The sequence below is a fragment of the Hirundo rustica genome, chromosome 1, assembly GCF_015227805.2.
Source record: "Hirundo rustica isolate bHirRus1 chromosome 1, bHirRus1.pri.v3, whole genome shotgun sequence".
Lineage (NCBI taxonomy): Eukaryota > Metazoa > Chordata > Aves > Passeriformes > Hirundinidae > Hirundo > Hirundo rustica.
Window position 1 is genome coordinate 12,499,978 of NC_053450.1, and position 208,586 is coordinate 12,708,563.

Here is a 208,586-nt window from a genome sequence, read left to right on the forward strand (position 1 = left end):
CACGGAGAAAAACTAATCTTTTTTTGGATATCCAGGTGCAAATTAAATGTATTAATATCTCCACTCTATGTGAAGAGTCATGGGGTCCTGTTGGGAACAGCCCAGTGAGAGTCACTCTCATGGGAGGAACATTTACTGATAATAAACCTTCCTGATGCTGATCGTCCCCAGACTGACCTGCCATGTCTTCAGCTCCTCCTGCTCAAAATGCTACAGGATGAGACAAAGCTGAGGGTGAAGGCCATCCCCAGAAGAGTGGGCAGGAAGTGCCCACTGAGGCATGGCATCTGAGGCACCTGAGGGTCCAGCAAACACACTGGCTACAGGCAGCCTCTAACAGCAAGGCAGAGGATCTGATGACACTGAGCATTGCCTGTGAAACGCTTGCCTGGCAAGATGTTCATTCCCATGGAATAGTGAAGGAGCATTGTAAAGTATGAGCCTTTGTGTTTGGGCTTAGGAAATGTTTTAAAATAGATCAACGGAATATTTAATGAAAGTAGAAATGCCTACTAAAATACATATAATAATAATAGAATCTTAGCATGAGAAAAAGATTTGCAAAGTTGCAGCTATTCAAAAATAAGCAATTTTATAGCGGCATGAAAATGCTTAAATCTACTAAGAAAAATAAAATAAAGATAATTTACTTCATTATATGATATATTTAAAGGTTGATTATTAATCAGTTATTTTAACTAGCCATGCAAAACCACAGGATATCTGATGTTACCAGGTACAGACAATCTGTAGAAAGGTAAAAGACATTTTTAAGCTCTCTGTTTTTTGTTGTAATTGTTCAAGCCTCAGAACTGCTCCCAGCTTGAGAGAAATGCTGACCTGGTGTTTCCCATCTTTGGAGGGTGGACCTCTCCTTAGATGAGACAGTTTCTTCCAAACATTTTTTATAATTCTTCTCTGTGGCACAATATTCTAAACCCCATTTGCCAGAGACAGGCCATCTAAGGGGGCACAAACCAGCTGAGAATGTCTGTAGCACAAATCAGCTGAGATGTGAAGCAGTTCAAACTTCTATTGCTCTGACCAGGGATATAAAGCTCAGTACAGCACAAACACTCCCTGTCCTTCCTATGGCATTTCTGTACTGGAGCCCAAGGAACCTGCCCTGCACTGGCCATTTATCTCCCCCACCATACAAGCCCCCAGACACACACATAGAGTCCTCATTCCTCCTGCACTGCAGAACTTCCATTAACAGCAGCAGCCTACAAAATAAAAAATGAAAATTTACAATAGCAAACATATTGCACAAAGGGACGAGCAGATGATGGCGTGGAAAAATATTTTCCACAAAGGAGTGGTGAGACCATTTGAAAACTGGGGTAATAAAGTAGTCAAAAAAATGTGAAGCAAACTTGGGAAAGTCATCTTTGGAGGCAGGAGAAGTCAGGCTAACTTCTCTGATCCTACATGGCATGCAGAGACTAGCAAACCCCAGAAGAAATAGATATATTTTAAAAACAACTTATTTCAGATCACTTTTTCCTTTGCTTATCTGTCTTGATGAGAGAATGGACCTAAGGCTATCTATCATAGAACTTTGTTACTGTCTGAAGTAGCTCCACAGGCTCTGGAAGAGAGCACTGCACTGCTTAAAGTGTTAGTGATGGGCATGACATAGATTTTGACAACTAACAAAAATTTTAGTTTGCTTTCAAGTCATGCTTAGAAGTGAAATCAAATGCCATTTATCCAACTAAACAAGCTTCAGCTCTCCTGATGGTTTCTCTGCTCCACTTTCATTATTTATTAGTATATATTACTGGGATTTAGGAATGCTTAACAGATTTAACCAAGAAGGAATTCTCATTATAAGAGGTGTTGTACAAGCACACAGCAACAGACAGCTCCTGCTCGGAGAGTTCCTGATCTGACCAGAAAAAAATGGCATGTGCTGGGAAAGGCAAATTGATACAGAGATGGAAAGAAGTTTGTTTTGCAGCAAAGCCAGGAACGATGACTGAACAGTAAACATTATTTTTACATTTAGGTACAGGGTTTTCAAGTATTTTCTGCCTTTCTGAGGCAATTTTCATGCAAAATATCCCACCTTTGTTTTCTCACCTGAGACCAACCATGATTATGAACATCATTAGTGAGTTGGCTAAATGTTTCAGCATTCCTCAGTGCACTTTTGGGCCAATATCCAGCTGAATTATGTCATTAATTTGTGTTTGCTGAACAGTCAGCTCCTCCCAAATATTTTTTGAATCTTTTGGCTCACAGCAGTCAAATTAATAGAGGTTTAAAGGTCTCAACATTACTAAACTTCTGATGAGTACTGTAAAAGTACTAAGTAATCAGATAGAGGGGAGAGACCTCATTAATAACCCCACCAAGACAAAGACAATAAATACTGTGACATCAGCTTTCAGAAATTGTGCCATTTCCAAAGAAGTTCAGCCTCAGAAGACAAACCCTTAGAAAATGTTTTGCCACTAGCTCTGCTGGTCTTGGGGCACTCTGGCTGTGCCAATGCTGATATTTGGAAAATTGGGCTGACAAAAGCATTAGAACAGAAAAAAACATGTCATCCTTGTTGCAAAGATGTCATTTTGCCTTCTCTTCTAAGGGTCCCACAGTTTCTCAAAGAAAATACCATAATAAATCCTTCTTCTGGCTGCACAGGGACAATCAGAGCTGTCTAAAGGCTTTCCAGCCATGGATCAATAGTTGATTTTTTTCCCAGTCATATGAATAAGTATATACAGCTGTATCCTCAAGAAAGCCCTCTAATTCCCAGGCTGTGAAGGGAAAAGGAGACTATGGAGAAGGTTGCTCTGCTGGCTGTTGCAGAGCTGGGCTGGTTTAGGGTTTCCATCCTTCCCTGCTCCACAGTAAGCTCCTCCTGACCCAGCCCCTCCATCTGGAGCCAGCCCCCACTGCCCCACATGCCTCCCACCAAAGCTGGCCCCCTTTGCCTGCTGTGTAGAGCAGGTGTTGGGACAGCTGTGCCTTCCCACATTCCTTGTCTCATGCCTGCCACCATTTCCCTCAGCAGGGCTTGCTTTGCTGAAGACTGAACTGGTCCTGGGTGCAACTCCAGCAGGAACCAATTAAAGTATTTCAAAGCATAATTCAGTGTGGGAATACCTGCTCGCCTGGAGTTGTGGCCTGAATTTTGATTACTCAATGCCATCACTTACAGAGCACCCCAAAACACATCCTCTGGAGTGGCAGCGGATGCAGCCCTGAAAGAATGATGTGTAAACACCACATGCAAACCACCTGCCTCTTCCTCCACAGCCAGAAGAGCTGGATACTGGTATCAAGGCTGATGAACATCTGTTCAGTGCTTCCACTATTTTTTCAGATGCTTCACATGCAGTGGTGAAGCAGAAGAGGAATGTTTTAAAGATGAGCCAGCTACAGATGGAAACTCCTGAAGGTCACGGAGTTTTCAGCATTTCTTTTCATGGATGACTGTACAAAGCATTTGGTGTAGGAAAGCAACAGCTCATCTTAGCCAGAAAAAGTCATGCCTTGTGGGTAAGGTACAGAAAAACTTTGTATATGGGAGACGTTGAGAGGGAAACTGAAGGGTTGGTATGCCTCAGCAGAGAGACGGAGACAAACAGCACGATTAAAATATGCTGATTTGGTTAAAGCTACAGCCTTAATGATAAAGAAAACTTCAGAATAAAGGCACCTTCTTCTTGCTTCACTGTCCATAATGCTCATTTCTCTCCCATCTGTGCAACTGGGAGCCTGAAGTCTCTGTGACACCAGGAAGATTTTATGCCTGTGTTTCAGGAGAGTGGGACATATTCTGTACTCTTCTGCGTGCAAAATTCAGTACACAGTATCACCTTTCCAGCTCAGTTGACCTTCCTCAGCTAAGTATTGTTCTCAGCAAGCAAACAAGTTTCATTTCTGAAAAAAAATGGATTACACACAGGGAAAGGATTATGAAAAAACGAAAGGTAGATGGATTTACTTGTACAGAATCTGCTCAGACGGGTATTATTTTTGCTCTTTTTTTGGACAGAGTTTACTTTAGCTCCAGTGTTTGGGCCAATCAGAGGGGCACTCTGGTAACTGAGGGATTTCGAGTGAGAAGTTCCAGCACTGACCTTTCTCCCAAAGGCAGCCAACTGCAAGTGAATCAGCCACTATACCAACAAAAATGACCAAGAATAGAAAGTAGATTTCCAGCCTTCCTGCTTTGCAGCAGTTTTGTTTTTCCTTGCAGTGGCAGTGGTGATTACCTTATCTGTACATACCAGCCAGCCACACAATACAGGAAAACCACCATCCAAGAAATACCCATTTAATAAGCCTTGGCATCTTACATGCAGACCTGGGAAGGCAGGATGCTGCACAAGAGTATCTTCCTTCAGACAGGCTCCAAGGTGACAAACACAAATCTGCAGATATGTGGTAAACCACATTCCCAGGAAGGGAACATAGACTAGGAAATCTATCCTCTCTGGGAGAGCTCTGCAAAAGTTCTCATTTCTCCAGCGGTGGAAGTTTTTTCCAGTCGCTGTCATAGGATTTTTGTCAGCAAAACCACATCCCAAGGTTGTGGCATATTTTTGAGTACCCATGGAGGCTCAGTAGGTGGGTGTGTGAGCTGTAACCTCCTTTCCATGTCCCAGCTCATCAGGTGCTCCCATGGTATGGCTATAAGAGCGCTGAGCAACCTTCAACTGTTTTATGAATTTGGTAACCAAAATTTAACAGCACCAAGGGACGTAGAAAAGCTTGACCAAATACAGACAGATATTACATGATTATGCTGCATAGATAAATCAGCAAGTTAATTGCCAGTGGAGAGAAAAACCTATTTAATGAAAAGAATATGATGGTAGGAGAGGAAAAGGTTATGAACTATCTATGCATGAATAGGTTTAGGCTGAAAATTAGATGAAGGATTCCACTCATTAAGGAAATTGGGATCCAAAACAACCCCAAAAAGGGAAGACCGAGATGAAAATCCCAAGGCAGTACTGGATCCATTAATGAGGGGATTACCTAAAATGAAATCCTGAAAAGGACTTGACCCAGAAGCACACAAGGTCCCTTCATTTCCTATGCTGTTATGCTCTTGATTCCATTTTGTGAGTAAACCCATATACTTCTAACTTTCTAATCTCTGTGCTGTGGATATGGTCTGAAATGCACAGACAGGACATGCATCTCAGCAAGGAAAGCAGAGAAACAAAGAGGAGTGCTGTCACAGTCTAAGCATGTGCTGAACCTTCTCCTCTGTGTGGTTGCATCCCAAATACCCTTTGTAGTGGTCCAAGACCATTGTAAGAACACAATAGAATGAGCACTCTGATTCCTGACTACTCTGTTGTAAAAGTGACTACCTATTTATTGAGTTACAATGGCTGTATTTCACAAGGGGCTATCATATCACTGAAGTAGTCATTTCCCTTCATTACTATTAATCTTGGTAGTATTTCTATTACTTACCACTGCTTTTCTATTATTTACCATTTATATTGCAGTGGTATCTAAATATCCCCATTATGCCAGAATCCCCTGTGCTGAGCTCTGTATAAACACGAGCAACAATTTTCTCCCTCCCCAGAAATGTCTGAAGCCTCTAGGATTTCCCATCCCTACCATGGTACCAGTTAAAGCTCAACCCTTGCAAGCAGCTCTGCATCTGTGAAAACAGAAATATATCCATTTCTATTTCATGGAACTGTAGAATGGCCTGGGTTGGAAGGGACCTTAATCTAATGTATTTCATTGTGGTACAGCCAAGCAGTCACTTCTGCTCAGACAGTACAGTACTGAACAATTCTTGGGTTTCCCATCTTTGGAGCTGCTGGTCCCAGCAAAGCCTTCAGCAAAGACATTTTATTCTGCAGTGGCTCAGCAGTATCATATTGTCTCTCAGCAGAGCACAGCTCACAGGCAGGACCTTCACATGTTTCCAAACTGTTCATCTCACCTCACCACTGGAGCTGGAGCCTTCCTGAGCTAAGGCACCATCTACCTGAGAGTTCAGTGCATGCACAGCACTCCCACCTCTGCACTTACATGTGTGTTTTGATTAGAGCTAGCAAAACTTTAACTTCTGGTTAGATCAGAAAAGACAGAATCAACAAATGCATAAATGCTGAGAGAACAGTGTAAAGATACTGCTGGAATGTGGGAAATGGATTTGTAGGGAATTCTCAAAGCCTGACAGAAGGCTCACATAGTCTTGTGCATCTGTATGCAAACTTCGAGATAAAGTATGCTGACTTAGAAAGGCCATGGAATACAAAGACATGGTTGAGAGAGAAATTGAACTAGAAACAAGTTTCAAATGATGACCTTGCAAGTAGACTAGATATTTTGGAGAAATAGAACTATGAAAGATGTATTGTAGCAAGAGTCATGTAGGGTATTTTAATAGATCCTTGGCTTAGAAGCATTAGCAGCATTGTGTGGCAAAAAGCTGATAGGCCAAAAAACTCTTATAATGTGTGCTATCGCTATATTAGTGTTTTTGCTCTGAGAAATTAATATATTCTCCATTTGAGGCATTTCATGCAATAGAATATTAAAAATTCTATAGTTGTAAAGGATCATCTATGTGAAAAATGAAAGAATGTTTAAATATGCAGATTGATATTTAGTAATACCAGGAGAAAAAAATCTATAGAAATTCTTGCTTGATTTGAAGATTTGATATCCATGGGCACATTACTGTGATGTTCACAAAAAACAATTTTGAAATCAGTGAGCACAAGCTTCTTGAAAAATTGTACTACTCCTAAAGTTTAGGAGAAAAGCCGTCCAGCAATATCCCTGTAGAGTGTAAGGGCTCCCTGCTGCATGGCTTAGAAAAGATTGCTGCTGACAACACAGAAATTACAGCACATGGGTACCTGCTCCAGATGCTCTTCTTTCATTGTTCAACACCCAGAGCCTTTGTACACTGTCATATTCACTGGAGTGGTCCTAAACTAGAGCAAACAGTTGACATAACCAGCTGGATAAGCCCAGTAAAGACAGAAGTGGGCTCCAAGTTAAACTAGCAATAATTAAGCTGAACATCAGCCTTAGGCATGTGTGTTCCAAATAGGCTGAGCTGCTCTTCCTCCTGCTGAGGTTTGTCTTGGAGTGGCTTTTGAGGAGCTGGGTGAATTTATGGCATGGAGCCTTCCCAAGGTGCTTAGGGAAGGTCAGCTTTCAGGGTCTGCATGTGCTGGGCTAATTTTTTATCACCATAAAAGATTGGCTTGGCACTACTGTGGTTTTGGAGAAGGAGCTTTGGATCCTGATTGGGTTTCTTATGCTGAAAGAGACTTTTCTGGCTGCCTCAGCAAATGCCTGTGAAACAGACAACAAGGGTGCTGCTTGGTCTCTGAGATCACCAAGTTTCAAATGGCTGCTTGCCCCTGCACTATAGTTTTCATCCAGATCATTTGTTCCTGAAAGAGGTTTAATTTATTGGAATTAATTTCATACAGCTGCTGAAATACAAAGTGCAGCAAGAGGGAGTTGAGCAAACTCAGCCCCCACGGTGCCTGTCGGGAGGGAAGCTGCCATCTGTCTCCCTGACAAGCTACATTAAGATTTTTTCCCACTAAGAAATCTGTGCTTTTTGTTTCAATCTCAAACACTGTTCCTCAAAGATGCTCTCTTTAGGCAGCCAATTTCTGATGACAGTGACTCCTGGTATAATCACCACTGGTAAAAATATAGTAAAGCTTTAGCTTGGATTTAAAATTCACCTCTGTAGTAAGTGGGGAGGAAACCTGCTGCTGACAGATAGCAGGTGGGATTAAGTGGCTTCATTAAAGGCTTCAGGCACACTCTGCTAGGTCATAGCATTGTGGGTTCAGATCTGCACTCATGCACTCATTTTCTCCAGGGCAAAGTGCTGTACATGGCACTGCCTAATGGAAAACAGTCTTCACCTGAGACACTCAGCAAGATACAAGGTGACAGAGAATCTCACTTCCAATGCCAGAAAACCCTTTTTCTGACCCAGAGACAGGGCTCCTGAGAGGTGGTTTAAAGACTTTTGTTCTATTTTCAGTCTCATGAGAAGGGTGAGATGGTACAGATGTTACAATTCACGGCATTAAAATCAGAAGCCAGACTATTTCCTAATTACAATTACAAGGATTGGAAAACTTGGGTACTGGTTGTGTTTCACCCCAGCTCTGCTCCAGTTTGCCTGGCTATTAACTGGGAGCAAAAACCTTAAGCATCTGCTGATGGTATGTTCCGTTCCTGGTTATATGATATCCTAAGGTTCCTTGACTGTTACTGAGAACTTGTTACTCTTTCCTGTTCCTTTCCAGGATAAGTGAGTCAAATATGCAAATTACTTCTCTTTATAGCCTCTTCTATATGGAGATTTTAACTCTTTCCTTTCCTGTAAGAACTAAAACATAGAGTTGCTGGGAAAGCATAAGGGATGTGCCTCTCAGGGCCAAATGGCCAAATAAAGCAACCTGCCAGAGACAAATTTAGCCTAACAGACCTTTCGGAAAGCACCTAAATATCAACTCATAGGCTATTTTTGTTATAATTAATCGCCATCAAACATGGCAGGAACCATAACCACAAACCTTTAAGAGGTACTAAAAGGGAGTTAGTTTGTGTATGTTAACGTGAAACAGCATTTGAACCCTAGGCCCTGATGGGATTTATCTCTGCCTATGGTACCCTGGCCCATATTTATCCAAAAGTCTAGACTGCAAATTACCAAAGTTTAAATGGGTCATAATTTTAAGCACCAGTCTAGATTTTCTATATGGGTAGGAATTATGTGCTTTTAATCTGCTTCTGTAACATACTCACATACTGATGGAAGGTTTTATTTATTGGTATAAAGTGGACTTAAGATTCTTCTCATTCAAGTGGTCAGAAATGTCACCCTGAAATGATCATCTGAACAAGTATCAGAAGAGTCCAACTGTGTAAGAAATGAGGCCCCTGCATCTTGAAGCTTGGTTATAATCCATCTGAAGCTCTCCAGGCCAATAATTCAGCCTGGCTGCTCACTGGAGTAGACTCCTCTGGTACCAAAGGAAATGACCACCCTTGGTGTTGCACAGTCACACAGTGGACGTAGACACAGCAGAAGAAATGAGTCAGAGGGACAGCAAAGATGACATGTGATGGGAAATAGCCCCATCCAATGACCCCCATCAACAAATGAGTGTGCAGAGATCAGTGGGTAGGGTGTACTTGTGCAAACAGCCACAAATTACACAACTAATTGCAGTTCCAGCCAGGAAAGCTCTTGGCAGCACCTAGTCCTGTTCTGCAACTTGTCCCCTGCCCAGCAGGGAAGTGGTATCGAGCTACAAGGGATCACACACCTGTGTCCCAAGAGCAATGAGCTGTGGGCAAGCCCTCCTTTCAAATCTTACCTATCATCTCACAATTCTTCTCAAAAAAGGAGAGGAAAAGGTATAACTCTCATTTTTTTTCCTTCCCATTCTGTTTCTTTATTTTATCCAAGGAGCCACTAGAATGGCACCATCTCAGCAGTGGGAGATTTACTTACTGTGGGACAGATGTTTAGGGAAACATTATTTACAGCAGGCAAATCTGAAATTTGAAGCTCTCCCCAGCTCCTTTCTCTGAGAGTATGAGTGCGTCCCAGAAGTTATTTGACAGCACATATCTCCCAGCAATGCTGAGATACATTAAAAATCCAGCTATTTCATATCCTTGACATGGAGTGAGATCACCTGGTGTGCTAATCTGAGCTGCATTTGACCCTAAGTCTTAAAGGATTTTCTACTCCACCAAATCTTGACCCAGCCAGGGTCTTTTAATATTGTCATTAACATCTACTTGTGTATGGATAGTAAATCAACCCAGAATGCTGATGTTCATTTTTTTGTCAGTACAAATGCCACTGATGTGATGCATTTAACATAAATGCTCACAAACCCTTCTTAATCTCCTCTAATTTGTGACTGCTTTTACTAGCTATCCATCTTCTCAGGAACCTGCTAGGACCAAGTTCAATAACTGAGTCTGCAGGAGTGAGATGTGAGGAGAAATTCAGAGATGGGATCCAGAGGTCTAGTCCCAAAGGCCCACCTGATACCTCCTCTTAAGTCTCACTTTTCCTGGCCAGCCTGCTCTCACCATCAACCTGGAATTTCTCCTGAAAAGCACTACTGGTGTTGTTCTGCTATTTCTCAGGCTGAATGCATACAAAGCAGGCAGTCACTGTACCCTTCTAACAGCTGGACACTGGAGGAGATTGTGTCCCCTGTAACTCATAGCAGCCAGAGGGCTCACCAGAAAAATAGGACGTCACACAACAGTCACATTACCCACAAAACCTACTTGCATCCTGGTTTTCAGATAAACTCCAACATGAGACCTCAATCATTTTACAAATTGTGACTTTTGAATAAAGATACTGTGAAGAGTCTGGCACCAACACAGGTGTAATTCATCCTCTGAAAAACTTCATCCTTTGCTACCAATAATTCCAGAGAGGTCTGAGAAAGAAATTGAAATATTTGATAGGTTAATCACACATGAAAACAGGGAGATAGGTGGATATTGAGCAAGAAAAAATTAAATGTGTAATTGCCTTTATTCCATTTAATTACTTTTGGGGTGCAAGGCTATGAATATCTTTAATTTGGGCTCAATTTGCCAACTTAAACAATGAATACCCACTCAGAGAGGTACGGTGAATGATGAAGAAGGGAGAGAAAGACAGGGGACGTGAGGAGAAAAAGAGTCAGTTTTCAAAAACTTACAAGGAGTCTGTAAATCCTCCCGTCTCTTTCTTGTGTTTTGGCACCCAAATTTACCATACCCTAAGCATGGAGTTCTGGGTGGGATTTAGGCTAAGCAAGCCCCATTGATGGATGTGGGGGAGGCAGAGGCAGAGAGCGAGTCAGAAAAAGTACAGAAAGGTGGAGTCCAGTGATCTTTAAAAGGCAAGTGAAGTACAAACTGGAAACTTTAGTCAAATAAATATTTGATACAAGATTCCAGGATCTATCGTTGAGATGCAGCAGAAAAATATAGAATTTATCAAATTCAATATGAAAAAATATTAAATAATAACCATTAGGATTATGGAACAAAAAGCGTGGTCAAGGGTTTATAAATGAACCCAAATTCAAGATTATTTTATTTCTAACAGTTCATCATTGACCCTGTGAAAATTGTAAAATATGATTCAAATTACCAGCCTGTAAAATAATTTTTTACTAATGCCTCATTCCTATACCTACATTATTTTGTCCCCCGCTACTAGAAATACTACAACATTCAACTTAATGACGCAATTACCGACAATATAGTGCAAATTCTACTGGAATAAAATCCTCAGGATTTAACCATTTTGACAGCCTGACTATGGCATTATAAGTTTGACATAAAAGCTAAAATTATGTGGATGTAATCCATATAAATGATGTAATAATAGATGCAGGGAAAATAAAGGCAGAAGAAGAAACTAAAAAATCTCTGGGCTCTTCTCCAAGAGAATTCACTGTGGATGAAGCTATTACATGAAAATAGAATTAAATATGACAAAGATATACTTTAAAACACTAGGAAACCATAAGAACAGAAATGTCAAGAAAAATAACCATGACATGAAAACATAGAGAAGGACCTGATAAACCTGCCAGTGCTTTACTGCAAGGGTGTCTCTTTGGTCTTCCTGCACCTATTGCAACATGGAAGATAATGTTTGCTCCCTGTATGGGAGTCACAGAAGACAGGCACGTGTGGAACTCCCAGGCCATCCTCAGGGCATCAGCCTGCCTCACTGCTTCTTTTTATTTTTTATAGACAAAGTGCGGATTAGTAACTTTGCATGCTTGAAACTGCCAAATGTAATCCACAGGGCCCTAAATCCATACATATTACAAAGCATTACAAAGCCCTTCTTTTTTACAAGAGTATGATGGTGTTTTCATTCCAGATGACTTACAGCAAGTAATTAAAGGGATCATTAGCAAGAAGTGTACAAAAATCCTTAAGCCTCTCATGAGCAGTCTGCTTTCTTAATAAGTGGAATTGATGCTTCAACTACCCCATTTAATGTAGCTTGTTTTGAGCATGTGCCATATTTTCTTCCTAGACTCAAAACCAAAACATCTGATTAGATCTGAGTGTCTCCACCTTGCTTGAGTAATGAGTCTGTCCTTAAAATATCGACAGCTCCATCAAGGACTTCCTGAGTTACAACTTGGGGTAAACCAGCCTTTTTGTCATTGCTGTAGTGAAGTATGACCAGCTTTGTCTGTTCAGAAGCTCTTCCAGGCAGGGACAGTCTCCCTAAAAGTATGTTCTGTACATGGCAAAAAGAAGTTTCGACGCAGTTTGAGCTTCATGATGCTTCTGCAGTGCAACCAGTAATAACTGAATGATCTACTGATGTGATAATAACACGGTCTGCCTTTTGCCTTAAAATAGAAAATTATGGCCTTGCCCTGTGTTAGTGAGAAAGGAATGAATAATCACACTATCCTTGTCCTGCAACAGGGCTGCCATGTGTCCCCATGCAATGTTTCTCAGCAGTTCCCCTGATTTCTAAGGAGCTCAAAACAAATAATCTGAGTCTACTGAAGTTATAAACCCCCTAGTATTAGTACTTTCTTCAGGGTAGTCTCCTCCAAATGGTTGAACGGTGGAAGCAGAATTGTGGCACGACTGAGAGACAGGACTTAACAAGGGGGGGTGCAAAACTAATCCAATAAAAGAGGGGGTGCTACCACATCTCTCCACCACTCTTCACCCCCTCAGCTGGTGACAATCACATTGTCACCGAAGCCACCAAGGAGGGGCCATGGTCAGGCATGATCAAGAACCAGGCTGCATGAAAGCTTTTTGGGCACAATCCTGACCTAAGCAAGGTGCTTGTTCAGGATTTATCCCTCTCTTGGAGCCAGAGCACCCCTAGCCTTGCTTTCATTCCTGTCTTGTGCTCTAGGATCATCTCTAGTGAGCCTGTCTCATCCCCTCCCCCCTTCAAATCAAATTTAAAACCTCTCAACCAGCCCTGTCAAGCCATGGGGCCAGAATAATTTTGCCCCAATCAGACAGGTGAGCCCCATCTGTCTCCAGCATGCCTGGTGCTATATAAACCGCCCCATGATTGAAAACCCCAGAATTCCACAATGGCACCACTCTTGGGTTTTCCAGCTCCTTTTGGCATTCATCCCTGCTTACCAAAGGAATCAAGAGCACCACCTGTGCTCCCATCTGTCCAGACAGGCAACCTAGTGCCTGCAAGTTCCTCTTGGCTATCCCGGTACCTCTCCCATCAGCCTCATCGCTGCCAATCTGGACAGCCAGTAGTGGGAAATAAACAGAACAGGGGAGCTGAAAGTCAAACCCCTTTGCCAAGCTGGACTCTCCTATGCAGAGGGGATCTTCACTGAAGAGGGTGAAAAGGCAGGAAGGTCTGTTGTTGGCTGCATGAGAGAAGGGACATTTTGCCCATGGAAATTGCCCTGTATGGTTATAATCCAGTGCTCATTTGGACAATTTCAATTTCAATTACAAAATCTCCCTGCAGCAGTAAGGTCTGACTGGTGGGATTTTGTACAGTGTAGAGGGGAAATGAAAACTCTGAACCATGACAAAATGCACCTATTTCTTAACTCGGGCAAAATACCCACCCCCTTCCACTTGACCCTAAAGTCCATGTTGCCCTCGCTGAGGGTTTCAGCTGAGTAAAGACTCTCGGCATGTTTTGGGTCACAAACAGAGAGGAATTAATGACAGGCACTTTTCAATGATTAACTCATACAATTAATACAGTTGATAGTCATCTCCCATTCCTGTAATTAAAGAGATAAAGGTGATATGGTTAATGAGTGCTTTAGCATGAGCTTAATTGCAAATCCTCTCATCAATGAAGTGATTTATTGAAACACTTGTGGAGCAGTGAATAACTTCCCTTTGGAAGTGAAAACTCTGAGACATAAAAGAGTTTCGAAGATTCACAACCACTGTCAATATTCCTATGCAGCCACTCCACATCCTAGGTCTTGCACAGTTACCCGCTGAGTACTGAATATATTTCTGCAATTATCAGACTTTGCATAATGAGGTGAAGGAGGAAAAAAAGAAAATAACTGATATTAAATTACTAGTGTTATTTCATTCCTATTACTGTTTTTCTGCTCTTCAGTCTGAAAAAACATGGTTCAAATTTAGAACAAACCTTTGGAAAATCAGTATCAGCCATGTATAAGCCTTTGGGATAAAAATGAACTTTTCCCCAGTTTTCACAAAACACATGAGCTTCCTTAGCTGTCATATTATATCTTCAGAATATCTTCTAGAAGGCTTAAAAAGTCATTTGAATGGTCTCTGGTCTGATGTACATTTGAAGTAAGCAATAAAGAATATACTTTTTTCATAAAGAAAATCTGAAAATGGAGGAAAAGTGTCTCCCGGTGACCACCTCACAATAAAAAACTAAGCAGGAAAGTTCAGACACATTTCTTTTCTGCAAACAGGCAGCAGTCTGATTGTTGTCCAGCAAAGGCTATTTAAATAGCTTGTTAAGAAAATTTGTTTGAGCACCTTAAAGCCTGTGAGCTGCTTGCAGACTGAACTTTTATTTCTGGTATTCAAGCTCTGTCCTTGGTCACCTAAGATATATGATATTGATTCCTTTCCTGACTGGAAAACTTAAAATCCACAAGCTCTTACTGTTTCTATTCAAAATAGATTTGATTTTTTGTTACCAGAGTGAATAAGTAACATGATTAAACAAGTCCTGTCTGTGAGCTGAGGCTGCAGGCTTTCTCGTGCACCCAACCACATACAAAAGTCTCTTCACAGAAATGGCCATGAAAAGTACACGGTCTGAGTGATAACAGCCATCTGGAGCCTCCCATTAACCCTGGCCAAAGACAGGCTTCCAAAAGCCTACTGAGAGATCACAGAAATGCCGGTGATTCAACTTGTATCGCTCGCACGGGAAATCAGGATGGCACCTACACAGAGTTCAACTCAGTGCGGACTGGAACTTCTGAGAAAAAACTGAGAATGTATTCAGCACAGACACCAGAGCAGTTTAAGGCTGTTGCAGCATAAACTGCAATACAAAACTGTACAAAACTCCAACTGAGCCAGTATCCTTAACCCCCCCTTGAAATCGTTATAGAAGTTACATATGCCCAATGCCTTTTTTTTCTAAAGAGAAAGAAAAGGGAATATGGCTGAACTGACCAATGGATGCTGATCTGAAATGGATTTAAAAAAAAAAAAAAAAAAGGAAAGAGGGGAAGATTGACAAGATAGTTGCATCTACTGCAAGCAGCAGAAGTAGAGCCTACTGCCTTCAGCATCAGGGGATGGGGCTGGCCTTGGCCAGACTTAACACTGAACACAGTGCACCAGCGGCAAAACCAAGGCTCAGAGCTGGGGCTGCAGGTGGAGTTTGAGGAGACACAGCACTGACACCAGCCCAGCACCTCCATATTCCTTCAGGACATTTGCTTGTGGAGGATCACCAGTAACCTTCCCTGTCCCATCTTTGTCTTTCTCTTCTCTTCAACTTCTTGTGAAAGTTACAGCCTTTTCTGGTTTAATAATGGAAGAAACAACCCCTCTAAAGCATTTAATTAAATGCTTTTAATCACTTGGAGGTTGCAGTATTTTCTGGCCTGTAAAAGTATGAAAAAGGGGAAAAGAAGCATGTGACTGTCCTTTGACTAACATACACAGTAGTCTCAGCAAAAGGTCAAGGAGTAATATTCCTTTCACTTCACTAAAAGGCATTTCACTAGCCATGGCATCCACCAGTGCAAAATGTCACCAGCCACTGCCCAGGGGTGAGCTGCTAGGTACAGCATGATCTGTAATAATAACCAGAAAATAATAAACCAAGTGGGGAAAAAAGCCCTCTACTTTTTTTTTTTTTCCCCTCTGGAGCCCACGGTTCCAGCCAGAAGCTGCTTGCTGTAGAAACAGCAGCTGGCAGCTCCTACTTCTTGATCCTGCCTCCACAGATGCTTCACTGCACAGACCTTAGCAAGCTGCTCAGCCTTTCTGCACCTGTCATTTTTCTTCATCTCTTAAATTTTAATTTTATTTTGTGCCCAAGCTTCCCACTGCAAAAGTCCTGCACTACCCTGCTCATCCTCATCAGAATGACTCTCTGTGGCAGATGAATATCAGTGTTCCTGTTTCGATAAGATGGAGAAATTGAAGCATGGAAATTAAATTACTACTCCACGGTCTCAGACCTCTCTGAATCAAAGCAATATCTTTTGGTTTGTAGAGGTGTCCTCTCACTATAAGATCATTTCTTTCCATCTAGTTCAGAGATAATAATATCTCTGAAACTAATCCCTTTGGTTGTTGTGAGAATCCTCGGTTCATTGTGTTGAAAATGTAAAGCAGTATAAAATATATTACTGATTAAAGATATATTACTGATTAAAGCCACAGTGAAGGTGGAAAATGAGAGTTATTCCTCTTAATTTTTAGGTTTTCATCTGCAGCAACATGACATGCCTCCTGGAGCCTTGCTCTCCATTCTGTTATTGCTATAATGCTTTTCCAGAGGAACTGCACTGGTGGACACTGCTGAAGGAGAGGACATTAAAAGACAAAGTGTTATTCAGAACAGGAGTGGACCATCACATTGAGGTAAATTTTTAAGATACAGACAGAAGAAATGTACGTCATCAACTGGAAGGGATGGTGATAGGTTTGTATTGATTTGAAGTAATTCAAGAACAGTGTTTCCATAATCAAGAAAATCCATTCTAAACTTTCCTGTCCTTCCCTGCTGAGTCCTTCAAAGGTTAAACCACCAGCACAGTCCTGCCAATAGGACCAAATTCCAGGGAGCTTATGTAAAACCCTGGGGGCCCAAAATATTAGAGGAAATAGTTTCAAACCAAGGAGGGCTGGGCTGTACCAAAATGAAGGGATGAGAGAAGAGACCGGAGATCTGGTCGGTGATTTTTAGATCCCAGACTAGAAATGACCCAGAGTTTCTCCAGATGTCAGCCAGCATCTAGACCTGCTTACAACAGCCTGCTGTCCCCATGGCCAGGGAGGGGCTGATTTTAGCACAAAATGTGGAGAAAATCAGGCAGCTTGGTGTACAGACAGCAAGCAAGCAAACACCTGAGTTCCACAGAAGTAAAGTGAATTTGCTTTTCTAGCCAAATAGTGTGAAAATTGGCCTTTAAGACAGACAGGTGGTGTTAAAATTGGCTCAGAGTTCAAGACAGAGGTTTGTCATGTTTATGGCTAAAGTTTTTGCTGGCAAGAACTATGTTGTTTTAAAGCATGAAGAATCCATACCCTAAACAGTACATGTTTGTATAAAAGTCCTTTAATAACACAAGTAATATGTTATTTCACAGGAGATTGGACTTTTTTTTTTTTTTTTTCTTTCCTCCACACTCTCCTCCCTGATTTCCCAAGTATTTCATTCTGGCCAATTACTTTCTTAGAATAAGAAAGTGTACAGGGACCTTGTATGCACCGGGAAAGTTTGCCAATCAGTTGAACCATGTAGACATGCAAATCCTCTTAGTGGAGACACAGTTAATAAATGCAAAGGAGATGTATATCTAAATGGCCTACTCAAAATGACAAACTCCTTCTAATGTAGACAAAACTACTGTTTATTTTGTTATTCTGATAAGCACTAGTGATAAAATACTGAAATATTAAATTTGAAGTTAATAAAGTTTGGCCTTTATTTGCTCTGCCACTTGAGAGAACAAATCTAAGAGATGCCAATTGGGAGGAAAAAAAAAAAAATCAGGCGCCAAAATGAGTTAGATTCCAAACAGTTCCATCATGGATGAGACATAGCCTTTCATCATTTTTGGAAACTTCCCTTCCCAATTAGAGAATACAGCTGCTCGAATAGTGTCATGTCTGTTCAGCAAGTAGCAGGCACAATGTGTAAGCACTTGTAGCATCAATAGGGACCATTGTTCAGAAAATATTGCCATTGAAATCTGGTAAATGTGAATAGAATTAACTTCCCATTCATCTCTTGCTGTCACACTCTGTTTATTTTACTGCATTGTCTGAATGAACGTGCAGCCTCTCATATGCTCATAGGTCCAATTTCACTTAACAAACGGCTGATTGTACTCGCTGCTCTTCCCTTCCTCCCCGCTGGGTTTCCTGCAGAGATCGGGGCATTAATGAAACCCCTCCCCAAATTGTCCTTTTCCTGCCGAGAATGTTATATAAGGCCCAATTCTTCTTTATGTTATTCTGTGCAAAGCCCTTTTTATCACTCTTCTACTCAAGGAACAAAAGACACTTGTTCAGCCACAGCAGAGGAGAATCAAAAGATCATATTCCTTCAGGTAATGGCACATTTCTGCTGATTGGTTACTTGGTTCTTGATACAAAAGAAAGGAACATGTCAGATCCCAGAAGAAGTTAATCACACCTGACTAACTACACTCTGTTCTGAATTAGGACTATCGTGAAAAAACATAGGTTGATGAAACCAATATTCTTTTATCTCTTCATATCTTTTATAGCCTTAACCTTCCAGCATTCCCAAGGTGTTCTTGAAGATTTAATACATTTTTATGTATAATGAACAGTCTCATTCTCCTTTTGAGAGTTGATATGCATCTCTCTTTTAATTAATTTTAGCGCTGTAGGATTTACAGTACAGAACTGCAGATATCACAGAGAAGGTTGCATGTGTGTGGGAATGAGTGTGTGTGTGTGTCTGATGAGGCATTGGGAAAGGGCAGGGGAAAGCTCTGTATGAGCCACTGTGACTTCTGCTGCTAATGGTGAGGACTTTTAAATCCTACTGTTTTTATGGAACCTTTATCACATCCCATTATATGGGTGGGAATCTTATAATGCGCTTCAGTGGGAGGTCAATTAGATTCACGTCACTAAACAGTGTTGATGGACAGTCAGTGTGGTTGTATCTACCCCTTACTCATTTTCCACTATTTGCTAAAAATAGCAGATACCCAGCTGATGTGCAGTGGAGTGTGCTCTGCTGTCCTGCTGTCTGCAGAGAACAAGCTGACATGGCCAAGAAAGCACAGGTCTTTCCTGGCTCTATCTTCCCTTCAGCTAACACAGTCACAAAATCACAGAATTGCTGGAGCTGTCTACTCCAGCCTTCTGTTCAGAGCAGGGTTGGGGCCAGTGCAACTCGCTCGGGGCTCTGTCCAGTTGAAATCTACAAGGATGGAGATTCACAGTCTTTCTGGGTCACTGTTTAAATATTTGGCCACCCTTGCTGGGTTTCCACCCTGCCCCTTAGGAATCCTTGTAACGATTTCCCACATTTCAAGTTGTGCCCATCACTTCCCTGGGCACACCAAGAAGAGTCTGTATGTGTCTACTCCACACCCTCCTATCAGGGAGCTGTAAACAGCACTGAGAACCCCTGAGCCTCCGCCAGGCTGAACGAGCCCAACTCCCTCATTCTCTCCTCTTGTACCATATGCTTCAGCTCGTGAACATCTCAGTGAATTTCTGTGGGACTTGCTATGGTTATTAATGTTTTGTTTGCTCCAGGGAGCCCAAAACTGGTCACACTGCTCCAGATGCAGTCTTAAAGATGCTAATTAATGGGGGGAAAATCACTTCCCTCCTGCTCGTTACTGTTTTGGTAACACAGCCCGTGATGACATTGTCACAAGGACACACTTCACACTCCAGCTAGGCTCCCAGGTCTTTTCTGCAAAGCTGCTTCCATGTCATTTGGCCCCAGCCTGTACTGGTGCAGTGGGTTATTCTGGTCCAGCTGCAGGAATGTGCATTGACATTCTCAGAACTTCACAAGTACCTGTCAGCTCACCTCCCCAGCCTGTCCAGGGCCCTCTGAATAGAAGCCCTGCCCTCCAGGTTATTGATTGCTTGTCCACAAACTCACTGAGAGTGCACTTTATCCCCATGTGCCATTAATAAAGACATTAAACAACATTGGCTCCAACATCAATCCCTGAGATATACCACTAGTAACTGGCTGAGAGTTATTCCAGGTCATGGCTCACTAACAATCTAATTTTCCACCCGCCTTTCATCCGCTCATCCAGTCTGTATCTCAGCACTTGGGCAATTTTAGTGATAAGCTGATCATGGGCAACACAGGGAAACCTGCTCTGTGCAAAGATGTATGGGGAAAAAAATGATGAGTGTTGTAGGCCAGGGAAGCAGAGAAAGGGAATTTGCTTTATTTGTGATTTTATACTCCCTTCTGCAACACTCCTCTGTTCAACAGTGGTGTTCCCTTCAAAGCCCCTCAGAAGTCAAAGTAATATTTCAAGAAAATTAGTATGAACCTTGAATTTTCTTTTTCTACCGAGGAAAACCTTCTGAGAATAATTCCAAGGATTAGAAGAGAAGCATAAATCCTCCATGTTTCTCAATAAGTGAGTTTCAACAAAAGCTGACACATTTCTTACCCAAACATGTCCATGCACTGGGCCCAGATGCAATGGCAGCTCACCACAACCAAAGTTGCAAACAGAACTGAAAAGTGGTACAGTGACCATGACAGATGCATTTATAGTCTCCCTGCTTTTCCTAACTCATTCCTAAACACACTAAACGGGTTGTCTTAAAAACAATTCCCAAGAAATTCTTGCAGCAACATGAGGGAAACAGAACTTTTTGTCTTGAGTTTTCCACTAAAACTGACCTAAAAGAGAGTGCAGAGACAGAGTCCCATTTCCAGAATCTTTGATTCTTGTCCCAGGGTTTCATTTGGGACTTGGAAGCACTTTAAAATGCCAAAATATCCAGACCTCCTGCTATGGAGCCAGAAGCCGTATGTGCTTGTGAGCAATGGAATTTAAGTAACAGACATTCAGGTGTGTCCTACAGTTACATCTCTGGTGGTGCTGGTGTCAGGGCTGCACCTGGGTGCATACCCTGCACACTTAGACATTGGTTCCCTGGGGGGTCCCAGAGCTCTCAGCTGGTCCCTGCAGGGGTGACACAAGGGACTGATCTCAGACAAGGTGATTGCCTGAGCTCACTAACACCCTCACAGTAAATGTGTCTAATTCCTTCAGGAGGAATTAGATGGGATTACACAGGGGAATTCTGAACAGACCCAGAGATGCTCCCAGGCAGTTCTTGCTGTACCTAGATCATTTTATAGACAGTATTGAATGTGTTAGTGTTTTTATATAGAATGGCAAAGCTGGCTGTGCTGGGGACATCCCCAAGCTGTACCTGCTGCAGAACTGACAAACTTACACATTGATGAGCTACTTCTAACTACTCAGTAGAAATTGTTCCTGCAGTATCAGAAATGGTTCATGCAGAACAGCCTTCTGCACACAGTAAAGATAAATAGGGGATGTTTTGTCATGGTTTAAGAAAATCTACAGTAGATCATGTAGGACAGCAACACAGCTGGACTACAGGAACTGATCAGGATGGTGGTTCAGGAAATGTCACCTGATCCAGCAGAAGACATGGTTGCAGGGACCCTCACAACAGCCACTTCATTTGCCATGTGGATAGCAAGCCAAATGTCCCATCCAAGAGACGTGATTTCCCACGCGAGCGTTACCCTAAGCCAAGACCCCAATAAGTTAGGGATTTTCTTAAGGAAACAAACACTCTCCATGAGACAACAGATGTTCCACATTTGTTGTGCAGATGTGAAAGGCTTGAAGCCTTAGAGCTCTACAGTTATCCCCATCTAGCCCATCACTGCCCCAGGGATCGTGGGAGCCCTGCAAATGTCAGTGAGGCGTGAACGCTCTGAGCTGCTGGACTGTCTGCAGAAAGGCACACAAAATTCTGCCAGACTCAGGTCTTTTGGGGCTGGGGGTGTCTGGTTTGTAAGAGAACACTGACAGCTGTTTAGATCTATAAATTTTCACACTGATTTCACAACTGCTGCCACAACAGCAGAGAGAGGGCCCAGAGAGTTTCCTGGCAGTGAACGGAACTGGAATGTAGTATTGTATGAACAAAATGTTAAAACAAACAAACAAAAAATAATAATCTGCCACCAAATAATGTTGGTTTCCAGTAAGCTTTAAGTGCTACCCTCAGATAGGGCAGAGGTGAGCTGTGAAAGACTAGTGGGAGTCAGATATTTGAGTGCTGACCGACAAGTGGATCTTCATTCTGCAGCCTGTCCCCATTCAAGTCCTTCTCCAGTCCTTTACACAGTACTTCAGGACTCACCCTCCACTGCCTTGGATTGGTGGTATTGATCACCACATGGGCTCTTCCAGGACGCCGGAGTTGTTTTTCCACACTGCTCCCAGCTCTGCTAGTTGCACTTCCCTACATTAATTCTAACACAGCCTTAAAACAACATTAAAAGAGTCTGGATTAAAAAAATAGATTCATCCCCATAGGCTCAAAACAGCACTATCTTTAGGAATTTTGTGTTCTCTGGCCAAGTATATACTGCAATTATACAAGCTTATCACTGTTATCATGACTGCATTTTTACTTTTATAGTAAATGTAAAATGTAAAAAAAGCAATCTGGCTTTTATTGTTATGTTTTAATAATAGATTGCCACCCAGAAAAAAATCAGAGTTGCTGTAGGCAACTGGGAAGCAGTCCAGAGTTACCCTCCTGTGTGTTCTTGGTGATGGATTTCAGAGGCCCCTGCTTATTTGTCTCAGTTCAAATCTAGTGAAAAAGTTATTCTGTATTTGCATTAGCATAAAAAAGCATATTTTGCTAAAATCACCTCCTTCTTCCCACTGCTTTTTGTCTAATTATACGTGGTAGAACCAGATTCCCAGAGGAAGTATACTTGGCTAAATAACTGTGCTGACTATCCCACCAATTGTTAAACACATTGTGCAATTTCTATTACTACCTTCATTTTAACAACCTATTTTTCATCTATACTACATAAATACGAAATAAACCCCCAATATTTCAGAAACCACACAATCATTGAAATGATGTTTTCCATTGTGTGATTCAGTCTAACTAATATCACCTATCAAAAGACCAATGTTTTTATGAAAAGATGCAAAAAGTTCACTTTCACTATAATACCAATTTCAAAAAGGATTCAGTCTACTCCATGCTGCCAGAAGATTAGTGAATGTGTTTCAAACTAAACATGATTTTCAAGTCTAAAGGAGATATTACTTCTGGGTTAAATATACAAAAATAAATCTGGTTAGTATGTCACATCTATTAGTCATGTACCAAAAAGCTCCAACCACCAACAGCTTTCCATCTAGGTAGACTTTTGGGCAGAAGCAGTGGCAGTGACCACAGTGATGGGAACATAGGATGGATAGGTAGGGTAGGGCAGGGTAGGGCAGGGTAGGGCAGGGTAGGGCAGCCTGTTTACTTATCACACAACCAAGAGTGTGCACAGTATGGAAGCGCTAAAGGGGATGTGGTTTGGCAGTACTGGGTGGTGAAGAAGATATTACATCTAGAGGTTCCTGCATCCTCTGTGACTTTTTCACCTTTTAATTTCATCTTGAATATTGAGAAATGTCATTGTGTGACTCGCATGATAATTTCCATTAAAGAAAGTTAAGGTACTTTAAAAAGAAATTCAGTATTATTGTATCCATTAATTGATAGAGAACTAGGACACAAAACAAGGGTTTGTCCATCAACAGTGGCTATCAGAGCTTGCAGACGAGGGCTTATACACAGGAAAATACTGACATAAAGACAATCCGTAACCAAACAACCAAAAACTTTGGGAAAGGGCTCAAACAACCATTCTAGAATGTACTGTTCAACAGATGGGATTAACAAAGGATGCTTAAATGTCACATAACCAGTGCCACTTAGATTTCAGTGTTGAATACCTTCACAGTTTCTTAAAATGTAATTTGAAGAAACTATGTCTGATTTGTAAATACAGTGGGTTTACCTCCAGCAGAAGTATCTGATTTAACAAAGAACTGTGATCCATTTGACAATCGTAGCAGTGAATAGATCTATTGTGTGTAAAGGATCTGCTCCTTTCCTGCCTTGCTTGAATCTGCCCCTACATTTCTTTCCGGTGATTACTGACAATGGAAAGCTAACTCAGAGAGATTACACTAAAATAAGAACATGCTTTCAACATTTCCCTCCCAGACCAGCCTCATAATTTGGTCTGTCATTAATCCCCCAAAATGTGATGAGTCCTATCTGAATTAACTGTACACTCTATGTTTTATGTCTAGACCACAAGAGAACCAAACAAGAATAAAAAATATAGTGAGGCTGATTCTCATTTTCTCTGAGATTAGTGTTCCCCTGCCCTCTCTAGACTTATACCTGATTTATGAAGCTCTGAAAAGACAACCAGCACAGATATTACCTGAAGCAAGAGATGCAACTCAGCCATTGCAGAGCTCAAAAATGAAACAAACAAAAAAAAGGCAATGCCACATGGAAATTTGGAAAAAGGGCAATGCCACAATACAGGCAAAATTGTGGAGGTGAGCATTGCAGTGACAGTTCTGTACTCTCTCACCCCTTGGCGGAGCAGGCTTTCTGTGCTGCACAAGGTGTTTCTCAGGAAATCTACTGCTTCCCCTCTGAACAGGTCCTGCCCTGCCATGGGAGGGAGCAAGACTCCAGTTTCTGGTTTGCAGCTCACATTCAATTTCCCAGTGCAGAGCCTGAAGGGGCTGCCTGAGCTCCTTGCCCTCTCTGGTGATGGCAGTGAGAATGTAAGGTGCTTCTGAAGCACAGAGAACCTCTCCTACCTGGAGAATAAAGTTGCTGCTCCAAGCAAGGACAGGCAGGTAGGGGAGCCTTGCTCAGGTCCTGGAGGGCTCCTAGAGACCTCTTCTTTGGTAACCAGGAGGGCCATGGCACTTTCCTCTCTTGGGCTTGGAGATGCTCTTGGGAGACAAACTTGTGCTGAAGTTACAGTACAAGCTCAGCATCATCTCTGCAAGACCAGTCTTGGAGAACAGCCTGTCTCCAGATTGCAAACTCCTCTCTTCAATTCCCTTTGGTCCGAACAAACCACCTCTGTCTCTCACCACTGTAACAGGTTGACTTATAGCCTTGGAAGTTGCATGGAAAGAGGGACAATGACCTTATTTCACCTGTGAGAGGGTACAGCTGGAGAAAACTAGCTTTTCTAGCTGAACTACTTTGCACAAAGGAAACAAACACTTCTGGCACCTGCACAGCAGCCAGTTTCTCTCCTTCTGTGGGCAGCAGGTTGCAGGCACAGATGTCTGGTGAATACCGCAGGAGAAGCGAATGCCACAGGGGATCCCAGGGCAGGAAAAGTCCAAAGAAATCCAAAAGTCCTTGTGGACAGTGTGTTTTTCAGGCACCATGGCAGGAGAGGAGTGGAAGGTGGGGCACCTCCAAGTGAGACTTGCAGGAAGGTACAGGATATGACAGGTTGAGGACATGGGAATGTAGTCACTGCGTTGTTGGGTCAGAGTTACATGGTTGTAACACACGACACATGTCACCTCTACAACATTAAAAAAACGGTTTACACCAAGAGGAAAGACAAAGATGGTAAAAAATGTCTTTGTTGCTTTCACACCCAAACAGATTAACATGATTCGGATGAAAATGAAAACCAGAGCTCATATGTTGGATGGAATCTGGAGCTCCACTACCTTTTCCATTATCTATTATATGTTCAAGAATTACTGCAATGCAAACTTCTGATCTTGGCATTTAAAACATCCTGGGCTTAGCTTACGGAGTAGAGAGAGATCGGTATGCAAGAGATAAAAAACTAATTCAAGAAACTGCAGGATCAAAGTAACTTGGAATGAAATGTTAAGAAACTAGTGCACTGAGAGAGATCTTCAAAGCAAGTGAAGGACACAAAACAAGGAAAAACTCTGCTATAGTGTAAACAGTGTAGCAATGAAACTTTATTTTCGGTCTTTTGAATTTAGTTCTTTCATAAAATTGCTTGAAGTCAAGGCAAAAGTTTCTAGAGTTCTGAGCTTGATCCTGTCGATTTTAAAGTCATTTTAATGGTAAAAAGAACTAGACTCAGATCTATGTGCACAAGAACCTGAACACTTCTGGCACCCGCTTCTGCATTAACTTGTGCCAGAGTTGTATTTGCAGCAGGGAGACATTCATTTGCATCCTGGCCCATAACTCCATGGCTGTGGGAATATTTGCTCAGTTTGCCTAGTTAACATGTGACTCAGGTAGGTGCACATATGGATTTCACACATACTTCTTTCATGTACGCACAAGTAGGTTCCTGCTTTGAAAAACTGAATGCATAAAGCATTTGCTGGCAAGCAGTTATGCATTCATTTTATTTTCAAATGCCATGAAGTGTGGAAAACCTGGATAGCTTCAAACTAGGAAAAGAAAAACAAATGCTTTTGTAATTTGGAAAACAAACCATAATGCAACCTCCAGGTTATGAAGATCTTCAGGCGCTCTTGACATCCTCATAAACCCCACCAGCACCAATGAGCGATGATTACTGAATGCTGACTTTAAAGCCAACAGGCTCCCTCAGCACTGAGGAAGGGATGATTACTCCTGAGGATCAGGTGGGCTGCCTGCCCTGCACCAGCAATGCCTGTTGGAAGGCCACGTGTGATGTCCCCCCACAGAGCAACGGGGACATCAGCATCAGGACTGGAGCTTGCCCTGCTGCATCCCATCAGGCATAGACACAGGAGAGGCTGCCATGGGGGAACGAGCAGTTCAGGCATGTGCCTCAGAAAAGAACTTAAACTTGGCTGCTGCACTGTTTGGGGTCACTAAAGGAGCTGAACTCCCTTCCAGCTTTCTCATTACTTGTCAGGTTTCCAGCACTGGCCTTCCGACACTGGACTTCCTTCCTTTCCTATCCAGATCCGTCTGCTGAGCTGGTCGGTGTCAGGGTAACAAGATGGGAACGTCATTATCCAGACCTGATTTTGTCCAACCTCCGTCATCTGAAACATGTTCAAGGATCACAACCCTCTTGTTCCCAATTTAAAACAATTTTGGCTGAGCTGGCTTTGAGCTGTTGTAACACTGATAATGCAAAAAGGAAGAATAATAAGATACAAGAAGGGTTTGAGCATGTCCCAGAAGTCCTTCAAAAATTACACCTCTGCAATAGAAAAGCACAGACAGTCATAAAGAAGCCACAGCTATAGAAAGGCTCTCTTGCACCCTTACCTGCTCTGCCTGTGAGTGGAATAGGAGCTATGTTTCCTGCACCACTGAGTGGTGAGCTTGCATATGTGGTCTTGCAATGATTTTGCTATCAGAAAGACAGTTTATTTACACAAGATGTGAACACTGACCTCTTTGCTTGAAAAGAGAGGGAAAAGCCCCCAACAACAGGCAGTGTCCTCATTCTGCCTCCAGTAGCTTCTATAGTAAAACTGAGCCTCAAGAACATCCTTAGTGCCCTACCACAACCCCTTCTGCAGTTTTTCTTGTATTTTTGTTCTTGCACGCATGCACAGACCCCAAATCCCTTGATCTTGCTTGGTCACCTGGGCAGTTCCTCAGACATCACTGCTGCACTTTATGACCTGCACACACGCTTCAGTGCTCCTTGTCCTGGGAAGCAGCTTCTGTGTTTTTCAATGCCCTGACTTCTTCCAGTTCACTGAACTGCTTCTTCCATTTAGGCCCTTGACTTTAGTTGAGCCCATAGGCCCCTGCAGGTCAACAGCAGCTGTTAGCATTATCTTGCCTAACAATTTGTTGATACAGCAGGAGTGAAAGGGACACTAATCTAGTTCAAACATTTAAGCACTGCTAAAATACAAAAATAAAATAAAAATTTTTTGCTTGTTTGAAAGACTCCATTCTTCACAGCAAACCCTTTCAGAAGGACAACTGATAGAGAGAGAGTTTTGCTAAGCTTTGTCTGTGCTGGAAGCCTTTCTAGTGATTAGAGATGGAAGTTTGGAAGTGTCGAGTGCTTTGGCCATCCCACCACACATCTTCCTTGCAGAGAGTTACATGGAACACTGCAATTGCAGTGTGAGTAATTACAGATGCTGCCAGAAACAACAGTCAGGAAGTTTGTAGTTGAAATTAGGAATTTGCTTTCTGCTATGCCCTGGAAACCATTAAGTACCAGCAGCTGACTTTGGAACAACAATGTTATCTGTGGCAACCCTGAGCATCCAATAGCTGAACACCCAATTAAACACCTGGTTTTAGCTTTGGTTTCTGCGCCTGCTGCATAAACCTGAATTTCAGAAATCACATTGCAGGCGTGACTGGCAGACCTGAGGCAGGACCAAGGACAGTAATGTTGGCAGGAGTACCAGCAGAGAAGTCTCAAGACACCTTTTCCTTCTCACCCTCAGTTCAGCAGCCCAAGTTGGTCTTGGGGGTACACAAAGACTCAGGGTAAACAAACACAATTATGAGCCTGTGCTCCCAGGACAGGGAACACAGACATCAGGTATCAATTGCAGTGTCTTCAGGAGGAAAGACAATCTGGGACACTGTTTGCCTCAAGCCTCTGCCTTAGCATCTCTTACACTATCTTTACCTTTATTTTCAAGACTAAAGCATCACCTCTGTTTTCTTTACAGATCCAAGGTGGGAAGAAAGGGGGAGGAGGAAGCAGTGAAGGCTGATATAAAGTCTTTTTTGTACCAGGGATCCATATCTCAGATCTGGCCCTGGGAAACTTTATTATTTACCTCTGTTGGGATAGGAAAGGAAAATAGCTAAAACAAGCACAACTCTTGGATACACACAGTGCAATTGACTATATGAGCAAGTTCCATGGGAATCCCACTGGAGCACCAGACACACTCAGCAAACACGGCCCAAACACACAGCATGCCGAAGAAGCATAAGGCATTAAATATTTACTTTCCTTTCTCTATTACCTTTGCACAACAGCACATAAATCACCTGAATATCTCTTCATTGTAAATTTTCTGAAACTACTTTAAAAATACACATTTCCATTAACAGCAGCACTGATTCTTTGCTAATTCGTGAAGAAGAAACATGAAATAACTGGTAAGAGCTGATAGCTTGAAAACAGATGTCTGATTTTATAACCTGGCCTGGACACTTGGGCTTGAAACTACACAGGACTGTGAGTGCTACGACAACCAGCACTGCAAGACCTGATTTTTGCAAGCCTGTCTTTTCCCTCCCATCCCTCTCTCACCTACCTGAAACTGCTGGAACCGAAGGAGCACATTCATTGATTATACTTTGTACACGGGAACGGGATCCACAAAAGCTCACCATCCCAACCATCCAGGGTATTGTACATGAGCTACCTAAAGCAAGAAGGGAGGAATCAGCAAAAGAGAAAAGGGTGCATTGCAGCCTCCTTCTGTATAGCGATTAAGTGCCTTATTCAGGTTTAGCGGGACATGCTTCTTTTTACTCAGGATTCACAGCCCTGAAAACTTAATTGTAGCTTTTCACCTTGCAGTGATTAACATGAGAAATGAAGAGACCTCTCTTCCGTCTGCTTTTTCTCCACCTACTCATTATCCTTGAATAACCCATCACCTGTGGATTCTCACTCTCCATAGGCGCAGGGCTGCATTCTTACTGGGGCAGAGGGACCTGAGTGTCATAGCCTGGATGAGGCTGAAGATGAAGCAGGGTAGAGGCCTCCTTTGGCACTCTTTTGGTGGGAAGGGAAAGTGTTCGGTGCAGCTTAGTGCTAACAGCATGGTCTGAGAGACCCTACTAAACCAAGATAAGCTTGTCTGAGGATGATCCCATCTATAGGTCTCACCCCATGCTGAGGAGGTGAGTCTCAAGTTGCCCAGCCCACATTAACCTGGGGCACGTGTGTACCTGGAAGCAAACCCCCAGTGTCAGAAATGAATGGCATCACTTTGCAAAAGAGCAAGGTGCGGCACTTAGGGAGACCCATGACTCACATGGCTGAAATGATTGGGACTAACAACTTTTCTGGCTATCCCAACCTCCACAAAGTGTTGCTCACACATACACCAAATGGTCCAGAACCGCTGGAGTTTTCATTCCAGCTCAGGAGGGAGGCAGAGCTGCTCTGCAAGGAGCAGAAACAAAGGCAGTCCTGGAGGTGCTTCCTGTCTGTAGATGCTGTGGGGGAGCACCTCTATGCCTGCTGGGGACATTTCTGAAAGGCAATGTGAAAGCGTGTCCTGCTCTGATGCCTGAGCTGGAGCTACATGCCCCTTGTCTGGCACCTATTGTTTCCTAGGAGGCAAGGGAGTATGGGGAAAACTGCAAAACTGGACACATAGCCTCCACGAGTCCATAACACTTGTAATCAAAGGGCACAGAAACCAGTTATAAAATGTGCAAAAATACCCGTCACAAGCGCTTAATACCTCCATCCTACAAAGCGGTGAAATAACTCGTATTCTATTTCCATACAGCTGAAATTTAAGTACCTTGGGGACCCCGGTTAGTTTAATGCCCTAAAACTTTACAGAAAAATCCCTGGGGAAAAAAGAGTTGGGTTTTCCTTATCTCTTCCCTGCCGTTGGTTTCCTTCTGCTCCCTCTGCACCCCACTGCAGACGGCAGCTGCCGGGGCTGGCACCGCGGGGTCCCTGCAGCGCCAGACACCACCACAGCCCGGGCCCGAAGGGCGCCGCGGCTCAGCCAGGGGCGCCCCACGCCGCGTCCCCGCGGGAGGGGCGGGACACCCCGGTCCCACTCCGCCCGCGGGCGGTGCCGCCAGGTGCGCCCGCCCCGGCGCGGCCCCGGGGGGGCGGCCGCGGCTCCTCGCCCCACCCCGGCGCTCCGGGAGCTGCCGCCCCCCGGCTGAAGTCCGGTGCCGCCGCGCTGTGCCGAGCCGCGCCGAGCCGTGCCGGGGGTGCCGTCACTCGGCGCTTCCAGCATGCTCCTAAGATGGCGGTAGCGGCGGCGGGCGGGGGCGGCCGGGCGCAGCGCAGCGGCTGGCTGGAAGTTTTGGTGCGGGAGCGCTGGCACAAAGTGCTGGCTAACTTGGGCGGCGAGGCGCTGGTGCTGAGCGGCGAGGAGCGCCCCGACGGCGCGGCCCACAACGGGCTGGGCGGCGATGGGACGGCGTGCCGCGGGGCCGAGGGCGGCGGGGGGCCGGCGGCGGTGCGCACCGCCTTCACCGACCCCCCCGAGCAGGTGCCCGAGGCCATCTCCAACAAGAAGCGCTGCGTGAAGGTGCTGAAGCAGGAGCTGGGCGGACTGGGCATCAGCATCAAGGGGGGCAAGGAGAACAAGATGCCCATCCTCATCAGCAAGATTTTCAAGGGGCTGGCTGCCGACCAGACCCAGGCTCTCTACGTGGGCGATGCCATCCTGGCCGTGAACGGCACCGACCTGCGAGATGCCACTCACGACGAGGCGGTGCAGGCGCTCAAACGGGCCGGCAAGGAGGTGCTGCTGGAAGGTAGGGGAGCGGGGGGCTGTGGCGCTGGGCGGCTCGGCTGGCCGAGGGGATAACCCCGCGCATCTCGCCCTGCTCCTCCGGGCGCCTTTTTCCAGCGGGGAGAGTTCACACCCTGTACGCCGCGCCGGGACCCTCGACGGCGTGTGTTATGTACACAGCCGCTGGGGAAGGGACAAGCGCGATGCCGGGCAGCCGGCTTGAACTTTCCGCCCTCGTATCCGCCGGAGCAGTCCCCACAGCCCCGTCCGAGCGCGGAGATGGGTCTGCTCTGGGCTGAGGCTCTCTGAGGGAGCCTGACCGAGCCTCCTGCAGGGTGAGGGATCTTCTGGATCTGTCGTCTGAACGTTTTCACGTCTTTTCAGCCCAAGAAAGGTGGGGAGAGTTGGGTACTGTGAGAGGAGGGGTTAAAGAAGTAAAGGAAGCCCCCCTCCTCCCCTGGTTTTAAGGGAATAGCTTGGGTGACTTTTGTCCTCGTCATCTCGAAACGCCCGACACGACTCTCTCTCCAGTTCCTCCTTCCACCACCGTACTCGCGATCGGGGATGGGGCGTGGGGGCAAAGCGGTTTAAATGAAGCTGGCCGTGCCTCACGGACTCATTAGCCATCCCTGCAAAGCAGTGCCTTTTCCTTTCTCAAGGGTCACTGAAACAGTTCTGTGAAAAGTAGCCTTAGAAATTGACCTCAGAGAGCGGAGCAGACGCTGGTGTGCGTGGAGGAGATGTGGAGGGAGGGTGTCCCCCCAGAATGGGGCGGATGTGAGGGGGGAAGCAAGTAGAAAAGCAGAGCCCGGTTCCCCTAGACCACGAGTTCGTGAGGAGAGAGGCGTGCACAAACGTTCAATCCCTGCCTTTTCACAAGGACTAATTTACTTGCTCCACCTGAGAGAATGAACAGCTTCAGAACTGCCCTTGGCGTGTGTGTGATAAAGTGATTACATATTTGCCCACAAGTTCATTTAACCGGAGGTCAATGGCATTTGAGGCATGCTGCAGCGCTGCCTTCCCCGGTGCCGTCGCTTTGCTGCCAGCCGCGGGCACTCCCGCCTCGCCGTGCCTGTGCACCTTTCCGTACCGCGTATTTCTGCACGCGTGCTTCTTTTGGTGGTTATTTTGAGGAGCGAAGGAGATACTGCTGCTGGCTGGGAGGTGCAGCTGGGAATCAGCTGTGAACAGCCAACTATGGCATAAAGTTGCAGAAAAAGTTTGAAAGGAAGGGAAGGTGAGCTATGTATTCCTCAGAAGTGTGTGCTGAGAAACTGTTTTCTTGTCCCTGTGACAGTGAAAACTGTAGGAGTTAGTGCTCCATGAGGATTTAAGAAGCCGAGGACAATTGTGTCTCCTCTCCCTCTGTGCCCTGCAATGCCTGCAGGACCAAAGTGCATCTTGTCTTCCCTCACTGCAGCTGAATTGATTACAGATATACCTCTGAAGTATTAATATGAACTTCTCTGGGCGGTTTGAAGTGAGGCTGTTACATCTAAATTTTATCACTGATTTGTTTATGCAGTTTAAGGGTTTTTTGGGGTGCAGGCTGAGCTTTGCTCTGACCTAGTGAGTAAAGTGTACAGTGCTTGCAATAGTCTCCCTCCCTCTGTGTAGTGCCTGCAGCAGCAGCAGCACCTGAGCACGGTGCTGCTGTGCCAGCCTTAAAAATCCCTCCGTTTTCTTCTGGGCTAGGAGGGAAGATGAAGCCATTTCAGAGGGGACTCTAAACACCCTTTTTCACCCCTTTTGACATCACAGCTATTTTGCATTTCTTTACTGCATGCTGAGGTGCCCCAGTAGTAGTTTCTGCAATTGAATTTGTAATTTGCAAAACGAGAGTATATTTCAGTAGTGACCTGTATGTAGAGTTAAAGTATTCTGACACTGCACTCAGTATTTTATACTGCCTTTCTCTTGCTATTTCAGAGGAGTAACCAAACCAAACGTTGTCTCCAGCATTGCCTGGGAGGGCTGCTCCCTTCGGGGGGACCCACTCCACGTGAATGGCTTGTGAAAACAGGCAGCTTAGAATAATTCTCTACGATTCTGTTGCCCACTTTGAAGCTCATTCTTCAGCAGCAGAGTCTAAAATGGTATTTTTATTACTAAAGGAAGGAAAATATAAAAGTTCTTTTTACTCTTTAAAGTATAGAAGGGCAACACTTGATTTTCCTTTCCTTACAGACTATAGGATTTTGCCATTTCCTGACTTCTTAGAGAGTTATATATGGCAAAAAGCAGTCTGTGAGGGGACAGGGCAAGACCCTTGTGCAGCTCCTCTCTAGACTCTTTCTCCAGTTCGTAGAGCAAAGCCAGCATATGTTTCCAGGGTCAAAATGTAAGATTTACATTTTAGAGAGATTCTAAGATTTGTTTGTGACTTCCAGTCCAGGAAGGCTGAATTTGCAAAGGTATGGCAAGGTGTGAAGCAGAAGAAACACATTTCATGGTGCAGTAGGGCTCTGAGTATTGCCCAGTGCATTGTGCGTTCTGGAAAGGGTCTCACCATTGAGTATTTCCTAGAGGTTATGGCAGGGAAGGTGTGGCTCAATGCACCCAATATCAGAGCACTGGAGCCTGCCTGTTATATAGTGTCCTGCCTAAAACTGCTTGCTCAGTGAAGTGAGGCATTTACCAGCTCAGCACTAAACTGAAGTCTCTCCTGCATTCCTGTGCAGGGAGGAAGGGAGTGGAAAATCCCTCCCCAGGCCTCTGTACCGTGTGTGGGAGGCAGGGCTGGCACCCGGGTGGGTGGCAGGGAGAGGAAGGTCTGTGAAGAGAAGGGATCAGGCAATGCTTCATTTTAGCACTTGCCCCTTTTCCTGCGTTGATCCCTGTCTCTGAGCTGGTGGAAAGAGAGATTTGCTGAAGGGTCAGGGGTGGTGTAGCTGCAGCAGCTGTGCTGGTGTTGGGGGGGGCATAGCTGTAAAGCCCAGTAGGAGAGGTCCTACTCTAACAAATTTAATAGCCATACTGGCTTGTGCTGTCTTCTCATTTTTCATCCCTAACATGTGTATAATTCAGCTACTAAGCTAAAGTTCATTCTTAGAGGTGTGGTCTGTGTAGTTGGCCAGGGTGCCTTAAATCCAGTAGAATTTGATGAACAGAAGGGAAATAAGGCAACAGGTGATACTGCCTTAAGAGGAGCTGTAAGACAAAAAGCTCAAGAGGAGAGGGAGGTGATGAGGAAGAAGGACTTGATCCCTTAGAAATCATTCTGTCTCCTCGTCTGCGGGGATGGACCGCTTCTGCCTGCAGGGTTTAATTTCCTGTGAGCTGCCCATCACAGCCTGGGTGTGGGTGCGGGGAGCAAAGCAGGCAAAGGGAGCAGGGTTGGGGGTAGCCCTGATGTTGGGCTTGTCAGCCCTGGGTGGCTTCTCAGGTGCTCAGAACAGCAGGATGGATCTTCTCACCAGCATTTAGGAGCAGAGAGAGTTTCCTTACATGAGAAACAAGGCAGCCTCCTTGTGCAATACATTTTTCCAGGTGTGGAAGGAAGCTAAAATTATCCTGACAGCTATTGTGTGTACATATAATTTCCTTGTGGTTCTGTTAAATTTGGGCTTCTTAAATAAGCACTTTGGAAAATCAAGCAGCCCCTCTCATGCTGTGTGAAGAACATTACATTCAAGTGACTCTCAAGACACCAAAGGTGTTTGTTTTTATCAAAGCATCCTGGATAAGAGCAGTCCCCTGGCGTGTTCTGTAACCAAGCGGATTGTGCTTTACTTGTATTCTCTATGTGTTCAGTGAGAAAAATGAAAACTTGAAGTAGCCTATGCTAATGTCAAACAGGACCCCCCTGCAAGATGCTGTATTGGGATGTGAAGAAAAAACCCTCTGCACTGGTGGCTTTTGCTATCTGTCTGCAGGGTGTTTTTCCATAACTTGTTTAATGTGTGTGGGTGAGCTAGTAATGATGGTGGTGGAAGGTACATGGTGGGAAAAGGAGCATCTTCTTAGTGTTGTTAGAGTTTCATTGGTTTTGAATGATTCCCAGTTAACACAATTGCAAGATTTGTGGAGAAGTGGCTTTGGCGGCATCCCTGGCTTTGCATAAATTCCCCACAGAGGGGCAGCCCCCTGCATAGTGAATTCTGGCATATGGACAGTAGACTATAGTCATCCTCTGTGACTTTCTTGGGACTAATACACAGCTTTAAAGCTATGTAAGAATAAGCACAATGCAGTTTGTACTGTAGTAACATGTATTATTTTCCAGTCAGTATTTCTGTAAGAACTGTAAGGATTCTACCTTTCCTACTCTTTTTTAATTTGCTCTGGGTGAAGCGAAGCAAAGCAAAGCAATCCTATCTGTGTGAATTACATGTTGAAATAGTATAAAATAGGTATGGGCTTCTTGTTGGCTGTAGTTTTTGATGTTATCTATGTTTTTTTGTTTCTCTCAGTAAAGTAGTGACAACAGGAGATTTCTGAGGATAACAAAATACAGTATTTATCCAAAAAGTGAATCTCTTGTAAGTATACAGGAAAAATGAGGCACAGGGCACTTTTTAAGTGTGTATGTGACATAACTAGTTACTACAGTCAGGTCAGGGCTGTAAATCTCAGTCACTACAAATTGTATGCATAGTTATTCTTTATACTTTCAGTATATGTATGGACAAAACACCTTTTTTTTTTTTTTTGGGGGGGGGGGGGGTTTGTACCAGCAGATACGCAGTTAAGGAAATGCCTTATATTTAGAAGCTGTACATTTCATGACTCACGTAGCTGCCCTTGGCACACATCAGTTTGAAAGTGAAATTGAAAGGGAAAGGAGCAGGTAATCTTATTCTAAGAGTTCCAGGTCTAAGTAGTTCCTGAGAATCTCAGTTTTGATTGTTTCAGCTGCCTGCAGCTCATGGGGAAGGTTGAGTGGCAACACTTGATGTGTTTTTCATTGATTAGATTAGATTACAGGCTAATTTAGCAGTCCAGACAGCCTGTATTACCTTTCACAGATAAAAATCAGTACATCCTCTTTGCAGTAATTCTTGTATGAGTCCTCTGTCTCGGTTACTCTAAAGAATATAAGGCAGTTGTGGGCAACACATTCCTGGATTTATTTGGACCAAGTGCAGGGTGCCCTGTCAATCCCCCTACCCTGGAAATATACTAATCCCTATAAAAGCAACTTGCTACCATCTCCTTAAGGGTGCTTAGAAGATTAAATATGTCTAAAGACCTGGGATTCAATTGCACATACAGATTATACATGTTAAATGTCATTCGAAAAGAAAAAAGCATGTTCTAAAATCCCAGTAGTAATTTCTTCATAAAAATTAAATTTAAATCTTGGTATAGCTCATTAAAGAATCTTTAAACCATGGGAGTAGAATTGAAAGCTGAAGGCTTCTGCTATGGTTAATAAACAATGTTTGTATCTTAATTTTGCTGGGGCAGGTGCTTTTTCACTGAAGGCCATTTCCATCCTCTCAGGACAGCATTTTCACACAGGTGATGCCAAGGGCACTGGCCTCTCCCCACCCCTGCTGCCCACTGGGTTTGGGTCAGAGATGCTCGCTGCATGTCTGTCCTGAGGGAGCTGAGTGTCCAGAATTCAAACCAGTTTAGATTTGGGACACCCCAGCTCAGGTGATGATCCCATTAGGTTGATGGTTTCAGGTGTAAGCTATGAATGAGTTTTAACTTTCTTTTATTCTCTTAATCTCATTGTTTTTATAATACATGGTGTGGAACTTGCCCTGCTAGTAATGTATCTGTAAATTTGGCTGTAAATATAACATCTGTTTGTGTTCATTCAGAGTTCATAAGTATTAGAGAGTCTGCTGTATTTGTAACCTGTACAGTAGTCACTCTGTTTTCAGGCTTTAAGAACACATTATTTCCATTCCATTTTTCTTATTTAGATTCTTGATCATAGGATTATTTTGTCCTTTATTCTGCAAGATTATGTTGCCATGGCTACTTGTTAGAACTGGTACAGCTACTTCAGTAGAAAGGAAATTGGAGGAAACAGTGGTTCAAGAGAGCAATAGCATAAGTGAACAAAATGTGATGGGAACAAAGCTGTCCCAGTACAGCATGGAAGACTCTGGCTTTGCTTTCCAAGTCTGAAACAGTTCCTCAAGCATCTCAGAAAAGTAGCTGGAGAAGAAGGGATGGTAGCAGTATTTCTAGAATGTGCAGAAAGTCCTTTAACTTCTTATCATATAGAGTTTGTGAGTAGCCCATAGAACACAGCTTTGCTGGCCTTGACATGGTGGGTGGAGGTCGCCAGGTTCTTCTTTTAGCCCCTCCCAGCCCCACACTGGTGTCACTACGGCAGCTGTAGCTGGTGTGAAATGGGCTGCACTCGGCTCAACTATGTCACCTCTCCAAACATTAAACTGTTGAGTGGAGAAAAATACTTCTGCCAGCATAAGGTGTGTGCCTGTGCTAAGAGTCTTTACCAGGACATCTGTTCTTAGAGCAATCACTGTACTCTTATGGCAGATTGGGAAAGTTAAGGCTCAGAATAGGAGGAATAAGTTGACTTGTTTTGGCAGAGGCACAAAGTTTGTTGTAAAGGTGGGAAGGAACATCAGGGGAGTGGCAGCTTTTGGTACATGTCTTGAGTGTCACTGCAAGCAAGGAGGCAGTTTGAAGATGTTCAAGGTGAGACATGGCTGATTTGGGCTAGAGAGGTCTGTGAGAAACTACAAATTATGTAGAAAGCATGGAGCGCTACTTGTCATTCATGCTACGTGTTGGAAGGTGTGCTGTGAATCTCATTCATGCTCTTAAATAAGTGTGTCAGCTGCTATTTTGCAGGACCAGGGAAGGTGCTCTATGAGACCTATCTCTGTGCTTTAGAAGATCGTTAATAGCTTGGCCTTCTTTACCTTGCAGTTCTGGGAGAGAGGATTATTTGAAATTATGACATCCAGCATCTTGCAACATCTCAGAGTCCAGCTAAACTGAGTAATGAGCTAGGACACAGAAGTTTGCTTGTGGGGAAGTTGGAGAAGATGAACTGGTTTGTTCATCATCCAATTAGCACTCAAAGCATATTTTTTTCCAGAACATAAGTTAATAAACTTGCTTTAAAAAGGTTTAATCAGCTGTGACTAGTTCATCAGATTGCTTCAACACTAGATATTGCCTTGCTGTTAGGTTGTTTGTTCCTTAACATAAATTCAATTAAGGGACATAATTTCCACATATCTCTTTGGCAGATACAGATTTCTGACTGCTGCTACTGTACGCTTCTGTTACAGTCTGGCTTTAATTTTGTCTGTCTAGAACTTGAACTACTGAACTGGTTATGGCTTTGTTACACACATGCTAAGGGCATAACAAAGTAGGTCACTGCCAAAGCAGCACATCTGTATTGTACTGTTGGGTAAAATGGAGTTTTTAATGGTAAAGAAATGAGCCAGAAAAATAGACTGTGGAAAAACTGTCTCCGATTAGAAATTAGAAACATATAGCACACTCCTTCTAAAAATGATGCACAGGTTTTTGCTAAACTGTTGGAAGTTGTGCTTGTTGGCAGAGCTCTAGAAGTCATCAGAGCTGAAGCTGTGGCTGTTTATTCCTCTCTGCCGTGGGATATTTTCTTCTGAAGATGACACGTATTTGAGCAGTGAGGCAGCTTCAAGGCAGCACACAGGTGAATAACGTGTGTGTGGGCATCTATATGAACAGCTTCTGTTCACTTTAATGTCAGGCTGAAAATTGGTAAATTCCTGATATGGCCTAAGTACCTGAGAAACAGAATTTTTTTTTCCAAATACCAGAAAGCTACAACTATATCATAACATAAAAATAAAATGTAAAAAGCCAGTATCAGAATATAAAGTCTTTTCTGATAAAGGAGACACAACTTACCTGATATGCTTCAACAGGTAACATGACCTCTTGGGAATATTTGTCAGTCTCATGTGCCCTTTCAGGGAAATGGGACCATTAATTAAATTTTATGTTCCATTTGCCATAGGCGTATACAGCTGGTGCAGTATCTGTTTTGGCTTTTAACATAATCAAGACATTATGAGAGAGCATGGAAAAGCTACACCATGGAAATAACCTATTTCCACTTTAGTCTGAATTATTTCAAGAATATTTCAAGATATTTCCAGGATGATTTACTATACTGATGTATTTAAACTACCTTTGGCTCTGATTATCTGATTCTGCAAGGGAGCAAGAGACAGCTCTGTGAAGATGTTAGAGAGGTTTAGAGTTATCCAGCATGTATCTTTTGAGGCTGCTTTAAGCTAATAGTTTTAACTCAGTGAAAGTTTAATCTGTTTATCCTGGGCTTTGGGCTTTAGTCCCCATGAAACAGCCTGGAAAGACAAAGCTAGCAGAGGGACTGGCAGGATTGTCATGGCAGGTGTGATTTCCCTTATAGCAGGCAGGTTCCTTTTGGTTTTACTCTTCCCAGGTAGAAGCCAGAAGGATCCTTCTCCTGTTGATGTGAAGCCAAGGGAGATATTTAAATATTGAACGTTCAGAAGTATTTTCCAGGAATAAGGTGAGCAGGATTTGTGAGGTTTTTTATTTGATTTATTTTGTCTGGTTTTGGGGATTCTTATTTGGGTTTATTTGTTTGTTTGTTGTGTTTTGTGGTTTTTTTGGTGTGTGTGTGTTTTGGGGTTTTTGTTTATTTGGTTGTTTTTTTGTTGTGGAGGATACTATGAACAGAAAAAAGGTTTCCAAATTACGATTGTTTTCCAAAGAACTCATTACTCATGGTAACTACCTGTCCCTTTTAACCTACTTGTCCTGTCTCATGCAGTGATAGACTTTCCTGATGCCTCCTCCATCAGTGATGGGTGGCTGGGATGGAGAAGTGTCTGCAGAGACCCAGCAGGATTCCTACCACATAAATATATACTTGGGCAGAGAGACACAGACCATAAGTTGTATTTATATGCATACTTCTGTAATAAACAGTCCCATCAACAGGTATTCCTTCTTTGGTGCTTGACCTTCATATGTGCTCAGGGCCAGCATGGCAGCTTTGGGCCGCTGGGCTTTGCCAGGTGTGGAGAGGCCGAGCTGCCTGTTACCCATTGGGTCTTCGCTTTTAGCATGTCGTGGTGGGCTCTTCTAGCTCAACACTGGAGAGGTTGTGGAGTCTCCCCCACTGGAGATACTCAGGAATCATCTGGGTGTAACCCTGTGCAGTGTGCTCTAGGGAGATCCTCCTTAAGGAAGAAGGTTGGACCAGATACCCCACCCATGGTCCCTCCCAGCCTTAACTGTTCTGTGATTCTTACTCTGTATCTCACTGCTGGGAAGACTTTTCCAGAGCTGTTTGTGAGCTCTGCCATATTAAAGTCAGAAAGATGTGCTTATGCAAGAGAAGGGAAGCAAGCTTCAAGTTGGAATGACTTAGATGATGACAACAGGCTCTTCATTAGGAGCTCCAGGTGTTATTACTGTGTTTTGTCCAAATTAAACTCTTCTAGATTTTAGAAGCTGAGCTGAATGGCCAGTCAAACAGTTAACATAGCCCAAATTTTTGAAGGCCTGAGCACAGTGGTGAGGAGCGACACAACCAACACTTAAACCTGATGAAAGACCTAAAGATGCTGCATATGTCTCACCTAATAAGCTTGAAGCCACTGTTGCTCCCATGGCTTTTGTTACCTTGTACTTTGCAGGAATAGTGGTTGGGTTGTAGTCTCATGCTCTTGGGATGTTTGTAAGACACAGCTCTTGTCTAGCTCTGGGGAGGAAATCTCTATTCTGCCTTGAAAGAGGTAAAAAACCTCATGGTAACTTCAGTCTTTTTTGCGTTTGTGAAATGCTGGAGAAGTGTTAGGCCAAAAATGGCCATAAAAGCAAATAACATTTCAATACAGGAAGAATGCAAGTGAAAGCAACTATTTTTAAGCAGCTCTGTGTTGTTCAGCAAACAGCTGTTGGTATTAATAAGCCAGACCTAAGTGATGTGTGAGGACAGGTCATAAAGAAAGCATTGCAGTAACAAACCAGTGGAATTTCCACTTAACATGTTAGACTCAACCCTGAAAGTCTCCATTAAGGAGAGTCATAAATTGAAGTTTTAAGAGATGGCATATAAAATATCCCTGAAACTAAAAATGATGCTCTGACGGTTTGATGTTTCCCTTTCACTCTGTCTATTTTAATAAATATGTTGGATAGATTATCAAAAGAGCTGCACTTTTTGTATGAAGTCTTGAGGAAATAAATAGTGAGTCAGAGCATATTATAAATTACACCCAATAAAAATAAACTGAAACTGATTCTGGGCTTTGCCTGTGTTTGGACTGCATTGCTAGAATCGTTCTATGTTGATCTTGTTTTATATATGTATTGAACTTTTCTGCTAGGCATACTGTGAAATGTTAGTATTTAATGCTTGAGTTTTCATTCTAGTCATGTCAGAGCTTTTTGTCTATGTGCATAAATAGCTTTAAGACCTTAGAGAGGTTTCAGGGTTCGCTCTCTTTACAAGAGACTGGGGAACAAATACCTTTTGGGTTTTGAGGGAGGAAAGGAAGGGCTAACTTGAAAACATGCAGGTTTCTGTGGGAATTTTTATGATGTTTCAATTTGAGATGACAGTTTATATCTAAAAGTTAATCAAATTTCTTTCAAAAGCCTGATTTGAACTTGCATTTAAAACCTTTTATAAGTAGAATTTTTGGTGTGGAAGAGCAGAGAATTACCCAATGTACCATCTCCTAATAGAAAATCTTTGCAGTTGTATCACATTTATCAGGAAATTCTCACAGCCAAAAAGTTTTGACCAACTCAATGTAGTAGTTTGTTCTCATTTTGTTAAAAAGCAGCTAGTTTCAATAAGTGCAGATATTTATTCAGTTCTTTGGAAAATTTGGATTTGCTGTTCTCCTTAATCACTTTGTTCTGTTACTTTTTTATCAATAAGCACACTGTATGAAGTGGATAAGGATGTATATTTGGTATGAGCCAAGACAGATAAGCTTCCAGTAGAGAAGTCACAAATGATGCATTATATGAATTCCAGTAAGGCATTTACATTTGATCTTTTCAGTTAGTCGTACTTCTGGGGGAGTGCTTCCTTATTTCTCTGAAACTCACAGTGGATACTGGAGGAAATGAGGAAGAGACTTCTCAAGTCTCCAAAACTTGCATAATGTAGCTCTTTTAGGTGTAATTTTAATATCTTCTCAATGCAGCTGTAAATGAAGTTGGTCTCGTTACCTTTTTAGCTTTTGCTGTATTAGAGACTTCACACTCTCAGTGTGAAGGAATCAAGTTCATGAAACCATAAAGGCTGGGAAATTCTGTGGTGGAATATGCAATATATTATTTAGTTTCTTTATTTTCTTTTTGCTTTCTTTCTGCTTTGGCTGATGTTTGTTTAGGAATGCATTAAATTGTAGCTGTTAAATTCCAGAGCTGACCTAGCCCTGGTGTGGGCACAGCTATAAATGTCTAACAGCAATATTATATGGGCACAAGATGCAGGTGGGCAGACACAGCTTGCATGTATGTTGTACATGCGTTTGCTCATATCCAAGACAGAATTTGTTTGTTGTCAGTGCAATGTAGATTAACAGAAATAAATAGAGTCTTGGTTATACCTGCACTGAAGGAGTCTCGGGGTTGATTTATTCACTGAAATGCTTTACAGGAGGCTGCACCTGCAGTTTTGGTTTTCCTCAGGGTCTGTGTTTCCGTCCCAGACCCTGCTGTTCCTGTCCAGTTGTCTGTGGCCAAGCCTCTGGTGGTGAGATGGTGATGGCCAGGCTGGTGGGGACAACCTGCCTTCTGCTAGAGTGCCAGGAAGGGGAGTGAATGTGGAGCAGGAGCGGGGAGGTGAAAGCCATCTTCAAGCTGGCATGAATTTTCCCATTAATTCCCATGGGACTGCGATATTTTTTAGTAAGCAACAATGACATAAATCACTGATGGGTAAAAAAAGATGTTGATGCAGCTTAATCTTTCCCCAATACCTACTGTATTAATTCCCCTTTAAAATGGTATGGACAGCTCTTTGGTCCTGACTGTGGCTCACTGGGCTGCCTTTGTGCTCCAAGCTGTCCGTGGAGTCTCTGTTACCGTGGTGTTTTACTGTGCTTAGCACGCCTGGCTCCATACTCTGCCTCTCCAATCCTGTCAGGTTGTCCCTCCTCCCTTCCCTCTCCTTCAAAGACCGATGAGTAAAAACTTTGTAAAATACGGGTGGCAGCACTTCAGTCTCCAAGTTCAGTCACTTTGTGCAATAATAATTGATTAAACAATTGTTGTTTCTTTATTTACAGTTCCGTGCTGATCACAAAGGTTGATCACTCTTCAGTCTCATATGTGCTTAAGTTGTGGCTATTGTATCAAATTAGAAAGAATCAAAATATTTCTTCTACAAACCTCTCTTAAATTCCAGAGTGACAGATCTGTGTCAACAGCTTTTCAAAGGATGCTTCTTTCTTGTTCAGAGCTAAGCCCTGACCTCTTCAAGAGCAGAGACACACTAAAAATAATGTTTCACTGGAGCAGAAAGCAGTCACTGTTTGTGGAGACAACAAAACTATAGTTTCAGGTGGAAGCTGGTTTATAAAGCAATGTTTTGGGGTTTTTGTTTGGGTTTGTTTGTTTGTTTTTGATTTTTTTTCCAAAAAGCTGCATGCACCCAGCAGAAATTTGACCCCTTTCCATTTGAAGAGCAGGTTTGTAAGTGCTTTTGTGCCTTCTCTTTAGAATTGGTCCATGCATAAATGATTTTCCAGGAGAAATTTGAGTTTGTAACTACCTTGGTGCCATTGTAGTATATAGTGCTAGACTGTGACAGTCATCAGAAGTATTCTGGGTTTGCAGAGTACACCGAGCCCAAAGTCTCTGCATGGCTTATCCCATGCCTAGCAACACAATGCTCCTCTCCCCAGTGGATTTTCTGGATATTATTTGCCTTCTTTCTAACTTCTGACTGCATCATTTAGGATGCAAAGCAACACCAGAAAAAATTTGATGTTTATCAGCCCGATTATGCAGGAAAACCTGCAGTTGTAGCTGAGCAAGTAATTGCATAATCAAAACCTCGGCTAGCTGACTTGATCCTGACTGGCTGCTTTGTGTATCTGAGCGCTGGCAGATCCCTGCTGGGGATGAGCAGTGCTTCCAGGCTGGTTCCATCCGCTGCTGATGGCTACCTGGCTAACAGCCAGGCCTCATGGCTTGCCTTGTCTCTGAGGAAGTGCAAATTTGTGACCACAGTTTAAGAGTGATTGAAAAGTGACAGAGTTGGTATCATCACAGGAAGGTTGAAGCTGCAAGTCTGTATTTTGTGCCTGAGATCTCAGGGGAATTTGGGTTGGCTCAGAAGCCCGGGGATCCCCAGGCCTGGAATGAAACACAGTTACCTTGTGGGTTTTTTTTTTTTTTCTTTTAAATACAGGCATCATTAGAAAACATGGAGAGTTGAAGCTAAGCCATAATGTTAAACCTGTAATCATGGCTTTGGAAGGTGCTGCAAAGAAATCTCTTACAGCGTTACATGAAGAGTACCCAGTTAAAATACGATAACTGATTCTGAAAAGTCAAGTGAGACACAACTCTGCAATAATAATGCCATGTGTTTTGAATGTTATTTCCTTTATAAAATACAGAATAACAAAAAGTAAATCTGATTCAACAGCACTTCAGCTGCAATGTCCCTGGCATTGACTCCTTTGGGGATCAATTCTGGTGGAAGGACCCCTGTGGTACAGCTGTGGTGTAGCCCTGCTGAAGGACACACGTGTGAGCCGCAGTGGCCAAGGAGGCTGGAGGAAAGAGGGCCTGTTAATCTGCTTGCTTTGGGGATGGGAGTGGTTTACAGAGTCACAGAACTTTAGGTTAGGAAAGACTAAAGGTCATTGAGTCCAACTGTTAACCCAGCAATGCCAAATTCACCACTAAACCATCCCTACATTCCACATCTACACATCTTTAAATATATTCAAGAATGGTGACTCTACCACCTGCCTGGGCAGCCTGTTTCAGTAACAGGGTTAACCCCCTTTCTGTGAAGAAATTTTTCATACTATCAAATCTAAACCTCTCCTGGCAGAACCTCAAGCTATCTCTTCTTGTCCTGTTACTTGGGATGAGAGATTGGCCCCCATCCTGCTACAAACTCCTTTTAGGGAGTTGTAGAGAGAAATAAGGTCTCCCTTGAGCCTCTTTTTCTGTGGGCTAAACTCCCTCAGTCACTCAACATAAGCCTCCTGCCCCAGACCCTTTCCCAGCTCCTTTGCCTTTCTTTGGACATGCTGCTGTCCTAGAAGCACCTTCTGCTGTGTCCCTGTTTAGTACAGTAGGTGGGATTAGTGCAGTAGGAGGTGGAGGGGATGGAGCCTGGGAGGTGCTGTCAGCCCCCCTCAGACCAGCTTTCCTTCCAGTTGCCTCATGCTGTGGCTGGATCCATGGTTTCTGTGCACAGGTACTTTCTGAAAGTAACAAAAATACTCCCCTTTGTAGGCTGAAGCAGGGTGAGCAGGCAGCAAGGCCAGGCAGAATGCCCTGACCTGCTCTGCAGTGTATGTGTAGGCTGAGGTTTAGTGTGTATAGGTTCCTCTGTCCATGTCCTGCTCCTATAGCTACATAGATGAGGATGATCTTTGCATGTCTTTCATGTTGATTTCATCAAGGCTAAGTTTGGGTAAGGCTGTACAAGAAGAAGAGCCATGACTTTGTTTTCTTTCTCCTGTGGGCACATGAGTGCTGATTGTACTATATAAAGCTGCTTGCTGTTGAGCCTGTCCCCGTTCAAGGTGATGAGAAAAAGTGTTCATGTTTTTATTATCATTCCTCCCTCCCTCCCTATGCTGCACCAAAACAAACAAGAAATGGTAGGAATGGCCAAGGAGGGAAGCAGCATTTTGTAGATCATAGCTTTTTCTGCTAGGAAACATATAGCCATGTTTAACTTCTTTTTAAAGAGTGGCAATGTTGAATATACAAATTAAACTCCAATTTACACAGTTGAGATTTCCATGAGCACTTCACACAAGTATTCTCAAAGTGCAATGTTTGAAATAATGACATTTGCTAGAAACAGTCTTTGGGGAAATGGGACAAGCCTTGTGCTTGTACCCTTCCCCTTTTGACGCCAGCCGGTGTCAGCCAGTGCTGCGGCCAGCTCTGAACAGATCAGCCTTTGTGTTCCCAGCACAAACATCCCTCTTCTTTCCGAGGGAATGGGCAAAATGGGTTCTGAACAGTGCAACCAGCTGTTTGCAGCTTGTTGGGCAGCAGAAGAGAGACAAGTGGCTCCTCTGTGTCCCTGTTAGAATGCTGCTACAGAGCAAACTGTCGAGCAGGCAGTGAAACATCTTAAGTCTTTACCAGCCAAAGTTTAATATTGGCTGTGAGCTACTGAATCACAAGACTCCCCAGCTTGCTCTGCAAAAGATTTCTGCTCTGGTTGGAGGCTTAGAGCTGCTTTGCTGCCCTAGTGCTCTGAGTGGTGCCGAGGTGCATTAGTGCCCAGCAAAGCCTCTGCTGGTTGTTTCTTTCCTTGGCAACTTAAAACTCAAGTGTTTAGTGGGAATGCCTCTTGTGGGAACAATTTATAGGCTTACAAAAGCCTATAACAATGTCTGACATTGTTACTTCAGAAGGTGTGCCCTTGTGAGATTTCGGAGGAGGTCTGGAATGATGTGAAGAGTCTAATTCTGCCCTTTTCATTTATGTGGTGTCTTACACTGATACTATTCAAGTGTTTGGTATTTTTACTATTCTTAAGTAAACTCAGACTTGAGTTACTCCCCCTGGCCCAAGACTTATTCACCATTCTTCCTGAGCGTGGTGTATCTTGCAGCACCTTTTACCATCACGAGCAGAGAAGTGTCTGGGACTGTAGTTCCAGCTTTGCCAGTGCTGTTTGCATGGCTCCTTTGGCTTTATCTCAATAATACATCAGAGGAAGAGTAGGAAGAGGAAGATTCTTACAAGTCATTGCAGTCTAGAGCACTGCTCCAGTGCTGCGCAGGCTGGGATCCCTGCTGCTGTCCTTGCCACTCAGCCTGGCACTTTGTAAACTGATGAGGTTAATAGGGCTGAGCCTCTAGTGCTCCCATCACCAGGGCAAATGCTCTTCACACCCTACCTGTCATGTAGGGAGCGTGGTCTGATTTCTGTGCACACTAGTTGTGCTCCAGTTCCTTCTGACTCAGTTAATGATGTGCAGCCAGGCCTGGGATGTGGGCAGCCATGAAGCTGGATCCTACAGAAAATGTATACATCACGTCCACATGCCTGTCTCTTTATTTGCAGCAGTGGTGATGGACTGTGAGAGGTGGGCCCAAGCATCTGGCTCCCAGGGTAGGCAGTATTATTAGTGTCCAGTAACACTAATTAAAAACTGAGCGCTGAAAAAGTTTTGAGCTGGAGCCAAAGTCCATTTGTTATTCCTCTAGCTCCCTTATGCTGATCCCTCTCTGCTTCTCTGTGGTTTTGGGCTGGGCTTCAGCAAATAAAGCCAGGTAAAACCTGTCTTTTTAGGCCTGGTGTGGCACGTTGGCTTTTGGGTCATGGTTTTTGTTGTTCATGCTGTAGAGGTAACAACAGATCCTGATGCCTTGGTGTGTGGGGTCCTGGCATGGTCTTCCCTCTGGGGCAGAGTATCACTGGCTGGCACAGTATAAGGCTGGATTGTGGCTGGGATGCTGTCCTCATGCACTGATGATTCCATATCCTGTGGGGGAGGAGGGAAAATGCCCCACTGCTACAGTCCCTGTACTACAACTGCCCAAGAAGTCTGTCTCCTGGGTAGTTTCAGTCCTTGTTGGGCAGCCAGACTGCAGCCAAGGCTTCTGGGTAGACTTTAATTTGAGGGGTACTGCCTGGAATACAGCATTTGCTCTTAAAAGAATTTTAAGTAATTGCTTTAGACTTTTAGTTGAAAGGATAAATAATTCTCCCTTTTCCTATTTTTTATTATTTTTCATTTATAAAATAAATATTTTATAAATAAACTGTTTGTATCTTTGAGTGTTGCCTTTATACTGTAATTTTTTATTCATTGTGTAATGACCTTTGCCCACCCTCAAAATCTTAATTTCTAATTCTGAGCATTAGAATAGGCAGAGAAAGGTGCTTGTGGTTTTGGTATTGTTTTCCCCTTTCTCAGGTGTGTTCAGACCTTTAGAGAGGATTTTAGGCATTCAGGCTATGCTGAACATCTCTTCTCTCAGGATCAGCAGCAGAGAGAAACAGACTGAGTGATTTTTGGGAGATGTCACTCTCCTTCCTTACTTACTATAGAGATACTAGCTTGGCTTCTAGTTGCACATCTTAGGTGATTAAAGCTATGTGACATGTATTCCCTCCCTTGTAGTGTTGTTTTTCCTTTGCAACCCAAGGACAGTTCTGTACCTCTCAGTTCTCATTCAGTTACATGGTTCTCCAGAACTGGAATTTTGTGTAAGGCAGGATATAGTCCAAAGATCAGAAAGTGCTGTATATCTTTGTAACAATAATAAAAAGAATAAAGCATATATACTGTTTGAGAATATTAGCATGTGATTGGGTTGTGTTTTGGCCTTGGTAAGAGACTTGTATGAGCAAAGCCCAGCCCTGTGCTGCAGTGCATCTCTCTGTGGTTGCACTGAATTGTGTGATGCTGTGCCAGAAGCAGATTATTTAAACTTACATGGGTTAAATGTGTGCTCCTGAAAAGATGTCATCTCAAATGCTTCCGTTCTCCATGATGGAGCTTACAGAGCAGACTGGAAAGCAGTTGTGTCTGCAGAAGGGAGTTGTGGACTCCAGCACAAGGCAGAAGTGCTGAGGCTGGAGGAAGAACCCAGCAAGATGGCTTTGGCACTGAAGCCAATGTGTTGTGAAACAGACACTGAGCTGATCAGAGCTTTCCTGACATCCTCCTGGCCTTGGCAGCTCATTTCTGCTCCTTCACCTGAGTTCTTCCAACTGCTTCCCTGTGTCCGTGCCGTGTGTTGTGTGTTCCAGCTCCCTGGATCAAGCAAGGCCATGAGAAGCTTCAGTCACTGGAGGTCCCTTTTGTGGGACAGCTCATATTGAAGGTCTGTGTAAAGCCATTGTGAAACTGCACCCATCGTGCTGAGGCTTGTCTTGTTACTGTCAACATGCAGGGGATGAAATCTGGCCCTGGTGAAACAACTTCAAGCATTCATTGATGGAGCAGGGCCAGGATCTCTCTTAGTGTTGCAAGTTGTGCCATAGCTGAGGAAAATGCCACCTTTTCTCTTTTCCTTTGAACCGCTAGGCTTCTGAGTGATAATTTAGAATTTTCAGTGTTAATTATGTCACTTACAAGTTAAAGTGTGCTTCTCACCTGCTTTGTATTCTGCATATCCTAGCTTTTTTATAACCTTGTGTTGCTGTACAAAGGATAGATATGAATCTTTTATACAGAATGTCTCCTGGATTGTTTGGGGGAGTGGGAAATTCTGCAGAAGTTAAAAGTACCAGTCCTGAACAAAGGCTGGGTTGATTTGACAGCATGAGCAATGACCTTACAGTTGAAGTGAGGAGCAAAATCTAGAAAATTAAACACCCCCCAGGACCTTCAATGGGCAGGAGGAGAGAGAACTGAGCCTTGTGCCAAGGAGCAAAGCACAGACTCAGCTGAGCCTCCAGGCATGTTTAAGTGTTGATTTGCATCAACACAGGAAGGGAGACTGGAGTACAGCAGCTTTACTTGTATAAACCTTGCTTAGAGAAAAAAATACATCTTATTCATGAATGGGTTTCTGTGCCAGTAGTCCCCTAGTTTCATGTTCTCACGAGCCATACATAGACACATCTTAAAAACTTCAAATTCACCGTGTTCCTGGGCATGCTAAATTTGGTCCATACTGTGCAGCTGGCCATACTTCGAGTGTGGGAATCCTGTGATTTTTTTTCTTTTTTCCCCCCAGTGTTTTCATGGATCTCAGTTCTGGATGACTTGTCCTGTGCTATACCCAGCCAACCTGTATTTACTGTGCCTGGAGGCCATTTAAATAAATTGACTTTTCTACCCATTTTATAGCTGTTTGTGTTCTTTTTTGAGGTCTGCAGCCTTTCCAAATGCTCTAGTTTATTTATGTAAGGTTTTCTTACAACACTATTTCCTTCTTTATTCAGTCCCTCTTGTATTAATAACAAATTTGATTTTTAAAAATTCTTGCATGTCACTTCTGTCATTTCTGCCTTCTTGCTTCTGGGTTTTGGTGATTCCAGCCTGAATCTTCTTGTTCTTTTCATCTTCACCAGTAGTTTGTTCCACTGCATGCTCTTCCAACATACAAAAATAATCTGGCAACACTATCCAGAGTACCAGGTGTTTCAATATTTAAAGACTTCCTTTCCTGAAAAAAAATTTTTAACAACAACAACAACAAAACACCCACAAAACCCCCCCCCCAAAAAACACAACAAAAAAAAACCCCACACCAAACAGGAAGCACCCCCCAGAGTTGTAAGAAGCTTATCTTTAGTAGCTAAATTAGAAAATTATGAAGGTTCTAAAGGTCTGTGAAAAAAAACCCACAAAACACAAAAAAACCCAAAACAAATAAATCAAAACAAAAACAACAACAAAAAAGGTGGGGGAAAAAACCCACAAAACAAAAAACACAGAAAAATTTGGATTAGTAACTTTGGAAAGCTCTGAAATGATCTTGAGAACTTGACTTAATTTTTGGGTTGTGCCAGAGGATGGTGACCCTTAGGTTTGGTTGCAAGGCTGACTGCCTCATGCCTGCAGGATGGCTTTGCATTTTCTTTTTCAGGGGTTACAACCTATTTCTTAGCATGAGGCTGCTTTCCAGGTCCTTGGCATGGCTCTTTCAGAAGACTGAGTGCTGCAGTGTGAAAATACAATTTTGCATGTTCCAACAACTTTAGTGTATTGATCTGGTGTGAGTTAATGCACGTGTGAGAACTTGGGGTGTTGGTTGCATTGCACTTAGAACTTTTCAGATGGTTGTCACAGTGGCACTGATCTCCTTCCACCCCCAGCTGTGTGTTCCTGGCTCTTCTAAACATGGTTCAGGCCTTTATCTGACTTTCTGGGGCCTGGCTCAGAGAATTAAACAGCAGTAGTTTGAGGCTGTTGCACTGGCCGTGCAGACCTGGACTGTCCCTTATACAGTGCTTTTGCAATCAGGCAGGGAGTTGGTTCACACAGCTGAACATGAGGAGTCTTTGTGTTGTTTCATCAACAGCTTGAAATGATTCCCTACCTGAATTTTTTTTTCTGATTCCTTCACTGTCTTTGGCCCTGCTGTAGTTTTTCACCCAGTGTATTGTCATCAGCCCAGCAGAGAGGGTGGCAAACAGTAGTTCATGGATAGGACCAAGAATTTGGCATGGCTCTTCTTGAACCTGCTAGAGAAATTACTATTACACGCTGACTGGTTTCAGTTTTCAGGAGAGCATGTTTTTTGAGCAGTTGCTAAAAGCAGTGCTTTTGGGGGCAGCAGCCTTCTTCATATCCTTATACATTGTTCTTATTTGGCGGGGTTTTTATTTCCCCTTAGCTGATATGTTTTAGCATAACATCAGTTTATCTGAAAGTTTCAAATTCTGTGAAAGTATGAGAATAAGAACCATTGTGTCTGAAACAGTGATTATCTCCTTTCTGAAGGGTTATTTGGATTAATCAACATGACTAAAAAGCAGTAGATTGGGGAGGCCATGGAAACCCCTTGCTATGAATAGCCCAGATGACATCTCTGAACTCACAGTTTGGGCATACAGACTGCAAGACCTCAAATGTCCCTTTTCATGCTGTTTTATATTGGATTTTGAGAAATATGCACAACAGCTTACCCTTTGGAAGAGGACTGAACTACATCAGCCTTTTGCTGAGGTGTTGTGTGAATACATGGCCAACAGTGAAGGCTGGAGTTAAACACAGCTACGTGTGTTCCTGGGTTCAGATTGTCTTTCAAATATCCCTAAACAGTGTTAGGTCCAGTGCCCACAAGGAAGTACACAGTGGAGGCAGTCAGAAAACCTTCAGAGAGTTTTGGCTGTAGAGCAGATGAATAGTAGCACTGTGTCAGTTTATCTTAACAACTGATACAGTAAAATCACCAGGTTTTCCCCTCCTTTCCTTGTCTTTTCCTCCTGTCCCGGTCACTGTTGTGAGCTGCCAGTATCCCTTCTGTTCAGAGATGCTGTAGGCTGGTGACAGTGACACATGGCACAGGGTGAAGGTAGAGGACCGGAGTATATAGCTCTGCTCGATGCACCCATGATGTTTTTTCAGTCTTTTTATTTTCTTCTGTATATGAACATCAGATCTTACACACTGCATCTCTGCATGTATTCCTGTAGTTGTTCTTGCTCCTTCAAGTTCTTTTACATGGCTTTGCAGGTTAATTTCTCCAGACCTCACAAGGTCCCTCTCTCATCTCTCCTTCTCCCTTTACCTATTTCTTTATTTTATTTTTCCCTTTACGCTACCACCAAGGTGCCTAAGCAGCAATTTTCAATAAAAATATTTGTATATTTGCTTTCCTGAAGTTGTACCCCTCCTGTATCTTGGACTGATGGCGGTCTCTGGCTTTTCCTGGAGGGGGTAAACACAGGTCTCAGCTTTAGTGGAGGTAAACCCAGGTCTAGCTGCACATTTCTCACCTCCTTAGAGAGAATAAAGCTATTGAAAGTTCAGTGATTCAGAGCCTGTCAGTTTTGCACAGGACAGGGGAAGTGGGAGGATTTGGTATCTTTCTTGCAACAGCAAAGGCAGCAGGATGTGCAAAATGTGAGGTTGACCGAATTTTTTTTTACTTTACGTTGAAATTAAGTATGCTGAATCTGGAAATGAGCTAAAATATTTGTTTGTCTTAAGTTATTTTGGCAAAGTTGAGCACTCTTTACACCAGTAATGGTCCTTGAGGAGCCAGGACGGACATCAGAAAGTATGGTTTCACGTGCCATAGCAATTGGAACATTTTAAAATTGAGGTGAGCAAACTTCGCTAACAAATGCTAATAAATATGTTCAATATTGAAATCTTTGTAAGTACTGATGTTTACTTTAGCTGATAAGGCTACAAATCTCCTGAAATGGAAGTGCATGTGGAGAGGTGGTAAATGTATCCTTCATACAAAGAAACATTTCTGTGAAAGTAAAAAGCATATCTCCAAATCAAATAAAAATTAAGAGATAAAAAGTCATCAGTCATCTAATCCCAGGGACCTGCCACAGCAGTGAAGCTAACAGCCCTCACTTCACTTCAGTATTCCTGATGATGTAGCTTGAAAATACCATTCTTAATTTCCATGACAGAAGAATACTGAGGTTCACATATGTTTCCAATTCACACATAAAAATAGATAAATGGAAATTTTTACCATCTATTAAAGTTTCAAAGGAAGTAGTTATATTTGGTTTAATTAGGTTAGCTGTTTGAATATCTACAATCCATCCTTTACTGGCATGTTAGATTTAGTAAAGAATCCATTACAGAAATGATAGCCCAGGGGGAGTGTGTCTGTCCTGTAAACCCTTTTAGCTGATGGGTATTATGAATGTATGTGAAATGTCAGCTTTGTTCAAATGCAGGAATAAAGAATGCTTTTGTAATTGCCTTTTTTTTTTTTTTAATCTTGTGCTTGATCTGAGGTTTTGGCTTCACAAGCCAAAGCATTAGAGAGAGTGAAGAGGAAATAGTGTAAAAAATAAAGAGGAACCAAAGCATTTGCAAATCTTTGTAAAATGTTCGAGGCTGATGCCTGGAAACTTTGGTGTTGAGAGCATGTGCTCAGCTTAGCACACTGTTGTCTTCATGTGGTCTGTCTGCACCTGAGGTATGGAATACACAGAAATAGTCTATGAAGTGAACTTTCATCCATGTCAACAAGGAGCCCAACAATTCTCTGTTTGCCTTTTCTCTCTACTTTTGTGTCTTCTGGGTCACCATTCCTTGTACATTTTTTTTCTGGTTCCCACTCCTGCATGTCACCTGTGAAGCATCCTCACCACCGCAGGCCCTTATCGCCTCCTCCTCTCTCAGGCATGATTACACAATCACTGGAGCATGGGGAAGCTGCTTGCACAAAGGCACTGGAGCTCTTGGCCTTGGGTTTTTTACTCAGAAGCTGAACTGCTTCAAACACCTGTCATTTTGGCCCTGCAATTTAAGTTATTAATCTTCTTGCTATTTCTGTTCTGTGTTTGCTTCACAGTAAAGATGTACTTATCTGTGCCTTTCACAAACCTGCAGAAAGTGCAATTTATGAACCTAGTCTGTGTTTAAGGATTGGGTCTTTTGCAGGCTGGCTAAGAAAACTGTCTTCTTGTTCAGAGCAATGGCATTTTTCTTCCCCCTAGTGTCTCAGCTGCTGAAAAAAATGGGGAGAATGTCTCCATTAAAGCAGCATATGAAAAGTCAGTATTAAGTGAAGGCTGAAGTTGTGCATACAGGCATTTGTGCACTTCTGTGCAGTTTAATGTCTTTGAAGCTGAGCAGCAGAAATTTTCCCATTTTTAAAAGCAGCAGTCACTTTCCAAAATGTCCAGTTTTAGTGGGACTAAAGCGCATTGGGGAGAACAAATAATGAAAAATGAAAGCAAGAAATAAAGTCTGCAGAAGTTGTTCTGGCAAAGCCTTGTATCCGCTGTGTTTTCAATAATGAAATGATTCTTTCTTAAATAGCAAGGGAAAAAATATTATGGTTCATTTCAGTAGGATCTTTAAATATGGTTAGTGTTAATGTACTTTATTTGCTGTAAGAATGATTTTTTTATTGCATCATTAGCAGAAGATCAGTTAGATTCCTTTGAATGTGCTATGTCTGCAGGAGATTAAGAATGTAAGAGCCCATGTGTGTTTTCTTGAGTCTCAAACACATACTGGAACATAATCTAAAGCTTTCTTAAGCTGCTAAGTAGAAAGGAATCTTTTCATTGATTTCAGGTTTCTTTGGACAAGTCTTCAGAAGAAAAATTCATTTGGACAATTTCATTCTTGTGACAAGTACGCAAACATAAGCACTATATGGAATTGAATTTGTGCCTACACAGTTTTAAACATTTTTGTTGTTGTTTGAATGATTAGGAGATGAATAAGATTTTATGTGTGTAAAACATATATGTTCTTCAGGTAGGTACCTCTGCTGGTGAATAGGATTTGGTGCATTTTTTCTTGTGGCTGCCTAATAGACTGTTGGAATGGGACACGCCATTTCCTTGGCAGGTTCAGTGCTCTGAACCTTAAATGAAGGACCTAGTGAGGCTGTTCCCTTATTTGTGCAGCTCTTACACTGAAGCAAGTTTTGAATAGTAGCAAACTTCCTCTATTTACTCAAGAGAAGGTTGTTTGAAAGTAGCCCATCTTTATGTGGGACTACTAAGGGTATTGGTGTTTCAATCACATATGATGGCCTAGAGAATACTAAGAGCAGGTCCAATTTGATTGATTTTGTCAGTACTTTTTTACTACTTGAAGTAACAGAGGCTTGTTTAGAGCTGTAGGGGAACTAAGAGAAAAATGTTCTGCCTTGGAATAGTTTTCAGTGCTTCTGGGAGATGCAGAGTGTTTTGTTGACCCCCCCAGCAGACAGACCAGAGATGTATTTTGTCTTGATCTTGTTATTGTGAAGGTATGAGATTACCTCTGAGAGGAGGAGAGCTAGAGAGAAAATTAGTCTTGGGGCTTACTCAGAGTCATTTATATTTGTCAGCGCAGTGTTGCCTTGGGGATTTTTTTGCACTTGTTAAAAATAAAGACAAACCTAAGGGGGGTGGGGAGTCTGGACAGCATCTCATCAGGGTGTGGGAACAGCGTGGGCATTTGGCTCCTTGCGACATCCTGTCTCCCCAAGTTATCACTGCACGTCTTTACTCTTTTTCCAGCCGGGCTTCATGAGTTCCTCCTCTCACCATGCCCTCCCATCTTTAACTCTTTTTCTTCCTGTCTTGGCTGGTGAGGAGGAGGACTTGACTGCTGTGTGCAAGGGTGGTTTTGCCTCTGTTCCTTGTGGAGCTGGATGATGGAGGTTGGGGAACTTGCCTGGTATGAATCCAGAAAATGGTAGCTGGGTCAGGCCACTGCCCAAGCACAGATCATTGGGAGAAGAGAGATCTCCTGCAACTTTGCTGGCTGTTGGAATCACATCTTTCTATAGGGACAGAGCTGGTGAGCATGCCTGGAGTGCCTCAGTGAGTGAAGGCTTCACCCCTGTCCTGGGATGGGGTGGTGAGCACACCTCCAGCTGCTGGAATCTGAAGGATTTGCATTGGCAATGTGTGAGGAGCACACGGGGCTGCTGCTCACGAGCAAGCTGCTTTCCAAAGCTGTGGGTGAAAATGTCCTCACCCCTGGCTGGGACCAGCCTTAGATGTGTATGTTTGATCCTGTGTGTGTACGTAAACACCTGTACAGATATGGCTGGATGCCTGCCACCCCAGGATTCTCTTTTATACTGGCCAGTAACTTGATATTTAGGGGTGTCATGGTTTAAACCCAGCCAGCAACTCATCCCCACACAGAGCTCACTCACTGACCCCAGTGGGATGGGGGAGAGAATCAGAAGAATACAAGTGAGTAAACTCATGGGTTGAGATAAGGACACTTTAATAGGTAAAACAAAAGCCACACGTGCAAGAAAAAACAAGACAGAGGACTAATTCACCATTTCTGATGGGCAGACAGATGTTCCTCCATCTCAAGGAAGGCAGGTCTCCATCATGCATAGTGGTGACTTGGGAAGACAAATGCCATCTCTCTGAATGTCTCCCCCTTCCTCCTTCTCCCCCCAGCTGTATATACTGGGTGTGATGCTACACGGTACAGGATGTCCCTTGGCTTGGTTGGGGTCAGCTGTCCTGGCTGTGTCCCCTCCCAACGCCTTGTGCATGCCCAGCCCCCTCGCTGGTGGGGAGGCGTGAGGGGCAGAAAAGGCCTTGGCACTGTGTAAGCCCTGCTCAGCAATGACAAAAACATCCCTGTGTCATCAACACTGTTTTCAGCAAAAACCTAAAACGCAGCCCTCACAGCTCCTCTGAAGAAAATTAACTCTATCCCAGCCAAAACCACCGTATTGGGGAATGTATAAAAATCTGTCTGAGCGTGAGGTGCTGTTCCTTCCCTTTGTATCCTCTTCTGCTCTGGACTGCTGGATCCAGGCATTGTACTCCAGCCACTGCACGTTATAGCCACCACTGGCCTAACCCCCATGAATTTGTTTGAAGTTTTTTTTAAGCTCTGGAATACCAAGCTATGCCTGCAGTATCTTGCAGCAAGCAAGTGTAGAAGAAATAGTTTTCTTTTAAGCTGTCTAGCTGATAATTTCACAGCATGATCATTAGTTCTCTGGCAGGAAAAAATGATGAATAGTTGTTGTTTTTGCTGTCATTTCTATCATCAAACACATTTTTTGAACGTGTTCTGATATCCTCAGTCTACTTATACATCTGGAAGCTGGCACTTACAGCCATGCTTTTAATCCTCACTGCCTTTTCTTGTTTCTCTAAATCCTTCTTGAGTTGGGGTGACCAGCAGAGAAGGCTGTGTTTGAGATGTGAGTGTATTGTCAATATATTTCTCTTTCTTGCAGTCCCCTGTTCTGATATTCCCTGAACCTTTTCCACTGTCACCTCTAGATTTCTTCACTGACTTGTAATAGCTGATGTTAATCTCATCAGTAACGCCTTGTGGGAGTATCCTGATGACTGTCCAGATTGGTTTGAAGTAACCTTGGAACACTTCTTGTCTGGCATAGGACTGGGAGACAGACAGAATCTCCACAAAGAGCTGAAACCCCAGAGTCTCCAGCAGAGTGAAAGCAGAGGGATTAAGGTTGATGAGTGAACGTAACTGTCTTGTGAAGAATTGCTGCCAGCTCTGCTTGATAGACAGGCTACAAATAATACATTTTCTCACTTCAACTCTGGAATAACTTCGGTGGCCATGGCATAAGGCAGATGGAGAGGTTTTATCAGTTCTGTGTGACTCTCTGACGTACTTCAAGTGTCAGTGATTCCCCAATTCAGCCCTTTTGCCTCTGACCAGATCCTTAAACCGTGACATAGACCCTTTCCCTGGTGATGCGGCAGTGCATTTCTCCTTCAGCTGTATTTGAACACCTAAATTACACCAAGAAGGAGCTGCTCTTGAATTTGTTGAGTGTGATAATCTTTAAGCTTGTGAACAAACTGTACTTCTTGTTTATTTGCAAGCTCTTGCTGGCCTGTACTGGTTTGTTTTGTAACATCCCTTAATTAATGAGTAAACCCTTTGGAGAGTCTCACTAGCTTATCCATTGACAAATGTCTGACCCTGTTTAACAGCACAACCTGCCCTCATTGGGTTATGGTGCAAGATGAAATTTAGGGTGTCAGCATCCAGATATGGGGAGAAGTATCCCTTCTTCAGAGTGCCCATAGTCTAAAACAATACCAGTAAGGCAGAGGGGGAAGGGGAACTGAGACAGTGTGTGCTAACATACTGTGTGTTATCTCCACAATTTTTATTTTTTATTTTTAAGTCCTCATTTTATGGCTCTGCCCTTGAAATAACAGACATGGGGAGCCCATGTAGCATCCAGTGCTCAAGCTGCAGCTTTTACTGGAGCAGGTAAGGCCACAGATGGTGCAGTGCCTGCAAACTGTGAAGCACTCACTCTTCTTCTCTTCAGGCTGATGCTTGCAGTGCCTGGGACTTTGCAGAAGAACTAGATACTTCTTTTTCTGTTCAAGGCATGTGAATTTATTACTGGGCAGACTGAATGCCAGTGATGGAATATCTCTGGCAATATCTTTTCCCTTTCTAGTGATTTCAAAGTAGTGGTTTGGAAATTGCATCTCCTTAAAACAGCTCTTTTCCTTGTAGCAATGCTATTGAGAAAAACTTGAAAATAAGCACTCAAATCCTTGCTCTCAGACTTTCTGCAGTTGCAGCAGGTAAATACACTCTTTAGATTCATCTCAGACACTGTGTAAGGTAAAAGTCACAGCTCCATTCCATTTACATTTCTGTCTACACTAATTCATCTAATAATGCTTTTACTCACAATTGGCAGTCATTTTTTCTTCATGGGAGTTTTACTGTGCTGGTGATCATGGCTGTTTTGGAAGGGTCTGTCAAAATAAAGGTATTTGGGTGTTCTGAGGATGGTGCATTTCCTCAGCCTCATTCCCAGAAGACTTGTGAGGATGCTTGCAAAGCCTGGTTGAGTAGAGGACTTGGACTAAAAAGTTCTTGAGTGTCTGTGCTGGGAAACAGTGCTAATTTGACTGTCCAAGGAGATGAAGACTTTCACCCCAAAAACATTCACGCTGGACTGATATGGTGCAGTCTTTAGATGTTTCCCTTTAGTGTACTGCAGATTTCTTGTTCCCTAACCTGAGATGTATCCCTGTTCAGTTCCTGGTGCACCAGCAGCCTTGACAGCATTTGGTGGTTTGTTCATGAAATTGAGAACACAAAACTAAGGCCTTCCCTAAGGCCTTCCCCTGGTGTTTGAAATTCAGTTCATGCTAGTAGTGATTGAATCCTGTTATCTGATGGTTGTTCAGTGACCTTTGCAAATTAATAGCTTGTTTGCTCTCCTTGTAGTTCTCAGTAGATAAATATGTTACAGGACATGCTCAATGATGATACGTTTCTGATTTGTCTTGAGGTTTGGGGTTTTCTTTCTTCTCTTGGAAGGATTTCTCCTCTTTTGCACTTCTAGAGAGAAATGATGATTGCATCCAGGTTTAGGAATGTCTTCTCTGTGTGTGCTGAGCCGTAATGAGGCTTGCTGAAGTGCTGGTTACATTAGTAGGGAGGTGCAGGTATTTATTAAGGATGTGAAAGCTAATGCAAAAATATCATCCTGCTGAGTGCAGAAGGGATGTGGGACAGTACCAAAACTCAAGTCTTAGACTAAGGAGTGCTTAAAGTTATGGTCAAATATGCTGTGCTGGCTTACAGACAGTTGTGGACTATGTCGCACTTTGGGATTTTTTTGTTTCTTTGGCTTTTCTGGAGAGGACTGCATTGTGGGTTTGAATCTCATGCATTTTTTCCTGCCAGTTGAAGATGTGCAGCTTTCTTCCTGTCTTTTGAATCCAGGAGGCAGCCAGATGTTGAGTTCTTCCAGTCCTGTTTGCAGCCTGTCTGCTGCTTGTACCAGCTCCTAGACTGCTTGCTGGATTATTTAGAGCAGAGAAAAGCCCTGTTGTCAAATTGTAACATGTTACATAAGCATTTGGAAAGCATACCCTCTAGCACTTAGAGTCTTTCAAGTGTTTTAGGGAAAAAAAAAATAAAATTACAGGCTTGCTTAATTTTCTGCTCTGGCCTTTTGTATGTGGAAAGGTAGGATCCCTTGGTAACATTATGTTCTGCCCTCCCAAAAGGTAAGTGGCCATGGTCTTCCTGCTGCATTCATCAGTGGCTTCATATATAACAAAACAGAGATCAGGGAAACCACTTCAAATAGAATGGGTCGGCAGATCATAGGCTTTTTAGCATTTCCTTTTTGAAGAACTGGAAATATGAAAATTAATAAGAACTAAATATTCTTTCCTTTTGCCTTTAAAGTTTTGTAGGAAGTTTTTACCTGAATAGAATTTAGAGTATAGAATTTAAAATGTAGTTTAATTCAGCCTTGCGGCACAAGAACTGCATGTTGTATTTCCAACTGAGAGACACAAGTTGAGGAGCAGACTGCTTTGGTACCACCTGCCAAAAAAAAAAAAAAAAAGTAATAATAATAAAAAAGCCCTTCAAAACTGCTTTAGTCATTTGATTACCTGCTGTGTATTAATGTTTTATTCATTTTTTATGCACAGTCTTCCTGTCTCAAGTGCCAGACGATTCAGCTCATGCCTTGGCTGCAGATAAGACTGTGTTTGGATTTTGGGGTCTTTATCAGGGTTTTTCATGAGCTGTTAATATTAAGAGAGCATCAAGCTATCTGGTCTAATTCCTGCAAGCTGCATTACAGGCATTGTTTTGTTAGCAGTTTGAGGCCAGAAGGGCATGATGAACAGTAATCACAAAGTCAAAGTGTCTGAGATGGCCATAGGTTTTCAAAATCCCTGTGCCCTGCAAATTTGTAGATCTCAGTGGATGACAAAATGCAGTTGTTAATGTGACTGTGAAACAAAGAAATGTCACATGGAGGTTGTGTTTTGCCTGTATCACTTGGATATGCTTTTTTATCCCATTTTCCTGCTTTTCCATTTATGCTAATGAAATGTAGGTTCACAGAAGTACCTTATCTGAATAGATTTACCACATGTTCTGACAATTTAATCCTTATTCAATTGAGGACTTTTGTCATACTACCACCTAATGGTTGTTCTAGACCGGCCATAACTTTTTTGTACCTTGAGTACCTCAATAATCTGATATCCCAAGGTTTATTTTTCATGAGGATTAGAACAAGTCCCAAATGCTGGGACCCAAATTCCAAATTATTCCTGTCCTCTAACAGTCTGGACCCCAAAATATTCAGTTGTCCTCCTTGTAATGTACTTTGTGATTTTGTCTTGAAGTAAATTCATCAAGGTAACTGTAATTAAGTTGATACCTTGAAGAATAATTCAGGAGACGTCAAGAATTAGACCACTAAAAGCCAACATTTTGTATGCTTTTCATCCTAAAGAATGTGTTTTGCTGTTCATATTTGCCTTATAACAAAAATCTAAGAAGTTTTCTGGAAGACTTTCATGTCACTTTCATGTCTTGCTTGTAAAAGTTTCAAGAAAGATCTTCAGTGTGTCAGTTTATTCTGCATGTTTTTCTGTGCTTCAGTTTCACCTTAGGGGTGAACTTGTTGATTTGCTGGCATTTAAAATCACATTTTTTTACAGACACATCTTAACCAGAAGAAGAATCTAGACTAAGAGACTGACACCTTTGCAGGCCAAAACCAGCTTTTGGTAGTGCTGTGCTAGAATTGTTGGAGTCTCCTAATGAAACAAATGGCAGGATGTGCATAAACCAGCACATGACTTTCCTGTGGAAGAGGAAACATCCCTATGCTGTTATGGAAAGGAGACTGTGGCCACCACTGAACTGAATAAGAACTAGATAGGCAGCTTTTGGCTTTTAATTTCTTGTTTGGTAGGTGAATGTAGTTGTCATTTTTGCTTCAGTAGGCAAATAGGATGACAGAGCTGACTGATCTGTTTAAAAGTTATTCTAAAAATGACACTCTGGTCTGACTGATCTCTTACAGAGACAACTGAAAGAAAAAAATAAGATCCTATCATGTGCAAACTAAACATGTGATACACAGCTTGGTGCTAGAACTTCCTGATGAAAATAAGGAAAGAGACTGACTGCATCTGATTCATACAAATTGGTATATACAGTTTGTATATCTGGCATCCCCATGCTTTGAGACTTTGGGATATAGCTTCTATTATTGTCTTTTAATATAGTTTTCTTGCTTATTTTTGTGCTTATTGCAATGAAGACAATTTTTTTAATTTTTTTTTTTTAAAAGAAATAGTATTGTCAGCTGGCATTGTCTTGAGATGAAAATGTATTGGCATATTTTACTTGGGTCAGTATTAAATCAGAAATTACTATTAAGCTGTGTCTTCCGATATACAGGTTTTCAGCCTACATAATTCAGCAAAACTTTGAACGTGTTCAGACCAACTCAAACTATTTGTTCCATCTGTTGTACTTTTGACCAGGGTTTATTTGCTTTCTTCTTCAGTCTGACTTTTTAAAAATTGTTCTGCAGATGGAAAGAGAAACATCAGGGACAAATTTAAATGTGCAAACAATTCAAAAGCATTTCCTGAGCTGTTTCACTGTGTCTGGTAATTCTTTGCATAATCTCTTCAGAAATCTTACCCAACCAATTATACCCAGACAACATATTTTGGGCCTTTAATCTTCAAAATCCACAGTGTGTGAAACTTAAAAATTTCCTAAAGTGTTGATTAGTAGTAGATTTGGATGCAAACACAGACAAAACAGATGCTCCTGATGGCACTGACCCAGACTCCAGGTTGGAGCCATAATCAAAAGCACCTTGAGCCCTTGGCCAAAATACCTGGATCAGCTTTGGGAAAAGCAGGAATTGACCACGTGTGTGTGTCTCTACTTAGTTGATGTAGATTTTTTTCCTTCCACTTTCTCATCTCGGTGCTGAGGAGTTGGGATTTGCCAACACTTGCAGTTCTTAAGGCTTCAAATAGCCATAGTTGATATATTTTAAGTCTTGCGGGTTGAAACAAGGGAAATTCCAGTTCAATATAAAGCAGAAGTTCTTCAGAATGTGAGGTCAAACACTGGGACAAGTTGCCCTGAAAGTCTGTGTAATCACCGTCTGCAGAGGAATTCAAAACTTGCCTGGGCAAGGCCCTGAGCAGCTGGCTCTTGACTGGAGATTGGACCTGCTCTGAGCAGGGGCTGGACTGGGCAACCTCCAGAGGTCCCTTCCAACCTCTACAGCTGTGTAGCTTTTGTTCGGTGGTTAATTAAATTCTTCTGAAGGCTTTCAAAATGAGTCCAAGGTAAGGAAGGTAAATGTAGATTCTTTGGATTCATTTATCATTACTTTCATCAAAAGTTGAAACGTGAAAAGGGTGGAAATTGGTAGAAGGCAAAGTGTTTTTTTATAATATGCTGGTAACCACAGAATATTAGTGCAAGTATTTAAAAGGCAAAAAGGCTATTTTGTCTTCCTAAAGGAAATTGTATTTGCTGGCTTTATTCAGCCTTTTCTTGTGATTAGAAGCTTTTCTGTAAATAGATTGTATATGTCCAGACTGTTCTTTATGTGTCCGGTTTTGGTAAGCAAATGCATGCCTGGCAGCAAGCAGCCTGCTCACAGTATATGTTAGCAAAGCCTGTATCAAGAGGATATTCAAAGTCTTTAATCTTGTAAAGAAGTAGCTTGCAAATGTATGCCCAAGATTTCCTGCATGCAACAGCAGCATTTCCCTGCAGGCTTGTTTTGTTAGTGGCAGCTAAGCTGAGTTCTCCTTTCAGCTCTGGCTGTGACAAAGTTCTTCATATTAGAAACATATTTTGTGACCTTCCCTGGGATTAGTGGGTTGGTTTTTTTCCCTCTATGTACACCAGTTTCATGTCATTGCCTTTCAAAATTACAGAATCATCAAGGTTGGCAGAGACTTTCAAGATTTGTCTACTCCAACCATCAATCCAGCACCACCATAATCACCCCTAAACCCAGCTTCCCAAGTGCCACATCCAGATGCCTCTGGGGCAGTTCCAGAGATGGGGACTCCACCACCTCCCTGGGCAACACTCCAATGCCTGACCCTTCTTTCAGTGAAAAAAAATATAAAAAAATCTATTATCTAATCTGAACCACTCCATGCACAACTTAAGGACATTTCTGATTGACCCCCATTTCACTGCAACCTTCTTATTAAATGACAGAAATTTTGATTCTTGGTGAAGTAAGGAAGGGGGTCAGTAAAACCTCTGCCTTGGACTTCTGGAGGGTGGACTTTGGCCTGGTTCAGAGGGTGCCTTGGGAAACAGTGCTAAGTAATGAAGGGGTCCAGGAAGGCTGGACATCTTTTAAGAAGGAAATCTTAAAGGTATGGAAGCTGGCTGACCCTGTGTGCCAAAAGATGAGCTGGAAGAGAAGAAGACCAGCCTGGCTGAATAGGAAGCTTTCTCTAAAACTCAGGGAAAAGAGAATTTGGAAGAAGAGTCAGTCAGTTCAGGAAGAGTTCAAGGATGCTATTAGGTCATGTAGAGAGAGAATAAGAAAGGCAACACTCATGTAGAACTCAGTATTGCCACTGTAATAGAAAATAATAAGGAGTGTTTTTATAAATACATTAACAACAAAAGAAGTGCCGAAGAAAACCCCCATTCTTTACTGAGCACGGGGCAGTAAACATTGTGACCAAGGATGAGAAAAAGACTGAGCAAGGATGGGAAGCAGAACAGACTCCTTGCAATCCAGGAAGAAGTAGTTAGTGATCTTCTGTGCCACTTGGACACTTGGAGCTGGTGGAAAAGCTTGCCATGCAACTCTCCAACATTTTTCTTTAGTCCTGGTTAATCAGGAAGGCTTTGGATGACTGAAGGTTGGCCTGTGATGCCCATCTACAAGAAGGGTTGGAAGGAGGATCCAGGGAGCTACAGGCCTGTTAGCCAGGGAGGAACAGATCATCTTGAGTGCAATCACATCACACAAACAGGACAACCAGGGGATCAGGCCCATCCAGCACGGATTTGGGAAAGGAAGGTGCTGATCTTCTGTGGCCAGGTGACTTGCCTACTGGATGAGGGAAAGGAAGTGGATGTTGTCTACCTGGACTTTAGTAAAACCTTCCATACTGTTTCCCACAGCATTTTCCTGGAGAGGCAGGCAGCCCGTGGCTTGGACAGATGCACGCTTTGCTGGGTTAAAAACTGGCCAAATATCCAGGCCCAGAGTGGGGTGGGGAAGGTTCTAGAGAGTCAGTCATATGGGGAGTAGCTGAGGGAGCTGCAGTGTTTAGCCTGGAGATAGACTCAAGGGAGACCTTATCACTCTCTACAACTAGAAAGAAGTGTGTAGCCAGGTGAGGATTGTTCCCTTCTCCCTGGTAACAAGCAATGGGACCAAAAAAAAATGGCCTCAGGCTGTGCCAGGGAGATTCAGGTTGGAAATCAGGAAGAATTTCTTCACTGAAAGGCTGGTTAAGCACTAGAACGTGGTGATGGAGTCACCACCCCTGGACATGTTCAACAAATGACTGGACACAGCTCTTAGTGCCGTGGTTCAGGTAACACAGTTGTGTTTGGTCAAAGCTTGGACTTGATGGTCTTGGAAGGTCTTTTCCAACCTTAATTATTCTGTCTGATTTGCATCCATGAACAAAAAGGCTAAAAATCCCAGAGAGGATTGAAACTTAGCAGCCATATTGGGTCCTCCTAACAAATACTTGGTCAGCTCTGATGTTGTCAGCAAGGCTTTTAGAGGGAGCACCAGGAGGGGCTACACTTAGTGCTTCAGCCAAGGCATGTAGCTCTCTGCTGGAGATTAGCTGTGATCTTGTTTCTATTGTAACCATAGACTGTCTCAATAGAAGGGCTGCCTGGGCATGGAGAGGATTTAGTTCATTGTTGAAATAACTTTTGTCCCCTGAATGTCTCCCCTGCAGCTACTGAATAAATTCCTTGGATCTCTCTTTCTCACCATTATTTTTGCCACCCATCCTTGACTGAGATTGTGGCAGAGAGATCAGTGTCCTGTTTTTACTGTCAGGAAATAAAAAAGATTTTCCATGCAAACTAAAATATGTTTCTCCATGCTGTAATCAGCTTATATGTTTTTGGGTATGGACTTGGAAAACTTTGGATTTTCTTTTGGTTTTATTTCTACCTTGCCTGATTTGATTTCCTGTGTATTTTTTCCCCATAGCTTTGAATTTCTTGTTATACACCCATGTAACTTTGACATTTGAAAAGTCAAGTCCTGTACTCTCCCCTTCTACATACACATTTTAGCATTTGGAAATGAAGATCCCCAGAGTAACTGTTAGTCAACAATACATATTAATGTGCCTTCCATGCAGAAAACGAGTCCTGAAAGACCTCCATATATAGCTTTAACTTTTAACTTTTATCTTGAAATTGTGCATATGGCACTGGAAAACATGCAGTAATGTGAGCCTGGAGAATTTATGTGGGCAGAGAGGCCTGTTGTTTAAAGTGGTTGTTCAGAACAAGGTTCCCATGTGGACACTGGTTTTTCAGAGGGTGAGTGAGTTGACCATGATTTGAGGATACTAGTTTTTATGCTTGAATATAAATTCAGTCTAAATTCCTAAATGATTGTGTTCCAGATTAGTTCTTGCATTAAAGAAGATTAATTTATGAATGCTGAAATGTTTTTGAATATGGAATAAAGTGGTTTGACTTCTCCTATCCAGTTAAGGCTAATTATTGTAATTTTACCATAAAAAATGGAATAAGGTAGTAGTTGATTCAATGATGGAAGAGGGTTTAGAGTGCAGTTCAGATTTTAGTTGTATAAATAAAATATCTTTATTCTTTTAAAAGTAGAAAACATCAATTAAAACATAGTCAATATATTATCTAATTCTTGAAATTTTTTTTCCCCTTTTCTTGTTTTTTTTGGTAGTGCTAGATTCTGAGTTTAATTCTTCCCTACAGGCAGTCCTCACTGTTGAATGCAAATGCACGAGTTCATTGCTTTCAATGTAAAAATTGTCACAATAAATACAGGTGGCAATAATAAGAGAAATTAACAGTCAGATTTGCAGGACTGTGTGTAACTGCATTGTGTTTTGACAGCTTGGCCTTTAATTTTAATTCTCGTTAATATCATTGGTAGCCATCACTGAGCAGAGCAGTGGAGCGAAGGCAGTCAGAGGCTGAAATGTGACATCACCCCGGGGACTGGGGAGAATGCTCAGCAGCTGAGTTTTGCCTGTTCAGCTCATATATTATTAGGTGTAAATAGTACATTTCTGGTGCCTCACTTATGATCTTGGATTTATGAAGACAAAAAGCAGGACATTTGAAAACCCTCAGGCTTCCATGAGAGATTTCCAATGAGAAGCAGGCAGCACTGCAGGGGCTGTATGTGACAGGTGGTTCCTGAACTGTCAAGACGAGTATTGCGTTGTGTAATATATTGCTTGGTGACAGGGATGTGTAGTTGTGTAACTCTGTATGAAAAAGGATGATACATATTCTTTGATTTTCATGGTCTTTTAAATTTATATTTCTATTTAGTTTTGCCTCACACAGATAGTTACTTTAAAAGATTATTCAGTATCACACCTGCTAAGAAAAGACTTTTTTTGTCATCCATTCCTCACTGTCTGTGTAAGATGCTATCCAAATAAACCTGCCCAGAGGAATTCCTGAATGTCTGTTCTAGCTCTGCCTGTCCAGGCTTTGTATTGGAAACAGGATAATCCATACCTTTGATTTAGAAGAGGTTTCAGAAGGAATGGGAAAAGGAGGGATGGATGGGTTTGAGCTTCCTTTTTTTTCAAGATCCATTAGTTGGGACTTGCAAAACTTAATGAACTGCCTTGCCATCACTGATTATGGTATGCAGTTAAAAGAATAATGTATATGCATGTGATTTGGGTATGGTAATGTAATCAAAAAAACCTTATGGAAACTCCAGAGCATTTAATTTACTCTTATTTTCCTGTCTCCCAAGTCTTTGCAGTACCACTTCAGCATTCAAAAATTATAATTGGATGATATGACCTTGGATTTAAAATACTGGATTTGATGCAAAATCAAATACAGGTTGATCAAATGGAGTCTTTTGGTCTTCTGGGTGAAGTTTATCCCTCTGAACTTTGGCTAAGTGCTTGACAGCTAGCTAAAATGAGATACTGAATCTTCACGCTTGTTAACAAAGAAAAGGAGAAAACCTGGCAGCTCCAAAAGCTGATTTCTTCCTGCTTTACAATAACTGCTGCATGAATTGCCCTCTTGAGAGGACTATTTATCTCTGTGAACTATAGAGATTGCCAGTTTCTAACATAGTAATTTTAACTCAGTGAATGCTTCCCATTATGCCACATCATTGGCTCTCTTCATTTTAGATTTTAAGTTGTGTTAGATCACATTAAAGGCCTCCTTCTCTCCACAGACTTCTCATTTTTAGTTATTTGATTTTGCTAACTTGATCACCAAGGGAATACAGCAGCATGTGTCTACCAAAAGCTAACTATGCCAAAGCAGCAGAGACAATTAAATCATCTCCTGGATTCTTGGGAGCTCAGCCAGGCCTGGTTTCTGTTCTACAAGATTTCCTGGTCTTTTTCCTCTTAAAAGGCCAGTGTCACCATGCTTAGTTAAGCAAGGGGATTGATGGCTTTGGTGACTCAAATCCTCAGTAGGGCCAGGCTGCTGCACTGAGTGCTGGTGGTGCCCAGCCAGTGCCATGCCTCTGAGCTGAAGAGCCTGTGTAGGAAGAGGAGGGTTTATAGCTCTTCAGGCCTCAGTTCTCCGCTCAGCTTCCATCAAGGGTTCCATCTGGCCCAGTATGGAGCATTGCTAAGTGGGGATGAATCTTTGTTATGGGTACTTTTGGCAAGGATTTGACACGAGCTGAAGGCAGCCACATGTCTTCTGCTATTCAGGCTCTTCCCATTTGCAAGGGAACAGGTTCCTGCTCAGACAGACTGTTATTTTGGGCTTGGGCTTTCTCTGTAAATTCTTTGAAGAATCTAATGTTCTGGGTGTTTTGCTGTGCGTGTAATTGGACTTCCTGGTTATTTGCAAAAAACATGAAGTCTGACAGCCCCAGAATTAATAGGGCCTGGTTTTCAGTGAATCCTGTTTCATGGTTGATTTATTTCTTAATCCAGTTAATCAACTAGAAATATTATAAGACTGTGGTGGGAACTGATGTCTTGTAAACATCAGAGTCCAGTGTCAAGAGTGAGAGTTGTAATGTCCTAATGCAGGAAACATTTTGCTGAGCTTTTTTTCTTTCCCAAAGAATCTGCAAGAGAAGAAAATATTTCATGTTAATTTCCTTCTGTAGATCTTCTGGTGTCTGAGGAGGGTTTGTCTCCGGTTATTTCCTTTAGCAGGCTGCTGATAAAGTCTCTCTACTCTGCTGTTTGATCAGTGTTTCCAAGGAGGTACAGTATATTGTCTAAGGTTTGAGGTGTGTTTTCCTTCCTCCTGCCTCTCCAGCTTTTGGCGGGACTGCTTGGATGTCTGTAGTGGTAGCAACCCAAAAACAAGACAGAATTTGTTTTCATTCTAGCAAACATCAGGATCATATCACTGCAGTGCTGGGCAATGCAGAAGGAAGGTAGAGGAGACAGTGCATTGGTTGAAGAGATGAGCATTTAAGGGTAAGGTGTGACAAGTGTGTGTAAGTGCTGATGAGAATAAAATAGGGATGAAAGGTGAGAATAATAGTGAAAGATGTTGAGCTATTACATAGAATTAGTTTTGTGGAATTACTCAGCCCTGAGCTACCTAATTGATGGATTGTATGAAACAAATCTGATGGTAAAAGAGAACTGACCTCTTTTCGTCTCCTTATGGTTATCAGTTGGGAACCCTGTAGGTTGTCAGAAACAGAGCACAAGCATAAAGAGGTATCCATAAAAAGCAATGTAGTGAGGATATCAAAAGCAAAGGATGATAGGAAAAGATAATTTAAATTGAATGACTGACTGAGGCTGCAGAAGGACTGTAGAGTAGTAAACAGTATGTTGTGGAAGAGAGGATGTTGGGAAAAAAAATCAGTGTGTGTGCCTTTGCTTCTGCTGATATTTCTGTATCTGATGGCTGCCAGGAACAGGCAGGGTTGTGTGAGCCGCTGGGGCTTTGCTCCATGCATGCTTCCTGTCCTCCCACTGGAGGAGCAACTGTTGAGCTTAGAGGAAAACAGTAGTTCTTCTAAAAGTAATATCCCTTGTGAAGAAACCTGCTTTTCGTCACAGCGCAAGTCAGAGACTTGGCTTCAGACAGCTGTAGTTAGAGCAGAGCTCTGCTCCAGCACAGGGCTGAGGGGCAATGGACCTGTGTGCTTGGACCTGCTTTCTTCACCTCTTCCCTGGGGGACGAAGAGGCCCTGCTGCTACAAAACACTGTATGAGATTCGGTTTTTTAGTAAGAACTGTGGGACCAAGGAGTAACATAGCTCACTGGCTTTTCTATAGCAATGTTGTTCAAGAGATTCTCGTCTACTACGAAACCCCTGATCACAAATTTTGGGTAAGTATATGAGGCTCCTTGAGCCTCATGGGTACATGTCAGCCACACACTCCTGAGAGTGTATTTAAAAATATAATTATTTCTGTTAACACGTAAGAAACAAGAAGATCTGGGGTGCCATAGGAGTGGGAGGATGCACGTCTGGGAGAGGAGCTGTTGGTGGCCCATTGAGTTAGTCTTGCTGGAAGGTGGAACATGACTTAATTGACTGAGGGTTTCTGTTGATATTTTACTTCTCCTGAAGAATTTCTGGAGCTTTCCATCTCCTGAGCACAGCAGGCATCTGCACAATTACTGCGGCATGATGCAAAGGGAAGGGGGGAGAAGTGTTGACTGTGGGATCCTGACAAACATTATTTAAACCATTGCAGAAGTGCAGCAGATTGACTCCCTGGCCATCACTGCCGATAATGCTGCTCACAGAGTTTGTCAGCATTCCAGCTCCACGTCTTTATAACCATTTAATTACTGCCTGTATTGACTGTAGCTGGAATTCACCATTGCAGCTAATGCTCTGGAAATGCACTGTAGACTATAGTGAAGAATTTCAAGGAGATAGACAGGCTGGAATGAGTTTGCTCATCCTGTTAGGTAACATCTCTTTAACAGCCCCAATTAACATTCTGTTTGTTTTGTGTTTGGGTGTTTGGTTTGGTTTGGTTTTGTTGGTTTTTTTTGGTGGTTGTTTTTAGGATACAGTGTCCTTGATTTGATGAGGTTTTCTTTTCCATTAAAATCATGATCCCTTTAAATTAAATATATTTTGTCTTTAACTTTTCTTCTAACTCCCCATGCTTGCCAGAAGGTGGTGGTGGCCATGCCATGGCCCAAAATGGGCACCTTGTTCTGGTTTTATCCAAGGCTTCCATTTGCAGGGTGTGCTAAAACCCTACTGCCACAACTTGATCTGACTCTAGTGGGTGCTGAGCTTCCATGAAGTGACCTGAAAATACTGTTAGAGAGTGCTATGAATGTTATAAAGATACTTGGTCAGGGAGAAAATACTTTTGTGTAATGGTAGATAGAATTCCTGACATGAATGTGTTGGCATCGTTCACCAGAGTACAACACTTAGCTCGTGGGATGCTTCTGCCCTTGCTGCTGTACTTTTCCAGGGGGACAGCTCTGCAAGCTGCACAGCCTGGGAGCTTCTTGCAGCACCTGTCCCAGCACAGGGCGCTGCCAGGGTGGGAGAGGTGCTGGGGCCTGGCATCAGCTGCTGCTCCTGTGTGCAATCCCTGCGTGGAGCAAAGGGCAGCCTGGTTCAGCAGCACTGGTTATCTCTGTGCCTCCTCTGTTTCCTCCTTCCCCTCCTTAGCAGAAGAGTTTGGAGGCTGCTGCTGTGGGAAGGAAAGGGTAAAAGGGAAGGTGAGGTGTTTTGGACAGGGAGGGAAGAGACTAGAACTCACTGGGTGGGTGAGAGGAGTGTGCGGTGTCTGCCCATGGGAGGGAGGCAGCAAAGGGGCTGGGGCACATGCTGGCTGACATAGACTGCTGCTGCTGCTGCTCAGTTCCTGACAGAGGAACAAATGTAGAATTGGTCCCAGGGGTTGAGGGGTTAAGACCACTGTGATCAGGTAACAGCTGCTGGAGGAATGGGAGACCAGAAATCTCTAACAGTACTCTAGGACATGGCACATGTTGAAAAGATGCATGTAGATCTGTGTACTTTTATAAATGTCTGTGTATGACTATTGGCTTGTGTCTCCATTGTTGCTCTGTTGTATATCTGTTGTGATTGAACTGGCTCATTAGCACTTTGTTGAAGAGGGCTTTCTGGTGATAGATCATTAGTGTCTCTGCATGCTAAGCACAAATCCTATAAACCTCAGTGTGAGCCAGGTCTAGTGTTTGTAAGCAAACTGAGATCCAGGGATTGTGCTATCAGTCTGAAAGAATACTGAGTCTCCTAGTCCTGCCTCTGAATGTGATGATGATTTGTCCCTTCAGTGGGCTAAGACAAGGCAGTACAATATAAATAGTGTAAAAAACAGTCTGGAGGAACCTGAAGTGACCTAGAAATACTCTTTCTGGCACATACTTCAAGAACTGGTCTGCCCTCTTTGCAATTGATAGGATTGTACATTCTCTGATCTATCATGCATTTAATGAAAGAGCTATGGAATAACCCCTGGTTAAACAAAGAGTGTATACAGCCCTCCAGTATTCTCAGCTCCTAACTTGGGATAACTAGTGGGCCATTATTTACCCACCAGAATAAGTTTCTAACGCTCCCTGTGGTTGAAGAGCTGTAAATGTCACAGACATACCTCTGCCATGAGCTATCTTAAAATCCTCTCCCAGATCTTCATCTTTTTTTCTTAAATTCAATAACTAGTCAGCTAAGCAGATTCCTCAAAGGTTTTGCTTTAGGGTCTCAATCTGCTACCAGCTTTACTTCAGCCTCTTACAGCCTCTAAAAAGAGGACAATTGCAGAATTGGTCTTTAAAGAGTTGTAGATGAGTATGGTATAAATATTGAATTATCAGTTTCTGATATTTGCTGAAATCTAGAGTTTCCTCTTATCCTTTTAAACTTATCTTTTAAAAGCTGGACCACAGACCTACAAGAGCAGTAAGCCCAAAGGTCTGCTTATTTATGTAAATTATCTCTGTAGAAATATATATTGATAATATTCTGATGTCCTTTGGTGTGCAAGATGAGAGAAGAGTCACCGTGTCTGTAGGGACAGACAGGGTGGTGTTTGCAGTCTGTACTGAGGTATCGCGTCAGCACTAAAGCTGATGTCAAAGCTCTTTTCCAGTGGTTCCATTTGGGGTATCTCTCGTTGAACTGGAGTTCAACAGCTACTCGTGCTGCTATATAACCTGCAAGGGCTAGTTTTCCTGTGACTTCCCATTCTTTGCTTCTTTATAGGCTATTCATATCTTCAGTTTTGACCATTTGACCTGAGCTAATTCCCACTGGTGATGAACCAGTGACTTTGGCAGAAATTGTAAATGACCTTGAGATCACAAGCTCTTTGAGGCAGAAATTATTTTTGATACATTCTTGCCCCCTCTGTGCCCATCAGTGCTGCTGTTAAAAAAAAAAAAAAAAAAAAAAAAAAAAAAAAAAAAAGGCGCTGCAGCACTGATATAATCTGATTGTGCTTTCTCCAAGTAGCGAGAGAGACCTGCCCTTGAGCTAAATAAAGCAAACAAGCCTCAAACAGATAGTTATCCCTGTTTTGTATCCCCAAGCCTCTGTAAAAGCACAGATGTGGCTGAGAAAGCCACATTTCAGCTCCTCATTTCAAAGGTACTCCCACAGCAGAGCATGAAGAAAACCAGTCACACTAACGAAGCACACAGATGTACTCTCCTTTGCTTTCAGTCTGCAAGCCTTGCAAGCTTACTTACTTTTACAACAGGATTATTCCCAAGTCTCACAGGACAGACATACAAGCGAGGTGGTTTTTTTCCCTTTTGTGTGAATTGGCCTCAACATGTGAGGCCAAGACAGAGATTGTGAGGTTCAGCAGAGCTGCTGGTAATCTGCACATATATTCAGGACTTTTCATTTTATGTGCCTCAAGGCCAGTCAGCCTGCCCTTACAGGCTCTGCTGGGCATCCTCATCTGGCTAACTGTTCCCAGTCACTTGAGCTATCCTTGCTTCAGATAAATGCTTTTATATCTATATTTATATCTAACAGCAGAGTTGAGGCTACAGCTCGTGTGAAAACCTTTTATGCCTGAGGTGGTGCTGAAAGTTTATGTCTTGATGGGATCCCTGCTTCGGAAGATGCAGTGATAACAACGGAAAAATCTTGCCACTATTAATTGTAAAAGCATCCTGGCAACTGTATCGCCCCACTCATGTTTTTTCAGTGTTTTTATAAACAGCACCTGGTACTGCTGTCTCCATTACAGGGAATGCAATACAGCTGTAACAACACGGGGGGATACATGCATGATTTTTACTGTGTGCTCTTCTGCCTGCTTATTTCCTTGTCATGCCCCTATTGTCCTTTAACTTGTACTCGATTTCTAAGGTCTTTGGGAGGGGACCAGCTTTTTGTTCTGTGTTTGCACAGTATCGGAGGCTGTTATGCCCTGGTTCCTCACTAATCCTGGTAAGTGGTCCAGCAGTACAAATGGCAAATATATTTGAGATGCAAACAAATTAGCACTCTTCTCACTGATTAAACAAATGATTTTCTCTGTGATGATTTGAACCGGGGTTGCATTTTATTACAACCCTTTGAAGCTCAGCTTGAAATTGCCAGTTTCTTTTCCAGCCTCTCTTATCAGCCTCTTGTACTAGTTGACCAAAAGTACTTGGCAGGCAGTTTGCAGACTTTGAAAAACAATAGGTTGTACTATTTTAACCTGGCTTTGACCTAACCTGAAACAGTCAAAACTGGCATTTAGCAAATGTGTTTTGATGTACCGAGTCAACGTCACTTGCTGAAAGCAGCTGCTGAGGGCAGCCTGTGCCTCTCTTGCCCACAGAGGTGGGGGGACTTTGCTGGCCCCAGCATCAGCACAGGGCCAGGACAGACTCAGTAGCTCTCTGTAACAGGGCTTGAATGAAGCAGGGAATTACTTTACCCTTAAATTGAGGATTAATGTGATTTTTTTTTCTGGGACAGAAAACATTGCTTGTTTTCTGTAAGGATAAAGTGCCCACTGAAAGGGGATTATATTTACATTATTATTGCAGGGCAATCTGTGAAATAGGCTTTCTGTGCCTCAGTAAAGAGCCATGACCCCTCACACTTATCTTTTAAGCTGCGTGCTAAACCCAGGGGGGCTTATGGCTCAAACCTAATGGGGATTTAACTTCTCACTGAAAGGAATTTGCAGCCTAACCCTATTTAGATGCTCTCTGCTCTCACTGATTAAATGCCCAGTCCAGTGCAAGAAACCTAATAGAATCATAACTGTATAAATTTTCCAGCGGACAAAATGGATGCTGGGAAACTCTATGCAATATTTATTAGAAAAGGAGTTTGATCTTAAAAAGACATTTTAAATCAAAATGTCAATTCACAGTTCTGTTTTGTTTGTAGAGAAAGAAAAGAATTTGAATGAAGATGTATTTTTAAAGCATTTCATAAAACCATTTAATGGAAAAAAACCAGTTTCTGAAGTCAGTATTTTTATGCAGATTTTAATTTCTTTCCTTGTTTACTGTGTTCATTAATTTGTTTTTGAGATCCTGTCTGTAGAATAGTTTTAGATGAGGCTATTTAAAAGTAATAAACCTGCCCCTTCTCCCAAGTATTTCTCACCCCAAGCTGCATTATGCACTGAAGTTCCAGGAGGGCCATATTCCGTCACAGATTATTGGCATTTTTTAAGATACAGTAACTATAGCTGCTCAGGGATGAGAATAGAAGAGCTGTCATCTTGGTAAGAGGCTTTGAGATGCAAGGAGCAGCACACGATGCCATCCATGGCCCTATGGCAGCACAGTTGGGTTTCAGTCTCTTTTGTGCGTCAATTCTGAGAATTTCCCATGCTTGCTCAAAGTGCAGGTGGTTTCTGAAAACCTTTTAGCTGATGCTAATGACTAGTGTGCTTATTCTTTAATTGTTGATTGTTGTACTTTGTTGATAGGATTTCAGTGGCTTATTCCTAGAGAAAACCATAATCCCTGGTAGAAAAGAGCTCCATTCAATTGGGAGCCGAAGAACTGAGGCACAAGGATGTGGTTTAATGTTTCATTGTCTGACTCCTTTCGTCACCCTTCCTGCATATACAGTCCTGTTTCCTTCACCCCTTGAAATACAAGGGGTGGTGTCATGTGAGCTCTTCTCTCCCTTCCAGTGCCTCAGTGAGCAATCTATCTGCTTCAGATGGTTTTCTTCCAGCCTGTAGATGAGCCAGGAAATAGGTGTACAGCCAAACCTCATTCCAGGTCTGCCATTCTCCTGCTGGGTAATCTTGCAAATGACTTTAGGTAGAGGCAGTCTGAGACTGTGCTTGGACTTCAGAAGCAGGCAAAGGTGCTCTTGAGCTGTATAAAAACAGAGTTACTACTTTATGCCCATGTCAGAAACATTCATCCCAGTTTCCCCTAATCAGTTTAGGATTTGTGTTTGCCATTGAACTTAAATAGTGTTTGTAATAAATACGATTGACCAAATTCGATAAATCAAAATTCTAGAATTTTATTGAGAGACAAAATGACAGTCTCGGATAGCCACAATTAAAAGGACAGCGTCGAGCCCGGGATCGGCGCTGGGTGAACGCGGTAACACACTCAGTCAGTATGCCACCCCCCAAGTTCACATTTCTGGCTTGGAGCCGTCTCTTTTTATACACTGGATCGCTGAGAGAAACTCGGGACTCCGAGGTTCCCTCTTCCGAGGCAGCCTCATTAGATATTCATGTTCCAGTTCTGGTGTTCTGAATGGAGTTGCCCGTGAAGACAATGTCTTTGGTTGTTGTGTCCAGGTGCTGTGTGGAGATGTTAATTTTGGGAGGAGACAGATGAGATATCCATCTGATGTAATCATCGGATTCTCCAGGCTTCCATCTCCCTTTTCCGTTGTCTTTGTTCTCCCTTTAACGATTCCCGGCAGAGGTATCCTCGTGTCCCTTTTCTTGTAATTCCTAGCATAGTTTGTTGTGTCCCTCCTGTGTAATTTCTGGCAAAAGAAATTCTTTGCACCCCTCTCTGTGCAGCTTTTACTCTTGGTATACTGGATTAGAAACAAAACTTATATTTATAGGGGTTGAATTACATCTTACATCTTTTAACACGAATTAACTTTAGGACATATATCACAGTGTTCCTATTCCTTCCTCCCTTTCTCCTTCCCTTCCCCATATGGATAAGTGTTCCTAATCTCTGCTACTTGAGGATTCTGGATATGGCCATTGGCCTGTCCTGTTGGTAAGGTTGCTAACTAAAGGATTCCTCAAAGCAAGGACTTTTATGGTGATCTGATGCCTTTTGGTGCAGAGCCCAGCCACAGGTGTTACAGCAAGTTCTTAGCTATATGCATGCCCTGAATTTGTTCATTTTCAAAGATCTTGGTATTGTCCAATGAAGAATGAAAAGGGTGAACTGAAACTTTGCAAATTATTACAGCTCTGCTCTTCAAAATAAATCCTGGAGATTTTAGAAGGTCTGTAAAGGTCTTCTCATAGGGAGAAGGCAGTAGACATTGCAAATCCAGTTTTCACTGGCACTAGCATCTCTCTGAGTTGTTTAAACAGGAAAAGTAATATAGGTAGAAATTGAGGGTAATGCTGAGAACTCTGTCAGTGACTTACTGCATGACTTTGAGGAAGGCAGTTTAACTTGCCTGTGTCAGTTTAGCCATCTGTAAAACAGGTACAATCATACACAGCATAATAATTTCCCTCTCAGTGAGTGCCATTTTCAGTCTGCCCTGTACTCCTTAATGATTTGTGTGCCTGCTGAAATAACAACACCCTCTAAAACCATAATACCCTTATGTATTTTTCACATAATCACTAGCAGTTGAAATATTTGTTCTGACACTTGAGATTACTCATGTAAATAGAAAAATTATAGCATGCTGGCAATGCCAGACACCTTGAATTCCGTCTGAGTGTGTGGGTGATGGGAGAGGGATCTATAAATACTGACAGAGGCTGAGAAACAAGCATGAGCAGCGCACAAAAAATTCCGAATCAACTTATCCCCGAGACTTAGGGAAAAGATTTTGGGTAGGAGAAAGCCCTTGGAAATCTGAGTGCCACAGTTCCATTGAAGAAATGAATTTCACTCTATTTCTCTGATTTACATGAAGTTGCATTTTTCTTTTGTAGTTTTGAGTAGGGTTACCTGCTTCTAATACCATTTGATTAAAGCACTTTTTTTTTTCTTGTTCTTTCCTTTTTTTGTTGTTGTTGAACTTAGGGAACATTCTACCTTGGGGACAAGCAGAAGCTCCAGCTTGGTTATCAGTGAGTGACTCACAGGTCCCACAATGCTTTTTCTCAAAATGTGACTGCTAATTTCCATGTTCAGCTCCCAAATTGCCAGTTTCAGATGTTTTCCACTTCCATTATGAAAGATCTGTATAGCTCTAATTGCAGAGTTCAGTGTCACATAACAATGTAGCAGATAAGCTGTGTCACATTTTACTTAAAAATGTAGCAGGTTAGATAGTTACAGTCTTCTGGTTTTGGCAGTAGTTTTTTCACTTTGTAGTTTATTGGATAAGAGACACTTGTGCAATGTAGCTGCTCCCTGTTCTCCAATGAGTCCTGTTACTTTTGAGTACAAGCTCTTCAAGATAGCATCAGTGTCTCTTAGATCAAGCTATAAGCATCTTCTTTTTTAATCAAACATTGTTCTTCTGGGATTTACAGGCTAATTTTTTTTTTTTTTTCTCAGATTATGAAGAGAGAGATGTATATGCATTTATTTTGCTGCAGTAGGTAAAGTGTTTGAAAGATAGGTGAATAACTTATGGGACCTTGACTCTAGAATTCATGCAATTATTGTTAGTGACATATCAAAACTTTGAACTGAATACATCAAATCGATTGAAACAGAAACTTTGAAATTTAAAATAAACTAAATTACTTGAAGAAAACTGTAGCACATTCAGCATAGTAGGTATGACTAATGGACATTATAATGGGAAGTATGAAGAAACACCCAGTGGAAACAGTCTGCCTTTAGTTTATTATTATTATTACTTTACCAGTTTGAAATTTTTTTGTACCAGGTTACTGACAACCTGTGGCTGCTTTTAATCACTTCATCAGCTTAAGTGCTGGTGTCATGTATTCCAGCCTTCAGTTCCATTTTGATTCTGTGTGATGCAAGGTTGTGTCTGATTAGTTTCTGTAATGTGTTTTGAACAGAAATAAAGAAAATCTCACATGAAATTTGTCCTGCTTCCTCAAGCATGTGTGCCATTAACTTTAAGCATGAACTTATCATTAGACCATGGAAATGCAGCTCACAATGGAGCTGAAGGGGGATGGTTAGCAGTGACCAGCTCCAAGTGACTGCCGAGAGAAGTGGGTGGGGAGTGCTGACTGGAGGTGAAGCTTTCAGGCTGTCTGGTACAGGCTTGGGAGGGCTGAGTTGTGTTCTTTGCTCATGCTGCTCTAAGCGCAGTACAAAACCATGGCTTTGTAGAGGAATGAAAATTAATTAATATTTAGAGGCTTTACAGTTGGCAAAATTGATATGCTGCATAAAATAAGAAGACATATAAAGCCTTCCCTCCCTAGAAAAGATAACATTTATGCTGGGGAAACTCAGAAACTGTTGAAGAAGTGTTTGCTAAAGGGAAAGATCAGGCTTAGGGAATCTGTGGCTGAATCAGCCCACATCACGAGCAAAGTCTCAGTAAAAGAAACAGGATAAGTAAAGGGAGAATTTTTGGAGTTATACAGAAGCATGGGATGGCCTGGGAATGTAATCTCCATTATATGTGTAAGCTTCCCAAGTGCTGAAATCAGAGTGGAGGCCCGTGATGCTGATGGGGAGGAGGAAGCATCCACAGGGGCTGCCCACTGCTCCAACCAGGACCTGTGCTGGGTTTTCCCCTGCTGTTTCTTAACATCTAAGACATTTTTGATGGTGAGTTATGTTTTTTGAAGCCTGATGTAGATAACACGGTGTGGATAGTCACTGTGACCTATTTGAGGTATCAAAACCCTGAGGTTTCACAGACTGCACCCTTGCATGGCTTCCTGAGAATAGCCTATTTAGTCCAATTCTCTCCTGTTTGATGGGGCCATGACCACAAATCTTGCCTTGTTGACAAAAAAAATTCTCTTAACAACATAAAATTGCTTATTGCAAGGTACTTTGAAGGTACTGCCTTAATTTGTTGAGTGCAAGTGTGTGATGGTGCCTATAGCCCCCCTTAACATAGCTTCACCTTTCCTATAAAAGCAGCTGCAAATTTAAAAGGACACTGTGCAATATTCTTTGTATTTTTAAAATGCAGTTGTTGATCTTTTTAATCCAGCCTATTTGTACCCTACTCAAAGCCTGATTGCTTACTAGCCACTTTCTGGAACCAATTGCTAAGGTGCTTCTTTCAGATAAACTTTACCTTAAGGATGTGTTTGTCACCTGGATCTTTCTGAAGTTATTCTTTCATAACATTCATTCTTGTATTCCGTGTAAGAAGTATAATAAGTGAAATGTATTCTAAAAAGGATTTAAAACTAACCCCTCATGATTTAAATCCAAGCTTATCTTTTTAAGAGATGAATAGACAATACACTGAATTCAGTGGAATTACTTTTAAACCAGCAGAAAATAGGAAACTGAGCATAGTCTCACTACAGTCTGAGAAATGGCCAAAGCACAAAGGAGATCTTTATTCTCACAAGGTGTTTATTTTTAACTAATTTCTGTCATGTCCCAGATGGAGATCTGATGCTTTTGGCAGATCAGGAGGTTTACTATTTGAAATCCATTTCAATCCATTTTCCATGAGGAAAAGCAGATGATGTTAATGGATAATACTTGTCCGAACGTCGTAACAGATATTTCTGTAGGAAATGCAGTGGGAACACTGACAAGGAGGATTGTTGACTGTTTTTTGGTTTATGGCCACATTAAAGCTGCTGAAAAGATCATGTGACACATCTTCATAGATGGTCTGATTCATAAATTCTTTTCTTTGGGTCTTAGTTTTGATGATGGCACCAGCAGCTCACCTCATTTTTATACAGTGCTTCACTATAAGGCATGCACTTGGCTGGAGTTTAGAGGAAATTTGATCTCTCACATAAAGCCTAGCATGCAAATTCTGGTATTATGGCAGAGGACACTCTGTGCTTTTCTCCTGCAAAGGGGAATTCCTTGATCAAGTGTCTTCAAGCATATTCGAGTACGTTGTTTGTTTTACTTTCATATTGTAAACCTACACATCCTGTCCTCATTCCTATAGTAACAAAAGAGCTTTTCCTCCGGCTTGCTGGCTTCCCCTTAGTGGTCTTTGTCTTCCCTCCTAGGAAACAGTTTGAATGTGTCAGAAGAGTCCCAGTTCCTCAGAAAGGCGTCTGGCCAAGAACCTGACCGAGTTGGTCTGTAGTTTTTCTCTCATTAAAAGCCTGCTTCTTCCCCCCCCAAAAAGTCATCTGTGAACAGTAACAAAGGATTAATTGTGGAGTCTTGGGACCTGGCAGAAGCGCGCATAAATGAAGTGCTTTTTTGGAAACTACATTGCCTGTCTTGCAGATCAAAAAATAAATCCAAAATATTTCAATGTGTATAAGTGGATTAATTCATTTGATTGCCACTTCCCTTCCTCTTCTCTTTGTGGGGAGGGGCACTCCGGAGATTGGAATTTTAATTGCCTGACCGCAGTTTCTTATTAGCAGTGCAGCAAAAGGGTATGGATCATTAATTAGTACTGAACATAAGGATCTCTGAGGTTGAGTTATAGCATCAAACAAATGAGTTTAGACAACTCCTGACTAAATTTATAGTTTATAAGTAAATTGAGTTATAATAATGAAACTATTAGAATTTTTGTATGAGTCCCTGCATGTTGTTTTCTGTGTTGCAGTGTTCTGGTGGTCTTAAATATTGTGGCCTTTTAATATAAATATATATTTAATATTTGTATATATGCTAGATGTATATATACTCTGAAGGTATATATATGTATACAGGCCTATAAAATAGTTATTCATAATTCGGAGTTGTTATACAATGGCATGCTTTATTTATTTTTTATTAAATGTTTCGAGGTATTAATTAATTGGTAGTTTCATTGGCAATATATAAAACCAGTGTTTTAGTTTGTCGCTTTCTTTTTCAGTCAGTACCTGAATTTGTGCTACTGTATTGAAAAGGAAATCCAGCTCTTGAGTGTAATGCTCTGAAAACAGAGTGTTATCCACATTATTGCTTTAATGTCCAATAGAATGTATAATCTTTTTTCTGGTTTTAAAACTTGATGATGGAAGTGAATTGTATAACTTCAATTTAACTTTGCTATATTTATGATTCTCAGACAGTGCAGTGTGGAATAGGAATATGCCTATAATAGATACAGGTATCGACTTGTTTTCTGCTGTGTGGATTAAGAACTGGTTAGTGAACAAAATGTAAACGTGTGGGGTCATCCTAAATTGCTCTGTATGTAGTAGGTTTGCTGTGCGTTGTTATAAAACAGCACGTTCTGCAGTATTTGCACCCAGAATTTAGTGGTAAATAGGAAATAATTGCTGGTAAAACTTACGAGTCATCTGAACAGTGTGTGCCTGATTTCAGCTAAATTCATAAACTGGGCTTTGGTTATGGACATGTAATTACAAATGTTGGTGAAGTAAATGGAAAGCAGTGCTCTGAAGTTTAAATAATAACAAAAATTATGGATCCAGTTGTACCACCTGTTCCACTCCCGTATTATATTTGTGCTTTGTATCCATTAACTATCCCTTTTGGGGCTTTTAAAATATGAACCACACCTGAATATCCAACAGCCATAAGGTCTGGGCTGTAAAACCCAGCAAAATTCAGCGATGAATCCAGAGATCTGTGCTTATGTTTAGTAGGAAGTGGGATGTTATTAGAAGCTAGAATTTTTTTTTTTTTTTTTTTAAACAGAATGCATGTATTTACTTTATTTTTTCATTCTACTGTGGAATTTCATATAAAGATGGCATTAGCAGTTTATCAGTGCATTAATAGCTCTTTATTCATATCCCTGGGGCTGAGCAACCATCTTCTGTTGAAATGTAGTAGAAACTAGATGTCTAGTTCTAGATGTGAGTTCAGAAGTTGGAAGGAATTTTCATAGGATGTACTTTCTCAAGGTAGTTTCCTTGGCTCTTGCTGTGCTTGAGACTCAGTTTCTGGAAAGTGGATTGTGTTTCTGCTCTCCCTCTGCTCCTGCTTCCTTTTTCATGGAATTTTGTGAAACACTGCAGCTGTCTGCCATGAATTCACCAGTACATCGCATGGAAACTTGGCTTTTGGCACATGGAAGGGCTGCCTCTTTTCTTCTGTCCCATCTCTGGGGAAATAAATTCCCATTTTGTGTTCCTGCTTAGGTTTTCAGCCAGATTTTTTACTTCAGCTTCCTTCCTCCCCCTGCCCCTCTTTCCTTTTCTTAATTAAAATATGCTAAGGTTGAATGGATATAGCTGCAACTGAAAAAGGACAAAAATAGCACAGATTAAATAGCTACACTATTGAGACTTGGACCTTTATTTGGAATTACATTTGCTGGCATGTCACTGTACCAAGGTTCAAAAACTGACTGGATTACTTTTTTCAACAGATCAATCATTAATATCTAATTTTAAAGGGAACAAAATTTTGTTTGAAGTTGAACGTGATTTTCACAGCTTCAACTGTTCTGCTCATAAAAATTAATGACAAAGTCATGTTTGTTCAGTGTTAGCAGGAATAGATTCACCACATCTGTATCTGTTCTGTTTCTTGGCTTCCCTAAGGCTTTGAGTACATCCAAACTGAGATGGCAGCTGCTGAAACCATTATCTCTATGACACTGGAAGCAACTGCTTATTTTCAGCACCTTTGAAAATCATGTGATTTTTGGAGTACCCAAGGATGAGCACTGTTTTGGGAAGTTAGGTGACACAGGTTTTTAGACAGTGGACTTTAGGTAGATATCTAAAAAAAGTTTTTAAAAAAATCAATCTCATCTCTTTTTGCCTGAAATAGTTTCTGGAAGCCTGATGGAATTCTGTGCCAACTCTTTCCTGAGAAGAGAACAAATTAATTTAAGAAAATACTCAGAATAGGATCAGACAAGGAAATGAAAACATCAGTGTTGAGTGAACAGCCTCTCTGATACATCACAAATGGTCCTTCCCAAAAAGGAATATCCCATAACATACCTAAACACAGAAGTCCTTATGATTGAAGTTAACAGATTTTTTTAAAAAGGATAAAATGAACAGTGGCAAGATGGGCACTATGGTGTTTTAGAGAAAAAGTAGCAATAGCTGCTCACAAAGGCTGGACTCTAGATTTGTACTGGTTTCTCTGTCAAATTTTTATGAAGTGCCTTGAAAACTGTGCTGCTGAAGCTAATCACCTGCTCTGTGGTTTTGACAGGAACACTGTTTTCTTCTCCACTCTTCTGAATACTTCTCTTGCTTTCATTTTGAACTCAAAAACTTCAGTCGGCTTTCCCCAATTTAACATCCTTCACCACAATGCCCTTTTTTCCACCTTTCTGTTATTCAGTCATTCCTGAGCTGGCATGACATGATCTGCACCATTTCCTTGAACCGTTCTCTCACAGCATTTTAATAACTTTAATAACAAATAAGTTCATGATGCCTGAGCCCTTTCAGGCCATGTCACTGCTGTTTGAATTGTGGGTACAATCAAGGGGCAGCAGCCAGAGATGCAGCCACAGCTGTGTGCAGGGGGAATATTGGCTTAACCAGGGCACTTAAATGGGACGTCTTGTCTTGTCTGAGCTCCATCAGGTTTGTGCAGGGGAAGGAGGCTGTGACTACCAGATTTGCCTAGCACATCAATAGCAAAAGCAAAAATGAGCTTAAACTATCAAAAGAATTAAAGAACAAGAGAAAAATGTTGCAATATTTGCTGCATAAAGAGGGAAATATGAAGTATACATATAAAAGAGGTATTGGGTTTTAATAGAGTAAGATAATTTCAGAATCCTACATTCACTTTTTTTATCCATTCTGGAAAAAAGCCTGGAAGAAGCTGAGATACAATCTGACACCTTCACTCTCACAAAAGGCTCAATCTCAGTTTTATTTCCCTAAGAGAAGGCTAAGAAGTGAATTGGTTTTTGTTTACATACATACATATGTAAGTACAAGTAGATTAGGTAAAACTGCTTCCCAGCAAGTGGAAATAGTTGTTGAGATTGGTGGTGGGACACTGAACCAGAAGCAAGATGTGAGTTGGAATCACTGAAAGTATTGCTGGAACATTTTAGGTAGGGGAATAATAGGGTCACTTACTTGGCTGAATGTCTTTCTTTAAAACATCCCCGTACTTCAGACAGCTCACAGCTTCTGTATGAAGCAATCGTTGCATGACTGCTTACCCACTGTCACAGAAAGTTGGGATGGTTCTCCTGGCCTTACAGTGTATGGCTGTATGTTATTACTTGGCCTATTCTGTTCTTTTCCCTCATTTTACTCATAGCACTATACAGCACTGGCAGCAGGTGCATCTCCATCTTGTGTATTTACACAGCTTCCTATGCTGGGATGCTTGGTGAGCAGAAACAATGGACATTGAGGGTTAACACCAGTCCAGAGAACTCACATGGTCATGCAGCCCCCAATATTCATTTATTGTTTTCCATCTCTTTTTCTCTCTTCCTTAGTGAAATACATGAGAGAAGCTACCCCGTATGTGAAGAAAGGCTCCCCGGTGTCGGAGATCGGGTGGGAGACGCCGCCCCCCGAATCCCCGCGCCTGGGCTGTGCCTCTGCTGACCCGATGTCGCAGCTTTCGCTCTCCATCCACAGAGACAGGAAGACCATTCCCCTCAAGATGTGCTACGTGACACGCAACATGACGGTGTCAGACCCCGAAAACAGGTGAATGGGGTTTGCCTGGGCTTGGGATTTCACTTGCACATTGAGTGGTTGTTGATGTTTTTGCGCTGGGGTTGGTGAGCAGGAGCAGCTCTGGCCACACCAGCAAGCCAGTACCCCTTTGGGAAGGGTGGGTGGTGGTGTCTGAGCCACGTGAGACGTGGCTCAGCTTTTGGGTTGTGCTAGAGAAACTTCGATGCAGTAATCCAGCACTTTCGTTGGAAATAGAATCTCAGGGGGTTGTTTTCATCCTGACTAAGTGTCTGCTTTTGAAGGAAAAGACACTGTACAGGCTAATTGGTTACATCCTCCAAGCTGGATAAATCTGATTCCACTAAATTGCATTTTCTTTCCTTTTTTAAATGAATATTGTTTTAAGAATGGTCTGGTTTGAGTATTCAGTTCTGGACATTAAAGTCAAGAAGAGGAGAAAAGTTCCACTTACAAGGCATTAATGGGGAGGTTTTGTGACTTGTTCTTTTTCTTAATGTTAAAAATAGGATGAGGTTTTACCAGCCCTTATTTATAACATATGTGGAACAGCTGCACTGCACCAGCACGCTCCCTGATCCCTTCTCTAACAGCTGCTAATAAAAAAGGGAACAGTCAAGTCAGTGATACAGACTGATTCTCCATCCAAATAATGGCTTTTTCATTTTTCTGCAGTGCTCAGAAGCTGGGTGTAATGTCTTTGATTCTCAGCATTTACATATAGGCATAAACAAAAGTTACATTTTCATTTGCAGAGAAGGATAAGGAGAAGTGAGGAGAGCAGAAAGAGGCTTGGGAAGGATGAGTTTCTCTGTAATCTCTTGCACTGCAATTCAGAAACTATATTAGTTTCTGTGTACTTTTCCATCATTCCTTTTTGTATTTGTCTGACCTTTTAATTTTCCCTCTCCATGCTTTATTGTTTAGCATGGCTTTACTTTGCTTTGGCTCTTCATCTCACATAGTGGCTGCTGCCATAGTCAGCGGTAACTGACTGCTACACAAATGCAACTGTAAACCAGAAATAACCCTAGCAGTCCTTCTCAGTTTGGATCAAGATGTTCATTGATATTGGCCACTTTTTTTTCCACATATATCTGCATAGTTTATGGTTTGACAACTGTATCATCTGTCTGAGAGTTTGTCTTTCTCGCTGCCATGGAGTGTATTTTAAAAATACTCATACAGGTTGCATTTTTTGCATCAGTACAATGTAGTGATACTTTGCCTGCGTTGACATTATTTTGTCATATTTTTTCCCCTTTCTTTTTTGACTTTATTGTAGTTTTCACCTTCTGTCACTCTCCTGGCCCTCAGCTGGTTTGAGAGCCAGGACTGATTCAGGGACACACATTCATTGCTCGTGATACCTCTGCAATGGAGCTGACTTTTGTTTGAAGTGTGCTACAAATGTGTGTGTTCTTCAGTGTTACTAGGAAGTAATGTGTGGGGGAGTCATACTGCTTGTTATCATGGTTTTCATTTTGTGTTGCTGTCATTTCCTGTGGAAAGTGTGACTTCTGATTTTTACTGTAGTCCAGCACAGTACAGTCTAAGATGGATTTTTCCATCTAAGCATGCAGTACCTCACCATCACGCTAGCTGCTGTGTTGTAGTAGCACCCCATGGATTAGCATCTTTACTGGTTTCAGTGTTTTTTAACAATTCTCAACGCTGGAACTCATATTTCCCAGTATAAATGCTATCACAGTGCAGCAACCGTTTCCCACTGGAATGCCTTCCAAGGTAGTAATCTGATTCCAGAAAAATAATTTTATCTTTGCTTACCCCAGAGCCTAAGACATGTCCTTACATGCTTACAACACTTCTGTTTCATAATCCAGTGACCTGACACACATAGATTTTGTAACTGATGGTATCGCTTTGCTGGATGGCTGTAAGAGAGCTCTGCTGGCAGGATGCCAAAGCATATGTTGGCCATTTAAGGGCTCCTTTGGACTATAACTGAGCTAGTTTTCATTTAAGAGCAACTGTGGGCATGGAAAGCCTGAGTTTTCCAGTGCAGTGATTTCTTCAGTGCAGGCTGGGGATAATGTCAGCAGCCTTCTGGGACTAGGATGGACTGATTTGATGTTCAGCATGAGAAGATACCTATGTTAAGGGACCCAAAAGGAAATACTTGCTTGTTGGCACTGAATTATCTCCAGTTCTTAGAAAGCTGCAGTGAAATGTGGATTTAATGGGCATGGAGGAGTGTTGTTTTTCCCATCAGAGCTGGTAGCCCTGCGTAAGATTTTTTTCTTCTCATGGAATACTGACCCCAGTTCAGAGATTCTCAAGTCTGTGTCTACTCTCAGATGTTTTGGTGAGTTTGTTATTTTGGAGCAGAAGCGAAGTCTGATGCTTTTAGAGCCAACAGTTCTCAGATGTCTCCTTCACCTAATCTGCCTGTGGGTTCACTCTGAAGGAGATCGGGAATTGCCTTTTCTGTTACCTGATAAAAAAAGCTGTAAGATACCAAGAGGAAGATCCTTAATACAAACCAATACCAAAATTAGTGTGTAGGATTTTTTTTTTTTAGTAATAAAAACATGGCAACAGGAGAGAAGATACAGAGCATCTATGCCATTCTTCTCTAGGTGAAGGGCTTGTTATATTTTAGGCTGGAAGAAACTGGTTAAAATAATTGCTACTTAAATCAGTTGTTTGCCTGTGTTTTCACTAATAAGTTAGCTTTTTGGTGGCAGGAGCAAAGGTTAATGTCAGGCTTCACAGAGGAGCATCCCCTCCCAGTGAAGGGACATGTGGAAATGATCATGGCTAGTAATGCCAAAAGGCAAAAATCTTGCTGCAATGCAGAAAGCTTTTCATCAATTTCCCCTGAATTTTTTTTCTGTTGGTGCTTTTAAAATCTTGGGACATAATACAAAGGTACGCAGTACAGGAGACACAACACTCCCTGGAGAAATGAGACAGTGCTGTGCGGATGGAAAAGGTTTTCTCATCTGCTTTTGAAGTCACCCTGAAATTCTGTTTGCACATTTTCCAGCCAAACCCAGGAGATGTGGGCCTGATCCTGTAAGCACTTGGTGTGCACACATCATGTTCTTCCAGTGTCAGGAGTCCAGAGCAGTGTGATCCTCACAGGGAACTTCAGCAGGGTCCAGCCTTAATGATTGGGTTACTCAATGGCAGGATTTGACCCTCTGATAGGAAAGGTTTGCTTTGGTCTGGAACCTAGGAAAAATGGACCAAGATAAATTCCAAGCAGTGAACTTCTCCTATCATTTCAGGATTCATTTCCTATCATTCCATTCCTATCATGAACTTTTCCTTGTCCATTTCAGGACTGGACTGAGAATTACAATCAGAAGTTAAAATTGAGCAGGTGTGTTCTGTAGGTGTGCGTTGGGTTTGTATGGCCAGGTTCTGGTTGCAGGGGAGCTACAGAGGTGGCTTCTCTGAGAAGCTGTCAGAAACTTCCTCCATGTCAGAAACTTCCTCCAGTGCCAGCCAGCTCCAAGATGGACCAGGTCAAAGCTGAGCCAGTCAGGAGTAACCCCTCTGTGATATTTAAAAAGGAAAATAAGATAATTACTTTGCAGATGTAATTCTGGCCAGAGAAGATTGGAGTGAGAATGTGTGAGAGAATCAGCCCTGCAGACACCCAAGTCAGTGAGGAAGGAGAGACAGGAAGTGCTCCAGGTGCCAGAGCAGAGATTCCCCAGCAGCCCATGGTGCAGCCCATGGTGAGGCTGCTGTGCCCATGAGATCATGGAGGATCACAGGGATGCAGAGGTGCCCCTGCAGCCCAGGAAGGAGCCCATGCTGGAGCAGGTGGATGCTCAAAAATGTCTGTGATTGTGTGGGAAATCTGTGCTGAGGCAGGTACCTGGTAGGGACCTGTGGTGAGAGGAGTCATGCTGGAGCAGGTTTGGTGTCAGGACTTGTGACCCTGTGGGGGATCCATGCAGGAGCAACCTGTACCTGGACTGCACCCTGTGGAAAGGGAACCACACTGGAGCTTCATGAACATCTGCAGCCCATGGCATGGACTCACATTGGAGAAGTTCATGAAGAGGAATGAGAGGAACTCCACACTGGACCAGAACAAACAAAGTACTTCTCTCCCTGAGCGGCAGCAGAAACAACCTTTGATGTGCTGTGTAACGCTCATTCCCTGTCTCCCTGTGCCACTGGAGAGGAGTAGGTAGAGCCTGGGAAGGAAGGGGATGGGGAGGAAAAGATGGTTTTGAGATTTATTTTATTTCTCAGTATCCTGCTCTGATTTTGTAAGTAATAAATTCAATCAATTTCCCAAAGCTGTAGCCTGTTTTAATCTGTGATGGTATTTGGTGAGTGATCGATGCTGGTCCTTATTTCAGTTTAGGAACCTGTTATATTTTCTGTCCCCTGTCCACTAATGGAGGAAAGTGATAGAGTAACTTTGGTGGGAGCTTGGAACTCAGGGTCAACCCACTACAAGGTGGCAGAGGTATCCATTGCTGGTATCCATTCATTCTGGACTCTGCAGTGAGCTGCATCTGGGAATCACCTGAGCTTCCCAAGACATCAAGGAGGTGCAGAACAGGACAGAATGAGACCTCTTCACTCCAAAGGCAGCAATAGATTCAATCAGGTTCATTACGTTGAAGTGGGGTTTTTTATTTAAATTTTTTTTCTGGTTCACTAAATGAAGTATTCACAAGGTCTATCGTGAAGCCTTTGCTCCCCAAACTTCCTTTTACATACATTTAAAAATAATAATTTCTTCTTACATTATTTAATAACAGGAATGTCAGTAATGCACAGTAATAGTGAGATTTAACATTTTGAGCTGTAGTTGATGTATGTATAAATATGTAACTTACGCAGCAAGAAATAGCACTGTGATTCTAAAATGGCATTTCAAAATCTTAAATACAAAACAAATTCTAGTGAATTTGCATTTACTTTTGTTATAATAAGACATGAAAACAAATGTTGGAGCTTCTTTAAGAAAAAAGCCTGAGTTTCAAACAGATTTAATATGACATAGTAGAAACAAGTCCTTGCATCAAAAAACTTGAGTCATGAATGCTCACAACAAATATAAGACGTAAGCAGAAGATTGTAAAAATGCAATAAAAAGACAAACATCTTGAAGTAGACGAGGGAATGAAAGACCAAGGAGCTCCTGTACCTCTTCAAGTTCCTGCTTATATAACTTAAGGGGAACTGAGGGGACAGGGAGGCAAGTATTAGGCAATGGAGAAGGTTCTAGATATCTCTCACGTTGATGAAAACATGGTCTGGCTCATGGCCCCACCTTTCCTCTCTCTTGTTTAGTGAACAGGACCATACCTTGGTTTTGCCAGGTATGAGCAGGCCCTGGTGTGCAGGGCAGATGCCCATTCTCTTCCAAGAGCAGTGTGACGTAGGGGTGCACCTGCAGGCTGGGATTTTCCCTGCTATTGGGGAATCATTTCCCTGCATCATCGATGTTTGGGGCTCACAGAGGGCAGGGCTCTGCCACAGAGTAACCAGAGAACCAGAATGAGTTAAGCCACTCTTGGGGAGCATAGGTCACACTTACCTTGTTTTCTGCCTCTTAGGAGATAGCTGATGGCGCTGAGCATAGTCAATGACACTGGCAGTAGAAAGCACAGATGGGGTTAGGTGGTGGGCAAGGGCTGTCCTGTCCCACGGAGTAAGGAGGTGGTGGCCCATTTCCACTGCTCTGCTGGCACTGCTAACATGGTGGAGCTGTGTCAGTCCTGGGTGGACATCTGCAGCTCTGTGGGGCTTCCGGGGGGGGTGGACATTTTTTTTCCCTGGTTCAGTACATATTTAACTGGATTGGGCTCTGGTTTAGCAAACTTGGGCCTTTTTTCTGTTACTGTATGTTGTAGGTAGGTAAAGGAAAGATGAAGAACTTATGTCTGCATGGGGGATAGAGCATAGACAAAGATCTAGAATGGGTGCATTGCCGGTATTAAAAGCACCCTCCCACATCTCCTGAAGGAATTTGTGCTTTGTTCCTTATGTTGTTATTGACCTGCTCTCTGGCTGTAGAACCTCTGTGACATGCAGAGACCATACTTAATTCATAGTGTTGTTGTGAGCTACAGCTTGAGATCCCTGGATGAAGGGCATGTAGCAGTTAATTATCATTATTGGTACAGACATGTTTTATTATATGAATATCAATAAGTCCTTTGAAGAAGTCATTGAGCCTGCTCAAGTCAGTCTGATTTATATCAAGAATTTTTGTTAGCATATGGGGGTTTTTTCTGGTGGGCTGTGTTTATTATCTCCTTAGATTACTATATCAACAATCCAACATTAAAGTAAAGCAACTTGAAAGAGTGTAATTCAAATCCAGAAAAGAACAAAAGTGACGATAATCAGGGTGAAACTCTGGTTGACTCTCCCCTCATTCTTAAATTACCCTGTTGTGCTATCGCAGTGTGCTTGGTCTGTTACAGCCTTGCCCACAAAAGGCTGCAGATTTTAAAGTCATGATGAACATGGGTTTTTAACCTTAGCTTCCAAGTATTTTACTGTAATGGATCCAAATCCAGCTTTTGTGTGAAGCTGGATGTCTCATGTTGTGTCTCTGTACTGTAACTGCTAATCTGCTTACAAAATCTGCTTTTTATTGAAAGGGATGAACAAGTAGGCAGCACATGAGGTTTATCTACTGTTGTCTCTTTCAAGCTGAGAGAAGTTACATAATTTAGCTAAAAAGGCATTGGCTGCATCCCCTTCAGTACTCCGAGGGTAGGAGAGGGAAGAAGTTGGGCTATGGGCAACAGGAATGGAGTTGTGGGATGGGTCATGGGACCTCCTTTTCCTCCTTGATACATTGCATGGCTGTGAGACCCTTCTCAGTAGCCATGGTCACTGCATTCAGGGCTAGGGTTGTCAGGTGAGGGACCTGTAACATTGCTGGTTTTTTCCTCTCATAACAGTATTTTGGGGGCAAGTCATTAACTGCTGCAATTAATAATTTATTAACTGATAGATTTAGTAATTAATAGTTCTATAATTGGTTGTCTGACAGTCCTCTGTCATCTACATCATCTGCCTTTTGGGCAGCTCTGCAATTGCTGGTGCATTTTGCAAGCTGCAGTCATGTGTCTTGATAAGGAGCAGTTTTCCAAACCTGTAGGAGCTGGAGCTCTGTAACCTCTAGGCAGAAACGGTGATTTTTAAATTTGTTTTTCATTGTGTGGAATAGTTGTTTTCTGTCATTTGTGAAAATCCCAACCAGCCAAACACTTTTAGTCTGGGTCCTACCAATTTTTAATCTTAGCCTCAATTTCTTCTCATCTTTCTTGAAAAGCCACTGAGATCAGACACTTCTGTAGGACTATCCCTCCCATAAAGATAAGCATTTTTGTCTTTTTTGAGACAAACTAGGGTGAACTTCATTACTTTTTTTTTTTTTTTTTTTTTTTTCCATGATTCAATTCTTGTTCTGTTAAATCATGTTAAAATAGGTTTCTAATGTCCTAAAGACTGCTGTAGTCTCTGGGCAATGGTTTGAGAACTGAATTACTGGGAGATGTGCCAGGATCTGAGGACACAGTGGAAACCCCTGAGTTTTCCTGCAGGGTTGTCTTGGTTTGGAAAGACAGGTGTCTGCCAGGGAAAGCTGGAGCTTCCCTTAGAATGGAGAAGGTAAACCCTCTCCCTGCAAATTATTATAGTTTTGAAATTAAGGGGGCTTTTAGGCAAAGATATAGGAATAACAGTTCTTTACTAGGAATATTAAAAATACAAATGTAGTAGTACAAAAAAACAAGCAAACAAAAAAAATCCTAGAAAATACTGACAGAGTCAGAATACAGCTTGACATCCTGTTGGTCAGGGTGTTGGTAGCAGTCTAGTTAAGTCCTGGAGTGACAGATGTGGTTCTGTTGGAGCAGAGAGGATCCTGTAGAAGGATGTGGTTTTCCTCTGAAGGTCCAGTGGCAGTGAGATGGGTCCAGTCTTCCTCTGGGACTCCAGTGGAAAACAGGCTCCCCTGGTGTTCTGAAGCTCAGCTTTAATGCTTGGCTCCTCCCACTGGGTGGAGCATCTCACAATGGAATGATGTAATTTTATCAGTCATGCAGTGAGCCTTGATGGCCCACTAACAGCAGATATCCCCTGGAGGGAGGATGGGTTCTGGAGGAAATAAAGAAACACTGCCCCAGCTGGTTTTAACAGCTGGCCCGTTAACAGAAGGACCTGCCCCCTTCCCCCACAGAGTAATGAAGAATGGTTTATACAACAGATAAAGAAAAACACATCCCCACTCAGTTTCAACAGATAGCAAATAGAATGCACATTTTTGGTTACATATTGCAACCTAAGACAAGGGTGTTTGAGATACCACTGTAGAACTGGAGAGTTACAGCATATTGTGACTGACCTTCAATCTCTGCAAGTTCTGGTGAATTTGGGATGAGGCATGTCTCATTTTCTTGGGAAAAAAAGAAAAAAGGGAAAAAAAATAGATTAATCTTTACTCCTGGCATAATGACATGGGGCTTTCTCCCTTCCTCATCCTTCTGGGGCATACAGGTCAGCTCCTGGTGTCCTTCCCATCTCCAGCATAAATCAAATAGGAATGGGTAAACCTCCTGCATGTGTAACTCATAAGCAGTATCTGTGCATGCATGCATATAGGTGGCTATAAATAAAACTTTATGTATGTATGTGTCTATGTGTGAGCTAGGCTGGATATGACCTCACAGGAATAAAATGTGTCACCGAGTTGGGTGGTAAGGAAGGATGTGGGTGATGTTGAGGTGGCAGTAACTGGCTGGAAGAATGCTTTCAGCTGGATTTTTGATTAATAAACTTTTAACCAAAGTCTGTCTGTCCTGTGAAAATACTAAATAATGAAAAAAAAAAAAAAAAACCCCAAAACATATGCTGGTGGATTTTTGTGTTGCATTTTGGGTTTTTTTTCAGCCATTGCTTCAGTTTGGGGAGTTTTGAAAAAAATCAAAGAATTTTGATTTTCCCCATCAGCTTCAGCTGTAGAGGGTTGAGCTGAGAAATGGAAATAAGAGCAAAGGAACTGAAAAATAATCAGGTGAAGGGGAACAAAAAATTTTGAATTGCCTTGGGAAATACATGGAGGGAAGAGAAGAGCACAAATTAAGGAAACGTGATGAAAGAAGAAGCCAACCATCAAGGCAGAGCAAGAAACCCAGAGAGTGAAGTCTGCAGCAGACTTTACTTAACAAACACTTCTGTAAAAAAGAAAAAAACCAAAGCTCTGAGGAGATGGAGAAAGAGAAATGCTCCAAGAAATGTGTCACAGAATAAAGGGAAAGAAAGCAGTGGGAGTGATGTAGGGAAGAGGAGAACAAATAGTTAATTGTGGTTTTATGTGCATCTATATGTAAAGTTATGCAAGTACGGACATCCAAGCTGCTGCTTAATAATGTTGAAGAGCAGTTTAAAGACCCCTGAGATCTCCCAAAGAAAGAAAGTTGATGGACAGGGGTTTAAGTTTCCTGCTATGCTCCCAGTCCCCAGAGTCTTTGTGTTATGGCTTGGAGAGAGTGACAACCTCAAGGCTCTTTTTCCTGCCTGGCTGATGTCCTGTGCTCAGTGCTGGGCTTTCCCTCACCTACCAGCATGTCTGCAAATTGGATTTCAGTCTCACAGCTCTGATCTGCCATTAATTAAGGAGCAGGATTTTCAGCTGGTGTATTTAAAGTTGCTCCTTCTTGCACCTCGTGTAGTCACAGGCATGGCAGCAAATGATATCTACAGTGAGAGCCCTGGTGGTGGGCTGCCATCAGAGGTGCTCCAGCTCAGTTGGTTGTTGGTAGATGCTGAAGCTGATCCTTAGTGCTTAGGCTGTGTGTGAATACTTTGCTATTTTAATACTCTCCGGTCACTTCTAGCTTGCTTTCTCCTGTGTTTCTGCTGATGGAAATGCCTGTTTTACTGTAGTAAGAGTTTTGCTGAAGTTGCTACTTCTTCTCATCACTTACATACAGCTTTTCCATCAGTCTCTGTGTCTGTTCAATGAGAAGATGGGTCTACTGCCAGCTGTGGCAGTGTCAGGAGGTGACCCATGCACACTGTCTCCAGAGAAGCTGGCAGTATCTCTGGAAGACTGGCTCCCAGGTGGTGCCTCTCCCCACAGCACCCAGAGGCCAGTAATTGATCCAGAAGGAATTTGTGGCTTTGTAGTTGTGGTTGTCTGGCTGTGGTTTTGCTTCACTTGTCAAGTAGGCAGTGATGCCTGGGATTCATGATCATGGAAGCCAAAATGTAGATCTCTACCATAATGCGGCATTGAGACATGCCCTGCTCGATAAGGTGGACCTGCCGTTTCTCTCTTCCGGCAAGACTTTCTTCTGTGACAATTCATCCACAAGACAGAGCTGATTTGCCAGCAGCCCTACTAATTTTTCTTGTTTCCATATCAATTTTCATCCATGCTTGTGGATCACATCCTCTTCTTTCCCCTGGGTCCTACTACAGCACATCCTAACAGCAGCAGCAGTATTCCTTCTCAGAAGACATCTAATTCATCTCCAAACCCATGTTCTCTTACTTACTTACGCAGCATGAGACCCCCCACCCTCTTCTCAGTTTGAAGGGGTCATTTACCACTGTTACCAGCTGTAATCATGTGCTCTTTGCCAAGCCCAGATGCAGTTCCAGCTGCAGAAGGTTTGCCTTGCTGCTGCTGCTGCTTTGAGGTTGGCTTTGGCTTTGCATCAGGGAAAACAGCTGCTTGAGGTAGCTGTGGTCAGTGTATTGAATGTACCAATCACAACTTCTGTTCTTAAAATTTCAGCATCTTCTAAAGTTAAATCAGATTCCTGACATCCTTATGAAATAATGCTGTTTGTGGGGTTTTTCCCAAATAACTGACCCCGATTTCTCCTTGAAATAGCGCTTTTGCTGTTGTTTTGTGCTGAATCCTCTGTGAAGAAGACTGAGCTCTGTATTCCTGGATTGCCAATATTCAGTACCATTACAACCAGAATATAAAAGAAAAAAAATCAAGAAAGTAAAATGTAAGAGGTCTTTTGGGCACTGTGGTGTAAGATCCTGATCCTTAATATCCATATAATTTTAAAACTATTCAATTACTTTCGTGGTTTCTCTGGGTGGAGAAGGCAGTGGGTGATGTCTCTGCAGATTGGTCAGCATCTGCATGCAGTGGTATGAGCAAGTCATTGCAGAACCAAATCCTTTCTTTACTTGCATGTGGCAGAACTCCACTGATATCCCTTTTATTAAAGCCCAGCTGGTGGCAAATAGAAATGAAATCAACTGTGACAGCTCATTAGTGATATATACACCCTCTGGTTGGACATAAGTCTAGTCCAGCTCCCAGGAAAGTATCTACACCGTTTTTAGCACTATAAGCTGAAAGTCACCAAGTAACTCTTAATACAGCAAGTACCTTTCTGACAGCGAGGGGACCGAGAGCCTTTCACATAAAAAAATTCCACTTGATTACCAAGTAGCTTTTGCTTGGTAAAATTGCTTTCACTTCCATTTAGGTTCATCAAATGAAGATACTTCTTCAGAGAGTTTGCTGGGGAATTTATTGCAAGCCTAAGTCTCTCTCTGGAATATTTTCCTTGCAGACTAAGCCCAAAGTTTCCATTGCTTAATTTTAATGTATTCTGTTCCTGGTTCATCTCTTGATGCTGCATGTAGAAGTCAAAAGAACCGTAAGAGTTTTTTAAAATTTATTTTATAACAAAACCTACAACTATTTAAATATAAATCAGGTTGAGCTCTTCTAAATACCCCCTTTTCCTGGAAAGGCTCTTAAGTTTGTACACTCAAAAAAACCCAAAATTACTTACTGTGGTTTCATGGTGAAGACAGTGATGGCAGAGACCGAGTGAGCAGTTTGGCCTTTGAATCATCTTTAAGTTTGCAAAGTCAGTGAGAGACTGTTTTGTTCCTCTCTGTGCCAGTGCAAAATCAAAGTAATGTGATGGACTCGAATAACTCTGGCTCCAGCTTATCATTAACTTCATGGGATTTACTCCATACTTTAATCAGTCACTGAATACATAATCTGACCCAGGAAGAGTCATGAAGTGTTAACTCAGTGCCCGATTTGGTCCTGAGCCAATGCTGGTGGCAGAAGTACTTTCAAGAGTTTTGATAAAAGGCGTTTCTTAGATAATGAACACTCCTACAGAAAGAAGCTTTATCAAATGTGGAATGAGTATGGTCTACCAGACATTTTCTTTAAACTTCTTCTGATCCTCTGTGAAGTAAAAAGTCTGATGAAGAGAGGGAGGGAGTTTTCCTCTCACGTGCCAGGTTACAGCATTTGGAAGCACTGGGTTTTGTGTCACCCCCGTGTTCTGCGGGTGGAGAAGGGGATGCTGGAAACACTCCTCAGCTCACTGAGGGTCTTTGAGGAGAGAGAAAATTACTCTTTTATTGTAAGGTTTGCCAAATGATCTCTGAGAAAATGTGATATCATTCATATGCGTTGCCAAGCTGGAGAGATGCCGCGCATCTTGGCAGTCATCTAGAGCTAACATATAATTCCTTTGGGTTAGTATGGGCTTTATCAGAAACAGCTCCATATGCAGTATTTACATAACTGTGGTGGAGTGTGAGAATAAACACAGCTGTGGCATTGCCCTAAATATTTCAATTCAGTGTGGAATTAAGGGAACTTTATCACTGAGCTGCAGATAAACAGAAGTCAGTAAGAGGTGGTCAGTTTAGCCAAGGAACAAATCAAAACTATAATGGCTAGACTGCTGGAAACATTTAAGTGCCTTAGTCTTGCAGTTTACTAAGACCACTGGTATTTTTTTTCTTTTCAGAAAGTATGGAAATGCCATCAGTCAACTGCTATACAGAAAACATCTTCCAATTGGACTGGTGAATCAAAGCAGCGTGGGCTGAAAGGCAGAAAAGGAAAGAGTTTATAGGGATGCAGCACTTTGAGCATCTGATTGCAGTCAGAGCCCATGGGTTTCCGGGGAGATTTAAAGTTTCTTTTAGTATCTCTGTCCCAGTTGACTGTGGAGACAGGAGTCCTGGGTTTTTGGTGGAAATCTGCAAGCTCGGTTTCCTAAGGTTTTCCAGTCCAGATCTTACAGCAATTGCCAGTAGCAGAATTCAGACAGTTGAGGACTTAGGGTGTGTAAATAAAAGTTGGCCTACGTAACAGTTTGCTGAGGAATGGTGCTTGCAGATGTATTTCTGAGAGTGAACAAGTGCTGTGGATAAAAAGAATAATTTTCAGCGTGGTCAAAGCAGCATGTATTCCTGTTTTGAACTAAGTTTTGAGAAGTGTAATAGTATTGTTCAGTCATCTTTTACTCATCTCAAGGAACAAGGAAGACTTTCTGCAATTGTTAGTGCATCACCAACTTGATGAAGTCACAAACTTTGGTGACTGACAAACATCCCCAAACTAGCTCTATTAGAAATCACTGAGGGATGAGTATTTTTGCATGGCTCAGTATGTGTGTATGCATATGTATCCTAGAATTTAGATTTTGATATCACATTTGAATATGTAGATATTAGAAAGAATATGAATGGTTTAGAACCCCTTAAACAGAACTGTCAACAACTGTGTAAATTTTAGGGGATAGAACTCTTGTACACTTACCTAAATAGTCGCCATCAAGAAAAATATACTTTGATGAAGGCCCAAGTACTAAAATACCTCCACTCGTTTGAAGGAAGAATTTACAAATTGAAGGTAAACAAGTTGCCATTTGAAAGCTCTTTCAGCTCTCAATAATTTATTTTTACCTGCTACAACTCTAAATTATTAAGAAATCACGCAAGTTTTCTGCTGCTCCTTTCCAACTGAAAAAGCAGCACTTTCTTCTGAGTCTTTAGAGTCTGTGTTCAGCACTTTGTTTATTGCATAATGTGCAGTGAGTTTGTAGGTGGAAGTCCCCATGTAGAAGCCACAGGCTTTGTAAAGAGCACACAATCTATATGGTGTATTAACATTTGTCAAATATAGCACAGTACTGCTGTGTTGTCCAAATAATTTTTGTTTTTAAAAGAATTATTAAAATGGGAGACAGAGGACTGAAAATCCTGATTGCTACTCCTGGCCTGTTCCCTGCCTTTTCTGGGTTCTTCACTTTTCCAGTGTTTTATTGGTGAAATGAGGATGCTGTCACTGACCTAATTTGTGAAAGGCTGTAAGATATCCTGCCAAAAACCTGGTCTGTAAGTAATAAGCAACATTTCACTGACTACCACAGTGTATTTTGAAAATCCAAGCCTGTATACTTTGTTTTTGGTGGTGACTGCCTACTAGAACATGCTCCAACTCCAGTTCAGCATCACAGTGGGAACTTAGCACTGGAAGAGCTGTGTTTGTGATAGAAAGATGGACTGGAGAATGGTAGCTGTGCATGATTGTAATGATCAGTGGACACAAATGGCTAAATCCTAACCATGAAGGAGATGGCTGTTTCTAGCAGCTCAGAAAAAATGAGTGTGATTTGGAACATGCCAATCTATAAATATAGTTTTCTCGTTCTCAAGACTGCCATCATGTATCAAGGAATTTTGCTTCGGTACCTGAAACTGAAAATTTGGTGCATCCTGGACTGGCTGAATAAGAGCATTAATTTTCAGATAGTGCTGGACTGCAGCAGCTTTACTGAGGAAACATGCATTACTTTGTTGGCTCAGTGCTTCCTGAAAAATCAAGCCACTTCTTAAGCTATCCAGTGATTTAAGACCCTGAACGGTTCAGCTGCTGAGTTTGGAAAATCATGACCTTTTCTATATTTAGAACAGTGTCTACGTGGAAACCTCCCCTTCTCCAAATGGACAAACATGAAACCAGGGATCCTTCCTCTCTGAGCCCCAGAGGAGCTGTGCAGATCGAGTCATCCTCTGTTCTGGATTCTGCTCTGGTTTAACCAAATAATTAAAACCTCTTAATTGTTCGTTAAGCTCCAAATTGCTGGATTTTGTAATTGCACAACAAATATTTGCTCCACAGCACTGTTTTGAACTTCAACATGAATAAATTCCACTGAACTAATTAGTCTTCTGCTGCAGAAAGGAGTCATTGTGTGTCCCAGAGACTGGGCAGCCATACACAGGACAGAAGGACATGCTTAGGTTCAGATCCCAGGTCGAATTTGGGAGGGTAAAATTTGGAGCTGTCACTGCACTTTTATAATAAAAAAGCACAAGTGTGATACAGAGTTGAGTGATGGGCAATGACCAGGGCTTTATTTTATAACTGCTACATAAAGATAAAACAGGCTATTACTTAGTGGGTTATTTAACAGATGTTCAAGTAAAATGGCCCACAAAGCTATAAAGAGCACAGAAAGCCCCACTAATAACTTATAACTTCACTAAGAACAGAGTTGAAATAGCTGAAGCTGCCTGTTGAAGGTGTTGGCACAGGTCCCATTACCACAATGAACAGGATTAATTTTCCTGAAAACTGTGTTTAGTTGTACTTTTCAAACCACGGTGGAAGCCCACAGGATAGTCCAGTAGGAATGTTTTCTTTGAAACAAAACCTATTTCCTTCTACAGGAATTTGAAAATCTTTAAAAAGTGCCTTCCTGCAACAGTCATATAATTGTTGTTAGCACTTTCTTGTTGCCACTGTTAACAGGATCTAAATGGAGCATTGAGGATGCTGGTACTCCTGGAAGAAGGCCAGTTGTGCTAGGCCTGTGTTAATGTGTAGTGGTATCACTGAAACCACAGAACAATCCTAGGAAAATTCCTCTCTTTGGGATGAGGATGATTTTAATTTATTTCTACATGTATAAAATAAACCCACTGAAAAACTCTGGTTGTGTCATGTTAACCAGCTAAGGAAGGCAGCAGCTTATCCCTGGCTTCTCCACAGTCATGTTCCATGCAGTTTGCAGTTCTGGGCAGTGTCCATGTCAGTGAACGTTCCTCTTGCCTTTATATTTGAAACTCCTGTTGACTTGCTGTATGTGGGATTGCATCAGCACTGGCAAATCCCCTTTTCAAGGATGTTACCGTAATGCCAGTAGAGATCTGGCTTCAGTTAAATGATCCTACTCTATTCAGGTGTTGTAAAGGTAAGTTTTTAGTGCTAGGTCTCAATATTAGTATCCTTTTTTACTCCTTGCATTCGCTAAATGAGGTAATAAATTTAGCTGCCTATCAGTATATGAATGAACATAATGTTTTTCCCCCCATTTTTCTAGAATTATTGAAGTTCATTCACCTGATGCCAAGCACACCGTGGTGCTCAGGAGTAAGGATTCGGCTACAGCCCAGGCCTGGTTCAATGCCATCCACTCCAGTGTCAATGAGCTCATCCCCAGGGTGATTGCAGAGGTCAGAGACCAGCTGGGTAAAACAGGGATTGCTGGAAGTCGAGAGATTAGGCATCTAGGCTGGCTTGCAGAAAAGGTAACAAAAACATTCTTATTTTCATTTCTAAGCTCTCTTTCTCTTATTCTCTGTTCCTGAATTTAGCCTGGTCTGAAAGTAGAGAGACTAAATGAGATTCTGGGGTTTGATTTACCTTTCCTTGAAGACCTTTCTTTCCTTAACATGCCATTTTTTGTGCTTTAAAAAAACAAGCAGAAAACTATAGCGTCCCCATAGCCTTTGCTTCTACATGCCAATTAAAAAGGACTTTCCTGGGAGATGAAAAAGTCTCATGTCAAGTTCAAGGATGGGACATGAGTCACAAAAACTGACACCAGCCCTTGAGTTCACCTGCTGTCACAACTCCTATCATGTATATGAATTGCCATCTTTCTACTCCCAGCTTGGGAAGTACCTACTTGCTTGGTCCATGGGCCACCCCTCTGGAACTGGGCATGATCTGGAGCTTCCCATTAAGACTGGGAGCTTGTTCTTTAATTATTCTTTAAGTGTTCTTTAATTGTAACCCTGCGTTTGAGCTGAGCATCCTATCAGAATGAGCTTGCAATTGCAACTCTTGCCCGTCTTTCAAAGTTCGAGTCTTAGAATATTTTATGCCCAGAGAAAACGTGGTGTTCAGTTCAATAGTAGTTTGGGATCTGTTGACCTGTGGAAAGACAATCCATGAATGCACAGGGGTGGTATTAGTATTAGATGATCTGATTTTAAATCAATAGTCTCAGCATTCATTTTAGGCACTATACCAACTGATAAGTGTGGATTTGCTATGGTAGCAGTGTTGGAATTGTGCCTAGAAATAATTCCCATCCATCTACTGCCTGGGCAGCCATTCAGAGCATCTCTGTCCTTCCAGTTGGGGTGCTGAAAAAATGGCCACTGCGTACACACTGCCCTTTCAACCTGTACATCCAGCACAGACGTGGAAAACTGACTGTAACTGCCCTGAAAAAGAAATACTGTATGTTTTATCTCTAGGGGGATTTTGTAGATGAAAATATGGAAGCCACAGGACAGGTGCTGTATTTCTATCTAGTGTCCTTTAAGAAGGCACACCATTAATTTTTAGCAAAACATGGATCACTCTACACCATTTGCAGTGACACAAAGATTTCAAAGCCTTTCAGGCAGATTTTATATCTTTTCCTGTTCCTCCCTCCAAGCTCACAGGGTGGGGACAACAGCACAACTCTTTGGCCTAGTGCTGTAGAAAATGTAAAAATTTGGGGGAATAACTTGGGATAAAAGCACCAAAGGATTGGTAAGTAAATTTTAGCAGTATTAAACTGTACAGCCGTGAGATCTTTAATCTTGTTTTCCTTTTTGTATTTCTATAAACTTATAAAAAACTGAACGTAAGAGGCTTTAAGAGGCTTTTCCTGTTGCAAAATGCTTTCCTCTGAAGGGGTAACTGCTCTCTATTAGATCATAGAGATCTTGTAAGTATAATATTCACAGATATTCCTTAGTGGACACATAACTTCTGGTTTAGAATTTTCTCTTCTTACTGTTAATATACAATATCCCATTCACACGCTTCTCTCTTTCTCCTTTTTATTCTTTTTCTCTTTTTTCTCTTTTTTCTCTTTTTCCCCTTATGGGCTGAAATCTTACTTTGTGTTACTCAATATGGAACATTTTGAGGTCTTTCTAAATTTAGTGGTGAAACTTGTTTTTGCCTTTGTTAGGGTCAGGCTGTGGCTCTCTGCACGTTCCAGTGCATTTACAGTGGCTGTTACCAAGAATTTGCCTTGAGAGATTTGCAGTGACATTGTTACTGAAAAGGCAACTTGTTTTTTGGTTTTTTTTTCCCACTAAAAACCACCCAGAACTGTGCAGTAGTAACAGAGTGATGTCAGAAGTTCCCACCTTTCTCTCATGTTGGAGACCTGTTGAAAAGTAGAGAAAATCCCTACATGTGGCAAAATGTGATGTGAGATTCTTTTTATTTTCTTACTGGACTGTGGGCTGTAGAGCTTGTGTGCAAGAGATAACCTGCATATACTGTGTATATGCCAACTGTTTAAATACTGTTTCAGAGAAGGTGTTGAAGGCAGCTGAGGGAGGTGCTGACCACAGATGCTCCTTCTGAAAAATCTGGGTTTGTTAGTAGGAAGAGATAAATTCTGCAGTGATTTGTGGAAGTCACTGAATACCGGTGTGGCTTTTTGACTCTGCCTGGACAGGTGCCCAGCAAAGCTGCTGTATCACTGCCTCTCTTCAGCTGGACAGGAGAGAGAAAACAAAAGGCTTATGAGTTAAGGGCAGGGAAATATAATTCACCTATTACCATGATGGGCTAAATAGACTCGACTTGGGGAAAAATTAACTGATTTTTTTACTAAACAAACCAGAGAAGGGTAATGAGAAAATAAAACCAAATCTTAAAAAACTTTTACCCTGCCCCTCCCTTCTTCCCTTACTTGTGGTTTTCTCTATCCTTCTCCCCTCCCTGTGGCACAAGTGGACAGGAGTGGGGTTGTGGCCAGTTCATCACACCTTGTCTCTGCTGCTCCTTCCTCCCCAGGGGAGAACTCCTCACATTGCTCCCCTGTTCCAGGGTGGAGCCCCTCCCACAGGAGCCAGTCCTCCAGGAGCTTCTCCAACATGAGTGCTTCCCGTGGGCAGCAGTTCCTCACAAACTGCTCCAGCGTGGGTCCCCAGCGGCATCACAGGTCCTGCCTGCCCCTGGGTGGGCACCTCTCTCCACAGGACCTCCAGTCCTGCCAGGAGCCAGCTCCAGCTTGGGCTTCCCACAGGGTCACAAAAAACATCTTAGACTGTAACTTTTGAGGTAGCTTTTATGGCATCATATCATGTCACTTACATAGCATATCCTTAAAGTGAATTCTCAGCAAAAGGCTGTGAGCTGAATTCCTCTGCTTGTTTGGGGAATGCAAAATGTAATCCCATAGAAATTTCACTGTAATTTGCTGTGATTACTCTCTGCTTCAATTAAGCTATTTCCTGGTTTGATATTTTTTATATAACTCTGTTCCAACCTTAGCTCTAAACTTCAACCTACATGACACTACAAAAATAGATTCATTAGGGGAGCTTCCTTCAGGTGGGTAACATTAAAATAAATAGTAGGTTATCTAAGATACCAAGCCATTGCATGCTAACAGGATTCTACTACCTTAACTGAACTTCCCTGTGAAGAAAGCCCTAAACTTGTGATCTTCAAACTGAAACTTCCATCTTGCAAGTCTACCTTCAGGTTCCTGGTGGGCAGTGAGGATCTGTCTGCTGGTAAATAGAGAGCACTGCATCACTTTAAGAAAGCAAATGTTTTCTATGGCTTTCTTATTGGCAAGGAGAAAAACAGCCAGGAGCAATCATTAGAGATGCCATATTCCCTCTGTTATTAAGGAAGTAGCCTTGTCCTGACCTTGGCCTTATGAAGAAGGTTTCTAAAGCTGACCAAGGACTGGGGAGTTGTAGTAGTCACCAGCATCCTAAAGCTTCTCTGTAACTAAGAGAAATACCAAGTGCTGGTTTATAATGAAGTGTGTACACTCCTCAACACTTTGTGTTTCCTGTATTTGTCTTTTTACTTCAGCAAGACCTGTGCATTTAACAGTTGTCCAAAGCATGAGGGAACAGTTACATGTGTGTTTTAATCTTTCCAGGTCTTGTCTTTTTATAATGTTCCCTGTAGAGATACTTTTAGCAACCAAACAAATTAAAAAAAATGTTGGTAATGTCATTTAAATTGAGGAGCTTTTCCAAACTGTTTCTGCTATACCAGAAACACTTTCAATCTTTGTAGAAATGTCTTATCCAGCTTTTTTCCTGACCTCTTTTCAATACTTCTGCGCGTCTCATGACTTGCAGAGGAGCTGAAACAGGCATGGCTGCTCTTCTCCTTACACTTACCCATCTACCAGTGAGTCCCTTCAGGAGGAGCGAATTCTGCTCTGAACTCAAGAGCTAAAACACTGAGGAAATGGTGGTTTATTTTATCACGCTGTAACGTCTGCTCCAACAGACCAAGCGATTGCTGGCAAAAGCTTTATCTAAATTTTTTCTTCTTTAGTGCAAACACAAAAAGGTGTTCTGGCAAAAGGGCTTTTGTGAAGGTGGCTTTTGCCAATTCAGCAGTCAGCCGCACAAGCAAAAGCATGACTGGCTTCAGGGACAGCTGAAACTGTAGCCAGGCGCCAGCCTCAAGCTGGGTCAGTTAAGAAAAAAACAAAACAAAACAAAATGAAACCCTGAGCTGTGCATCTCTCTCTGTCCTCGCTGTGCCAGTGATACTTTTCATGTAGGCTTGGAAGAAAGAAAAAGCGTTTCCACAGCCAGAGACTGTTCTCCTTTCCAGATGTCAAATGTCTTACAGGCAGTGGACTTCTTAAAATTATCTCAAAGCTCCTTTGAGAAACTTAAAAATAGGAATTGCTGCGAGTTGTCTTTTAGAATGTTAATTTTTGAAGCTGCAGAAAAAGTGACCTTATGGGCTTTTCTCACTAGACCTTAACCCCAGCACTTGGTTCCTGTTTGTGTTGCTCTGCCCGTGCAGGGCAAGGGTGTTGCTGCTCCCATAAATCTGATGTGGGTTTCAGAGGGAAGAAAAGACCTGAGGGGAAATAACCAAAGCAGCATGGTGGACCAGAGTCGTTTTTCAGCTCCTGACACTATCTCTGAAATGAAAAGTGTGTTAATATATTACAGGCTGTTCAGGCTCCTCAAACCTTAGATAACCACATCATTGTGTTAGTGCTGAAGTGCAAGGCATGTCACAGCAGAGTGATCTTCAGTATCGAGCTGTATATTGCAGTATTACATTTATCTCCCTGCTCTCACTCTAACTCAGAGGAGCTAGTGATAACAGAAAAATTGTGAGACGTGCAAGCTGTACAAACAAGACCTAGGCAAATGACATGAGAATGTATTTGAGGTTATTTCTCTTCCTCAGTATGAAATGAAAATGTTACCATTTCCTTAGGAAGCATGTTCACAGGTTAGCAAAATAAGTAGATAGCAGCAGAGCCATGTTGTTGTTCTCATCACAGACAAATGAGTTTGCAAGTATATAGAAATCTTTAGTTAAAAATTTTACATCATTTCCAAATTGTAAGCGAGTTTAAGATGTCTTTGCATGAGAAAACCACCAGCCCACTACGTAGTTAAAACATTTTGCCATTATTTAACATTGTGTGTCTGATTTTATCTGGTCTTATTTATTTATATCTGACTTTAACCACCTTCCTATGAAGCACAGCATCTGCTAGGCAGCATTTTAAAAAATGTGGCATGGCTGTGTCTGTTGTTGCAGCTGCCACTGTTCCCCTTAGCTCTTCCAGCTCTTCCCTCATGGTGGGGGCAGTTGTGGTAGAAAAGTCATGACTTTTGGAGGGACACCATTAATTTTCTGCAGGTTTTGTGACAGAGGCAAATCCCAGTGCAAGACAAGTACCGAGAACTTGTGGCAAGGAGGTGGGGATTGGGAAGCTGCTGCTTCATTAGCAGTGCATCACTATTTCTCTGGTGTGGCTGCCTCATCAGGCTGCAGAGTCTGAACCAGCAGCACTTTTAGGAATAAAATCCAGGTTATACTGATCCCCAGGTCTTTCTTCTGTGCCTGGAAAGTACCTGTGCATGTTTAGGCTGAGTCTACAGCAAGCTTTGGGTTGTACTGTGTGTTAACTGAATACATATCAATATATGATTTAACCACATAAATCAACTATTAGAAAAATGGTTGTTTGCTAAAAAACCAGTTACTGAAATGCCTAACTTACTTGCCAGGAATTTACAGACAAGTTTGGAAATACTACCCACGTATAATATCCAGGAAGAAGAACAAGGCAATTTGGTCCTGCTCTCCTATTTTTTGTGGTTAAAGATGGATGCAATTCCCCATATCGATGATATACATCTGGACATAATCTCAAAATTGATCTGATCTTTTAGAGATTACACATACCTCAAATGGAAAATCTTCTCTGTGTCCTAAATTAGATATTGCACCTTTAAATACCAGCTAATGACTTGCTGTGGAGCATTAATATCCGAATGAAGAATCCTGGTTTTGCCCTCTGTCACTTAACCTTCAGCTTATTAATTACGGAACTTATTTGTTTGCTTTGTAAAACACCAGAACAGAGTTCTTAATTACATTAACAGTCTTCATTATCTGGGATAACGATCAGCCTGTTCTTAGGAAAGACGTAAACCTGAAATAGCATGAAGAGTAATTTCCTTTCCAAGCTTCAGTGAGGTTCCTCCACAGGCCATTTTTACCAGCAGTGACATCGTTCTCTCTTTGCTTTCGGTGCCTTCATTAAATGGCTATATTAAGGAACACTCAGGCTGAAAACAGCCTTTTCATTCACAGTACTGTTTTAAAGGCTTTGCCAGTCTTTTCTGTAACACACATGCTATTTCTTCTCATGCCAATGACAGATGAGCAAATAATATAGCGAAGTGCTCATTGCGAGGGGACTGGAAAGAATAGGTATAAGTGAATAATGAAATATTATGGGAAAACGGTGGTAAATGCATGAAGGACCTGAAATTGAAAGTCTGTATTTCTGCAGTACAGTTGATCATTGTAGATAAGGAAAACCCCTCTATCAGATATAGAGCACAGTTAAATAGCGAGTGAGCACTGTTGTGCCTGTGGTAGCCTTCAGATATTAAATTATTCTTGCAGAAGCTGAACTGCAGTGTGAACTGGGCCCTGCAAATCCCCTTGCCCTTCCCATGAGGGCTGCATTAGTTCTGGTCAGATCCCAGCAAAGGTAATCGCATCCTTCCCGCTCTCCCTCTGCCTCAGCTTTGATCTGAGTGTCCTTGGCTTTCTCCATAAAATACAGCACATGTCTATCACTGTTCCTATGAACCCCAGGAATGATGAGAAAGTTCCTTTTTATAATCATTCCTCTCCGTGGAGTTTTATTTAACTTCTCCCTCCCTGCATCAGGAAGAATTCGGAGCCCGAGGTGTGCACAGGCAGGGTGACACCAGCCAAAGGCAGGATCCACACGGTTCTGCTGTGACGGGGCTCTGCAGATGTCTGGTCAGCAAACCCGGGGCAGGGACTGAGAGGGGAAATGCTGGGCTGTAGCTTGAAAGGAGGGAGAGGATGCTGAAAGGAAATTGGGAGTTCAGTGCCTTCCTGAGGTGTGGGAGCTGTTTCTCTCGGTTTTTCCAACAGAACAGGGTTGTAGCTGCTGGACCACATCCTGCTGTGGTCTGGAGCACATCCTGATGTTGTTCTGAGCACTGCCTACTTTGCACACTGTGTCTGTCACTGCATGAATACTTTAATCTTTGTTCTAGATAACCCAAACTGGAACTGCTGTTTGGCTGGACAAGGAGCTTTCTAGATTTTGGTAGAGGAGGTATTTTCTTTCTAGATTTTGCTAATTTTTTAGGATGTTAGGTCTTTCCATCTTTTGCCTTGGCAGTTGCAGTTGATCTGTCCAAAAGGCTCCCCTCGTGCATGTGCTGGGTCATCTCACCTTCTGGGGCTGCACAGGTTTGAAAGCCTCTGTTTGAACATATTTGCAGTGCAGTTCATTGAAAAAGAACCCAGCAAAGATACAGGTGTGATGTGAAGGAAGGCTTTGATCCCCTTCCTTCAGAAGCTGGGGAAAGGCTTCCTTTTTTCTCTCAGCCTCTGACAGAAAATAGAGCAAGAAAGTTTGTGAAGGAATTGGAGGCAGTGATGCTCTTTGGTATTCAAATGTGATTCAAATGCAACAAGATCCTCCTTTATAAAACACATTGCATAGGGAGCAGAGACCTCCACTGAACCCATATCCAGCACTGCTGTCAGTGGGGAGTGGAGGGTGGCCTTCTGAATTATTTTAAACTCTTTAGTACCAAAACAACTGATCTGCTTCTGCCCCAATGTGTTTCTGCCTCCTTTCACTGATGCAAGTAGGGTGTCAGCAGTGGTGGGTTAGGAAAGGGAAGTGCCTGTTCTTGCCCAGCTGTGGCATGCTGGGTGGGAGAAACCAGAGCAGCACAATGGTTGAAGAAGGTGTGGAGTTCACTCTGGGCATTTGGAGATGCTGTGGAGTGGTTATTCAGGGTGAGGAAGCTGTCATTAAGGCAAAGTTTGGGGCAAACATCTACAAAGAAGAGCAAGGCAAATGCAGTCTGAGCAGTGACCCCACAGTGACCCGAGCAGCTCTGGGGACACCCTTCAGCCCTTGGATCCCACTTCACTTCTAGGGGGCAAGCAGACTTAGGCTTACATCCCCAGGGCTGTTCCACCCTGAGTACACATCCGTGCAGTGAGGGGGTGCTGGCAAACACTGTTTTGCAAGAGCTAAGCCCTTGCACACTGTCTGTTTGCTCATTTGTCTGCATTTTTCTGCTTACAGGCTGCATGTTAGAAGCTTGAAAAGAAAGGGATTGTCTTAGAGAATCCTGGGTTTTTCAGGCATTAAGTTCCCATCAAGCTGCATTTTCTCTGTTCAAAGTTACCTGGTTATCATTTGCTGGCGTTGTCTCCTGAAGTTAAAAATCACCTTCAGGGGAATGGAGGGGCCTGTTAGGGGAATGTTGACCTTCAGGCTTTGCCCAGTATGAATTCCTCTCACCCCAGTCATCGTTTCTTTGGGCTTTTTCCTAGCGTAACAATACTCCTAACTCAGCTTTTTGATTAATGGCATGAATAAATACATCAGAAAGCAGCAGAACTGGCCATAAAAAAAGCCTCTTTGCTCTGCAGCCCTTCTTTTCCCCCCAGGTCCCTCAGCTGAAAACTTCTCCTCAGAGAAAACTTCTGGCAAAAGTAGAGCTATTCTTAGAAAAAATACCCTAATTTGGAGGGAGACATTTGGATTTTTTTCCCTCTCTTTTTGCATATTACTGCCCCATCATGCTTGCCCACTCAGCTTGCAGTCAGAGGAGTGCTATCTCTGGGCTGGGTAATGTTGGAGGGCTGTTGTGGAAGAGCAGAGTATCACTGCTGGTACAAGCAGGAGCAATATGTGCCTTGAAAGCTGTTTTGCCAAACAACCATTAATAGAGAAAAAAACCCAGATTTTCTAAATATATCTTGAGGAGAAGTTGTGTTCTCTGTTGGAAAGAGGGGTTGCCCTTTAGAAGAATAGAAGAGTTTTAAAAGAACAGTGAAGACGGAAAAGCTGTATGTGTTACAATTTTTGGTGTGGCCAGACATTCACTCAGCTCACTCAGCTCACATTCACTCACAAATCCAGTTCACTTTTAACGCTCAACCTCTGTTTGTGTAATAAGTTCCTAAGGATATTAATACCAGCCTTTTACCTTATTATCGAATCCTGTAAAAATAAAATTATACTCCATAATACCATGAGAACCCTTACAAAAATGTGCCATTAGACAATTCTATTGCAACGCAGCAACTCTACAGACTGCAGGGGAGTATTGCTCATGCAATCTAATTGTTGTATCAATAGTATTTTCAACACCCTTCGTTACTGGGGAAGAAAGAACATGCTAACACCATATGTAAAACAGCGTATTTCGAAGTTCTGATTTCAGGGCTTGACCGTTGCAAAAGTGCTTGAGTACGAGTGAAATCCTTGTAAGAACTCTATTTGAAACAAACCCACAATTCAAAAGGTTTCATGTATCATTCCTCTTCTTTCTCCCACTCTTAAATTAATGATTGTTTTATTTTAGTTATTTTAAGATGGGAAATGTTTTGACAACGGATTTTTAACATTAAAAAAAAATATTGCTGATAATATTGCTGATAAAAAAATCCTTTTATTCCCTTTACTCCAGATTCTTCAGATCTGAAGATTTATTTCTGCCTTCAGAATTACCCTCTCTTCTTAAGTGGACAGTAATTGATAGTGCACATCATGATAATTAGTCTAACGAGTCTCCTAAACCCCAAACCCCACAGCTATCTTTAGGCTCCACATTGTCTTCACTGTAATGTAAATAAAAGCTTTAGAAAAGGACCGAAAATAAATTTGATAGCGAGGGAGCCTTGTTGTCCTCTCCAAGGGGTTTCCTCTACTCATTTTTAATGAGGCCCATATTAGTTGTCATTTGTACCTTCCCTGATGAATAGTTTGGAAGAAGAGCTTTCCCCGTGCACAGCAAAACTTGTGCCAAGTTGCTGACCTTTGCTTTTGGTGAGACCTCATTTGAGTCTTAGTCCCCAGCCCAAACATATTGTTGGATCAATCACACTGATTTTTGGCTCAGATAGTAATGCAGGGCTAATGAGTTGTGCTGTGTACACATTAACCTCAGACCCGGAGCGCTCACGGCAGGCTCGGAGCAGAACGCGCCGGGGCTGCAGCAAAGACATTCAGTGCTGGCATCTTAATAGAAGGAGACAATTAAAAACAGTAGGGCAGTATCACAGGTTCACTGCTTGTGGGATGAGGGATTTAATCAAAGCTGGAAAAACAAACTGCCTTCTGTTCTGTTTGGGAAAAAAAACAACAACAACAACAAAAAAACCCAACACCTCAGTACCATAAAGGTGCTTTATGAACTGTGAAATAGAGAGGAAAGCCTGAATGTTTAAACAGTAAGACAGTGATTCTACTACCAAAAAGGGAATCTGCTTCGGGGAACAGCCTTTGAATAACTTTAGATTTAACCTTGTCAGAGCTTACAATCTAATGGCTATAATGACATTGCAAGGAATTTGGGAGCATTGAGGTATTTTTGGTTTTTTTTAATTAGTAGATATCTTATTTAGCAATACTTTAGCAAAGTTCTCCTTTATTCATAAGTAAAATTCTTAAGTCCAATTGCTGAATTACCACAAACAGCCAGAATCCCTGGTTTTGAAAGACGCTGTTTCTGATAATTTCTAAAATCAACACTTCCCTCAAAGGACAAGATTTTGAGTCCATTTTACAATTTTAAATCTAGGAAGAGACAGTATTTCGCTAATCATCCTTCTGGAGAGATAGACAAAAATCCCAACATGCACAATATCCTTGTACTGACTGTTTTCCTCACTTGATGGATTAGGAAAGGAAGGAAGAGTTACTCAAGAGTTACTAGTATGAAAGTAACATTTTAAATTTTATTTTTAATTTTAATTTTAATTTAAGCTCTAAACAACCACATGTAAGGGACAGAAAAATAGAGACAGAATAAATTTTATTTCTGCAGATCACACACAGTTTTGTGTCCACCCCTTTGTGCAATGAAAACTGATCAATAAGGCTGGAAGATTATTACTGCTTCAGATAGAAAATCCAGTGAAATCAAATGGAAAAACCCAAAGTACACAGAGAACCAGTCTTTGGTGTTCACTTTAGACTTTGGATGCAGGACAGGAAACAGCTGAAAGGGTCGGGGAGAAGGGGGTAGGAGTAATCAAAACAGGATGTGCTAGAAGAGCAGAGTTCTCTACAGGTATGAGAAGCTGCCCCATCCTGCACTGTTGTGGCATTGCTGGAAGGGCATTTTGGCTTGTACAGTGAGCCTGTTCAGTAGTCAGGGTACGAAAAGAGGATCTGGAGCCAAAGTGCACGTCTGGCTGTATGTCTGAAGGACGTATGTCTTGGGGTTTGGACCTTCTGCCCTCAATGTAGTGTCACTGCTGTTGAAGAGAAATGGACTTGCTAAAGGTTATCTCAGATGTTGCTGGATTCCCTGGGTTTTGGGTGTTTCTGCAGTACCAGTAGCCCTGCTGGAAGGAAGCACCTGGGTTTTAGTTACTAATGACTGTTAGCTGCAATGAAGATTCCTGAAACTGTGTGAACACATCGTGTTATTCTTGGAGCTTTTTTTGTTTATACATTTCTGCTGAGCAAATGCTGCTGTCCAAACATCAGTTTGTTGATCTTGTGCTGAAAATAGTTGCAGACATTGGCCAGAGTAGCTGCTGATGTGTAGTGTGGCTATAGCTGCTTTTTTGTACTTCGTACTGGAAATGCCAGTGATGTTTATGGAAATGGGTCTAAAAGGTTCACTTTGAAGAGAAGTCTGCTACAGGAATAGAAGCATACCTATTTGTTTGTGGAATGAAAAACTTGTACATTATTATGAAAATAAATAGTTTATGGTGTTGTCTCTGGCTTCTGTCACCCTGGGAAGTTTAGTGCAGGGCTCTTCAGGTTGGGGAGTACATTAAAACTTCATGTTTAAACATACACGTATATTCATTCCACATTAAAAAAATGCGTATTATTGCTATGTTCTTTGGATCCCTGAATCACAGGGTTAAAAAATACATTAATGTTCTCCCACATAAAATTTCAAAACAGAGGTTTAAATCTGCTTGCCCAAAACTGCAGGCATGCGTTAACAAGGCAAAGTCAACTGGAAAAAATGGAAGAAGCTGGAAGTGTTGCAATGAGGAGCAGATTGGAAAGGGGTTGCACAGCTTGAGGCAGTGTGAGAACCTTTTATGTGATGTTTTTGTCTGGTTTTGTGGGTTTTGGGAGAGATGGCTATTACGGATGAGCTGACTTGCTGTTGGATTCTTCCTTTACTGTTGCAAGAGTTTGAAATGAGAAAGAGAGCAGCACAGATTCTGGGGGTGGTTTTTGTGGCTAATAACATAATGTTTTGTTAGTATGAAAGTGCCCAGGGTATAGCCAAAGCTGGAATGCCATGGTGTGAGATTGCACCAGAAATAGTACCAACAGGAGCAGACCCTGCTCCAAACTCTAACCATGTGAGTAGGCAAGAAGAGAAAGAAGGAAACATGGGAGCAAACATCTGATATGTCCCTGCTGTGATTTTTGTTCCTCTGGGACATAAGCCAAATGGATGAGTGCAGAAAGACAGCGCTGGGGGAAAGGGAAGAGTGGGACAGCACTGGAAGAAACTGGAAGATTCTGAGCTGGAGGAAGGTGGCAGTGGAAGGAGCAGCTCATTGATGAACTGCGGGGAGCTCTGGGTACAGACAGGTGTACAAAATGTTGAGTGGGTTGTAAAGTTTTGAAATCTTCTCTACTGGCAAGAATGAGACCAGCTTTCTGTGAACCTTTCATAGCCACATAAGATTAACTATTCACAGCTGCAAGAAGACTTCAAAGAGAGGAATTTTAGCTCCTCTCTCTTATTTTCCTTCAGACTGGACTCAAGAGTTTGCACTCATCAAAGGTCATGTACATCATCAGTTTCCATCAGCCCGGATACGACAAGTAAAACTTCAGTCTCTACCCTCTTCAAGTAACTTGAAACAGCTGCTTGGATATTTACAAGTGCAAGCAGGAGGAATGGGTTGTGGTTACAGGATGACATTCAAGTGAGTGAACAATTCTGAAAAACAGTGACAAGGAGGCAACCACTAACTGATAATGGTTACACACCTGTGTGGACCTGCAAAGTGGTTCACCGTTTTGGGAACAATTGCATTACAGGCTGCTCTGCTAAAAGTGAAATGTAAGAATACCAGTCTCAGCAGTAACAGAGATCTGACTGCTTTTCTTCCAGAGAAGCAAACAGCCACCGTGTTGCCTTGTGTCAGCCCTGGACATTATTCAGCTTAGTGGCCAGGATTCAGCAGCAGCAAAGGTTACGTGCATGTGCAGATAACAGCAAATGAAGTTTGTTCCTCATTCTCTTCCCCTTCTTGATATCACTCTGCAGCTCAGCCTCAGCATTCCCCATCACTGACTGCCCCTGCCTCTGATGCTGGCTGGGCTATCTGAGCATGCCTGCTGTCTGAGGATGTACTTTTGAATAAATGGTGCATTTAAAGGGGTACTAGTTATATGCATGAAAAGTTGTAATAGTAGCCTGATTTCCATCTGGCATAACTTAGGAGTAAATCCATTGATGTCAGTAGAACTGACAGGATATAAATATAATTGAAGTCAGACCCTATATTTTTAAGGTTAAGCCTAAAAGACACTAACTAGTGTCTCAAGACTCTCCCTCCTCCCCCCTCAAATCATTTCTCTTTAAAGCTCTGTCTCAAATTTAAATGTCTTAATTGGGATTTTGTCTGTTTCTGCCCAGTTTAACCAAGGGTTTGTCAGTAAAGAATTTCAGTAAATGCAGAGGTGAAGCTCTTCTGACCTCCTACCTATCTTTAGAAAATCTCACTGGCTGCTGGTTCTGAAAAACCGTGGCAGCAGTTGTTCTTTTCTGCCTTGGTCAGTTGTGTCAAGCTGTGTGTATGTAGCTATGTTTAGTTCAGGGCACAAACATGAGGCAGAAATGGAAGCTTTTTGGCAAGCAAAGAATGTGATTTTCAGCCCATTCACACAGAATGGTGTTAATTAATAGATTGTTTTCTGACAAATAGTTAATTGTGCCTGACTCTTTTCCATGTGGCTAAGGAAATAAAAAAGCCAATGAGGACAGTGTATTTAAAAATCCTGAAATTTTGGTATGCTATGATAGCCAGTGCAGTCCTATTTGCTCTACTTCCAAAATGGGTTATGTGAATGTTAGCATATAACTATGTAATAAAATACATAGTTCCCAATTTTCTTTTTGCAGTGTTACTCAACTAAATTACTTAAGACTTTTTCTACCAATATATAAGATGCTTAGGCCAGTACAAACTACAAAAGAAATCTCAGTGAACAGACAAATATTTATCTCTGTTGTAGGAATAAAAGTAAGAGAAATAATTTGTAAAATTTCTTAGTGAAATTTTCCTTCAGGGCAAGTATATTTCTAACACCAGGGGTGGAATTAGGTGTAGGCACTTGGTGATATTCACACGTGTTTGTCTTCTTGAGTTCCTACTTTCTTGTAGGTGCAGAAGTTATAGCAGCTGTGTGAGGTTCAAGTTATCCTCAGCCAGCTCATACTGTAAAGGGCTGGCACTTTGTGGCTGGGCTGATTTATTAGCCCACAGCAGGAAAGAAACTTCCATTGATCAAATCAGTTGGTTCGTGAGATCGTATGTCTCTTGTGCCAAAAATAATTTCTCTTTGGATAGGTGATATGTTTGTTAAGAGATCTGAAAGTCTAATGCTGTTACCAGGAAGTTCTTTATTTTATTAAATTATGTATCCCAGGGATATTTCTTAAATCTGAACCCTTAGTCTCTCATCCTGGCTCCACAGGTAGATAGATAATCTGTAGCATGCAATCTGGTTATACTAATTTTGAAGATGAACTTTATTCCTCCCAACTTTTCTTCTAGAACGATGTTCAGTTCTCAGTAGAATTTTCTGAAAGTAGTTAAATGCTGTAATTATTTAAAAAAATATGAAACACTGAGAGTTAGAACCGATAGAGAGCATTAGTTTTAAAATTACGTAGCTTGCAATATGTAATTTGATGATCTTTGTAGGATTTGGGTCTGATTGATGGCCCTAATTGTGTATTTTAAAGTAATCTAGATGAAATAACATGGCACAGAACTAAAACCATTTGTCCTGTATGGCTAATTTAAAGCTCAGCATATAACTGGTAACTGCCAAGTAGAATATTCTTTATTTGTCTTCCTTGTGTAGCTCATAATATTCATAATTTCTATTAACACATTCACTATTTTCTTTTTTTTTTTTTTTTTTTTTTTTTTCCCTTTGTCAAAGGTAGTAGATTAATTAAAAGAGTTGTTGTTGTAAACCCCTGGGCTGTGATCTTGCCTGGTCTTGTAATATAAACAGTATCAGATCTGGGAAAGTCACGCCTCTTGGAAAGTGGCAGCTCACATCCTGACTACAGGTGGCAATCTCATAGCTTGAATACTTTTACTTTAGGGATATTTCTTCAACTGCATCTTCTGAAATAAATAGGGTTTATGAAAGCTGAGCTCTCATTTTTATTGTATGTTCCTAGCCACAGAGAAAAGCTTGAAACTATGGAATGTCAGCAAAGCAAAAAGGCTTGATGTATCAGCAAGAATTAAAAATGTATTTTAAATACCAGGCAAACCTCAGATGGATTTTCAAGCCCCAGTTGACATCCCCAAGGGAAATTTGGCTGACTACAGTTGGTAACAGTGGTTTCCTATTAAAGCTGCCTTGCCAGTTATTTTTGCATCATTAGGGATGTGTGTGTTTCTTCAAGTGCCACACAGTTAGTGGTGACAGCTGTCCAGCAAATCACAGACCAGTGACAAACTGCAGTTATCCTCGGCTCTGAACTTCCTCTCCTGCATTCTTCACACTTGCCCATTTCCTCTGTCACCACTGCTCTCCTGAAATTGCTTTGGCAGGGTTACAGTAAAGACCATCTTAAAAATGGTTTTAGCTAAAAAAAATGCTTAAAAATTTTTAGCTTAAAAAGCTAAAATGCTTTTAGCTAAAAAAGAAAATTCAAGCTTTCTATTAGTCTGCCAAGTATGTAATGGTACCTGAACACACAGTAACCCCAGGACCACAGTGGCATGTGCTCCAGTATGGGCAATGATTTCCTAATGGTGAAACTGGCCTAGGACTACAATAGAGGGACTGAGGATTTCTGTCAGGAAAGGTTTTAAAGAACAGGCTAGACAAATCTTGGGAACAAAAGCTGTCCTCCCCTGAGCAGTGGTCATCTTTCAAGTCATCTAGGAGGTTGTGGAGTGACACAGCTGGTGAGGGAGACAGCTCAGGAAGGCACCTGACTGGAGCTGTTGTTTGGGAACAGAGAAGGACTGGTGTGATGTGATGGCTGGAGGCCGTCTTGGGCGCAGCGATCACAAAATGAGGTTTCAGTTTTTTGAGAAATAAGGGGTGGGGCGGGGGGTGTGTCAGCAAAGCCAGTAGTGTGGGCTTTGGAGGGCAGACTTTCATCTCTTTGGGAGGCTGGTTCAGAGAATCCTTTGAGAAGCAGTCCTGAGTGGGAGAGGAGTCAAGGAAGGGCTGGACAGTGTTCAGGAAGGAACTCCTAAAGGCACAGGAGCAGACCCTCCCTGTGTGCTGAAAAGTGAGCTAGTGGGGATGAAGATGAGCCTGGCTGGATGGGGAGCTTTGACTGGAACTCAGGACAAAAGGTTTATGACCTTTGGAAGACAGGATGGGGAACTCGGGAAGACTACAAGGATGTTGTGAGGTTATGCAGGGAGAAAACTACAAGGGTGAAAGCCCATGTAGAACCTAACCTGGGTGCTGTGGTAAAAGACAGTAAGAAATGTTCCTGTAAAAACATCAGCAAAAAAAGGAAGACTAAAGAGACTCTCCAGCCCTTATTGGAGGTGGGGGAACACAGTAACAAAGAATGAGGAAATAGCTGAAGTATTTAAAACCTTATTTGTCTGTCTTTTAATGGTAAGACCAGTTGTTCTTTGAGTACCAAGCCCCCTGAACTAGGCTAGCAGCTGGAATTGATGCTCTTAGATGTCTTTTCCAACTAAAACAATTCTACGTTTCTATGGTTCTATGATTCTACCTTCAGCTCTCTTTATATGAATCTAAGCATTCATATTCCTGAATCAGTGATTGGCTTGGATTGACTTCTTGTTTCCTTCTTGAAGACAGAAAAATTATATTCCCATTTTACAGTGGGGAAAGTGGAACTTTTGTTTGGATACCATTTGTCTTGTACAGATTCCTTAAAAAAATAACAAATCTCAAATAGAACTCTCCCAAAGGGTAAAGATTTTAAATTCAGTTTTGTCTTCTTTAAGTAGTAAAAGAAAGTGATTGGATATCAAATGGAATAGCTGTTCATTTCTTACCTTTACTGGCACCCTGGGATCCACTCGTGCCAAGATCCTCCAGGAGGACCTGCTGGAGGCTCTCCACGCTGTCTGCCAGGGTGTAGCAAACTGAACACCTCCCTGGTGAACAGAGGTCTCTTGGAGCTCAGCTGGCTTTCTGGGAAAAAAAAAAAAAAATCCTGCCCATCAAAAATTGTTGAATATGAGAAATCAAAATGAAAAGTGCATGTTTAATTTTCTCCCCCTTCCTCTCCTACCCCCCCGCCCCCCCCCCAAAAAAAAAAAAAAAAAAGAAAACAAAACAGTTAAGTTGCTTGAGTTTCTTAGATAGCTTGTGGAGGTCTGTTGTGATAATGGAGATACAGATTTTGTAACCATTTTAAAAAAAGGTTTCAAATAATCAAATCGCTTTGAAGCTGACAACTAAGTAGATAAATAAATTAGAAAAAAAGACAAGTATTGGATTTTTTAATGATAAATTTCATAAGTAGATTTGAATTCTGAATGTGACTAATTTTCACCAGATTTTTCAGACGTCTGTGACTGCTCCACATTCTTTCAAAATAAAGTGAAATTATTAAGAATTCTAATTGAATTTTCGCTTTTTTAATAAGGCTTCCAAATATTTCTCAGCATGCCCAGAATTCCAGTTGATGAAGCACAGCGTACAGATTTTAATTGTTTTTTGAAGGTAGCACATTTTTGTGCCAGTCATGTAGTGAATTCACTCATTTGCTTGAAGTCATTAGATGCATTGCAGCCTATCAGTATTACTGAATATTGATCAATGACACACAGGCTGAAATGACACAGTATTCTGGATTGTCCTTCAGACAACATAATAACAATGAGAATGAAACATCTTGTTCTCTCTGTATTGCTCCCCTACTATTTTTTCTTCCAGCACTTGTGATTTATTATGACCCTTGAGTAAAGCAGTCAAATCTGTCAGTCTTCAAAAGGTACCAATCATGATGAGCCATTAGGGAATATTAGGGAAGACAATGTGGTAGACAAAGGCACAGAACATCTCCTGGGACAGATTTCAGTCACTATAGTTTTAATGTAGACATTGATGATTACCTGTCCTTCACCAAATAGACACTGTAATAATCTCAAATTGCATTTTTCATGTTTCAGACATCGTTAAAAACGGCAAGCTGCTTTCAATCAGAAGTCCACCTCCAGCATTAACATTTGATTGGATGCTGTTGAAAACTGTTCTTGATATTTAGAAATTCACACACTTTTACTGGATTAAAAGCTGTCACGTTTGTATCTTTTGAGGCTATAGATATTATTACTCCTTTATCTTAGTGTGGAACCCATTCATTTAGCAGAGGTCAGATTCAATTGCAAATTATAGACCCTTCAGGGACTGTGAGTTGAAACTATGGGGTCTGCACATGGATTCTGCTCTTGTACAATTACCAATATGCCCCACTGATGATGATGTACTCCCTCAAAAAGTGCTTCACCTTGGCTTGAACAGAACACTCTGCTCACAGCACAACTCCAGCACACAGTGACCTGCAGGGCATGGCAGGGATCAGTGGCTGTTCCTGGTATCCTGGAGCATACCTGTTTCCCCACCACTGAGTAACAATATCTGTTCTTGGGCAGTTGCACAGGAGATGTGGTAGAGCTTCCAAAGCTTCCAACACAAAGTAGAATCCCTTTCCTTCTGTGGCTGGTCCTGATGTGCAAAATAGCTCCATGGACTGAAGCAGAAGACACACAACTGTGCTCTGCTCCTTCTTGGTTTTTCACAGGGCAAGCCTGGCTTACTGGAGGAAGCAGCCTGCTCCATTTTAAAGGGAAGTACAGGTTTTTCCCCTAGCACTAGGTTTTGAGTGCTTTGGGGTCCAGTGATTATTTTGGAGACAGCACAGATGCTCACCTCTCCCAAAACTAAGCTGCATCTTAGATGTATAATTTCTACCACATTTTAATTTTGTGATTTTTATTTAAATATTTATTAAACTTCAGATAGCTGCTGTAGCAGCTTTTTGGTGTTATATTTATGATACATATTTCAGAAAGCAAGTTTACAGCCACTCTCACATGCAGTGTGAAGAGCCCAGACAACCCACAAATAAGTTTTGCATGCACACACAACAGATTGAAAGGTGTCTGCTAATAGCATGTTCACTTCTATCCTGAATGTGTGGTTGTGAGCATGCTGGAAGAGAGGTAGATTGCTGTGTGAAACACTGGTGATGGCAGATCAAACAGTTGCTGACAGGTCATGGAGGTAAGTACTTGTGATGGCCTCCACTTTTACAGAGATTTTTGCTTATAAATACCAGGTTTGTGCTCACTCTCACTCTTCAGGCATTCCATTCATTTGTTCAATCAGTATAACTGATTAGAAAAGCCTGGGGTTAATGATCTTTCCCTCCCTTTAGTCCTCCCTCCCCTGTGCCTCTTTTACAAGCAGTACTAAAAATGTGACCTCTTCCAGTCCAGGTTTGTTCCCAGTCAAGTTGTCTTTGAAGGTCAGTTGAACTTTAGCTGTCCACTATCTCCTGCTCAGCCTCAGTGGCCAGTGGAGCTGTGCTGACCTTTCTGTGTGTCTGACTTGCATCCGTCCCTCTTCCTGTGACTTACAGGTTGGCCACTGACCTTGAGTGATGAAATGTCCTCTTACCTTCCCTGTTCTCCCCTGGCAATTTCTGTCAAGCAATAAAAATGGGAACAAGAAAAGATAGCAAAGTGCAGGTTTTTCTACAGAAGTAATTTGGTTCAACACTGTCATTTCAGGAGTGGACCTTTGCTATTTGCAAAGCTTTGCTGTCATAAATTACCACTACTCTCATTTCACACAGTGCTGTCATGGTCTGAAGTCACTGCTATAGAAGAAAACGTGTTTTACCCAGGAAGTACCAGCATATTCTTAAATCACAATGGTTGCCTTAACTAAGATGAAAAGCAATCAGTGTCTTAACAAATGGTGTGGAGCATTTACCATCTCCTGTGCATACTGCCTGTTCGGTTTTCCCTGGAAAGATTCCTGATGGCATCAGGAAGTTAGAGTCTCCTGTCTCACTGAAGGCTAGCTCTTACTTACAGATCTTCAAATCCTAACTTTGTGCATAGCAGAAGGATTGTGTATCATGGTTAAGATTTCAAAATAGATTAATTACCATTTTGTCACTTTTTGAGTCCCCTGGACATGGATTTCTGTGTATTTAGTTAATCAGTTTTTGTGGATCTTAAGACAACACGTCAGGAGCTTAAACTCTTCTCATGTTATTGTGTAATATATTTTTACTTAAGATAAAGTGAATAAAGTTTAGGCGATGCTGGGTTTTTCACTCCCTTATGTTTCTTATCTTTAATCTGCTGCAATGGAAATGCAGCGTGTTAGATTCCATAAAGATAGAAAGATCAAGGATGCACTTTATACAGCTCTAGAGGATTTAAGGCTCAAGGCAAATCATGCTGCAAACTGGTGATAACTATTTTGTATTACTACTGCATTGACATTGATGCAGCATTCATGGAACATATGCACGAAAAATTGTATGTGAACAGAATAATTATACAACCAAGTTTAAATCAGGGACAATCCATATGATGACTCTCTGATCCAAATATGGACTTCTTCTGGTTTTTTTCTGGTATTTCACAGACTCAGAGAATTATATAGGTTGGAAGGGTTTCAGCCCTCCTGCCCTAGGTAGACCCAGCTAGACCAGCTTGCTCAGGCCCTTGCCTAGTCATGTTGTGAGTAACTTGAGGGGTGGCTGTTCACAGTCTGTCCTAGTATTTGAGCACCATGACACACGGAAAAGGTTTCTCTGCGTATCAAATCAAAATTCTTCTTGCTTCAATTTGTGCATATTGAATGACATCTTCTTCCAGTGCACTTCCAAGAAGAATTTGGCTCCATCTTCTCTGTAGTATGGAAGACATGGAACCCTCCAGGCTTTTTTCCCAAGGGCATGGTCTTAAGAGTTATTAGAAAAATTTCAGCTGACTTCACCAAACTCTGGAACAAACCTCTATAGCAAAATTGGGATCAGGCATTCCTGTTTGACTGTAGGAAAGGTCTCAGACCACTTGCCATTCTTGTATGGGTGAGTTCAAAGCATTTAGGTACTTTTCTTGCGTTTAGAGGTCTTTGGATATGAGCCAGAGCTGTTTGAAAATCCCATTAGTCCAGAGGCTTAGGACGTTGTTTGAAAATATTGCCATGTTGATGTGTTTGACTGTGTTCATTTTGGCAAAAGTCGGCTTGTGTCCTGTCATTTTAAAGGACAATGAGAAGGAGTTCAGACTTGAATAGACCTGTCTTGGGAATGAGTGTGCTGTCCATGCTCAGCAGGGCCTGTTACTGAGGCAGTCAGTGCATTCTCTGCTCAGGGTGCTGCAAGGTTGGTCCCTGCTGTGGTTCCCACCTGGCCTGCGTGGCTCTGGCTGCAGGCACAGCACTGGTACCTTGGCCAAGCGCGTGCCTCGCTCACTCGCTGCTCACTGCTTACAGGAGGCAATATTGTGCCCTGCGGGGGGTTTTCATGTGCACATTGACTTTAATCCAGATCTGATAATGGCACAAGCCACCACCTTTGAGCCATCGCTGAGGTCAAAAAAAGAGAAAAACAAAACCAGACGTGCTTTCATTAGCTTTTTTTAAAATCCTAAACAACGTGCACATTATTTCCTGTTTAAAACTACAAAGTTTAGCAGCAAAACACATCTCATCCGCATGTGGTATGGGAGGTGTTGATATCTCCTGCCTACGGCTGTCACTTACACCCACTCCTGCATTGCAAATTGCCTCCCATCAAATGGGCTCGCGCAAATATCAGCGTTGTTGCATATGCTGGGGCTTGCAGGATGTATTTCTGCATCCCTGCTGTTCATCTTGCAAAAACCCTTTTCAGTCCCAGCTGTTATTTTCAGGAACTGACAAATGGGTTTCTGTAAATTAATCAAATTTATTCTGAACATGGATGTAACCCTTCATCAAAAGACAATGAAAAGGCAAGAAATACGTAGCAGAACATATCCCAGCCTGTGTCAAATCTGGATTGTCAGCACAGAGAGATTTTAAGGAAGAGGTAAAATAGCAAGAAAATTCTTTCTTGGTTGCTCCTCTTGTGCTAAGTTAAGAGGATAGTGTAGGTCTGGGATTTAGGAGGAAGTGTTGGGAAAGGGGGTTAAACAAACCACTTACTGTAAGCATAAACTTGCTACCTTCACAGTGGTCTCTGAAAAGAGACCATTTTGGATACTTGCTGCAGCAGAGTCTGCTGGCAGTTTATAATTTGTTTACTAAACTGGGAATGTAACTGAAATGTCCCTTTTGAGGTAAAAAAATATAAAACAGCTTTTCAGAGTAGACCAAGGCCGGTAATTTAAGTGTCTGTAAGTCTTGCAAATTAAAAGTATTTTTCATCCATTCCTGACAGTATGAAGTAGATGAATAACTGAAATTCAAAGAAAAACCTTTTGAAAAGAAGACTTGGCAGATGAAAGAACAAAGGTCCAAACAGTTTGTAAAAGGATTTATCTCCACTGAGATGCTCATTGTTTTTATGGCAACTAATTATATGTGAAAAGTGTTGAAGGTTTGGAAGCTGTGATCCCCATTGGAGGGGGCAGGGGTCCCCATCACTTCGGGCACAACAAGCTGCTGGTTCCTTTGAAACATTGCTGTGTACCAGGGGAGTTACTCCTCAAGGGTACACTGTGAGCAGTGGCCAGAAAAGCAGCAGGAGCAGAGCAGCCATACAGGTAGCGTGGAGCTTGTGTCACCACTTGCAGTCAGTCCTTGACATCACAGATGTGGTCCCAAAGCAAAGCCTGGTGCTGCAAAGGCATCCAAAGGCAGCCAGAGCTCAGGCACGAGCCATGGGGTCTGGTGTGCCACAGCCCTGCGTGTGCCGCCTGTGTCCTGCACTGAGGCATGGCTGTGTCAGCCGAAGGCTGATGGCCAACTCTCCCTGTAGCTGCTGGAATTCAGCAGCTGTTCTTGCACACGTTTTGTGTGCCCCCACATTCCTGTCCGTTCCTGCCATGAGTGTCCCAGGAGCAGAGACTGCGGTGTCCGTGTGGAAACACAGAACGCTTCACCTGACTCTGCAGGGAGGTCTGTGCCTGAGCGAGTCGTGAACACAGGTCTCCTCTGGTGTTGTCCCAAGCTCAGCCATCATGTTACTATACACAAAAAAAATTAGATTTTATCTCTGCAGCACATGAAATATTTTCTGAATTTGGAAAAGTAAACCAAAGAAGTGCATATGGGAAAAAGTGGCGTTTTCACTTAGTGGGATGAGTAAATGAGGAGCAAAGAGATTTGAAGTAGCAAAAATGATTCTTCACCGCACTTGGGTTATTTTCTTAGAAAATGTTCTCCCTTTTCAAGTTTGTGTTTTAAGACTTTGATCGAGGGGCACAGTATGTCTAGGAAACAAAAAAAAAATCAAGTTTGCTTCTCGTATAAACATTTACAGCTTCTTTGACTTGAAGTGGAATTTCACCTGGGAATATAAGCGGTGACCCCAGTGACAAACAGAGGGAACACTGGTTCCTGCTGCTCGGAGGTACTTGAGCAGTGCCCAGAACACCGGCAAAATATTTGCTGATTCATTTTGTGGTAGAGTACTGACTTTTTTTTTCTGTAGTTCATCTAGAGTTGATCTAACAATTTTGACTTTGAAAAAGGGTTGAGTTTAAAAAGTTTTTTAGAGTGGATGGTGATTTTTGTCTGCAACACGGATCAACGCACTTTGAATTGTACACGTGCAAGTGGGAACTGAAGCAAAGAAACTGTAGTGAAAGTACCAAAATTCTGCAAAATTCTGGCTAAGGAGCTGGCCCTACTCATTATCTAAAACCATGCCTCTAAAATGTATCTCAAATGATATTTAAATCTACTCTAACACAGGCATTTCATGTTATCTTTATGGTATGTCAGATATTAAAACCTTTAAAACTTGAACAAATCCTTCACTTAGTTGCCCCAAAGCAGCATGGTTTTTGCTCTTGTTTTGTAATTTGCTATTATACCCATGCTTGGTATGACACTTGTTGATCTGGATTAATTTCCCATGCTGATTTGTGATGAATGTGCCCTGTAGGCTAATGGTATATTTGCAGCCTCTCTTCTTCCTTTGTAAAATTTGCTATTAACATTTACAGGACAGCGTGTTCTCTTTGACACCTTCCAGAAGTGCCAAGTGCCTGTTGAACAGCATGGCATCAGCTGTTACAGCCTGATCAAACCCTACAAAATAAGGGAGCAGTGATGCAATTCAAGGTTTTTAAGGAAAGGCAGTATCTTTTATTAGATCAGCTGTTACAGTTGGGAAAAAACAGACAGGCTTTCAGGCACACAAATCCTTCTTCAGGTCTGAAATAGCAGCAGTGTTGCTTACACCAGCATTCCTCACCAGTGAGGCAGCTATGGTCCCAGTAAGATTTAGACACTGTGCTTGGAAGTGTGTGTATTGCATGGCCCTTCTCGCTGGGGAGGGCTTCAGAGCAGAACACAGAGATCACCCGCCTCCTCGCCTCTTCCCAGTGCACACCACACAAACAAGGGATGCATCCTACAAGGACAGGTAGCGTAATGTCACTTATTCTTGAGAAAAATCTTCAATACCTTTTGACCAAGGCACATCTTTTCCACAGTCACCCTGCTGTTGGGAGGGAATGGGGCAAAGCCGTGGGCTTTGCACTGCAGGTCATTAACTTCAGGATTCATGCTGGAAATTCTGTCTCCTAACATTTACAGCTATCCAGCAAAGAGTTGTGGGACCAGCTGGCAAAATCAGTTTTATTCTCTTTCTTGTAATTGCTTTGCAGGGAGCAGTGTTCCCAAAGTTTCTGAAGTCACTGTTGACTGACCAGCCACCTGATAGCAAAACATGTGATTGAAAATGCTACACAGGCAGGATGGTTCTGCAGAAAAGCTGTGAACAGTTTCCCGTAGTCTTTAGATTGCTTGTGGTCACAGAGATTTCACATTTTTCTTTCCTTTTCTTTTCTGGAAATCTTCAAGGGTATGTAATAAAGTCTTTCTAGTTAAAGAACACAGATGAGTTGGTCCAAAATGAAATGTTGACATTGACATTTACTGAATGTTAACATTATCTGTGACACTCCTTTCTGTATTCCCACGCTAGGAATTGGGGTGTTAACTGTAGGTAATAGCTGTGGTATTAAGAAGCTGAGGATGCTTTTTGCTCATGTGAATATTTTCACGGTACTGTGGGAACTCTGGATTTTGCATTCTTTCATGAGTGTAGTAATACATGTGTTAATTATGTGGTTTCTCTATCCGGCCCTATTAAAAAATGAAAGATTGTGTTTCAGGAAACTGTCACCACAAGAAAATTTAAATAAGTATTAATGCTTCTGTAGAAATTGAAAGGTTGAACTGTTTACAACTTCAAGAGACATGAGCAACCAATGAGCAAGTAATGCTGTAAACAGGAATATGATTATTGGAAAAGCTTATTTCAGAGGGATAAATACATCTTAAAAATTACACAAGCGAAAAATCTTAGTTTAAGATCTGCTTTTGGGTATTGGTATTCTGATGTAGAGGTGTGTTACATCAGTCTTGAAAGCCCTTTAAAGTTTAGAGATTTGTGGGAGCCTGTCTTTGTATAAAATGCAAGTGTTTCAAATGTGGTTCTGAATTATCCTACCTGGGTGTGCCACTCCCAGCCTGGCCAGAGTTTGATCCCTTTTCTATGTTTCCCCACCCAACAATGTGACCAGCAACATGTGCCCACAGCAAGTAGGCTGGCATCAACCACAGAACAGCACAGACAGCTGCTTCTCTATACCAGAAGAGGTTTTAGTGGAAGAGTCGTGAAGACAAGCAGATTCTCTGGTGAATTTCAGAAATTGTTTCATTCCTTTTAGTACCCAGCCAAGATGTTTGTGTTTGAAAATATGGCTGTTGTGTTACTGTAGATCAGTGTTTCTTTTTCTTTATGTGCACCAAAAGGAAAATTATTAGTTTGTCAGTGAAAGAGCTTCATTCTTACTTGAAACAAAGGTCCTTTCATATTCCCAACTATTTAAAGACACTTTTATGCTGCCAGAGTAGAAGTAAAAACCATACTTAGTCCCCATAACAATAATTGTGTTGCCATGTGGACGTCACACATCTGACCTGCAAAATACAATTCCACATCTGGATTCTGCAGGCAGTAAAGGGCTCTGATGCTCAGGTGTTTAGATGTCTTTGACAGAAAGGTTTGAAATGTGAAGGCAGATCCATCACGAGTCAATGCTTGGGATCAACCCCACATTTAGGTTGGATCTCTTTATAAAGACATTTCTAAAACTGAAGGAATGGTATGAAGGAAGGAAAAGAAAAAAAAAAAGTGAACTGCTGAGGAAAAAAAGCATCTACTCCCAAACCACTAGTTTTTGATACCTATAACTCTTCTTTAATAGTGATGATGTTGCAGCTTTTTTAAACAGAAACAGCAGCTGCAATGTCCAGGACTCAGTTTAATGTGCCAGCTACACATGAATGGTGCACCTTATAAATATACATTTAAGGACTTTTCATGCATACCACAGCTAGCTAACAGCCAGCTCCACCTCAGTGTTCTTTCAATACTGCATTTATGGAGTAGCCTGTAGTAAAGGAAGGCTGGAAATCACAGTGGTAATGGTAGCAGCAGATGACTTGCGCGTTATTTCATTTCTGCTCCATCTGATTATAAATTCAGGTGGGAGATGTCAAAAAGCTAGAGAAGTAAAACTCTCTTGTGTTCATTTTCTCACCCAGAATTCGACATGTTTGTCTCATCTGGTTCTGCATGGTGATAGCTTTGTCTCTTGTTGTTTCACTGAGGCTCTGCTCTTTTCCAGGTGCCAGGAGACAACGAGAAGCACTGGAAGCCAGTGTTAGTGGTTTTGACAGAGAAAGACCTCTTAATATATGAGAGCATGCCACGGATGAAGGAAGCCTGGTTCAGCCCTGTGCATACCTACCCCCTGCTCGCCACCAGGTACCTTTGCTTTTTTATCATGACAGCTTTCAGGAGCAGTGGGAACAGCTGAGTCAGCCAGGAATGGGTATAGTTGGTACACAGCTGTAGTCACACTTGAACTGTGGTTGGAGAAGAAGTTCTTCTTCAGTGGGCTGATGTGCTGAGCTTCACTCCTCTCTTCTCCATTTCAAGTTCTGGCTGAGGCTGTCGACCAGAAACTCCCTGGGATTTTGGATGGGGCCACTTGGCCTGGATACAGAAGCAGGAGTGCTGAAAAAGCTGAGAGCTCAGTCTCCTGAGATTCCTATCTCAGTGTGCAGACCTGTGAGTTTGGCAGAAGCACTTTGGCAGCTGCTCCTCCAGGCTGAGGAACAGTGAACTTGTTGCTCTGAGTTGAACATTCTGGTGTGGCAGTTCTGCGCCACCAGTTTGGGCCTTTTGGAGGGCTCCACATGTGATGGAGATGCTTTTGGCACAGGTTCTGTTCCTGCTCTAGCAAAGTAATTCCTGGCCTTTTTTAGCTTAAAATGGTAAACTTGCAAGACACATTCCTGATTCTAGGTTAGAAATAAACATTTGCATTATTTTGAAGGTATCCATTAACACTAATTCAGAGAGCGCTTTCCCATGGTTGTCTTTATGCAGTGGAAACTCTCTGTGCTTCTTGATATGAATCTTAATCATGTTTCTCTGCCAGTATGGTTGAAGGGCTTGAGAAAGAGCTGTTGTTCCTGGTTTCAGCCTTGCTACAGGCCTCTATTATACACTTTTCAATGAGTTCTCATTCAGAAGGGCTGGTTGCCCCAGCCAGAACCAATGGGTCTCTTACTGCACTCTCATTAGTTAATTTTTGTTCTGCCTCTCCCCAAATGAGCTGATGCTTTACTTCTAAGTCTCATTATATTAAAAAAAAAATAAAAATTGAGCTCACAGATTTACACTGATGATTGCTTTCAGAATTCCTGAGAAGCCACCTTCTGACTCCCCCTTTCTTACCCTAACATGGGCTGAGAGACACCAGCCTTGCTTGCAGTCTGCTGCGTGGTATGGTGCTGGATGCTGACAATTCTAGGTGACAAATCCCAGCAAAAGTTGGGTAAAGTACTGCAGTCTGTGTCCAGCTGTGTCACTGCACCTTAGAGTTTGAGAAGCAATAGCACCCCAGCAGAAGGTGATGCATTTCCTCCCCTTTTTTGGGGGGGGTTTAATTTTTACATAAGCTCAAATCCTCCTTAAAGTGACTGGGTGTCTTGTAGTGTACCCTGCCCCTTCCTGGCCACACATTGTCATGTGCAAAGACAACTCCTTGCTGAGTATCACCAGCTCCCATCACCAGTGAGACCAATTTACTGCATCAAACAATCTAAGTCCACATCTTGGGGCCTGTTACTTAATTATTTTTTCTCAAGAGGTCACATTGGATAGCAGACAGACTTGCCTTGGGTGGGGATGGTCATCTCCTTGTCTGATGGGATACCTTCCTGAGTGCAAAAACATTGGTCTTCATGCTGGAGGGGAATGAGAAGTTGCACAGCACGTGTCAAGCTGCTGAATTGTCTTTACAGACTGGGAAGAAAGCAAGCCAGGATGGTCTGTAAGAAAGCCAGGGTGCAGTTCAGAAAGGACAGGTGCAAAGTTCAGTGCTGGGGAATAATCACCTCTGCTGTTTTGGGGTGGATTATGAGCAACAAAGTAGCTGCTCTGCCAGGAAGCACCTGAGCACTGTGATAAAATTGCTTGAATCTAAGGTGTTATGTTTTTGAGAGGGGAAAATGAAGACAATCATCTTGGGTTATAGCAGAAGTGTTGCATTTTGGGCAGATGTAGTAATCATATCTAACTACAGAGAATGAGTAAAGCCTCAGGTGATACTCCATGTTTATGAAAGGCATTGCACTTCCAAAAAGATGCCAGTTAACTGTGGAAGGTCTAGAGGAAAGCAATGCAAATATATAACATAGAAACACTATCAGGAGCGGAATACTTAAGAAACCCTAGTAGCTTAATCTAGAGAAGTCCATGGAAAACAGGTCAATATTTTTCAGATATGAGGATTAGCCACAAGGAGGACAGGAAATATCTTTTCCAGAACCCTCCTGAACACAACAGGACATGGTTCACTGCACTTGTGGCACGGAATTGGTGAGGTACTGGTTTAGATTCTCTGGGAAGGGTGTGCAATCCTCATCACTGGGGACACACTGAAGGATGGGTGACACACAGCACAGTTAGCCCTGCTCTTTGAAGGGGGATGTGCTGGGCGACCTCCTGACAACCATTCCAGCCCTGTTTCTGTGGGTTTTTACTACTATCACTGAATATAACACCCAGAAAAAAAGACAGCAGCTGTACAGAATTTGGCTGTTCAGAATGAAGTCACAATATGATTAATAAACATATACACATATACAGCAGGTTCCATAAATGCCCTAAATCAGATTCCCTAAATCATTACACCTCCTGTTTTGGAGGATTTTGATTAAAACCCTGCAGGTCCCTGCTTTTATGATATGCCACAGTGAGTACAGTTATAGCAAAAAAAATACATTTTTCTGTTGGTATTGACTGCTGTGTTCATTCTCAGTCAGTGGTTCCCCTCCTCGTGACGAGTTTTTTAATCCCCTCTGTGCATTGATCAGTGCAATTTAGAACTTTTCACCTGGAAAGTTTGCAGAGCACATGTTGTAATCTTAGCTGCTCCCATCTTTCAGATTTTTATGAGTCCTTGGGAAAACATTTTTGCTTAGCTAATGCATATTTGAAAAGCTGCTGAAACTGGAAAACTTCAGTGCCAGATACTGTTCAGAGTCATGCTTAATCTACCCAAGACATAATGAGCAGAGAAAATTGGAAAGCGGTAGAAGGATTACAATCTTCTCACAGTCCTTTAACAGCAAAATTTCAACATGCCCTTCTTGTTTGTTGATAAGCTTGCCTACAACCTATAGATGCCATTAAGACCTAAAAGTATTTTCCTGTCAGTCTTTTCCAGCTTTGCACGGAATATAAATAATAGCTCAAATAAAACTGAGATCAGATTTGAGTTGCTCCTTTAAATCTCTGCACGGGGAGGCACGGCAGCTGGCACACAGCCCTGACTCCAAGGACCTTTTTGTCATAATCTCTGTTTCAGTGTTTCCTTATGCCTGAATAACAGTGCCTCCCTCTAGCATGGGAATGGGGCTTAAGTAATTAGATCTTATTTGTTTGCAATCAAATTCCATTATCTATCACAGACAAATATGAAAGGAAGGGGGAAAAAAAAGCAGCCCATGTTGGGCTCTGATTAAAGATCAGGTAAGAATTTTGTGTACAGCCGAGGTTTCTAACCAGAAAGTATTAAAGCAGTTTGATTGCTAATGACATGGAGAAAATGGCGAAGGCATTTGGGCACTGAGTAGTCATTTGGGCAAGCGGGCAGAGAGCACAGGGTGCCCTGAGAGCCCAGGAAGTTTATGAGGTGCTGTGCAAGTTCTCTGCTTGCCTTCCGAAGGCAGTGAGGGGGGCTGTGGGTGCCTCCGAGGAGAAGAGCCATTCCAGGGCAGGTTTCAAATGCTAAGTCAGGGTTCTGTAGGAAAGGTCAGATGGCAGTGGTGTTCTAACCAGCAGAGCAGCACTTGCACGTGGTCTCTTCTGAGCTAAATCTCAAGTGAGCAGCTGGAGGCATCCTTTGAATTTCAGTGCTGGTTTCAGTGTCCTTTCTGAAGAGACCATTAGATCTGGCTGTTGCAGGAGATTGTTGAAACTCTTCCCATAGCATTAGGATGAGACGCAGGTCCCAGCGCGTCTCACCCTGCACCAGCACTTCGTGTTAGACCATCTTGCTATCACGCATTTGCAAAGAATAAGGTTGAAAAGGTCCCCGAAATGCAGAGAGACGAGGGAGGAGTGAGAGAAGACGAGAAGCGTCGCCCTGGCCCCGCGGTTGCGTGTCTCGGCCGCGGGGACCCCCGCCCGTGCCCGGCCTCCTCCTGCCCTCTCGCGGCTCCGCTGCGCCCGCCGCAGCCGCGCAGCTCGGGCTCGCTCCTGGGGCTCCCGCGCTCACGGCTTCCCCCAGAAACCTCCACGCGGCAGAGAAACCTTCAAGGGCTTGGGTGAACATTACCAGAGCCGGGCCCGGGGTGCTTCTTCGGCTCTGGGGCGCAGCGCACACCACACGTGCGCACCCTCCCCTGCAGTCACGGTGATGGGAGGCAGGAGGGGAGGCCTTCTGTGAAGTTTCTAAGGCTACTTTTTGCCTTTTAAAGTATCTCTGTGGTCTTTAGGATAAAACACTTTCTATGAAATGGCCGACATTAATGCAACCTTATTAAAGCCTGGGAATCCTCTGACCTGTACCCAAATGCATCAGTACCGAGAGCTGGTACATAAATACTATCAAATGCCCTCCCACATGTTTGTCTAGTTCATCTTTAAGTGCATGACTTTCCAAAGCATGATCTGGAGTTGCTTGATGGAAAAGTATTTTTAAATAGTGAGACTGGATTTTTAATAATGAGGAGATAATAAGAAAAGGCAGGCAAGAATCAATGTTCATGTTGGATGTGTTTAATTTGTAAACTACATCTTGGTTCTATCCATATGCTGAAAAACCTACAATACAGTACTATGGATACAGCATGAAGGTGTGGGGGAGTGGGTGGTGGTGCTGTGTGTTTTGGAAGGAAGTCAAACATTGGAACCATCTGTTTGTTATGTATTCAGTAGCATAGGTAATAGAAAATGATTTTTAGTACAGCTGAGGAGCACTGTGTAAAGGAGAATGCAGGAAAAAGGTGGAATAATTTTATTTCTAATGACAAGCTTGATGTGATTTTCCAGGCTGCTTTTCCACAGCCCAGTAGCCAAAGGCAGCATGAGAGCAGTGACTGTGCCTGTGCCTGGGTGACCAGCCAGGGACAGACAGCAGCAGATGTCACTGAAGATTTCAGTTCCCTGATTCTTGTTTTAATTACCAAGATGTAGTTTCCCCTCAGAGTTTGCACCCTCTCACACCAAATGAAAGGGAATTAAAATTTTTGGGTTGTTTGTTTGCCACTTAGTCCCCGGCTGCAAAATCTGCCTCCAGTACAGATAGGAGGCTCTGAGCATCAAAGCTGAGTGGGGCATTAACTCAGCCTTTCTAGAGGGAAAGCAGCTCTTCTTGTTCTGCCCAGACAGGACAGGGCTTCTCTGACCAGGGTATTCCATGTCTCACTTCCCAGGAGCTCTTAGGACCACAAAATCAAGGGGGAAGCTCAAAATCAAAATAAAGTTTCCATGAACTTGAGCATGAACAAATCTTGCAAATCTTCTACTAGGGTATGAAAGAGGGGTGCAGCTGCTTGCCACAATGTGCATCCCAAATATCAGCATGAACTGTCAGAGAATTGGGGAAAGTTTCAGATACCCTGTGGCTGGTGTTTCAATAACTGAAAAGCTAAAGTGCTTTTTCTTTCCTTTCTGCTTTTTTCTTTTCTGCCTAAACATTCCTGTTTGTTGGCTTACCCATACAGTGTCAGCTAACACACAACTATTCTTGCTGATGCAAAACAATAATTGGAAGTTAAATTAGTATTCAGTAATTAGTTTAATCTAATGTTTTATCCTTTAGCACAAGTGTTCTACTACCATGCCACATACTTTATAGACTCCTATGAAGTTTATTGTTTGCCTGTAGGCCCAAGGCAGAAATAAGCTTTTCAGACAAATTTCATTTTGTTTGCCTCTGGGGGTTGGTCTCTGAATCTCCAAGAGTGATGATCTCCCCTGGATTATTCTTTTCAGATTAATCAGTGTTTTGTCCCTGAGTGAGTTCTGTGCTGACTGTCCATACTTTTAGAGGGGGAAAAAAAAAAAAAAAAAAAAAAAAAAAAAAAAAAAAAAAAAAAAAAAGGGCAGATTTAAAGAGGAATTAATTTTTATGAGGTATTGATTTTCTCACTCAAAAATATTCCCTGCGATTTTTGTTTGCCCAGATGAACAAAACTTTCCTGGCCACAGGAGATCAGCTGTTGATGCTGGGCAAAAAAAAATGTTAATTGCAGACAAATGTGAGAGAATTTCAGATTACAGGTAGCTGCAACATTTTGCATTTTACAGGTTCCTTATGGGAGAAGTAAGTACAAGACAGTACTTTGGTGTCTACATATTTCACAGAGCTTCATACTTTATTCAACAGTGTTTATCGTTGAATTTGATGGCAGATGTTTAAGCTTTAGAGCAAATGCTACTTTACCGTGGAAGTTGGATTCAGCTGCCTCATCTGAGTCAGCACCTGTATCTGTGGAGCAGATTCCATCACCACAGACCAGTCAAGGACTTCTCTCAGTTCTTCATCCAAAGGGATGTTTTGTACAATTCGTTAAGTAATTTTGGGACATCTGTGTCATCACCTGTGTCCAGCTGCTTCTGTGCTCACTGCCTTGGACCTTCACTCTTCTGAGAGAATACAGAGGAGATGTGAGTTCTCATGCTCCCAACCACGTGTTTTAGGAATGTGCAGAGCAGAGCTGTGCTCAGGTGGGGATTTTGGTGCAGTGCACTGTTAGAATTTCCTGATGTGTTTTCAAATCCAATTGCAGGTTGGTTCATTCTGGGCCAGGAAAAGGCTCACCGAAGTCAGGGGTGGATTTGTCTTTTGCAACCCGTACCGGTACAAGACAAGGGATTGAAACTCATCTGTTCAGGACTGAGACCAGTCGAGACCTCTCATTGTGGACGAGGAGTGTAGTGCAGGGCTGCCACAATTCTGCAGAGCTCATCACAGAAATCACCACATGTGAGTAACGCCTGCAGCGCTGCCATTTCCACATCTCCACATCCTTCCTGTGACTCCTGTGGCAGTTCAAGTTCCTTCTGCTAGAGGTGATTTATTTAAAGAATGTGCATGTTTAGGATTGTACTTGTTTAAAATACTGTCAGGTTCTGAGCCAGTTGCAGCTGCTGTGGTACCTGTGTCCAGTGACACACTCATTGTCATGCTGAATTCTGGGTTTGTTTTCAGCTTGTTATTTCAGAAACAAGTCTGTAGTTAGCCATGTAGGGCCTGCACGTCACAGAGGAGTGATTTGTCCAGAGGAGGTTTGTCCAGAAACCCACAGAAAAGAGCATTTTCTGAGATTCAGGAAACTCCTGCGAGCCTAGCAGGAGTTTCTCCTGCAGAGGGCAGAGGCAGAAGAAGACTGGCACATTCGGTTTGGTCATCTATTCACCCAGCTCTACGCACTAGAGGAAAGTAAAAAACCACAAACCAGTCTAATAACCACATTTTGATGGGTAGTAATTTCCTTCCCTCAACGTCAGGGTGTCACTTCTCAGTGCTTCTCTCCATCCAAAATCGATTGGAATAAAAGTACTTGGCTGCTGATGCTCTGGAGTGATGCTTTGCTTGGCCAGGTAGCTGCATGCCTGGGGTGGCTCTGGGGTTTGAGGCTGGGCCTTTCTCTTGAGTGCCCCCAGGCTTTGCAGTCCTTCCCCTGCTAGTCCTGCAGTTGGCAGGGCAGTTAACATTGAATTTCATCTTCACTTATTTCCTAAAAATGTGAGAGCAGGAGCAAAAGCACAGATCCAGCAATGCCAAAGGACAGTTCTTGTTTCTCAAAGCTCAGGTAGAGCCATGTGGCTGCTTGTCAGCTGCCAGGCCCCGTTCCCACAGGGAGCTCAGGATGCTCTGTGAGGGCCTCTGATGTGCAAGCCAGCCAGAGAGCTGGAACCAGCTTGAGAACAGGTTCATCTCCTTGGTACTGTGACATAGATGCCATTCTTTCTGAAAGAAGAGGGGCATCAGCCCCTTCTTTTATCACAGCGCCTTTATCCACTGCCAAGGATCCTTCCTTGGTAGAATTGTTCCAAGAAAGTGATGGAATAGTGAATTTGGGAATTTGAACTCCAAAACTCTTCATTCTTTAATTTGGATCATGGCCTCTGTTTCAGAGCTGAGGGGAAGATGCAGACTTTCTGCTGCAGTAGCTGTTATATTCAATTATCTGGGCCCTTTTTCAATTACCACGACACTAATGAGGACTCAGGAGCGTCTTCATCTTTGTCAAAATACTTTAGGGAAACCCTTTACAGCTCCTCATTTTCTCAAGTGTTGTGTGCCATGTTTATTGATTCTGGCTGTGTCTGTCAGATGCAGGAAGAGTAGTTCTGGCTTTGTCAGGGTTTGGAAGGAAGAAACACCAGTCTGAGCCTTCTTAAACTTCAGTACACTATTTTTTGTCAGCATGTAGATGTATGATGCAACATAAAGAACTGCTTTTAAGAATGTGAGAGACTAAATTTTGATTTCTTCTCCAGCTTGCACATACAAAAGCCAGGAGTGCCGCTTGACCATCCATTATGAACATGGATTCTCTCTTACAACCGAACCACAAGATGGTGCCTTCTCCAAGATAATTGCACAATATCCCTACGAAAAACTGAAAATGTCCTCAGATGATGGGATAAGGATGCTTTATTTAGACTTTGGAGAAAAAGATGGAGAAATTGTAAGTACTGTGTTTAGTAAAGGGATGCATATTACCATCTCTTTGGTTGTCCTAGAGACTATGGGGATGAAGAAGCACTACTGGAAGTTGGACTAGATGAGCACTGTAGGCCCCTTCCAGCTGAAATACTTTATTCCATTCTGTTCCATTCTAACAGTTGGCCAGTGTCAGGTTCCAGTATGAATATTTACACAGTGTGCTTTCTAGCACAGCATGATGATCAGGCTTTAGAAGGAGATAAACTAATAAAAACAGTTAAAATTTTAAAAGCATACAAAGAGAGATGGAAGATTTGTCATATTTAAGAACAGGCTGTACTTCTAAATAGCCAGATGATAAAATTTTTGTATGTATACATTTCACTTTTTTAAATTATTGAGGATGAAAGAACTTAAGAATGAGGCCTTATTAATTCTAATGTACACATAGGGACTTCATGTTATGACAACAACCTATGTTTTAGGTGTTTTTGAACACGCAGTAGCTGAACAAAAAAGCTACAGATGTTGTGCAAACTGTCTGTGTGGGCCTCTAAGCTTTCACAATGCCTAAAAATAAGGTGCATATTCCAAGAAGCAGTTTAAATCCATTAATTATTTATTAATGTAAACATGGTCTTTCCTCACAGGTTTTTTCAACAGTTCCTAAACATGGTGGGTGCTTAGTTCTAAACATATCTTTGTTAACATACACTCTAAAAATTGCTTATTGTCTGGCTTTTGAAGGGAATTTCCTATTAGCTGTCAATGACGTTGATTCATGACTGCTGGAAAGGTGTTACGAACAAGTGTTTGAGAGTGCATAAAAAACCACCAGCAAGGGTATCAACAAAAACCAGATTTAATACTGAGAGACAGCATGACAGAGTTCATTGGCAGGAGTCACTCTACTGCCTACAGGACAATTAAGGCACACCAAGGAAACAAAGCAACAACAAAAGCAGGCAATCAAAACACAAATTAACTGAGAACTATCCATGGGGCTTGTGTGTGTGTTAAGGTGTGCATATCAAAAGGATAGTGAAGGCAAGGATAAAAAGGAACATGGTGTAAAAACTTAACAGTGCTCAAACTTTACAGTACTTCAACTTAACTTATACCTTAAACCTAACAATTTAATGAAGGAACAACACTTAACTTATACTTAATAATTTAACAGAGGAATAATAGCATTTTACACAACTTAGGACTTCAAAGTTGAACTTAGCTACTCAGTAGAAGCACACTCAGCAGGATTTAACTTAGGTTAAAACTTATGACTTAACCTTACTTACAGGCCTAACTTACTGGGATATCTAAGGTTCTTAAACATCTAAGAAAACAGCATTTCTCCCAGTTTGCCAAAGCATATACACAGGTGCATGCACACAGACAGAAAGAGTCAGTGCACGCAAGCAAGGTACCTGTGAAAGATTCCCCTCAGAGGGGATCCCACCCCTTCCCTGCTGTCAGGGAAACACTCACTTCGGATGGTTTTGCATCTCCCAATGGGCGAAGGGTCAGGCCTGGAGGAGTGAGGGTACCAGCCCAGGACTCACTGGTGATCCTCCAAGTGCAGCAACCCCGAGAGCTGGCTGACTCTGAGAGGCCCTGCTCAGAGGGAGGTGCTGGTCACAGCCTGCTGTAGTTCAGGAGAGCTCAAAGGGTCGCATTTGGGACAGCTGTTTACAGGGTCACAAGAGAGTTTGCTTTAGTCAGAGCAGTGTTTCATCCTGGCCACAGTTTGGGTTGGCACCCTTTGAGAAAGTGTGAGAACAGGAATGTTGTGCCATTCAGGCACAGAAAATAGTTTCTAAGTTTGTTAATAAGGTAAACAGGAACTCCTTAGACAGAAGTAGTTCCTGGGAGCAGACGGGTGTTTCTGATTAGCTCAAGAAGGGATGAGCCCAGGTGAGGCTTTTCAAGGCCAAGGCCTAACAAGCATTTCTCAGATTGCAGTGCAGCCTGGAAAAAGGGGGAAGCAGGGCAGAATGCACCACCATGAAAGGTAAATGTGGTTTGTTTTGACTTGACCCTTTTGTTGTGCCTCTGCATACTGAAAAGCCACGCTTAGCAAGTGTGTGGTGAGATCATCTGAACCACAACTATGGAGAACAAAGTCTGAGCTCAGTCTCACTGCTGGCTGTGAGAACAGAGAAGCAGCTGAGCAGCACTGGCTGAAGGTACTACAGCTGCACCAACAGCAGATGCACTGAGCATCAGACAGAGCAGTCCCACCACCATCCCAGGCAGAAATGGCCAAAAAAGATGGGGTTGAGCCTCTTGGAAAAGTACTTGCAGCATCTGACTCTTTCCTGCTGCTCACCCAGGTGGATACAAGGCCAGAGGCACTAGGATCTCACCTGCTTCCAAGATACTTACTAGTTTTAGTAACATAAGTATTTGCAGCTGAATGCAAAGGAAAAACAATATGGTGTAGAGAAGGGTTGTTATTAATAGAAGCTCATTCAAAATACCAGACAGCAGTTTGAGTACTCAGTAAATGATTTCTTGTTTGAGCTATAATTCTCAGCATGATTTTTTTTTTTTTCCCCTCTACTTTCAGCAACTGGACCTTCATTCCTGTCCAAAACCAATTGTTTTCATCATTCATTCCTTCCTGTCAGCAAAGATCACGAGACTGGGCTTGGTGGCATAAGTGGGATCCATTTGTTTCTTCAGAGATGGGGTAACCACACTAATTTGAAGTACAGTGAACAGCAGCAACCTGTCCCAGCTGGCAGCAGACACCATCCTGGGATTCAGGACTGGGCATTGGTCATCTATGCTCCCTCCAAGGCCCAGATTTCTTTTGACCAGCTAAAGAGATGGCATGACAAGGAACATGGAGGATTTCATTGTAAAAAATGGGATTTTAAAATCCTGTGAGAGACCATGAAAGCGTGTAGTACCACACATGTAAACGTTTCAGAATCATAAACTGTGCCTATTTCAATGTACTTGTCTATATAAAGTAAAGGGCTATGCAGGCAAGAGCACTTGTTGGTTGCGATGCAAGCCAAGGTTGGCTGGGGAGAAACCCTCTAAAGATTGTACCATCACCTGAAAGTCAAAAGTTCTTTCAGTTATAATCTGTGCACCTCTTACAGAAGATTTTTTTTTTTTTTGGAGCATTTCCAGAACCTGTTGCATGAATACCCAGCAGAACCTGCAAATACACACCTTTTGAGTTGGACACTGAAGCAATCCAGCTGTGGTCAGGTAACAGCTGGAGGGCCCCTGCCAGGGGCAGTTTCCCATTAAGCAGTAACCACATGTCACCCACATTCCTATTGATGAAGTCAAAGCAGGACCAGCCATAGGAATGTCAGGGGGGCACAGGCAGGAGTGTCCTTTGTTTATGAACACAGGATGCATTTTTATAGTGACTTCCCAGAATAGCCTAATGAGTTTCAGCTATCTGGGAGCCCCAGCTCAGGTAAAAGTTACCGGAATCCATTCTGAGGGATGATAATGCTTCTGCCAGCATATTTCCATGGTAGTTTTCCAGTAGAAAGCTCTACTAAGATTCTGTCCTCTACCCCTGCTGAGTCATCCCCTTTGCTCAGGCAAGGCTGGTTGTGTGGTCTCCATAGAAGAACAAACTTAGAGAATGAGGAAGACGTGATTTTATGAGTTTTTGAAAAAAAATTATTGAAGCAGCTCCACAACAGTGAAAAACACATGCCAGGGCAGGAACACGAGCTGCACTCCGTGACATGGAACTGCTCCTATGGGCATGACTTGGTAAGACCAAATTTCTTGCTGGGGAAATACAAGATGTTCATCTCCATGCCCACAACTTACCGGTGACTGTTTTGCACCACAGCTTAGTGTTGTGACTCAAAACATGATTCACTGAGTTTCAGCCTTTTTCACAGCTACTTGAGCAGCAAAAAGCAGGCAGGAACACTGACCTTCAGCACCAGAGAGGATACACACAGCTTGCACCTGGAAGTAATAAACTGGCATCATGTAATCTGGTGGAAATAGGGAGAAGGAAAACAGGGATGCCACTTATTGTTATTCTTCCTTTGTAAAAAGAACAGCTTCATACGGGGTGAGGTTTTGTCTGCTTTTAGAGTTTTGCCCTCAATTCACACTTTGAAGGACAGGAAGTAATATACAGTAATGTACAGGTAGTAATATATTCAGTGTTTGTGGATGTTCAGTTTTCATATTACAACATTTCTTTTATTCCTAAGAAAGTACATAGATTTCAACTTAGCATCACTTGGCTGGCAAAGGGGAAAATTAAAAACACATTTTGGTTCTATGTTGTTTTTAAGCTAAGTTTGAGAGTTAAGCATAAGACATGCTGTCTATTCACAGTATAAGAACATGGTGATTTCCATAGAATCATCAAGACCAATTAAAATATTAAGATGATGGGCTGAATTCATAAGTACAGAAAATAATCACTGAAGAACAGCTCAATGCCCCATTAGAAGAGCAGCCCCAATCCCAGCACCTCTCATCAGTTAAAGGCATGCCAGGGAGGGATCCACCCAGCTCTGCACTTTCGTTTTATTGTCATGGTACTTGCACTTAAAAATCAGTTCCTCCTGTAAATTAACAAGGTAGGAGGTAACATGTTACATAACTTACCTGTAATTTCCAGATGAATATTTCTCATTTAGTGACCACTGCCATTCACACAGCTTTCTGTGGCAGTTACTTGGGCCTCCTTGGGCTTGGAAGCTTCTGGGACAGATCCAAGAAGCTGAGACCAGTCGGTACGCAGACAGGACTCTGAGGAGGAGCTCATGTCACCTCATCAAGAAAACTGTTGTGTGAAGTCTTCAAAAACCAGTTCAGGACATTTTTATTGCTGTTCCAAAGTACAACTTAAAAATTTGGAGACAGGCTTCTATAAAAGTTCCAGAGGTTAAAGTAAAAACTTGCATTCTGGGGGGAGTAGGTTAAATACATATGTAAACTATACTGCACTATTTCCTTCCTTTTAACACTCACAAATCACTGGAATGTTATACCTAACATGTATGTGCATTGTAAATATTACAAATTCCTATATTAGTGCCAACAATTAAATGACACAAAATGTAGTCTAAGGTGCTCAATACTATATGAAGTCTAAGTGAATAACTAAGCAGTTTGCAAAGAAAATTCATATTATATATATTTATAGAAAAAAATTAATGATAATTACAGAATCTATTTCTTCATTTTCAGATTTTGGACTGATTCATATTTGGATGGGATAGACAAATGAAATATGAACCTACTCCACATTTATAAGAGTATAGTGAATATTTATATTTTAGAGGAAAAGAATATATTTAATAAAGTCATTTATTGGATTTTTGTGAGGTGAGCTTACTTTGTATCTCCAAACTATCTAGAAGGCTGTCCTTTGGTTTTGGGCTGGGAGAAATGCATTTAAATGTCAGTGCTTCTCTTAATTCTGTTACTTGAGAGAACAGTTAATTGCACTGGTGGAATGAATTAAAAACTTAAAACAAAACAACCCTGAAATCCCACAGGGGTGTTTTAGGGCAAGTCATTCAGACATTTCTGCTGAAGTTGCAGTGCTTTCTCCATCGCTTATACTGGACTAGGTGGTAACAGAAGACTTATAAAAAAATTAAGAAAAAGCAGAAAATTCTGCTTAAGCTTCTGCATTCAAAGACTGAGGCCAACATGTGCCTTTTTTCTCTTATGAATGGTTATGGGAAAAGAGATTTTTTTTTTTTTCCCTCATTTGATTTCATTCTTAACTTTCTGGCCCAGATAGAAAAGCTAACTGTGGGAATTTAAGCCTTTTCTTTCAGTCTGACCCAACTTATGACAGAACAGCCTCATGGAAAGCCTAAAAAAGAGATATTCCAGAGTTTCACTCTTTTCACAAAAGAATGACTATAAATTGAATGGTCTTGTCAGAAAGTTTGTATAGCACCATGAGAAAGACTGGGATACATACTGGAGCAAAAATGTTATTGGAAAAATGTGATCTAAAGTGTTTGTTGGAAAAAAAAATAAAGCTGATCTGATTGTGTTCAGGCAATTACATTGGTGTTTCTAATAGTCCTGCCCTTCAAATGGAACCAGCATCTCTCTGAAGGTACTTCAGAAACCAGAACAAGATTCTTGACATGCTACCAAGCAAATCACCACCATAAACACCATTACAAGCAAATAATTTTTGCAAATAACAAAACAAGTGTTTTTGTTCTGCAGGATGTTGGAATTTCTTCCTCCCACAGGACAGGGCAGCACACTCTCTACAGGAATTTGCATTGGGAAGCTCAGCTGATTTGAAGGGGAGATTGATCTGATTTCCACCCAAAAGCATTCTCAGTGTCCTCTTACTCATGCTTAAAAGTTAATTGGAACTTCTTTGGTTTCAGTGGAAGCTGAATCAGAGCCTAAAGAAATTATGTGCTCCAGATCATTACACTGCCATTGATTTTGAAATTTATGTTATTTTCCATAAAAGTCAAACTGGCAGATTGATAACTATCTATTTTCTGAGTCTATTTACTATATAGAGAGACCATTATTACAGTATATATTACATATTTATATATATATATATACACACACACTGTGTATATTATGGACACTTCTGAATTCAGCAGTGACTTTGATTTTAAACAGTGGATATTAATAATATGCTCATAAAATTTTGAGAAAGTCAGTCTGCTTGCTATAAGTGAACCCCCAGACTAACCAGAGCAAAAATTTAATTTCAAAGAATGAGAAGAAAAACATTTCAAATATTTAACAAAGATGATAACCTCCTGTTGAACATAATCACCTGCTTTTCCCACATGGGATTAGCTTTTAATTTTTTTTTCTTTCATCAGAATTTCCATGCTTGTGTAAATACTTAGAGGCATTAGGAAACAAATTCAGAAAACAAATTCCAAGGGAGAACTGTGAATTGGGACAAAGAAATTTGTGAATTTGGACAAGCATTAGCACCCAAGCTAAGTTCTCTGGTAACCCAGTGATATTAATCATGTAATTGCTGTAATATTACAAGTAATCATATCACCAAGTAATTGCAACCACATCAGTGCTGTCTTAGCCCAGTCCTGTGGGGAATATAAGCACATGACATAGATGGATGATGTGCTTCTACATATAATACATAATGTTATTTTATGCTATGTTATGTGCTTATTATGTAGGATGGATGGTTTATGGGTAAACCAGAAGTGTGTACTGATGAATATGATCCATATCCTGACTTGCAAAAAACATGAAAGCAAGCACCCAAAACGTGCATATTGCAGACTGGATTTGGGGCTCAGCAGCCACAAACAAGAAAATAATTTGAAGTTCAGAGGCAAAGGATGATGTTACATTCTGCATCACTTAAGTGACAGCACATCAACTGAGCTGCAGGAACTCTCAGCGTAACCAACTCTCATCTGTTGGAACTACGACAGATGTAAAATAATTTGGTTTAGTGCTGTTACAGTGGACCAGGCCAAATTATGGCCTGCTTTTTTGTAGGTTAAGAGCATGGACAGGGACAGTTATCACAGCTCAAATAGGGCACAGTGCTATTAAGCCACAATAATAAAATAGCTACCACTTGCCCTAAAAAGCCACCAACAGAAAGAGCAAATGAGACGTGGGTAGCAGTGTATTAGTTCTGCACTGGGAATTGCAAAAAACCAATACATCAAGATGCTTATGTTACCCTAACTGCTTTCCCGCTGATTATTTCAGGCCAGCTTTTGAGTCTACAGAATTAATTAAACCAATAACCATTGAGTTCTACTTGAAGTACAAGACAACCAGTTCAAAGTATTAATTACTTTCCTGAAGGTATTTTCTTTGCTCATGGCAGCTAGCCTCAAGGGTTTATGAAATGTAGAGCTTCTGTACTTACCAACTTATGTGTAATTATTAACTATGAAGTTTTTTCTAATTACAGATATATAAACTTCCCAAAATTAAGTAGAAAATACGACTTTCAGTGGCTTGCTTTAGTATTCACATGAAAGTACCACATTCAGACTGAAGGTAGTAAGACTACAGCTTACAGCTTTTCTCTCTCTGGAAGTAGAGACTTTCTTGATTCACTATAAGATGTTAAGAAAGGTTAATGTCTTGATTACATTCTTGTTTTCTATATTGAATGCAAAGAAATGTGAGCCATACACAGTAATCATTACACTGGAGCAATTTTGTGTGGGCACTTATTAAATGATTATTTAAATATCTCTCTTCATTGCATTTCTATTTTACAAAATCACTAAAACTGGGATGCTGTGGATGTGTGGCATTCTGCAGACAAATGTAATCCATCTTACAAGTAGTTATGTTTGTGCTGGGCTTAGATGCACACAGTACTCACTAGAGCCCACTGTCACAGCAGAACAACTTCAGAGCTCTCCTACTGCAGCTCAGTTAGACCAAGTGCACACCCACCCAGAAAAGGTCTTGTAGAGGTCAGGACAACGGTAAACTTGGGAACAAAGGAACAGAACAGTTTAACTCAAGATCCTGTTAGACATGAAAAAACTCCTTAGGGCTCAGCTTTACACCAAATAGAATTAAGTAAACAATGATGTCACAAAATCAGGAAGGCTCTTTAGAGAAAGCATGGATTTTACAGTATTAAGTAAAACCTCTACATGGTTTAGTTGATTACTTTCCCACAACATTATGTTTCATTTGTATTTGTATTGCTTAATTTATTTTCCTACCAGGATAACACAGCAAACAATAGCCCTGCATCTCTATCAGTTTTAATCCCATTAGTTTATATGATAAATAGGAAATCCTTAATACGGAAATCCTTAATACAGAAACCTTAGTAGGAACTCCTCAACAAAATACTAACTTTAATAATTATATTAATCCCAGCCAGGTATATACCAGCGACTTAAACTGAGGCCAAATTAAGTATTTTACTTTGCAACACAGCTAGAAACTCTTTTTTCCCCTTACATTCAGCATTAGCACACCAGCTCTTTTCCAGCTCTCACCATCCTCATTACCACCCACTATTGCTTTGATTTTCTCCTCTTCCAGAAAAAGAAATCTCAGACCTCTCCTTAGAATTTTTCTAAGGTGTGTTACAAAGAGCAAGCAGGAAATTATACAGAAAAATCAGCTTGTAAAACAAACTTTCTTTAAGCTTGCATCAAGTTTCAAGCCATGCTTTTTTTCTTCCTTATATTACAACACAGAGATAATGATGGTTCAAATTCTGATTGTTTGTGTTCACCTGCAGAATAGGAACTGCTCTTAATTAGTGTATAAAATGTTAATGGTCAATGCTGTAAACAGCTGTTTATACAAGAGCAAGCTGTAGTTAGTAGAATAAGACATCTTCACACAAGAAGGTAAAACAAAGTAGTAATTATCAAAATTAAATAGGTGGGGTTTTTTATTCATATAAAAACCAAATACATGGGTTGAAAAATATACAAAGCTTGCTTATAAACCAAGTCAACTATATTCCTTTTAACAAACATAATAAATACACATATAAAATACAACCTCTTCATTTGATTAAAAAAAAAAAATTAAAACGTTCAGTTTCAAATTTTCCAACCTTGCTCCTGTGCTTGAAAGAATGAGTCTATATAATTACACTGAGTAAAGTCCTCCCAGTGTGCAGATGTGTGTGTGCATTGGGCAGTATAATGCTTCTCTAGTCACAAGTGCTCTGTCTCCACAGCTCCTGGGAAGGTGTGAACAGAATCCACACAGTGCTTCTACTTGCCAGTCTTCTCCAAAACCCATTCAATCACCTGGGCAAATAAATGAGAAAGCAAACAATTTACATTAACTCCTGGTTTTGAAAGCAAATTAAGAACATCTCACTTTATCAATTCTTTCCTTAGTCCTTTGTCACCATCTGTGTGGTATTTACTATACAGGACTTAAAAGCAAACTACTCAAGAGGAGAAAGTGGTGTTAATAAACTGAGCAGAAACAGCATTACCCTAGAATTATATTTAATCTTATGGAATGCTTTGTCTTTAGGAAAAGGCATTTTTAGAACCCCTGAATTTAAATACTTCACCCCATTCTTTCCATATACCAGCAAGAAGGTGCACATAATGCCATACAGCTCATGCTTCCAGCAGTAAAATTCCTAATGCCAAAGAAAGAATAAAGGATAATTTGTGCACAAATTATTAGCACCATTATCACTGCTGCTCTCCAAACAGGGCAGTTGTTCAGACCACTGACTAGTCCTTGGCAATTATATATTTGTAAAGTAATTTCAAAATACTCTCTAATACAGAGAGATGTAAGCAGTTTAGGAGAGCACCAATTTAATGCCTTTTGCCAACAGCAAACATACAAAAAGCTACCAATTTTCTGCCCAAAGATGGGGGTGAGAAGCAGTGTATAAGCACAATAGCCCAGTTCAACAACAAACATCACAACCCATATAGGTTCTGAAACCTTCTTATCCACACAAAGCAATCCACAAAGGAGTATAGCACAGAACACAGCAAATACTGCTCTCACAGAATAAGGGATCTAGCAGCTTTCTTGAGAGTGTGTTCTATTACTTACCTACTTCAGTTCAAAGTCTTCCATTTAATTTATGATTATGAAAACTGTACTGTACTTACACATGATACTTTCTTTTCTTCCCCCTCCCAAATCATGGAGTCACTTCAGTGTATGTCTCAGAACTTAAACCAGAGTAACTTAACTCCTGGAGGAATACTTACTTCTGTCATTTGCTCTGTGCTGCTGTTCATGTAAGTCCCACATTACACGCAAATAACCCGATATCCCTTGTGCTTACAGTTACTCAGAAACCCAAAATTACTGGTTTTCTTTGCTTCCTCTAAAAATTTATTTCCTTTTATAGACTTTTATTACTTCTTAACCTTTGAAATGTTATTTCCTTCAACACAAGAAAAGAAGAATTCCATAATAAACCTAATTAAAGAAAAATCTCATCTTTTTGTTTGTTTATTTGAGTGATGCAGAAACATTTATTGTCTTCATTTCCATTTCTCACACATCATCTTAGCAGCTGTAAATAAGATACCATCCAAAACCTGGGAAATTTTGCCTTGGGACTACTGACTGAGAGAGTTTGTGTGAGATCAGAATGAAATGAGATCCACAGCTGAGGGTATGCATCTCTTCATCTCTTAAAGCTGTGGACTAAACCATCCTGCAGCCAAGGTGCCACAGCAACATTTAGCCTTGGCTATGTACAGGAACAAATAAACACATGGTCTTACCTGTTTAGCATTGCTCCTTGCTGTTTTCTTCATTTCATCAAGAAGCCCTCTAGAAGTTTTAAGGTCCTAAATATGAAACAGCCACAGAAGTCAGCAAACTCATACAGTCACTCTAATTTGGGTTATAAGAGCCCTAATAACCAGGGCAGTGTTACACTTTTATCAACTTGTTCAGAACAACAGAAGAATTATTTGACTTTGCTTTTTTTAATAAAAAAGGACAATAATTTAAATCTATTCCAATGGGTTGCAGGTTTCCTTACAGCAGTCCAAACCTAGTAATCAATTATGACTGAGTCTTCCTAACCTTCTACACATTTCTGCACAATTTCCAGAACTTTTTTTCTTCAATGATATTTTATGTTCTTACAGTCTTGACCGAAATCCTATTTCTATATAGACATGGAAACCAGCTGTGAGCTTACCCTGTAATACAGAGTTCTGGCAAAGAACAGAGAAGCAGACATCAGAAAAGAAAATCAGTGCAGAAAAGGGAAAAATCTAGAATGGCTTTTCTGTTTTGCAGTCCATTTAATGAGTTGAATCTATCCACTCTTTTAAACAAAGCAGGAACAAAACTTTGCCTGGAGAGAAAGAAAATTCATTTACTACTTCTCTCCAGAGGAAAATAATACCTATGTTACCATGCTTTTGAATTATGCAGCACACAAAAGGATTCAAAGGACTTCCAGAGACTTGGAGCCGCAAGACAGTTCAGGAGAGCAAAATCCTGTGTTAAAACCTGTCCAGAAAGGACAGGATCATTGCCATATTCTTCCTTTTCTTTTTCTACTTGGAATGGAATCACAAACCCTGATTTGCTCTACTCACACATCCCTACATGCAGCCCTTTCTGATTTTGGATGAGATATTCCTTCAAGCCTGTATTTCAGGGAGATTTTGGGAGCACTTACAGAATGACTGCACAACTGTGTTCCAATTATTTAAGAAGTTGGTGCTTATCAGCAAGATGTTCTGATTGTGTAAGGATCCAGCCCTGTTCAACTTTCATTTAGCTTAAAGCGCCATTACTGAAGTTGACTAAACTGAGCTGGTTCACCCACAGTGGTAGGTTAAATATATGCAAACGAACAGAACAGCAGCACAATTTGTGAGCAATAGCTTTTAATCACTCCACACTGTAATTAACTTGATTTTGTGCTCAGACCAAGTAACATGGGCTTCAGCATTGCCTCAGTCTCCTAGGTATTGTGGAAAGAATTCTCATCTCCCCCTAAACATGAGATTGATGCAATTCTACCGGGTGCTGCTCAGCCAGTATGTGTTAGATAACAGAGCACATTATGTCAGGGAACTGCAATTTCTGAGTCAGTTCTGTAAGCTACCTATTGAGCCAACAGCCTTAGAACAAGGGAGAAGCTGAGCTGTCACAGCTACAGCTGGGAGATATTCTACTGCTTCCTTAGCTGTTGCAGCTCTAAGAGTGACCTGACCTAACAGGCCCATGCTTTAGCATATTATTTCACTATGTATAAAAGGCTACTGCTTTAGAAGGCTTTAAAACAAGCAAAACCCCACCAAAATATACTGTAAAACTACCTTCTGCATTTAACAAGTCCAAAGGTTACTCCACACTATCTACACATTACTAACGCACCACTGGGAAATATTAGCTTAATCAACTCTGAATATCCCACATGCTATCTATCACAAGTGTTATTCAGGAGTGGCTTCACTTAATTAAGAATAAAGAACTGTAAGTGTGTCTTCTAGTTACCTTTAAGTAGAATTTTGATATCTCAAATAGACGTTGGCTGCATGATGCAAAGCACTTATGATCCTCTGCAATTCCATGCTTTTGAAGGGTCTTAGCAACCACCTCCTTCAGCATCTTGGAAACAGAAGAAACACACTCAGAAGTTCACCCCAACTATTGACATGAAAAATTGTCCAAGGGAAGCAAAAAAGTCCAGAACAGAAAACATGATCTTTTGTGATCCTGCCTGTCTTTAATCTATAGCCAAAGGTGATCAGTTCACTGCCCGAATTTGAGCAGAGTGATTTAAAAATCTATTTCCATTTTCTTAATTAAAAAAAAAAAAAAAAAAAAAAAAGAAAATGCTTACATGTCAAGGATCAGTGAATATTCACATGGAGCTTGGAAGATAAAAAATAAGTCAATATTATCTTGGGTTCTTTCTTCACCAAAATAATATATATAAAAAGATCACTTTTTGCCATGCTCAAATTCCCTTGTTTGATGCATACACATTAAAAAAAAATTTAAAATCTGACACTAAAGTCTCATTAGAAAATTTGCTCTGACATTCCTTACATCAGAGATGTTTAAACTATGCTGTAGGTCTGAATGCATCACACCAATTTATGCTTCCTTGGACCATTCCAATCTGCCTCTGACAGTACATTAACATTCTTGCAATGTTCTCCTTGTACCCTGGGATTAATTTAAAATCACCATCGCTAAGCCAGAAACAGTTTTGTGTATTGTATCTTAGAAGAGGCATTCCTAATATGTACAGCTATTAATTAAACATTATTCTACTAAATTATTTAACTGCTATCTGAATCTATGGATTTATAGAACTACTGGAATCTCTTTATTCTCAGAATAGGCTGTTCCTCCACAATGCCTTTGACCCTTCCAGCACAATGATCTCTTTGGTGCCTTTAGGTTTTATATTAATCATCTATATTTCATAATTCCTATTAGTTGATATTAATTTCCACCTTTTTTATTCTTCGCTGTTAATCTCTCTCAGCCTTAATTCCCTGGGCATGATAAAAGTTCCTTTACACACTTTTTAATTCTTTGCTTCTGCAGCACTCTCCTCAGTGCCCTCAGGATTCAAATACACAAGTGAACAGAATGAAATTCAGTAACAAATACAGATGAAGATAGTTCACCTTGAGTTAAAAAACTTTTACAAATCAAGTCCCGTAGAAAGAAGTTAAACAGCTGCTTCTTCCCTAAGAGAACAAAGTCGATTTTTACCCTCGTGTGTTTCTGGGATCTCGATTCCTTCTCTGGCTTTGAGGCCTCGTGCTCTGCAGCTGAGGCAGCCTTGGCGGTCGCTCCGTGGGCTTGGCCGGGCGGTTTCGATGGAGCTGCAGCCACAGGAGCGGATCTGTCGGAGCGTTTCCTCGTCACAGCAGCCGCACACTGGCTCCTGCTGCTTCCGCTTGCCTGAGACAGGAGGGAGTCTGTACTCTCAGATTTGGTTAGCCTAGAGAGAATAATAATAATAAAAAAACCAATAAAAATAACTTTCAGGTTTTGTACCGACTCATTAAGTGCCACTGTTTCTGCTACAGAGGCTGCTTCTTTAGAGCAGTAAGTACTGAGCATTCCTGCAAACGACATCTGAAAACAGCAGACAGGAAGACAGGATTGTGTTCTGTAAAATTTTTTGTATTAGAAGTGGGCTCTGATATGTAGACCCATTGTACCTCTTATTAAAAAGGTCTAGAAACAAAGTGAAGAAATCAGGTAACTAAGAAAGTAAAACTCTTGGGAAAATAATTGGCCTCCAGTCTTCAGATGAGACAAAACTTCTTGAAACTATCTAATTTCTTTTGGCCCTATATGAATGTCACAGCTCATCTTCAACTACAGGAAGTTGGGCATTATAATTCCATGGGAACATTGCAAACCTTGATCCTTCAACTGGAAGAACATTAGTAATTCCAAACTCCAATTTACAAAATGTTACGTATAATCACATCTTTTCTAACTATTCAGTAAACTTCTAAATTTCTAAAACCAGACCTCTGTTAAAGGCTTATTGTGATTAGAATGCAAAGGGTATCAAACGGGAAAGAAGTGAAGTATTACAGTAAAAAAGTGAATTTGGAAGCAGTGTTACCTAGCAGCTGTTTTTCAGTGACAGAGTTTGCATCTCGAGAGTGAGGACAAGGTACAAAGGGAAATCTTAAAAACTAAACTTCCAGAAAAGACTTTAATAAGCAAGGCTGACGATAAGATTGAATAGGTCATCTTATGCCAGCAGTCCTTTGGATTAGAAATTCAATTATTCTGTTTGCACAATCCTTGGCTTTCTAAACCTTTAGTTGTTTATTCGTACTGCAGGAGCACTGTTTCAGTCCTAGATGAGGCTATCTGTCATCTTTTCAAAGGCACTTGAGACTGCAAAATATAACCCCAAATCTGTTAAATAAAGTGTGCCTGTGCTGCATGGTTTTGATTAATCTAATGCCATCGATGAGAGATCACACTCAAGAAAAAAAATGAACCTACAAAAGAGGATTAAACAAGTAGAACATTTGTCTAGATAGCTTCACTAAAACATTTTGAGATGAAAGGAAAGATGCAGTTTCACAAGAGACTACAGAAACATTTCATGCTAAAGATTCATTTTATTCACTGCATTACCTTTTCTTGGGATAAAAGTAATCCGGGTCTTTTGATCTGCGTTTTAGCCTTGATGTCTCTGTTTTGAATTCGCTTTGTAAAGATTCTCCATCAGGGACACTCCCAGGCTCTGACAAGACTGCAGGAGATGGGAGAGGACTCAAGACAAGTGGCACAGGGCAGCACTCTTTGGTGCAAGTAGTCTGAGTTTCATAGCGAATAAGACGAGTCTGAAGTTCAGCGTATCCCACATCTCTCTCCAAGGCTCTTCTGTTATCTAGACAATATCTAAAATTGAAATTGGGTAAGAAACCTGTGAGACAAAGTCTCTGCTTTATTACCTTCAGAAAAATTTACTTTTGACAGTCATGTGAACTCCAAAACTTTTTTGTTTGAATTGGGTGTACTGTTCTGAAAGACGACTTTTAACAGCCCAGTAAATTAATACTTGCTTGATGGATTTTGCTATACTCAAGTCCAACTCCAACAAAGAAGATGAATTATGTATTATTTGCAACTCTTTACCTTGTTCTTGTAAGATTTCTGTAGACATTAGTAGATTTTTTCCTTGAACAATCTCTTTGAAATGCAACTTAGAGCTTTGAGATAAACACTGCTGTATGAGAAATTCATGTTTTTTAAGTACTAAAAATACAAAAAAAGTATCACTGACCAAGCACAAGCTTCTTATTGACTACAATGAATAAGTAGTTTAATCAACCAAATCGACAGAAAAAACTGTATTAACTACTGTAGGGCTGAAAGATAACAAGTGAACAGTGTTAACTCAGTGAAACATACATGTGAGATAACACAAAATGCATCTTAACTAACTTTTCTCTTGTGTAAATGATTTCCAGGATTCCTTGCAAGAGAATGGTGCCTCATCACCCAGTACCTTACTGTAGTGCAGGGAAAGATAACTATGGTTAAGTAAATCCTGTATTATTTCAGCCTCTTTGTTACAAATTGTTCTGAGGAGTGTGAGCTATTGCTCAGCCCACCCTTCAAACTGCTCAGCAATGTTTCCTACTCTTAGGAAAGAGTAGGAAACATATTCTTTACTTTCATCCTTTACCATGAAGTCACGTCACATTGCTAGTTCTGATGTTTCCACTTGCTCCAGAGTATTTTCGTACTCAGGGAGAAATTAATTTTTTTAATAACTGGCTGATGAATCCATTTCTACAGTTGAGGAAGACTTTCTAATAGACATAAATTCATTATCTGATAAGAGAGTAAGTTGTCTCAACTTAAAAATTTCAAGGTATTTAATTCTTCTTATTTATATTCTTAGTCTCCTGAGTAGTCACATACCCAAGAAAGATAAAGTTAAATTGCCATTTTCCTCACTGCTTTAATGGCAATTGCTTTCTCTTTGCAAAACAGCATGCAAGTGTCTGGCACATGTTCACTACACTAAAAATTTTATTTTATCATAAATAGGAACAGCCTCACGTTCACAAGTCCTGGTCTTCATGGGGGCTTCAGCCACCCCAACAATCTGTTGGAGGGCAGAGGCAATCCAGGACGTTCCTGGAATGCACAGCTAACTTCCTCCTCTGAGTGAGGTGAGGTGCAATGCTCGACCTTGTGCCCACCAGCAAGGAGGGGGTGGTGGGGAATGTGAAGCTCAAGGGCAGCCTTGGCTGCAGTGACCATTAAATAGTGGAGTTTGAGATCCTCAGGGCAGCAAGGAGAGCACACAACAAGCTCACCCCTGGACTTCAGGAAAGCAGTTTGCCCTTGACACCAAGCTCTGTGGCATGGTCAACACTAGAGGGAAGGGATCCCATCCACAGGCTTGAGAGGCGGCCCTGTGCCAACCTTATGAGGCCAAGTGCAAGGTCCTGCACCTGAGTGAGAGCAATGCCAGCACAAATGCAGGCTGAGTGAAAATGAATTACAAGCAGCTCTGGGGAAGAAGATGTGGGATATTGGTGTCCCTGCCCATGGCATGGAGGCTGCAATTAGATGATCTTTAAGATCCCATCCAACTCAAACCATTCTATGGTAACTGCTACTCCTTGTTCTTTTGACAAAACTTTACCTCCAAACGCAAATACAATAGCTGGGCAGATGAAAACTGCATAGGACCAAACACATCTGCCCCAGAACCACAATACTCTTGTTACAGTATGTTCTGATCATACACTACCTCTCACTCTGCTGCTTCCATCCCATACTGCAAAGCACATTGCCCCTGAAATATTAACATGCCAGGACCTTCCCCCTCTCCACAATACCCAGGTCTCCCTGTGGTCTCTATCTTTCATATTTTGCTGGGAGAAGAGGCAGCACGAGCTGTGACTAATTTGAAATCTCAGGCACACTCCTTGCTGAGGTCAGGCAGGGCAGCAAGATACCACAGAGCAACAGACAAGTGGTTTCTTCCCACACCTACCTTATGAATTCCTCTTTTCTACCCAGTTGCCTCTCTGTGCCACTTATTACAAATCTGAAAAGGCTAACAGGCCCATGAGTTACCATTTAGAAAAAGGGATAGCTAAAGAGATAGGAATGCTTCACTGCCCTAGAGAACCTGGCTAAAATTACCAGATTTAATTAAATATTAAACACAGGCTTAAGCAAACTATTTTGTAAAATTGATAGGAAAAAAATACCAGCAGCATTGTTAGTCACATTCTGATAATCTGAAAATGTGATTTTAGGAGGCAGCAGAAGTTTGCACAAAAACTGAACTAACTAAGCTTGGTATACACTGCATTTCTTAATATATACTGCACTAAGACTGTCTATATGGAAGAGTTTCTATATGGAAGAGTTATGGTTAAGTATCTACTCCAGCATTCCTATGGCCTTTTTCCTTTTCAAAATCAATATTTGTATTTTTCTAAACTATTTTTATACAGCTACATGATGTGACAGTTTGCCCATTTGTTTGCTTTGACAATTAACTACTGCTGGCTAGCTGAGATTAAGTAACAGTCCTAACCACATGGATCCTTCTGAACACCGTAAGCACTAATACTTGCCTGCTGGTGTTTTCAGGTTCCCTGAGCATACAGGCAGCAGCATCACATTAGGTCTCATTAAACCTTTTGACTCTTATTCTGAAAGTGTCCACAAAAATATCGATGCAGAAACTATGTATCTACTTAAAGTATGTGCTTCCCTAGGAACTCGATATGTACTAATGAATCCTAATTCCCTTGCCATTTTCAGTTCTAAACTAAAATTTTAAGAGACACTGAGAATAGATACAGCAGTACAACTGAGAAAAAAAGACCTTACATTACCATCAAGGCAGGAATGTTGCAATTTAAACCAGTGACATTTAAACCATAATTAACCTACCTTTAACATGTTGCTTGAAAAGTTTGTAATTATACCTTGACTGGAAACTAAAAAAAAAAAACTAGGAAAAGAAGGCAGGAAACTTACTCAAGTCCATGATAATGGTATCCAGCTGCTTTTTCAAAAGGCAAACCTCTGAGTTTTCGAGGAGTAAGCTCTCGTGTCAAAAGAAATGCATTTTCACTGAAAGGAGAAAAATAAAGATCTATTTTAACAGCTACCATCAGGATAAATTATACTTCCAAAAATCAGAAACAAATGCCTTGACACAGGAAGACCAAAATAGCATGTCTTGCAGCTAAGCACCTAGGATAAAGTAGCAATGGAAAATTAAATCTATATTGAAGTGAGAAATTAAATTCAACTAATTCCTAGTGAGCTATTATTGTTGCAGAGGCTCTTAGACATTTCTTAGACAGTTAAGGTCACTGCTCCAAATAATGTACCAATAAAACTAGGCAAATATCACAATGTGACACCTGAGCAGTAGAATGAACTGAGAGGAACTGGGAAGTGACCCCCGTTTCTCAATCTCACACTACAAGCACTGAATTCCTTCCCTTTAGCTTCAAGTTGTTGTCTCACCCAACACTCATCTTTCCCAGACTTCAGAACCAATGGCTTGTTTCCTGGGATGTTTCAATTCCAGCTAACTCTCTGCAGCTAAATCATGAGAGTGTATTTGTTTGAAGGTATTTCAACAGAATAAGCCACAGCAAGGCAGATAGAAAGATTGTGCTCCCAGACCTCAGCATACCCTGACATTTATCTCTAAAGAAGTGAAAAGACAAAGGTAAGATGTAACGGAATCTGAAACTTGCACATTGCTTCAAATTTTACTCATATTGACTGCCTCTGCACCATTTCCACAGGAATAATCTGAGAAAAACATCCAGGAAAGATGTGATACTGAATCTAGCAAGATGATAATTTGGAAAGACTGTCAGCTTAAACTGTAATCTATCAAACTTCTACCTAAGCTCACACACAGAAAGCAAGTGAACATGCCTTTAATTCACTAGTCTCTCTCAAACCCTCTTCAATCCTTCTGTTGGTCAGGAAGATCCTTGGGTCTGTATTCACTGTCCTTGACCACCTACTGTTCAAAGCTCCTCATTATTCCAGAGAATTTAGTCAGAGCATCTGCTAGGGGAACGAGCAGCTCAAAGTACAGTGTTCTGCTGGACTCAATTCAAATTCAGATCTCACTCATCTGTAGCTCAAAGCAAACCATTTAAAACACTCAAGGTATTCTATACTATAGTGCATCTCTGGAGGCTTTGAAAAATCTAAGTCTAAAAAAATAGATTTTTGTAGTGAAAAATTATTCACTTCTTTCCTGCACAACCAGTTGGAAGGAAAGTATTTTAGCCAAAATTCTTAATCTTCTGCACTCATTAACAACCCAGTAGGAGATTCTAAATCTTTACTGTATATTTTCTAATTTGCTTCAATTCTCTGCTCAGAGCATATTTAGTTTCAAAACTTCAGTCACTATTTTACAGAAGTCTCAAAAATCCAAAATACTACAGAACCTTTCCCTCTCACAATCACTCTTATTACATATAATGAAGTGTGAAAAAGGATGAAGTGCTATATCAAATAATTGCATCATAGTTTCTATTATTCAGTATTAAAAAGGTCAACAAATACAATTGTAGTGACTGCAAAGACTGTCGTGCTTACCTAGCAGTCTGTGACACACAGCACAAATAGTACAGGCTCTGCTTCTACAAACACTACCTGACTCTCTAATAGAGTCTGGCCTTAAAATCTAACAAATGTTAAGATCCCAAAACTTCCTCCAGTAACTCCACGTACCTATCTTCCTGCTGAAAAAGCAGTAGTTAATATGCTGATACTTACCAGCAGGCACACTAAGAATAAATACTTGCAAAGCCACCATAAATTTCCTTCAAGAAGCATTTTATCACATAAAAAGCATGACAGGAGACAAACACAGTTAAATATGCTCAGCTATTTCCTTTCCTTATTTTGTCTTCCCACCTAGACTCCCCTCCACTGAAAGAAATCACAACAAAAAAATTAAAGCTCTGCCACAGTAGGTTCTGTTCTGCTTTACTAGAAACTCTTTTGGAAATGGACATTAGAGCAGCAGCAGCTTGGCAGGGCTCTACCAGTAACATATTTGTGCTTCAGGCAATTATTTTGTTATTTAAATGCCTAGGACCAAGAACATCTCAAGCCATTTCAGATTCTGAAAGAACTAAATAGCAACGCTGACTGGGGACCAGAACAGTTGGTTTCACTGGCAGGCATGTGATTGTAAGGATGTTGCAAATTATAAACTCAAATCCAGTCAGGCCATTCTATGACTCCCATTCCACCCTTATTAACATGAGCTCTGAGTGTGGTCTTCAGTGGCTTGAACATGCTGCTCATACCGCTTGGGAACCTGGAGTGGCTGCAGCTCCCCCACGGGCAGCCCCTCGGGGGTGAAATACTTCAGCAGCTCTTTAGCATCCAGCAGGGTCAGCGACTCCCGCTGGCTGTCTTTGTGTCCCAGCAGCTGCTCAGATGAACGCGCAAACAGAGGAACTCTGGAAAAAAGGAAGCAAGCAAAGACCAATCTAAGACTTTTTTTTTTTTAAAATAAACTCGTGGTATTTAAAAAGCTATTAAATCATTGCCACTCTGGAGCAATTAAACTAGTAGCAACGTAAAATGAACTAAGTTGGCTTCTTGAGAACATTCACACAAATGTTCATAATAAAGAACACAATTATTAGTGTAAATTCTCTAACACTCAACTGAAGAAAGTAATTTCTTCAAGAATTTAAAGCTTGGTTACGAAATACAACATGGGAAGATTATTAACCCAATTTTTCTATTTTAGGACCAAAAACTGGTTCCCATTAAAAAAAAATACATATACACACTATACAGGAAAGGAACCATAAAACCACTACTGCATGCAACCTTTCCACTCTTTTTTCCAGTGTCTTCAATCAAGTATATCAAACTTCTCCCTTTTCTACTGTTAAGCAACACACTATGTCTTGATGCAGGATAAGAAAGATAATCAGTTCAGGTTATGAACAATAAAATAAACACTGAATATATGGTCTGACTATACAGAAAGGTCCTTCAGGAAGCTTTTCAACAGCTAATTAAAAGGAAGAACTTTGCCTCTTTGAGGAACAAAAGCCAATGATAATGATGAAGATGATAATTAATAATATTACCACCCCGAGAAAGCTAATGTGAGAATTTATCACATGCAGAACTCCAACCTAAGCTATGGCCAAGTCTGGTACTTGAGAGACAGAAATGGGATGGAAGTGGCTCAGAAAAGGACGATTGGACACTTGGCTCTACAGGTCTGGCAGCAAGAACATTAACACCACCAAAGACCATTAAGTCATAGAATCACAAAATAAGCTGAGTTGGAAGGAACCACGAGGATCATTGAGTCCAACTCCTGGCCCTGCACAGCAACATCCCCAATAGTTCACACCACGTGCCCAAGAGCATTGTCCAAACTTTTCATAGACTGATGCTGTGACTGCTTTCTGGGGAGCTGTTCCAGTGCCAACCACGACCTGGGTAAAGAATCTTTTTCTAATATCCAACCTAAACATTCCTTGACAAGTCTTATATAAAGTCAGGGCTATACTGAAATCAACACGCTGTCTTAAGTGACACAAAAATCTATGGGTTTCATTTGAACAGCACTGAAGGCAAAACATAACTAAATATATATTTCAAACATAAAACCAATAGGCTCTCTGACTTCAATATTACTTGATATTAAGTACTGATTATTTAGGAAATAGGAGCAGATTAGAACACATTGGACTTATTGACAAAAACAGCTAAATTATCTCTATTACTTAGGGTATGTTGGGAGAAAGAAAAGCTTTTGTATGTTTTCCTACTATGGCTACTATTTTCTAGAAGTGCCATTTTGGTAATTTAGTTTTAGAATTATTCTTTTAGCTAGCTTCCAGTTGCATTTAGTCAATAAAAAACCAATACTTCTTTAAATACCGAGAAATTACATCTTTGGAAGTTGACAGAAAAATAGTTTTAGTCTTAAGTATTTTCTTTGAAAAGTTATCAATATCTATGAAAACAGTTTACACAATGGCTATCAGCATATAAAGTTCCTCTATAGCAAAGTTCAATAGCTACTCCAAAGAAAATCCCCAGTATATCATCATTACCTCATTTTTTGTTTGTTCTTTTCAAAGTTTTCCAAATTCTGAAGAACGTGTCTTTCTGGCCACTCCAATGGATTTGGCTCTATTAAATCAGGCTCTGCAAGAAATACATGTTGAATAAACCTAAATAAATAATCTTATTGCTTAAAGAAAGAGATATACAGTCCTTTATATATAGATATTCCTCAACGCGTATCTCAAAGTATGTAAATAAAAATCTATCTGGTGATGCAATCGGAAATGTTTTCTCGACAATTTTTTTTGTCAAGGAAGAAAATGGAAATAGGTAATGTAAGGGTAATTTCTGTTTGCAAAATAAGCATAAGAAAGTCACTTTCCTTTTCCATCCATGTTTTCCTCTTTTGGTAAAAAGATTTTGCTCCTTTTACTAGAAGACTGACGACCAGTATGAAAAAGCATGCAAAGAAAATAAGCAGCGTATTTTGTAAATAAAAATACTTACCACAAGTCACAGTGCATGACCTGGTTTTACTGCAGACTTTCTGTAGAACAGGTTTAGGAAGACTAGTGCTGCACAGGTCCAGAAAACATTCCCTTGTAAGTTTTAATAAGCTTTTAAACTCATTGGTAGAAATAACTGCAGGCTGCTTGGTCAATTCCTTTCTCTCTATAAAAGAAAATATAAAAGGTACTGCATCTGCTAAGTAACAAACAACAACAGGAGCCTGCTAAAAAAAACAATTAAACAAGAAAATCCCCACCCAATGACCAGTAAAACAAGTTAACTTGACACTTACTATTTTACCAGTAAGACATGGGTGGTTTGTTCCAAAGACAAGTGAAAAAAAAAGCAGTTAGAACAGCTGAAGTCACACGTGATTCACGTTTCTACAGCTTCTGGATATATATATTTCAGAGAATATCCAGGTTTGAATCCCCCAGAGACAAACACCTGGACTTGCTGAGACTAAAAGTGAAGGGCAGAGTTCTCCAATCTGCAGAGCCTCCCACCCACCTGTTTCTCCTGCTGCTGGAGGAGTCTGGCTCCAGTATAACTGACAGACCAGTTCTGGTCACTTTGGTCAGAATGTCAAGGGCCAGGTAATTCTGGTATGATTTAGGACAATCCGTGCTAAACTGCTCCTACTCAGTCTCTTAATGGGGTGAACCACTCAAAAGAAACAAAACCAAAAGCTCTAAAGCAGGCCCAGCCTCAGGGTTGAAGCACACAGGAATCTGAGAATCACTGTAAATTAGCAGGGGATGTAAGGTGGGAGACAAAGCATTTTTTCTTTTGAGTCCTTTTAAGCAATGGACTTAAGATGGGAAAAAGAATCAGGACACTCAAATGTACTTCTCTGCAAACTCATAAAAATCAAAGGAGGATAAGCCTTCAAGTTTTTATTATGAATGATGCATCATGATAAATCTAAAAATCTCCAATGCATGGCTTTCCTCTGCTGCTTAAGAATTTTCAAAGAAAGAATAAAATTTTAAAAAGCTGAAAAACCCAAACCAGAATTTTTCTTTTTGTGCAAGGTTCTGGGGAAATCATCACAGAATGGCATAGAATTATTTCAACGCTATGCTCAAAAATTCAGAGTATTCATGTAACAACCACTAATACTAATCCAGTGTTCTCTTTTCCATTATCTGACAGATTATCATAGATGTACTTCAAAGTTTCTTTTTAAACTTCTGCTATTCGCAAAGCGATCAACACACTTTGGCTGTCAAACAACTTCAGCTTTGTAAGATGCGCCATCCCATCCAACTTGAAATAAAGACCTTTTAAATACTAGTTGGAGAATTATCAGAGTTTTCCTATTACTTACTGAGATACTCCTTCAAGGCAAACACTTGGAGACGAGACAGTTTTGTTTCTCTCTGTACAATCTCCTCTCCACAATAGCATGGCAGAGACTTGATAAAGTCAGAAATATGAAAGCCTGAATACATTAGGAGAAATTTTTATTACAAATCCCTCTTTGGAGTCATTACTTAATAGAAGATATAAACTTAGGAAACATAAAAACCTCATATTCAAAGGAAACAACAAGACTTTCAAATATGGCTAATCATTGAAAAACCAAACAAATTAATTCCAACTGAAGACCGGGAGGATAATTTGAAAGACATGCTTGACTAGTATTTTTGAATTTCTGTACAAAACCAGTATAATGACAACACAATTAACATGACTAACATTTAAAGAAGGTAAAAAAGATCCTAAGTTTGATCCTAACGTTTTCTCCCAACATACGGTCAAGGACTTTCAGTCTTGTGACACTGTACTAATGGGATTTTAATTAGGATAAATGGCAGAGTAGTCAGTCATATCACACATAGATTTATTTCAATCATAAGGAATTAAGCAGATAAGATGCAGGTCACTGTGCTCCTTTCCTTTGCCAGTGTTATTGAATCAATAACAGGAATCAGTAGAGCTATCTGATAGGTGTAGTTGTAACATGACAACTACTCCATGATAAATGGCTGCATACCTGCTCTTCCCTAGTGGAGCACTTAAGATAGGAGTGCCAGCTCACACCCTAAACACTCTGCAGTCACATGGACATCTGCAAAGGAACTGAAGGAGGTAACAAAACTCAACTTGTCTACCAGCCTTGCAGTTTTTATTTTAAATCATCAGTGAAATACAATTTTCAAGAGATATTTAACCTAGATTTTTGGCATGGGCTGGTCAGTCTTTATGCCAACAAAGCACACTTTCTAAACTTTAAGCTTGCACAAATTTTTTTTTGCATTAATATTACCTGTATGTCCTTTTACAACAAATGATTTTCAACTAATCTCGATTATGAGAAATTACTGACAATAACTTTGCATAGTCAATTTAAAAAATATGGTAGCAGTAAATTCTGTGAATAAATAAGCTGTTATTATATTTTTCTTATGGATTTAGAAAAATGTTGTTAAAACACACATTCACAAAAGATGTAATATACCTCCTTGTTTTCTCCCTTTTAATACTGACTGGAGTGAATAAAAGAAACTTTACAAAATTTAGCAGCATTTGCCTGCATTCAGATCCTCATTAATAAATAAGTGATTACTCTTACCTGACTCGGTTTCTTCTGCTTTTGCCTTTAGCTTTCCATTTACTGCAGCAAGAGTGGCCATCCCATTGATCTGGCCAGCTGAATGAATCAAGGTTGCTTTACACCCTCCAGAGCCATTGCCTTGTAGCAAGAAATAGTATCGGCAAGATTCTCCTTTCAGTTCAATTTCTGGAACTTAACAAATATCAGGACAAAACTGTGAAACATCCTCAGGAAAACATATTTAAAACAAACTATAATCCACCATCAAAATTTGCTTTCTTCTGTTCTGTGAGAAATCTTATTAACCACCAGCCAAGAGAAGTTCTTTAACTGGGCTAAGTAACATAAGGCAAACCTTTAACTGGCAAAGTGACATTACTACCATGAAATAATAAAGAGAAGTTTGTTCTGCTAGGTAAAAACAGGCCTTTTTGCATACGTGCATCAAAATAATGTAAGCGTTCAATGGACAAGCATACATCGGTAGAAGAAAAGGAAATATTGTACACTCTCTTCCCAAGGACACTGCATTATTCATTAATAAAAGCTTCACTCCCTGCTTTACCCTTGTGCCTGGATCAAAGATAAAGACATTCTATTTTTAAATACTGGCATACAGTTTTGAAAGTAAATTAATGTGGGACCTGATGGTAAAAGTGAAAGGATGAGTTTGCGATCTTTTCATACAGAAAACATTCTATAGCACCTTGGCAGACATAGCAATCAAGATACTGAATACTTCTTGATGTACTAAGTTTTAAAAGTCAAATATTTTAATTTCCTGAGATATTTGCAGTACTGTCTCAATAATTAACTCAACAGGAACTTTTATTAATATCATAAATTCTTGTTAGCAACAAATAATATATTCCCGTGTTCGTTGAAAATTCATAGTTAGACACAGAAGGGAAAAGAGCGGAAACTCACTATGTCAACACATAAAGTCAGGGAAAGAAAAAAGAACAGTAAGGAAAAAAGATGCCAGAAACGTTGTCCTATTGTGCCGTTTCCCATGTCATTTGAAATATATTCCTTCTCCAGTTTATCTCAGCATCTCAAAGCTGATTCCTCGTGGGTAAGCTTTTATTTTGCATTTTAGAACTACCAATACCAAGAATTATACCTTCCCACAAATGGGAGAGATTAAAGATTCACAAATCCTTAGTACAGTCAGATTAGCAGTAGCCACTAAAAAAATCAACAGTTTTCAACTAAACAAGCAAATACATTTAAAAAGTAGTTTTTCTCCTCCTATTGTAAATTTTACTCAAGAGTCTTCATAAGAATCTATTGTGTATTACTGATCATGCAATAGTTAATAGCTGTACACTGAAGCACAGGACAAATATCCTGCAGACACTGGGGATCTTGTGCTCATTTGACTGAAACTGTACTATCTCTCCAATAAATAGAAATATTGCTGCTGTGACCAGCTCTACACCCTCTGTACTCTACCACTTCCAAACATGCAGAGATAACTTAAAATCTATATACTGCTGATGCTGCTTGGCTTTTGCCTTTTTTCTATGTTCTCTGTATTCTTCACACATATATTTGTAACTCTGTCACCTACTGTACTAGTAGCTAGTCTTCCCAGTACTTTTCCATGGCTTTTCCTTGAAAAAATTCCAGAGCTCCAAGCCCTGGGAGTAGAGGCCCTGTGCTATCTTGGTTCTTCCTGGGAACCAAGGCTGATAACGACCCTTCAAGACACATTCTCATGGACAAAGTACAACTGGTGCTGAAGGGGGAGGCTCCAGAAACGGGGCTTGACCTGGGGGGGAAATGCATCATCATTTGTCCCCATAACTGGTGCATTTTATCAATTATGCTAATTTCCTAAAACCTATAAATGTACTCACCCCTGTGGGGGTGGACTTTTGTGGACATCTTTCCATAACTGCCTCTGAAGGCCCTCATTAAAGAGCCTCTTTTATATTACATCTCCTTGCTAAAATTACCTTGAGTTCCATTCCTAGGTTGGGAAAAAGACAACACTGCCAGCACCCATTCCATTTCTAATTCCTCTCAATTTTTTCCTGTCCCTAAACATGAAAAAATATCAGTCACCAATATGAGCCATCCTCATCTGCATACTTGTTTAAAAAATATATATCTTGAGTTGCCAACAGAAAGTCACTGTTCCTTGGAATCTACATTAATTATATATTAGACCACGTATAAACAACGAGATTATGAAAGAAGGTAGAATCCAGCACTTCATCTTGTCCCAAGTCAGTACTTTAAGCACTGGGTTACCACCAAGTTCCTTTTAGCCTGATGTTTTCAAGTGCCTACAAACCTCACAGTCACTGCTTGTACAGTGCCTCCACTTGCAGGGCATATTTACAGTCTGACTGAGAAACTTCCCCCAGCCTTGGTATGCACTGAATCTCTTCTCCCACTTCCTGAATCAGATTTCTAAGCACTGGCACAGGGTATGAGAGTCAGCTGCCACCAGTGCAGCCCTACAGGGAGCATCTTCTCAATGACAGGTTTAGCATACTGGCTCCCAGGTGAATGGAGGCATTCAGCATTTCCTCATAGTCTGTATTTTCCCAGGAAGAGATTGAAATGAAATGCAAGTGCACTGAAGAACCTCTGGAAATGCTTAAATGAGAAGGGAAGCACTTCAGTGAAGCACACTGGAATTCCATCTGCAGAAGTAAACCTCTGTGCCATGGATTTTACATATCACCTTAGAAAGATATGTGGAAATTGGGTCTTAACTGACAGGACACAAAAATGCTTTAAAGGAGATGCCTTGTTTCCCCAAAGCTTGCCATGACATTACCATTTTTCTTCCCACGTGTTTGCATAGCTGAACGTGCATTCACCAAATCTGCTCATGTCAATGAAGATTACTATCACTGACCTCATTTCACTGAAGTTAAAAAGAGAAACCCAAATGTACAGAAAAACTTACCATATTTATATATATGTATTTTATATATACATGAAAATATACAAATATATTTTTATATATATAAAACCACAACAAAATACTCATACCAGAAATGACCTTGGGTTTTTTAGCCATATATTCTTTCCATTTCTTGGTGCTCAGCTGGGCAGGAGATGGGATCACTACACTGCTTACATTACATGGCAATGTAAATAAAGCTCCCACCTAAATAAGGAGAGCAAATATAAGACATGCAATATTAGTGAAACCTGATTTATATTTCATTCTTGAGCTACTGATTTGGCATTATTTCAAATCTACTTGAACTAAAGAAAAACATCTCCACTTAACATATCTGTCATTCATATCAATCAAAATGGAACTGCATTTGACACAAAAGCTGTAAAAATTGTTTATTTTTTAGTCAATTTGAGAGACTATTAACGGCTAAATTTCCATTTCATACATAAAAAGGTATTTATCGTGTATTGCAAGTGTCTCCATAACCTGGTTACAAATATTTTTGTAGAGCAGTATCCAGAATGAAAAGAGAATTCAAAGATATTAATTGGCATCAGTGACTCTGCATTCCTATGGAAAAAAAAAAAATCTTTTCCTTCCTACCTATTACCCTTGTCTCTAAACCAGATACTGGACTATGTTTATGTTTCTACATAAACTTCAGTCCATTAAGCACTAACAGAAAAATTGCAGACATATTTGAATACTCAAGCAACAAAGCAATGCTATTACAGGTATTAGAAAAGCCTACCAACATGCAATATTTCCAGTACCAGACTGAAAAAAATCCCTATGAGAAACTGTTATTTTCAAAATATATTCAATTCAATACGTGCAGATACTAAAAAGTAACCTGAGAATGTGTTTTCACTGTTTGGGCTTCTTCTTTTTAAAAACTAGTAGAAATGCGAGCCCTTCGATTGTAAAAGGTGTATGACCAAGTGTTCAGTGTTCTTAAGTAAAATGAAGATTACCTGGGATATTTACCAATATAAAACCATTTTAAAAGTCACTTTTGGTACACCATTCGAAAAAGGGCCCTTTCATTTTCTGGCTAAGTGAATGGAGAATGGAGTAACAGGGGAGAAAAGAGTTACTAAAAACCTAAATAACAAACTGAAAAAGAAACATACAGCCTGATAATGAGATACCATCTCCACAGTAAATAAAAAACATATGTTAATCATAATAACTGTATCACCATTTTCAAAGTGCAGGGTTGTTTTGAAAGGCATAGATTTATTTTATAAAAACTAAAAAACTTTCCTAAACAAGATGTATTACCTTGTATGTAAAGGTGACAGAATGTTCAGGAAAAACATCTTCAAACTGATACTGTGGCTAAGAATAATCTCACTATCATTCCAAGGCAGAGGAGGGAGGGAAAAAGTGGGACCGTAAATGTTTCATGAACTCTTTTTATCCAAAATCAGAATATCTACATATTAAAAAAAAAGCTTACCATTTCACAGTAGCTAGACATATTTTGTAGGCTGCACACATGCCTGCCTTTTGCTACAAAAAATCAGTAACTCATTTATGATAGCACAGAAATTATCTGTCAGGATAGGATTAAAAATCAGAAAATGTTTTAGGAGATTGAAACTTAGCTGAGACAAAGAGAAAACTGTTAGGTGGCTAGGTATAGCATGGACCTTTGAAATCCATGTTTGCTTTAGAACTAAATATTGAAGAAGCTTAGCCAGAGACTAGTTTTAAAAATATTAACCCTGTATCTTTTATATGTAATAAACATACCTTCATTTTTCTGCTATACATAAATAAAAGGTTTTTACCTTCCCAGAGAGAAAAGAAATCTGGTCCAAAAGCAGTGTAGATGTCTCTTCGGTATTCTTTCTTGACAGGCTCCTGAACAGAACAGCTTAAGGAACCTCATCTTCACAAAGAACTACACACCTCTACTTTACAAATCAGGTTACCATCATATTTGAAAGAAGCACCGCAAACATATAATTTTTGATACTATAGTATCACAAAACATTAAAAACTCACCTTTCCATTAAAGTGATACACTTGAAAATGTTATATGACAAAATACTCCACTGGCATCTCTATTATAGGCTGACAGAGATATTTATATTCAGATATGACAGATATTTATATATTCAAAATCATAGCAGGCTTATATCTCCCAAGTTATTATTGGTACACCAAGACTAGTACCAAAAGTACCTATTTTTAAAAACCAATAGTAATGGATCTCAAGATCTCTGCAGCACACACCCACTCAAGAGAGAACTCCTCTGCTAAACCTTGCCAGATTTTGCCGCTCCACAATAAAAACACGGCTTGTAGACAAATGTTCCTATACTGTGACACATGCTACATTCATTCAGTAGAAAGGCTTGAGGCTTTTTTTAAACTGACACAGAGGAAACATTTCTTTATTCTTTTCCCACAAACAGCATGCACATCAACAGACAAATGATATGTGCAATAGTATCAACAACACATGGGTATTGCTACTGTAATTTATACTTCAAAATTAAAAAAATCCAGTTGTGAAGAATCACTATGACTGTTTTGGCAGGCTAGAATGGAATGAGCCCTTGCCTATCGTCGTCTGTCTGTTGCTTGCATGGGGAGATGTTGATCTTTTTCTTTCTGCTATAGACAATTATCAGAATAGTTTAGATCCTTAAAAAAAAGGATACAGCTCAAACTCCAGATCTGATATAAAAATGGAAGGTAGATCAGAGAGCACCACCATCTGTAAAAATTCCAGCGCAGGACCATAGTAATGAAAAATCTGAAAAGAGATCCAATAAAAACCTATGTATATGACACTATATATTATATATCAGCAGAAGCTCCTCAAGTGCTTTGCTGAAGGTGTTAGCCTTACAGATAACATCTGAAAGAAGTATAAAGGAATACAAAAACATTTCACGATATCATACAAAATTATATTCAAAAAAAAGAAGGTATTTAATTTTTTTTAATAAATCTGACTTTGTAGAATGTCAGCAATGTGCATCACATGAGATCTAACTCTTACCCAAAATAAAATATGATCTACCAAGAACAGACAAACGTAATACAAAATGCACATGTTTTAACAATGAAAATAACAAACTCCAAACTGATACCAACTTTCATGAGGCTCATTTTTGTTTTCATCAACACACACAATTCTGGAGTACCCATCAAGTATCTACTTCCAGTAGAAAACATGAAACAGCAAAAGTGTAAAAAAAAAAAAAAACAAACCCGAACTTTTAAAATTAAGTGGGAAGGGTTAGATAAATACAGAATTCATAATTTGACTGTTTTAAGTATTAAACTGAACAAAATCTAGAATTCTGCCTGAAAGAAATCTGGTACTGTATTCCTAAGAACAAACAGATGAAGTTCTAAGGATCTGTTTTGACACCACATATGTACAAAAGAAGTATTCCTCAATTTTATCCAATCATTACTTCTATACTTCACTTTCAGCTCTGACTAAGGTTTCCCCAATTACTAATTTTCCCCAGAAAGTAAAGCAGATGAATTCTAAGACTCAAAGAAAAATCAAGAATTATACTTGCTTCTGGCAAAGTATCAGTATTCCTTGACTGCCTCTCTTTTTTGGTAGGAAAGCAAGAACTTAAATTTGAAGTCGTGAATGTCTTGGCTGAAGTGCTCTTTATACAAAATTCTGGAAAATCTATTCCTGATCCGAACTAGGGAAAAAAAAAAAAAAAAGAAGACAATATACGTGTCAAAAAGAGATAAAAATTATTTCTCTTCAGCCAGTTAGATGTGCTATTATTTTTAACAATTAATATTATTTTTTTAATCAGATCTGTAAAACTAAGAAAAAATACCAGACTTAGATAACCAACTATTAAATCCAAAACTGTAATACTGAAAACGTAAACAATGTCACAAAGCTCTCAGGTTTGCAGAAACAATAAACATATGCTTGCAACAATGGCTTACACTTATATGAAAATTATTTTTGTTAGATATAAAACAATCTAATTTTGAACAGTAAGTTTTAAGAAAAATATTTCAGAGGGGAGCATCTGGATTTCTGAAGTTCAGATCTTGATGCATTGTTCTCATGTATCATTTCATCCAGCCACCCACCCGGACATATTGCACATTACCTTTGAATTACATAGTTGAAACCAAATATGGCTTAATCGCAGAATGACTAGGTTGGAAGAGACCTCCAAGATCATCAAGTCCAACACATGCCTTAACACCTCAACTAGGCATAAAGTGCACTGCACAACAAATGCTTTAAATGAGGAACACAGATGCTTTAAAAAACAACCACCGCAATATTAAAATAAAAGTTATTTTACCTTTCTTTCCCATATCTGAATCTTTCCTCTCCAGAGTTCATTTAAATCAATAATATTCATGATATCATCTGAAGATACGAAGTCTGCTGACAGATAGCCTGCAATCTTTTGCCAGCTACTGTAAAAACATCGAAAAATTAATCTTACTGTATTTAGCATTACAAATAAACATGCAGTGCAGTTTGACTGAATTTACCTATGACCACTTAGCACTGAACAATCTTGTGTCTATCAAGACAGACAAAGCTTTATACTCTACAAAGTAAAAACTATTACAGAATTGCTCGTTCAGGCTCTGTAAAGGAAGTTGTTCATACACTCCATGAAATTGACAGCAAAGAACTTTGACATCAGGTAAGACTGGCAATGGCAAGCTGCAAGCACAAGTAATGTTGGGTGCTAGAAGCTGCAGCAAAGCCCAGTAGCCATCAGTGGGGCTGTCACTGCTCTGTCCAGATGGTTTGTAGTTAACCTTTTAAATGGAGATATGACTGCAGCACAAGCATTATCCAAATTCAACAAGAGAGAGAACAGCCAGTATCTGTGGGTTCTGCTGGCAGTTTTCTTCTAAGGGAAATCAGCACCATCAACAGAACAGGAAGAGTAAGTGAAATAACTTTCATCAGAGATCTTCTATAACCAAATAATCTCACTTGACATAAAAGGCAGCAGAAAAATTTATTCAGTCAAAAGCTGCTTCCACAAGATGCTATCAATGAGTACTGAGATCAAGTGTTCATGAAAGTCACTGAGTAACTTTCTGGTCCTCCACAGTACCTCAGGAAATACTGTATAGTAGGTATATTGCTTATTTCTATCCAAGGACCGAACATTGACCTTTTTAAACAGTTTTATTAATTTAGGATTAAGCTTAAGCATATTTTCTATGAAGCAAATTACAATCTTTTGGGCATGGAGGGGAAGGAAAGGGAGACTTTGCCAAGTTGTTCAGTATCCACACAATCATTCACTTCATGGGATAAAAAAACCCCAGATCACTGTGGTTTATATAGTAAGATATATCACAGCCCTTATGTGTCAGTTAGAGGAGGACAGTAAGTAAATTACTGGACTTAATTTCAACTTGAACGAATAGTCTCAGTAACTTCATACTAACAGAATCCTGAAAAACATACAGAAAGTAATAGAGCATTTATACTTCTTTTTCAAAAGGGACAAATGAAGCGCTCTACTTTTCCTCCCTGAAATGTAATACCAAAGGTAATATAAAATTTAAAGTAAAACCAGCAGTAGCATTGATTCATTTAAAGAAATCTGGAAAACTACAATCAATATACAAGTTATCCTATAGTATACTGTGAAAATTTTGTACACACACTGAACCCATGGAAATGGAAGAGAAAATATTTTACTCTTGGCTCCCACAGAAAACAAGAAGTGCAGAGGACTGACTTTTTTGTGTGCTTCTCTGGTTAGGACATGCATTTACAACAAATCAGGATAAGTAATTCCTCCCCTCATACAATAATAGACGACTGATTTATGTATTCTCAAAGTATACATGTAAAGTACTCAACATGCTGTTTTTATTTCAACCCACTGATGTAGGCTAACACAAAACAGAAATGACCTTGTTTTAGCCCTAAAATAAATGCCATACCCTTTAGCATCGCTTGCTGCAATAGTGATCTGTGCAGAGTGCCACTCCCTCAGGTGTTTCAGGGCACCGACGACAGGTAAGCAGTCCTTTAACTTGGGTCCATCACATTCAACAGCCTGCAGAATTACATCAACCATTGCTCTGCCTATAAAACAGTTATGCATGACTCAAAGTATCACGATTCAGTAAATTATTCAGTCATTTAAAGGTAGAATAGTATTGGTTATCACTGATTGCACTAAAACCAGCAAAAAGCTCAAGTAACTTCAAGATTTAAAACACTTTTCACACATTTTAGCTAATCTCTTGCTGCTCCTCTTAGATGAACACAAAATATTTCACCATTCCCTCAGCGACAGTGGTTCTGTACCTCTCACCCAGCACTGACATGTAAGATTTGTTTCCTATACAACTAAGCTATGTCCTTTTCCTATTTTTAGCACTCTAAACTGCTATTTTTCATTCTTCTTGAGTTCCTTTGTTATCCCAAAGCAACTTCTGCAACATTATATAACCCTAACATGGAAGGTGATATGTGTTTCCAGTTTACAAAATCTGAATCCAACAGTTCTGATGTATTTTCCTTCTCATCTTCTTGGCTCATACCCACAAACAAGTAGCTGACAAATCAGATGTAAACCTGATGTCAACATCTTCCTTTTTTTCATAAGAGACCTTCTGTGTTAAGTTTTGTATTGCATACTGTCTATGATTATTTTGGTGCCATTTCAGACGGATAAATTTGTTATATAAATAGCTGTTTTAAACTCTACTGAACTACAGCCTGTCAAAGAAACAAGCAGCAAACTAGTCCTCAAGCTGATCTGCAACACCAACCATGCTCAAGCTCCTAAACTACCTTCAAGAGCTGCATTAAATTAGCTACCAAATGAACATTCTTTGAACTTTTCCATTTACTACGCTTTTACAAGATGAGTTTTTAGATCAGTAACTAACAAGATAAATTCCAATGAGATTGATTTTTAAAGACAGATTACCTGGGGCAGGCAATTTATCAGCTAATTGATGCAGACTTTCAGCAGCTTCATCATAGATACTAAAAAAGAAGAAGAACATGTTTGGAACCAAAATATAAACAAATTAATTTAGAAACATAAAGTTACAACTAATGAATGGTACCTGATATAAGTATCTTACATCTTTAAAACTCTGCACAAACATAGCTCAGCTATGCGAAATCATCTCCTCTTTTACTAAGACAGAAGTAGGTCTAATGACATCAAAATAATCTGCAGCAAAACTAGAGGCAGGATTCAAGAGGAATTAGCAAGAAATTTTTGTATATATAATGTTGGCTGTTAGGAAACTGTTCAGTTATCCTATAAAAATCATCTGCAAAAAAAAGCTATGCTAAACAAAATAAAAGTATTTTCAGTACTAGTAAAGGATTGTTCATAGTTAATTCTTGCTTTAGTAGTAACTCTCACTTGTTAAACTTTCTTGATCCCCCTTGGTCATCAATGTTAGATGTCAGATCACTGTTCTTTAAATAAAAATACACATACTCAGTCAGAGACAGTGATTCCTGACTGTTACTGTCATCTTCCTCAAAATTTTGTGTGGTTCCCAGGTTCTCGTCAATGCTTGCTTGGTGAGAGTCTTCATTTTTCTGTGCGTCAGCATTTATTTCCTCCCAGTCAGAACTGCAGAACTAATCAAACAAAACGACTTAAATAAGCAAAAAGAGTTTTGAACATCACAGTTTTAGCTTGTTCTACAGTCAGGCAGACGGTTGAGGAACTTATATACTAAAAAGTTTGTCTTACCTGATAATAACCACAAATTACATGACTTGCAAAATACCATTTCTTTACACCTGGAATACCAGCCACTGAGCACGCTGCAAAGAGATAAAGCAATTATTTAAATTAATCAATTCACTACAATCTATTTTTCCTATTATAATGAACATCTGAAAGTATTAAAAGCAGATCTTAAGACAGCTATTCTAAGATGAAAAAAATATTTAATATTCATGGATTAAGGTTCTGAATTGTTATCCAACAGACAAGTATTGCTTCCACTGAAAAAATTAGAAGACATTATAGGAGTAATTAAAATATCATGCTTCCCACTGACTTGAGAAACAAGCCCTTTCCTACTCCTCCTAGCTCAACTGGACTGAAATTTGTCAACTCTTCAAAACCCCTCCCCTTCATTTCTCACAAGCTATCAATCTAATCATCTCCTAACACCTTAGCTGATGAAATGATGTAAGTTCTCCACAGAACCAGGAGCAGCAGAAACAGGCCCACACCACAGCAATTTGGTTTACTTAAATTTCTGACTTGCTTCCCCTAACAGAACATGCCTAGGCCAATTCCTTCATAACATTTGCCCCACCTCACCGTGCATTGCCATATTTACCTGGGAATATGCTCACATCTGCATTTATAGAGGCATTACAACTTTCTTTCAGGAACTGATACATGTCTGCAGCAGTCCCAGCTAGAAAAAAAACAAAACAAAACAAAACAAAAACCCCAAACTTAAAACGACTGAATTATGGAAGTTAAGTCTTACTTTGGTGCAAATAGAATGTAAAGTTTGGTGTGATACTAGAAAGTGAATTTAGGGGAGAAGGGGGAAAGGGGTTGCTTGGGGTTTTTAAGAGAACTATCACCTGCAGATTTGCATTTTAAAAAGGCACTTTTTCCTAAATTACCCTTTAAGTCATGCTCAGGAACGCATTACGGAGTTACACGGCATCATCGCAATAAAGCAGGAACCTCCCCCCCGCAGCTTCTGCAGGTTAAAGGTACCAAAGCCTTTCAGCCTGAAAGCAAAGGGGCGTTTAGGGAAGCAAGAGCCAGGAGAGCCCCGCGCCCACCAGAGCAGCGCCCGCCCGCCGGGCCCCGGCCCCGTCCCCTGCGGTACCTGCGGCGGTGGCCGCTGCGGGCCCGCCCTCGGCCCGGCGCTCGCCCCAGCTCAGCAGCAGCACGTAGCGGTCCATGGCGGGCCGAAGGTCCCGCGCTGCCGCCCGGGCACCGCCCCTCGCCGGGCAGCGCTTCCGCTTCCCGCGGCGCTCCCTGCGCCCCGCGCGGCCGGCGGATGGCGAGTTACAGCCGGGCGGCCCAGGTGAGCGCGGCTGCCCCGCGGGCCGTGCGCTGCCTCCGGGACAGGCCCCGGCGCCCTGAGGGAGCGGGCGGGCACGGAGGGACCCCGGGCCCCTCATGGGGCGCCCCGGGCCTGCCCCCGGTGTCCGTGCTGAGGGCGCCGCTGGCAGGAGCCGCTGTGTGCGACTTGGCTGGGGGACAGGGACTCCCGCGGCTCAGGCTGTGCGCGGTCTGAAAGCTGCGTGTGAGGGAGCTGTGCCCTTCACCGGGACGGAAGGAGATCTTGGGCCTTAAATATCCTGCGGCGATGTTACGGGTCTAGTGGCGATTATGGGAGCTTGCAGCAGGAGATGTACATTTTTGAAGCAAAGCCCTCAGGGCCAGTAACCTATCAGTGGTGTTACACATGTCGCAGTGCTCCGTCCATTTAAAGGTTATTTGAGGGGGGTGGTGCTGCATATCAATTTTTTTTCTAGTATTTTTGAATGTAAAAGGAGTGTTGATTTAATTGAGGAAGGTAGATTACGGTAGAGTGAGCTATGATAAATACGGACCCTCTTTCTTTTCAGCAATGGGCTACTTTTGCCAGAGCTTGGTACCTCCTCGATGCGAAGATGCAGCCCCCAGGAAAAATAGCAGCTGCCACTGTAATCAGACTCGAAGGCAGACATAAACCTATTTATCATGCACTAAGTGAGTATTGCAGTGGTTGAAAGCAAATTTGCTTTTCTTCACGTGCATGTTTCTTCCAATTTCAGTTTTAAAATCAAGCCTGATATAAAAGATTACATTTCTCAGTTGTTTATAAATTAATTGGTTTTCTTTCTCATCTTTTTCCATCATACCCCTCCACAACCTAATGTTGTTTCTTTACCAATACGTATAAAGGACGTTATGAAATTGTAATTCATTTTGAGTAACTGAATTACGGTGGATTGTTCTTTCATTTCTTTAAAAACCTCAGAAGATGTTTTGTTGATCTTAAATGTAAAGATTTAGTTCACAGTGCACATAAAGAAACATTGGAGTGCTTCGTTTCAGTAGGTGCCCAGGACTGCACTCTTGGGGTGGTTCGTTCTGAATAAGGTGACAGAAAGTCCTGTTTCCTTGAGGCTGTGGGCACAAACTGAAACACATGATAGTCTGAACATCAGATAAGTTGTTTTTTACTGTGAGAGTAATGGGAAGTTTTTGCCCAAGAGGTTGTGAAGTCTCCATCTGTGGAGATTTTCAGAAGCTGGTCCTGCTTTGAGCACGGGGTTTGGATGATGTGACCTTCAAAGGCCTCTTCCTGCCTCACACAGTCTGTGATGAGGAAGCTGGGACCTGTCTGATTCTTAAATGGGCAAAAATCCTTGTTGAAAGCTACCTTGTTTAAATAGAACCATCAGTTTGTTTTTCTGCAAATTAGAGATTCAGCTATAAACATGCATCTGTAATCCTGTTCATTACTTGTTGTGCTGTCTCATGGGGATAAGCTATATCAATATATCAATATCAATAATAAAAAGTTGATCTTTCACACCACCGGTACAGTGTTTTCTGTAATACCCATGCAAGTTTTTTCAGAGACACTACTGAAACATAATGGAAGCCTTGTTGTTGGCTCATACATGTTGAAGTGTACATCGTAAAGTTATACTCTGTCTCTTTCACAATAGGAGGTAGGATTTTAACACGTTTTAACACGTTTAAATGTCAAGAGTTCTGCTGTTGCAAGTTTTGTTGTATCCACAAGATGTCACTGGAGACTGAAGGCTGTCTTGAGAAGTAAAGCAGATGCTGAGAGGAAAATGTTTTAGTTATCCTGTGCGAAAGAACTTTGATGCTTCTATGTCTGTGAAGTTATAAAGTCTTGGAAAGTAGTTCAAGGATAACTTCATTTTGTTTAAAAGATTCTGCAAATCAGTACTAATTGCTTTACACATTGATTAGTTGCTGCTACTGAGACATTTAGGAGAGCAAAGTATGCAGGAACTTGTGTTTTATGTGCTTGATGATGCTTTTGTTTTTGTTTTTGAACTAACAAATATTTTAGTGTCTTTTAGTGTTATTTTAGATAACAGCTCCTTGGACAGAGTAACATCAGGGAGTTTTTTGTTGTTTTGTTTTTAATTTGGTATTAATATTTGTTAATTCAATGTTCATGTAAGTGGAAAACTGTTGGCAGAGATTTCCTTAGCTGAATCCCTTATTGTGTCAGCTTCCCAACCAAAACACCAAAAAACCACAAAGGCCGGTGTCAATTCCATCAATTTATGAAGACATACAGTGTTTTTAGAACTGAACTGTCAGCAGTTGAAAGGCTGCAGCAACAGAGATGTGTGAACTGCATTTGCACTTCAGTTGTAATTGAAAGTGGAGCATTAAAAGAGCACAAGCTTAAAAAAATAGTAAAAAACTTAAAGCTGAAACTTGCTTTGATTAATTACATGCTCCTATAAAAATGCATGGTCAGTTTAAGCCCTGCTTTGTATAGCTGCTTTGTTACCTACTCAAAAATGTTTTAATCAAGTGACCCTCTTCAAATACTTGTGTTCTAATATGGTGATGCAAATGAGACTGAACTTGGGACAAATTATTTTCACTTTAGTTGAATGGGTGGTTGTAGCTTATACAGCTGATCAAGATCGTTACTTCTGAAATTAAAAACTACATCTTTTCTCCTATTTATGGGATATTTTTGAGAAAATAGAGGTTTTGTTAGCACTTTATTACTACAGAAGCCCTATTAGACTAACTGTTTCTGGCAGGGTGTTGGTGATAGATTATAAACCTTGCACTTAAAGAACTTCTGATGTTAAAGTTGCTGATGTAACTCTAAACATACGTGTATGTGCTGTAACATTCACTTCTCTTTGACAGGTGAAAATGTGGGGTTTTTCACAACAGAACTGTTGGGGGTGGTGTTTTTAAGGCTTTTTCCCCCTGCCACTTCCCTCAATGCAATATTTTTGCTTGTTTTATATATTTAGTCTGAGTGTAACTATCTAATAGAAGTCTTTTACCTACCCAAAATGTTTAGTCCTTCAGTAAACACATACTGGTTTTATGAGAAGGTAAAATAAAAAAATATTTAGGATCATTTGAAACTAACCTCTTTTTTTTCCTGTTTGTTTGGTTTTGTTGTTTTTTTTTTCTTTAATATTGGTGCATATGCAGCATAATGTGTTGAATAGAATAGAAATTTGCCTGTAAGCCAGATTTCTAAATCTTAGCTGAATAATTGCAATGGTTTATTCATCTGGCCTGATGATATTTTACCTGCTTATCTGCCTTCTAACCTGATAGTACTAAAAGTAGTAATTAAGGTTTGAGTGGTATGCCTCAAAGAGCTCAGATATTTAAATTTCTGTTTTATAGAAGGTGTATTTATATGCTACTATGTACATATCAATGACTCCCTCTGTGGTTTTCTTTAATATTTTCCACTTATTTCTACCTTGCAGATGACTGTGGAGATCATGTTGTCATAATAAATACAAGACATATTGCCTTCTCTGGTAACAAATGGGAACAAAAAGTATATTCTTCACATACTGGGTAAGCTGTATAGTAAATAAAGCTTGTCATAATGAGCTTGTGGTAAATTTCATGTCATATTTCCTTAATAGTTGAAGTCTTTTTCTAGCATATTGTTTTAAAAAGGAATTCCTGGTTTCACTTTTAGGGGTGGTTTTTTTGTTTGTTTGCATGTGTTACATTGTTTAAAATTGCATAAATCTTTTTTCTCCTTTCTTTTCTTTCCTTTTTTTTTTTTTTTTTTTTTTTAATACTCAGTGTATGTTGCTAGGGAAATAATCTAGCTCAAAAGTAGTCAGAACAATTAAGTAAGTTAACAGATTTGGTGAGTGAGGTTGTATCTTGTGTTAATCTCTGGACCCAATGATTGGACTATTCTGTTTACTGTGTAACAGAAGATATTTCTATTGGCACTACACTTGCTTAAATACCTAAGTTGGTTTTGAATAAGTAAAAAAAATTGTACACTTAAAACTAATAATTAAGTCCATGCAGCTCAGTGGACATGTCTTCATGATACTGGGCCTATTTTCATTTCACTTAGGCTGATTGCTAGTAATGTAATTCAGTCAAAATTAAACCCAGCTTTACCTGACTTCCATGTAATTTTTTACTCCGTGCTATCATTCATTTAAAGCTTATGCGTAGATCTGAATTAGTGCAGCTTCAAAATGTCATATAGATTTTAGAAAGAGTAATCCATTGCAGTAAAATTAAAATTTTGTTACTGTAGATATGCCAAGTCTTGCTAAGGTTTATTTAGAGTAGCAAGAAAATAATAAATACAGTTCAAAATTTATGTCTCTTATGTCAGGTACAGACTGGTTGTGAGCCTTGATCATCTGGAACTATTTCAGAGTTCTGCATTTCTTATTCTTCTTGCGTTCTATAGCTGTTATGGTGTGTTTAATAAGCAGTTTTCAAAACATACCCATCTGTGAAGCACAAGGTTTTTCACACAAGTGAATAAATAAGCACAAATGGTGTTGAAATTAGATAGTTGACAGGATAAATAAAATACAGATTTCGGGCCCATGAGAGCTTTATTTTTTGAGGGCTTATAATACCATTATACTGTTGTTCAGGATGTAGTGAAACTTTTGGTAACATCATGCTTGAGCATGTAGAATTAATGTTTGTTTTGTTTTTCTAGTTATCCTGGTGGTTTCAAACAGGTGACAGCAACTCAGCTCCATTTGAAGGATCCAACTGCTGTAAGTGTTTCTCCCTTCTCTTTCATTTGTGAAACTGGTTTGTTTCCAGTTAATTATCTCCCCTGAACAGATGGGATCAGATACCTGCATATCTGTAGTTAAATTACATTCTACTAGTGGTTAGTAGAAGCTTGGTTTGCGTCACCATTTTTATAAACAATGTTTTCAGGGTAGATTGTAAGTTGTGTATTTTTGTCATTCTTCAAGCTTGTTTTCTTCACTAATTTTTCAGTTATTTGCTTCAGTTTCAGGGGTCTGACCTTTCTCATAGGTGAGCTGCCTCCATTTTGAGTGAGCTAAGCTGTACTTGAGCTTAATGACCCTACTGCTTTTTTAAGAGCCAGCCAGAATAATGCTAATCTTAAAAGAGTTAGAAAGTGCATCTGCCCCTTTTTCCCAGTGAAATTCAACAGTAGGTTTTAAGGGATGATGGTTTTTTAAATCTTTTCCTGCAGGGCTGTGTGTTCATGGGCTGTGAAGGAAGTGGAAATGGTGATTATGTTGAACACAAGCCCCTTTACTCTCTGTGTTAGACTATTGTATATTCTGAAATGCAATGTTCATGTGTTTGTACTGGTTAAAAAAATAGGGAGCCAGATGTGAATGGTTTGACTTACACAGTTATGAAATTACTTCTACTAGAGGTTTAAATGGACAGCATTGGAGGACCAATTGGAGGACCGAAATCTCTAAGTACTAATATTTCAGAGAGTGCTACAAGACCCACAGAGTTTAATAGAAATTTATGTTCAGTTTTGACTTTGAAATGCTTTTGTTTGGGTCACTTTATATATAAAATATAGAAGTGTTTCTTCCTTTACCTAGAGAAGTTTTATCTGCTGTAAAATTCATGGGCTTTATCAATGATTTGAAATTCTGGTTTGTCCCAAGTCTGCTTTATAAGTGGAAGTACTCAATGAAAAAGTGGTCCACCATATGAATTTGCCTGGTTTCTGTTTTTACTGTCACAGCGTCTTTAAATAAAACAAAACTAAATCCTACATTTCCATATAATGTCTGTCTAGAATTTTTCAAAACAAATGCTTTTGCAAACAGCCTCTAAGATAGTTGTAATTCCTTTGGGAATTGCTGATAGGTCCATGTCTGAAATGGATCATTCAGCTTATTTAACTTGAGCTTCAGGCAGATGCTGAGCACTGGGAGGCAGTATAACACAACTTGTTGGGGCATGAGAATTGGATGTTCTCTAAATTACCTTCTGGCATTCGTTCTGAAATAGCTCTTTTACTGCCAGACTCATAGATGGATTTCTCTGCTAACAGAAGAGGATTAAATGTATTGCCAAAAACTAAAGAATGTTGGACAAAGGCTCAGCAAATGGTGATGTGGCTGAAGTCTTGGTCTAATTTAGCAGCAGACACTGTGTTTTTTAACACAATAGGGAGAGTCTTCCGCAATTAACTCTGTCATTCTATTGAAGATGAAGCATTCAATTGCCTCTCTCATAAAGATATCTCAGACATGTTTTTGTTATAATTAGTAGTAGTGGGTGGTAATTTGGCAAGATGTGTTCTGTATGTGTAGCTGTCACAGGTTGATATGGCTGGAAGCATTTGTTTACTAGTTGAATTGTATTGGTGTGAAATGAGTTGGGATATGACAAAAATGGAAATTCTGCTGATGCTTTATTAACAGGTTTTATTTTTAAAAGTATTTTAAACCTGAAAAAGTAGTACTGTAAAGAGAGTAGTGTTGGCCTAAGTAACATACAGATCTTTAAATCAGAATCTCAATGGCACATAGTTATTATGGAGACTTTTATAAATCACTTTATTTCACTTTCTTTCTCTTTCAATCACATTAAATCCTGTTCCTGTGAAGCCAGCGGAATTAGGAGGATTGCAGGAAGCAGGCTATATCTTCCTGTGGCATCCAGATCTTCATTTTGTAAAGTGTTAACTTTTGTGCTGGAGGCTACTGCTGTTTCTCTGCTCTTGGACTCAGGGCCTCCTGGAGTCCTTCATCAGATGAGTCATCATTGCTTTTGGAAATAGTGCTGTTACAGAAATTAAAGCAGTAAATTAATGGAAGAGACTACTTCCAAGGAAAAGGATGTTGTAAATTTGCGTGGTTCTACATAGAGATTTTGCAATGGATTTGACTATTTTCAGTTGATATAAGACTTCCTGAGTGTGTGTATATGTAGTTGGACTGCAGGCGTGCTTAGCACTATCTTTTCTTAGATATATCTAAATTCAAATTTGCAGATCCCCAAAATAAATATTTTTCTGTTAGTTTTTTTTCTAGTATACAGAGTGTTTTAGGAAAACTTGGTTCACAGGTAATGGCTAGTTATAATGAGTAATTTGATGCAAAATGCTATCATTTATGCTTACATGGGAGGCTGAAGGCCATAAGTATAGTTGTCAGAATTTAGACAAGGTTATTGTAGTATCACCCCTGATCATTTCTAGCTCCTTCCTAAGGTGCCACCAAGCTTAAGTGATATTCCCACTTGATGGGGGCTGACCTCATTGTATATCCCTTACTAAGTCTGGAGCTTTAAGTTCCTTGCAGGTGGTAGTTAGTGCTTCAGAGGGATTGTGCTGAATTTGAATTTACGCGTGCCTTTTTTTCAGACGACCATAGGATGATTGAGATTGAAGAGAACCCAAGGAAATCCCTAGTCCAACTTCCTACTCAAAGCAGTGTTCACTATTAGGTCAGATAAGGCTGCTGGGGATTTATCCAGGCAGGTCTCGAAAACTTCCTGTGGCAACTATTTGTAATCCATGACTTCTCTTCTTTGTTGAAAGGAGTAAAAAACCTCACCTGTCCAATCGTAACTGTCTGATCTCTGATGTGTAATTTTGTACCTGAGATTAGAAAAAGACTACTTTTTTCTTTTTCTAATGCTAAGTATCTTTTGTGTTAATATGCGACAGTGAATGCAAAAAGAAGTCCGTGTAGTTGATGTTTCATATAGAGCTTAACATTCCTTGTTCATTTTGCCAAGTTTTTCAGCACTTCAGAAAAATCTGGGTTTGTACAAAGGTGAAAATTAGCATGTTAACAAAAAGATACAAAAAGTTCATAGTCTGGCACATTTTTGCCTTTAATACTTGTGAGTCCATTTGGGAGCTTGAGGAAGGGAGTGTCTCTGAATCTGTTTAAAGTTTCTAGTGTTTTCAGTTGTCTGCTCTTCTGCATAATAGCCAAGAATAGAACTCATCTATAGAAGTTGGCTGGACTACTTTAAGAAGTGTTTATTAAAGAAAAAACCCAGCTTGTTCACATTTCTCTGACTTAGATTGAGTGTAAATTCTTGGACCACCCATAAGCACAAGTATTGAATGTTTTCTTTAGGTGCACCATGAAACTTTGTTGCCGTAGTTCAAAACAGCCACTCTGTTCTTCAGCATAATATAATACTAATATTCTGTATGGCAGCAATAATCTCTTAGGATATAAGTGGGCAGACAGCATTAATTTCCATTGGAGGTTGCTAAAAAAAATCTGATTGAAAGATTTGGTGTGTTTTCTTTGCCAGGACAATCTTTTGAAAATAAAGGAAATGGGTAAACCTTTGGATTTGACATGTAGGTGTTTGGAATGTGTAGAGTTTGGGGATTTTCTTGGCTTTTTTTAATAAAACTTGCAGAAGTCTTATTTAGCTGGAAAATTGCTGATGGGCATGAGACCAGCACTTTAAAATTAGCCTTCTAGGTACTTAATACAGAAAGACTAAAAGATGTATTTAAAATCTTGGATTTGAGAGGGAGTGAAGATTACTTGAAAAAACTCTTGGAAAAATTTTATGACTTTTCATTTAAATGCCCGCAAAATAATGTTGTAAGATCTAATCTGTAGAAGTAGATTGTAATCCTGTGAGGACAAATTTTCAATCAATTTTTCTTTGATTTGTGATTTGAAAGGCAGGCAAAACTCAGCTTAATTTTTTTTTTTTTTCTGGCTGCATCAGAAACTTGACCCCAGAAAAGGAAAAGAAGAAATTACATTTGGCTAAGACCAAATGCTCAGTGAGAGGATTGACCTTTGCAGTATTCAGAGGCTGTATTGCCTGTGACAGAGAAATAATGGGCAATAATTGCTCAGAATGAATGTTACCTGCTAGGGAAGATTATTAAGTGAAGCAGGGCAGCTCTGTGGAAATGTGCTGCGAGGGAGCCTCTAGGGGAGTCAGGGTTTTTGATTTGTTCAGCTGCTGGCACTGATATGAGGGGGTTACAGAGTTCTAATTCTCCTTTTGAATGCCCTTTAGCAACCACTTGCATGTATAGCCTTGCCATTGTATCTGCCTAATAATGGTCTTTTGAAGAAAAGCTCAGACAGAAAGCACAGTTAAATCTTGCTGTTGGCATTTGAGAACCTATTTTCTTTGCATCGGTAAGGGATAGTTGATAGAATCATACAGACATGCTAGAAGTCAGTTACTGAAAACACTAGATGTAGTAGCATTGTCTTTTATTACTAGGGAGTAATATTTTTTAATTAAGTAGAACAAAAGTTAAAAGACTGGATTAGTAGGCACACAAGTTTTGCATGGGGAGAACATGCTATCTTGAAACCTCTAAGTGATCTGAGTAAGTCTTAAAGCTGACTTGGTCATCTTCATAGTACGCAAAAATAAATGCTTGTATTGTAAAAAGCCTTAATCTTTATTTTTGAGTCAAGTTAATAATTTAAAGAAAACATAAAACTTCCACACTTTCGTTAAGTGGAAAGCATCAGTGGAAAGCCAAATGACATGCCCATGCATGGAAGTTTAATTTGTGACCAAATGGTTCTTGTGGTGGTATTGAGTACATTCACTCTTGCTGTACTACTTGTACAACTCTCAGAGATAGAAAGTTCTTTGTGTTATATTTTATATAATGTATGGTGAAAATAAAAATATTGTCTACGGAAGAGAAAACCATGGTCTGGTAGAAGGAACATATGGTATTGAACTGTACTTCCTAGTAACTGCTGTATCTCTTGAAATTCTTCTAGTTATTTTGGTATTCTTGTAATTAATCACTTTGTTTTCTCTGGAGCACTGTGTCCTTCCCATGTTCTAGAGTTGCATCCTGTTGATTATTGGACTTAATTCAGCTGTTAGGGTGGACTTTCTTCTGGAAATTCAGCCAATTATTTTGTGCTTCCCAGTACTAGGAGTAGTATTGCTCTGTTGATTTCCTTCTTTAAAGTATGTTTTGTCTGGCAAAGAGTCTTTCTCAGAAATTGTCTCCATCAGACATAGCCTACAAGTTGCATGTAAGCCAAAGCCTGTCAAAAAAATTGAATTCACTGTTTCAAATAAATATATTTTAATTTATTTGTACTCATAAAATGTATTAACATGTTGTAAGGGACTGCAAGTGCAAGAGTTTTAATAGAGCTGCCTTTAGATTCCTTTCTTCTAATTAGCTCTTTAAACTGGAAATTAAAAGAATAATGTCATATAACTGTGTTATTAAGAGCATGTCTATGCTGTGAGTATATAAATTAGCCAAGCTGAAAGAAGGGTATTGCATTATTCAAGATGACAATTGCAGTTAGAGGCAATGGGAACTTTGTAATTCAAAAAAAACTGGGGCAAACAGCATTCCAGTAGCATAAAAATCACCAAATACTAACACTGGGATGGCTGTGTACATCTCACAGTGGATGTCTTTACCTGATGGAAAAAATGCCATTGTCTTTAGGAGTAAGTATTTATGAGGATATAGAATTTTACACATTGCTCCTGCTAAAGATAAAGGACTTGGGAGGATGCAGTGAAAGTCCATAACTGAATAAACTGTTAAGCTGTGCTAATCAATTTCAAAATGAGATTAAGGTTGCAGTAAGACCTTTGGGTGGGGAGACCTCCCTGCCAGTCTGAAATCCCACAGAAATCACTAGCTTTTTAAACTTTCATGTAAAATTAAACTCTTGCTATTTTAATAGCTCAAAGTAAGCATAATGACATAGAAAGCAATAAGGTTTGTCTTTTATTAGAAGTGTATTACAAGCATGTAAAAAAAGGGGTTTTATTGTTAATTCCTGAAAGAAACAACATGTTCTGGGGCATTTTCATGGGGCATTGAATCTGGGTTTGGGTTTTGCATGGGCTCCATAGCAGATGTGCAATTCTATATGATTTATTTAGGATTGGTCTATTTTTAGTAAAACTTGAGCATGTTCAGGTAACAGAAGAGCCCTTGCTTACTTAATACCCTGCAAGTATTGCTAGTTGGGTCTGCCTTTTCTGTTACAGAACCTTACTCAAGGTGCAAAAGCAGTCTGTATAACTTCACCTAAGTCTGTGCTTTACTGATTTCTTTGACTTGACACTACACCAGTGAAAGTGAAGTTGTGGCTGTAGGCAGAATTTTGGGCAAGAAGTTGGGTGTAAACTTGTTCTTTCCAGTGGCTAGGTTTGGATTTATTTTGGCTTGTAGAAGAGTCTTTGAGGCAGAAATTACAATGAAGGAATTTTTCCAGCACTACCTTCTGTGTCCTGGCTCCCTGTTTAACTTTCTGTTCTGTAGTTGGACTAAAAACCTTGCAGTAAATCAGAATCCTGGGCTGCTTTCAAAGCAGCGTGGCCAGCAGGGTGAGGGAGGTGATTCTCCCCCTCTACTCCACTCTGGTGAGGCCCCACCTGGAGCAGCTCTGGGGCCCCCAGAGGAAAGGCATGCATGTGTTGGAGCAGGTCCAGAGGAGGACCACAAAAATGATCAGAGGGATGGAACACCCCTCCTGTGAGGAGAGATTGAAAAAGTTGCGGTTGCTCAACCGAGATGGGAAAGGACTCGGGAGAGCTTACTGTGGCCTTTCAAGTATATAAAGGGGGCTTACAAAAAAAGATGGGGACAGACCTTTTATCAAGGCCTATGGTGACAGGACAAGGAGTGATATTTTTAAACTGGAGATTTAGATTGGAAATAAAAGAGAATTTTTTTTTTTTTTTATGTGAGGGTGGTGAGGCTGAAACAAACATCCCAGAGAAGCTGCAGATGCCCCATTCCTGGAAGCATTCAAGGCCAGTCTGGTCTAGGGGAAGTTTTCCCTGCTCATTGCACAGGGTTGGATGGGATGACTTTAAAAGGTCCCTTCCAACCAAACCTGTGGTACTGTGGTTTGCCTGGCAGTAAAAAATGGTTTGTGCTTCATGTGAACTGATTTTTCTCTGCCAGGGTTTGTGGTTATGAACTTGCATGTGTGAGGTGGCACGGAAAGGCAAATGAGTTCTTAAACAGGATAGAGAATAGATAGATAGCATGCCTTGGATTATACTTGTTGCCCTTAGAATAGTTACGTGCAGAAACTGTTATTGAATATACAACTGTCAATGATCATTCATTATCCAAGTCCTATTTTCATGGTAGTTTGCTGGAACCTGAGGTTGTCAGTACTGCAGTGACTGTACACAACATTGAAAGTATTTCTTCATTGTTAAAACTTGAGTATATAAATCAGTCATTCTTACAAGAGTGGTTTGTTTTAATCAGCACATTTTTACTACTGAACTGTTCTTTTTGTAATGTAGATAAAAAATTCAGAACAGATTCACTATTCAGAAGTATCTGCAACCAAAATAGACCACCTGCTCTACCTCAGTGGTTTGTTTCAGCAGATGTCTGTGCCACATGCTGCAGAGAAAGGTCAAAAATCAAACATGAACATTGGTTGCTTGAAGAAATCAAATACTTAATATAATGTTCATAAAAGTATTTTAAAGTCTCTTTTCATTGGACTGAAATCATTGAATAACTAGCTCTGTGTATCTGTGGGTCAGAGGTTATATGTTGGCTCATGTGTATGTACAGTTTGTTAGTCTAAGAAATCAACACTGGTTCTAGCACAATCTGAAGTTAAAAGTAATTTTTAGATAAGAAAAAAATCCCCACAGTCAATGTGTTGTCAAGTCTCAGGATTTGTTCATTTAGATCTGATGCATTTTGATCTTCCATTGGCAATAAGGAAAAATGCTGGATAGAAAGGAAAACAAGCATATGAAATTAAAATTGTTTATGATAAAAGGACTGTTCATATGAGTTGCTGTTAATATCTCTATATTTTCTTTTATTGTTATCTTATCTCACTTGATTTTTAGTATTCAGTGAAGGTTCATTTTCTGTTTCTGCCTTGCCCTTATCTAAGCACATAGTATACTGACCTTAATTTATTATGTTTGCTCTACAAGAATGAATAGTTTTTATCCCTAAAAAGCATTAGTTTCATCTTTGGTTTTTAATATGTGTTTCTTAATTTTTATTAGAAAAAGTATGAAAACTGTATATTAATCTGCATGACCTGATAACATTTTTCCTGGTCATCTTGTTTTATTACATTTGTCCACAGATTTATGGTACTGGCTGCACAACACCTGAAAATCTTATCTTATTGTGGTTCCACCTGGGTACTAGATGATTGTCTCTAAAATTTCAATTGAATTCCTTTAGTTAATTTTATAAAAAGATGCCATTTTGCTCAATACACTTTGGAAGATATCCAGGTGCCTGCGAGATTTGTTTGTGCTTAGTGCCCTGCATTTCAGTGTGGTTTATTGGCTTGAGCTTGATGTTGCGCTGAGCATGCCTGGGTGGTTTCTGATTTGGAGCTAGTTTATATCTGGGTGTCCTGGAGCAAACATTTTATGTACAAAATGGCACGTAGGTCTAGCTCTTAAGTGCTTTGCTCTCCTTTATGAAACCCTTTTTGTCTCCTGCAGTTGTGTGCATTGTTTTACATTTACAAATGTTCTCTGTCTGGATGAAGTTCATAACAATGTGGTTTGTATTAAAATAAAAGGCATCTTTACAAGAGTCCAAGAGAAAATCCTGTTGAAATTTATTTACTTTACAATGAGCATCACCTAGAGTAGATATACAAATTCTATTCATTCCTGATGTTTAGAAGTGAGATTGTTCATCTGGAACTAATAGCAAGGGAATATATTATAAATATAAATAGTAAGTTCGTAGTGCGTTGTTTTGGTATGTCAGCTTTGCTTAAGGTACAAAGCATTAATTATAAAACTGTTTTAAACACAGCGAATTACACTCTTAAACTAGTTGCTGGGAGCATTTGGGAAATTTGTTAGAGCATTTTTTTTCCTAAACAATGTGTGTATGTAAATGTGCAATACAATATAGACTTACTACAAGCTTCTCAAGTCTTTGAAGTTGAATGATCATATGCAGTCATCCACAATGCTAAATATAACTCTTAACTTTATAAGCTGAAATTTTCAACATGGCTCTTAAAATAAGTGTTTATATGATGAAGAGTAAGTATTTCTCTTTTTTAAATTTAAGTGTAGAGGTCCTTCTGAATGTGGTGCCAGAATTCTTCAGCCTGTAAAGTAACTAAGAGCTTCAATGATTAATGGAGTAAACAGAGGGAAACACAGTTAACCTATTTCACGTTATCTGTAACCTCCCTGATTATTTGTTACTATGTCACCTTTCCTCAGATTGTTAAACTGGCTGTTTATAGAATGCTTCCAAAAAACCTTCAGAGGAGAACTCTGATGCAGAGGCTACACCTGTTCCCTGAAGATGTGAGTAGTTGCGCAGTTTGCATCCTTGTGTTATATAGAGGTGAAGAGGGAGTGTTAACAATAGCACTGGTGTCATATGCAAGTAAATTAAAACAAAAACCAAACTGCCTTTATAGATGTATATATATATGTAGTTGGGGTTGGGTGTTTTCCATATTATTTCACAGAACTGTGAGATTCAAGACGGATGAGATTGGTGTATTTAGGTCAAACGCTTAGCATGAAGAATGCAGTGCTATTGAAAAATTTTGGTCTGGCTTTGTGGACAGGGGTGTTGTTTGTTAAACAGTCAGTTACTTAAGACTATTCTCACCTGTCTCAGGTTATTCCAGAAGATATAGAGAAGAACCTTCTACAAGAGATTCCTCAGCCACGTGCAGTCCCCAGGAGATTAGATGAATATACACAAGAAGAAATTGCTGCCTTTCCAAAGGTTTGGACTCCGTAAGTATCTTAGATTTTTTTAAGAGGACATGTTGATTGAATATGTATTATGTAGGCTTCCACATTATTAGTAAGAAAAAAGTAGTCATTCATCTCTTTATGTCTTTTTTTTGGAGAGAGGACGTCATTTAAACAAAGAACAAAGGCTGCTAAAGTTTTCTATTTTGGGTTTGAGTTTGTTTTTTTTTTTTTTTTTAATAAGAAAGCTTTACTTAAAATCATGATTTCAACTCTCCATCAAAATTAATAGAGTAAAAACTTCCATTACTTGGTTTGAGTTGTATGTGCTCTATAATGCGTAACTGTTAGCCATAGCCAAGGAAGTGCCACTTGGGTCTATAAACTTTCAAAAGCTTACTAAAAATCAAATGCACCTAGACTCCTCACCTTAGATAATACTAAAATAAGTCTGTACATCTGTTCTGTGTAATGGAGGCACCTCTGTGTTACGGTCTCTGTTAAAGGAAACAGAATCCAGCAAATACATTATACCCTCTTCTGAGCTGAAACAGTGAGATTGGTTTTGACTTCTTCTAACCTATGTCAGTGATAAAAATTGCTATATTTGCTTTTATCCTCACTACTGAATGGAGCTGAAATTCCTGAGACCTCCTGATTTCTGTGAGATTTCAGTGGATTAGCCCTGAAGAAGTTAAGATTCTGCACCGTTGACCAGAATTCTGCAGTACATTACAGTAAAGCTGTTAAGCTTGTCATGTCATATGGTATGTTATAGTCTTCTGTAACTATGTTTAGTATTAAAACTGATAAAGGTTCTCCACAATAATTTAGCTTGAATGAGGAGCTGGCACTTCATTTTAGCTAACTGATTAGGAGTATCTGTATTGCCAAAGGAAACAGTGTTGTGCTGACAGAGCTTTTAAAGTGCATTTCTTTGTCCCCACACATTACCATAGTCTTGGTTGAGTTCATCTCCTTAGGACTGGGCCACCTTAGTTGTGTTGACTCGCAGGTGTGTCTGGCAGAGGACAAATAAACTTCATGCCATCTGATTTATTCATTGCTGTCAAACTAAGTTTTGTAATATCTTTATGTCAGCGTATTAACCTTGGGAGAAAGGTTGCAGAACACTACTGCAGTTAGAATTCTCCTCCCATAATTTCTTGGAACCATTCCCTCTGGAGGAATTCAAAGCACAGAGAAAATAAGCATCCTCTTTATATATATATATATTTCTCTCCTGTGCAGTCTCATCTGGATTGATTGCTGGTAAACTACTGTCTGTATACAGTCTTTTTACTCCTTGCCAGTCATGGGGCTTGGGGAATGCAACTGCCTTAGAAATCCTATAGCAGATTGGGAGGCTTTCACCTCAGAGGATCATAGTGCTTCTCCTGTGGGAGGGCTGGGGAGCTCAAGTGGGTATTATGGTGAGAAAAAAACAGAGAATAGGTGGGCCTGAGAGGAACAGAATACTGGGTCTAAAATGAATGAGAGAATGCTAGTGAGAAGTGGAGCTAGTGGGCTGTGGGTGGGGTAGGGAAAAACAATTGGGAATTTGAGAGAATTCTAATGCTCTGAGTGAAGAGACTGGGGCAAGTTTCCCATCAGCCAACTACTCTGTCTAGAGACTCATTTAAAGGCCTAGAGACATACTTAACCCTTGCTGTGTTGGGCTTTTGTCCCACCTGCTTTTCTGCTCTCAGGGACTGGTAAGATCTAGCAGAGGGGTAAGAACGAAGATAGTTATCTTCCATCTCTCCACTAACTGCAGGGCTCATTGATTATTGTCCTGGCCTGCAACCAGACCATTGTTGGTGTCAGATGAGTTTTAATTTAACCTTCAGCTCCCTGTTTTGATCTTGGGAAGAGTTTCCAATATGAAGTAGTGGGAAAAACAGTAACGTTTTTCCTGTCTGAAGGAGAAAGTGTATTTTGATTCTCTGGCATTCAGATTTTGGGGCAAGGGCGGGGAGGGCTTAGTTGGGAAATAAAAGATAAAGAATTGAGCAAAATTGGTAAAATAAATTTCTGATGTGATAAGTAAAATACAGAGGTCTGTAAAAGGAGACTTAAAATGAACCATAGTGGTCATTGTTCTGATGAAATTGCCAACTGGAGTGTCTGAGAATAGACAACTTTGCACCAAACACATTAAAAGAAAGGGTGTATGAATATGCAGAGGTAATAGAATCTGTGTTCTGAGCATTTTCAGTGTGTGAACCCATGGAAGAAGTAGTGTTTGCATTATTACAATATTCCTGTGAAGGACTGGAGAAGGAGCAAAAATATAAGTATTTACATATTCTTTTTAGAAGCATATAGCACAAATATTATTTTAAAAAGAAGTCAAAAAATGGACAGCTTTGTTCAAAAAACCAAAGAGAAGTTAGGTTAAAATACTGTTGCATAAATCTGATAATTAGAAATGTACTGAAAAGAACAACTACCTGACATGAAAATAATTTCATAACAGAAAACATAAAGAGAACTTGAGTTGTTTTGTAGAAATCCAAATATTGCAGAAATATACGTGTATCTCAGAACGCCAAACTGAATTTCTGTTTGGATTCCTTGTAATTTCATTCTTTTCAGCTGACAGGCTGCCCAGGGAGGTTGTGGAATCTCCAGCCCTGGAGATGCTCAGAACTCACTGCATAGTTTCTGAGCAACCTGATGTCATGTTGAAGATAGTTCCTCTTTGAGTGTAGTCCTTTCAGATGCAAATTATTCTATGGTTCTTTATATATGGGGAGAGTAAACAAACATAGTAAAATAGATAAATATTTTAATAAACTGGGTTTAAAAAAAACAGTGCATAGGTTGCTAATCTTATTAGTCCTGTTTGGCTTTTCCTTGGGCTGTTGTTTATTACTCTGTTGTAGAAGTCTGGGTGAGAACACGCAGTGCTAAAATGAGTAGCCTGTTCCTGTCCCTTGCGTTCTGCATTTGGGATGTAAAAAGCCTTATTTTGGACTTGGATCTTTGAGCTTTTGCAGAACCCATAGATAGCTTCCACAAAGTATGAGCAGTTCTTACAATAAACCAGAAAATGAAGGTCACAAAAAAGCTTTAAACTCTTGCTTTTTTTTTTTTTTTCTTCAGAGGCTTTTAATAATTCTTCCTGCCTTATGACTTTTGGTTTTAATTATTATTTATCTTCCATGAAGTTTTGAGCCTGGTGACCAGCCTGTTTACCAAAGGGTAGATGTTCAAAAGGGAATGAAATATCTCTTGAGAGTGAATAGAAAAGGGAGGGAGACAGTGTCAGTGGTTCATCTTCTTTTTACAGAAAAAAATAGTTGATATTAACCCTTTAAGACACCTGTATGCTTTAAGGGAAAAGATGGAATGAAAAGCAGAGCTTGATTGAAGGTATGTTAGGCTGTATGTACAGATAAACACAGTTATAAGTAGAAAATTAACCTTTGAGTTTTTATATTAAAAACTATACTCAATAAACACACCTTGCTGTATATAAATCAGACGTAAGATTGATAATAGGGAATGAATGTAAATAGCTGAATTTATGTGAGAAAAATCTATGTGATAAAATACCTTGCTATAGAGGATTCTTTAAAGGCTGTTTTGCTGATAGTTGGAGGCTGACCCACCACAGAGAAAGTCATGGTATGCAAGTGGGACACTAAAATAGAGAAATAGTTTTTAAGGAAAGCACAGGTGTGGAAACCCAGCAAATCATTTGGTTTTCAGAGTGGCAAGCCTTCCCATCATCCCTCCTTCTACCAGGGCAGGACATCAAGAGGGATCCTGCTCCATGAAAGTGGAGAATTATAAGTCAGAGAAGCTTTCTTCGAGCATTCTTTCCTTTTATTCCTATTCAGAACCACTTGACTTCCCAACTTGTGCTGAGGTTCTTACTTAGATCCTCCTTGGAGAGGTCCCAAGTAAGTGGGATGGAAAGCCATGTCGATACAGAAAAGCAAATTATGTCTGTTCCAGACATATTTCAAGGTGAAAAAGATGAAAAGCTAATTCCTTTGACAGAGTTTGATTTTGTACTGTGAATGAAACCTTTATTTCAAGTGTGCTTGAAATTTCAGATTGTATGTCTTTTAAATGTGTTTTAAACAGAAATCATCACAGAATTCACCTGTCACATATGACTAAGCAAACAATTCTGTTCCATAAAAGCAAGGATACATCAGATTCATGGGCAAATTTTCCTGTTATATACCATTTGAAAGTTGTTTAACTGTCTGGGTATATTTATGTTTTGAGACAGTTTTAGAGACAGGAAATTGTATTTCAAGAAGTATTTAAATAAGAATGTTACCAGATATATGGAACAGCAGCCCATGTTCCAGTGAGATGGATGCATTCCTGGGAGTTTCCCTTAAGAAAGCAGAGCTGCCTGATTGCATAGAGTGTTCAGGCTGGTGCTGGTGTGCAGACTGAGTGCCTGGTCCACTGCCAGCCCTCCTAGGAGCTCCCCTCGGGCCAGACAGCTGCTTGCTTGTCCTTAGGGGAGCAAGTTCTTCTACACTTTTGAAGTTTTTAAAACTTGATATATTGTAAACTCTGCAATTTGGTTTTTGAAAACCAAACACCTTCCTAGTGTTTATATTTCTGAGTAATTTTCCTGATTTCTCTCCCCATCTGTACATCCTGCTTTGAGGTGGGGGGTTGCAGAACCTGGTCTGAAGCCGTGATTTTGATCCAGCCAAACAGCATGGGTTAAGCAGGGTCCCAGTACTGACACTGAGTGTCAACCTCATGCCATGGCACACAGATTCCTGGAAGTTAGTCAACAACACTCTGTGGCTTTGAAATCAGAAAATCACAGTGTTCTCAGGCAAAAAAGTTTATAGGTGATGAAACACGAGCATATTGGCTGCCTGTGAACTGCAGATGGCTCTGACACTATCCTCTTAGATATTCAGTGCCACTTCCAGTTCCTCCCCAGTTTCGTGTCCTTAAAGCCAGCCTTGCCAGACTCAGGCAACCAGAAGCCACCTGTGATGTTACCAGCGAACAAATTTGTGGGCACTGGTAATCAGAAAAGCTTTTGGGTTAAGAAATCCTCTCCGCCACCACTTCCTTTTCTGTTGGTTTTCTTAGAAGAACTGCAGCAGTACTTATCTTGCACAATTCTAAAATTTCTAGTGCAAGTTTCTATTTTTAGTTGCACAAATTATTTCTGGAATGTAGTAACTGAGCAGAAGACCAGAGATATCCTGGTTATGTGGCTGAAGCGATGTTATAAACAGTACTTTTATATATACAATATACTAACAGGGTTTATTAAGTTTTTTGTCTGTTGATTTCTTCAGATAACTTCATGCAGAGCCAACACCAAAAGACAACTTCACATTATATTGCATAGAGAAATTAAAATTGGAGTATTTCCAGTGATGTGCTGTGTTACAAATTATAACTTGCAGTTTTTACTAAGTTTATAAAATGGGGGTATTTTTCCTTGCAATGAAATATGAGGTAAAATAAAGGAAAAATTTTTGGAGTGGTCACTCTAGTTACCTTGAGAAGGGCAGAGGGAAAGACGTAAAGCCATCTCTGAAGATGGTGAGGTCTTGAACTATTTTTATAAGGACCATCACAAGTTTATTCATTAGCCTTTAAAAATTTGATACCAAATTAAATTTTTTCAGTCTTTTTCTTAGTTCCTGTTCAGTTACAGAGTGTGTCCGCAGCTTCTTGGGATTTGTATTGTGTTTTATATTATGCCTCACTTGGTAATAATTGGTTTTTATTTTGGGTTAAGTACTGTCCCTCCAACTTGAGTGTTCATCTCTCACAAAGCAGCATTAGCATGTGGCAGTGTTGAGAGAGGACTTGGCCAACACAAACTTCTGTAAAAGACTGCAGCCAGTCTTACTTTTTCCTACAAAATAAACTGTATAAACTGGGAAAAACCTATCCTGCCAATACAGCCCAGTTCTGTTCCAATGTACTCTATGAGGAATCCCTCTGGCAGTTCATTTTCTGAATGTCTCTTGGTAGAAATTACATGAACTAACTGGAGATCATTAATCCCCAATCAGAACTAGGAACTATCACTGGGGTTTTGGGGGGGGGGTTTGTTTTTTTTTTAAGAGTAAGGGCATAAAATGTCTCAGGATTTTGTGTAGCATTTCATTTAAAAGGAGATTTGGAGGTAACCAAGTCTCACAATTCAGGCTACCAGAGCTGCATCTAAATTCCTGTGGACAAAAAGCCAGAGATACTTAAGAAGAAAATTGCTCTCTTTACATTAGCTTTTAGCTGCAGGCAGCAACTGGACACTAATCAAGAAGGGTCAGTAACTCAATCATCTTAAAAATCCAACACATTCACGTTGAGATTGTTTAGCCTATTGAATTCAATTACTGGCTTTTCTCTGGCAGGCTTAAAAGAGATCAGCACTAGTAATTCTCATACCCTTTACCTGGGGGCAGCTTAGGTTTCTGAAGCAAGAGTTGAAGGTAAGAGATAATGAATGGGTAATTGGCCCCTTTTACTTGAACTTTCTGAAGAGACTAAAAGGAAGTTCCAAAGCTGCTTTCCTACTTCCCCTTCCCTTAAAACCTGGTTATCTCATATGTGAGAATGGAAACTAAATTAATGGAAAATTCACATGGAATAGGAAAATGGTTGTACATGATACTGTTGAACTATTTGCCCAGATGAAATTAGAGTTAGATTAATTTTTAGTCACTCTTTTATAAATGTCTGGATTTCCTTGTTTCACTTCTGTGGCTGACAGTAAGTCTGGAAAGTATTTCACCATTGCTTCACCCAGTTCTCTGTTTATTTGAAGAATAGCGTCATTCTTTGTCCAAAGCCAAGTGTACAGTTCTGCTCTGTATACAGTCCCACAGTTGTTAGCAGAATATATCACTAGAAGAGAAATCTTCTGTTTTCAAAAAGCATCATTTTAACAAGCTTACGTGTATATTACATTGATTTAACTTAAATATTTTTCCAGACAGAATTCATACAAGCAAGGTTGCTATCAGGGAATTACAGTAAGTTCAAAAAAGCTTTGATCATCAATGTGGCCTAATTTGTTTTTACAGAAACTGAGGTTGTAACCACTTTATTTTAAATTGTAATAAGCCATTTTTCATTTCACTAAGAGTACCTAAATGCATATCAGATAACTTGATTTAGGGACACTTTTTAAAAATGACAGCAAGTGCTAGTTTTATGTAGAAAAAAGCAAACAAGTTGCAGCTGAGGACCATAAAATAAACATCTTAAGTTTTGTTTCTGCAGAAAAGGGTTAGTCACTATAGCTGTACTGTCATAGCAGTATCACATTTTCTTACTCTTCTTACAAAATGCAGCTTCTGTTACTGTGGTGTGTTCTCCAAGCAATTTGAGTTATACTTGCAGAAGTGCTTTTTAGGCAAGATGACAGTCTGCATGACAATAACACTAACATGGAAACAGTTCTGGTGCCCCAAGCAGAGGAAATGAGGGTTTAGAATAGACTACAGTGTGAACTGGAAATTTAGTGATAGTTGGAATATCATTAGCTATTTCAGTGATTATTTTACCAGAGGCATAGAGCTACCATGGGATAATAGCTACACCTAGAGTAGAAGAATGATTCGTCCCACCCCTCCAAACTGCTGATGTTTGAGTGTAGTCACATAATTTGGTTTTAGAGGGAATGATAGCAATGTCTGAGCCTTGGGTATTGATTTACTGGTGTGGTTTGTGAAAAGATGAAATGTATTCAGAAATCCCCTTTAGCTGTAGTCCCCTTACCTAATAGCTATTGACTTTGGCACAACTTGCGAAGTGTTCCTGAAAAATACATATATTCCTCTTGGTTTGGAATTTATAATAAATTTTTCTCTGTGTTGAAGTTTTTTCTATTAAAAAAAGTCTTAAATACTCAAAATTTCATAGTTTATTTATAAAATGACAAAATGTGTGCCAGACAGGCAACAAATTTTGTGTTGTGTGAATTGTGCACTAATCTTACACAAAACCAAATTACTTGGAACCTTTTAAGAAAAGGCTAAAAGCCACCCATTGCCCTTAATAAGCAGATATGAAAGTTGAGCCATAGAAGCATTCTTTGTAAGCAGACAGCTATAATCAGTTAGCAATAATTCCACATCCCTGTGATGATGATTTCCAGAATTATGGAGAAGAGCATCACAGTAATACAGATCGAGTGTGCCTGCCAGCACAGAGTAATGGGATCGAAGAATGACTGAGGACTAGTATCTGAGTGGCATGATGAGTCCACAAAATCTTTTCACTAGTTGGTCTTCCCCAGTCTGTCATCTATTCAAAACAGTGTTGTTTTTAAACTGCCCTAAATAAGACCTTTATGAGCTACTGGATATCACTTGTTAAGTACTTAAAAAATTACGATTGGTTAGAAGTACTTTAATACCAGTTATTTCTTTGTGTGTGCTAGTTTTTCAGCCAAGTTTGGAGAGATTTTATCCTTGTTGTTTCTTAAAATTCTTGAGACTTGTGTAAAAAAGTCAGAGAGAGCTTCTGTAAAACTACACAGTCATGCTGAAGACTCCTTCAGCCTTTTGAGGAACACTACACTCTTAAAGAAACAGGCTGGGGGAAAGGGGGAAACAAAGGCCACTGGATAAAAGGCTAACATAGCAGCCACAGACCTAAAACCCTCTGGGGTAAATTACTCTTAAAACATTTTGATAACTGCGAGTTAAGACCGATACTTTTTTGGTTTTGTTTTTGATGAATAACCTATACAAATTAAAATCCTACCAGACATTAAATTTTTCAGGTAATAGAAAGTGTTGTACAGACTGTGAATAGAAGAGATGGATGTGCCTTTCTTACAGGATGGTTAGTAATTTTAAGGGGGTTTTCACGCATATGGAGTGCTTTCTCTCATTCATGGAAGCAGTAAAATCTTAAAAGATTTCTAAGCCCAAACTCTTCAACTTTTGCTCTTGTACCACTGCTCTCATCATTGCATTAGCCTGTCACATTAGTTAGCCTTAAGGCACTGACCTTTTGCAGTGCTGATGCAAAAGTAAATCCTTTCTGAGCACTCCTTGTTACTGCTGCTGAGAGTGCAGAAATTCCAGGGAACTCTGGGTCATGTACTCCAATGGTGAGATGAGTGCCCACAGGTAAAGAGAAAACTACAATTTGAGACAAGGCTTCCATACCAGGTGTGCATTACTGAGTCAAGAACAGGTATTGACAGGTCACTTCTTGTGCAGCACTAACTTACTCTTCAGCCAGAGGCAGGTTTGAAACCATTAGCAGTGACTAACACAGGCTTGCAAGCACAGAAATGACTGTAACAATTCCATGAGATTTGACTTCATAAAACTTGTTTTGAAAAGCTCAGTCAATGCAGTGTAACAGCAAAGCAGTGTGACTAGGGATTGTTTGGGGAGACATGGCCATCCAGGTTTTTGAGCTTGAAAGAAGATAAGGTCTCGTTATCAATGCTGTTTATCAGCAGATGCAGTAGAAGAAACTAGGGAGGTGTGTCACTTCTTTTGGAATAAGAAGGAAGGGCAATGTTGACTACAAATTTTATTGTTATACCTAATCCCAGGTTTAAAAGTTCTAAGAAACAAATTTGGATTAAAATACGTAGTTCTGAAGCGGTATTGTGAGTCCTTAAAAATGAAGAGAAAATATTTTTTTAAATATTGTCTGGATTGTAAAATAACTGCTGTACATATAGAATAGAAAGTGTCATATATTACTCTGCAGCCTTACCTTTATTATTTCTTTGAGGTTAGTAATGCTAACCTGTCTGCTGTAAGATGCTACAAAGGTTTTAGCTTGTCTAGAAACAAGATGGTGAAGTTGTCCTGTGTATTTTTGAAAGCAAGTTAGTTGCAGTATAACACAGACTAGTGATTACTTAGATTTGGCCTTCATAGTGTAATACACACACACACACACACACACACACACACACCCCCACCCTTATTTTATTTTTTTCTGAGACTGTTTTACCTCCACAAAACATTGCTAGGCAAAGGGAAACATCATTGCTGGAATGTGCTGACAAGAATTTAATAAAGATGGAGCTGTGCAGCAAGTCTCTTCAGAGCTGATTGAAATAAGTATTCACTCCAGGAGTTGAGTTGAACACATTTAACTATTGCAGTGGGTCTCTGTCCTATCCTTCCTCACAGGAGAAATACCCTTGGGAGAGGATGTATCACATCACACTTGTAGAAATTGCTCCTCTGCTGTGGACTCCAGGACGATGTGGATAAATGTAGAAGAGAGATCTCTGAAGTTGGGTTTTTGAAGATGAGGTTTATTGTAAAGGATATAAGGCCTTGCTCTGAGCTGCCAGGTGCAGCTCGTGGCAAGGCCTAGGGAGGTGGGGAAGGGAGAGGTTGGGAGAGAGGAGTAAAGAGCAAAGAGACCAACCCACCCTTGCAGCCCCTTGATAAGGGGGCTTCAAGGTGGGCTGGAACAGGGTCAATAGGGTTACAGATACCTGATACTTCAGGGGAGGGTTACAGGTGTGGGATGAACCATACATCGGGGGTGAGACAGAACATTCCATTTGACCTCTGGGTCTGGCTGCAGGTGACCTTCAGCTGGTCACATAACTGTTTTCCCAGACATCCAGTAGCTAGGACATCTCAAACATCAAAACTTACTTTCAATTCTATCTCACTTACAGGTTTCACATTCTCAGAATCTAAGCAATCATATTTATAGGGCTTTCTGGCTTCATCCTCCCCAACAACACTGAAAAAGAATATTGAATATTCTGTGAAGTAGGAGGTCCCATCATAGTTGCAAATATGCAAAAGTCTTTTTGTGCTCTTAGTTTCTATTTGCAATCTGAGATGTTCACAGGCTGAGGTCATAGCTTCATGAGCATTTTTTCTGGCAGTAAGGCTTGGGTTTGAGAATAATCCATCACTTTTTCTGCCTTTCCATTCTGCTTGTGTGGCAGCAGAATGGAGAATCAGAACTGACCTAGATTATAGACAACCTTGTGTTATGTAGCTACACAAAGGGGTGTATGCTGGAGTTGGTTGCGGTTGCTAGGGAAACACATGTATGATCACCAAATTTCAGTATTAGTTAATGGTACAGATGCCAGCTCTACACTCTGCACTGCTTTTCAAACATAACTGTAACTGTGAAATCTGCAGAGACGCTTAAGAGAGAATTTACAATGGCAAGCTTTAGCCCAAGGACACAAGCCTCTTCAAGTCATCTCTAAAGTCCCTGAAGAAAGGCAGGACTTCCCTGTGTTCTAGGGTTTAGTTTGACCTTATTTCATGAAGTGGAGTACAGAGCAGAGAAGTTGCTGTTCTCTAAATGGGAAAACTCTCACAGTCCATTGTTTTTTTCAGCTCTGCAGAGTGTAGGGTTGGCATCTGTATCAAAAGACTACAATTATATGAAATACGTTAATACTGCAGGGTTTTGGAAAGCTCTCTACCAATTACAGTGGGGTCCACTAAGTCCCTTTTGTTTTCCATTACAAAAGCTGATCCTAGGAGCTGGACATATGTGCAGGTTTATCTGTTTTGTAAGCTTCAGTGGCTGTGGATTGTTGGCATTTTATATCAGCTGTATTTCTCTTCTGGTAGCTGTGAGTGTGGATAAAAATCAGGAGAATTTGCAGAATCAGTGAGGGTTTGGAAGGGACCTATGGAGCTCATCCTGTCCGACCCCCCTGCCAAGGCAGGGTCCTCTAGAACAGGTTACACAGGAATGCATCCTGATGGGTTTTGAGCATCTTCAAAGAGGGAGAATCCATGACCTCCCTGGACAGCTTTAAGAGATTTAAAATCTGTAATAAGAGCTTAGGGCCAGCTCTTCAGTGCCTTTTACTCAGTGGTAAAGTCTTTGTTAAGAGAAAAGCACTCAGAGGCCTCCTGTAATGAACGGGTTGCTGATTCAATTTGCTGGCATTTTGTATTTTGCCTAGAATTCACAGAACTGTCTTAATACTTTTTATGTGGAGTATAAAAATGTTAGCAAGACAAATATTTTTTACATATTTTGGTGGCAGACGTCTGTTGCACGGACTAATGTTGCATATTTTCACTGAACCTATAATAGTTTGTGTTTCAGCATAAATTGGAGAGACATTGGTTCCTACATTTCCCCTTGTCTTGGAGTCTCCTGTCAATATACAGCAAAGCTTTTTTTTCCCCTAAGAATGTTATTTTAAAAATAAAAAGAAGAAGAGAAGCAGCTATGTGAAGTCACCTTTGAGTGAATTTCTGAACTGTCTGTTTTAGGAGATAGCATTTCCTTTGTTCCAAGTGCGTAAACTCAGGCCTTTGCTGAGGAACGGCAAAAGTGCTGCCATCAAAGAAGAAGACTCTCACATGGATTTATTTCACTTATCAATGAGCAGTTACCCGTTGATGCTCACAAGTAGCTCATAATTCTCTCTCAGTAGACAGCTTTTTTGTGGGTTCATATTCTTCGTCTGACAAAATGCCTATAACACTTTTGCCAAAGGCAGTGCTTTTCAAGGCTTAGTTTTCCTGGTGCCAAAGACTCTTCAAAAGCAGTCCAAAAGCCAAGTACTAGTGGGCATAAAAAAACCTACTGTGGCAATAGAAAAGGCTTTAAATACCTTTGTATTTGTTCACACAAGTGTTTCAGTGTGAAAAATCCTTTCTTTAAGCTTCATTAACTTCATAAGACTGCAGACTAAGAGTCCAGTGTTTTATGCATTTTTATGTATTTAGATTTTAAGACAATGAGCATTAAAGTCGAAATGTAGATTACAAGCAAGCAAGAAAGAAAAAGGATTTTCACCCCAGAACAAAGTGCTGTGAGACCTGTAACTCTGCAGCAGTCCAGCATAACCCTAGATTGAAGTTTTAAGTGAGCCATTCATAGAAAAATGCAAAATCCTTTGAGCAATGCACAGGAGGATTGATTGGCCTATAAAAAAGAAAGAATAATAACTATAAGCTACAAGACAAGGATGTCTTTGCCATACTGTGTTGCCTAAAATCTTCCGGCTCTGTCCAGCTGTCTAGGATGGATGTAGTGATAAAACTTCTAAGTCACTGCTGAGAATTCTTCAGAATCCCATACTCCTACTACTCCACAGTTTGATATAATGAAATACCTATTCTGGCATGCAGGGTGAGATCTGAGTAACAAAATGTGGTATGGCAGAGAGGTTGGAACCAGAGGATGTTGGAGGTCCCTTCTGACCCAAACTATTCTGTGATTCTATTAATATCTCCCAAGTACTGGAGTCAGAGATTCTGGGAAATGTGACTTGACTTCCCAGCACACATCAGCCATCAAACGTTGAGTATGTTCAACTTAAACATTAATAAGCAAGTATGTAAACAGCATATATGGTGTTTGCGGCAGTTCTGTCAAGCACAAAAGATACAAGTCCAAATGTTAATACAGAATACACTGTTTAAATGGGAAACAAAGCAGCTTTGTGATTCATCACAGTATGAACATTATTTCTTTATAGTTGTTCATAAAATTCACGCAATTTTATACGCTACTCTTGAAGTAACACAAACTGAATTCCAGAGTTGCTTTGATGTGAGAACCTATGGGCTCATACAAGAGTTGTGTGAATGACTTCAGTTTGCAGTGCTATTGCTTGGCAGATTCTAGAACTGCACCATAGGAATAAGCAAGGGTTGGATATCTATGTGGCATCTCTGCAACCATCTAAACTCTCAATCTTTAAAGTAAGCTGTCTGCCTCCATTGTTGTCTGCTTTTCATTTCCATTATTGAACTAAATTACAAATAAAAGTTACCACTTTTGGAAATTTATCGTGGTCAGCGTAGTGCTTTGCAGGTTTTGCTGTATGCCAGAATTTTTCATTCAACTTCACGGCAAATCTGGCCCTGTGTTCCTTTAGATGTCTCTAAAACCTTTGTTAATACCTCTGTTGTTGAGTCCTGGTGAGCTCCCCAAACTGCTTTGATTGCCATATGAGAGCACCAGTGAGGAGAGCTGTGTTCCCACAGGCTGCAGGTGTGTGTGGGACAGGGCTGCGGGGAGCAGCCGCTCCGTGCTGGGCACGCGCCAGGCGTGTCCTGGGCACCTCGGACACCGCTGGCCTGCACTGGGGCTTTGGGGAGTGACTGGGCAGAGTCCAGGATGTGCAGCTTCTCTGCAGGACATCTTGGGGATGTAGATGTGCCTCTAGTCTGCAGACTCGGCATTCTGAGAGCCATGAGCTGGTCTGAGCTGTGTAGTTTCAGGGAGAATGTGCTTCCTGCAGCCAGTGGATGTGTGGCAGGCAGGAAGAGAGATGTGCCTGACTAGGAAATTACAGAGTATTGGAAACAGCAGTCTGCTTCTATCTGAATGTTTTCCACATTTGTCATCCAAGCAAAGGGGATTGCAGAGCTTGTAAGACTGAAATTAGGGGTATTTTTTAAATCATCAGTTTTAACAACTTTAGTAGTGTTATGGTAGACTGTGCTGTTAACTGAAACTTACCACCTTATGCACGCTTTATTCAGTTTTTAAAAGTGGAGACAAATCAGTGCCTGTGTTTAAAGCCCTGTGAGACTGCATTCAGTTCAAGATGGTTTTTGTTTTGCTTAGGAAAGTAGGAGTGACAATTAGTCTTGATGTCTGTAATTTCTTAGAGGTCTTAGTAAATTTCTTTAATTTGTTCTGTCTTGTTTGTGTAATCCAGAAATTATTTTTCTTTGTCAAAAAAACTTCACCAAAGTAAGGAAATAAAACTAGAGGAGGCTGCTACTGTGGCCTTAAAGCAAAGCCACTGTAGTGCACATGCATTTCTTAAAACACTTTTATTTTTTCCCCCACAGACCTAAAGATTTTCGAAGGAAGTAATTACCAGAAAAGAAGAAGTGCCATCAGGAGTGTCTCTCCTCCTTCAAAGGAAAATCTTCTAATATGGAAGCATCTGTGCAGCTCAGTCGGCCCTTCTATACTGAATGCTTCTGACAGCTGTCAGCAAACTTGACTTGGCACAATTATAGAAATTAGCGTATTTGAAACAGCTAAGAATAGGTATTATCTTGTTAATACCATCTGTACTCTGCATTGTATGATCTGGTATTTGTTAATGGTGTTTGATATGATACTGTTATTAAAGAATTAATACCTTTGTAATGAGTATTTGTGTCTTACAGAAACAATACATGGACTACTGCTATGAAGTAGCTAACTCTAGAAGTTGCAAAACTTGAATTCCGTGCAGGAGGAGCAGAGAATAATGATGGTCACCATAATTTTTTATCCTTGAACTTTGACCATCTTTTGATACATTGTGCTCTAAGGAACAAAATGACAACTACTGTTTTTTAAATAATCTTATTTTTTCAGGCTACTGTTCATCTGCATCTAAATCTTGGCTGCGCTGAATGACAACAGCAAGGGTGACTCTACTTTCTAGCTGCCGAATGTCATTAAATGTGTTCCTAATGGTATTTTATTCTTGATGTTGAGATGTTACATGATTGTCATCGGGAGATTCAATATCCCTGTGGTTCTGTCTGCCTTGGAAAGTAGCCAGGCAGAGCATTGCTCCAGCTGGGCATGGCTTGTGACTCTGCTTGTTACCAACCAGAACACCCATTTGGGGCTGTGCCGTGCATTTGCTGAAGTGACTCTTCCTCATAAGGAGGAGGGTCTACTGACAACCCAGTGTAGAACAGATTTCATTTAAGAGCTTGTTGAAATAACAGGCAGTAAACGCAGATCACAGAGAGATACTTCTCCTTTTTTTCCCCTTCAGCCTCAATCTGATTTTCATTCAAGTCACAGGAATAGGCCTTACTTACTCTAAGGAACATATTACAGAACAAAGCAGCAACATTTTTATTATGAAAACCTAATGAGGAGACCAAACTTAAGTATTGAATGATGCAAAAAAGTCTTAAAATTTGCTTCACGGTTGCAAGCTATTTCCCTGAAATTCCTGTCTGCTTTCCTGCTCTGAAAACCCTCGAGCCAAAGCTGTTCTGTAGATAAGTAAAGCACCTGTTGTTTTCTGTGTTGTAGGAAATGCTGGTACATTATTTGCCAAATTTTACAATGTTTGGTGAGGAGAATTTGAGTGTTTTACATCTATTTCATTCAAGCATAATACAGGAAGAAAACCAGTTGTTCATTTATAACCATATTTCATTAAATGAAATAGTGATTTGGTATTGGGCCTTTCTTTGTCATTCAGATGGGCATATCCCAGGAAAAATTCCTACCTAGTGAATGTGCAACCTTCACTTCCAGGTCAATTACTACACTGCATTAACTGATGAAAGTATTTTTTAAAACTCTAGGTTGCAGTAAATGCTCTTTTATGTGTAAGGACACAGTACACAGTTTATTGGTGAGATGTGTGGCATCAGCTGTTCATTGTGTGCTGAATAATTCAGTCAGCAGCTTCAGTTTCTTAGGTGGTCTGGAATAAATATGAGACACTCTTGATTATTCAGAGACTGGATTTTGGAGAAGATCGTGACTGACTGTGTCTTACTTCTTTTGGCAAATATGCAATTCCTGAATAGTATTTTTATAATTGGGTAGAGCCCACTAGTTAGTTACTCTTTATTACCAAGATATGTCCAACAAGTAACTATATGATCAATGATACCTGAAGCATTCTGGTTAGCATGGTGCCAGCAAATGGCACAGTAAATTGAAAATTAAAACAAATTAACTACTGCAACTGAAGCTTGTGTTTTCGTATATAAATTATTATAAAATTGGAATGAGTATGGCCACTCTATTATCCCCAAGTTGTTTGTTTAATTCTCTCCATGTACATCCTGTGTTGTGGGGAGGAGGTGGCGGTGGCAGCCAGTTGTGTGGGTGTCCCATGGCTGAGAGCACCCAGATTCCCTGTGAGCGGAAGGCTGCTGTGCTGCTGCCATCTGCTGCCCCAGCCCAGGAGACTGGTGTGGGAGCTGTTGGACTGGCATAGCACAGGTGAGTGACATCGGCTGCGCACCACAAGCACCCGCAGGCATTTGGTCAGGCTGTTACCATCAAGCTGTTACATGGAGTAAATAACACCAGTTTCCTTATTTTGGTCAGTTTGGTTATACTGTGTCCCTACATCCCTTGTGTTGCCCTATTACTCTGTGGTCCCGAAAGAACTTGAGATTTGGATATAGTGTTGCAGGACAGCCAGTCACGACTAATATTGTGCACTGTTAGCAGGAGACTCAATGTCTTTCAAAGACAACACAGGCAGAATTGCTTGAAAGCTGATTTTTTCCATCAATGACCTTCCCAGTCACTCCCACAGGACCTGCAGGTCAGCATATCTCAGGCAGAACTGTAAGCTGTGTCAGTAGAACATGGATGGGAGTGGGCTAACCAGGGCGGGGCAGAGGGAGTTTGCAGTTGGGGTAAATTAACAGGGCTGTTCACAGCCAGTGCCAGGAGGGAAATTAACCCTGTGACCCTAGGTATTACTGTATTTAGTTTTAGTAATACCTTTGAGTATCTGTTGCATGTGCCAGGCCATGACACCTCTTGTGGCCAAGAGAGCCATGCT

The 208,586-nt window shown here is 40.8% G+C and overlaps 3 protein-coding genes across 5 annotated transcripts; 2 read left to right on the forward strand and 1 right to left on the reverse strand.

Moving 5' to 3' along the window:
- The first annotated feature begins 30,623 nt into the window (after positions 1–30,623).
- On the forward strand, positions 30,624–144,490 carry SNTB1 (syntrophin beta 1). Its single transcript, XM_040063714.2, has 7 exons — positions 30,624–31,209; positions 86,033–86,249; positions 102,377–102,584; positions 129,892–130,031; positions 136,577–136,773; positions 138,294–138,484; positions 141,029–144,490. The coding sequence occupies exons 1-7, from the start codon at positions 30,693–30,695 to the stop codon at positions 141,119–141,121; spliced, it is 1,563 nt and encodes a 520-aa protein (XP_039919648.1). The 5' UTR covers positions 30,624–30,692; the 3' UTR covers positions 141,122–144,490.
- A 3,335-nt stretch (positions 144,491–147,825) lies between these two features.
- MTBP (MDM2 binding protein) lies at positions 147,826–176,396 on the reverse strand. Of its 3 annotated transcripts, none has more exons than XM_040063688.2 (22): positions 176,304–176,396; positions 175,794–175,874; positions 175,193–175,266; positions 174,932–175,077; positions 174,404–174,462; positions 173,406–173,550; positions 171,785–171,899; positions 171,020–171,154; positions 170,144–170,238; positions 169,265–169,337; positions 167,555–167,672; positions 164,561–164,734; positions 163,313–163,426; positions 161,980–162,144; positions 161,520–161,613; positions 159,738–159,893; positions 157,420–157,515; positions 154,036–154,302; positions 152,638–152,869; positions 151,402–151,515; positions 149,664–149,729; positions 147,826–148,199 (listed from the first exon to the last, which is right to left on the reverse strand). In XM_040063688.2, the coding sequence occupies exons 1-22, from the start codon at positions 176,377–176,379 to the stop codon at positions 148,164–148,166; spliced, it is 2,631 nt and encodes an 876-aa protein (XP_039919622.1). In that variant the 5' UTR covers positions 176,380–176,396; the 3' UTR covers positions 147,826–148,163. The 3 variants fall into 3 exon arrangements, with proteins under 3 accessions (XP_039919622.1, XP_039919611.1, XP_039919633.1); XM_040063677.2 differs by having other exon boundaries at positions 171,785–171,902; XM_040063699.2 differs by lacking the exon at positions 176,304–176,396 and adding an exon at positions 176,092–176,129 and having other exon boundaries at positions 147,827–148,199; positions 171,785–171,902.
- A 39-nt stretch (positions 176,397–176,435) lies between these two features.
- Positions 176,436–207,234, forward strand: MRPL13 (mitochondrial ribosomal protein L13). The gene is made up of 7 exons (XM_040060187.2): positions 176,436–176,504; positions 177,052–177,175; positions 179,932–180,025; positions 181,158–181,218; positions 190,646–190,732; positions 191,055–191,176; positions 205,888–207,234. The coding sequence occupies exons 1-7, from the start codon at positions 176,478–176,480 to the stop codon at positions 205,910–205,912; spliced, it is 540 nt and encodes a 179-aa protein (XP_039916121.1). The 5' UTR covers positions 176,436–176,477; the 3' UTR covers positions 205,913–207,234.
- Positions 207,235–208,586: the final 1,352 nt, after the last annotated feature.

Coding starts and splice junctions, on each gene's coding strand:
- MRPL13 (XM_040060187.2), top strand. CDS start 176,478: ATGGCGAGTTACAGCCGGGCGGCCCAG. Junction 177,176..179,931: donor ACCTATTTATCATGCACTAA/GTGAGTATTGCA, acceptor TCTACCTTGCAG/ATGACTGTGGAGATCATGTT. Junction 190,733..191,054: donor TACACCTGTTCCCTGAAGAT/GTGAGTAGTTGC, acceptor CACCTGTCTCAG/GTTATTCCAGAAGATATAGA.
- SNTB1 (XM_040063714.2), top strand. CDS start 30,693: ATGGCGGTAGCGGCGGCGGGCGGGGGCGGCCGGGCGCAGCGCAGCGGC. Junction 86,250..102,376: donor GTGTCAGACCCCGAAAACAG/GTGAATGGGGTT, acceptor CCATTTTTCTAG/AATTATTGAAGTTCATTCAC. Junction 130,032..136,576: donor TACCCCCTGCTCGCCACCAG/GTACCTTTGCTT, acceptor ATCCAATTGCAG/GTTGGTTCATTCTGGGCCAG.
- MTBP (XM_040063677.2), bottom strand. CDS start 176,379: ATGGACCGCTACGTGCTGCTGCTGAGCTGGGGCGAGCGCCGGGCCGAG. Junction 169,338..170,143: donor TCAGATCTGGAGTTTGAGCT/GTATCCTTTTTT, acceptor TGTTCTGTTCAG/GAGCCTGTCAAGAAAGAATA. Junction 159,894..161,519: donor AAGAACAAACAAAAAATGAG/GTAATGATGATA, acceptor CCTTTTTTCCAG/AGTTCCTCTGTTTGCGCGTT.